A 252,894-nucleotide genomic window follows, 5' to 3' on the forward strand; every position below is an offset into this window, starting at 1 on the left:
TAAATTCTTGCTACAAGAACTTTGGGTTAGAAAATTGACATGCGATGATGAACTACCTACAGATATCTGTCAAGAGTGCGCAAAGTGGTGCTGTGAGTGTCATCATCTAAGTCAAATTGCAGTTCCAAGTTTCATTTTGAAACCCGAAGCCGATTCCATAGAGATCCATTGCTTTTCAGATGCCAGTCAGAGGGCATGCGGTACTGTTGTCTACTTAAAACTGCGTAAGCAAGAAAAATTTCTGTGACTTTCGTTGCATCAAAATATCGTTGCACCTGTGAAAAGAATTGCGTTACCTCGTGTTGAATTACTTGGTGCATAACTAGCAGCGCGTTTAGGTTCTGGAGTGAAAAAATTGCTCGATCAAAAGAAATCCTCGAGAATATTTTATTGAACTGATGCCAAAATAGTGCTATGCTGGATTAAAAGTACCAGTACCAAATGGAAATCTTTCATCGCCAACAGAGTTAACGAGATTAGGAAGTTAACACAGCCAACAGAGTGGTTCTATTGTTCAACAAAAGAGAACCCAGCAGATGTAATGACGCGTGATGTTCAGTGTTCAAATTGACTTTCTTGTGAACTGTTCCAAATGGTGGTCATGCTGTGACTTTCTAATATGCTCAGAGATTCCTCATCAGAACTTATCATTTGAGGTAGTTGAAGAAATGTGTCCAAATGAACTTGAAAAGGACAATGAACTGCATAACGATTCTAACTTAGTTTTTATTGCATGTAATGAACCAAACCTCTATAATGATATTCTTAATTTGTCTTCTAATTATACTAAACTTATTCTTATTGTACGTTTCATTTTCAGGTTTATCCATAATCTTAAGAACCCTCAGGTAAGGAGGTACGGAGTACTTACTTTAGAAGAGATAAAGGATGCTGAGGTGTATATTTTATTAGAGGCCCAAAAAGGTGAGTTTGGAGAAGAAATAAATCAGTTAAAAAGAGGTAAGTGTGTAAACCTCAAAAGTAAATTAGCATCACTGAATGTGTTTCTTGATAACATGGGGCTAATTATAGTGGGCGGGTGATTGTCCTCTACGGACCTACCCGCTAATAGTAAACACCCTATAGTTTTACCTTGTTAAACATCGTTTAACTACTATTATTTTAGAGCATTTTCATTTGAAGTACTTTCATTTAGGATCACAATCATTGTTACATCAGGTAAGACAAAGGTTCTGGTCACTCAATGGCAGAAATATTTGTAGAAAGATCATCTACAGATGTGTGACATGTTTTAAGAACAAACACATCACAGTTCAACAAATAATGGCCGAGTTGCCTAAAGAGCGTGTCACACCATCATACCCATTAACATAACTGGTGTTGATTTCTGTGGACCATTTGCAATAAAGTTTAAGAATCAACGTAAGGGAATTTTTAACAAAATCTATGTCGTAATATATGTATGTATGAGTACAAAAGCCATATACTTAGACCTTGTGACAGACCAAACTAGACAATCTTTTATTTCGAGCTTAAAAAGTTTTTTCTCTAGAAGGGGAAAATGTACTGGAATAATGAGTGATAATTCTAAAACCTTTATTGGTACTAGTGTAGAACTCAAAAAATTGCAAAAATTGGTTGAGTGTCCAGATGAGAATTTAGCAAGTTTTTATACTATTGAAGTGGAAATTTATTCCTCCAAAGTCGCCAAATTTCGGCGGAATTTGGGAGGCCGGGGTTAAATCATTTAAGAGTCATTTGAAGAGAGTTATTGATAATCAGTGTGTAGGGTTTATATTTATTTTAACTAACATTTATTTTAAGCTATCTTTCCTGTGAAGCCTTTACTTTCCCCTAGAATTGCCAATGCCAGAGTATGTAAATTTTAGTAGAACGCGCAGAGTATTCAAATTGTAGCAGAAGTAAATTGAGTTTAAATAGAAGGGAAGCGAGATTATAAGTGTGCTTCTTTAATCACGAGCGTGAAGGTTGCTTGGTAGAAAGTTTAAGAACCGCGCGTTTCGGCCTGTGTGCCTATTTCGACAGTTCGTTGAATATTTCAAATTCTTAATCAGTAAGTTTGCTGAATCTCAGCTGTATCTTAGAACGCGGTTAAAATAGTTAAGATTATAAAGCCTCGTAGGTAGTGACTTCGTTATTTATGCATCATGTCATTTATTTTTAGTTGTATTTTTCTATTTCGTAAACCGCCGCGTCGGCGTAGTTTGTGAGCGTCAAGTGAACGCAACTGTGATTTCTAAAGTGAAATAAAAAGGGAGTTAAACCCTTCTTAAGAGTTTGTGTAATTTCCAGTTCATAGCAGTCACTACTACTGTTGCTGACAAGTTGGGGACTCCCAACATCATATTGGCGCCCGAACACCTTACGAACTGAAATGGCCGAAAACTGGATGGAAGCTCCTGTACACTTCCAACAACAAGAAATGGCGAACCAATTAGAAGGATTTGGATACCTGGTCCAAACGATAAGAGCATCGATCAAGCCAAACGTCAATTTCGACGGAAAAAATTCGGTGGCGATATTTTTAGAAGGCCTCGAAAATCATTTCCTGCTATACCCTGTGCCTGAAAGACAAAAAGTTGCCATTGCCACGTCTGCACTAAGAGGACAGGCCTCACTATGATAGAAGAGGATAGGGAAACTTTTATTAGGAGAATTCGTAGGCCAAACATATACCTTTGAAAATTTCGAAAGATCATTATTAAAGGCCTTTCCCATAGTGAAAGACCGAGCAAAGCTAGAAGCCGAGCTATATAGTTTTTATCAACCAAATATAGAAGAGTTGACGGACTTTATTTTGCGAAAAATTAAGCTGACGGATATGCTGTACGGAAAGAAACCTGACACGGAGATAATTGAAATAATCTTACCAAGATTGCTACCTGCTGTCCAAGATTACTTCGAAATCCGAAACCCAAGCACCTTGCAGGAACTCTTCGAGTTGGCGGTAAAGTTTCAAAATCGCAGAATACCGGAAAAACCTAGAGGGGCATCGTATTCTCAAGGTCTCCGAAAGCAATCCTCAAATCAACAGACCGGAAACACAAATCGCTCTTATGGGGGAAAGAGCTATCAAGCCAACTCATCGAATCTCGAAGGTCAAGGCCCAAAAAGGAAATTTGAAAACAACCGTCCGCGTACCTAGAAGACTGGAGTTGAAAGGAAAGCTTTAAATGAGTAGAGGGGCCTGTAAATGCGAGGGTCCAGACCCCGGAAGTTTCGAAAAAACCCTCAAGAAGATAACTAAATACGGTCGTGGTAAAGAACTCACAATTACCGATTATACAAGTCCTGGTTGGCGATGTACCAGTAGAAGCATTCATCGATACAGGGGCAGAAGGTAATTTTATGAGTGATACATTTTCCAAGAATTGTAATGGGTTACGATTATTTAAAAATAAAAACACAGAAATTATAGCGGCGCAAGGAAAAACCTGTCAATGCATTGGGAAATTATCCTTACAAATACAGGTAAAAGATGAAAGCCTCAAAGTATTAATTTTTGTAGTCAAAAATTTGCAGAGTCCAGTCATTTTAGGCATGGAGTTTTTCAAGGCCGCGAAGGCGAAACTGAATTTTCAGGTGTTACTAAGTTCCCAGTTTGCCCTTTGCCGGTTATAGAGGAAATTATTAGAAAGATTAAGTCTACGAGATACATGACTACGTTGGACTTAACGTCTGGCTACTATCAAATAGCTATGAGACCCGAAGACATACATAAAACTGCGTTTATCACAAAATCGGGCACTTGTGCATTTTTACGCATGCCCTTTGGGTTGTGTGGGGCCCCGTCAACATTCCAGAGAGCTATGGACATTGTTCTAAAGCATGTCCTAGGAAAATCGTCTTTAATCTATCTAGATGATATAATTATAACGAGTAGTACGTTGGACCAACACATTAAAGACTTGGAAGAGGTTATTAAATTATTAAAAGGGGCCGGTCTAACAATTAACGAATCAAAATGCAAGTTCCCCACCAAAGAACTTAAATATCTGGGTTATAAAATTTCGCAAAAGGGTATGGAAACTCAGGATTCAAAAATAAAAGCCATAAAGAATTTCCCACCTCCGAACACCGCCATGAAACTTTCTTCTTTCCTTCGGTTATGTTCTTATTATCGGTCGTTCATAAAAGATTTCGCGAACATTGTTGAACCGTTGTTAGCAATTAAAAGAAAGAAAAGTAAGTTTACGTGGACAGCAGAAGCAAATACTGCATTTGAAAGGTTAAAAGAAGCACTCATCAATGCCCCAGTTTTAAAATTCCCGGAAGGGGACGAAAACCTGAAAATTGCAGCAGATGCGTCGGACTATGCCGTAGGTGCGGTTCTCATGCAGAATGGCCATCCTTTGGCATTTTTTAGTAAAACTTTAAACTCTACGCAAAGGAATTATACAGCTACAGAGAGAGAAACATTAGCCGTATTAATGGCTGTACACAAATTTTGAGGTTATTTCCGCAAAGCGCCAGTGACAGTCTTTTCGGATCATGCTGCTGTTGGTAGACTTTACTCGGGGAAAAACCTAACGCCCAGGTTAATAAGATGGGTGTAAAGATTGTGACTTGTAAAGATCATGACTTGTAAAGATCGTGACTTAAAGAGAACGTGAAATATAAATAATAGGACAAGAACTTGCATTTTACGGTGTGGCAACAAGAAGAGGATTCGGAAGATTTTTATATATTTTTTTAGAGAGTTTAAGATTTGGAGTATATTTTAATAGTTATAAGAGTTTTAACTGTAGTAGTTAAGAGTTTAAAATTTTGATAGTTAAGAGCTGCAGTATTTTTTTTTTGGTTCTGTTTTAAAATTCAAATAAAAGTATTTTGTTCATTCTAAGAATTTAGCTTTATTCTTCCTACAAGATTCAATATTCATTATATTGAAATAAGGAAAGGATTTTTACTGGCGCAGTCGGCAGGATCGGGATTTCCCCTCATATATTTACGAACCAAAATAACTCAGGTGAGAGCTCAATTTACCTTGTAAACGTAAAATAATTAATTAAGATTATGTAAAGTTAATTATTATTTCCGTCATGGAATCTTAGTTTATTTACTTGTCAAAGTAATGAATACGCCAGTGTTCAAATGTAATTTCGTTTGACTCGCCAGAGTAGGTGAACAACACATTAAGTATTGATTCCACTGATTGATTTTCGTGCCGAATAATATTAAATTCATTGTGAATTATATTTAAATAGAAAAAGAAAAGAAACATTTTTTTTTAAACTAAGAGTCTATTGGCTGAATAAAATCGAGACATGGCTTTTATGGGACTTAAGAAAAAAGAGGATTTGCTGGCTTTAGCTGCTGAATTAGAAATTCAAGTAGATCCAAGTATGAAAATCGTGGAGATAAAAATGAAATAATTCAAAGTGATACATATGATGAAGCATTTGCTAAAGAAGTGTTTTTAACGATTATTGAAGAGAGGAAAAGAAAAGAAGAGGAACAGCGAAGAAAGGAGAAAGAAGAGATTGAGGAACAGCGAAGAAAGGAGAAAGAAGAGATTGAGGAACAGCGAAGAAAGGAGAAAGAAGAGCTTGAGGAAAGGCGAAGGAAAGAAGAGATTGAGGAACAGTGAAGAAAGGAGAAAGAAGAGCTTGAGGAAAGGCGAAGGAAAGAAGAGATTGAGGAACAGCGAAGAAAGGAGAAAGAAGAGCTTGAGGAAAGACCAAGGAAAGAAGAATTAGAAGCACAGCAGAAAAGAGAGCAAATGGAGTTTGAATTGAGGAAACTCGAAATTGAATCTCGTGTTCGACTAACACAAACTCCACCAACAAATGAAAATGGACATCATAATTTTGATTTAATTAAGCTTATTCCAAAATTCAATTTAAGACACGATGATATTGTGATTTATTTATCCTTATTTGAAAGACAAGCTAAAAGGGTAAAGATTGATCCTAAAGATTGGGTTTCATGTTTATTGACTTTAATGCCGTCTGAAATCATTCAATTAATTGGTAGGGAATATGAAGAAAATTTTGAAGATTATGAGTACATTAAGGCCATTTTATTGAAGAGATTTAAATTAAATCCTGAAAGCTTTAGAAAAAAATTTGTGATGCACCAAAAGAGCGCTGAAAAATCATGGAGAGATTTTTGCTACGAAATTACAAGTTATTTTGAAGAATGGATCAATGGTCTTGAAATCACAAATTTTGCCGCGTTAAAAGACTTGATTATTACTGACCAAATTAAGAAAAGAGTACCCTATGAAGTAAGAGACCATCTTCTTGACGACTGGGCGAATTTCGTTTCTCCAACCAAATTAGCTGATAAACTTGACGAATATGACAGTGTTCGTAATATCTCAAAACGGACTGGTGGTAATCCATCAGCAGACAGAACTAATAAAAAATGGCAACCTCGTTCTCCACTTCCAGAAAGAGCTTTCAGAAATAAATCGCTGTACGCTGAAAACACGCCAAGAGTGTACCCATCCCGTAAGAGTGACGAACCACAAAAGACTAATTTCAAACTAACTTGCTATAATTGTGAAAAAGAAGGTCATACATCTAAGTTATGTACCAAAAATCGGATACCAAGAAGTGCTTCTGCAACAGCACAAAACAACTTAATACAAACACAAGCACCCCTTACAGAAAAAGAAAAACCAGAAGTGCTAACTGCCAAGATCTCTATTCCTGTCTCAAAATCAGTGGACGTGTCTAGAAACATAGATGAATTAAAACTTGTCAAAGTTAAATGTGGAGATATTATTCTAAATGGAATCGTAGACACGGGAACACAAATTTCAGTAGTCCGTGAGAAATTGGTTGACAACATAACTTGCGAAGGAGAAAGTAAAATAGAGATATCTTCTGCTTTTGGTGAAAACGAAATTACTCCACTAAAGATTTTCCTGATGAAAATTGACGATGAATTTCACGGTAGAGTGTCCATTACGTGTGCTGTTTCAAAAACGCTAGTTACCGACTTGCTATTGAGTTCTTCAGCTTATGAAACACTCTGTGGAAATATCGAACTGTGGAACTGTAATCGTCATTGGGATGCATTCCCCTTAGAGTGCAAAGAGACAGATGATAAACCCTCACCAGTTGAAGACAATACCACAAATTTGGCTGTTGTTAATCAGATTTTCCAAGAAAACATAGAGTCTCTGAAAACAACGAACAGGGTAAGACTAGAATTCAAGACACATCAAGAACAAGACGAAACTCTAAAAAAATGCTTTGAATGGGCAAATAAAAATCAAAATTCATATACTTTCGATGATGGCATATTACTTCATTCCGAATATATCTGTTTGAAAACATTAAGCAACTTGTATTACCTTTAGAAAAAAGAAGGGAAGTCCTAAGAATGGCACATGAAATCCCTCTTGCCGGCCACCTCGGTGAGATAAAGACAATTCAACGAATCAAGTACTCATTCTTTTGGCCTACTATTAAGCAAGATGTTAAAAAATTCTGTGAAAGTTGTAAAGAATGCCAACTGAGGAGAACAGTTACGTACAAAGATCGAATCCCAATTCAACCTATTGTTAGGCCGAAAACACCCTTTGAAGTATGGAGCGTGGATTGTATCGGGCCATTAGAACCTCCATCTAGGAGAGGTCATCGGTTTGTGATATGTGCAGTTGACCTATGCACCAGATGGGCAGAAGCCACCCCCGTCAGAGACATAAGTGCGAAAACAACATGCAACGTTTTGATGAGGCTTTTTACTCAAACTGGATTTCCAAAAGTGATTTGTTCCGACCAGGGAACTAATTTCACAGCCAAACTCACCCGAGCCTTTGAGAACTTACTTGGTGTGTCTCCACGATTCTCCACTCCAGGACACCCCGAGAGTATGGGTGCTGTCGAGCGTTGGAATAGAACCTTAAAAGAGATGATGAACAAAAATATCCAAGAACATGGCAGAAACTGGGATTTGCATCTTCCCTATCTCCTGTTTGCCTACAGAGAAGTGCCACATAGCACCACTGGTTTGTCTCCCTTCCAGATGGTATATGGAAGAATACCACCAGGACCATTATCTTTGCTGAAAGAAATATGGGCAGGTGAACGTAGCATTCCAATTACAGCTTCCCGTTCAATTAAAAATTATCTACAAGACCTTTTAGAAAAATTAAGAAAAGCTCATGACATTGCATCAGCAAATTCCAAAATATCTCAAGAAGAGTACACTTCAAGATACAATTTACGTTCTCAAGAAAAGACTTTCAATGTTGGGGACAAAGTCCTCGTGTTAATGCCATCATCATCTCATAAATTGCTCAACACGTGGCAAGGACCAGCTACCGTGATCAAACTTACCAGGCCACACTCTGCCAAAATCGAAATGGAAAACGGAAGTATTAGAGAACTCCATATAAATAAGTTAAGGCCATATATTGCTCGTGTAGATCACGTTGGTATCATTTTTGACCAAGATGAAGAGTTTGGAGATATCCACTATGCACCAGCAGATCTTATGAATAAATCTGCTGATGATATCTGGACCCATTTACAAAATTTGAAAGGCGACTTAAAATATTACCAACGGGAAGGACTATTTAAAGTACTAAAATCTTATGTAGATGTTTTCAGTAGCAAACCTGGTCAAGCCAATGTTGATGGTCATGACATCAAGGTTACAGAAGAATGTAATCCGAAAAGATTGAGGCCCTACCGTGTTCCTGTTTCACTTCAAGAGGAAGTCGATCGTCAAGTTAAAGAACTGTTAGAATGGAATCTTATAGAACCCAGTGACAGTGACTGGGCACATCCTATGTTGTAAAAAAGTGTTGCAAAAAAGAATGGCGGCGTTAGACTGTGCATAGACTTCAGGCTTTTAAATAGCTTCACAATTCTGGACGCCTATCCGATGAAGATTGCTAAAGATTTACTATTCGAAATAGGGAAAGCCAAATTCATAACAGTTCTCGATTTAACCAAGGGATATTGGCAAATTCCTATGAAAGAAGAAGCTAAACCCTACACAGCATTTATCACTCATTCCGGCCATTACCAATGGAAAGTTCTCCCTTTCGGTTTGAAAAATGCTGGAAGTACCTTCCAAAAATCGATGGATAAGGTGCTTGCAAACCATAAGAACTACTGGCGTTCATATATTGATGATATGGCAATATTTTCTGAATCTTGGGATGACCACCTCTATCACATCGACCAAGTGTTTCAGACACTGAGAAACGCAGGTCTAACCGCAAATCTAGAAAAGTGTGATTTCGGAAAGAGTCATGTGAAGTTTCTAGGACATGTAATAGGTTCTGGCACTCACTCTCCAGGTCCTGAGAAGGTAGAAGTCATCAGAAATCTGTCTAAGCCTACCACTAAAAAAGAAGTCAGGAGTCTTTTAGGGCTAGCAAGCTACTATAGGGATTATATCCCAAATTTTTCTGAGATTGTTTTACCTCTAACAAACCTTACAAAGAAGAGTGTTCCAAATAATATTCCATGTGACTCTGAAAAAGAAGCAGCTTTCAACAAACTTAAAGAAGAGTTGATTAAAATGCCATCTCTGCATACTCCGGACATCAGCAAGCCCTTTCAACTCTACACGGATGCATCTGCTTTCGCAATTGGAGCGTGTTTAGCTCAAAACGACGAACATGGCAAAGAAATGCCCATAGCATTTTTCAGCAAGAAATTAACGCCCTGTCAACAACGATGGTCAACCATCGAACGAGAAGCATTTTGTGTCATCGAAGCCTTGAAAAAATTTGACACATGGATTTTCGGTGCCAAAGTGCAGATTGTGTCTGATCACAATCCCCTCACTTACTTGACTCAAAGCGCCCCTCATGGTGCTAAATTGTCTCGTTGGGCCTTAGCGTTATTACGGTATAACATGACTGTGACGTACCGCAAAGGAAGTTCACATGCGAATGCTGATGCTTTGTCAAGGTTAGCTGTTAACTCTTTCTCTCTCAATGAACTCTGAGCAACATTGTCTCTACGGTGACGAATGTGCTTCTTGTGGAGGGACTTGTAAACATTGTGACTTGTAAAGATCATGACTTGTAAAGATTGTGACTTGTAAAGATCATGACTTGTAAAGATCGTGACTTAAAGAGAACGTGAAATATAAATAATAGGACAAGAACTTGCATTTTACGGTATGGCAACAAGAAGAGGATTCGGAAGATTTTTATATATTTTTTTCGAGAGTTTAAGATTTGGAGTATATTTTAATAGTTATAAGAGTTTTAACTGTAGTAGTTAAGAGTTTAAAATTTTGATAGTTAAGAGCTGCAGTATTTATTTTTTTTTTTTGGTTCTGTTTTAAAATTCAAATAAAAGTATTTTGTTCTTTTTGAGAATTTAGCTTTATTCTTCCTACAAGATTCAATATTCATTATATTGAAATAAGGAAAGGATTTTTACTATGGGCTTTAAAACTTCAAGAGTATAACTAATAATTAAATATAAACCGGGTAACAAAAACAATGTTGCTGACGCACTATCTCGAATAAAACTGGACGATGAAGGCAATGAACTCAAATGCGCTGTGTTGACTTCAAAAATTTTAGATTCTAGAGAAACAATTATTGCTGAATTGAAAGGTGATCCTGAATTTGGAAGTATCTATGCGTATTTGAAAGACCCCGAAAGCTTTGAACACACAGATATCGATGCAATAAGAAGTAGAGCAGAAAACTATGAAATAATAGATAATTTATTGTTTTATACGAAAGCAACAAACGAAAATTTCGAATATAGACCAGTCATCCCAGCCTCGCTTCGATTAAGCATTTTGAAGGAATTACACGACGCGAAAACAGCGGGTCATTTAGGGGTCAGAAAAACTATACAAAGGGTACGCGAGGCGGTATATTTCCCGCAATTATACAAAATAGTAACTGCGTATGTCAGGTCCTGCAATCAATGTCAGTTAATAAATGATATTAATTACAGCCCGGCCGGGTACTTAAATAGCATTCGCGCTACATTTCCGAATGAAATTTTAGGCATAGATCTTCTTGGTCCTTTCCCCCAGAGTGAATTAAATAAAAATCGTTTTCTTTTAGTAATTGTAGATCATTTTTCAAAATGGACAGAAATTGTTCCACTTAAACGCGCGTCAGCCAAAACAGTCGCAGATGTATTCTTACACAGATACATTTTAAAATACGGTGCACCGATAAAAGTCATTAGCGATAACGGTAAACAATTTGTTAGCCAAATATTTGAAAACATTTGCAGTAGACTGGGCATACGCCATATCAAAATGGTTCCGTATAGACAACAGGCAAACATCGCAGATAGTCTAGTGCTTTATTGCATGGGAATATAAAAAAATTTAATTGCAAATTCTACTAAAAATGGCTAAAGGAATACAAAAACAATAACAATATATAAACAGACATATTTTAAGCCTTCAAAAATCAGACTCGAGTATTTCCTTTTTTATAATTAGAATCACAAGTACATTTTATGTTGATAAAAACCATGTATTCTTGCGCGGGCAATCACAGCGGGATTATTTTTGTGGGCTTTTGTCACTCCCGCTTTTTTTCTGGTCTCCTTTTTAGCATATTAAAGTTCTTTGCTGCAATGTTACGGACGTTATCAGTCTGAACTTTGAGCTCATAGACACGGTTCTGACAATTTCTGCTGTATTTGTAAATATGCTCTTTTTTCTGCATGTGATTAGTCAGTTGAATTCTTCCGAATCAATGGCATCCACCTCAGGTAGAGAAACTGAGACTCCGAGAAGCAGTGGCACTATGCCTTTCGAGATAATGAATCAATTTCTTGACTTTGAAGCATTGAAACACTCGAAGCTGAAGTAAAGTTTCACTCTGATCCTGAAAAAAGTCGAATGATCATCAGCTTAAAACGTGAATGTGTGAAAGCCTACCAAAAGTTCTTAGCAGATAACTTAAAATACAGCAAAGTGGAAAATCTCGTAACTAAGTAAATTATTCTCTTGGTGGAAATTGCCAAAAAAAACGAGAGTTAGATAACTCGCATGAACAAGGTTGGCGAAATGTCTAATAACGCAGCAAACGTGCTAAAAAGCGCAGCGGTTCTTCTGCTGAATCTATCCTCATTAATACCAGCTCTCAATACAGCGCGCTCAATGAAAATCAGAATTGTTCGAGATTTGCAAGAACTAACCGTTCTCCTTTCTCCTAATAAACTAAAAATAAAATAACTTTACATCTAATATTCCAAAGCGTCGTATTTATTTTCAAAATCCGTAAAACTACAACAAACTGCAACAAAGATCAGATGGTTCCCACTCTTACAGTTACAAACGATGAAAGAACAACAACAACTTAGGCTGGGTTCTAACAATTTTTCCCACCTTTTGATTGATAACATATACGTAATCAATCAAAACTAAATATAAGAAATACTGTCCAAGCAAATATAAAGGCTAAATAGTAAACAAAAGGAAAATTAAGCTCTTAAATTTCTACTCGAGTATTGTTCAGGTTAGAAATCTAGATTAATTTTTGATTTGTCATCCACTTCTAGTCATGACAGTCTTAATGTCCTTTAATAAATCGGTAGCTGAATTATTCTTCGGTAATTTTGAAACTAAACTGTCTTCACCCTGCGTCTCAGTTTCATTTACTTCATCTGACTTCAAAAATGAAGGTATTTCGAGAGGGAATATTCTCTGGATTAGTCGAACTAATTCTCCAGACATGATTTTGACAGGAACTACTCGAATGTTGCCATCTTTTCCGGGTAGAGTTCAATCACTTTTGCTAGAGGACACATCATATTGCGTTTGTCATCACATTCGAGAAGAACTATATCCCCGATTTTTATCTGTTGAGAAATCGGCACTGTAGATGGACGTTGCAGTAGCAGGCCGAGATATTCATTTTTAAATCTCTTTCTCAAGAGCTCTCGTAAATTCTGTATATGTCTGTCTCTTGTTGAAATCAACGTTATCAAGGTGATCTAAGTCAGGAACTCCAAAGACTGGAATTTCACCTAAAAACAAGGTCGGTGTCAAAGGGATGAGATCATCAGAGTCTTCTGACACATAAGTAAGTGGTCTGGCATTTACAGTTGGTTCGCAGTCGCACAGCACACTCATCAATTCTTCATAATTCAGACACGACTAGCCTAGGACTCGACTCAAAAGCTTCTTAATCATTCGAACAAGTCCCAAAAGCCACCCCACCATGGTGCTGCAGGTGGAGTGAACTTCCAATCGATCTTGTTTGTGGCAGCTTCTATCTCTATGGTATTTCATTTAATCTCAAGAGATTATTGGATCTAACAAAATAACTTCCCTTGTCGCTGTAAATTATCGATGGCCTACCTCTACGGGCAATAAATCTTTTAAGGCCAAGTAAAACACCTTGAGTTGAAAGGGACAAAATCAGTTCCAAATGAACCACTCTGAAACCAGCACACGTGAAAAGTAAAATCTAAGCTTTCCTTTTATCCTTCAAAATTAATGGGCCAGCTAAATCAAAGCCGACAATCTCGAAAGTACGAGCATCTCTAACTCTGTTTTTCTGGTAGAATAGCAGGCACAGTCTGTAGTTGTTTACTTCCATGTCTCCTGCCCCTGACACATGCATATAAAGCTTTTCGAATGGTAGCTCTGCTTTTCAAGACCCAAAACGTCTCTCTAAGTGTTGACATCAGTACGTGAACTTCTGCATGAGACACAGATAGATATTTATCAATTATCAGGTTCTCCACAGTTAGTTAATAGATGAAATAATAATTAAAGATGAAATTCAAATTTCATAACTAATTAAAAATAAACAAATAAACAATTCAACACATCTACCACAGCACAAGCTTGTTTGTTCACATTAGCAGTTCTTACATCACGTGACCTCCAACGTCACCGGAATGTATCTCATTTCAAATTTGGTCTTCTACGTGCCCATATTCGTAGGAAGATTACGTCTTTCAAAATTCGATGACTCTATGTACCGTTGTTTTATCACAATGCGAGAAATATACATACATTTATGCAGGTTTTTCATTATTTATTTTCTTCAAATATAATACAGAACTCTAACATTTGGTGGCAACAGTTTGAAAAGTGAAACGGATACTTATAGTAATTCAACGCAAAATCGCAAAACGAAAACAATAGTCCTTCATGGACAAAGCCCCTTTGGACTAATAAATAAATAAAATAACTATTAAAATCATTAATAATTTAAAAATTATATAGTCAATGAGTATCAAATTAATCATTTAAGTGGCATTAATAATTCATATTTATTAATTATTATTTAATTGATAATTATTATTTAACTTATTCGTCATTAATTTATTATTTATTTATTAAAGTAACTGAAAAATAAATTAAATAATTAAAATTAAATAAAATGTGAAGAGACAAATTAAAATTTAATAACTGATTTTTAATATAATTTTATTGCTAAAAATAAAATTTTCGAGATCAAATTTCTACTGAAATAATTGTTTATAAAAAAGTGCCGGAGCGTTCTTTCTTAATTAGGGCTGCGGCGTGCTCCGACTAGAATTATAATTTATCCTAAAAACGAAGAAGTACTGGAGCCGGGCTCCGGGGAACAAAGATCAGATGGTTGCCACTCTTACAGTTACAAACTGTGAAAGAAAGATAACAACTGAGGCTGGGCTCTAACTAGAATCTTGATAATATGGATGAGGATATAAATCATCCTACTCAAGCTATTCCGAATTCCGAACGCTCCGAAACAAGATATAGAAAATCCCGCCTTTTGCCATTACCAGCGCTGTTAACTGGCCCTAATTAAGAAAAGAAATTAAAGAAGACCTAGGTATTTCAAAATCAGAAAGTAAAAGAGATGACGATACACTTAAATTACAACTTTATTATACTGAAGCTTTCCGCCACGTAAAGGCCAGATTTGAAAAGGAAAAGATAACATTTCATACATCCCTTCTCCATCCAGAAAAGAACCTTAAATTAGTCATTAAAGGACTTAGTCATTAAAGCTGAAATGCCCGCTGAAGACATCCGACAAAAATTAATAAATTTAAATATCCCTGCCATTAAAGTTCAACAACTCAAGGGAATGAAAGATGGCATACCGACACTTCTGTAGGTGTTTTACTTAGAAACCCCTAGAATTCTGGAAGGCAAAATAGTTTATCAATTATGTCGTCGTGTTTTAGAGATGCGTGTAAAATTGTCGAATGTAAAAGTCGGCCAGGTGCTGTGCAGTGTTTCAACTGCCAGCGATACGGGCACACGCAAAGAGCCTGTTTAAGTAAATCACGATGTGTAAGATGCCTGGATACGCACAGATCTCATGAGTGCGCCATTGATGGGAAACTGGAGTGTCCTTTGCGACAGTTCACACGCAACCAGCAGCATACTTTGCTCAAAACAACCAGGAAATAAGGAACAAGATAAACCTGAGGAAAAGATGAAAAAGGAGCAAATGTCAAAACAGGAAAGCTTTAAAAATCCACTCCTTTCGAACAATAATGTCAGTAAAAAATCTTGCCCGGAATCACTGTCATCATCAAAAGAAGAGAACAGTGGCATACATAACCTATGTAAAGAATGCCGTCGCATAAGGGCTCGAAGGCTTAAGGAGGCTCTTGAATGTCCTCCTGAACTACATTTCTATGTTTAAACTTAAAAGACGATGGATTCTTTTATAAATACTATATATACATTGTTGCGTTTTTCTTCTCTGACATCAGTTGTTGCGTTATTTTCTTCCTTCACGTTCGTACTGGGTTTGTATGGATTTGGAATGAATAATGACACTTCTTGATGAAGTATCGAAACGCACTTTATTTAACCAATATTAGTCAGGACAGCTCCAAAACACTTTTGCGGTCGTCGAACTGTTATACACACGTTCAGCAACACAGCCTTGACGCTGTCAGGCAATAACGGTGGAGACAGCTTCACTGCAAAACACCAGAGTACAGCTCCCGACTCTACTCGGTCGTTCTCGGAACTCCACGTACTCTCGAGATTGTCCATGCTACAACTCGCGATGCGAACTGTTATACACACGTTCAGCAACACAGCCTTGACGCTGTCAGGCAATAACGGTGGAGACAGCTTCACTGCAAAACACCAGAGTACAGCTCCCGACTCTACTCGGTCGTTCTCGGAACTCCACGTACTCTCGAGATTGTCCATGCTACAACTCGCGATGCACTCAACGACACACAGAGCACAGCTCCCGACTCTTCGGTTCAGTCGTTCCCGAAACTTAACACACTCTCTCGACGATGCACTAACCGCGATACACTAAGAGACTCTTCGATGCACTCGACGACCCACTCGGCACTCGCTGCCTGGCTGTCAACTCGATCTACTTCGCACGGACTAACTAGATAAGACACACTCACACTGACTGTGGACCTTCAGGGTTTATATAGCTTGAGTCTTGTGTTCCAAAACATTCTGGGCTAAACCTGTAAGAATTCGTTCCAGAAGGTTCTCAATCCTTCTTTAGCATATCGCCAATTTTGTAGCCAAATGTCGCCAAATGGGCGATTTCTCACCAAATGTGGCAACCCTGCCGTTCCTTGCCATTTTATGGCAACTCTAAAACTACTTTGCAGGGAAGCCATCCTACAATTCCTGTACGTTTCGTAACAATATGATAGAATCCGTCTTCTTTTAAATTTTCAGGGGCCTTCTGCTTCATATAGTACAGTTAGGGGGTTCTTGGAAGCAGACAAAAAAGCTGAATACAGTGTTATATACACCATAACTTCAACTTAATACAAAGCAGAAAAGCTATACGCTTTTATTTTGATTCCCTTCTAGAGAAGAGCATTCTCTGCCCAACTATTATATTGGTTAGCGTCACTGGCTGCAGTGCCGAAGGACCCGGTTGCGAATCCCGGAGATGCGAAGGCATGGATGTTTGTATTGTCAGTGCGGTATGGCGGCACTCTAAATATGCGACGAGCCGAAAGTCCTCTCGTGTGGTTTGGCAGAAGGGAAGACTTTCGGAACATAAGAATTAAAAATATACCAAAAACTTTTTCGACATGAAATCACTGAAGAAGGTGAACTATCAGAAAATATTTCAGCTACAGTCATTAACAGTGACGAAAGGTCAGATAATATTCCAAATGCTTTTAGAGGTGCAAAAAATGAAAGATATTCATCCGATTTTGGTCATTATGCAGAAATTCTTACAAAGGATAAGAAAGGATTTATTTTAAATTTTGGCCTTTGTAGACCAATAGATACCAATTTACCCCTAAATAAAAACAGCAGATCATTTTCTTCTGTTCATTATTACAGTGATTGAGACATATTTTGCTTTGTTATTCACTTGAACTTAACAAAGACTATTGCGAACCATGTTGGTTAACTTCAGATAAGGACAGATGTAGTCAACAGGAATACAGCACTGGTAAACGTTACCCATAAGGGCAAAAAGCGCGAGGGAAGTTCTCATCATATCATATGAACAGAAAAATTGGGAAGCAAATGACTGTATTGATCAAATATGGGAAAAATCTGTAAAAGATGAAATCAAATTCAGTTAGTTTTATGAACATTAAATCCAGATAACTTTAGTAAAAAGTAACAATGGTTACATACATAGCTAATTTTTTACTTGATGTCAAATTCTTGGAAGAATATGACGTTGAAGAGACATTGGGTACTTTTTTGAAAGCAGGAGAGATGTTAAGTGAGAAATGCCCTCGCCGGGACTCGAACCACGGACCTCTCGAATACGTGTCGAGCGTGCTGACCACTATATCCCTTAGGAATGCCAAGAAGGCGGGAACCTTACATACTCCTCCTTTTAAAGGGAGATTGCAGATTAAACCCTGGTGGATCCAATAGATAAATCCTGGTGGTGGAGAATCATCATCCACCACCATTTTAGCTCGGACGCCACTGTAGAGACATTAAGTTTTTATTTGAAAGCAGGAGAGATGAAAAATGAGCAATGCCCCGGCCGGGACTCGAAACACGAACCTCTCAATACGTGCCGAATGTGCTGACCACTACACCACGAAGGCATGCAAAGAAGGCAGGAGAAATACCTTACTGCATTATCAAGATGCTCTCAAGCACTGTTATATATTTGAATTCTGCTACATAAACTGAGTTATTCGATTGTTTAAGTAGTATTTGTTTAAAAACAAAGCTTTTGGATATAATTAAAAATTCTCTTTTTTTATTTCTTTGTAAGAATATCGTGTACAAAGTAATTGTAATCACGAGAAACTTCGGTTATCATATTTCAATGGAAATATCCATTTTGGCCGTTCCCGAATCCATCTGGGGCCCACCAGCGGCCGAGCAGTAAAGTCGCTAAACACTGGTAGTTCGGTCCGAGGTTCGAAACCCCCAAATGGCCTAGCTGCATGGGCCTTCGTAGTTTTTCCCATGTGTATCGTGTATACGAGCCAGTTTCTCTTAGAAAGACTTCCACGCAGGCATCCTTTCCCCCTCTAGAAAGATAGCCTTCGAGGCTTTGCCGTAATCGCATAAACCAAAGCGAATAAAATTTTCGGGGGGGGGGCGTTACGTCTGTATGTACAGAATAAATAAAGGACTCTTTTTTCCAAAATGGATTCAAAGGGATTTTTTTCTCGACACTTGTATGTTCGCATGTACGTACGTATGTATGTACATGTATGTATATATATATGCATCGCATAACTCAAAAACGATTAGCTAGGGCGTTAACATTTTGCACATGGGGCTGCTATAATATCCATTTCTGAACTTCTCTTTTTTATTGCAGTGTACATCTACATATACAAGTAAATCAACCCCCTTATTCGGGCCTCTATTTTCACAATTTTTGGTCGTAGTCATATCTTCCCATTACAGAAGTGTTTTAAATGACGAAATATGTTTTGGCTACTTCAAATTTTGAAAATATTCTATTTAAAAAAAAAAAAAAAATTCACAAATAACGAAATTTAACTTTTCATTCGGTCTCCCGGTTCCTATACTTATACTTGGGAAAGTTTTGTACTGGTTATGAAGAAATAAATTAGAAGAAGTTTGACTCCCGTACGACAAAAACTGACCCGGATATTTAATTCAAAATTTGAAATTTTTTATGTCATTTTCAACTTGTCTTGAGAGATCGGGTAATTAAGTTAAAATTATTCGAGGAAATAACTTTAAATGAAATACAGCAAAAAGTGTGTATAATTGAATAGGCGATACAAGGAAGTCATGTGTGTCCATATCAGATTTTTAATTATTAATTCTAATCTGATAAAAATCATTGTCATGATAAAATCATGTTGGCTCCTGGAAACCTCGAATTTGGGGGAGGTTTGTACTGTAAATTTATTAGGGAGGACAAGTTTTTTTTTTTTTTTTTTTCCTTTTGCATAGGGGCTCTAGAGGTCTAGTTACGGCACTGGAAGAGAAACCACCTATAGAAAATAATAAACCTGAAATCTTTAATGATTTCAAAAATATGATTTTCAAGCTTATAGATCTTTAACAAAACTTTAAAAATATTCAAAACAGGAACGATAAAAATCTCCTTTGAGTTGGAAGCATAAGAGCTTATTATTGAAATCTAGTAGCACAGCGACAGCCGAGCGGTGATTCTTGCTGCATGCGAACTCCTCTTTTACGTGATCGCAAGTTCGATACTAGTTAGAACTCTTTCTAGAAAAAAATTCATTAATACTTGTACATATTTCTTAATCACTTATTTTAGTATTCGGATGTCTTTTCACAATTTTTAGAAGAATTTTCGTGTTTTTTAAAGCTTATTTATGTGTTTTTTAAGATTTGACTTATGTATTTATGTTTAGATCATGTGACTGATTTTTCCTAGGATTTTACTCTCTGCAACTGCTGATTAGGCCTTAACGATATGGCTTTCCTGGAACTTTACTCTCTACAACTGCTGATTTATGTTAAGCTGGCAAGAGGGGAAATTGCCCAAAAGGTAAACGATCTTTCAATAGAAGATGCAAGTAGCTTCTTCACTGGGGCCATCAAAGATGAGCATGTCAGTAGCTGGCTTACCTCCTATATAGGGCACAGATGCAGTTACTGTAATGTTTATAAAGAGTGGAGCAAAGGACTAAACATTAGTATAGCAATGGAAGCCACAATTAGTAAAGCAAGACTGCAGATGCTAGATACAAAACAGCTCCGAACAGGTATCGAGATCGGACTCTCCTTACTGTGAAAACTGTTTACTGATCGACAGCACGGAACATGTAATTATTCAATGCAAGAAGTACGAGGAAGCCAGAGGCGAAATGTTAAGGAAAATGAAACTGGGAGATATATAGACCTATGGGCCGATTTGATTGCCCACTACAATAAGAATCCCTTGCGATACCCAATTTTAGGAAACTTTATCACCAAATGCATTAAAAATTATTAAATACTTTTACAGGACTGACGTTCGCCCTAGAGTGAAGGGAATACGTCCGTAAATAAATAAATAAAAAAAGTTCGTTGCGTATGCTTAGGAGCACAGGACGCCAAAGGGAAGCCAAGCTTTACAGAGTATAATAAAAATCGCAAATCCCTTCTAGCTGGTAAACCTAAGGCTCCTCTAAACCAGGCTGAATCACCAACTTTTCTCTCTTGGCGAGGAAGGGAACGCGCTACCAATTTTGGCGCGTTTATCGCACACGCTGGCTGAATGTCTGCTGTTTTTTTTTTAAAGATTTATTTTATAGACGCGCGGCATTCAGCGCACATAAACTTTTCGGATAATTAATTAATTCTCGAATAGTATATAGACGTTTTCACTTAAATAAAAATTTCGCGTATATTTTGTAAACATATTCAAAATAACTTATTCTTTAGATGTTTCAGTTTCGTTAGCAGACTAAAATAAATAAGATATGAATAAAAACTTTCAATAGTGTCAAATGGGGAAATAGTTAAAGCGTAGAGTGTGCAAATAAATTTATCTTAATGACATTTTAACAAAAATTTCCATAAAAACACTGTAAATTCATACTAAAAAAATAACTTAAGAATATGTTGTCATTTTAGTCTGAGGTATATGGAAATAATTGTGCAAGACTCTGAAGAAACACTTTCTTTTAAATGTGTGAAATATTTCATAACATATATGGAAGAAGAAAGTACAGCATTCTGTGTTTTGGATGACTTTCACCAAATGTAATATAAATACGAACTAGAAACCGTAATAAAAAGTCCTTCCTCTCCAATCAGATCACCTTTGTGTTGCATTGTATTTGTAATATTTCTAAAAATCCAATTTTTACCTAAATTAAAAAACAGTTATTCCACAAAAGATAATAAATTTGAACGTATATAGAATGAATTTTGTAATTTGAGTTATGTTACAAAATAATTCATAGTTTATATATTTTATACTAATAATTTAGATAAAACCTGTCCAATTTAAGAATGTGTGTTAACCACATTCTTAAATTGTAAAAGGACGACTTAACCACATGTAATTCATTTCAAAGCATAAAAGAAAGCTTATTTTTTATTTTACACAGCAACAGCATTTTCATGCAGTCAAGTTTTTTTAATTGTTAGTTATTATACATAATACTTAATTTTTAACACATTCTTATTAGAAAGCATAACTAAGAAACTTCTTTTTAAAGCCCCACAGTAACTGCAAAGACTGTCGTTAAATTTACAAAAGTATTGAAGATATATTGAACAGCATTATAACAAGAAACTACTGTACAAAATATGTAAATTTAACATAACTTCTTTTTTAGTATTTGCATAGTTTCCTCCAAATGAACCTTAATGGGAAGTTATCTTGCAAAAATTTAAAAGTATTAAAATGGCCTCTATTTAAGATGTAACTGCATTTATAATTATTTTGTAATTGTGAATAGATTATATTATTGCAATTAGATGATGCACTTACAACATAATTGCATAAAGTAATGAAATTAAGAGTTCACAGATACAATGTAATATAATTACAAAGCAATTATCTAAATTGTAATTATAATCACTTATTTAATACCACAATATTATTACAATCACAATGTAATTTAAATTGGGTACTATATTTGTATACCCTCCACTCAAAAGGAGGTACTGATAAGCCTGGAAGTTATTATCAACAAAAAGCCTGTTCAGGACAGTTTGATGACAATTTCCACCGGGCGAAAAGTACATTCTTAAGCCCAGGCAAATCATGACAATAAAAATCATTTAGTCTCATGATTCACTATATTTCAAACCCTAAATTTGAATTCTGCACCAAATTATTTACCTATATTTTAATATACTTTATGAATTATTAGAAGCGATATGGCAAATATCTTCTAAAAATAACTGTAAAATATTTGTATCCATTAATTGATTCAGATACACACTTTTATTATTTAAGTATATCAAAATAACAGTTTCATGTTCCTGAAATACAAAAGTTATGAAAAAAGTTAAAGTAATATTCTTAGAAGCATATGATATTAGTCACCAGCTGCAAAACAGTTAATTTTTTGCCCTAAATACAAGTTTATTACACAGTAGTCATACGTGTAACTTAATAACATGGTATATAAAAAATTAATGATAATAAGTTTATCAGAAATGAATTAATTCTGCAAATAAACTTTCTGCATTTGAAAATTTTCTACACCTGAGGGGAGGGAGAGATCTAGTAAAATTAGATTTATTATAACTTCAGTTGGACCAAATACCTTCTCTCTCTATATATATATGCATCACTAAAGAAATAAATAAAATTATCATGCTTAAAAAACAGATGTACCATACCAGTTTTTTTCCCCTTGTTACCCTTTACATTGAGAAATAACAAACAGTACAACGCTGAAAAATACTATCTTTGAAATTTTATTTAAATGAAGAAACACACACCATCTTTTTATTTAAGCATTACACTTCAAAAACAGATACACATACCAATTTATTTTCACTAGCCTTTATACTAATAACATGCCATATAAAAATGAAAAGAATTATCCTTGAAATTTAGATAAAATGAAGTAACACAATGAAAAATTTATGCACACGGACATCTTTTTTCTATTGCATGTTGTCTGACATGATCCACAAGTGCCTAAAAATGTACCCAAGGAAACACATTTCAATATTAACAAAAAATTGTTTACAGATTAAAATTCATTCATTTCATACCAGTATTATAAAGATCATGCATGAAACAAATCTGCTTTCCCATACTTTTAAGTAAAACTGAACTGAAATTTTATACTGGAAAATATGCTATATTTCTATATATTAGAAACAAGAAAATAATACCATAATAATATACTCATAGCCTAGCAGAAAGTAACATATATAACATCAAACACAGAAATTTATATACTCGTAGCCTAGGAAAAAGTAATACATATTACATAAAACACATAAATTATTTAATATAAAACATACACACCTTCTAAAATTATTTTACTTTTTGTTTCTTATTGGCCGATGCTGATGAATATGAAACGTTATGGGCTCTTTTGTTGATAAGATGCTGTGTAAGGCCTTTGCATCTAGTAATAAAAAAATTATCAATAATTACTTTCTTAAGATTACAGCATTCTGGCATGGCCACATGCGTACATTTATCAATTATTCTTTCAACTAATTCTTTTGTGATGGCTGATTGTAAACGAAGGAGTACATCTTTACATTTTTGAAATTCTCGTTCAGCTTCCCTACATATTTGATACATTCCTGAAGAGATGACCTTCAGTCCACCTTTATTGCTATGTTTTGTAAGAATTGTGCGATGCTCGGGTATGTCAGGTTCCAGCATGTCCTCTGAAATGGTCATAGCTGTTTTACAATTTTCACATATGCTTTTTTTTTTCAACAACTTATTATATATGGCTCCTGCGATGTAATGTATATCATTTTCTTCCACAGCTGGGGGCAAGCGACGTTTCACTGCCACTGCAGAAGGGGTAGATGGCACTACAGAATTGGAGATAGGATGCAAGACCTCCTTTCTGATAGCAACCTCTAATTCAGAAGCATCAAAGAGGCTGTGGTCACTTTCAGAATAATAATTTGGATTATTGATATCTGAAATGAACTGTGATAGGCACACTAATTTCAGTGCTCTCTTGGCTTGCAAAGCAGTAGGCTTTGCACCCAACTTTCGTCTAATCTGTGAAAAGGCATTTTCCAGCGCATCTTGTGTCAACCTGCCTGGTAAGAAAAATGTAAACCCCTCGGATATTTCTTGCTATAGTGCTCTTACAATAGATAAGAAAATATGAGTTCACTTCACCCAACTTTTAAGATACTAGCCCGATAAATACATTTATAATTAGAGCAGACTATGATTCTTGTTATAATTGTAGTAATGTTTATTGCTTTAATTGAAATATTTAATTTTTAATTCTCTAATCATTCAAAACATAGGCCTAATTTCGAAGCACAGTGCCAACATGCATTTTAAAAAGCATCAAGGCCAGTTTAAATGACAATTTTTTAAATTACATCCCTACAGACATATCCAATTAAAGTTATTAAAAACTCTAGAACGTAGTTCAGTAGCTTTTTGAATTTGTAGGCAATTTCTTATTTAGAGATGACAACACAAAATAACGTTTCAGAAAATATTATTTATCATGTATAAAAATCTGCTTTGTAACACATATCAGTAATAACTGTTTATCAATGTCATGAGGATTTAATTTGACGAGATCACATTCTTTAGAAGTATCAAATTCATGAAAGGATTTTGGCTTGGCCTTTGAAATTCATCATTATAGGCAGATTTATTTGATTGTTATGCATGCATTAAACACTACACATGCATTAAAAACACTACAATTATTTTTGAAAAATACACATGCAGTTTCACAAGTTTTCTGTGCTTATTTGAATGTTCTGCATTCATTTCTAAATCTTTACTCCATTGCCAAATTGTATAATACTGTGATTATAAATATATGGTACTTGCAATTATTGAAGTCAGATTATATATATTTTGTCTCATACTATTCAATTTATTCTATTGACTTCAGATGTCAATGTCAAAATTCTGGAAGTTATTTTAACCAAGAAACATTAGTGGGCACCGTGCATAAAAAACTCATCTAACTTTTTAACAATAGTGATTATAAAATAAAGAAAAAAATTATATATCATTCCAACGATATTGCAACTATAGTATAATGTTACATATATCTTTAGCAAACATTCAGATTTTATCTTGACTTTCCAAATTATGATTTGTTTTTTAATAAATTTCAATATGCGGCTAAATCGCAGAATAGGCTGCATCAGTCGATGCTGTGTTTACTTCTCTTATGCTTGGACACGCCTTTTTATGACGTAATATTGGTAACGCCTCTTCTTCAAAACAAGTTATAAGTATGCTATAGCTTCGTATTTAAAGAAAACTTATATTATATTTTAACTGAGTTGAAATAGTAGGTTTATAATGTTCTGTGCGAGATTTTTTAAATTGTAAATCTACTTTTGTGTGTTGTGTGGTATTGTTAGCATTTAGCGCAACGAATTATCTCTCACAAATGTATTATTAAGATACCAAACGATTGAAAACGATCATTAGCAAACGATTGAAAATATTGAATGCATGAATTAAAAATTATAACCGTAACTTCTGAAAATACAGAAAAGAATTCTTTTGCTTAAAGAATGTTTTGATTATTCATGAGTGTGTTTAATTCGGTGCTTACTGCAGAATGGATGAGTATTTGAATCTGGATTTCTTTTATCAGTTGGAGCGAAGAGATAAAAAATGTGTTATTGAGTGGTGTATGGAGAAAGGTTTGATTGCAATATCGTATAAGTGCCCGATTTGTGGAACAAATATGAAACTAGTAGAGCGAAAAAACCGTATAGACGGTTTTGAGTGGATGTGCAGAGTTACTGGAGGCGAATGTAGGCATCGAATTTCAAGATCAATTCGAAAGAACTCCTGGTTTGCGAAGAGTAAATTGAGCATGTGTGATGTTTTGCGAGTTACCTATATGTGGTTGGGTAAGTGCGGGAATGATTTTATACGAACGGAATTACGTATTGCTAAAAATACGGTGACAGATTGGAAAAGTTTTTGTAGAGAAGTATGCATGGAGTTATGTTTGAAGGAGAATGTTAAGTTGGGTGGGGAAGGTGTCATTGTCGAAATCGACGAAAGCAAGTTTGGCAAGCAAAAGTATCATAGAGGGAAAAGAGTCGAAGGAAAATGGGTTTTTGGTTTGGTTGAGAGAGGAACAGATAAATGCGTCTTTAGAGTTTTTGAAAACAGAGGTGCCGAAACATTGCTGGAAATCATTAAAGAGAATGTTCTCCCAGAATCGATTATTATATCCGATTGTTGGAAAGCGTACGACTGTCTCGAGTTCGAAGGGTATGCGCACCTGAAAGTCAATCATAGCTTGAGTTTTAAAGATCCAGAAATGTGGTGCGCAATGCCGAGTTTGTGCAATTCTGGGATGTTTTTTTAAGTGAAAATAGGTTGATGTGCACATGGGCAAAGCCAATGTGGTGCGCTATGCCGAGTTTGTGCAATTCTGTGATGTTTTTTTAAGTGAAAATAGATCGATGTGCACATGGGCAAAGCCATGTGGTGCTCAATGCAGAGTTTGTGCAAATCTGGGGTGTTTTTTAAGTGAAAATAGATCGATGTGCACATGGGAAAAGCCAATGTGGTGCGCAATGCCGAGTTTGTGCGCGATGCCGAGTTTGTGCAATTCTGGGATGTTTTTTAAGTGAAAATAGGTCGATGTGCACATGGGCAAATCCAATGTGGTGCGCAATGCCGAGCTTGTGCAACTCTGGGATGTTTTTTTAAGTGAAAATAGATCGATGTGCACATGGGAAAAGCCAATGTGGTGCGCAATGCCGAGTTTGTGCAATTCTGGGATTTTTTTTAAGTGAAAATAGATCGATGTGCACATGGGCAAAGCCAATGTGGTGCGCGATGCCGAGATTGTGCAATTCTGGGATTTTTTTAAAGTGAAAATAGGTCGATGTGCACATGGGCAAATCCAATGTGGTGCGCAATACCGAGTATGTGCAACTCTGGGATGTTTTTTATGTGAAAATAGATCGATGTGCACATGGGAAAAGCCAATGTGGTGCGCAATGCCGAGTTTGTGCAATTTTGGGATGTTTTTTTAAGTGAAAATAGATGGATGTGCACATGGTAAAGCGAATGTGGTGCGCGATGCCGAGTTTGTGCAATTCTGGGATGTTTTTTTAAGTGAAAATAGGTCGATGTGCACATGGGCAAATCCAATGTGGTGCGCAATGCCGAGTTTGTGCAACTCTGGGATGTTTTTTAAGTGAAAATAGATCGATGTGCACATGGGCAAAGCCAATGTGGTGCGCAATGCCGAGTTTGTGCAATTCTGGGATGTTTTTTTAAGTGAAAATAGGTCGATGTGCACATGGGCAAATCCAATGTGGTGCGCAATGCCGAGTTTGTGCAACTCTGGGATGTTTTTTTAAGTGAAAATAGATCGATGTGCACATGGGAAAAGCCAATGTGGTGCGCAATGCCGAGTTTGTGCAATTCTGGGATGTTTTTTTAAGTGAAAATAGATCGATGTGCACATGGGCGAAGCCAATGTGGTGCGCGATGCCGAGTTTGTGCAATTCTGGGATTTTTTTAAACTGAAAATAGGTCGATGTGCACATGGGCAAATCCAATGTGGTGCGCTATGCCGAGTTTGTGCAACTCTGGGATGTTTATTTAAGTGAAAATAGATCGATGTGCACATGGGAAAAGCCAATGTGGTGCGCAATGCCGAGTTTGTGCGCGATGCCGAGTTTGTGCAATTCTGGGATGTTTTTTTAAGTGAAAATAGGTCGATGTGCACATGGGCAAAACAAATGTGATGCGCAATGCCGAGTTTGTGCAACTCTGGGATGTTTTTTAAGTGAAAATAGATCGATGTGCACATGGGAAAAGCCAATGTGGTGCGCAATGCCGAGTTTGTGCGCGATGCCGAGTTTGTGCAATTCTGGGATTTTTTTTAAGTGAAAATAGATCGATGTGCACATGGGCAAAGCCAATGTGGTGCGCGATGCGGAGTTTGTGCAATTCTGGGATGTTTTTTAAGTGAAAATAGGTCGATGTGCACATGGGCAAATCCAATGTGGTGCGCAATGCCGAGTTTGTGCAACTCTGGGATGTTTTTTTAAGTGAAAATAGATCGATGTGCACATGGGAAAAGCCAATGTGGTGCGCAATGCCGAGTTTGTGCAATTCTGGGATTTTTTTTAAGTGAAAATTGATCGATGTGCACATGGGCAAAGCCAATGTGGTGCGCGATACCGAGATTGTGCAATTCTGGGATTTTTTTAAAGTGAAAATAGGTCGATGTGCACATGGGCAAATCCAATGTGGTGCGCAATACCGAGTTTGTGCAACTCTGGGATGTTTTTTAAGTGAAAATAGATCGATGTGCACATGGGAAAAGCCAATGTGGTGCGCAATGCCGAGTTTGTGCAATTTTGGGATGTTTTTTAAGTGAAAATAGATGGATGTGCACATGGTAAAGCCAATGTGGTGCGCGATGCCGAGTTTGTGCAATTCTGGGATGTTTTTTTAAGTGAAAATAGGTCGATGTGCACATGGGCAAATCCAATGTGGTGCGCAATGCCGAGTTTGTGCAACTCTGGGATGTTTTTTTAAGTGAAAATAGATCGATGTGCACATGGGCAAATCCAATGTGGTGCGCAATGCCGAGTTTGTGCAATTCTGGGATGTTTTTTTAAGTGAAAATAGATCGATGTGGACATGGGAAAAAGCCAATGTGGTGCGCAATGCCGAGTTTGTGCAACTCTGGGATGTTTTTTTAAGTGAAAATAGATCGATGTGCACATGGGAAAAGCCAATGTGGTGCGCAATGCCGAGTTTGTGCGCGATGCCGAGTTTGTGCAATTCTGGGATGTTTTTTAAGTGAAAATAGGTCGATGTGCACATGGGCAAATCCAATGTGGTGCGCAATGCCGAGTTTGTGCAACTCTGGGATGTTTTTTTAAGTGAAAATAGATCGATGTGCACATGGGCAAAGCCAATGTGGTGCGCAATGCCGAGTTTGTGCAATTCTGGGATGTTTTTTTAAGTGAAAATAGGTCGATGTGCACATGGGCAAATCCAATGTGGTGCGCAATGCCGAGTTTGTGCAACTCTGGGATGTTTTTTTTAAGTGAAAATAGATCGATGTGCACATGGGAAAAGCCAATGTGGTGCGCAATGCCGAGTTTGTGCAATTCTGGGATGTTTTTTTAAGTGAAAATAGATCGATGTGCACACGGGCGAAGCCAATGTGGTGCGCGATGCCGAGTTTGTGCAATTCTGGGATTTTTTGAAAGTGAAAATAGGTCGATGTGCACATGGGCAAATCCAATGTGGTGCGCTATGCCGAGTTTGTGCAACTCTGGGATGTTTATTTAAGTGAAAATAGATCGATGTGCACATGGGAAAAGCCAATGTGGTGCGCAATGCCGAGTTTGTGCAATTCTGGGATGTTTTTTTAAGTGAAAATAGATGGATGTGCACATAGGTAAAGCCAATGAGGTGCGCAATGCCGAGTTTGTGCAACTCTGGGATGTTTTTTTAAGTGAAAATAGATCGATGTGCACATGGGAAAAGCCAATGTGGTGCGCAATGCCGAGTTTGTGCAACTCTGGGATGTTTTTTTAAGTGAAAATAGATCGATGTGCACATGGGAAAAGCCAATGTGGTGCGCAATGCCGAGTTTGTGCGCGATGCCGAGTTTGTGCAATTCTGGGATGTTTTTTTAAGTGAAAATAGGTCGATGTGCACATGGGCAAATCCAATGTGGTGCGCAATGCCGAGTTTGTGCAACTCTGGGATGTTTTTTTAAGTGAAAATAGATCGATGTGCACATGGGAAAAAGCCAATGTGGTGCGCAATGCCGAGTTTGTGCAACTCTGGGATGTTTTTTTAAGTGAAAATAGATCGATGTGCACATGGGAAAAGCCAATGTGGTGCGCAATGCCGAGTTTGTGCAATTCTGGGATGTTTTTTTAAGTGAAAATAGGTCGATGTGCACATGGGCAAAACAAATGTGATGCGCAATGCCGAGTTTGTGCAACTCTGGGATGTTTGTTAAGTGAAAATAGATCGATGTGCACATGGGAAAAGCCAATGTGGTGCGCAATGCCGAGTTTGTGCGCGATACCGAGTTTGTGCAATTCTGGGATTTTTTTTAAGTGAAAATAGATCGATGTGAACATGGGCAAAGCCAATGTGGTGCGCGATGCGGAGTTTGTGCAATTCTGGGATGTTTTTTAAGTGAAAATAGGTCGATGTGCACTGATCATTGAGTAAAAGGGAAAACGAGGTTGTGCGTGATGTCGAGGAGTAATGTGACTTTATTTATGTGCAATGTTTAACATATCGTTTGTGTATTTTAAATTTGTATTGTTGTTTTAATTGTGAATTATATTTAAGACATAATTTTTCATTTAAATTGTATTTTTAATATGTTTATAACGCTTTCCGATTTACGATATATATGGATAGTCCGACGATCGACTCAACAGTAGCAAAACTGTAAACTTTAACGCTTGAAGGAACGTTTACCTCATATTTTAATACGTAGTGTTTGGTATCGTAATTGCAAATAATATGTGTGTGTGTGCGTATGTGAAGCATTGCTTAGTGTTCCAAGTTTGTAGTATTTATTTTATTATATTATTTTCTTTCATTCTGAGAAATTAGATTTTTTTATTTATTAATGCGTAGAATTCTAGCATGCCTGCACAGAATATAGCGTGATTTAGGAATTTTAGAAACTGATATGAAAGCTGTGTAATGATGTTCATATGCAATAAAAAATATTCTTTTTTTATTAACGTAAAGTTTAAAATTTTTAGAAATAATGAAAATTGTCTAATTATTGGTATGTAAGGAATTATGTCGTTACGTAGCAAGAAGGTAATTTGTAAAAATGATAAAATTGAAATGTTCCACAATATGAATTTAAATTAAAAAAATAGTTTATTTGTATAAATAAAAAAATTAATAAAAAAATAATAATTTAATATTGAAGCTCTACAACTATTAGAGACTGCGACGTTGTTTATCGTTTTAATAATTGGTAGAATTCGCTCACTGTATCATGGTAATTTTATAAACGATTTATTATACTTATTATCAGTAACGCCTAAACTTAAATGTTATAAATGTAAATTAAAAGTAAAGAATTTGATATTAATTTACAATAATAAACAATTTATTATTGTTATTTTTAAGAGAAAATAGAAAGTACACGTAGTGTAAATGCGAGACTACATTGTGACGTCATAAGCTTAGTCCCACCCATTTAATGACGTCACGCAGCTCCTCATACTGAACTTTGTTGATGCAGCCTATTCTGCGCTTTTACCCAATATGCTAATGATTTTCATGTTACATTAGTATAATTTCCACAATTAGCACAGGAAAACAAAATTTGCGCTTTATATTAGAAGAGAAATTTCTTTTCCACATTCAAAACATCCACATTGGCGATGTTTGGCGACGGGTACATTAACCCTAGACTAATTTAATTATAGCTATTATTACAGAAATTAGCAGATACTTAGGTTATTGTACACAAGAATTTCACTTTACTTACACATTATAAACATCAGAGAAGATATAAACTCTAAATCAAGGCGTAATTAACATTATACTTACTAAGCAAATTTCAGCGCTTGGACCAGGTTTCCAATTGTCTCTTCGGCAATTATTTACCCATATTTTTCTTCTTTCTTCATTTTTAGGAAATTTTACCAATGTATGACCTTTCCGTGAATGATTTGAACAATTAATAGCTGCACATCCGCCCATTTTACACAAAAAAAAACACAAAAAATTGTTGCACCGTAACTACACAGCCGCCATTTAATCTCCCACTTGGGATAGCGAATGCCTGATGATTCAGCCTGGTATATAGGAGCCTTAGGTAAACCGAATTCCAGGGGGAAAAGACTTTGCTTAAGGTGCGCAAAATGACAACGACAACTGATTTGTCAAAGCCCGACTTCCTTGGTTTCTGTCTTTCTTTATTGCAAATGTTTGTGCTGCCGCAATTTATCATAATATAATATTAGGAAATTATAATGGCCAAATCTGAAAATTTTCAGAGCTCAAAATTTGAACCTGGTGCTGCACGTTTCGGAAATTTTATCAACTATTATTCATTCAATTCTGTATCAAAGAGATTGGAAGCCATCCCAGCAGATTTATTGTCACAACTTCAATTAAATATTCATCCTATCGTGTGTTTGGATATAGGATGTAATGCTGGTGTATGTATAGTTTAGTATTAAAGCAGTATGGATTGTGTGTATACATATATAAACAGAAAACATTCACACTAGAATTTAAGTTCTGATAAATTTAAGTTCTGATAAAATTACGTTTGCCCTTTCCTATGCTCGAATCTATGAAATAATGATCCCTTAAGTTATCTAGTGATATAGCATTCAGAAAAATGTAAATTTTTAGTTGACGACTTTAGATAACGATGATAGTTGCTGTGAGTTTTATTTTAACAGTTGTAGAAGTGTATCTCAGAACACAATGAATCATTCCCAGGTGGATTCGTATGCGATGCTAATAATGTTCCTTTTATTCGTGAAGATATGAACGGTATGCTTATGATGCGTTGTTGAATAGAAAATTGTAAGAAAGTGCTTAAGTTTATTTAATGTTTCCGTAATGTCAGCATATTCTGCATTTTACTGTAAGTTTCAATAACAATAAACATTTTCAAATAATATCTAAATTTTTATTTTTATTACTAATTATATTATTATAATTTTAATAAATGCGTAATAGTTCTAAATGATTGTGGCAATTTCCGACTTCCTTCATAACTTAGTATCCAAAGCAATCAAAACTTGTTAATTCTAAAAACTGGAAATGTAAAAATTTCCTTGTTATGTCATATTTTGCAGCACCCACATTTGGCACCATATGGAAACAGATGATACAAGCTTTCATATTATATTGTATTATTAGTTTAGTGAAGTTAAATTTTAAATTTTTTTAAAATATGATATAGGTAATTATTTGAATGATAGTAGTTGTTAATCATATAAACTTGTACCACACGAAAATTTTGCTTTCTGTTATACATTATAAAAATACTTATTATATATAGAAATTTCTATTGCATATGTTCAAATCTGATACCTTTTTACGGTCTAGTTTTGTAAAATAATACTTATATCTAGATGTTTCATGTTACCTTTTTCATGATAATTAATACCATTTTATATCAGCTTATCTTTATCTTAAAAGTTGAGATAATTAAATATTTCATTTAGAAGCTTAATTACCATTTAATTACTTTAAGAAAGAGGTACTTCTCTGATGATTTTCATAAAAGTGATCCTGAAAGGAATAGTGTTTCATGTACCATAATTCTTTTCTCAGAAACACTTCTGCAAAGAACCTGGTAAATTTAAACACCGCCAGCATTGGCGATAATAGATCCCTTTTTTTTCTGACCAAAAACAAGTTTTTTCGTACATTTCAATATGACATAGATTTTGAATCAATTATTTTTTCTTCTGTTATATTTGTAGAAATATACCCAAAAAATCATTAGAGCCATTTAATGATTTGTGAAAATTAGTTAGTTTTAATGGAGGTTGGTCATCGAGTCTGAGGACTTCAGTGTTGATACTGTAGGCAATAATTGTTATTGATTATAATAACTACTACTTTCACTCACCATCAATAGCAACATATGAAATGAAAAATACTGTATTTGACAGCATATAAGATGCACCCTTATTTAGACAGCCACACACAAGGAAAAAAGTTTCAATAACGTGGTTTCTTTTAGTTCTCACGTTTCGTAAAAGTCAAATAAACAATTATTGAATGCAATTACCTTCACGTATAAGACGCAGATAACTTTTTTTAGACCATATTTAGGAAAAAAAGTGTGCCTTATGTTGTCAAATACGGTAATTATTCTAGAGTTACTGAAGTGTTGTCATGAATGAAATCAACAAGGAATTACCATTTTAGTAAAAAGTAAAAATTGAGTGCTAGAGAGAAAAATAAAGATGTTATAATATGAAAAATTGATTCTTGCTTTTTTTTTTTTCTGTTTAAATTTTATAAAAAAAGAACTTTGCAAGCAGCAACAATACCACTCTCTCTGAGACACATACCAGCTTTCTGTAATTATTACTGATTTATATCCTCTGTTATGGAAGTATGGATATGACAAATATAGCTGTAGAAAACTGGTTGCTTCATGTGATAAGAGTAAAACTTAAGCTTGTGTCACATGTACATGTCTTTATGGGTTCCATGAAATGTTGTTTAGCCTACTGCTTGGCAACAAAATTTTTTCTGAGGTACAAACATGCTACATTTGCAATCTTTATTTATCAAAACAGAAAAGCATCTGGAGCAAAGAAATTTTAAAATTTTTTGTATGAAACTTAGTGCTAGGAGAGCAGAAAATCAGAGATTTAGCATAGGCAAACTTCTTTGAGCTTAGAAATTTGATTAATGAATGATAAGTTCTAGAATAATTCCAGAGGTTTAGGAAGGGAAAGGATTAAGAATTTGTATTTGGCGATGAAATAGATTGATTAATGAATGAGTTTTTTTTTTACTCAGTTTGGTAGGAGGGATATTTGAAAGAAAACAGCTCATTTGAATATGATTGATGCTTGTTACCATTCTTATGCATTAAGGATGTCATGTGGAACAATCATGTTTCTTATGTTTTCTGCAAATACTGTAATTACCAAATCCTGTGTGGGAAAAGGTTATGGTTATTTAGCGAACTAGGTAACCGATCACTGCACATCTTGTAACTGGAAGAGGATTAATTGATTCACATAATATACTGAAAATTATTAGTCATCTTCACAGCAGTAACAACTGTTATGGGTCCACAAAAATAAGTTACAAGAAGCACATGACTGCAAGTGGAACTATACTACTAACTGAAATACAGTTAATATACTTCATTGTTTCGCAGGTAAAGAGTACAGTTTTAGGAACATGAATTAATCTGGTTAAATAAATAGAAAGTAAATAATAGTTTAGAAGTCTAGTTACTGTTAAACTGCATTAGTTATGAAAAAGATCACTGAAAGTACAGCTGATTTTCTTGCGATTTTTAAGTTGCAATGGAAAAAAGCTGTGTTAGATTGTGCATGAAAATGGATTTGATTGCTTCTGAAAGTCTAAGTGTTTTCTTATTTTTATGTGACAGAAAGGAACAAGCTAATGGATTTGACTAGTGTTGCCATAAAAAAGAGTAAATATTAGGGGGGAACCCATATGAGCATATAAAACTAGAATCTTTATGAAGGTTATTATCTTTAAATTAAAAATTGCTTTTCATAAGCTTGCAGCCACTTCTTTCCAAAGCACCCTTGTGGAGGTTTCTGTCTTGGTGAACAGTGGCCAACTGTCATAAAGATTCCAGCACCTTTTAAGATGGCACACAGTTATGCAACATGATTCCCAGTTTTTCCTAAAACAGTACAAAATCCGAGATTCAGATATCCAATATCCGGACCTTAACACCACCCAAAAAAATTTTTATGCTTTACACATACACATTTGATTTTTTCCCCTGTAAGAAAGCATGTGGAGATTCTTAGTTTCACTTCAGTACTGAATAAAATACCTTGTTATTGAAGAAGCAATCATTTGAGCATAACTTTGTGTGATCAATAATCTGGCTGCATATCTGCTTTTCCAATTAATAGATTTTGTAAAGAAATGTGGAGAAGCAGTAATAAGTAAAGATGACATAACAGAAGTTTTTCATTGCGATGGCAGTGTTCCAATGGTAAAAGTATATTTATGGGCACCCCTTTGCAATTTTTGGCGGCACTTGAATACCGAGTTTGTACAATTCTTTGACTTGTTATCTTGGCTTTGTGTAGGGGCAATTTTAGCGCCAAAAATCGCCACTGCTCAAAGACAAAATAACAAGTTGAAGAATTGCACAAACTCTGTATCCATGTACACATTGACTTATTTTCACTTAAAAAAAATTACAGAATTGCACAAACTAGGCATTGTGCACACCCTTGACTTTATACATATACACATTGACCTATTTTCACTTAAAAAAATCAGAGAAGTGCATAAACTTGTCATTGCACACTCCCTTTGTCCATGTACACATCGATATATTTTCACTTAAAAAGTCGAAGAAGCACCCAGTTCTACAGTAGAGACAAACAAAAAAATGCATAATATCAATAAACTAAATCTTAAACCAAACAATAAAATAACATAAAAAAGGAAAAACCTCTTATGCGTAGCACTACACAAAGCAAATATCCACTTACCTTATTTAGAAATTTCTTTGTCTTCAGTCTGTGGCACACGAAATTCCTTAACAGCATCCAAAAATTTCCTAAAATTATCTGAGCTTGAATCTGTATATCGATTCGTCACATAAATTCACAAAAATAAGAGTAAAAAATATCCTCTGTAGTTCCGAACAGTCCTGAAAATGGCTACTAAATAGACCATCATTTACACACCAGTCAATTAATGCTCTTTTCCCCTTTTGTTCCAAATCGTACAGAAACTTCAAATTAATCTTACTACATTCAGCCATTCTACAGACTAAGCAACAAAACAAGCAATGTAGTTCCTAACTAACACGCACCACAAGCCCTTACAAAACATCCTATGATTCAAAATGTATCACAATCATACAACCGATTACGTCATAATAGGGTTTCCATAACATTCAACTACTCAGGTTACCATAAATGAAACAACATAATAAAACATAAATGAAACGGCAACTTCGCGCAGTCTACTCTAACCGTTTCAAACATCAATCAATTAACGGACGGCGAAATCTATAGTATGGTTCTATATCTAGAAAATATTGATACAGATATCGAAGAAAGTGACAAGAGGTTATTGAAAATGAAAAATTTTGATTGACAAATTAATCGAAATTCTTGAGGCAGCAACTACAGGACTTGAACAGTGGAACTTCGTAACTGAACAAGAAATTACGTCTGTCTACAGAATTGAAGAGAAAGTATAAGCACAAAAAATGAAGCAACAACAACAGTTGACATTCAAAGAAATGTTTAATAAAGTAAGCAGATAAATATTAAGCTTTTTTTTTTTTTTTTTTTTTTTGTAAATTTTGATACCCTTTAGATCATAGATGCTTCATTATTTCATAAATCATGATTTCATAATTTTATAATTTTTGCATGCCATGTCACTGATGATCCAATATCCAGAATCGCTGAAGTTCTGGCGAGTCCAGATCTTGGACTTTGTACTGTATAAATTATCCAAATTTAGAGATTTATGAACATAATGTTGTCAAGATTTTTGTTTTAAAATAAAAAAAAATTAAATTCTCTTAGCACATGATTACTTTCAGATGCATGCCATTTAATATTAAGTTTACTCTATGCAGGATCAATAAATATTTAGTCAATTGTCAAGTAAAATTTAAGCTCATTCTAGTACTTCTGTGAACAGTTTCAATTTTTTCCAGGAAATTTTATTAATAGCGAATCACCTAATTGTTAGTTATTGTAGTTTTGTGAGTTATTATTTATTTATGTCCTTTATACCAACCGACAGCTTCACATAAGGGCCAGTGCTAGGAGGGGTGATAAAATGTTTTGAAAGTTATCTGGACTTTTTATTGGTAGCTCAAGATGAATCACATGATGTGATCTCGCACAAAAAAATAATGTGACATATACCAAAAGGTTAAAAGAAAGTAGCTGACTCCATTTATTCTTCCTAGAGCAAAATTTCCTTGTTTGAATAGGGAATAGATATTACTATATTTGGATAAGGAATAAATATTAGTCAAAAGTCTAACCTGGACTCGTCGGGACTTCGGCGATTCCGGATTATAGATAATCAATTTAAATCTGGTAAGATGGCATGCAGAAATTATAAAATTAAAAATATGAAACAGTAATTTATGAAATAAAGAGCAATTATGATCTAAAGCGTATCAAAACTTACAAAAAAAAAAGGCTTAATATTTATTTATCTACTTTATTAAACATTTCTTTCAACGCGCGCATGTGTAAAGCATACATTACGCACAGTCGAAATTAGAAAATTGCAACCAGAAAACTATTCGATGTGTATTCGTGATATTTATAATGACGAGGAATTTGATTTAAATCATATCAAAGACGGAGTACATCGAGATGAAATACTACATTTAGTAAGGAATTATAGGCTGAATAAAATAAAAACATCTGCCCTGAAGATAAGGATAGTGCTGACAGATCAACTTCCAGTTCATTGCGCGCCGTGATGTCTCCCCCCCCCCCCCGCAGAGCAGCGTGAAATTGATAAACAGATTTCGGAATGGTTAGAAAATCAAAGGATATACCTTTGTCCATTTTTTTGCAGCAATTCCACTTTTTTTTTAATCGACATCAAAACATGCTTTCGCTTTGTAGATAGATCGTTTGGCAGTTCCAGAATCGGAAATTCTATTTGACATAATCGAAAGTTCAAGCTTACTTTTATAAAATTGCTCTAACAGTCTGCAAAAAATAATAAGCGGCATTCAATTTGAAGATTAAGGAACAACGCAATCTGCAACATTAACTGAAATAGATAATTTTAGCTTAGCTTATACCGTCCGTTATACATTAAACATACATGCGTAAAGGTATTATGCATTGACGCATGCGCAGAAAGTTTGTAGCTTTGAGGTTCGGATTAACGACTTTTGACTGTATTTAGAAAAATGATAATAGTTGTAATCAAGCAGTGATTTATAGAAAAGACGAAACACAATGCATAATTGCTTTTCCATTGAGATTTCCGAGTTTAGGGCTTAATTTAAGTCTTTCTAAAAAGAATTATTTGCTAAAATTCTTATTAAAATTTCTAAATTCAGGGTAAAGATTGAGCTACAATACTGATAAAGTTCTATTTGAAATCTTAAGTACCAAGAAATTTCCATTTGAAACTGTAATTATAAAAGTACTAAGAGCCTCAAATAGAATGAGCTCTAGTACTTTCTTCAACTGTGCTTCCATTTGAAAACTGGTATGGAACAAAATCATGAAGTCTTATGTTTTTATTATTTCCCATTATTGTTCAGTTGTTTTAGGGAAAGTGTAGAGGTTATGTAAACTAACTTTAACAATGGACAGAAGTGAACAATAAAATTAATTAATACCTACAAAACTCAAATAATGATATTGTTGCATACCTGTAAGAAATACAAGACTTGGATAATGATTTTTTTCCATAGCTGTTTTTAAACGAACACACTGTATAACTTAATTATAATATTAACAAAAATGTTTCTTATTATTGGAGTATTTTATTAAGAATTATAAAGTTGATATTAATAGCAGAAAATTAATGTCTCATTTCCTCTGGAAGAAGCAAAATACACAGAAAATTTGAAGAGCTGAAACAGAAAAATCTTATGTTATCATTTCAAGTAGAACTTTCATAATCTGTATTCATGTAATGAAGATAACTTTCACTGTAAGAAAGCTTTAAATGTTATAAGAAGCCCAAATGAGGTAGCTGTTTTATCCGATTGGGAGTAATACTAATATGTCTTATTACTAAATTTACTGTTTTATTTAATTTTGATGACACTTTTTAAAATTTATCATTTCATGAGTACTTGCATATTATCCCATTGAGCTTGGGATAATAGTTAAGTACCCATAAAATGAGCATTTACCCTGAAAATTTGTAGAGATACTGCCAAAATTGTGGCAATCATTCTCACATAATGATGAATGAACTGGTAGCTCTTTTTTTTAATAAACAATCAGTATTTTACTCGCTACATCATTCGCATTTCATTTTTGTCAATTTCTATTATATTATTACACTTTCTGATTTTACTGGAGGCTCTGTTTAGAACACTAATAATACAAACTTCCTTTAGGTAATTATTCTAATCTAATTACTGTTTGGTTGGCCGTGTTTAGCTGACCATATCACATTCATTAATATACTCTTTTTTTGATAGTAGGATTCCATAACTTTGGAAAAATCCAGTGTCTGCTGTTCCGTAGAAGAAAAGTCCCAAATTTTAATCATCTTTCTTCTTTTCAATAAGAAAGAAAATATACAGCAATAACAGCTAATTAATATCCTTATTCAAAAAACAAGATATAGCTTATCAAAAATCAATCAATGTTACATCAAACAACAGTGCAGATGTTATGAATGTGTTAGTATCTCAAGGCTTATCCACTGGCAACAGTTTCATGATCTAGATCAGAGTTTCTGAAACTGTGAGTTGCTGGTCCTGCAGTAGGGCATCGACAAAAATTTTAACCAAATATTTTTACATAATGTATCTGAAAATAAAGATAAGGCAATACAAAGAAAAATTAAATGTTTTGACACTTTTTTAATAATAGAAATGTTTATTTTACTTTAAAAAATTTACATTAATGGTCTAAAAGTACAATAGTATATTACATTACAAGTGAAGAAACTGACAGTTTCACTCACATGTGTGTTGGATTTGCGCAATGCTTATGGGGGTCCCGCAAAAGTTTCGTAAATATTATGGGATGCCCACACCAAAAAGCTCAAGAAACTCTGGTCTAGATAACACATATCATTTTATGATATTTTCATTTAATTTTTACTTATTTATCATTATTTAAGATATTTCATTTTAAATTCAGACATTGTATTCAGGAATCATGCATAAATTGAAGAGTGAAATATTTGCATTAGTACATAACTAAAAATAAAGTATCAGTTAAGAAAGTGTTTTATTGTTTACCTATTAAGTAATGAGAATTTCTGTGCAGATTGTCATGAGAAATTTAAGTTAATATAAAGCTTTTTAAAAAAGAGATTTTTATTTACAGAATCTTATAAAATTTGCATTCCAGAAAACATTGGCAGATTTCAATACTTGCACACAGCCAATTTGTAACATAATTTTCAGTTTGTAATTGTAATAATTTCAATTTAAAAAATTAAAAATATTTCTAGTTTAATGAATTTTTTTATGATTATTAGATATTAATTTTCAAATAATAGAACTTCATGAGAATATTAATACTGTATTTTGGTGCTTTTTGGTTATCCACACCTGCACTAAAAAGTTGCGAACTCATTGATGACTGTATGGAGCACTAGGAAACTCGCTGGCAACTAATTTTTCACGAAGCTAATACATGAAAGGCAAGAGCAATTTTCAAAATCTGGATGTACTAAAAATTTCATACAATAGCAATCAACCGATAAAATAAAATTTAAAAAAAAAAAAAAAAAAAAAACTTATATTTTTCAAGAAATTATTCTTGTGTTGTTATTCTTCCCGTGTACACAGCAGTCTGTTTTCATTTAGAAAAATCAGAGAACTATGCAAACTTGGCTCTGTACAACTTGCATTGCATACTGATCAAAACCAGCATGCTATGCACGTATCTGGCTTGTCACATAGATACTTTTGGCAACATTGTGGGTTGCCACCTAGCTATTTTGGCAATATACCGCATTGCATTGAGTACTTTTTTGCAACTTTTCAGCTGTGTACAGAAAAGTACCGATATTTTTAGGGTTTGAAAACTTGTTGTGAAAATTCTTTTGGCATACCAACTGTAACAAAATTATAAATTCAAAAATATTCCACAATCATTGTAATCTATTTATTAACTCAAGGCAGATTGGAATTGACAAACGTTTTGCACTTTATTTTTTATAATTAGTATCAAATTTTTCTAAATATAAATCCAGGAAATGAAGGACCAAGCCAAAAATGTTTTTTTTTATTTTTTTTTTAATTTGAACATCCCAAAGCATGAATATTTTCATCATTTAAAACATTTTTTATGTCTATAAACAACAGTTCTAAAAATAAAGACCAATAATTTTATGGACACAGGCTATAATACAAGTGATGCAGTAATCACTCATATAATGGCAAAAGTAGAAACATTTTCTGATAATAGATAAAAACTTTTATTAATGAATATTATAAAGCATTACTCTCTGTTTATTAAGAAATAAAAGAACACTGGTATTTCTTAAGCTATCACAGTAACAATTTCTTTTTAATGATTGCGTTTACCAGCTATAAAAATTGGAATGAGCACCTGCTTTGCATCTTGCCCTGATTCATTGTAATTATAATGCAATTATGCTATAATATGCTCAAGTAAAAAGGAACTTGAAATTATATGCCTGCAACCTTATTAGAGGGAAAAAATCTCACAAACTTCATCATTTTCATTCTCATAATCATGTGACCCCTGTTGCAGTTATATTTGCATTCTCTGCCCCTCCTTTTCTCAAAAATTTTATTGTAGTACTTGAATTTTTTACAATTAAGAAAATTGTTTAAAACTAATTACTGTAATTTTATTTAATAATTATTGTAATCTTAGTACTATGTGATCTAATCATTGTGTTATGTAGTTATTATGAATCTTTTAGCTGCTTAATAAATAGTTTCCAAAAAAATTTTAACTTTTAAACCTTCTTACTATCCAAAGTTCTCCAGAAATATGTGAATGAAAAATTATGATACTGCATTGGGCATAACAATTCAAAGCATTAAAGAACACCAGAGCTTTTAAAATAAACTGTTGATTTACTAATAACAGTGGGTATTGAGTAGGGATGATAAATATAATATGAGCATGTTATGATTGTTGCATTTAAAGTAACAAAATTACTGCTATTGAAAACAATCAAAAGAATATAGATAACTTGCAGGTTATTAGAATTATTTTCATTGTTTTCAAGGGGGGGGGATCTATCTTGAACCTGCGAATTTCACTGTAGATGTTATTTTTAATTGATCATTTTGAACTTGCTGTTTGATGTAAAAATCAAATAAAGTGATAATAAATGTTTATAACAAAGTTTATAATGTTTATAACAGAGTTTATTTTACTTGCATTGGATATGCAGAGTTCATATATTGTTTACAGGACCCCTTTATACATAAAATGATTAATATTTAGAATACTTTCTGACAGTTTTAATATATTATATGTGTAATAAAATTGCAAGAACGTATTCTGTATTATATTTGTACATTATGTATGTAATGTATTCACAGACTATTTTACATTTAAATTATTTTTCTGTTGTAGGATCTAACTGCTGGACTTTACTCTCATCTGACTTCAAATATTGATGGACGAGAAGTGTATGTATTAGGGATCGATCTAGATGATATGTTGATAACTAGATGTAATGAAAGTAATCAATATTCTGAATTCGTTACTTATCAACAAATCAACATCATGGATGAAAATTCAACAGCTCAACTAACTGCATTTCTTGAAAAATATAACAGAACTGAATTTGACTTGATTACATGTTTTTCTACAACAATGTGGATACATTTAAATTATGGTGATAATGGCTTGAATAATTTTCTTAAAACTGTGTCTAACATTACTAAATTCGTATTGCTAGAACCCCAAGAATGGAAATGCTACAAAGCAGCTGTTAGGAGAATGACACGATTGAATCATGAAGTATTTGCAATAAAAAAATTGCAAGTAAAAGAAATTGCTGAACATATTAAAAAATTTCTACAGTCTGAATGTGATATGAAATTTCATGCTTGCTTTGGTGAAACTTCATGGGGTCGAAATTTATATTTATTTAAGAAAAACTTACAAATGCGAATGTAGTGTAAAATACCTATCCATAATGAAGAAGCATTAAATTATTTTGCTCTATACCAGTATTTATAAAATATTTTAACCTTGCTACCCACATGCATTTAGTGTCAATTCATTGTGACCCATATCTATAAAGTTTCTCTGGAAGATAATATGAAAGAAAAGGAGATGCATAGAACATGTGTAATAATAAATAAACACATACATTTATTAACACTTAAGTATTAATTATGAATAAATTTGTAATTTTCCTTCTTCCATTTTTGAAAAAGCTCTTATGAGAGTAAATATTTTATACAGAGAGAAAAGATGGTGAGAAGATTATAATTAGTATATTCTAATAAATACTGTTTCAGGATATATTTCTAAATATTGGCTAAGAAAGCACTCTCTAGACTCTAGAGCCAGCACTTATTTTTAATTGGCTTTCTTATGCACAGAAATAAGTTGCTACTTTCTGTAGCAGTTTTTATTTATAAAATTTTATGCTTACTTTATTAGTTACTATTTAATATGTGCATATATATATGTACTTTTTTAAAATTTCTTTTTGGAGTAATTTTTTTTGTTTATTATTTGAAACTCTATTTAAAAGTAAACAGCAACTATTCATAGCAAAGTTTAAAAACATAGCTTTTTTTTTTTTTTTTTTTTTGTAAATTGCGATAAAAATGTTAACGTTGTTTACCACCCCATGCTATGTGACACCACTCTGTTAAGCAAAAAATGGTTTCTTTTTATTATTATGTATTTCACATGTTCAGTTTGTTCCTCAGAATATTTTGCTTACCAGTTAACTTAATTATTTGAGACCATTTGCTATTGACCGAGGATTTTCTCCCGTGATCATTGATAAAGCCGTTAAAAATTTTTCAGATTCCCATCAAAGAAGACATTCCACTGTTAGAAATAATATTGACCTTGTTGTGCTTCCATTTTATCCTTCTGTTAGTTATAAAGTTGCACGGATTCTCCAGAAATTCAATTTTCAAGTCAGTTTCTCCCCTATCAATAAAATTCATGGTTCGATTCTAAAAGATTGCATTTCTGACTTTAATTCTTGGGGAATTTATAGTATATTGTGTCAGTGTGACTTGAGATATATTGGGCAAACAATTTTTGTTTAGCCAATGTATATCAAGCCACACTGCGTTAAAACCAAAGCGTTAAAGTTTCATATCAAGAAACATGAATCTTATGTCCGAAAAGGCGAAATTAACAAGTCTTCAATAGCGTATCATAATTGGAAATTTAATCATAATTTTGACTTTGGATCTGCAAAAATTATCCAAAAAGTTTCTTCCGTTGGTGAATTGGATTTTCTTGAGGCTTTTCATATTCACAAAAATTTAGCATGTTTAGTGAATGATTTTAAGTCCAATCCAATCCTTCCTAACGCTTTTGAAATTCTTAGTTATTATTTTTGCCGATAGTTGGTGTTGCCTCCTTGCACGTGGTACTACCGAGGGTATAAAAAGCCATTACAGAGATTACTTTCCTTTTCTAGTAATTTTGTTCTCCTGATGAGGAGGGACCTGTAGCTGCCCTACAGTGTTTTAATAAATGTTAATTTAATAAATCGATTGAGTGTGTTAATAAATGTACAAGGTTGTTATTGTGATTTTGAAATTATTAAGTATTAAAGTTATAAAAACTTGTGTGAAGGCCATAGCTGAACAATACCCATCAATTATTAAATCAGCCATGTGAATTTTTGTGTTCTTTCTCGAAAAGTGAATCTTTATATTATTATTTATGAGGTATGAAAATAGGAAAACAAACTTTTTTTGCCATAAATAAAGTCACCAATGAGTTGGTGTTTTTCATTCGATTCAGAAATATATGTATTCAGAAAGCATCATATCTAACAAATGTTATCAAACTTATGTATGAAATTAATACTTTATATTTTGCAATTAAAAATTTTCACTGAAAATGCTGTGAGAAGCACTTTATAAAAAAGTGAAAAAGAAATCATAATTGCAGATTCTTGCTGCACAATGCATAAATATTTAGAGGTAATGAGAAAGAACAACAAATGTAGGTTTACTAGCAAAAGACAAAGATACTGTGAACTGTTATTTAAATAATTTCATTCCGATTATCTTCTGTAAATATACATGGTATTTTCTACCGAATTATCTTACTTTTAAAGTATTTGTTTCAATACATTATATGTAGCTGGTGTTTACTTGTTTTAGAACAAATTTCATAAAATGTCCAGCGGTATCGATTCCTATTCTTCTTCTTACTAGAGTCTGTGAATTGTGGTAGGTTTACAATTAGAAAGATGAGTTTTCAAGATACCAAAGGCATAACAGTCCGAAACATCACGATTTAACAGGAATGCATTAAAAAATTATGTGTAACATCTATGTCAGTTTTCATTTTTTCAAGAAATGCAGTGGTTGTTTTCAAGTATGACTTGTTGCTTTTAAGTTTTTCTTTAAAAATCATTGGGATACAGAAATGGAATTTCTTCCATAAATATTGGACATATTCCCTTGATAGTATGCGCGTTAATTTAAACATCCCCCTACTATTTCGCATTAATACATAAATGTTACCAAGACTGTACATTATCAAAGTTCAACTCAAATACTTTAAAAATTTAATAATAATCATGCTCTTACTCAATTCCTAGGGCATTGTCTGGACACATCATTAAGCAAGTTCACTTCGTTTTTTACAAATCGAAAGTTCCTGGCTAAGATGCACCATATAAAAACACACATTCATTAAACCATGGCAGCCCGTACATTAACACAAAGCATCCAGTGGTTCATTTTCATTTACCATTTGTTATCGTTTATATACATATTATCACTTGTCCTATTATTAGGTGGACCAACCTTCACAGAAATTATACTGCCTAATCAACCGATATTTAGTTTCTATCTTACATGAGTTCAGTTCTGCTGCCAAGCAGTGTCCCTTAAATTCTTTTTTCAACAGCAACAATGCTGCATTTTAATGTCTTGCAGTTATCCTGGTATGCAGTTTCCTGCTGCATGTCAGTAGATGATACAAGTCTGAGAACTTTATTTCTATTTGAAATGAAAAAAGGAAGTTTCAACCATTTCCCACCATTATATGTAGTAATGAACTACATTTACTTAAAATATGTAGTCATAGTTCTAACTCATCCTCTATTAGATAACCAAAAACTAACATTTCCAAAAAATTTTAATTATAAAAGTTTTATGTTTTGACATGTTTGGATATATATATATATATATATATATATATCCAAACATGTCAAATATAAAAATTTAACATTATCTGCCAGACTAGGTTCAACATTAAATTACTTATTGTAAAGATGTAGTTATGATATAAAATCTATATGAAGTTAAAGCATAATTTAGAAAGGAAGGTTACTAGAGTATTCTACAATTTTTACATATTTTTTTTTATCCTTATGTTATATAAAATTATAATATACTTAATGTATAGTTTTTCTGTAAAAATAATTATTTTTTTCACATATTTAATAAAAATCTCTAGAAAATAATAAAAAAAAAAGAGATTGCTTTTTCTTGAACTGATTTATTTTGGTTTATTTTTTTAGTTCAGATATAATTTAAATATTTATAAATTTATTATTCATGATTAAAACACAATAACACGCCGAATAAGTACTAATTCAGAAATCAAACAACAAAAATCAGCGTTAATTTTCAAAATTTTCACAGGACTAGTTTCGATGGTTTTATCCTAAAATAACAATATTGTTAATATAATATTTGCCTAAATTATTAAATGTTTTGTATTGTTTTCCCAACCTAATATAACTAGCAAATTATAATGTTTGGATCTTAGAATAATGAAATCATTTAAACTTTAAAACCAGTTTTATACAACTATTACAATAGCAATATTAGTTCAATGGAATGGAAATAAAGAAAATTTCTTATGAAATACAATTAAATATGTGGAAAATGAATGTATATAGAACAGTGCAAAGGGGAAGAGTTAAAAACTTTTAATAAATTTTAAAAAAAAAAAAAGTTTTTAGAAGAAGCTTTTATTTAAAGCTCATAAAACAATGAGCTAAAAGAAAAATTATAATTTATCATATAGTTCAGTGATAACATATTAAAACATTTTCTTCACAAAATTCATTTCCAATGTTATATCATATGTAATAAAAGCTTGATACACCCTAGACAAATTTAAAAAGATTTATATTTTATTTACTAAATTTTATTATTTAGTCACCCACATATTACATACACATTTAGGCATCTATGATATAAATTTGTAAATGAATTTTTGAAAAAAATTATTTACTCCTATTCCCATTAAATGATATGATAAATAAAATTTGTTTTTTAGTTCAGTAATTATTTTACAAGTTTTAAATAAAAACTTAATTTTCTTCTTTTTAATCTGAATTATTCAATTGAAAATCGTTTTTCAATGATGAATAATTACTTTTTTACTTCTAACAATTCGCTTGAATTTTAAATGCAAATCAGTTAAGCTTTCTTGTTTTGGGGATTACTGAAAGGTAATGTTATAGTAAATCTATCTATAAAGAAAGAGAGAAAAAGCATTTATAATATGGCAGAGGACTTCTATTAGTAAGCTTAATTTCTATGTAATTCTTTCAAATAAGGTGAAGATTAATAAATGCATAAATAAAATCAAAGTTACAGAAATTTATATGGGTAACACATAATGACTTTGGAACTTCAAGCAAATCATGTGACACCAAATGTATACCCTTCTACTTTTAAAGTCTGTAGCATATTTTAAGAAATGTATAGAAAATTATTTTAAGAAACATACAGAAAATACTGCAGTTTATATCTTTTCATCATGCTTGTTTTTAAAGAAGGTGAAGAGTTTCTTTCATAATTTCTGAAAATAGGGCAAATAGATATTGAAATTTTAAAGTAACAGACACCAAGTATTAGGAAAAAAACTGAAAGATTTAGGATAGTGTTAAAAATTTCATATAAATCCATTTAAATAAACTTTTTCTACTGTACCTGAATAATAAAATTCTGGTTGTTAGTTTGTTTGCTAAATGAAAATATGTGCGAAAAATAATTTCAACATGAAATGAAAAAAGAAAACTAAATCAGATTTTTGAAAAAAAAAAAATCTCTTCTACATTGCATTTTCATTCACAAAAAGTGTCGGTGTGAAATTTGAGCTCAACAACTTCAACAACTTTAAAGCAACACACATCACGAGTGAGTTAAAGCTTATAAAAATCCTTTTTCACTGCATAATTAAATTACATATTTGATTTTCAGATATGTTAATTTTTCTTTTCCCTTATTAAGATATTAAAAAATATGAATTCTTGCAATCAATGATTTTTATCTTTAATATCCTCAAACCACTCTATGGTTTTTTTCCACACTAAAATTGTTTACCCTCTTATGGATGAAAACATGATAGTTATATTGTAAAGTTTCATTCAAATTTTAAACTAATACATAGACAGGAATGTTTGTGAAAACATAAATGAATATCACTTATTCCTCTTTCCTACCACCATTTTTTTTTTTTTTTTTTTTTTTTTTTTTTTTCCGTTCTTAGGATAAAGTGTGCTAAGATTGCTTGAGCTGCTTCTGCACAAAAGGCTAGAATGAACTTTATAATGAACTAAGTTTCATGTGAATCTCATAAAATATAAAACATATGTTGCTTATTGAAAATAGTAATCATAAAATGTTAAGTTTTAAAAAATCACCAATATTCTATTTACCATTCCATTTTGATTTTACAGGTTGTATGCTACTAAAAATGATTTTTAACAGTTAAGGCTTATTGAAACTTATAAATTTCACTATCATAAATTTTTATAGATGATTTATTTTAGTATTTTCCTAAATTAAAACCAAAATATGCAATAAAACAAACTAGAATGAATGCAGAATATTATGTATATTAAAAAACTGAAAACTTCACTTTCATTCACATTTTACAACTCTTGGATATATTTCAAGTGGAATCAAGAAATTATCTTGAGTGTTGTAATGCATTCATGGAATATATTCTCTTCTGACAATAAATTTATCAGTGCTTCTTATTTCATACTTTGTTTTTTATAATCTTTATTCTTTTAGCTGTTTTATACTCCTTTTTATGGCAGGCACTAGCCATTTTTAGGCTTTTGCCACTACTAAGGCCAGAAATGGTGGTTATTTTATTATTGAGGCACCTAATAGGCAGCCAACTAATAGGTTACCTCCTATGAGGGGACTGAACCTAGGCTCTTCGGTATCGCATTTGGCTCCCCTAACCTATACCATCTGTACTATACCATCTAAACAAACTATACCATAAACTATACCATCTGTACAGCTTAGTTGTTTCATATTACTTTCATATTTATGTAGTGTAATTCCTATATTCCCTTACCCTTGCTAAATAAAAAGCAGGTTATATTCATCATCAAAATAAGGTAAAATTTTTCAATAAAATTTTAATGATTTTTAAAATCTAAATACTGTGCATTAATCAAATACTGATTCATTTATTTTTTTAACTAATATAAAAAGTTCAGCAAAATATACCATCAGTTAGATTATATATTGCATTTAGTTCGCAGTCTTTCTTAAACGTTAGGGGAGGAGGACATATCTGTCTTCTCAATTTTTTTTTTCCCTTGCAAAGCCACAAATTTCTACTCCTTTTTAATCCTAAGAATCTGAATTAAAAACTGTCAGACTGCAGACTTTTAGATTCTTAGAGACTTTTCAGATTGTCATACTTTTAGAGAAATGAAACCTTGATTCAAGACAATGATTTAAAAGCAGCAATAAACATTATGCTTATTACAGGATGTTTTACTATAAAGAGAACTTGATGTAAAAATTATCATATTACACAAGAATATTTTTAATTAAATAAGAGATGGTTTTAAGAAAATTTGCTGTGATATAAAAACATCACTGATAATTATGATTACAGAAAGTTTTACTATAAAGAGAATTTGATAATGTACAAGTTTTTCAATATTATAAAACTTGGTAAATATCAATTATGTAATAAAGTAATGTTATACAAGAACATTTTCAGTTAAACATTTTTATTTACATTATGGGACATTTAGTCCTCAAATTTTCCAGATTTTATTTAATATAAATTTAGCATGAAATTACTACAAAATCAGGTTTCTGGAAAACAATGACATTAAGTAATGCATTAAGATTTGAAAAAGAATAAATGAGTATTCTGCTTGAACAATACACAGAAATAAAAATTACTAAACATATATATTTCAATTATCTATAACTATTACTTTCACAAACTTTCATGTTTTTAAAAACATATGCTAAGTCATCAATTCTAACGTTACTAAGCAGACTTCTGTTGCTGTTCTAATAACTTTTTAGCAGCTTCTTCATCTTGTGCACTCATGGAAGTAAGTTTTTGTCCAATTCTTTCATGTACATCTAAGTATTTAGCAACACATCTATCTAAACAGACACTTTCACCTTTAGCAAGTTCAGGTTCATGGTACTTCGTATCAATGCATTTTTGATGGCATGCCGCAGTCATACGATTATACATATCGGACATCATTTCTATCTCTAAATTTTGTACCAACTGCATTTTGGATGCATCAAGTTTAATACCACTACTAAGTGCCATTTTAAAACAAAATTAGAATATAGATAAATAACAGATGTGAAAATTAAGCACAATAGTAAAATATGTGCTATTTAGGCAAACTTCCTTTTCACTTCATATTCTCCAACATTTGATTTGGCCATGCGTTCTCTTGCTTTCATAGCTTCAACTCGCTGAATTGTGACTAGTTTTTTCACAACAAAGAAGGAAAGGATACCACTAATTGCTAAAGTTGCTCTGAAATAGGAAATTAGGCCATTAAGTCATACAAACTAAAAAATACAAATTAATTTTCAGAATATAAATCTTTATTTATAGCAAACATATCACATTTTCAATAAATATACTATATTGGAGAAGTTAAACAACAAGAATCTGTGTAATCTTTGTCTACACCGATTCTTGTTGTTTAACTTCTCTAATAATTGTTATTCGGCATGTTATTTTAACCTAAAATATACTATATACTAGTTAGAGGGTAAATATGCATTGAAAAGAAAACTGGCATACTTCTAACATATTATCCATTAAAACCATGTACCTATACTTTAAAAAACCCTCTTGTACCATGATACATGAATCTGATTGGACCCTGTACCTGTGTCTTGAAACACAGAAATTTAAAGAGGGGGGGACTACAAACTTTATAATCTTTAACATAATTGTATTTCACTTTAAGAGCATATTATTTTAACTCTATCATTAAAATTTTACTGCTTATTTACAAAAGGCTCATAATTAAAAGCACATGAGTAATGTTTAAATCACACTGCAAGAAGAATAAAAAAGTTAATGAAATTTTCTGTTATTTTCAAACTTAATCTGTAATATTCTATAAATATTGATGAAAACTGCCCTAATTTGCAAATGCACTTGAGTTTCTGGCTATGTCCGAACCACATGGCTCAACTGTCAGTGGGAAAACTGTGTCTTATTATTTCAGTTTGCATCTAATATACACAAAAAATGTGTGAAATAATCAAAAGAAGTAAAACATTTTAATATAAATTTGGAAATCAAAGCAAATGTATCAAACTTCTCACTCTTTTGAATGCTTTCACGGAGTCTTTTCTAAATGCTTCCTAATGCAAGCAACCATTTTCTCCACCTTTATGTAGTTCAGAGTAAAAATGCTGCATTAAAATTGTGTTTCACAATCATTCTTGTGCGCAGTCATCCACACTGTAACTTGCTGATTGTAAACACGTTATTGGAGCTGTTTTGAATAATACTGGCCAACAAAGTGTGTTTTGATACTTCATCAAGTGCTGTTCTCGTTATTCACTTCAAATTTACGAACCCCGTAACGAACGTCAAGACGAAAGAAAATTTGTAACACATTTTTTTAATATTATAATTTATAAAAAAAAGGCTAAACATAACTGAATGGAAGCATAATAGTAAATAACTATTTCAGATTATTTTAATCTATTAAAAAAAGGCTTAACACACCTGAAATTAAATGGGAGGCATAAAATTGTTGGTCATCCAACATAGAGAATATTTCATTTTTTTTGTGCAAACGTCTGTACATAAACTCAGACAAACAAGAATCGAAATGCTGTCAAGCAATGCCCCGATGGTGTTTGTTACGCCATTTAGCACTGCCTGAGAGCCACTCTACTGTTTGTATATGACACCCAGTTTCAGAGTCCACAAAATTGTAGTTGTGGTTGACAGTAAAGTGTTCAAAACCGGCATCTTTCAGTTCATCACATTTATATGATTTCCAGCAATCAGTATAAATAATGCTTCCTTCTGCAATATTTTCCTTCATGATGTTGAATAAGGTTTTCGCCGATCGATCTGGAACAGTGATTAAGAAATATTCATTTGATTGTCTGCATAATCTGCTGAAAACCCACTGTGGTGGAAGAACATGTCCAACATTATTCTTTCTTTTACTGAAAAGGCTTTAGTCTACTTCAATAATTTTGCCACATCTGCCGATTTTCAACTTAGGCTAAGCAGTTAAAGCTGCAGCACACACCTCACACATGTAACTGTTCCAGTCTACAACTGTGTTCTGGCTCATCTTCAGGTGGAGTTCACAAAATTCAATAAATGTCATTTCCTGACACTAAAAATAGATGAACTTAATAGCTGTATGGAAGGATATTTTCGATCCTTCAAACCAATTTTGACTTCTTAATCCTTTCTTCTCATTACAGGTTTCTTTCCTGTACCAACATTTCACTACTGAGTTACCACTAAAGCACAATTTCATCTCTTGGTTGTTTGAACATAATTTTCTATCATAAACGATGCCTTTCCTTTAAAATAATTTTATTGCAGACATTTCATCGATGGGAAATTCCCAAATTGTTAAATCCATAAAAAATTAAAAAAATTAAACTAGTATTTCAATAGAGACTTAAAAATATAGAACTATCTAAACTTATGCAATTTGAAATCAATATGTTTGCTAGATTTGGCACACAGTTAAAGGGTATCAGAAACCCCTATACCGACAATGTTAAATTGGCCATTTTCGATGTACCTTTTCTCAAAATCTGCTGTAGATACAAGTTTGAAATTTCTTCTGTAATTAAAGTATACCTATCTGATTATACTGAAATGAGCTTTTGAAACATTTTGAATTTTAGAGTAAATTACAGGATATTTTGTTAGGCATAGTAAAATTTAACACTTTTCTTACAGAAAAAAATTTAAAATTTTTTTTTTCTAAGTTTATTACAAAAAGCTCATTTCAGTAAATATTAGGGAAAGTAATAAATAAGCCATAAAAAGTTTAGATACCTGTGAGCAGTAGTTCCTGAGAAAAGGTACATCGAGTATAAAAAAGTCACGTTTGGAGAAAAACGCGTTTTTATGTAAAAATCCTCATTGATCAAAGCAGTAGATAACAAATTAAAACTAGATTTTTTTACAGTTCTAATTTTCATAGAGATTAAAGAATGGTATTTTTAGAAAGATAAAAGTGTAGAGAATTTGAAAATGCAAAAATCTGAAATCACAATTTTTTTGAAGATTTTGGGGTTCCAACTCCCCTTAAATGGGCACATACATTTTTGCTGCAATTTTTTACGGTTCCCAAAACGGAGTTGTACCAAAAAAGTTTGGTTAATCCAATGTTTTTTGATATTTTACTGCAGAAAAAAATTTGCTAAAAAATTGTTTACATACAAAGACATTACTCTTTTCTGTTTGGTTCACTCCTCTGTTTTAGGGCAGTTTAATGCGATCAGCTACCACATATAATTTTCCAAAACAAAATGAAGTTATATGAGAAATAATTCTTCAGACTTAGTGTTTAAGACTTAGTCTCAGTTTTTAAGACAGTCACATAATTTTTTGGCAGTTAATACTAGATTCGTGGCTTTATTCTAAAAACACTGGCTAAAATATTAGAAATGACAGAAAAGCTGTTTATTTTCAGAAAAATATAATATTAGTTATGATTTTGACCATTTTAAGTATTATTAAAATAATGGATACTTCCAAAGTGGTAGTCATACAAGGCTTGGTACAACTTTATTTTTATAGCCTCTGCAGATAAACCACCAAATTATGTAAACCTCGTAAAATCATAAGTCTTCTTTCAGTTTAAAATTTATCTAAAAAATGGTGCTTTCACTTCCAACTTGTATTTGCCGAATTTGATGAACAACATAATATCATAAGTGTTTTTTCAGTTTAAACACCGCAAAACAATTTTGACAATCTTTAATTTACCGAGGAGTGAGAACATGCCATATTGATTTTCCAGGAAAAAGATATTTCCTCACAATCGAATACGCATAAATGGCCCTGAAATTAAATTCTATGTAAATGAAAGTATGTGGAGGTACAACTTGAAAAGTTATAAATAAAAGAAAAGCATTCGATCTGACTACTTATTCAGTGGTGCCAGAATTCCTACTGTTGAGTAGAGGAGCCAACATTGCTTAAGTGGTATGATAAACAGCTCAAACGTGGGTCAAAATACTATGATTGACTGGAACAATTTCAAGAGAAGTTTGTTCACTATATTTACTTCAACAACATACAGAATAAATAGGTGGACCTGGAAAAATAGTTGAAATTGACAAGAGTTCATACATGTGACAAAAAAAAAAAAAAAAAAAAAAAAAACAACTGTAATACATTTCAAAAGAAGTTATTTATTTTAGGAACACTATTAGGCCATCACCATCCAAACATCAATATTCATTCGAGCATATAAACAATAACATCCAAATGCATGTTTTCATAATTTGAAAATAATGAATCAGTCTATTTAGTGACATTAAACTCCCCAATTCACAAAGTAAAATCCAAAACACATACACAGAAAATAATTCCTTTCTTCAACAGTTTAGAGAACAAATGATTACTATGCATTTAATCAAGAAGAAACCTAACTTAGGGGAGAAAAAGACTGATGCTGAAATTACTAGTTTATTATTATAGGGAGCTTGACTTAGGTATTACCTTTAACGGTGTTTCACTACAGAAAAAGGATTCTTTGTTGAAAATGAGTCTCTTCATGAATACATTTTTTAACCCGGAAGCACGCACGCTCTTTTGAGTTATACGAATGTGCCCCCTGGGTCTAAAAGACCCAGCTCGTGTTTTTTGAAGAAAAAATTGTACTTTTCAGGTAAACTGTTACATTTATACCAAAATACGAACAGCTTTCGTATTGGTCCTTTTGGCGATTTTTTTATTTGGGGACAATCGTTTGCCACCAAGATAGACCCGACTTAAAGGATTGGAAAAAAACGGCGGATTGTCAACAAAATCTGTTAAGGATATCTAGACTAAATAACCATCTTAAAAAATAAACTCTTGATTAGAATACTGCAAAAAAAAAAAGTCTTTCTCAAATTTTCAACATTTCTACTGCTATGATAAATTCTTGAAACAATGCCGTAAATGAATTTCTGGCAGTGATTGTGTTATGAGTAGTGAAATTTACAAAAGTTAATATTTTAAATTACAAATTATAATATTAAATATTAATTAAAATTTGAAGTAGTCAATATTTATATTGTATTATATTAGTATTTAGCTAATATTTTAACTTTACAAATGGTTAATTTTTATGTTATGAGTAATGAAATTTACAATATGTTAATAAATCCATTTAAAGCTAGTACAGTCAAAAGTTGTTTATTCGGACACCCATAATCTGGACCTCAAAGCTACAAACTTTCTGTGCATGCATCACATTGATGCAAGACCTTTACGGCTGCGAATATGCGTGTGTGCATGCACATAATCCATATGCGCATGCACGTTTAATGTATAACGAACAGTATAAGCTAAGCTAAAATTATCTAATTCAGTTCATGTTTCAGATTGCATTATTCCTTAATCTTCGAATTGGATCCGGCTTATTATTTTTTGCAGAATGTTAGAGCAATTTTATAAAAGTAAGCTTGAACTTTCAATTATATCAAATAGAATTTCCGATATATATTCACTAATATGTAAGGATCTACAAAGCGAAAGTATGTTTCGAAGTCCATTAAACAAAAAGTGAAATTGCTGCAAAAAATGCATAAAGGCATATCCTTCGTTTCTCTAACCATTCCGAAATCTGTTTATCAATTTCACACTGCTCTGCGGCGGAGGGGGGGGACGCCGCGGAGCACAATGAATTGGAAGTTGATCTGTCAGCACTATTCTTATCTTCAGGGTAGATGTTTTTATTTTATTTGCCTTCTAATTCCTTACTAAATGTAATATTTCATCTCGATGTACTCCGTCTTTGATATGATTTAAATCAAATTCCTCGTCATTAGAATTTGCTTCCAATAGTGAAGAAAGTGACACAGAGGTTATTGAAAACGAAAAAATTTTGATTGACAAATTAGTTGGTATTCTTGACACAGCAATTATAGGACTTGAACAGCGGAACTTTGTAACTGAAGAAGAAATTAAGGCTAATCTTTGGAATACGGTAACAGGTAGTTTGGCGACATTTTGGTGAGGCGATAAAAGTTACTAGCTAGGACTTTAGTAGTGTACATGGATAAAGTCAAGAGTGTGTGCAATGCACACTCTTTACTTTATTTTTGTGCAATTCTGGGATTTTTTTTAAGTGAAAATAGGTCGACGTGTACATGGATGATACCGTGTATGTGCAATTCTTAAAAACGCGGCAAGCAGTTTGCAATTCTGCACTTTCTCCCAATTTCGCACCTAATCTTCGTCATGATTAAGCATTTTTGTTCCATAAATGTTCTAGTATAAGCGTAATTCGGCTAGCAGATTGCTGGAAAAAATGTTGAGTAAAAAAAAAAAAAAAAAAAACATGCCTTTACTTCATGAAAACAAAATGGTGTCCAAAACAAAACTAGCAGGTTGCTGTAGCAGGGTTGGTTGCCAAATTTTCGCCAAAAAATTGCCAAGTTACCATAATTCAAAGATTAACCGAAATTACGCCTGTTTATAGAATTAAAGAGAAAGTATTATAACATAAAACGAAGCAACTTAAACAACTTGCATTGAAAGAAATGTTTAATAAAGTAAACAAATAAATATTAAGCTTTTTTTTTTTTTTTTTTTGTAAATTTTGATACCCTTTAGATCATAATTGTTCTTTATTTCATAAATTACGGTTTCATATTTTTAATTTTTTAACTTCTGCATGCCATCTTACCAGATTTAAACTGATGATCTATAATCCGGGATTTCACGCGGAATCCGGAATCGATAATCCGGATTATAGATCATCGTTAATCCCGACAAGTCCGGATTAACGACTTTTGACTGTATAATGTTACATTAGTTGTTTAGATTCTGTTATTAAAAGTAAATAAAAAATATCTCATTGATTTTTGAGGGAAATTAAATTATAATGAGTAAATTTTGTACCAGTGTTAGAAATACTTTTTATAAATTAAATTTTGTAAATAGTAATAATATTACGATATGTGTATTTTTTATTCACTCAATTTATTACAAGTAATTTATGATTATAATTTAAAAGCTAAAATTAAATTATCATAATGAGTAAATTTTGTACCAATGGTAATAATACACAACAACAATTGTCGTAACTGGTGATTTCTGTGAAAGATTAAAATAGTCATTGGAATCCACTAGTAGTGACCACTGAACACTGGATAAGCCACTTAACACTGGTAGTTCAGACTGGCTATATGGTAGTTTTTGGGGTTTTCCTTACATGTAATGTGCCAGTTTCTCTTAAAAAGTCTTTTATGAAGGCATCCTTCGGCTGATCTTTAGAATATGGTAACTGGTAGTTTGGCGACATTTTGGAGGCGATAAAGGTTGTACTCAGTTCCTATTACGCATTATTTTGTGTGAGGGAAATGAGAGATCATGGGATATGTCATGTGATATTAATGGACGAATTATGGTTCTTTAATCGGAAAAGGGGGGAAATCGGGAAAAAATCTGGAAATTTTGTATTTGGCTTTATTCTGTGTTGTGCGAAACAGCGTTCGTTAATTTTTGGATCCCATGGCCCTAACTAAAGTGAATTCGAAATGGGTATTTAGTGGGATTGAAAGGGGTAGTAATAAGTGTTTCTTTAAGGTTGTGCGAGATAGAAGTAAAGATGTTTTATTAAGTTATTTATTTTACCTGGTACCTTGCTGTGAACTACAGTCAAAAGTCGTTAATTCGGACACCCATAATCTGAAATGATCTATAATCCGGACCTCAAAACTAAAAACTTTCTGCGCATGCGCCGCCTTGACACATGCGCATAGGCGTTTACGCGTGCACGTAAGACATTACGACTGCGCATATGCGTGTGCGCAAGTGCAGAATACGTTTTCGCGTGCACATTTAATGTATAACGGACGGTACAAGCTAAAATTATCTAATTATCTATTTCAGTTAATGTTGATGATTGCATTGTTCCTTAATCTTTGAACTGGATCCGGTTTATTACTTTTTTTCAGACTGTAAGAGCAATTTTATAAAAGCAAACTTGAACTTTCGATTATATCAAATAGAATTTCCGATGCTGGTGCTCCCAAAGGATCTACAAAATGAAAGTATGTTTCGATGTCTATCAAACAAAAAGTGGAATTGCTGCAAAAAATGGATAAAGACATGAAGAAGGTGACAGAGAGGTTAGTGAAAACGAAAAAATTTCGATTGACGAGTTAGTCGGTATTCTCGGCACAGCAATTACGGGACTTGAACAGCGGAACTGAACAAGAAATTATGTCTGTTTATAGAATTAAAGAGAAAGTATTATCACATAAAACGAAGCAACTTAAACAACTTACATTGAAAGAAATGTTTAATAAAGTAAACAAATAAATATTAAGCTTTTTTTTTTTTTTTTGTAAATTTTGATACCCTTTAGATCATAATTGTTCTTTATTTCATAAATTACTGTTTCATATTTTTAATTTTAGAATTTCTGCATGCCATCTTACAAGATTTAAACCGATGATCTATAATCCGGAATCGCCGAAGTCCCGACGAGTCCGGATTAATGACTTTTGACTGTATAAGTATGATTTTAAAGATCCTGAAATAGGCACACATACGCTTGCTTTTTATTTAGCGGAGGAAATAAGAAAAGTTAATCGGACACGTAATCAAGATTCTGAAGAAGATTAGGTAAGTTAGTATTTTTAATTATTTGAAGATATTATTTTTATGCATTGTTCTAAATGTAAGGTGGAAGTAAAGTAATTTGGTATTATTGGGAAAATTGTTATTAGCAATGATTTAGTTTAAAGTAATTAGGATTGTAAGCTAATTTTTATTAATTTAATGTATGTGCTTATTTATATTTTAAGTAGTGTTTTTGAATTTAATTATATTTTAATTAAATGATTGTTATTTTGTGAATTTTATGTTTGTAGGAATTTGGTATACATTTTAGTTGAAGTAAACGTGCATGGAATAAATTTAAATATTTGACACTAAGTATTTGTAATGTTTGTGGTATGAATTCGTTGGTGACGTTTAAAATATAATAGATAATTTAGAGGTAAAACTTTTTGGATATTTTATTTATTTTATACGTGAAAATGTTCATATTTGGAAAGGGTATATACTTTTTCGTTATTAGGTAATTTCATATATGTTCTTTTTAATAGGTTTAAAGATTCAGAAAATTGTCATGAATTTTCGTGAAATTTTTCTAATTTATGAGAAAAAAGGAGTGTACATGGATATGGTGAAGAGTGTGCGCAATGCCATTTTTGTACAATTCTGGGATTTTTTTTTAAGTAAAAATAAGTCAACGTGTACATGGTTTAGTGCTATTTTAATTAAATGATAGTTATTTTGTGAATTTTATGTTTGTAGGAATTTGGTATACGTTTTAGTTGAAGTAAACGTGCATGGAAATAATTTCAATATTTGACACTAAGTATTTGTAATGCTTGCGGTATGAATTCGTTGGTGACGTTTATAATATAATAGATGATTTAGAGGTAAAAGTTTTTGGATATTTTATTTATTTTATATGTGGAAATGTTCATATTTGGAAAGGGTATATACTTTTTCGCGATCAGGTAATTTCATATATGTTCTTTTTAACGGGTTTAAAGATTCAGAAAATTGTCATGTATTTTTGTGAAATTTTTCTAATTTATGAGAAAAAAGCTGTGTATATGGATATAGTGAAGAGTGTGCGCAATGCCATTTTTGTGTAATTCTGGGATGTTTTTTTAAGTAAAGATAAGTCGACGTGTACATGGTTTATGTGTATGTGTTATTTTGAAAAACGCATAAGGAGTATGGTATTGTACACTTTTCCCCAATTTTGCAGTGAATATTTGTCATGATTAAGCAGTTTTGTTAGATAAAATTTCTAGCATAAGTGTAATTCGGCTAGTAGATTGTTGGAAGAAGTGTTCAGTAGATAAAAAGAAAAGAAACATGTCTTTACTTCGTGAAGACAAAATGGTGGCGGGAAAAAAAAAATAGAGGGTTGCTGTAGGAGAGTTGGTCGCCAAATTTTCGCCAAGTTACCATGATCTAAAGATCAACCCATCCTTCTTCTGCTAGCCTGCATATATATTTATTTTCTATTCATAAATACTGTTCTCTCTTTTTATTTCTTAATTTTAAATCTTATTTCTGAAGTGAAGAAGTGTTGCAACTATAAATTGAAAAATATGGTCAATATGTTTTCAAAATCCTGCTCAATTTTGGACAGCATTTAAATAAAATAAATAATTTGTATATGTTGCAAACTAAAATGCATTACATTATTTCATGTAGTGAATAATTAATCAGGGAACAAAGTATAATGTAAGGTTCCTTTATTTTGTAACCAGAGTTATTTTTTGGATCTTTACTGTCATTTTCCCCATCTGTTTTCCCACCAGAATCCAAATAACTTTTTAGTTTGTAAAACTGTGTTTTGCCTTCGAGGCCACGTTACTAGGTTGCTAGATAAGATTTGTAGTCTTTAGTCTTTTATTATAACTATGGTAACTTGGCGATTTTTTGGCGACCAACCCTGCTACAGCAACCTACTAGTTTTTTTTTTTTTTTTGGACGCCATTTTGTTTTCACGAAGTAAAGGCATTTTTTTTTTTTTTTCACTCAACATATTTTCCAACAATCTGCTAGACGAATTACGCTTATGCTAGAACTTTTATGGAACAAAAGTGTTTAATCATGACGAAGATTAGGTGCAAAATTGAAAGGAAGTGCAGAATTGCCCACTGTTTGCCGCGTTTTTAAGAATTGCACATACACGGTATCCATGTACACGTCAACCTATTTTCACTTAAAAAAACATCCCAGAATTGCACATAAATGGCATTATGCACACTCTTGACTTTATGCATGTACACATCGACCTATTTTCACTTAAAAAGTCAAAGAAAATTGACACAAATCCAATTCTTCTTACTCTTGTAAAAAGCACCAAACGAATAAGTGGGCGATTCTGCACTTTAGCAGCGAAATTGTTAGCTAAAATCACAATTGTAATTTTCCGGAAAATGTCATATTACTTGTCTCATGATCTCTGAGACAAAATAATCTGTGATTCGAACTGTGTACTTCTCAGATTATTGCTAAAGTCCTAGCTAGTAACTTTTATCGCCTTACCAAACTGTCGCCAAACTACCTGTTACCATATTCCAAAGATCAGCCCATTTCTTTCTTATAGGATAAATTATGTGACATATTTGCAACTTTCTGTGCTACCACAAATGAACTACGTTACAGAATGCAAATACGTGCAGTGCATCTGAAAGACTCAATCCTGTCAAAACAAAACTTCGAATCAAATTTCCGGCAAAAAAACTTCAGAAACATAAAGACAATGGCCTTGGAGGAGACTACACTGAACCACAACCGCTTGGGAAAAATAGGGACGTTTCTTTAATCGGGCGGATCCATTGGAAACAGCGTGCGCTCTCACAGGTTAATAACATTCAGTCTGCATGATGATGTTACTGTATATGCAGATTTAAATAAAAGCCTTTTATAAAATCTGCACTTGAATATCATACCCCAAACTTTTATTGTCAATGATGAATGCTTTAATTCTTTGGATATATATTTCTTTCCAAGGCTTAAAGAAAGATGCATATTAAATAGCCGAAAGTATAATTAAATAATATTTACAATATTAAATATTTCTAGTAATAACAATAAACCTATTTAGATTTTGATTAAAAGTGAACTGATTTAAATTTCAATTAGTAATACAATTTAGATTAACCAATGTGAATTACATAATTAAGTAGAGAATGTTTCTACAATTTATTAGTAATTAAATATTTTGTATCATCTAGTTCAAGAAAACTTTTAATTGTAAAATTATCGAACTACTGGAGTCTTCAAATAGATTGCATATTCACTTAACCAAACTTATAAATCTTCTCCTTACTAGCACATAATAAACCAACAGAGTGTAATTTCAATTATAGTTGGTAGGCAACAAGGAAACTTTCAAAGTATGATTTAATTATTTTAGAAATTACAAAAAATAAAAGAGAAGGCTGCCAGGGGTCGAGTCACAGAAAGGACTCCATATAGGCTTAACCCGTGAGCACATGCTACAGGTATTCTTGACCTGAGGTTTTCTAATGTTCACAGATATTTTATGAATTTCTCAAAACTTTCACCTGTCACTTTTGATACCCAATTGGGTAGTCTAGTAAGGATTCCTGCGTCAATTTTATCCAATACACGTGCTAATGTTCCTCAGTCATTTTACATTATAAATCTGACCGAGTATGAATGAAGGATGCAAGATCTTGCAAATGCTTCGACAGACAAGGAAACTGTTTGCATACACAGTTGTCAAGTGAGGAAAGAATTAGATTAGCTCCAATAAGAAATGCTTTTGAAAAAATAATAATTTTTAAAAAGTGTATTGCATTTCTGAGTATTGCCTTATTGATGAAACACTAAAAAGAGATAATAGTTTTGGCAATACATCAAAAGCAAACCAGCAAAATATGGCATAAGAACTTTTGCTATCTGTAATGCTTATACTACCTATAAATTCAACAAGGAAACTAATCATTTGTAACAAACAAATTACTTGAAGGAACTTGCTTAGCATCCCTTGATAGATCAGAGAACACAAATACACTACAGAGTATTAGAACTAACTATGAAAGGATTCTAAGTTTACCAGAGAACAGACCAGGGAAACTTCCGAAGAAATCTCCAGCTCATCATGGATGTGAAGAGTGCCCAAAGAACGAAATCTGATGAAGAGGTTTCATCTGTTTGTGAAGAATGCAATAAATCATAAAACCCATCCATTCATTATATGTTGGAGTTGTTTTACCAAAAAAAAAAAAAAAACGATAAAAATTATTTCGGTGATTAAAGAAAATATTTTGAGCATAAACAAGAAAGTTAAATAAATCTGCCAACTGAATATGAATGCTCAGTAGTGAAAATCTAAGACTTTTTCACTCAAAATGTTCCAAAACAAACATGATTCAAATTTTCCTGCAAGAAAAATATCCTGTGAATTAAATGTTTCAAAATGGTAGACAACAAATGTTGAAATAGAGATACAAATTCAAAGATAAATTTAAATTAGTTTTTCTGGCTTTGAAAATTGATTTTTAAAACAAATAATACACACTGATGCTTAAAATATTCAAATAAACTGTTTAGGTATTTTTTGTTTAAAATGCCTACATCTTACTAAGAAGCTAGAGGTAAAATTAGGGTCAAATTGACCAGGCGCGTGTGGTAATGTCATAGAAAAGGGAGCGTGTGCTAAACGGTTAATAAGACTATTAAGATTTTTTGAAGACTATTCTGTTGTTATCACATATAAGAAGTAAAAATTATGTCAAGTATGAAAGAAATTGCAGAGAGTACGTTTCCAAATACGCCTAATACGAAACGCAATAATAAAACTCGGAGAGAAATTTTACTTTTACAATAATGCAATAGAAACTGAAGAATCCCCAGACGAAGAAAATTTTTATACTCACCCTATAATATTAATTTTTGTAAGTTTGCTTAAAGCCATCTACACCACGTTATGCAAGAAACCGCAGTTACAGTTACAGTGTAATTTATTCCTCCTTTAACAGCAAACAACGTTTTTAGGCGCGACTCCAAGTACAACGCTTGTCATGGTAACTAGTCTTGCATTGCAAAACCGAACATCTTCTAACCGATTTTGAATAATCTTCGAACGTCTCGTTTACGATCTAGGGCCCTAGTTTGGACACCGTCGAAACGGAGGAACAGGTCGTTTTTTGCGATCTACTCAACAACGAGCGAGTCTCGATCATTGCAGCATGGAGGTAGGAAGTAAGATGCAGTCGCCCTAAAAAAGTTTCTCCGTACCCTGCTCTGAAACACCGGCGATTCCTACGTGGTGACCAAAACATTGGGTCATTTACCATTGAGTTCTATGGGATTTGACGCGTTCGGATGTAAATATTTTGTAATTACGTCGTAAATATACATATAAATGTATATATTTTCTTTTTCTACAACACTTCAGAGTCCTAAGTATGTGAAAACAACATATTTTTAAACAACATTTCATTCTGAACGGAATTAAATGCTATACTTTTCACAGGACAGTTTTCTCAGAATGGTTTAATTTGAATGAAATATTTTCACAAGTTTTCGTTAATTACATTAGAAAAAAAAAAATTAAGGTAATTCGATTTTATTCGGTTAAGGTACAAAAATTAAGATCAAAGTTTATTGTATTATTAATATTAAAATTATGCATTATTTCTTTTCTATTTATAGAGCTTCTTCCTAAAATACTTTCTTAAATATGACATGAGTTTTTGGCTTCTGAGGCATCTTTTAAATCGAAAAATGTAAGTCAATTTATAATTAATGCTCTATTCGGTTCATTTTAAATTAGAGAATTATTAGGAATTAGCTTCTCTGAACATTTCTGAAAGGGAATAAAATAAGTTTTTTTTTTTTTTTTTTTTTTTTTTTTTTTTTAAGTATTATTTAAAACTTGTAACGGAGTTATTATAAAATGTAAGGGGAATAATTCTTTTAATTACACTTATCAGATTTTTTTTTACCCTTCATTTCAACAATACATTTTTTAAAACTCTTTATTACGTTCTTAAGTGCGCATCTCATAGCATTTGCTTTACAATACCTTTTAACAGATTGCTTTCCAATACGAACAAGTCTTGCTTAAATAGTTTTATAATGTATTTGTCAACAGGATTTCAATTTATGTTTACAATTCAATATTAAGGTTATTATATATTTAGATAACATTTATAATCATTATAAATTCGATACATTTAATCATTAGATTTCTTCACTGTACTTTCACAGTTGTTTATAAATGAATAAATTCTTCATTTCAAATACATTTATAAATAATTTAATGAATATTTAAGTATTTTGTCAAAGGCAGATACATGCTTTTTGCAAGCACATGCATAAATACCCATACATATTTCCTATTTATCATTTCCGGCATGTGCAAATCTTTAATTTCTGTGCATTCACTATATTTTTCGTGTAAAGTAATTTACACTAATTTAGCATACACCCGAAAATTTTACATAAAAAATATATATGAATATAATTTGAATGAAAATTATAAGTATTATTTTTAATACCCACTCAACGGTAAGTTTTTCTTCAAAATTCCTCCACGATGGCATCTCTGTCTTTAGGCAGATAGCCCTTACATGCGTTACTTAATTTTAAAAGGTACATGTTACAATAATATATGGGTGTGAAAAAAATTTGTTTTATTTAAAACATTTTGACGTTTGGAAAATAAAATAAAAGTAGCGAATACTCTATCAAGGGTATCGAAAGACGTATGCAATTTTAAATGTACCGTAAGGTACTTTTCATTCTTTAAGCATAACATTTTTCTTAAAATCTATATTTTTGTAGTGCAACAGCTTAGAATTTTATAAAACAAATTCATAATCAAAATCGCTGTTGCTAGTTATCGAAAAATAACGAAGATGTGATTTTTGCGTAAATGTCACTAAACTATACATATTGCTATTATCCATCACACTATGAATGTTTCTTTCATGCGAAAGTGTCCCTTTCTCGATTTCTATGGAACTGTCGTGTGTCGAAATACTATCAAAATGTTGTCAAGCGAGCTTCTGAATGTAAACAAAGAACACCCCATCTGGTGACCCAAGCTTCAAAGGAGTGCTTCACTTTTAGCGCGGGTTGGCCCCTCCTCCCTTTCCTACCTCCATGCATTGCAGAGATGGACACCTCGGAAATTTTTTCGTCAGCTCACTAGCTGCCGTTTAACTTCCTGACTGTTGTTTTAGAGCTAAACTGAAGATGGCGGAGGTCACTAATAGTTTTTGGAAGTGTACGTATGGATATTTTAATTTCTTAAGATTTTCGAAAAATCCGAATGTTTCGCGATAGAAATAACGCATTTGATGCTGACGATTCTACTTTTATTGGATTATTTCGACTCACCAAACCTATAGCATGGACCCTTATCAATAAATTAAGGCCATACTTTACCGGAGCATACACATTAAAGAAAGCAACAACTCCTGCATTAAAGGTAAGGAATAATTCGCTGTTTTTCATATGTGTATGATATAAGCTTCTGACTATTGATCTATCAGATAAGCGGTTCCTTGGTGAAAACAATAGGATAAGGTTTGGAGAACAGCCTTAACGCCAAAACGGGGAGAAACAGCTCATTATGGTAGACCAAGTTATGGTTGTCAACCGATGACGTACTTCTTCTAGGAGGACAGCGTGATACTTGTTCCCTGCTAAGGGATTATCCGTAGCAGCAAATCGGGATACGTATCCAAACAATATATTTGGTGTTTTCCTTTTTCACATATAAAAAAAGGAGTGCACACTTTTAATTTAAAATTGTAATTTTTAAACTATCTATATTAATGTACTTACCCATACAGCACAGTTGCTCAGACGTTGCAGTGACCTCTCAATGTTGGATTTTCTTCACATTACAATTGTGACCACGGTACAACGTCGCAGAAATGTTGCATTGAGATGTGGATGTGAATGTCGTACGGATGTCACATACACGTCGCAGCAAACGTTTAATGTGACGAGAAGAAATTCGCAGTCTTCCCCAGCCTTTGCTGACCTTGCTCAAGTAATTCTTCTTTAATGGGAGGTATTCTTGCGCGTTAACCTCCCTCCCCCCGATTCATTGCTATATGTTTCAGTAAACCTTTCTAAATAAATTATTCTTTTATGCTAATAGCTTGCAATGTTAGTTATTTCTTTTTTATTAAAAATATTAACAGATTTTAGCGTGTTTTTATTGAAGTGGTACTTCTAATCATTGAACTATATTCTGTGGCGAATGGATTCACATTCTACGGTATCTAGTGTGTCTAGAGACTGATGAAGCAGTTTGTTGTCTGCATAATGTTTGTTTGTCTTAAGGATTTTCGCGACTATATTTTTAGTTCTATTCAACGAACACATTTTCTGTGCTACATTTTCAGGTAAGCACTGTTTATTGTACAGTCGCTCACAAAAGTATTCGAACACCGGTACCCTATCAGAAAATGACAAGATGGCGTTTTTTCTCTCTTTCCTTCGTGTGATTCCATCCTAGGTGTTTCTTCTTTCCCCATCTTGGAAGAACGGGACATGACCGCTCACCCCGCCTCTCACTCTGCTTCGATGGGGACGCCATTTTGAGAAAAGCGGACGATCCCATCTTGGAAGAACGGGAAATGACCGCTTACTACGCCTCTGTAGTTGCTTGCTGAGTTCTTTTTACAATAATTTAAATAGCAAACAGCAAAAATCAAAAGCAAGAATCAATTTTTTCCATATATAACATCTTTATTATTCTTTGTAGCCCTCACTAACTCCTTAATGATTTCATGCATGACAACACTAGAAACTAAACTGAAACTAAAAGTGAAGTGAAAGTAGTAGTTATTATCTAGTAGAAGTAGTTGTAGTTATTATGACCAATAATAAGTGTTGCCTACATCACTCCCCTACCAGTAACAAAGTTACGTTACTCTGAAAACATGGTGGGAGAGAAGATACAAATATCTATACAAATAACACTGATACAAATATATAAATTGAAATTATGTACACAAAGAAAAACATAATTAAATTTTAAATTAATATGAAAAAGTTATAAGTTCAAGAAGAGTCAATAACGTCATTGAAACGAACTGGAAGTTTTACTTGTCTTCCACATCGTGTTAATTTTTTAGGTTGTTCTAGTTGCTGACTTGGCACTGATGTTTGCTTACTAGGCACAGATGTATGATCACTTTTTGAAGTTGGAGACAAAAGTTCATTAGATTGTAACACATAAGCTGGTTTTAACCTATTCACAGAGATACTAACTTGTTTATTTTTGATTGATAGAAGAAAATATTTCGGGGTTCTTTGCAGTACCAAAAAGGGTCCTTCATATGGGGGCTCCAAAGGTTTTTTCACTCTGTCAACCCGCAGAAACACATGCGAGCATGAAAAAAATCTTAAAGCCCTATCAATCCAAATCCAAATGTAAACAAAAGATTTTCATCCCAAAAGATTTCTGATTTCGAAGATTACTTACAAAATTATCATCTGATACTGGCATGTTTGATTCTTCAAAGAATTCGCCAGGTAATTTAATAGTTTTGCCATAAACCATTTCAGCTTTTGTATACTTACAGTCCTCATGTAGAGCAGCTCGCAAACCCATAAGAACTGTTGATAATGTTTCTGTCCAATGAAGAGAATTATGACATCTAATAGCTGTTTTTAAAGTACGGTGTAGACGTTCAATTTTCCCATTACTCTGAGGATGGTAAGAAGTTGTATGATTTACTTTTACTTCACATAGCGAAGCCAAATTTCGAAACAGTTCTGAAATGAATGGAGTTCCTCTGTCAGTAATAACACAAGAAGGTACACCAAATCGTGTTATCCAATGTTTATAAAAGGCTCTTGCTATACTTTCTGCTGTGATATTTGATAACGGTACCACTTCCATCCAAGAGGTAAACCGATCAATGCACGTCAAACAATAAGTGTATCCATTAGAAGGTGAATAAGGTCCAATTAAATCAATGTGCACGACACTAAATCTTTCGTCTGGTGTTTGATATTGAGAATATTCTGATTTTGTATGTTTAGTTACTTTATTTTTCTGACAATCGATACAAGTTTGGGCCCACTGTTTAACATCTTTTTTATATCTGGCGAAATAAATCTTTTAGCAATCTCTTTTACAGTACTTCGGATTCCAGGGTGAGCTAAACCATGAATTGCATTAAATATTTTCATCCGAAAAGTTTTAGGTATGAATGGTCTGATATTAGAAGTAGAGGTATCGCAATATAAGAGTTTTCCTGATGGTAATTGGTGCTGTTTAATATGCAATGATTTGGAATGTAATTTCAACTGTTGCAGTTCATCATCATTAATTTGTGCATCTGCTATCAGGTCAAAATCAACAACAGGTGAATCGATGTCATCAATTCTAGATAGGCTGTCTGCAATCACATTGTTTTGACCACTTATATGGCGTAGGTTAGTTGAGAATTGTGAGATATATTGTAGCTGTCTTAGTTGTCTGGGAGAGGCTTTGTTATTATTTTGCTTAAAAGCAAACGTTAAGGGCGTATGATCCGTATAAATAGTAAAATCGCGGACTTCAAGTAAATGTTTAGAGTGTTTAACGGATAAATATATACCCAAAAGCTCGCGATCGTAAGCGCTATAATTTTTCTGGGCATCATTAAGCTTTTTTGAAAAAAATGCAATAGGTTTACATCCATTTGGTTCTTTTTGTTGAATAACTGACCCGATAGCCAAATCGGATGCATCTGTGAGAAGTGCCAGAGGGTAATCCGAATTGGGGGTAGGCCATCAACGCTACTTGAGCAATATCTTGTTTATATTTTTCAAAACTTTTCCTGGTTCCATTGGTCCATAGTATTTTACGTCGATCTTTTTTTGTAGATCCTTTCAAAAGTTCATGAAGAGAAGCTTGAGTTTCTGCGGCATTTTTTATATAATTACGATAAAAATTGATCAGTCCTAAGAAGGAACGAAGTTGGTGTATAGTTTCTGGCAACGGATATTCTATGATAGCTTTAATTTTTTCAAGTAGAGGTTTTGAACCTTCAGCAGATATTTGATAGCCCAAAAAGTCTATTACAGGTACTCCCAAAACTGATTTGCTAATATTAACCCTCCAAGTGGCCGAGCCGTATATATACGTTCAATCAAAATTGTGCTCTAAGCGGCCAGCAAGCATATATACGTCCAACCAAAATCCTCTTCTAAGCGCCCAGCAAGCATATATACGTCCAACCAAAATCTTGCTCTAAGCGGCCAGCAAGCGTTTATACGCTCGCGTTAGGATTTCTTTCCCTCGGCAATTTCGACGGGAGTGATTGCACTAATAGGCTCCCTGCTGGGAAGGGTTTCGCTTTTCTGAAATTTAGCTTGTTATTTTGGGGTTGCTGCACATAACTGTTGAGTCGCCAAAAATCTATGTTTTGTTCGAATTTTTAATAGTGCTATCGAATTAGCCAAGACAGAAGAAATACTTTCAACACGTACTGAAAGTAAAAATGGAATTTATTTCTTCATCTAATATCTAAAATGGAGAATAAAAATAATTAAATAATAACCGCTCTTCAACTAAAATCTGGTTTGACAGTTTGAAGCTAATATATAAATCCAGAGTACTTATTCAAAGTTCCTATTTTTTATTAGGATCGAATATCCGCAACACAATAAGTTGAACAGAATCATTAAAATAAATTTCAAAATGTTAATGATTTAACGTACCTTAACATTTAATGAAGATTTGTTTTAATAGAAGCAAATCGGTATTGTATTGAAAATTTATATATACAAGAGATGTTTTAATGACAGACTTTTGACAGCATAAGAGTGATATTAACGTTATAAACATAGAAACATCTTTATTTTCGGAAATACTAGAATAATAAACATGTTACGAGAATTTTAAATAATCGTAAGCTTTAAACTGATACTCGTTGAAAGCAGGGCTGACGTCACAGCAGGAGCGGCAGCAATGAGCGGCAGAATTAAAAGGCGGGAAAATTTTTAGAATTTAGAAAAACACTGAACAGCAAAATTTAGGGATGACAAAAATTTTGGAATTTAGGTAATACACAAGGCAGAGGCATTTGGAAGCTGAAAATGTTTTTTAATTTAGTAATGCACCGGAAAGCAAAATTTAAAACCTTCAAAAGTTACGCCGATCGACAAAATGCCTAGTGTCGGCCATGGTTGCAACGCCTCGACGTATGCTATCATATGTTAGGGGTTCTGAACTTTATTATGTAAGCACAGTAATGAGCAAAGTGATTTTTTATTAAATATAAAAGTAAACGAGTAATAAAATAAACATTATCATTCTTTTCTATTCAACTTTTCCTTAACTTCATTTATTATTAAAATTATTGCTATTATTATACCAATACCAGCTACTTATGGATCTTTCACTACATATTTTAAAGGCGATAGCTGAATTCCTCTTCCGCAGTAATCTATAGTATAATAAACATATATTTAAATAGCTTATTGTTTTGTATATGTTTGGGAAAATGGACTAATTTTCATAACAGCAATCTTACAAATAATAAGCAATTTAAATCCGAATAAAAAAGTTTTATTATTCCAAACGGCGTAGCCCAGAAGGGCTATTAATTTCGTTTTGGAATTTTGCGTCGATTCACTTTCTGCATTGATTCACTTTTCAAACTGTTGCCATCAAATATTATAGCCCTGTATTGTATTTAAAGAAATTAAATAATGAAGAATCTTCATAAATGTATGTATGTTTCTCGTATTGTGATAAAACAACGGTACTTAGAGCCATCAGATTTTGAATAACGTAATCTTCCACCAAATATGGGCATCTGGAATTTGTTTTATAATCGATTTCATATTTTGGAACACTGTAAGGAATTCTTGAGAAACAAACAAACTCAACGATTTCAAAGTGAGCAATGATAATATTGTACGGGGGGGGGGAGAATTACCTAATGATACGCTCATTTTAAAATTATTTTGCGATATTGGTGTTGAATTGAATTCTATGGTTCAAGTGCGAAGAACATGATATTTAATAAATGAAAGTAACACACAAAACCTTAAAATTGGGCGTAATGTAAATGTAATGTTTTCAGATTTTATCTATTTTTTCTTCTCATTAAAACTGCAGTTGTGACATGAATACCAGCAATTTTTCCTACAAAGTCTCTCTATAAAGATGTCTACCTCTAGGTAAATAGCTTTTCCGTGCATTTCCATTTAACTTTATCAAATCTGTCTATAAACACAGATGTCTAGTGATTATCTAATCAGTATAAAAACGTAGTCGTTTAATACTTATGCGTAAAAAAATGTTATACATATTTTATTACAGTGTATTGTAAAAAGTGTTGCTTAGACACTGTCATAAAGCAGTGAATGAGAAGGAAAAAAAAAAAAAAAAAGAAAGAGCTTCTCAATTTCTGTACAGTTGTTAACAGGATCATTATTTTGTTTTCAAACAGAGAATGAAATTTTCAGAATAGAGAATTTTCAGAGGATGAAATATGTCGAAAGAAATTAATGGTGTTACCGCAATTTCGGTTTGCGAATTTTAAAAAATCCATACAATATGCACAAATCTATAACAATCACTTGAATGATTTTTAATACCCAATTTAGAAGACAGACCTGATATATGATCAAAATGCTTTCAGTTTTATCTTCTCGGTATTAATAGATTGAATACGTAATTCAATTAAACTTTTCCTTGAAAGCCTCAATTTCATTTGTAAATGTTTTGCAATACTAAATACTAATATTATTAAAATTCTCCGCCTTAGTAAAAGGCCAACCACTGGCAGAGTGAATAAGAGTACTGTAATTGTGTTAAGCCGGCGTTAAAATCCCAGAGAATGAGGTGGCTACTTAGTTGTTTTTGTATTTTTTTTTTCCCATGAGCAATGCGAACACGAGCTAGTTGCCCTTGAAAAATCCTCCTCGTATGCGTCCTTTGCCTTAGGGAAATAGCCCTCGTATGCTACATGGAGGTAGGAAGTAAGATGGAGTCGCCCTAAACAAGTTTCTCCGTACCCTGCTCTGAAACACCGGCGATTCCTACGTGGTGACCAAAACATTGGGACATTTACCATTGAGTTCTATGGGATTTGACGCGTTCGGATGTAAATATTTTGTAATTACGTCGTAAATATACATATAAATGTATATATTTTCTTTTTCTACAACACTTCAGAGTCCTAAGTATGTGAAAACAACATATTTTTAAACAACATTTCATTCTGAACGGAATTAAATGCTATACTTTTCACAGGACAGTTTTCTCAGAATGGTTTAATTTGAATGAAATATTTTCACAAGTTTTCGTTAATTACATTAGAAAAAAAAATTAAGGTAATTCGAATTTATTCGGTTAAGGTACAAAAATTAAGATCAAAGTTTATTGTATTATTAATATTAAAATTATGCATTATTTCTTTTCTATTTATAGAGCTTCTTCCTAAAATACTTTCTTAAATATGACATGATTTTTTGGCTTCTTTAAAATCGAAAAATGTAAGTCAATTTATAATTAATGCTCTATTCGGTTCATTTTAAATTAGAGAATTATTAGGAATTAGCGAAATACTTTAAATAAGTATTTCGCTAATTCCTAATAATTAAATAGGTATTAAATACTAGTATTTGACTTTCTCTGAACATTTCTGAAAGGGAATAAAATAAGTTTTTTTTTAAAGTATTATTTAAAACTTGTAACTGAGTTATTATAAAATGTAAAGGGGAATAATTCTTTTAATTATACTTATGAGATTTTTTTTTCCCCTTCATTTCAACAATACATATTCCAAAACTCTTTATTACGTTCTTAAGTGCGCATCTCATAGCATTTGCTTTACAATACCTTTTAACAGATTGCTTTCCAATACGAACAATTCTTACTTAAATAGTTTTATAACGTATTTGTGAACAGGATTTCAATTTATGTTTACAATTCAATATTAAGGTTATTATATATTTAGATAACATTTATAATCATTATAAATTAGATACATTTAATCTTTAGATTTCTTCACAGTACTTTCACAGTTGTTTATAAGTGAATAAATTCTTCATTTCAAATACATTTATAAATAATTTAATGAATATTTAAGTATTTTGTCAAAGGCAGATACATGCTTTTTGCAAGCACATGCATAAATACCCATACATATTTCCTATTTATCATTTCCGGCATGTGCAAATCTTTAATTTCTGTGCATTCACTATATTTTTCGTGTAAAGTAATTTACACTAATTTAGCATACACCCGAAAATTTTACATAAAAAATATATATGAATATAATTTGAATGAAAATTATAAGTATTATTTTTAATACCCACTCAAAGGTCAGCTTTTCTTCAAAATTCCTCCACGATGGCATCTCTCTCTTTAGGCAGATAGCCCTTGCATGCGTTACTCTATTTAATAAAAACTTAATATGACCTATGTGCCTAATTACAAATATTTTAACATACATAATTTTATATTTACATTTAGCCATCAAGTTTCAAACTTTTCAAATCTTCTAGAAAATAAATTTTGGCAGATCTCTTTTGGCAATTTTCTTAAAATCTATATTTTTGTAGTGAAACAGCTTAGAATTTTATAAAACAAATTCATAATCAAAATCGCTGTTGTTAGTTATCGAAAAATAACCAAGATGTGATTTTTGCGTAAATGTCAGTAAACTATACAAATTGCTATTATCCATTACACTATGAATGTTTCTTTCATGCGAGAGTGTCCCTTTTTCGATTTCTATGGAACTGTCGTGTGTCGAAATACTATCAGAATCTTGTCAAGCGAGCTTCTGAATGTAAACAAAGAACACCCAGTCTGGTGACCCAAGCTTCAAAGCAGTGCTTCACTTCTAGCGCGGAATGGCCCCTCCTCCCTTTCCTACCTCCATGGTATGCTATATCAGGTGCGCTGCAAACTCGGGAAAGTTTATGTTCTTTCATTATAGTTAATTAAAAAAGCAATCAAACTCAATAATACTGTTTATGGATGTTTCAGAAGTTATTCAAGACTTAAAAATACATACTACTAGTGCCTTTTGTAAGCGTTACTAGAACAGAATTTTTGATAGGATTAAATTAGATCAAGAAAATTGCAATCTATTGGCTATGTATTAAAGAAAAACAATTAATTCCAAATTATCATTCATTTCAACATGTTATGGACAAATCTTTAATTAAAAAATACGTATTTATAACAAAAACAAGATCAAAAGAGGAAAATATTTCAATTTGATTGTGAAGAAGTAGAAAAATGCAGTAAATTTTTCGTATGCTTTAAGAATTCTTCAATTTCATAGTATCGGCTTAGCGGTAATGTCGCTGAACTGGTAGTTTGACCTAGTTTGAAATCCTAGTGAACGGGTGGACTGCATGGGAGTTTTAATGGTTTCCTTTTCTGTAGCGTGAATACGAGATATTTTCCCTTCAAAAGTCTTCACGAAAGCATCCTTGTTCATAGGCAGATAGTTTTAGTCTCTTAGTTAAGAAGAATCGTAGGTTACCTCACTTGCGTAAACAAACGAAAGTGAGTTCTCGCTCTGTATTGGCTCTTATAGACTTTTGCATTGATTTAAGTTTAATGTAAATTTGAACGTGACTGTAAAGTTAATTTTTTTATGTCACAAATATTATTAAATTTATATAGCATAATCATTGGTACGCAAGTGAGCTAACCTGTTCTTCTACGGACTTTGAGTCATTACGGCTTTTGATGCTGCAGACGTGAAAAATGTACATTGCCCTTTGCCGGGATTCGAACCCTGGAGCTCTCGAATACGCGTCGAGTATGCTTCTAATTACACCGCGATGGATTACGTAAAGGAGGGGGAAAATACCTTATTAATTAAACTATCATAGTGTCCAAACTCTGCTATTCTATTCTAAACAAGGCATTGAAGAAAGTTGCTCTGCAGTAACTCTTATTCTCAAAGTAAAGGAAAACAAACTACTGAAATATTATGTCCTTTGATTGTAATCAGTTTTGAGTTTTCCTCGTTTGAAAATATAGTTATTTTAAAGAATTTTTTTTTTTTTTTCCTTTTATGAAAATAAACGATCTACTGTTTACTGAGATCAATGTACTAGGAAAAAGAAACATAATTTATCATATCAAATATACATGAAAACAATGAACAAATTAGAACTCACTTCAGTTATCTGCAATCAATGCATATATTCTCTAGGAATAAATCAAAGATGAATGCGTTGATTATATAATGGAATTTACGGATTTATATAAGATTAAAAGCACTTCCTTCATTAGAGACTTGAAAACGATATCTAACGACGCAAGTGTGGAATTGCAATTAAAAAGCGCATAGAATAAGCGATTTTGTAGAAGAATAACAAATATCATAAGCTTGAATTATTTCGTCGGTTATGGAACTTAGAATTTCAAAATTGTGAACATTACTGATAAAACAGTAACAATAATAATAATAAAAAAATATTTAAATAATAAATTATAAAATATTATATATATTATTAATAATTATTAATAATATATATTATTAAAATAATAAATTATGCAATAAGGGGCGTTTTTTTTAATGTTTTGTGCGTTACCTTTATTTATTAAATATCATTCTCTTCGCACTTAACCATAAAATTCAATTCAACAGCAATATCGCAAAATAATTTAAAAATAAACAGATCTTTAGAATTTCCGATTCAGAGTCTCGCGCGCTGAAGGTATTTTTTTTTTTTTTTAAATCTTTACAATGTTGTCATTTCTCGCTTTGAAATTGTTGAGTTTGTTAATCAAAAATTCTTTAATGTCTGACAAAATATGAAATAAATAGTAAACCAAACTCCAAATTAGGGCTTCCAGAAAAGTGAATCAATACAGAAAGTGAATGGACGCAAAATGCCAAAACGAAATTAATATCCTTTCTGGGCTAATGCCCTTTGGGCTAAAATGAAACTACACAAAATGATTTTTTTTTTATTTATCCAAGTTATTTACATTTGCACAATAAAAGAAAAATCTGAAAAGTTTCAGATTTTGAATTACGTCCAAAGGGACTTTTTTAACATTTTGTGTGTTACCTTTATTTATTAAATATCACGTTCTTTGCACTTAAACCATAAAATACAGTTCAAGAGCAATATCGCAAAGTAGTTTTAAATTGAGCATATCTTTAGAATTTCCGATACACAGTTCCGCGCGCTGGAGATAAAAAGGTTTTTCCTGTACAACATTGCCATTGCTCGCCTTTAAATCGTTTAGTTTGTTACTCAATTCGTTAAAGTTTTACAAAATATCAAATCGATCACAAAACAAATTCCAAATTTCAAATTTGGGCTTCCACATACCCATACCCGCAGTAGGATTACATCATTCAAAATTCGATGGGTGTATGTACCAATGCGAGAAATATACATAAATTTATGCAGATTTTTCATCATTTAATTTCTTCAAATATAATGCAGGACACTTAACATTGGGTGGCAACAGTTTGAAAATTAAAACGGACATTTATAGTGAACCAACGCAAAATCGCAAAACGAAAACAATAGCCTTCAAGGACAAAGCCCCTTTGGACTAAAAAGAATATTAGTGAAAGACTTAGACATTATATTGTTAAGCATTATTCGTTAGATCAACCTTTGAGAGAATTTAGGGAATAACGTAAGAGTTTCACTTATCATACAGTGTTAAAAAATCTTTACTATCCTTTTTTTGTTTGTTTCGTTTTTAGTTTTTTGTTTTGTTTCTAAAAACTTTTGCAACAAACTGTAGTTTTATTCTTGAAACGTAATTCTAACTTGAAACAGGAATGAAAGCTTGAAAAAAATCTTCAAATGAAATGACAGATACTTTCTCACGATTCTGAAAATCAAAGATATATATCGTCTGCATCTTTACTTTGGATACAGGGCCAAGACAAAATTGTTTGAATGCGGCGGGGGCGGGGGGGGAAGAAGAAAAGGCAGGGACAACCCTGCAGTAGGTTGTCCCCACTTTCTACGGACCTTGGGTTGTCCCTGCCTTTTCTTCTCTCCCATTCTGTCTTTTTCATTGTGACTGAGGGTAATAAAATTTCCCGCGCTGCTGGAGAAGTTGTCCCTTCATCTAAATTAGGTTGCAATAATTGTAACGTTTTGGTCCCTTTTTTATTCCTTTTGAAGGATTTTCTAAGCTTTCACATTAAAGAAAAATTCTGATATTTTGTATTTCCTATCTGTTGTCTAAAAGTGTGTAATACAGAAGATGTAAATCCTTAGTTCAATTTCAATCAAATTTAATCATATTAAAATTATTATTTTCTTAAATCACTGAATAATAATTTACGATAAAATATCAATCATTCGTATAATGGCATATTTTAAAATTTTTACGTCGTTTTAGAGTTTCGGATGACCTCTTGTTGTCCATCCATTAAAAGTATTATCCACTGAACGATGAGTGCGCATTCAAAACATGAAAATTTTAAAAAGTAGATGAATAAAGATTTTAATTAATTTTGGAAATATTTTAGAGTAAAGGTTTGGAATTCTTATGATTTTATATTCTAAAAGGTATAGTCTACACTAAAAATGGATAAAAAATATTTGAGCTATCTTATTCCAAAAGCGTTAAATTTCTAAAAGCATTTCAAAACATTTTTGATTGGTGCTATGATAAAATAATACGAAATACCAAAAGCAGATTTTGGTTTTTAAAATAAATTACCATCATGAAACTACATTTATAATATTCTGTTGCATTCTGATGACCATACTTTAGATACTCCTTTCAGTTTTTAAATTAAATGTTGAATCGAATTGCAGACATAAATTTATGCAAAATGAGAATGAAATTTACTTATGGTGGAAATAATCATACAATACTTGCAACCAAGAATAATTCTCAGTAACTGAACAGTACTTCAGGTTCTGCATATAAATCTGTACAATGTTAATTATATTATAAAATGTTTAGGAAACATCAAGAATTTCACTTTATTTGTAATCATTCTCATTAAATAATCATTAATTAACACAAGCAGTATTTTGAATTTGGATTAACTAAGTCTCAAGTTGTAAGTCGCAAGAATAAATTTAAAAAAAAGTAAATTATTGTAATTTCCAAAACTGGTATAACTGTGTATAGATTTCCAAATGATAAAGTTTTCTTATTTTTTAAAGATCTAAAATTTCACAAATTTCATTCGTAAAATTTAAAACGGAATTTTTTAAAATTTGCTTCAGATTTTTGAAAAGAGAAGGTGTAGAAGAGTTTTAAGTTTAATCTCGATTTAATAGAAGCGAAACAGATTTACTGCAATTTGCCTGTCCAAGATTGCTCTAGAAATCGATAGTGTATTATATCCTCACGTATTTTTCCCACTATATTTTTAGCTGCAGGCTCCGTAAATTAAAAAAATGTTCCTGTAACTTTCCCCTTCCTCAATGCGTTCAGAGGACGCACTCCTCTAAATTTTAAATTGGATTCGTCCACGTCGTGATTGTTTTCATCTTATTGACAAAAACACCCTGCAAACTACCTGTGAAGGTAACGCCGAACCTTTCCCTTCTAACTCTTGAAATTTATGCCTAATACAAGAACCGACGAATAACAGCGAAGTAAACCCGAGCTGACATTCACTCTATGATTTATCCAAGTCAGCTACAGATTCCTCTTCTCTAATTATTTACGGATGTCTTGGAGCATAGGAGTAGCAGAGACAGCTTTAAGAACGGGAAAGAATCAGCTTTAACACTGTACAGAGAAAAAAATCATTTATTATTTAATGTCATATAATTTTATCTAACACGATTCAAGACACACTTATTTCAAGGCATTTTAATTTAATTCTGAAACTATATTTCCGTTAAAGAATGTGTTCCTAGAATTTATAACAAAAAAGACGCTTCTTTAGGGAAATTTTTAAAAACAGTTTTAACTTTGAAAATACAGCATCTTAAAACTGAATTTTAGATTTTTTCAGTGCACTAAATTAGGCAAAATTCATCTCAGTTCTACGTTTATTCGCACGATAGTTTTAGTCTTAATTTTCATTTAAAGTTAGAAATACTTAAAGGATTAATAAAAGAAACTGAATATATATATATATATATATATATATATATATATATATATATTGGAAGTTTTCTGTGCGCATGTACGAATTTAGAAAAATTTCAAGTAATTTATCATTTTTCAGTACACGATTTAAAATCATCATTATAAACTTTTAATATGGAAAAGGAATTTTTAATAAATAAAATCATTCAAAAATCTAGATAGTAATATAGTTTATCTGAAAAGAGTTCATTTATGTGCCGGCTTTTTTCTTTAGACGATCTTTTATCATTGCACTGTACTTCATGACACAGTTTTCTTTCCGCAAATCTCTTCAGCGACGGGGGGAAGGCATTGAGGGTCTTAATGTAGCAAAGAATATTTTATTTTTATCTAAAAAAAGTATTTATAATAACGATGAATAGGAAGGTGAGAATTAAAGTTAAGATTTTTGGTAGGAAAAAAAGAAAAATGCAGAACTGAAAATGCAGAAATATGGAACCACGAAGTCTAGGCCATAAAAACTTCATTTATGAACCTCTGAAAGGTCGCAGGGGCATTTTTAAGACCCAAACTCATGACATTGAATTGGTAAAGACCAAAAAGGTATGATGATGGCAGTTTTTTCTTTATCTTCATCTGCTACTGGAATGTGAAAATACGCTTTAAAGAGATCAATTTTAGAAAATATAGTTTTATGAGTTAAAATATGTTAAAAATCTTGAATTCGAGGAATGGGATAACGATCAGGTACAGTTAAATCATTCAGTCTTCTGTAATCCCTACATGGGCAGAAAGAACCGTCTTTCTTTGTCACTATGCGTAGGGGACTTGCCCATTCTGAACTGGACGGACTAATGATGTTATTGTCCAGCATATATTTGAATTCTCTTTTAGCTATTTCCAACCGTTTACGGTCTAATGGTCTTGCTTTACAACTTACAGGTTGTCCTTTAGTTATAAAATGATGTTTCACATTATGCTTTAGAGTAGAAATAAGAAAATTTGGTTTTGTTATACTAGGATACATAGCAAATAAATCAGAATATTTACATAAGCTGCCCGTTGTATTTATAGTTTCATTAATAGAGATGGTTGCGATGTCACCATAAACTGCAAGGTTCGTCACATCATCAATTAGCCTTTTATGCTTTATATCAATCAATAAATTGAACTTATTTAAAAAATCTGCACCTAATATGGGTTTACTAATTTTTGCTACAATAAATGGGAATTGAAATTCTCGTCGTAAACCAAGATCAAGAATTAAAACTTCTGTACCAAAAGTATCGATTTCTGTATTATTTGCAGCATATAATTTATAGTCACTAATAAGTTTGTGTTTAGAAGTACGAGGAATAAGGCTTACCTCTGCTCCACTGTCAGCCAGAAAATTTAAACCTGTTTTTTTGTCCGTGATAAATAAGCGGAATTTACGGCAATTTTCTTTATTTACAGCAGCAGAGTCTGCCGCTAATTTTACTGTTGATTTTCGTTTTCCGGGGAGTTGTTTTTCCATGCACAGGGGGTTTGCATCTATCAGGAAAACACTTTTCTCGAAAACGAAAGGGCAAATAACAGTACTTGCCATTAGGGTTATAACAGCTCCGAGACTTACTTCGATCATTAGATGATCGACTGCTATTTCTTGAGCGAGGATGAGAATCCCTTGTGACAGTTAGTTTTTCGAATTTATTATCCAAAGCTGCAATTTGTTGTCGTAATTCAGCAATAGCATCTGCTCCTGGAGAAACAATACTGCTGGCAAAGTATAGTTTTGTTTTGGTTGTATTTCGATGATACGATCCGCCATCAGAGCTAGTTTTTCGATATCTTCATCACTAATTCAGAAATCAAACAACAAAAATCAGCGTTATATTTACAAAGTTTTCACAGACTAGTTTCGATGGTTTTACCGAACCACCATCTTCAGCTGCAAAACCGCAAATGAAAAAATTTTTGGCAAAAGCATATAATGTGGCACAATTCGCAACAAATGGGGTAAGCGAATGTTTTCAGTTGCTTGAAATGATTTGCGAAGATTTGATCGCAGTTTTTATTTTTGACAAGACGGAAGGTGAAGGATCTTTAGGGATCGGATTATATGGTTCTTCGTTTAAGAGTTTAGTGACAGAAGTCTTTTGTTCCGCAACACTGTTGGTCCGAAAATCACACTTTCAATTTTTCTGCTGCCAAATTTATTCAAAAAACATCTTCCATTGGAGAACTGGATTTTCTAGAGGCATTTCACATTCATAAAAATCTTTCTGTTCTAGTTAACGATCCTAATTCCAATCCAAATTTGCCTTCGGCCTTTAAAGAAATTATGTTTTAGTTCTGGTTTCACCAACAGATTGCGCCACTTGCTTATTCTTGTCCAGGCTTTCTTATCTTATCTAATCATTTTTTCCTATCTTGTTCATTTGCGGTTTTGCAGCTGAAGATGGTGGTTCGGTAAAACCATCGAAAGTAGTCTGTGAAAACTTTGTAAATATAACGCTGATTTTTGTTGTTTGATTTCTGAATTAGTATTTATTCGGCGTGTTATTGTGTCTTCATCACTAACGATTAAAATATTGCGCACAGAATCTGGCATTTTCTTCAGAAATAGTATTTTAAGAACTTTATGCGAAATGCCATCGGTAGCAAGATTTCGCATTTTTTGTAAAAGTTGACTATGTTTACTGTCTCCCAAGTCTATGCCTGTTAGCAGTCTCTGTAAACGTTTATTTTCACTTTCTTTAAAAGTGTTCAAGAGACGTTCTTTAGCAGCAGTATATTTTGTTTTGCTATTGTCACTTATAATATCCCACAAACTTTTAACAAATTTTGCTTCCAATTGCGAAACTAAGTAGTTGAATTTAGTTTCCTCGGCAGTTATTCCACAAATAGAAAACTGTGCTTCTACTTGATAAAACCATATCTCTGGCTTTTCAGCCCAAAAGGGAGGTATTTTAACACTTACCCGTGCTATTTCTTATTTAATCGCCGATTCTTCACTTTCTGACATCTTTATCAATAATTCCGAGGTCACCAAGAATGTAGTTGCTTGCTGAGTTCTTTTTACAATAATTTAAATAGCAAACAGCAAAAATCAAAAGCAAGAATCAAATTTTTTCCATATATAATATCTTAATTATTCTTTGTAGCCCTCACTAACTCCTTACTGATTTCATGCATGACAACACTAGAAACTAAACTGAAACTAAAAGTGAAGTGAAAGTAGTAGTTATTATCTAGTAGTAGTTATAGTTATTATGACCAATAATAAGTGTTGCCTATACCTCTCTCACTCTGTTTGAAACGGGAAGCCATTTTTGGGGACTTTAGAAGTCTGCACCCCGCTGTTTTTTTCTGAATTCGGAAAACCATTTTGGGAAAAAAAACGGACTCTCTGATCTTGGAGGATTGGGGTGAAATGAACGCTCTACACGATTTCTCTCTCTCTCTTTGAATTTAGAAGGTATTTCGGGACTTTTCTACCTTGGAGAATGGAAATGAACACTCTATATACCCCCTCTCTCTCTTTGAATTGGGTTGCTATTTTGGAGGTTTCCCCGTTAACCTTGGAAAACTGGAAATGAACGCTCTACACGATTTCTCTCTCTCTTTGAAATGGGTCGCCATTTTGCGACTCCTTCTCCCCCAAACTTGGAAAAAAATGAAATGAACGCTCTACACAATTTCTCTTTTGAAATGGGTCGCCATTTTGCGACTCCTTCTCCCCAAACTTGGGAGGAAAAAAACTGAAATTAAGGCTCTACACAATTTCTCTTTTTTGAAATGGGTAAGTCATTTTAGGATATTTCCCCCCTTCTAACCTTGGAGAATAGAAATGAACGCTCTACACCCTCTTTCTTTGAATTAGGTAACCATTTTGAGACTCTCCCATCTTGGAAAACTGAAAATGAACGCTCTACACGCTGTCTCTTTGAATTGGGTAGTCATTTTGGGATCCTTCCCATCTTGGAAAATGGAAAAGGAACGCTTTACACCTTCTCTCTCTGAATTGGGAAACCACCAAGATTGGTATATATAGTTTTTTTTATTGTTATCATGACCCTCTTACAATTTGTTACAAAAAATATTTTTTTGTTTACAGCATTTCCGATGTGATTTCAGAAATGCAATCCCATAACAGTTCAATTTCATCCGAAGATAATTGATCTAAACAATTTTTGACCCACCCATCCGTATTATTTCCTTCTTCTTCAGGATTCATCCAACTTTGTAAGTCCATAAAATCTTTCCATACGGGAAAGGCTGGATCCTCCCCAGATTGTCTTGAAACTCTTGGAGTCTCTTTGGGATGAGTGAGGGGATCCACGATGTCTGAACCCGGCTGAGATTTTATTTCCATGACCCTTGGACACGTTGGAACTTCTGGACCCGACTGAGATTCTATTTCCATGACCTTTGGACACGTTGGAGCTTCTGGACCCGACTGAGATTCTATCTCCATGACTTTTGAACATGTTGGAACTTCTGGAGCCGGCTGAAGTTGGACGACCTCCATGATCTCTGGACACGTTGGAGAAAAAGAAGAAGAGGTTGGAAGAGGTTCTGGACACGTCTGAGAGAAGTCCGAAAGAGGCTGCTTGTCAGAACCCGTCTGCGAAGAAGAAGAAGAAGATTCCAGGTTCTTGGATGAATCTTCCTCGCCAGGCATGTTACGATAAGTCGACCGTTTTTTAATCGGTAATTTTTTCTCTTATTCCTCCTCCTCCTCCTCCTCATCTTTAACGGTGATGATTTCGATATTTTTCCGTTGACTCGTTCCGGGCCAGGACGGTTTGATCCATCTCCCCTTACCATCTAAAGAAGGGATGGGAGAAAGTGGCCGCGGGTCCTCCCGAAACATCATCGGCGTTTGAAAAGGAATCTGTTTTTCTATTTGTTTCCAAAGATCCTCTCGATTTATCAAGACTTTCCGAGGATAAGGGAACCGAAACTTTTCTCCCTTTGTCAAGACCCTTCAAGGAGGAGGGACCGCTCAATATCTCAAAACAGGATTCTCCTATATCTCTTGAGGATCCGAGAGAAGTCATTCCTAATGAAAACAATGTAGGCACGATACTCAAGACCCTCTGATGAAACTAGGCTTCTCTTCCACAAACGACTCTGCAATAATAATATGACACCCTCTTCTTCTCAACAGGATCCTAGAGAATTTGCAGATAAATGTATTCAAACCAATCCGTTTATAGCAACCCTTTTGATTGGAGAACGTCTGTATTAGCTTTGGAAAAAAATGAGATTCCACAATGTTTCTATGAAGTTTCGGAAAAAGGGAGGAGATGGGAAGTAAAAAAACTTGTGAATATCAATGGGTATATCTGGCTCAGAATGAAAAAAAGTAATAAATAGATCAGGAAGAGCTCATTCTTAAAAAAAATGGCGCTGTCTTGTCAATCGAAAATCAAGTCGGCTGGGAAAAAAATTTCTGAGAGCTGGAAAAAATTTTTCTCTGGCTCAGATTTAAAAAAAAAACTTTTTTTGTTAATTTTTATGATGTCTTTAGACATCATAAAAATTAACTTTACCTCTCCTATTTTGGTTCGAATCAGGTCTCAACACGTTTCAACATGCTTCTAAAGCATATTTCCAAGAAAGAGATGACTCATTCTTTTCTTAGAAATCTATTTCTAGAAAGGATTCCCAGAGAAAAGGGGGGGTTGCCGTTAATTTTTATAATGTCTAAAGACATTATAAAAATTAATAAAAAGTTTTTTTTTTTTTTTTTTTTTTTTTTTTTTTTATTTGAGCCAGAGAAACTTTTTTCCCAGCTCTCAGAAATATTTCCCAGCAGACTCGATTTTCGATTGTCAAGACAGCGCCATTTTTTTTAAGAATGAGCTCTTCCTGATCTATTTAAAAAATTCCATACTTCGCTTCCAAACCATCGATGCTGTTGAAGAGGTCAAGTTATATATATATATATATATATATTTAGAAGTTCTGTCAAAATTGAATTGTGCCGTATCCATCTTGCGAATTTCTTCTCTGTGTCTTTAAATAATAATGATATCGAACCGCTTTTTGTAGAGCGCAATGGAAAAAACCTTTTGTGTGGTTAGGACAATTCATGCGCTCGATCCCGAAATGCGACTCATGGATCTTTGCAACCATTTCTCTAGAAACCGCCGTTTCGTTTCTCCTCGCACCCAAATCACGGAAAAGGGTTCCGTCAACATCGTTAACACCAATGGAAAATAACTATACGGAATTTCTCCTTCGTGCCGCGACAAGCCGTGATAATAATCACTCGCCCATACAGCGGTTCGTTTTTCTTTTTCGGTGAGCATTTTCCATGGAAACGGGGGTTTAAAAACAAATACCCCTCGAGAAGTGCCGTCTAACGTGACGTAAGCCGATTCTTTTACAATAAAGGATCCTCGAGAATCGTAGAAACCTTCAAAGTCGAGCACAAGTTCCATGTTGTCTTTTTTTTCTTTTCCAAGGTGACTTTTATTATTTATTTATTTATTAAGATGCGCACAATAATATATTGAAAAAAAAATGTGACCTTTTCCAAGAATTTATATGATTTGTCACGTACTCCCTTGCCTATCTCTCTCTATAAAAGAGGAGATCGCAGAGAGAACGCTGTCTTTTTCTTTTTTTCCTTCAGGACACATACAGAGAGAGAGAAAGTTTTCTTTTTGTTCCATTGAATATGGAAAACTTGAGTGCTGTAATGTATTTTGCAATAATTTACAAAACAGACAATCTTCTTAGTAGAACATAAATTTTATTTCTAGTTCTCGGTGATAGACAAATTTTATACAATTCTTAAGTGGCAAAATTTTAATACTACTCCTAGCAGGCAAAATCTTCAGAATACCAAATCTTTTTAAAACAATATCTCTCGTTGCTGAGTAACGGTTTGATACAAATATGGCATTGCCACTTCAACAATAATTATATTTATTTATTAAATAACAAGATATTACATCCTCTCCCCCCTCAAGATAAACTTTATTTTATATTTTTATAAATTAAAGTTTACAGTTTTTAAAACAATAATATCAGCACAACACAGAATTAAAATACAAGCATTTAAAGGAGAATTAAACAAGAAATAACATAATAACATACACTGAAGAAGAGAGGAAGGAACAAAATATTTTTTTATCTATATACAGAAACAAATTATTTAATCAGGCCAGGGAGTACGACTTAATGCGTCTACATTTTTATGGTTTTTACCACTTCGATGAACGATCGTGTAATTGTAGGGTTGTAGTACTAGTGCCCATCTCATAAGTCGTGGATTTAGACTCACATTATTTTTGAGCCAAACTAAGGGATTATGATCGGTCATTATGAGGAATTTAGTATGCCCGTCTAAATAACATTGATGTTTCTTTACAGCAAATATTATGGCGGCGCATTCCTTTTCTGTGGTACAGTACTTTTTTTCAGTTTCTGTAAACTTACTGAGGTATAATACTGGATGTTCATTGTCTCGTTCATCTTTTTGAGCTAAAATGACACCCATACCAGAGTCTGAAACATCAGTTTGCAAAATAAACTCCTTATTGAAATCAGGTGAGTGTGACAGAGGCTTTTGTGGCAGTTTTTCTTCTTCAACAACTTGCTCTTGTCTGTTTAGTTTCTTTAAAAACTTCTCTTTTACTGGCATCTCAACTCCAAAACTTGGCAATTCATCTGGAACTTTTAACTGAGAATCGTTTAATTTTGTCAGTTCTTTCTTGTAAGATAGTTTTTGCTCTTTGCGAGATGATTCTTGGTTCTTATCTGAAACTTGCACTCTCATTGAATGTGGCAACTTTGAGTATCCTTCATCATGTTTATGCCTCTTTGCTAAGTTTTCTGACGTGAGCTTATATTCTGAATGTATTTTTAATTTCTCAGCTTTAGAAGCACTTTCATGAGTTCTTTTATAAGAATTTCTTTGATCTGCTGCTAACGAACTGTCAAACACATTTTCATTTTTATCTAATTTCTTTTTCATCAACAGCTCGTCCTCCTTTACTTTGAAATCATTTCCGAAATTTTCACTTTTAGCTTCGCTAAGCAATGAGGCTAGATCTCTGCTTTGATGCTGAGATTCAATTAATTCCTTTGAATTAGCATTAATTATTTTCTTAATTTCCTTATCTTCCTCATCAGCTTGCGGTAAAATATCTTCGTCAGACTCAATAATAGAAAGTTCTTCTTTTTTCCCCATTTTGGTGTCTCTACTTCGATCTCCTTCTTGAGATCGTTTGACTTGAGATCGTGTCAAAACCGCATTTATCCTTTCTAAATTTAAGAACTGTTTATCTTTGAACAACTGAGCAGTTTTGTTACCCAATACATATTTGCCAGGATAATTTGTAACAACAGCTGCCTTTGTCTTTATATGACCAAGTTCGCAATTAATTTCAACTTCCGCTAACGGTAGACATACTAAATGGTCACTTAAAAGATATTGTACCCAGACATGTTCTCCAGTCATTTTTGCGTTATCAATGTATTTTCGAGAAATAACATCAACAGTGGCTCCTGTGGCTCGAAGAATAGACATTTCATACCCATTAACTAAACCGTTAATTGTATACGTCTCTAACAAATCATCATTCGAAGATACGCAATTTACATTTTCATTTGGTTTTAAGCGAGGACACTGAGGCTTAAAATGTTTGTATGATCCACACTCGAAACAACGTGGTCGATATCTTTTGTCATATAAATTTTCTTGGTTCTTGTTTTGAAATTGACTTCTTTGTCGGTGATCTTTCTGGTATTTTGAATCGTCCCATTTATCAGAATGCTTAAAATGAGGCGGATGCTCTATTTTTTTTTCACAAAATTATCATAACGCGGTTTAAATGATCCTCTGTTTATTTTCTCAGTCTGATTGACAGAAAATTTCGGTTTTATTGTTTTTCTCACATCTTCAAAATCTTCAGTTTTCTTAACTATTTCAGTAGGTGAAATGATGGTTGTCCATTGATCCATAAAATGTCCTTTGAAATCAGGAGAGGTACGCTTTTTTATTTGATCAACCAGCATGAGATCTTTTAGCTGTTCAAAAGTTTTAATGTTTAATCCGTTAGGCCATCCTTCTAAATAATTCTTTAATTCATAGTAGAAATCATACCAAGTATTTTCAGTAGATTTTTGGTGTTTATTAAATAGTTGTCGAAATTTTTCAGCACTCAATTTAAATCGTTGTAACAGTAAAGTTTTTACATATTCATACTTTTTCGCGTCCTCTTCTGGTTTTCTAGCAATAAGCTGAACAATGTCAGGAGGCAGCAATGAAATAAGTTGAGTCACTTGATTTTCAGCAGGTATATTCATTATTTTAGCTTGACGCTCAAATAACACCAGAAATAAACTTATTTCATCTTCTTTAGGGTTGAAACGTGGCATGACATCGTGAATTCTGATTTTTAAAGGCTGCTGAGGTAACTGCGTAGTTTCTACCGGCTATGCTGTGGCAGCCATTGCTTCCAGTTGAAGTTTCTGTAGCAAAAAGGCTCTAATTCGCTTTTCTCTTTCAAGCTCTTCTTTTCTTTCTTCTCTTTCGCGTTCTTCTCTTCTTTCTCTTTCTTCTCTTTCGCGTTCTTCTTTTTTCTCTTTCTTCTCTTTCACGTTCTTTTTCTCTTTCTTCTCTTTCGCGTTCTTTTTCTCTTTCTTCTCTTTCGCGTTCTTTTTCTATTTCTTCTCTTTCGAGTTCCTTTTCTCTTTCTCTTTCTTCTCTTTCGCATTCTTCTTTTCGTTCCCTTTCTTCTCTAATTACAGCCAGTAGTTCTCGAGTAAACTTCTCATCATAATCGGGACTTTCCGTAATCAGTTTATGCAATTGAGCAATCTTAAATTCAGGTTTCATGGTTAAACTTAACTCTTCTGTTAGTACTTTTAAATCCTGTTTTTTACTCCTAGCTAAGAATGACATGTTGACACAAGTTACTTTAAATAGGCTTTCTTTTGAAATTCAATCTAAAAGCTCGTACTTGTATTAAAAATATATAATTTCTGGCGAGATTTAATTTCTCGAATACGAAATTCACACTAACCAATTGGAGAGAATTATTTAAACAACTTTGCCAGGTTGGCACAAAATAATTTAATACTACGTCGGGTTGACGTTTTAACTCACCATTCACAAGCCTCATTAGCTATAACTATATAAACACCTTTGCCAGTTAGGCAATACAATGGAATTTTACCAACGTCAATTTGACGACTTTACTATCTATCTCCACGCCTGGTTGGCGATAACAAAAACAATTTTTGCCAGTTTGGCAATAAAACTTTTAGAATATACAATCTGTAATACGTCGGGATGACGTCACTATCTACCACACGCCTGGATGGCGAGAACTAAGAAAAAACCTTTTTCCAAATCTGCAGTATAATCAAATCACACTACGTCAGTTTGACGTTGCTACTTATTTTCCACGCGCCTGCTTGGCAACAAATTCAAAATTCAGCTAGCAGTTCTTTTTTTTATTTATAAACGCCGGGGTGGCTTACACATATCAATTACCAACATAAAAATTTCAATACAAATAAAAGTAAAGCATAAATAATAATTTTAAAATACTTCTTTACCACAAATATCAATTATAAATTTAAGCTGAATATTTTTAGCGTTAGTTATTTTAAACAAAATCTTACACGATAAACTATAATTCTGAAACAAAGTATTAAAATTCAATAAAATCCTTTTTAAGAAACCCAAAAGTTAATCTTATCTTCAGAGATCATCAGTATCCTATTTTTGACAGTTTTTGCTCGGACGCAAGTTACAGAAGCACAGAAGATAATCTTTGAATGATCCGCTTCAAATCTGGCTTTAAAACTGCAGACTTCTTACATCCGTTTATCCTTGAAATAAACAAACTTGGCAAATGGTATTAGCAAACTTGTAAAAAATTCAGTAAATTTCTGGGATTAGGAGACCAGCACCATCGAAATTGATAATTGCACTCCTAATTTCCAGTATCTCGGTGGAACCTCCAATTTATTAAGACTGTAATGTATTTTGCAGTAATTTACAAAACAGACAATCTTCTTAGTAGAACATAAATTTTATTTCTAGTTCTCGATGATAGACAAATTTTATACAATTCTTAAGTGGCAAAATTTTAATACTACTCCTAGCAGGCAAACTCTTCAGAAAAACCAAATCTTTTTAAAACAATATCTCTCGTTGCTGAGTAACGGTTTGATACAAATATGGCGTTGCCACTTCAACAATAATTATATTTATTTATTAAATAACACGATATTTCAGTGCCAAAACTCTCAAAGGTTCCTACATTGTTTTGGATATGGAGTCCTTTCTCTGCCATGATAAAAAGACTGGAGATATATGTTTCATCTTGAAAGAGCTGGGCTACATCACCTATGATTTAACTTTATGCGGATCTATGATTTTTCTCTCTCCTGTTCATTACGATGACTTATCGTACTGCAATCGAGCTGTCGTCAACCAGACCAAGCGGACCCGACACGGCCTGGAATGGAACGACGGCCGTCTTTCCTACGAGCATCTTCCTACGATCCTGAAAGTGATGACCGAAAATGTGGAGGCGATATATGTCAATGGATACGATAAAGCCGAATTCTTCAGCAAGCTGTGCCAGCGGCCTGTTTACGAGTTTTATGTCCCGGGGAAAACCGAGTGGCGATACAAGACGAAATGCACGTGACACCAATTTTTCCCAAGCAGCAGTTGATGCATTGTGCCGAGAACAAGGTAAAGAATTTTCGAATTCATTTGAAGGAGGGCAGTTACGTTCTCCGGAAACTACACTCTTACACCCCAGAGAACAAAACCGTCGAAAAAGAAGAAGAAGAGGAGGAGAAGGAGCCAGCGGTGGAGGAAGAAGAAGTGTACGAGGTCGAGGCTCCCCAAGAGAATCTCTGTGATGATGATGACGAGAAGGAGGAGCAGGATGAACTTTCTACGAAACGTTTAAATTGGGACGCTTTAGAAACCCAAGAATATTGGTCTCAACCTCTATCCCACCTTAGATGTGAATGAGAATCCTCAAGAGTACTCTTTGTGGTCTTCTAAAATTTGGCCTTCTAAAATTTGGAGATCCCCTGAATGTTCATTAATGGAAGAGTAGGGGCATTTTTTAAAAATTTTATATATATAAATCTCTAGAAAAAAAAATAATAAAAAGAGAGTTCCTTTTTCACGATGTGTTGATTTCTTTTTTCAATAACTCCACCAAAGTCTATACGAGAATAAGAAGAAGACTCTTTCAAGTTACACAAAACATATGTATATAGATAGAGAGAGAAAAGATTTCACAACAATTCATGAATCCCAATCTCTCACACACTCTGTTCTCTAGCTAATCCCTGTACTCTAAACTAAGAGAGGCGATGAGTACCGAGGAAACTTTAGCAGAACAAGTGGAAAGGCTTTCAAAGAGATTATAGGAATTAAGACAGGACTGGTTGACAATTCCGCAGACTAAAGCAGAAACTGTCATCGATTTCAACAAACCGCTGTTCTTTCATCCCCTACCCCAAAGAACGAGACAAGTGCACTCGCCATGGAAGTGTTCCAATGAAAAACAGAATGCAACTCATTTGACTAGCTCATTTCAACACATGAATATTTCAACACATGAATATATGTTTGTTTAGAGAAAATACTTTCTCCCCTAAAGTGTAGGGAAATAGGATCAGTAATTTGTTTTCTCCCTTTCCATCGTCGGAGAAGAATAGAAAGCAATCTCTCTGGGAGGAGAGAGAAAGAAAACCAATCTCAACGGTCAACACAACCTGTAGATTTCTAAAATACATTTCTATCCCAAGTGACAGGATGTTTGTTCTACAACGGCGTATACTCATCTACAGCCAAACTGTTGTTTAAATAGAACCAATGTTTAAATAGATAAGGGAAAAGCTATTTTTTGAATAAAATGGCGCTGTCTCTCCAATCGAAAATCGAATCGGCTGGGAAAAAATTTCTGAGAGCTGGAAAAAAATTTCTCTGGCTCAGATGTAAAAAAAAAAAAAAAAAAAAAAAAAAAAAAAAAAAAAAAGTGAATTTTATGTCTTTACACAGCATAAAGTTAACTACATATCCTTTTTTTCTGGGAATGATGTCTCCCCCTTTCTAAAAATAGACCATGACTCATTCTTTCTAAGAAATAGAATTCCAAAAAATGGGGTCAAAATCTATTTTTAGAAAGAGGGAAACTTTATTCCCAGAAAAAAAAGGAGGAAGATCGTTCATTAAGTTCTTGGAATTATGTTCTTAGAAATTGGAATGATTCCAGTGGGTCATGGAACGATTCCTAGAATGGATCATAGTCTATTTTTAGAAAGGGGGAGACTTCTTTCCCAGAGAAAAGAAGGGAACAGAGTTAAAAATGTTCTTGGAATCCTATTCTTAGAAATTGGAATGATTCCAAGAATGGGTGATATCAGTATTTTTTCCCTTTCCATCGTCGGAAATGAATGGAAATCTGTTTTAAAAACATGTTGAGACATGATTTGAAGCAAATAAGGGAAGGTACAAATGAGTCCTTTTCAATATTTCTCTCGTTTTGGAAATGTTCCAAGCCGACCCGTTTTTTCTTTCGAAACGTCCGACCAGATTAGGATTTCCCCCCCTCCGAGGTGACCTTTAGAGGACAATTTCTTCGGGGTTCATAAATCATCTGATGTGAAAGGGTGACCCTGACGAAATCGAGATTACCAGTCCTGTGAGCGTATTTCCAAACCCTACCCCACTTTTCGAATTTTCGACGTCACGGAAATATCGACTAGTTTCACCTGGCAAGACGCCTACCCCACTTTTGACTACTACGGCGCGCTTTCGAAAGAATTGTGCTGCTGAATAGTGTGTTTAGGTGCTAATTGTGAGATTTTCGCAATTTAAATTATTATGAGGTGGAATTTACGCAAAATCTTTAGTGAATGGTTATTGTTTATCGCCGTAGTGTATTTGAGGAAAGAGGAGAATAATTCACTGCTGATTTATACATTAACAGTATGAAAAATTTGGAAGGTGACACTCGGCAATAAATGTGCTGCATTTCATCACAAAATTCAGCGACGCCAGTAAAACAAACGAAAGTGTTCGAAAAACTTATCCACATCTGAAGCCACTATACCAAAATTGTATGTGTGCCAATACAGCAATTAAAAAAAATTGCAGAAAACTTCAGATCAAGGAATAAGAAAGAATTGTAGTGCCTCTATGTGCTTAAAAACTACGAAGCATTCTGCAGACTTTCGTGCCAAAATCAAGGTTGACAAATAGATTAATACATTTTATTGTTTCTTTTAGTGTATATATTTCAAAATTATTAAAATAACTTGAACAGTTGTTTAATTGCTTAAAACAGCAGTAAAGTTCATTTATAAAGATATACAAGGAACTTCATAATTCATTGCTTTGGTGAACAACTGAAATTTACTAAATTACCTAACTTTACCTCTTTCTTGAGAACGAGAAAAAAAGAAAAAGCCATGCTGATCAAACTGGAGTATAATGATGACTATTACGTGACGTGCATGTGTATGTTGATCTTGGATACCTGTACTGGAGTGCCAAAGATATTTTGACTCTCTTGCCTACGAACGGCGAGCATACGACGAGTATTCTCCAAGTCTTTCTTCCCTATCGAGACAATTTTCTTCGACTAGGCGAATTGGACAATTACTCCATAGAATGGGGTCCTCGGAACCAGATTGCCCTGACCTTGGATGAAGCGGCCTACGTCGCCTCTAGATCCCTGCATAACAAGTTTCTCTTCTCTTGGATGTGTAAGATTTTCATGAGACCTCTGACAAAAATCGTGGAGGATGGGGAAATTTACATCACCCTCCGAGACACGGTGCAAGGTGAAGAAGAAAGAAAAAAGTGCCCTTTCTTCTTCCTCACTGAATTCGGGGTCCATCACCTCCCCCAAATCATCCAGAGGCAACAAGCCTTAGTGGAAAAGTATGATGATGATGATGATGCGTTTGGTGTGTGGGTGAAAGGGAAAGGTTCTCCGCTTTCCCAATTGAATAGACTGAAGAGTTGAATCGGGAGACCAAAAAAATGTTTCTTGGAAGGAATGAGTGCATGTCAAGATGCATTCGATTCCTTCCAAGACCCATTTTTTTGGGCCCCTCTCTCATCCAATCTTGAGAGAGAGAGAGAGAGAGAGAGAGAACTTTATCCTATATTTTTACATCTGAGCCAGAGAAATTTTTTTCCAGCTCTCAGAAAATTTTCCCACCCGATTCGATTTTCGATTGGCAAGACAGCGCCATTTTATTCAAAAAATAGCTTTTCCCTTATCTATTTAAACATTGGCAGTTTGGTTGTAGATGAGTATACGCCGTTGTAGAACAAACATCCTGTCACTTGGGATAGAAATGTATTTTAGGAATCTACAGGTTGTGTTGACCGTTGAGATTGGTTTTCTTTCTTCTCCTCCCAGAGAGATTGCTTTCCATTATTCTCCGACGATGGAAAGGGAGAAAACAAAAGACTGATCCCATTTCCCTACACTTTAGGGGGAAAAATACTTATGAAATATTCATGTGTTGAAATGAACTACTCAAATGAGTTGCATTCTGTTTTTCATTGGAACTCTTCCATGGCGAGTGCACTTGTCTCTTTCTTTGGAGTAGGGGATGAAAGAACAGCGGTTTGTTGAAATCGACGACAGTTTCCTCTTTAGTCGGCGGAATTGTCAACCAGTCCTGTCTTAATTCCTATAATCTCTTTGAAAGACTTTCCACTTGTTCTGCTAATGTTTCCTCGGTACTCATCGTCTCTCTTAGTTTAGGGAAAAGGGATTAGCCAAAGAACAGAGTGTGTGAGAGATTGGGATTCATGAATTGTTGTGAAATCTTTTCTCTCTCTATCTATATATATATGTTTTGTGTAACTTTTAAGATTCTTCTTCTTCTTCTCGTATAGATTTTGGTGGAGTTATTGAAAAAAGAAATCAACACATCTTGAAAAAGGAACTCTTTTTTTATTATTATTTTTTCTAGAGATTTACAAATATATAAAATTAAAAAAATGCCCCTACTCTTCCATTAATGAACATTCAGGGGATCTCTCCAAGACCAAATTTTAGAAGACCACAAAGAGTACTCTTGAGGATTCTCTTTCACATCTAGGTGGGATAGAGGTTGAGACCAATATTCTTGGGTTTCTAAAGCGTCCAAATTTAAACGTTTCGTAGAAAGTTCATCCTGCTCCGCCTTCTTGTCATCATCATCACAGGGATTCTCCTGGGGAGCCTCGACCTCGTACACTTCTTCTTCCTCCACCGCTGGCTCCTTCTCCTCCTCTTCTTCTTCTTTTTCGACGGTTTTGTTCTCTGGGGTGTAAGAGTGTATTTTCCGGAGAACGTAACTGCCCTCCTTCAAATGAATTCGAAAATTCTTTACCTTGTTCTCGGCGCAATGAATCAACTGCTGCTTGGGGGAAAATTGGTGTCGCGTGCATTTCGTCTTGTATCGCCACTCGGTTTTCCCCGTGATATAAAACTCGTAAACGGGCCGCTGGCACAGCTTGCTGAAGAATTCGGCTTTATCGTATTCATTGACATAGATCGCCTCCACATTTTCGGTCATCATTTTCAGGATCGTAGGAAGATGCTCGTAGGAAAGACGACCGTCGTTCCATTCCAGGCCGTGTCGGGTCCGCTTGGTCTGGTTGACGACAGCTCGATTGCGGTACGATAAGTCATCGTAATGAACAGGAGGGAGAAAAATCATAGATCCGCATAAAGTTAAATCATAGGTGATGTAGCCCAGCTCTTTCACGATGAAACATATATCTCCAGTCTTTTGATCATGGCAGAGAAAGGACTCCATATCCAAAACAATGTAGGAATCTTTGAGAGGATTGGCACTCAGGTTTTCCATATTCAATGGAACAAAAAGAAAACTTTCTCTCTCTCTGTATGTGTCCTGAAAGAAAAAAAGAAAAAGACAGCGTTCTCTCTGCGATCTCCTCTTTTATAAAGAGAGATAGGCAAGGGAGCACGTAACAAGTCATATGAATTCTGGAAAAAGGTCACATTTCTTTTAATATATTATCGTGCTCATCTTAATAAATAAATAAATAATAAAGGTCACCTTGGAAAAGAAAAAAAAAAGACAACATGGAACTTGTGCTCGACTTTGAAGGTTTCTACGATTCTCGAGGATCCTTTATTGTGAAAAAATAGGCTTACGTCACGTTAGACGGCACTTCTCGAGGGGTATTTGTTTTTAAACCCCCGTTTCCATGGAAAATGATCACCGAAAAAGAAAAACGAACCGCTGTGTCGGCGAGTGATTATTATCACGGCTTGTCGTGGTACGAAGGAGAAATTCCGTATAATTATTTTCCATTGGTGTTAAAGATGTTGACGGAACCCTTTTCCGTGATTTGGGTGCGAGGAGAAACGAAACGGCGGTTTCTAGAGAAATGGTTGGAAAGATCCATGAGTCGCATTTCGGGATCGAGCGCATGAATTGTCCTAACCACACAAAAGTTTTTTCCATTGCGCTCTACAAAAAGCGATTCGATATCATTATTATTTAAAGACACAGAGAAGAAATTCGCAAGATGGATCTGGCACAATTCAATTTTGACAGAACTTCTAAATATATATATATATATATATATATATATATATATATATATATATATAACTTGAGCTCTTCAACAGCATCGATGGTTTGGAGGCGAAATTTGGAATTTTTTAAATAGATCAGGAAGAGCTTATTCTTAAAAAAAATGGCGCTGTCTTGACAATCGAAAATCGAGTCGGCTGGGAAATATTTCTGAGAGCTGGGAAAAAAAAACTCTCTGGCTCCGATAAAAAAAAACAACTTTTTGTTAATTTTTATAATGTCTTTAGACATTATAAAAATTAACGAAAACCCCCCTTTTCTCTGGGAATCCTGCCTCATCCTTTCTAAAAATAGATTTCTAAGAAAAGAATGAGTCTCTCTTTTCTGGAAATCTGCTTTAGAAGCATGTTGAAATGTGTTGAGACCTGATACGAACCAAAATAGAAGAGGTAAAGTTAATTTTTATGATGTCTAAAAACATCATAAAAATTAACAATTTTTTTTTTTGATCTGAGCCAGAGAAAATTTTTTTCGAGCTCTCAGAAATTTTTTTCCCAGCCGACTTGATTTTCGATTGACAAGACAGCGCCATTTTTTTAGAATGAGCTCTTCCTGATCTATTTATTACTTTTTTTTCATTCTGAGCCAGATATACCCATTGATTTGCACAAGTTTTTTTACTTCCCATCTCCTCCCTTTTTCCTAAAAAATTCATAGAAACATTGTGGAATCTCATTTTTTTCCAAAGCTAATACAGAGGTTCTCCAATCAAAAGTTACAAATCAAAAAATGTATTCAAACCAATCCGTTTGAATACATTTATCTGCAAATTCTCTAGGATCCTGTTGAGAAGAGAAGAAGAGGGTGTCATATTATTATTGCAGAGTCGTTTTTGGAAGAGAAGCCTAGTTTCATCAGAGGGTCTTTTTTGAGGATCGTCCCTACATTGTTTTTCCGTAGGAATGATTTCTCTCGGATCCTCAAGAGATATAGGAGAATCCTGTTTTGGGATATTGAGCGGTCCCTCCTCCTTGAGGGGTCTTGACAAAGGGAAAAAAATTTCGGTTCCCTTATCCTCGATAGTCTGGATAAATCGAGAGGTTCTTCCTCTTCGAGAGATCTTGACAAAGGGAGGACAGATCCTTCCTCATTCTCGAGAGGTCTTGACAAAGGGATTGATTTTTCGTTCTCGAGGGAGTTTGACAAAGGGATTGATTTTTCGTTCTCGAGGGAGTTTGACAAAGGGAGGCGATGAATGCGAACAGACTCCTTCGTGTCCTCGTCCTCATGGATGAGGATAGGCTTTTTTTCTTCTGAACAGGCTCCCCCGTTTTCTCATCCGCATCATCGGTGAGAGAGATGGGGTAACTTTTGAACCATTCTATATTTTCTTGCTCGATAATTTTTTGAAAAGTCTTGGTCTCGTTTAGATGATTGTCCTCGAGAATATAATATGGATTTTCCCCAGTCCTCACGATCGAGAGAGGTTCGTGCAGAAATTTGTGCAACCAATCGCTAAAATGAACGAGAATCCCCTTTTTCTTCTCAAGACGATTCATGATATGGTTCATTTGCGGGAGGGTTAGAAAGGTAGATGTGTAATGATATTTGGCTCCTTTCATCGACAAAATTTGTGAATCCAAAGTTGAAATTTCACGAGCCGTGAAACTTTTTCGTCGGCCAGAAAGTGGTTCCGCATCTTGTGGTAGCTTCCCACGATAAGATACCCCGCACATTTTGAGAAATCGGAGGCTTTGAAGTAAAGAACTCCTTGGATGATATAAAAAGAAAGCTCAAAATTTTTATATTTGAAAGGGATATATGTGGTGAGCTGGGGTTCTTCATGATGATCGATTTCTCCCCCAAAACATACAACTGTTTGGCTTTCCTTTTTTCATTTTATATATATATATAGAGAGAGAGAGTTCCCTCCCCTTTCTTCCTCTCTGTATATCTCTGGATCCTTGGGATAGAGAAAGTGTAACTGAAAAAAAAAATGGGAAATTTCATGGTTGGTTCATGATGACTTTCACTTCCGCATTCCAACCCACTCAAACAAAAAAAAATCGGTCAGGGAGATAAGATTTTCTTGGCAAAAAGATAGAGATATATATAAAAAATGAATGAAACTATGACGTCATAGAGATTCTACGTGTATATATATAAGAAGGCGAGAGCACTGAGCGAGATGATTTCTATTAGGAGCCATGTCGCTGTTCGATGTTTTTCCGACTAAATCGATTTCGGGTGTAGAGGATTTGAAGTCGCTCAAGCAAATCAAAAACCTGAAAATCTTTCTGGCATGTCATTGTGAGAAATTTATTCCACATCTACCCACTTATCGAGACATCGTCTCTTTCAAGCAGGATGTCGAATCCTCCGACCTGCTTGTTCAAAACCTGTATAGAAATTTATTTGAATCTCAACAAACGAAACAGGAATCTCCCATCTCTTGGAACCGAGTGAATCGAGCTTTGAAACGGCCTATTCAAACAGATCGGAGGTATACGGATCCCCGCATGAGTTTTCGATGGAGGAATATTTTTCTCACGAAAAGATATTTTACGTTTGGAGTCAGAACGACGGGCGAGGACGAAGAGCATATTGTTCAGACCAGAGCTTCCCCCCTCGTCCATTGCAAATCCTCGTCGCCCCATCTCCAGGAAAGAAGATTTAACATCGCCGACAGGACGGAATTTAAGAAAGATGTTTTAAGACCTTTCCAAAACTGTCATCCCTCCGAAAACCTGCTACCTTATCCTCACGATTCAGAAGAGACTCTTTCTCGTGGATCGATATCCGTGGACGCTTTGGAAACTAATAGAAAAACAGATTCCTTTTCAAACGCCGATGATGTTTCGAGAGGACCCACGGCCACTTTCTCCCATCCCTTCTTTAGATGATAAGTGGAGATGGATCAAACCGTCCTGGCCCGGAACGAGTCAGGAAAAAATCGAAGTCATCACCATTGAAGATGAGGAGGAGGAGGAGGAAGAAGAGGAGAAAGAAGAAGAGAAAAAGTTACCGATTAAAAACCAATCGACTTATCGTAACATGCCTGGCGGGGAAGATTCATCCAAGAACCTGGAATCTTCTTCTTCTTCGCAGACGGGTTCTGACAAGCAGCCTCTTTCGGACTTCTCTCAGACGTGTCTAGAAGCTCTTCCAACCTCTTCTCCTTCTTCTCCAACGTGTCCAGAGATCATGGAGGTCGTCCAACTTCAGCCGGCTCCAGAAGTTCCAACATGTTCAAAAGTCATGGAGATAGAATCTCAGTCGGGTCCAGAAGCTCCAACGTGTCCAAAGGTCATGGAGATAGAATCTCAGTCGGGTCCAGAAGTTCCAACGTGTCCAAAAGTCATGGAAATAAAATCTCAGCCGGGTTCAGACATCGTGGATTCCCTCACTCATCCCAAAGAGACTCCAAGAGTTTCAAGACAATCTGGGGAGGATCCAGCCTTTCCCGTATGGAAAGATTATATGGACTTACAAAGTTGGATGAATCCTGAAGAAGAAGGAAATAATACGGATGGGTTTGTCAAAAATTGTTTATCCTCGGATGAAATTGAACTGTTATGGAGTTCAATTTCATCCGAGGATATTTTATCTGTTATGGAGTTGCATTTGTGAAATTACATCGGAAATGTTGTAAAGAAAAAATACTTTTTTTGTAACAAATTGTAAGAGGGTCATGATAACGATAAAAAAATTATATATACCAATCTTGGTGGTTTCCCTATTCAGAGAGAGAAGGTGTAAAGCCTTCCTTTTCCATTTTCCAAGATGGGAAGGATCCCAAAATGACTACCCAATTCAAAGAGAGAGCGTGTAGAACGTTCATTTTCAGTTTTCCAAGATGGGAGAGTCTCAAAATGGTTACCTAATTCAAAGAAAGAGGGTGTAGAACGTTCATTTCTATTCTCCAAGGTTAGAAGGGGGGAGGGGAAGATCCTAAAATGACTTACCCATTTCAAAAAAGAGAAATTGTGTAGAGCGTTCATTTCAGTTTTTTCCCCCCAAGTTTGAGGAGAAGGAGTCGCAAAATGTCGAACCATTTCAAAAGAGAGATTGGGTACAGCGTTCATTTCATTTTTTCCCCAAGTTTGGGGGAGAAGGACTCGCAAAATGGCGACCCATTTCAAAGAGAGAGAGAAATCGTGTAGAGCGTTCATTTCCAGTTTTCCAAGGTTAAGGAGGGAATCCTCCAAAATGGCAACCCAATTCAAAGAGAGAGAGAGAGGGTATATAGAGTGTTCATTTCCATTCTCCAAGGTAGGAAAGTCCCGAAATACCTTCTAAATTCAAAGAGAGAGAGAGAGAAATCGTGTAGAGCGTTCATTTCACCCCAATCCTCCAAGATCAGAGAGTCCTTTTTTTTTCCCCAAAATGGTTTTCCGAATTCAGAAAAAACAGCGGGTTGCAGACTTCTAAAGTCCCCAAAAATGGCTTCCCGTTTCAAACAGAGTGAGAGAGGCGTGGTAAGCGGTCATTTCCCGTTCTTCCAAGATGGGATCGTCCGCTTTTCTCAAAATGGCGTCCCCATTCAAACAGAGTGAGAGGCGGGGTGAGCGGTCATGTCCCGTTCTTCCAAGATGGGGAAATAAGAAACACCTAGGATGGAATCACACGAAGGAAAGAGATTAAAAAACGCCATCTTGTCATTTTCTGATAGGGTACCGGTGTTCGAATACTTTTGTGACCGAGAGTACATTGAAGTGAATGATATCAGTAATAATTAATATCTAATAATAAAAGCATAATTTAAATGCTATGTACAAAAAGAAATACTGACAGTAGATTAAATTTTATTTGTATTACAAAGAGTACGGAAGCAAGGGCCATTATCATAAGTCATTTTATTTTTGTCTCACTGCTTAGAAATTTTACTTTAGGGAGTCAGGTTTATTTGGTAGATATAGTTTACTTTTGTTGTTTCTAATATTAAAAAATAATGTGAAAAAAGAATTCATTTTATGCATTTTACTGCAGTACTTTCATCGTGTTCCGCTATTTTTCGAAATTATTCCCAAAATAATTACTTACTTCCATGCTTGGTTATAGTTCGACGGCCTCATCCGTGACCATGAGCTCAAACACGCATGCGCCATTCGGACCGAATTATTCTCAAACTAGGGTGGAAGGGTGGGGACTTTTTCCCTCTTCAGCATAGCTCTTTCCGGAGAAGTGAAGACCTTTCACATCACAGCAAGTAATACCGCCCCTTTTGGACGAGTCTGTGTGTTTTGGCAAAATGCCAACCGGGGTTGTGCTTGAGACGGTCGAACTATACTTAGCGCCACATTATAAATGATGTCATACTTCCATAAACACGTTTTAGTTATATAGAACACGTTTTTTTAAATATTATAACAAATGGTATATTTCTTTAAAACACTGAACTTTTCTACATATTTTCTATATGTAAATTTCTTAGATTGGTTTTAACATTTATTATATCAGATCTTTTCTTTTCGCAAGTTATGTGACACTTTTACGTATAATATATTTGTGTTGTTAAAGTAACTTAATTTCCGTATTAAGAGATTTAGTTAGAGAAAAATATTTCCTAGTTTAGGTGAAATTATTTAAAAACGGCAAAACATACTACGCGTACTTAAGAGAAGGGATGCCTTTGTGGAGGACTTTCTAAGGAAACTAACTCCTATTCACTTTATATATTAAGAAAAACATGAAAAACCTGTGCAAAAGTATTTGTTACTTAAAAGATTAAGAGAATATATTTATGGTATTAATTTTTCGAATAGATACACAAATTAGTTAAACGATAAAAATATTAAAATAAGGAAATGACGTTTCATCGCTACTTATATATGAAGGAAGTTAAAATTTCACTTGTGACAAAAGATTTTAAATTAATATTAATTTGTCTCTAAAAGTACAAGTTACTTCATGTTATAAAGAAACCGAATTTCAAATTGTATTTTTAAAAAAATTAATCTATTGCAGACAATTTTATAAATGTAATGAAAATTACTATAAATCGAAATGCATATTTAAGCTTCACCGATAAACTTTATTTGAAACAATAATTTTATTTTAAATTAATATATTTCACTTCTGCAAACAAGATATTTTATCTTGTTATTATGAACTTAAAAATTACATCTAACCCTCTAATTACGTCTAATTTAATTATCTAAGCTTATCACATCTAGTTTTGCTTTAATGTATCATTTGCGGAAATGGACATTGAAAAGATACTCATTTCTGCAACCGTATTAAAAAGCTTATAAAAATTAAGAAAGGAATCTTTCACAAAGGAATTTAAAATTTTCATTGTGATAACTTGGAAATTCGCATATTATAAAACACTGATGAATTAAAATCTTTACCAAACAGGGGAAGAAAAACTGATTTTAAGGTAAAATATAACTTCATGGAATTCTTTTTATTGGGAGATACCTCAGTTCTTTACCGCATTTAAATAAGCAAATAAATTTGTTTGGAAATTTTATAACAGAAAGCCAATTCCTGGAGAGTCAACCTAAGGTTCTGAAAACTCCGTGTTTTTGCACTGCATTATACAAACAAATATTTCTTTCGATGTAAGAGGAGGAGCTTTATATTTTCGTTATTTTTTAATTTTAACAAAAGTTGTAAAATTATTCCTACAAAATTAAGTAGTGGAATTACTTTTATTTTCATAAATACAGCCAATTTCAATTTGAACTTAAGTAAATAACTGAAATTCAGTTTTAATTGCATAGTTTCTAAAATGAAAGGCATAAACGTGTTTTCATATTTCATTTCATATTGTGTTTTATTTTTTTATATTAAAGAAATCAAATAATCTATTTCTCTTCAGTTTAAAGTATACTAAGGAAACTGTTCCTTTAATTCCCGTCTAGTAAAAAAACTATAACATCATTGCTAAAATATGTATTGATGCCTTTTTGATATCTTAACAGTTTGAAATCATTTCTGATTTCAATAAAGAAATGAAATGAAATGAAAACTTTAAAGAAAGTCCAGTTTAATGAAATATGAAGTACTTTAAAGAAAGTAAAGCATCAGGGCCTTATCATCAGATTTTAATATCTGAAATTAATCTCATAACTGCTTCTCCTTAACATTTTTATTACGTTCCAAATTCTTATTTATAGAGTATACGTTCCCCATTACTTTCAAATGCCTGATTTACCCCAAAACAGTACGGTTCTGTGTTGTACAGATTCATTTACATTAAATTAATAAATTTTTGAAAGTATACATTGTAAACTATGATATCTTCATATTATTTAAATTAAATAAAAAAAATTTAATCGTGTTTATATTAAAGGAGAAGGATAGCAAGAATGCCTATAACTCCTGTTACCTCATATTTACATCAAAACACATTTTCCGAACCCTCATCTTTGCTCTTAAAAATCGTATTAAAGTAATTCCAAATGCCCTGATTTCATTGTATGTTGCAGAAATTTGTGGGTAGCAAAAAATCTTCATTGATTTTTCTTGCGCTTCTATAAAGTTCATGCATCTCTGGTATTTTTCTCGTCGATAATCGCTTCATTCTTAATAATAATTTTAAAATTTATTTTCAGATATTATGTCTTAATTATTACTGCTATCATTCAAGTCAGTATACAATAAGCGCTTACTCCCCATATGTGTTGATTAAATAAAGGAACTTGCGAACTTTAACGAATGAGGGAGAAAAGGTATTAAGAAATATAGTTATTATTATAAACATTTCAAGCCAAAGAATACTTTTTTGAAATATTTCTATTTTGAAAGAGGGGGGAAGAAGGTGTTAAATTAAGAAACTAAATTAAATTTTTAATAAGTTATAATAAGAACTCAGATTTTTAATACAGTTTAGAAATTTTGGAAAAATATGAACTGTCTTTAAATATTAAATTCTAAAGAATGAAAGCAAAATTATGTAGCTTCTAGACAGCTTATACTAAAAAAATTATTAGCAATGTAATACAGTTAGAAAATGACCATATGATCACTTTTGCATCATATATTGTAATACGTTCTGCATTTTCTGTACACTCTAGTTTACAGTTATGTAACCTTAATAGGGTGAGATACAACCTCAGTAAGATCAGAAAATTTCAAATGATTATATTGGATATTTTCAATTATTTAAAAATTTCGAATATTACAGAAGTATTTTAATATCTTGAAAAGTATAATACCTTACTGGATCATTAAAACATTGTTGTAGTTACCTGCTCTCTAAAATGGGAGTTCATCACTCTAAACATTTAGAAAGTAATCCAATGTTGTGTGACATCTATTTACATCTTTAGTGACATTATATTCATGGCACTTTATTATGCTGCATTCATGCCACTCTATGACTTTATATTAAAGTCGAAATGAGTTGTTACATGAATGTCGCAGTGTGACTTCACAACAGTATCACAGTGTAAGTTCACTACAATGTTGCAGCGCGACTACGCATCCATGTCACAGTGTGACTTGATAACAATGTCATAATGTGACTTCACATCAACTTCGCAATGTGACGTCGCAAAAAGCGGACGCCATTCCTACAACGTTACTGCGAAATTGAGGTCGTCACAATGCGACACGTTTGCAATGTTGCAGCAACGTGGAGTGCTGTTGGGGTAATTTCATGTTTTGATGAGTAATTTATAAATTTATAAATTTTATGTTTTAAATTGTATTTCCCTCTTACTTTAAGTTATAGTGTATAAAAATGTAATAAATTAAGAAATGCATTAAAGAATATGTAGAAAAAATTAAAGAATATATATTCAAATTGCACATCCTAAATTCAACATTCATATTAAATTGCTTTGAGTTAAAAATTTTATTTAAGTAATTTTAATTGCACCGAAATGAATGCTAGTTTCCAGTAGTTTTTAGAATCTCCTGTACAATTCAATTTAAATTCCTGTATAATTTTCAGTTAAATTAACTTCTTGTAAATATTTTACAAAGACTTCTCGAAGTTCTTAAGTTGTAGAACATCATTAATTTTCGGCAGGTGTTAGGTATATGGATCTGTTTAGTTGAATCTTTAATTACAATATTTTATTAGAAGGAATACCATGGCTCTACATCCAGCAATGGAGATGGCAGTCAAAAACGAGAAGAAAGAAGAAAACGGCACACGCATCAGCCGGGGTGAGGACAGCCAGAGACGTCCTACACCTTCTTCGGACCCCAGCAGCAGAATAAGGAACCGATTGTAGCAATCAATTTCGCCTTGTCATTCGGCGGTCGCAGTTAGTACACCTGACGCTGAATAAATGAGGAGGCCTGCCTGCACATTGATGAATTCATTTATTCCCATGTGACTTCAATCATTTCTATGCAGTGTCTTATGTTGAATTGCGTCAAAAAATTCCACTTGCGTGCTTTGTTTTATCTAGTGCCTCATTTGCAGAGATGTAAATGTGTCTGTAAAATATAAACATTCAAAGTGCATCAGGCTTTGAATGTTTTTATAATTCCTTGATCCATTGGTTGGATTGAGTTTGGTGGAGAGATCGGAGGAGAACATTACAGTTCAGTTTTTGCTGTTCTATGTAATATTTGACTTCTTTAATTAGTGAATTTTCAAACCACTAGTTAAACTGTCGCAATGCTACCAACACTCCGCAAGATACTGCGCATAATTGGAATTTTCGCACTGGACAAATTAAATGGATACAATTAAGATAACGCATATATGCAAATTCGCGTTCTATTTACTATATTAACAAGGAAATGGGAAGAATGCTTTGAAAGAAAATTTAAGCATTCATTTTTCTTCTATTAATAAGATTACTTTGAAAATATTCTAAAGATGATGATTACTTAAAGTTTCTATATTTTTAATTACAAATGTGATGGGAAAAAATTTGTTAGACATTATACTTTTAAGTCCAATAACTTCACATTTGTGATAATAAGAGAAAAAAGCATGTATCATAAAAAGGACCATTTTTTAGATTTCCATTGATTCTTTAATATCTAAAAAACATGTTATGTAAACTGAAAGATAAATATACTACAAAAAATTTGAATGCAGATAATATAAATCTAAGTATGATCAGCTTTATGTATTCAAAGTAAGTAAATAGTCTGAAAGAAAGCAAAATATATGGAATGAGAAAATTGTGAAGCATTGTAAAATGGTATGTACATTTTAGTAAATGAAAGAAAAAAAAGGAAGAAATTACGAGTAAATTTCTTTCATAACCCCTGCATCATGTCTAGCAGGAAAATTATATGTATCGATACTACTTTTGGGTACTCTTCGGTTATCAGGACCAGATTCAGAAATGTATGTATGCATGCATGTACAGATGTATGTGTTCATGTTTATACACACATACATTTCTGAATCTGATACGGATAACAGAAGGGTACCCAATTTTTAAAACCTAAGACAATGAAACTGAAAAATATACACTGTTAAATTAAATTTATGTATTCAGTGACAAATTTATACCATAAATTTAGTTTTCAAGCAGCATAAATATGCAACAGGTTTTTAAGGACTAACTGGTATAGTATTAATTTAGAAGTCAAACAATAATTATCTTAACTATGGTACATTAGTGTTTTAAGAACTTTGTAATGTGCAAGTGGAATGTCAAGTCTTTTGATATTACAGATAATAAAAGATAAAGAGCAAGATTTATAACATTTCTCAGATGGTTAAGATCCGGAAAACTTCAACAACAATTGATTGTGCAACTATTACATGCTTTTTTTTTTTTTTTTCTTTTTTTTTTTTTTTTTTCTTTTAATCAAGTACGGCAAAGGAGAAAATGACACTTTTTCAATGTAGAGAAGCTTCCAAACAACCTTCTTCACCGCATTTAATGTGATTCAGCTGACTTCGAAATTTGTGCATGTTGATTTGTTTTCTAAGTTGTATCCACGGAGTGTAAAGTTGATACTCCATGGTTGTACTCTATTTTTCAAACTTTTTTAAAAGTACATACAAAGCACGCGCTCTTCCTAAGACATGTCGTACTCATATAACAAAATCATAGAACTGCCAGATATAGTTAAACCATTTCAAACGCAACCATGTCTGGCATTTTGCCAAAACACATAGGCTCTTCCAAAAGGAGCGTTATTACTAGCTACGATGTGAAAGATCACGTGAGGTAATTGACTCTTCGACGCCAAAATGAATTTGTTTTTCAGCATCTAGTTACAGCTATCAAGCCAATGTTTCACGCACCAGCTATGAACAATCTAATGCCCAAATTGCTACATCTTCGACGTTATCAGCGCTAAATTGCCCATTCAACTTCTAAAACTCGTCGCTATAATTGCATCACGAACTACTTGCCATTTTTGCCATATCTACAATCTTAAATATTTATTTTAGGACTTTCATGATTTTCTTGGACTTTAAGTTATGCTACACGAATATAAAAGATATGCACACCACCTTACGTTGCTACATACAGGGTAGGGAGGTGTCTCAAGAATCTAACTGCGTGACTTCGTCACTTAAGATCATGTGAAATTCTTCTCTTCAGAATCAGAATTATCTGTTTAGTTGGTACCTTAGGCTCTCATGATTAACGGTGCCCTTAGGCTCTGACGGTTAATTTAGATTTAGATCAGCGTGTGCATTAGCACTCCGCCCGTAGGCGAGAAAATTTTGAAAGGTGGTATGCCTTGAAGAGGATCAGAAGTTCTTACTAAAAATTTTTTTAGCAAAATTCAAATTGCAGTAGTTAGTTAAAAATTTCATGCTTACACAGTAGATCAAATTCCAATCATCTTCGCCAGTAGGATCATGTGACTCATTCGAAATCGGCAAAGGCGATGAGCATCTTACCTGCGTTGAAAACCAGCTCGTAATTTCCCCATAAGAGATTTCGCGGCTTGAATTTCAACGATTTGTCTCATAATGTTTTCTAATAGCACTTGTGTCCTCTTATCAAAAATCCAATTAACTGCATCATCTAATTTAACTGCGGATTTCGGGATTCTTGAGAGTGTTCTTTTTGTATTTCCGTTTACCTTTGCGCTATGCAGGGAGTTTTTCTGTTTTACATTTTCATCTATTTCCTGAGAATTCAGTTTGGGAAAATTACCTTCTGAGAAGTGGGGGGGGGCAGGAGTCTTTTTTTGCTGATCTTTTCGTCTGGGATTCGGCTTTTCTATTTCTGAGACTTTTTCTTGATATGCTTTACAACCTCTGTAACTGCTGACATGGTCATTACAGAGAAAGTACAAGTGGTTTTTCCTCATGTTTCTTTGCCCACCAGCGGCCGAGCGGTAAAGTCGCTGAACACTGGTAGTTCGGTCCGAGGTTCGAATCCCGCGAACGGGCTGGCTGCATGGGCGTTTTCGTGGTTTTCCCCATGTGTAACGTGTATACGAGCCAGTTTCCCTTAGAAAGTCCTCCACGAAGGCATCCCTCCTCTTAGGCAGATAGCTCTCGAGGCTTTGCCATAATCACACACTCATGTTTCTTTTTTTCAGCTTCTAGTGCTATGGTTTTCTCCGCATTTACAACAACGTTCCTGGTATGTGCATAAATAATGGGTGTGTCCATACGATTGCCATTGGTAGCATTGCGCAGTCGTTTCTTAGGGGTGAACTTTTCAATTCGCACGTTGATACTAAACATGCTATTTAGGTTGAAAATAGCATTTCCTGCAGTTGTTCGTTTTAGCTCAAGGATTCTTCTTTTCTCCGGAAGGAGAGAATTTATATGCTCGGGGAAAAGAAAGTGCCCATCCTTACCACCATATTTTGAGAATAATTCGGTCCGAATGGCGCATGTGTGTTTGCGCTCATGGTCGAGAATTAGGCAGTCGAACTATAATCAATAGTTAAAATGCGAAAGGACCATTGCGACATGTAACAAAAGACCACGCCCAGAATCTAAAATCACCGAGAACTGTAATTTAATTGGCTAGTTACGTGTCTAGCTTCTCGAGGTTGACGTACAGCACTATAAGGTCACAGGCATATGACAGAACTTTCCCAACGTCAGGAGCAAAGGTGATTATTTAAAGTGATACTAGAGTCAGTTTAACTGAGCCACATGATGTCAGATGAAAATAATTAAATAAGTAGAATACCCGATACCTGAGAGCTGTTCAAATAAAGTTAGATGTGAATTTTTAAAAAAACTGAAATAAACTGTTAATCAGACATTATTAAAAAGTAGATAATGATAAATGAAAGTTGAGTTAAATGAAGCTTTACCCCCCAAAAAAATTATTTTTCAAATAATTTACAATTCTTCATTACTTAGAGTAATTATAACAGTAAATCAAATATATCAATAAAACGATAACTTATTTTAGATTGCTTCACTTAAAAAAAATGTAAGATTTTTACTTGAGTTTCCAACGGTATTATATGCAATGTATAATTTTTATATTCGATAACACATGGTACCTTCGTTAATCAGTTCAATAGGTGATAATAGTATTTCAGCATTCAATATAATCCCCAATTAGGCACCACTTTATGTAATCTCATCTGCCGTCGAGACGGAAGAGATGTTAGTAACGCTGACTGCGATAGCGAAGGACTCTGGGCTCGAATCCCAGAGAGTGCATAGATATTTGCAAGCATATAGGTCCTTGTGCTGCAAGGCGGCGCTCAAAATACGTACAATGCAAGCCGAAATTCTCTCGACATGCTGGTGTTAGGAAACGGGTATATGTCCTTCAGATAGCACACCACGGAGTTCTTTGGAATTTCATCCCGGGCGGAAGTCTATCAGTTGGCAAGGGCCGGCGATACCTAATATGCCTTAGATGCACAGGTGCCGTCCACTTTGCTTCAATTTCTATGTGTAATTCCATCTTTTAGAATTTCATTATGAGATCATTGTGATTTCACTATGAATATTTCACAATGAGACCTACCAAATACCTTTAAGTTATTTGTAACAGTTACAAATTTATATATAATCTTTTCTCATTTCATCAAGTTCAAGATCTTGGGAGAAGGTAATTTTTTTTCAATAACACGGACATCTAGGCAAAAATCTAAACATAAGGAAACAATAATAGTTTATTCTTTCTACTGAAATTTCACTTTATAATTTTGATCATGCAACTGAATTTCAGAAATTAATAATATTATACTTACAAATATTTCAAGACATAGTACTATAATCAGCATCACGAAGATTAAAATGTGAAATCTTCTTCATTAAAACTTCTTAGCTTAAAAGAGCTATTAGTTTGTAGGGTTTATATTTATTTTAACTAACATTTATTTTAAGTTTAAATTATCTTTCCTGTCAAGCCTTACTTTCCCCTGGAATTGCCAATGCCAGAGTATGTAAATTTTAGTAGAACGCGCAAGGATTCAAATTGTCAGCGGAAGTAATTCTGAGTTAAATAGAAGGGAAACGAGTTCGAAGGTGTGCTTTCTTGCTTCACGAGCGTGGAGGTGGCTAGTTAGAAATTGAAGAACCACGCGTTTCGGCCTGTGTGCTTGCCTTGGCAGTTTGTTAATCTTTCAACGTAATATTCAGAAGTTTGCTGAATTATCAGCGGTATCTTAGAACGCGGTGAGGTTAGTTACGTTTAGAGAGCCTCGTAGTTAGTCACTTGTTATTATCTCTTTTCAGTTTCTTATTTTTATTTTACCGCCGGGTCGACGTAGTTTGTGAGCGTCAAGAGCACGCATTTGTAATTTCTAAAGTTGAATAAAAAGGGATTTAAACCCTTCTCAAGACTTTGTCTACTTTCCAGTTCTCAGCAGTCACCACTATTGTTGCGTGCAGGTTGGAAGCGCGCAACATTACAAGTTCTGGAAACACAATTTTGTTTTGTTTTCACTTTAATGCTTAATGTTTCACTTTACATTCTAGTCTGCTTCCATTCGGAAAAAAGAAAGTTACTATTCTTTCATATTTAATCCGTCCCTTATTAATTAACAGACTAAACTACGAGTATTTAAAAGCAATAGATGGAGTCCTTAATTTAATTTTTTTATATTTTTCAATCAGATTGATTTAAATAAAAATACCTTGAATTCATGATATATTTAATTAAAAATCAGTCAATATTTTTAAAGAATTTACGTTACGTATTTTTTTCACTTTCCAAATATACACAGGGTATAGAACATTCCCATGTTAGTCTCAATGTATATTCATCTAATATCCAATAAAATAAAAGATCTCGCTACTCTACCTGGGCCACACCTATTGATAATTTTTCCTGATAAACCATATTAAGCTTTGAAACAACCGTTAAAATCGTTTGAGCGACTGTTAAAATCGGAAACCTTTCAGAATTTAATTTTTTTAAATTCCTTCTGAAGATGATTTCTTTTCTAAAAAGAGAAATCATCTCTTGGTCCATTCATGGTAAATCTGTGAGAGTTTCTGTTTGTAAGAAATGAATGCTATAATTTTTAATCTCATGAGCCAAATCGTTATTTCGCGTAATCTCTTCTTCACTGTAGTGTTTTTGAAAAGGACTGAAATCCAACAGTTTACTTGCCCCTCTGCAAAAAAATCAATGAGGGAAATAGAAACATCGGCTATTCTTGATAACCGAGCTGCAACAATATTTTCACTTCCGCTAATGTGGCATATATTAGTAGAAAATTGATATATTGCTAGTGTCGCATTTGTCGTGGCGATGCTTTTCACTCTTTTGCCTAAAAGCAAATATTGGTGGTTTTTATTTAATAAAAAGTTTGAAATCGCGGCTTTCTATCATGTGTTTAAAATGTTTAATTGCAAGATATATTCTAATAACTAACTGTCGTAAGCACTTATCTGAGTGTTACTTAATTTTTTAATAAAACGCTATAAATTTCCATGATCCACTTTCAAACTGTTGAAGGACTGCACCAATAACCCAATCAGATTCATATATACACAGCGACAAAGGCAAATCTGAATTGGGATAGCTTAAAAGAGTTACATTTGCCAAATCCTGTTCACAATTTTTGAAGTTTAATATAGCTTCATCGGTCCATTTAATATTTCTTCTCTCTTTTGTCTTAAAGTGTCCTTTAAGAATTCAAGAAGTACTGCTTGTGAAGTACTCCTAGCAACATCTTTCAGGAATGGTCTGTAAAAATTAAGCATTCCTAGGAAAGTTCGCAGATGATGAACAGTTTAGACTATCTGGTAATTTTTAGTTCAATACTGCTTCGACTTTTTTTAGGTAGCGGCCAATATCCTTCTGGTGTTATAAGATAACCTAAACATTTCAATTTATCAACATCGCAGAGCGATTTAGAAATGTTGATTCTCAAAACCTTACTTGCTTAATATATCGAAAACAGGTTTCAGGTGATGTCGACGCTCTTCTTCTGAGGAAGACCCAATTAATATGTCATCTAGGTAGGGAAAAGTCCAAACACTGAAATACTTCATGTATAAAACTTGCTGTGTAACTGGGGCATTTTGCAGTACAAAACTCATTACGTCAAATTCATAAAGATAAAATGGCGTTATTATGGCGGTTTTCTGTTTATCCTTTTCGGCTATAGTAACTTGGAAGTATGCTTTGAAAAGATCAATTTTAGAAAATAATTTTTTGCCTTTTAAAATGTGGTTAAAATCATTAATACTAGGGATAGGGTATCTGTCAGGAATAGTTATAACATAAAGTCTTTTATAATCTTCACAAGGACTAAACTTTCCAACCTTTTCAGAGATTACATGAAGAGGTCTAGCCCATAGAGATATAGAATGTCTTATTATATTATTTTCCGACATATACTAAAATTCTTATTCTAGAATCTGTAACTTTTTACTGTCTAGCTGTCTTAGTTTGGCATACACTGATTGGTCTTCAGTTAAAATGCGGTGCTGAACATTGTGTTTTAACATCTTTTATTATGAGATTAGGTTTTGCAATATTAGAATAATAGATCATGATACTTTAATGTATTATATATTAAATTTACTTCATTAGTTTTCTAGACTGGTGTAATGTCATCCATCTAGGAGCTAGGTTCTAGACTGGTGTAATGTCATCCATCTAGGATCTAGGCGTTACTAATCTAGGATCTAGGCGTAACTAAGGTTAGTTACGTCATGGATTAAGCTTTTGTTGTTTAAATCAATTAATAGTTTGAAATGGTTTAAAAATCTGCTTCGATTATACTTTTATTGAATTTTGGTAATAATGAATGGTCATCGAAGAGCTAGGCGAAGGCCGGGATCAAGCATTAAAACTTTTATCTTCAAAGTAGGAATTTCTGTGTCATTGATGGCATATAATTTTAAGTCGTTTTAAAATTTATCTTTTTATGTAGCGGGTAATAAACAAGCCTCTGCTCTGGAATGTTCTGTTTTTGAGGCGATTCTGAACATAACCTGCAGCAAAATCAGTCGCTAATTCCGCTGCTTTAAGTTTTCCGACTTCTTTTGATCCCAAGAACAATTAGGTTGGCATTTTTCCAGAATAGATTTTAAGTGAACCATGTAGTAGTCATAATACTTCTCATTTGGATTAAGTTTTTTACGTTTATTACTTCTATTTCGCTCCTTGTACCTATCGCTACTACGATTGAGACCGAGATTGGCAAGAAACACTTAAAGTTGCTATTTGTTTTTCTAAGGAACACATTTTTATCATTAATTCATCAACTGAATTTAAATTCTTGCCAGCGGAATAAATTTCCGGTTTTGAATTCAATTAAATTATTTTATTGGCCATTATTGAAATTTTTTATACCCCTCCTTCTGAAACTGGAAAATATATTTTTATCGAGTCAAGCATTTTTTTGTCAAACCAGGAACTAAGCGCTTAATACACTTGTTTTCGCTCTCTTTGAAATGTGTTTAATAATCTTTAACTAAGTTAATATTTAACTAAGGCGTATTTATTATTCTATGATTTATCAGTAATGATATCCCAGATAATATCAACATATTTTGTCTCTAGTTCAGATACTATGTAATTAAATTTGGTTCTATCCACAGTTATTCCATTAATTTCAAACGCGCTTTTACTTGAAAAAATCAAATTTCAGGCTTTTCTGGCCAAAAAGGTGGAATTTTAATACTCACCTTATAAATTTTCAGTATTTCTTGAGTTCTCTGAGAAATGATTTGAAAATGTTTTTATTCAATTCAAGCACTCGAAAAGGTCACAGACAAAATTAGTTAAGTTTCGGTATGTTCACCATCAACAGCATGACAGACGTCTTAGCGATATTCAACTTCGATCCACAGTCTAGTGAGAAAATCTAATTTAAGTTTTCAATTGCTTATTAGGTTCTCTTTTTGAGGGAATAAGGATTATTAGGTTTCTCCTTAAAATCTCAGTCAGTCGCAAAGGAAAAAAATGGAGTAGGTTCAGAATTTCTTGTAATCCATGGGTTACATTCATATTTGCAAATCCAATAGCCCTGGAAATCGACAATTGAGTATACTTGTGCATAATGCGCAAAGTGGAGCAGTGCTCCGTCTTGCTGGAAAAAAGTCTACCGCACAACTTCATTCATTTCCATCTGCTCTATTTGAGAGAACAAGACCCATAATAAGTCCAAGTGGGCAGTGAAGCTGATATTGATTTCAACAACAGCAAAAGCAAAGCGAAGACAAAAATCTTGTATTCACATGTAACATGTGGAATTTCAGAACTACGCGTATGAAAATATAATGATTTATCCCTTTATATAAAGCGTGGCTTAATCGGCAATGAGGTCACGTTACACGTAATGTGTACGCATAGAACCTTTTTAAATGACCGAATAAAAGCACTTTCGATCTAATCAAAAAAGAAATAAGTTAATGGAAAATTTAAAATTAGCACGTGGAAAATTTAAAATTCCATCCTGGCTTCAAATATTGTAATGATGCATTCAATATATGATAAAATTCTGAAAATAATATAAAAATTAATTATCATATATATTTAAATTTTCCATTAACTTATTTCTTTTCCGATTAGATCGAAAGTGCTTTTAATATTAAAAAATATAATATAAAAATTAATATAAAATTAGGAAAAAAAAGAGATAAAACAGAAAAGCTGTTTCTGATTTTAATTCCTACGGAATTCGTAGGCCAGTGTAGTTTGACACATGTTGGTAGAATTATCAGAGCTTTAAAATTTCATCTTTACGAACACGAAAAAGAGAAATAAAAATATCATTAATACATAATTTTAGTTAAGAATTTAATTACAAATTTGATGATGGTTCTATTTTTCAGATAGTAAAATGGATTTCCTTGAAACAAATATTCAGAAAAAAGTTTTCCTTCTTTAGTTAAGAATATTAATGCAATCCAGTTTTTTCAATGCTTTCGAAATTCTAATAGCTTAGCTATTTCACGTTTCATTACTATTTTCTTCTCAGATGCCACTGCGTTCATTTCCGCCTTTATTCCATGTATTGATTTCCGTATAAAATGATTGTCATTCTTTTCGCAGTTGCAAATAATCTTTGCTTCTAAAGATGAGGGTTCGATATCTGAGTGCCCTAGAAATCAACAGAGTTTTATTAAAATCTAAGATAATCGGAAGTTGCTTATCTGTCTAATTTTAAATGCATTTACAATAATTACCAATAATACCTTATTCACAGAAACCTCATAAAATCCCACTATTCATTCTCGAAGACCCTGCGTATAAGAAACACTGATTTTAACTGACACAATCCATCAATGAATGTATATACTTAAAATCATCTCCGGAGCAGAAATTTATTTCTCAGTTCACTAATCTTGCATATGATGTGAAAATGACATTTGTTTTCATTGTAAAATACATGTTTACATCTGAAGAATAAAACGATAAATAACAGGCTGGTTTCAAAATAACTAAATATGGCTGGCTTCTTTGGATACAATGTTATTTTACTTGATTAAACAAAGTTTATTCTAATTAGATTTTGCTGACGAAGATGCATCATTCCAGAATAACAAGATTTCCGCACGGGTAAGAAACAGAAGGGACCAAAGGTATACTTTCTTTCTACAATTCAAAAACTGATTAAAAAAAGATTATAATCACAACAATAAGTATAATATATGAGTAAACAAAAATTCAGCCATGAATTGTGCAGATTCACGCATTTCTTAATAATATTTATTGAAGCTCATTCTTCCATCCTAGCTTCAAATATTGTAATGATGCATTCAACATATGATAAATTCTGAAAATAATATAAAAATTAATTTAAAATTTTGATTAGTAAATAAATGAAGAAGTTTAAAGTAATAATTAGCATAAATTAACGCAAACACTAGCATAATAGTATCAGATTTTATTAATCCTACCAAATTCACTTATTTACCATTCAAAGGTAAGGGGTTAAATAAGAGGCATTTTCTCGGGTATTTGCTCGATTTCTAATTTTATGTCTATCCTGGCAAGTTATTAAGGTATTGGCTGTGCCAGTTTTCCTCCAAAAAGAAATTGTATGTTAAGTTCTTCTAGTTTCCAGGCTTTAATTCACAAACTCGGTTTCAACAAGTAGGTGCCACATTTCACATCAGGCAATGGAAGCTATTCAGCAAGTACTTCCCAATAACGTGATTATTTCAATCAGAGGCAATGTTAAATAGCCCCTAGGAGCCCCGACTTATCGCCTCTGAACTATTTTCTGTTGGGTTACCTTAAAAATAAGGTCTGCGAGAATATTCCAGCTGATACAAATCAATTAAAGGCAAATATCGAAGCGCAAATAAGACTATCTTCGAGCATATGTGGACGCGCTATCATTCGTTCTTGATTTGAAGCGTGCATGCAATGAGTATCATTCAGACACTACTGGCCCACCAGCGGCCGAGCGGTAAAGTCGCTGAACACTGGTAGTTCGGTCCGAGGTTCGAATCCCGCGAACGGGCTGGCTACATGGGTGTTTTCGTGGTTTTCCCCATGTGTAACGTATATACGAGCCAGTTTCCCTTAGAAAGTCCTCCACGAAAGGCATCCCTCCCCTTAGGCAGATAGCCCTAGTGTGCTTTGCCATAATTAAATACACCAACACCAGACACTACTGTTTTTGGCTCATAAGCGGTAAAGTCGCTGAACACTGGTAGTTCGGTCCGAGGTTCGAATCCCGCGAACGGGCTGGCTGCATGGGTGTTTTCGTGGTTTTCCCCATGTGTAACGTGTATACGAGCCATTTTCCCTTAGAAAGTCCTCCACGAAGGCATCCCTCCCCTTAGGCAGATAGCCCTAGTGTGCTTTGCCATAATTAAATACACCGCACCACACCATAAATTTTCATTGTCTTTCCATTACATTTTTCATAAATACATGATCCCAGAAATTTTAAGTTTTTTATTTATTCACAAATCATACACTTTTTCGTCACCTAATATAAAGATTCCACTAAAAGCTTTGTGATTTGGCACGCATCTAGGTCGTTCACCTGAAGCAAATGCCTCACTCATTTTGGTTAGAAAATAAGTAACAGTTTTCTAAGAACCAAAAAGTGAGTTATTGTGTAAAAACCGCAAGAAGCAATTGCAACATATTCATGTATAGTAAGCACAATATAGAATATTATTTTTGGCATTTAAGTTTTATTTCCCAAACTCAAAGATTCATTTCTCTTCTGTACATAACTTGATCAGTACTTTGACTCAACGCATGAAGGTTAACCCTTTTAGTTCTCAGTATATTTGTTTCATAGAGCTATATTAGATTCATATGCATATGCACTGTACTACAGCTCTCAGTGTAGGGGTAACTATCGGTAAATATTGGCAAAATGCTCTTTTAATATTTATGTTTCATTCACGTTTTCATTTTTACCATACTGTATTATCTGAAGGCCTCTGCAGCGTATTCGTACCACGCTGATTTTTACGCCTTTGTACCACAAGTAGAAAGTATAGTAACAGCGAATTATTTCACATATCATATATAAATGAAAATATCCATTTTGACCATTCTCGAATCCATTTGAACGACGTTTTTACCTGATATCTGTTCATACGGACAGAATAAAGGACTCCTTTTTCCAAAATAGATTGCAAAATGAATTTAAAATGGAATGAAAATGTATTTTTTAGTGACACCAAACGCATATATTTTATATAAATTGCCACACTTTTACCCGGCTCAGTGAGCTCACTTTTTATATTCGTATATGTTAATAAATTGTACATTTTTTGCTTTAAAAGAGATTTAATTACGTTATTCTTATACTTCTGTTAAGGTAAGGAAGACAAAGTACTTCCTCCGTAAGGAAGACAAACTGGAACTTATTGCCAAAGAAGTTTGTGAGATTCGTGATTTATTAGATCACGAGAAACTGACAATGTATAGAGGAAGACGTGAAGAAAAATCAAATGAAACGCACAGTTATAAGAAGAATAAAGATACCGATTCCTGAAGATATAAAGAAATCATCTTAAATCCCCTCAAGGCAGATATCGATGTATATGATGAAATAAAAAGTTATATTAATCCAAAAAAAATTGAATTCGGTGTTGTAGGTTCTTTTTGCAGGAAAAATGGAGATATGGTAGCTAGACTGAAGAGCAGAGATGAATGTAGAAAATTGGAAAAAGCGGTTATTGATAACGAAAAACTTAATCAACTTGTAACGCCAAAACGTAGGAAATTTATACGACCTATGTTTACTATTTACAATGTTTCTAATTTTCTTTCAGACGAAGTGCATATAGAAGCATTAGAAATGGAATGTTCATGTGGTGCTAACTGTGGTCGCCCATTATTTAAAATGAAATCCTCAGAACAGGAAATATCGCATAGAGTTTTTCATGTTTCAGGAGAGTGCCAAAATTTTATTTTCGAGGATCAGAGAATAACAATCGGTTGGAAATCTTATTCTGTAAAATTATATATTTGTTTTAAACGATGCACCAACTGCTTGGCCTTCGGGCACACTAGAAGCTTTTGTGAAAACACAACCGTTTGTGAAGTGTGTGCGGAGAATCACCTGCGTTCTAAGTGTTCTTCTGATTTCGTTCGCTGTACTAATTGCAAAGAATACAATCGACGTTTCAGAACTAAATACAATGAGGAACATGATGCTCTTTCTAAGGAATGTCCTGTGTATTTGGAAGAAATTAGATTTATTAAGGATCATCTTGATATATAAAGTTTATTTATATTTTATTTATTTTGGTCGGCTGGGACATTTTAAATCATTGTCCTTATTTGTGATTTACATTTCTCCACTCTAGTGAATTTTTGTATTGAAAAGAATTTTCCCTTACCTTTCATTTTGATCTTTTACGCACAGCGGATATTCTAGATTTTGTTTATAATTGATCTAGAAACTGTGATTTTATGATTTTTAATTATAAAATTTTTTTTAGCTGATTATATCAATTTTAGTATAAAATATTCGCGACAAAGTAGTGAACCATATTTTATCTTTTTATATATTTATGTTCTTTTTATCTCTGAACCCTTTTTATCTATGAAAATTTTAAACTCTAATTTAAATCACTGTGCTGCCGCTACTTGTAGGCTCTTGCAATTGACACCATTATCAAAGAAACACCAGACGTTATTACTTTACAAGAGCCCTATTATATTCAAAATAAAATTGCGCATGCTCTGGGGACTTGGAGAGTTGTGCATGCAGAAATGGGTAGAACCACTACTGTCATTATTGCTAAGAAACATCTTGAATTTGTAGTGGACGTAGTACAAGATTGTATTGAGGTTGTTTCCACGTCTGATGGTCAAAATAACTTTGGTATTATTTCGGTTTATTTCTCAACGACGGAGAATTTGAATGCACATTTATAAGCTTTAGAAAAGGTTTTAAAATTGTAAAATTTTATTTATAATATTAGGTGATTTTAATTCTAAAAATTTTAATTGGGGTGGACCAAAGAGATATTTTAGTATATGATTTTATTATGGTTCATGATTTGAAACTTTTCAAAAAAGATGATTCAACCTCCAACTTTCTCCTCCCTGGTGAGAATTGGTTGGACCAATTTGGTATTAGGGTCATCAAGTATAGATTTTAGCTCTGTGGAAATGAATATTTTAGATGAATCTACCCTGAGTGACTATAGATCTATTTATGTTGATTTAAATGCTATCAAAATTAATAATTTATACGAATTCTCTTATTCTTACAATTCGTTTAGCACGAAAAAATTTGTCAACAAACTGAAAATAAGACATTATGAAACTTGAAAATGAACTCGTGACCATTAGAGATGAAAACAGTTTTAATTATGTGATCATCAGGCTAGAAGAAAAGATTAAAATAAACATGGATAAATTTTTAAGAGGTAAAATAAAGAATAGGTGTCGCAGGACAACCTGGTGGACTCCTGAATTAGATATTTTAAGATGTAAGACAAAAGCTGCAAGAAAAAGTTCTCAGATAATGTGTCTGAACGTGGAGAGACAAGATTACAAAGGAATATTAATTACAAAAGAGTTTTAGCGGTATTTAAAAAAGCAATTAAAAAGACAAAAAGAGACTTTCAAAATTATTTGTTCAATAAAAACAAGATTTATTATGACAAGTTTTATAAATATACCACAAATAAAAGAAAGGAAAAAGTTATTTTATACAGAGATAATTGTAGTGTATCCACGCCTGCCATGGAATGTTGGGATGAGTTGATTAAAGACACCCTGAGCCTGGATTATTGTTCTAATTATTCTAATTATCGAAATATTTTTATGGAAGACAACGAGGAGGTAGAGCAGGCGTTTACTTACGAAGAAATATTTGATGTTATTTCTAGCCTCAGAGATGGCACTGCCCCTGGACTCGATGGAATCGGGACTACTTTAATTAGAATTCTTTTTGGGGAATTCACCTCTTTTTATATATTACTTTAAAACAAATGTGTGGTTTTAACGACTTTTGCTGATATTTTCAAAATTGATTCTTGTTCCTAAACCTACAGGTGGACATAGACCCATCTGCTTATTAAAGACGCATGCGAAAATCCTAGATAAACTCATCACAAAAAGACTTGAGCATTTTTTAACGAAAAATAATATTAGCAGTACAAATCAATATGTCTTTCGAAAGAATATGTCTACGGATCTAGCATTATACAATGTGATCCAATAAGTCAGAGAAAGGCGACAAAGTGAACATGTAGTCCTGGTTTCCTTAGATGTCCGAGGGGCATATGACTGTATTAGCTGGTTCTCCCTACTGTCTATATTAAAAGAAATTGGCATCTCAAGAGACCTATTTGATATAATTAAAAGTTATCTGGAGAATAGAGAATAAAGTTTTCTGGGCAACTCTAATACAAGTAATCTTCATTATAAAATTGGAAATGCTGTCCCCAGGGCTCATGTAGTGTTTCCCTGTTCTGGAATCTCATAGCAAATAAATTACTGCAAGAAAATGTACCTGATATGGATATTACATGTTTTTAAGAAATGGAGTACTGAGCAAAATATAGAATTTAATATTGAAAAAACAAATGGTATGCTTTTCCCTCAGGGAGGAAGAAATGTTAGAACTCCCAGATTGAAATATGTTTAAAAAAGAATAAAATTTGTAAATACGTTTAAATACTTAGGTGTAGTGATCGATGATAAGTTGAACTTATAGAGCATTTTAAGTCAATATAACGAAAGATACAAAAAATTTTAAATTATTATAAAAATACTTTTACTCCGATCACTCTTTCTGATAAAAGCTCTACTCTGAGGGATATTTACAAAAATGTTATTATACCGAAAATTCTTTATGCTATTGGTACATGGGTGATCGAGTTGGGGAGCTGGCCAAGGCAGAAATTAGACTCATTGCAGAAGGCCTGGACACTTGCAATTAAAAGATCATTTAGAACAGTCCCGACAAAAGTTGCGTGCTTACTGGTTGGTGTATCGCCTCTCTCACTATAATTTAAATTTACTTATGACAAATTTTGTCTGAAATATCATATAAAACAGAAAATAGTGTATGAAGATAAAGCAATTCCCAGCGAGGCTTTTTTAGAACATGATCTGACTTCAAGCCATCCTAGCGAATATTGCGGTATATCCTACGATAAAGACCATATTTCAGCTGGAGAAATTGAAATTTATACAGATGGATCAGGGTTTGCGGAGAGCATCGGCTGTGCCTTTGTTGTATTTTTCCACGGTATTCAAATTGATTACAAAACGTTTACTTTAAAACTAAGAAATTCAGTTTATCAAGCAGAATTGTTGGCAATTAAAATGGCTTTATCCTGGACCAAGAAATTATCTGTGGGGTATTACATTAATTTATACTCAGATGCCTTATCTGCTCTTATGGTGCTCTCCCGCCCCTTTCAAAAGAATAATATTGTTAATGAAATTAAACATATATATTTAGAACTACGAAAGAAGCATAGTTTGAATTTACATTGGATCAAAGCTGACGCTGGTCATTATGGGAATGAGAGAGCGGATGCTCTAGCGAAAGAAGCTGCCCTGGGGGCTGGGACCAAAAAGGTTTGATTCAAGATTCGAAAAAGAAGACATGTACTATAATATATGACAAGCTTATTAGAGACTGGAAAAATTTGTGGGATCTTTCTGAAAGAAACAAAAACTATCTAAAATGTTTAAAAATTAGCAAAAAAGTGTCAATTTCAGGAGACGTAGATGTTAATCAAATTCTCACTGCACATGGAAGGTTCCACCTCCAAGGAAATGATATACGTAAAGTTTGTAATAAATTCGGCGATTCAAATTTTGTTGATTTTGTTGAGGACTGTTGCCTGACTGGAAGTGTGAGAGGAAAATATAAATTTGCAAAGTTTGAGGATTTATTTAGTAACTATAAATTGTTTAGAAAATTTGCAAGAGATATTATGCAAACTGTGAATGAGAATAAGAAGAATATTGATATCGAGATATAATAAAGCAGAAAATCATACTGAAAACAGAAATAATTAAAGTAACTTTGAAATTTAAGATCAATTTTGATAATATAAAGAAGATTTGAATAATAATAACTAATTGAAAGTAAAACTTATAAAGATTTTAAACTTAGGAAAAATCACAGAAATGGAAACGACACATTTATATGCTATTTCACCGAGAGTGTTTGGAATGTATGTATCTGCTTTATGTTTAAAAAAAATAGCTTTTAGGTTCGTTATGTGCGATTGTATGATCTGATGTTTATTAAGTTTGTTACTTTCTGTCATGTTATTATTTTTTTTTGTTATGCTTTGTGGTTTGGCCTGTCCCCTCATAGCCATATGGCAGGTTTCGCCTTCTAGGTGGGCTGGAGGCCAGTGCTTAGAACTAAATAACTCCAGTTAAGGTGTTTCTATGCCTTTAGTTAATCTGCATGCAATCATTGTAGAATATTAATAATTTAAAAGTTCAAGCGGCGCTAAGCGTAACGAGGCCGCCATTTGTTTACATTTAAAACTCTTAGCAGAAAAGTGAATTAAGTCAGTTTGTGCAGCAACTTCAATGCCTTTTTGCCAATTCTGAGCAAAAGTTAACATTTAATTTTGTGTATCTAAAATTTTTGTCTTCGTGTCTGTTGGCGAGTTGCTTGTTTTGTTGTAGAAACTATTTTTTTTTTGTAAAAATTGTTTATTAAACTGTTTTTAACTGAGCTTGGTGTTTTACGCTTTTTTTTTTTGTATTTTACAATTTTTAATGAAGATGGTGCCTTGCCACGAAGTGAGAACTGAATTGATTGAATGGCAAATATATCTCTACTGAAATTCGAGGAAAGAAGTTTAAATGAAGTGCAGTAAAAATGTGTATAATTTAAAAGGGCGTGCAAGGAAGTCATGCTGTATCCAAATGAGATTTTTTATATATATTTCAATGAAGTTTGTAGAATCACTAAAGTAAGTTTTGCATAATAAAACTGGCATGCAATAGCTATGGTACTCATAATACTGGGTCCATTGTATAGTACTGGGTTACTATTATTATAATTTTGATTACCACATTAGATTTTCCTGCAAGGATTATACACAATACCATTTGGTTCAGGTTCATCACCGGCTGAAAGGTAAAGTCGTTGAACACTGGTACATCAGTTCGAAATTTTAATCCTGCAAACGGGCTGGCTGCATGGGCGTTTCTGCGATTTTCCACATGTGTAACATGCACACGAGCCAGTTTCCCTTAAAAAGTCCTCGAGCATCTTTCCAGTTAGACAGATAACCCTGCAGTGCTTTACCATAATCAAAATAAACCAAACCAACCATTTGGTTCACTTCTGTGGTTGGAAGCCATTTTAGTGGCGCACTTGAACTCCCTCACACTGTTAATCGCTTGCTTTATGCAGACAATTTCAGGACAGTACAAGTTTAATTTTGAAAGAAAACGTAGGATCAAGGCAGATTTGCAGAGTATTTTGATTGCCTGTAAAGGATTGTAAGATAGAACAAAAATTTTATCAGTGTATACAACAGTTAATGTAAATAGTCAAGCATAATATTGAATTTTAAGATTTTCATTGATGAAAATTCAAACAGCCGCAGAAATATGATGTCGATGGTAAAGGAGATGATTGTGAAAATGATTCTCCATAATTATTCGTAGATTGGCATAATTTATAAAACAATGGATATGAATTTGAAAATAAAATAAAGCATTGCGAGAGCCACCATAGCAGCATCTTCTGTTTAACAATTTTAAGCACAGGTTTCACATATTTGCAGAAACATATTTGATACACAAAATTCGTGTTAATAAATTCTACTTTAAATTGGCAAAGATAGGCGTGAGATGAGCAAGATTATACGAGGTTACATGAGGATGATATTAAGAATGGCAAAATTTTGTTTATTTATTCAGACAGGTGTAAAATGTTGCTTCATAACTATAGATTTACAAAAGTTTTACTTGAAATGCTACGAGTAAGATTCATCCTTTTAATTTTTGCCGTTACGTAAGTAGGTGTGTTACTCGCATAATTTAAACATAGATAGGGATTGATTTTTACTGATGCATATAGGAAAGATTTATCACGAGAAGTTTATTATTTTGAGCACAGAAAGCATATTTAATCCAATTAAAGTTTTAGCTTACATATGTGCACATATATATATACTCGTATGTGTGTGTGTGTCAGTAACCATACTAAAGATCCTGAAATGTCAATCGATATCATCAATATCTCTTTGACTTTCGTTCCAGCATCTGATATCTCGTACTATTTAATCATCGATGAATCAGCTTTACTTGTGCTTTTCCATTTCTGCCATGAGTAAGTACAGCCGCATGTCATCTGCATCGATAGCTTTTAATCTGTAACTGCATTCTTCATAGTTTCCATTTAGAGGATAAGAATGAAGTCAGATAAAAATGGGATAAATTCTCTCCGTCGAAGCGTCAGAACTACGTTTAACTTAATAGATTAAAATCAAAATTATTGGAACTTTCGCAGACTGACAGTCTACTTCGTCAGCTAGATTTAGAATTCAAATCCTGATTCTAGATTCCAGATCCAGGTGACATAAGACCAGGGAGGGTTAGCAAAAGCTCCGACAGTTTTAATTTTATTCTATTTGTTTAAATATAATTCTAGTTATAAACCTAGAGTTCTTATCTCGTTTAGCTAAATTTAACCGCATGTGCTGGTTAATTTTAAAAGTATACTGGTTTATAAAAATTAAGGACGAGGCAGAGAAAGTAACATAAAAGCAGAATAAGGAACCAAAGCGGACTGAAAGACCAACCAGAAAACAGACTTGGGACCGAAACAGCATGGCATGTGCATACGTGGCACATGACTATAAAAGCTTATCTATTCGCTGAAGGCTATTGCACGGTGTAGAGTAATTTAAATGACATCGAGTTACTACTACCCAGGCAAAGCAGGAGACATCGTCAGCAATGACTTTATGAGATATCGTATAATTGGGAACCTGGAAGAACGTCGAAGTGTGACAAGTGTTGCAGATGAGTTCGGGATTCCACACAGCATATTTTCAGAGCCTTCAGAGCATTCAGTTGCAGCAAATTACTAAACGTCTGGCAACACGTCTTTTCAACATAACCAAGAGGCTGTACAAAAGCGATTTGTATGCGCGATGACCAGTGTGGTGTGTGCTGCCTGTTCATCAAAGATGCAGGCTTCTGTGGTGCTGGAGAAAAAAAAAGCTGGACACAATAAGAGTGGGGTCAAGTGTTCTTTATGGATAGTCTGACGGACGATTCTGAAGAGAAAACACGCAATAACCCATTTGACATCACTGAAAGTGACCGTTTTGGATTGCCAGAGTTCTCGTTTGGGGTGATATTATGCTAGGTAGACATATTGACCCCCACATTTCCCAATAGGTTTCAGTCCACTATTGTCTAGGGTGCCGAGGTTCTTTTGTCTCATGTGCGTCTGTTTGAGATACTGTGGATTCGGACTTCCTTTTCATGGATGACAACGCTAAACCTCCTCGTACAGGAGCTGTCACAGAGCTTTTGGAGAGTGAAGGTATTCAACGTACAGAATTGACCTGCAAAATCCCCGAACATATATCCCACAGAACACGTGTGGAATCTTCTTGACGGAATCTTAGTAGCTTGCAATCAGCCGCTAGCAACGATTCCACAGCTGAAATTGGTGCTACAAGAAGAATAGACTGCAATGCTTCAACAGCTCTTTGACAATCTTGTCCTAAGCATGGAGAGGTGTAATTTTTGCAGAGGTGTCAGGGGCGATCAAATTCCCTTCTAAGGATCGGATTTTGTTTGGCCTCGCGCCTGTCACATGGATGTTTCTTTCTTCATTCCAGTTGTGCTCGGAGTTGTCTATTCAATGAAGTGCCTTTTTACTTTTTTATTCCATATTTAGATGGTTTTGGTCACTTGCAACATATTTTCACATTTTGAGGATCTTATGACATGAGTTGGGTCGATGTGGAATATTTCTGCATGACGTTACATTTGAGCACTAGTCTCGTCCTAAAATTTTGCACACCGGTGTATAAAGTCTTTCCCCGATTACAAAAATTTATTGCCCAAAAGCTATTACAATTTTATATATATTGTTTAGGAAAATGGAAGTTTTTATGAATTCAGATTAGCAAATTTCAAGTAATGTTTTCTTTGTAGCTTAAAGAATGTCAAATCAGTATTTTAGCTGTTGTTGCGTGTTTTTCGAGATTTGCTTTACAACACTTGACTCCGCATCTGCTATTCTGGTCTACAAAGTATCAATATGAGGAACAGATCTCTTTTCCCCTCTCATCATGTCCTCTGTCCGACTCATGAACACTGTCGACAGTCACATCCCTTACATAAGACCAGTCAGGAATATTACCAGTTTCTTCAAGCTTTCATCTCAATTCTTGATGATCTTAATGTCTGCAAGGTTGAGTCAGTAAAATTTCTAAACTGCTGTTGTTATGTATTATTTTACAGTGCTTGGTGATTATATTAATTTACAGAGAATAGCTTAATGTTCATATTTGAGAATTAATTTTTAATACTTGTATATACTTTTGTTTAAACTCATTTTTTCATTTGATTATGGTACAACTCTTATTAAGTTAGCGGAAAAGTCTTGTACAGCTAAAGGCAAGCGATTGTTTTGGTTTCCCATGAAGCGACCACTTTGGGGTCAAAGGTCGGCGGTCAGCTGCTTTTCCTTATCTTTCGAGACTGAACATGTGTTGTGCTCGTTCGGAGGCGAATAGCTCTAACAGGCGGCGCAACTTCACAGAATTATGGGTTGAAAACATTTCCATGTTGATTGCACGGAAAAAACGGTATATGAATTTAAAAAAGGGGACTAATTCTTCGAATTTTGGAGGTTAATTATTGCCTTTGTTCTAGTTGGTTAGAGAGGGTTTAAGTTTTGTGTTCGATTGGTTATATTTAATTTTATTGATATTTTGAGCCAATAGTGATTATAGAGACGGTTTGCATTTTGAGCGTTACCGACGTTTCAAAAGCGGCAGGAATGGAGTTGCCAGATTTTTAGAAATTTTTTCACCTGTTTGATAATTATAACGAGAAGAGAAGAGTGAGCATAAGGTTCGTAGCCCGGCGACCTGGGGGTCGACCGAGGTCTGCGATTTCAGTTTTCCGCTTCCCCGTGGCTTGCTTGCTGTAGGGCCGGACCGTGCGTGAGGCGAGCTGTTGGCGTGATACTGTCCGGCGAGTAATTTTGCGTTAATCGGACTTCTTGTCCTTCTAAAAAATTAATTGCCTTGTCTCTGATATTTTGTACTTTGTGGAAAATGATCATGCGGCGACTCCAGATTTCTGAGAAAACATTTATAAGCAGGAAGGTCGTCATTTTAAGTGCGGTTTGCACTTATCTTCATTGAGAACATCGAAGTGTGTGGGCATTCGTATTAAGTTGAACCTCCTTGCGTTCAGAAGGACAATATCCCTGAGACAGTTTTTCCCAACAGGTGAATTAACAAAGTGGTGTGGCCTTGATGAAGAAGAATTTTTGAATTTCTTTACGTTCATTTCGGCCTATAACAAGGAGGCAAAATCTGAACTGGAATCCTCCTTCCGCTGTGAGCTGATTTTTTTTTTTTTTTTGCTTGTATTTTATTCTATGTCACTATGAGTTCTCATACTTATTGCACTTAACTGATTTAAGCAGTTGTGAAATAGATTATTAGGTTAAATGTATTGTCAATCACTTAAAATAAATGATTTGAAATATTTATATATGTAATGTGAGATAAGCGATTATAGTGAAGTTTCCTTTTAGTTTAGAGATAAATTGTTCATTATTTCCAATGTGAATTATTAATTAATGATTTGTACGTAATGAGAGATAAAGATTATACTGAAATTCCTTCTAGTGCAATAAGATAAATTGTTCATTATTCCATATGTAAATTATTAATTAATAATTTGTAATATTCCTATACGTAATGAGAGACAAGCAATTATACTCAGTGTGCAAAACGATAGTGCAAAAAGATAAATTGCCCATTATTCCAAATGTGAATTATTTCGTATTAGGAAATTGAAATGTATGCTGTTTAGGCAATTAAGAGAAAAATGTTGTAGGGACCTGGATCTATAAGGTATTTCTCCCGCCTTCTTGGTGTTCGTAGTGTGGTGGTCTGCACACTGGGCGCGTATTCCAGAGATCCGTGGTTTGATTCCAGACGATGATTTTGTATTTAATTATGGCAAAGCACACGAGGGCTATCTGCCTAAGGGAATTGATGCCTTTGTGGAGGACTTTCTAAGGAAAATTGGCTCGTATACCTGTTACACATAAGGAAAACCACGAAAATGCCCATACAGCCAGCCCGTTCGCGGGATTCGAACCTCGGACCGAACTACCAGTGTTCAGCGACTTTACCGCTCGGCCGCTGGTGGGCCTTTGATTCCGCACGAAGGCGTTTGCTTATTTACATCTCTCTTGCTCCAAAAATTCCTAATGTCTCTACAGCTCCAGCAATCCCAGTTATTTAAATTTAAAATTTTTATTGGAAGACTTAATAAATGTTTTTTTATTGATCTATTCTTGTAAGTTTTATTTTAGTTTTCTCTGATGGTCTACTGTAGGTCCATGTGATCCTTACAGGAAACATGGTTATTTCTTTCTTCACTTCGAGCTTGGGTAACTTAGCGGGTAGTAGAAAAATTAATTTTATATGTGTTGTCACTATCCGATTGGATTAATTAATTTTATCTGAACTGATAACTGACTTATTACTTGTGGGATTTATCCTTTCTGGGTGTTTTGAGCTGTTCTGTGTTATATTTAAATGAAAAGTGTTTGTGGCTATCCCTGGAGTTGTACTGAAATTTATGTGTTTTCAGGAAATTCAATGTATTTAGTTTTAATTTAGAGTGAGATAGCATTTTGTGGAATAAAAAGCTGAATTGAATTTTCGAATTTCATCAAAAAATAATCTTACGAATTTACCAAATCCTTTCATTATAGAGACTTAAAGAATATGAGCGTTGATCTGATAAACTTTATTTTACTCTGATTTATATAATTTATCTAACTTAAAGTCTTAGTTTTACAATCACCAGTTACTTAATGAGTCTAGATATTGTTTTTATGAAAGTAGCGTTTGGGTGGTTTGTTTTCCATTTTGTCGAGGCACAAAGAGAAAGTTGCGTGAGCAGGCAGTTTAAAGTAAATTAATATTATAACAATTTTTTCTTACGTAACACTATTGGTAGGCAATTTGGGTTTTTGACAGCTCACAGTAAATTTCGTCTCTCGTTTTATCAACACCATTTCGTTATTAATCCTTGTTTCCAAACACCTGTGGCGACATCAGCTATGTAATAAAAATGATATAATTATAGACAAATATGTAATAATAAAAATTTCACATTCCTATCTTTTTTAGTTATTTTGGGTAACGGTGTTTTAATCAAGGAAAGTGTTTAAGCCCGTGCTATCACATGCGGCTCTGTGTTCGATATATCATACTTTCTTTTAGTGTTATTCAGGGTAGTACACATTTTTGCACATGGAAATTAAGAACTTTTAAGGACTTTTAAGCATCATTAATAACAAAATTAAGGACCTATCAGCAAATAGGAGTTAAACAAATTAAATTCAATCGGCTTATATCTGAACTTTACTTTTGTAATAACGTTCTAGGAATAAAATAAATCCGTAAGTAGAATGCATTCTTATTAAACATAATTTAATAAACATAACTGTAAAATAAATTTGAGAATAAAATCCACTTTATAAAATTTATAAAGTAACATTAAATATTTTACACGTATAATAGTTGGACATATTTGAAAGAAGCTTAGGGACATTTAATTTACATTTTATTAGCAGCTTTATGTTGATATTTTCTTTTATGTCTCATTTTGCCGTGTACTTACTCAGTCTAGAGGATTAGTAAATAGTAGGTAGATTTTATGTCAAATGACATAGGTTAAAATGAGAAATAAAATCATAATCAACATGATTCGTAACAAAAAATTAGCTGTTGCTAGTGCTGCTGTTTACCTAGAAAGAAACCTGTTGATAAGAAAAACCTGAAAGTCTAATGTAGGCATGGTTGGCAAGTTCTGAAAGTTAGTTGTGCTTCGTCTGTCTGAAGTAGTTAGTGATGTACCTTCATATAGTTTCTGAGATTGTAACCTGGTTAATATATTTTAAAGTTCCAATAAACCACTAATGCAGCAGAGGTGATAAGTTGTTTTGTATTATTTTAAGTCTCAATAAATAAGTTTGCAATAGTTTATACATTTTTGTACTGCATTTTGTGGACACAGTAATGATTAATGAAAAGCAATAACTTGCTTTAATACGCAGAGATAACTTTAAAGGTGAGCAGTTAGTTATAAATAATGAAATTAGGTAGTTAAATACCCATAGTTATTATAGATTTACATGACCACCATTAGAATCACAATCTAATAACACTTTACTGTTTAAATATGTGTAATTTATGCCACTGATTCTTAAACAGTATTAAGAAAATTACACATTAAAAGTTACAAACAAAATATTTATGCGACTTTTTAATTCGGAGTCTTCCCAGACATTTTGGTTAATTTATATCAATTTTCTTCTTTTTAAACAACTTTTCTAACAATTAGAAATCTGTTTAAATACACAAACCAATGTTCTTACTAGTTTCTGTGTGGTTTATCTTCTAACTTGCCAATCTCACAACAGTGTACCTAAAGAAGTTTTATGTGATCTGGTAAAACTTCAATAATCCAAAACCTCTGATAGACATGAAGCAAATTATCGTTATGTCAGAAAGCGTCACATAAAGATTTAAATAAACCTCTTACTTAAAAAGAACTTGGAACATATGGACACGTTCTTATGTTGACAAAATAAACTACAGCTTGTGGTGATGCAATTAAAACAGGAACAGCCAAATTAAAACTAAAAATATGGACTAGTAGTCAAAGACTACACAATTTAAATTTAATCTAAGGTGGCTCAGTAAGTTTATCATAGGAGCAAATTCAAATATTAGCAACGATAATGCAAAAATGAATAATTACAAATTATCAGAGCTGGCAGGAACTAAGACAACATCCAAGTGGAGGGCAAAAACATTCTGTCTTACAATCCAAAAATCTCAGTTTAAAACTATCTGATTTGCATAATGATGAGGAAATGGAAAGGAGGAATTATAGTTAAGGACTAAAATTCTAAACAACTGATTAATTTGCATAATAATAACTGTACATATCTTTGAAGAATAATTTCCTTCCTCTTTGTGTATTCAGTTTCTTTGAAAACGTTCCCTCTTCACTTTAGACTTTTAGGAATTAAAGATTTCTGTTATTCTAAAAAACCAAATGCATTTAGAATATAAAGAAAAAGGCTAATAATTTTATTTAAATATGAAATCATATGTGGTAAGGGCTGATTTCAGAGCCAATGAGGCAGAATTTTTAGATTTTAGTGACACACCGAGCAACAAAATCTAGAAATGGCAAAACTTTTAGAATTTAGGACAGGGACTGGGAGCAGAATTTAGGAAATTATTAAGCAGCATAATTAGGAAGGCACTAGGGTGGCAGAATTTAGTATCGACAGATATTGCATCAGGTGGAAAAATGCCCATCGCCAGCCCTGTGTATGATCCATTGAGACATATAACGCGAATTTTTTAAATTGTCAGTTTTCAATTTTTTCATTAATAGAAAAATTTCTTTTTATAAATGCCTGTCCATGCGAAAAGATTAGAAACATTCTTATATTTTTCATTCTTGTGTCTAATGAAAAGCTGAGAAGATAACGAGAAGATAAACATGTTAAGAAAAAGACTTCTAAAAAGACTTCTAGCCTCAGAAGTACAACATTCAAATATTATATTTTCATTGTCCTTCCAAAAATTCTTCACAATGTAAGAAATTTATTATAAAATTTCTGTAAAATACATCCATTATGTGTTAATAAACTGAAGACATTTTTTATTTTGTCACATTTTTCTGGAGCCTTCTAGAATTGTGGGTCTGTAAATCTTGCCTTCAAATCCTTCTAAACTTTCCAAGTTGCAATATCTAAAATCTTAAAGAAAAATTACCCCTACCAATTCTGTAATAGAAAAAAGGTCAGAAATATTTAAAAAAAAATCAGTGGAAAAAAGTGTAAAATTAATTTTATAGAGAAAACTGATGCATATTCTGATAATTTTGAATATTCTGAAACAATTACATGGGAAAACTTCTTACCACGAAAAAATTTAAAGGAATTTTTTTTTAATTAATTACATAGCTATTTTGCTTTTGCTATGAATTGTTCTGTAAACTGTGCTTTATAGCATTTTATTACCTTGTTTATTTTTCATATTCAAAATGCTGTATAATAAGTCACCAAAACGGAAAGTAATATCTCTTCGTAATATGACAGCAAAAAACATATATGTTTTATTTTAATATTATTTCTTAAATATAACTTCAATATATTACTATTATTTTAGTTAAATTTATCAATGTTATAATGTTTTAAAAAATCGTCGAAAAATTCCGAGATCTTCGATTTAAAAATTTTCAATGAAACTGATATTAAAATTTTCTGAAATGTTGATAAGTCACCAAATTTGAGCTGTTTAATAAAAGAATTCACATCCACAAAAGCAGAAAGTTGTTTAAGAGCTCTTCATTAGAAAAAAATGAAATAATTTTGAAATATTTATGTTTCACGCTTTGCTCAGAAACTCCAGTATCCCACCTTTCATATTAGAAACTGGAACAAATTATAATAATTTTGAAATGCTTATGTTTCTCGCCTTGCTCAGAAACTCCAGTATCCCACCTTTCATATTAGAAACAGGAACAAATTTTAACCCATGAACAGATTCAAAAGATAGTCATATTTATCAGTGAATCGCCAAAACTATTCTTCCAAAATGATAATTCACACTCAAAATAGCACTTGTAAAAACAAGACAAAAATTTCAGCTGATTAAAAATAAAGACCTTCTGACGATTTTGGCTGAAATTAAGGACTTTTAAAGACCAAAAATCGATTTAAAAAACATAAGGACATTTAAGGACCGTACGAAACCTGTTATTGTTCAGTTGTATATTTTATTTAAAGAACTTAATTGTATTTAAAAAACTATAAATGCTCTAAATAATTTCTCGTGTAAATTAATGGCAATTCCTTTCTTATTCTAAGCTATTCCACCTTGCGAGAAGTTTCACAGGAGCACGGTATCTTCCTTGAAACAGGAAGACTGCATACATAGTTAGAATATTTTTGCATGCACAAAGAAAATTACATATCGAAAGAGACAAATGTGGCGAAATATGAAAGTGCAGCAAATGTTGAACTTAATGTTGCTTAACCTAAGTTAAACAATCATTTAATTTAAACTAGTCTACTTACCTAATCGTATTCCGCTAAAAAGTTTTCATGATGTTCTCTCAATAGTTTTAGCATGATTTTCAATTTGTCAATTTGAGGAAGGATGGTTGTCCTGCACAAAAGTAAATTTCAACACGATTATCTAAGATATAATGCAATTAACCATGCAAAGTTTATACATAATATAAGGTGAAAAATTGACTGTAATGAGATCATCACCTGAAATGATATGTTCCAGGTACTTGTCCAAAAGCACTTCCTGGTATGACGAAAATACCTGCATTTTCAAGAAGCTGCATTGCGTAGAAGAAGTCAGGAGTTTGACCCATACTCTAAAATGAACAACATATTATTCATAGAAATTTTTAAAATTTGTTAAGCTATTATGTGATATTAACGGTTTTCTTATTAGTTCTTTGTTTTTTATATGCTTTATAATGAACATTTTCAGAAGTATAAAGTAATCTTAATTTGCAATATATTGAAACATAATAGTCATGTTTTTGTGAAATGACAAAACAACTTAACATGAAAGAAACTGAAACGGTATTTAATTTCAATTAATTTCATATAGATTTAATTACTGCCTTTTGAAATAAAGTTTCTGGCTTTACAGAAATTTTCGTTGCAAATTATAGATCCTATTTGTCATAAAATCTTGCTAAAATGAGCTAAAGACAGAGAAACTACTAAAATAGCATTAAAATGCTAAACAAAAATGCATAGAAATAAATTAAACATACTCTAGCCTTTTCAATTGCTTTCTGTGGAAGAATTAGACGAGGGAAGGCATACATGGCTCCAGCAATTTCATTACATTTCATTCCTTTCATACTTCTAAAAGTTTTAGCCACTAAGATTGCTTTTTCTTTAAAAGATTGCAATACTGCATTCTTCTCCTAAATGAAAAATGCAAATAAACGTTAATTGGATAATTTTATATAAGCTTCAAATAAAATTAATGCTTTTTTATGCTAGAAATAATTAATATTAGTGACATAATAAATACTGTGCGTCACGGAAATGACAACATTAATGTAACACAAAAACAACTATAGTAATGGATGGAGGGCTTATCAACTTTAAACTTAGACTAACCTTAAATAATATTTGCTATATTAACCTCTTTTGCACTGCTTTTATGCAAGAGCTATAAACAATTCGAAAGTCAGCAAATGATTCATGTTTCAAAACCACAGAGAACATTTTATTTCAAATTAAATAGCCTGTTTAAATAGTTATTATCAAAACATGTATTATTTTAATAAGTGCAGCCAAAGATTAATAATAATAAAAATGGTGAATTGTTTTTATTGCATTTAAATGGCTCAGTTTTTTAATGAATAACAGTGTAAAGTTGCGCGCTTCCAACCTGCACGCAACAAAGTGGTGACTGCTGAAAACTGGAAATTAGACAGAGTCTTGAGAAGGGTTTAAGTCCCTTTTTATTCAACTTTAGAAGTTACAAATGCGTGCTCTTGACGCTCACAAACTACGCCGACCCGGCGGTAAAATAAAAATAAGAAACTAAAAAGAGACACTAACAAGTAACCAACTACGAGGCTCTCTAAACGTAACTAACCTCACCGCGTTTTACAATACCGCTGATAATTCAGCAAACTCTGAATATTACGTTGAAAGATTAACAATTTGCCGAGGCAAGCACACAGGCCGAAACGCGTGGTTATTCAATTTCTAACTAGCCACCTCCACACTCGTGAAGCAAGAAAGCACCCTTTCGAACTCGTTTCCTTTCTATTTAACTCAGAATACTTCCGCTGATAATTTGAATCCTTGCGCGTTCTACTAACATTTACATACTCTGGCATTGGCAGTTCCAGGGGAAAGTAAGGCTTGACAGGAAAGATGGTTTAAACTTAAAATAAAAGTTAGTTAAAATAAATATAAACCCTACATTTGCCGCTGCCAGAATTTGGAAAACTTGGAAGCAGGTCCTAGAAACGACCTGTTGAAAGGTTTCTACAATTCTGAACTAAATTTTAAGAGCCTCGTTTACATAAAAAAAAAATATTATCTCACAAAAGGTATAATAAAATTTCTGTGTATGCTTAATTAAATCTCTCTTCTTACAGCAACTTTTCCTGGACTTCAGCAATCAATCTTGTTCTTTTCCTTCCAGCATCTGGAAGGAATAAATATCAGTATCTTTCTAAATACATTATAATTTACACTTTCTGGACACTGAATAAATTTTTGTTTTTAAACGATTTATTTTCCTTAGTTACTGCTTAATTCACATTCATTCAAGTATTCAAACATTAATTTAACTTTACCCTGGCTCTCCACCATGTGTGGTGTCAAACGAGAATATTCGTGTTTTAGTATTGCAACACTTCCCCTAACCACAATGATTTGTTAGAATTCAACGACCAAATAGACACACCTTACTCGACATTCTACAACTCGATGAGCTACTTTAACATTCTTAAAATTCAAGTGTAGGTGGAGAACCCTACAAAACACATTCATTCAAACTTCCCCCTCATTCATCTTTAGACATGCAGGCTTTCGCTCTAAAGCATGATTTTATCTCCAGTTTAATACTTAAATTTGAATTCATTGCTTTTGAGCATTTACTTTTAGCATCTAAAATGTTATGCTTCTAGACTAAATTCTACTTTTACATAACTTTCAAGTATTTACGTATATTTACAAAATTCTAATACATATGATTTTTACAATTTACCATAAAATGAATAAGTGTGTGTGTGTGATTATGGCAAAGCCTCGAGGGCTATCTGCCTAAGGGGAGGGATGCCTTCGTGGAGGACTTTCTAAGGGAAACTGGCTCGTATACACGTTACACATGGGGAAAACCACGAAAACGCCCATGCAGCCAGCCCGTTCGCGGGATTCGAACCTCGGACCGAACTACCAGTGTTCAGCGACTTTACCGCTCGGCCGCTGGTGGGCACAAAATGAATAAGAGAAAAATAAATTTTTACTTTACGCATTCTTCGCCAAGCTGGCGGCACTGAAACTAAAGTTATTATTAATACAAGAATACGAAGTTATTTTTATCTTCGGCCAAATTTTGGCTTTAACATAACAGAATTAGTCTTTCGACCAACAGAAACTGCTTGTTCTTAGATTTTACACTGAAAAAAAATAATACTTTTGCCTTAGCTAAATAAAGTAAAACAAAACTAAGTCTCAACCGAGACACATTGACTTTCGTCAAAACATAGAACTTCGTATTTACGCATAACATTTTGGAACAAAAGAAAAAAAATATAGAAGATTTTAACTTATCTTTGAGTTTTCGATGATTAGAACTCCGTCATTCTTTTCTGACAGAACTGCTCCCACGTTATAGGTTTCATGGACGTCAGTCTTCTCCTTAATGACCTCCGAGTGTCGTCCATTTTAATTTTTCTTTTTCGTCCTCTGCATGCTGGCCTCTTGGAGTAGTAGTCGTCGGGTTGCTGTCTTTTTCGTTTTTCCCCTGGACGGCTGGTCTTGGCGTCCTCCGGTGTGGAGTCATTCTTGAATTTCTTCTGTTGGTGCTGGTCTTTTCGTTCCTCCTGCTGTCTTTTTATTTTCGGGAACGGTGGCCTTGTTTGCACCTGACTCTCTGGCCCTGGGAGCGTTCTCCTTGATGTATAATTTCTACTGCGATACGTTGTAAGTGGTGTTTTCCTCTTTACCAAGGTTTCTTTACGCGGCGGCCTTGCTTTCTTGTTTTTCTTAAATGCTGGAGTTTGAAAGTTTTTATTTTTTCTTTTTGGTACCGTCGTCCGGGTTGTAGAAGGGCTAGGTTTCTCTTCAGTTCTCTGCTTCTTGGGTGGTGGAACGGGTGACGTTATTTCTGGACCTTCTACTTCTTTTACGCTTGAGTCCTGCAAGAAACTTTTAAGGATTTCAAAATCATTTTGATTTTAGTATTTTTTCACCTGGTCGGGACTTGCTTTACAGATTTCCCCTCTCTCGTTCTTAAGGTACAATACGACTCCTTTGATTTCCTGAATTACATAGGGGCTTTCAAATTTTGGAGCTAACTTTGCAGTAAAATTGTCTGGAGCACTTGATAAAGAAAATTTCCGCTTCAATACTTTATCCCCAACTTTAAAATCTGCTTCACGGCGTTTTCTATCGTAATATACTTTTTGCCTATTTCTTGCCGTATCCGAGCTTTTAAGCGACTGGTCAATACGTTTTTGCACATCTTTCTGTTTAAATTCTTGCTCTCTTTGTTGCACAAAGAATAATTTATCCAAAGGTGTAATTAACTTTCGGCTTAAAAATAATTCTGCTGGGGTTTTTCCCGTAGTATCGTGATTTGCCGTTCTTAAAGCATAAGCTAACTCATGTATGTAGCCATCCCAGGGCTTGTGATGTGTGCTAACGTAACTGCGAATTATTTTTACAATGTTTTTATTAACTCTTTCTGCTATGTTTGCCTGTGGTCTATACGGAAACATTTTGATATGGCGTATGCCAAGTCCAGTGCATATGTTTTCAAATATTTGACTAATGAATTGTTTACCGTTATCGCTAATGACTTTTATCGGTGCACCGTATTTTAAAATGCATCTCTGTAAGAATGCATCTGCGACTGTTTTGACTGACGCGCGTTTAAGTGGAACAATTTCTGTCCATTTTGAAAAATGATCTACAATTACTAAAAGAAAACGATTTTTTATTTAACTCGCTCTGGGTGAAAGGACCAAGAAGATCTATGCCTAAAATTTCATTCGGAAATGTAGCGCGAATGCTATTTAAGTACCCTGCCTGGCTGTAATTAATATCATTTATTAACTGACATTGATTGCAGGACCTGACATAGGCAGTTACTATTTTGTATAATTGCGGGAAATATACCGCCTCGCGTACCCTTTTTAAAGTCTTTCTGACCCCTAAATGACCCGCTGTTTCCGCGTCGTGTAATTCCGTCAAAATGCTTAATCGAAGCGAGGCTGCGATGACTGGTTTGTACTCGAGATTTTCCTTTGTTGTTTTCGTATAAAATAATAAATTATCTATTATTTCATAGTTTTCTGCTCTATTTCTCTATTTCTTATCGCATCGATATCTGTGTGTTCAAAGCTTTCGGGGTCTTTCAAATATGCATAGATACTTCCAAATTCAGGATCAGCTTTTAGTTCAGCGATAATTATATCTCTAGAATCTAAAATTTTTGAAATCAGCACAGCGAATTTAAGTTCATTACCTTCATCGTCCAGTTTTATACGAGAAAGTGCGTCAGCTACATTGTTTTCCTTACATGGTTTATATTTTATTATTAGATTATATTCTTGGAGTTTTAAAGCCCATCTTATTAACCTGGGCGTTAGGTTTTTCCCCGAGTAAAGTCTACCAACAGCCGCATGATCCGAAAAGACTGTTACTGGCGCTTTGCCGAAATAAACTCGAAATTTGTGTACAGCCATTAATACGGCTAATATTTCTCTCTCTGTAGCTGTATAATTCCTTTGTGTATGATTCAGCGTTTTACTAAAAAATGCCAGAGGATGGCTATTTTGCATAAGAACCGCACCCACAGCATAGTCCGACGCATCTGCTGCAATTTCCAGGTTTTCGTCCCCCTCCAGGAATTTCAAAATAGGGGCATTGATGAGCGCTTCTTTTAATCTTTCAAATGCGGTATTTGCTTCCGCTGTCCACGTGAATTTTCTTTTCTTTCTTTTAATTACTAACAGGAGTTCAACAATATTAGCGAAATCTTTTATGAATGACCGATAATAAGAACATAACCCAAAGAAAGAAGAAAGTTTCTTGGCGGTGCTGGGAGGTGGGAAATTCTTGATAGCTTTCATTTTTGAATCTTGAGTTTCTATACCCTTTTGCGAAATTTTATAACCCAGATATTTAAGTTCTTTAGTTGCGAACTTGCATTTTGAGGCGTTAATTGTAAGACCGGCCGCTTTTAATAATTTAAAAATTTCTTCTAAATCTTTAATATGTTGTTCCAACGTACTACTCGTTATAATTATATCATCTAGATAGATTAAAGTCGATTTTCCTAGGGCAGGCTTTAGAACAATGTCCATAGCTCTCCGGAATGTTGATGTGGCCCCACACAACCCAAAGGGCATGCGTAAAAATGCATAAGTGCCCGATTTTGTTATAAACGCGGTTTTATGTATGTCTTCGGGTCTCATAGCTATTTGATAGTAGCCAGACGTTAAGTCCAAAGTAGTCATGTATCTAGTAGATTTAATCTTTCTAATAATTTCCTCTATAACCGGTAAAGGGTAAACTGGAAATTTAGTAATACTATTTAGTTTTCTGTAATCAATAGCAAACCTCCAAGCCCTTTTATCCAAAGGAGGAAACTCGTTCTTTTTCCTACATAGTACGACTGGACTCGCGTACTCACTATTTATGGGCGTTATTATTTTGTTCTTTAACATTTCCTGAATATGTTCTTCGATGATTAGGTCTTTTTGTTTATCATAACGATACGGTTTAGTCCTACAAGGTTTGTCGGCAGTTAACTGTATCTGATGCGTAACTATTTGACAGCTACTAGGCCTTTCTAAAAACAAGTTTGAAAAAGTACTCACCACTTGCTGGATGGCTTGACTTTCATCGTCATTCAAATGGCTAAGGTCAACTTGCGGTTGTTCCACTGGTTCCACCTTCCTCCGGTCCATCTCCAGCACAAGAGAACTGTCCTGAAAATTCAATTTGGCCATCGCGGCCCTTAAAAACTCCATACCTAAAATAAGAGGATTTTGCAAATGTTTTACTACAAAAATTAATACTTTGAGGCTTTCCTTTTTTACCTAAATGTTTAATGATAATTTCCCGATGCAGTGACAGGTTTTTCCTTGCGCCGCTATAATTTCTGTGTTTTTGTTTTTAAATAATCGTAACCTATAAAAATTCTTCTTGAAAAATGTATCACTCATAAAATTACCTTCTGCTCCTGTATCGATGAGGGCTTCTACTGGTACATCGTCAACCAGGACTTGTATAATTGGTAGATGTGAGTTCTTTACGATGACCGTATTTAAATGTCTTTTTGAGGGTTTTTTTAAAACTTCCGGGGTCTGGACCCTCGCTTTCACAGGCCCCTCTACTCGTTTAAAGCTTTCCTTTCAACTTCTGCCTTCTGGGTACGCGGACGTTTGTTTTCAAATTTCCTTTTTGGGCCTTGACCTTCGAGGTTCGATGAGTTAGCTTGATAGCTCTTTCCCCATAAGAGCGGTTTGCATTTCTGGTCTGCTCATTTGAAGATTGCCTTCGGATGCTTTGAGAACACGATGCCCCTCTAGCTTTTTCCGCTATTCTGCGATTTTGAAACTTGACCGCCAATTCGAAGAGCTCCTGCAATGTGTTTGGGTTTCTAATTTCGAAGTAGTCTTGAACAGCAGGTAACAATCTTGGTAAGATTATTTCAATAATCTCATACAGCATATCCCATACAGCATATCCGTCAGTTTAATTTTTCGCAGAATAAAGTCCGTTAACTCTTCTATATCCCGTTGATAGAAACTATATAGTTCGGCTTCTAGCCTTGCTCGATCTTTCACTATGGGGAAGGCCTGTAATAACGATTTTTTGAAATTTTCAAATGTATATGTCTGGCTTCCGAATTCCCCTAATAAAAATTTGCCTATATTCTTCCACCATAGCGCGGCCTGTCCTCTTAGTGCAGATGTGGCGATGACAACTTTTTGTCTTTCAGGCACAGGGTAGAGCTGAAAGTGATTGTCGAAGCTTTCTAGAAATATCGCCACCGAATTTTTTCCGTCGAAATTGACGTTTGGCTTGATTGACGCTCTCAAAGTCTGGACCAGGTATCCAAATCCTTCCAATTGGCTTGCCATTTCTTGTTGTTGTCCAGTAAGTTCCATCCAATTTTCGGCCATTTCAGTTCAACAAGTGTTCGGGCGCCAATGTAAAGTTCCGCGCTTCCAACCTGCACGCAACAAAGTGGTGACTGCTGAAAACTGGAAATTAGACAGAGTCTTGAGAAGGGTTCAAGTCCCTTTTTATTCAACTTTAGAAGTTACAAATGCGTGCTTTTGGCGCTCACAAACTACGCCGACCCGGCGGTAAAATAAAAATAAGAAACTAAAAAGAGATCCTAACAAGTAACTAACTACGAGGCTCTCTAAACGTAACTAACCTCACCGAGTTTTACAATACCGCTGATAATTCAGCAAACTCTGAATATTATACGTTGAAAGATTAACAATTTGCCGAGGCAAGCACACAGGCCGAAACGCGTGGTTATTCAATTTCTAACTAGCCACCTCCACACTCGTGAAGCAAGAAAGCACCCTTTCGAACTCGTTTCCTTTCTATTTAACTCAGAATACTTCCGCAGATAATTTGAATCCTTGTGCGTTCTACTAACATTTACATACTCTGGCATTGGCAGTTCCAGGGGAAAGTAAGGCTTGACAGGAAAGATAGTTTAAACTTAAAATAAATGTTAGTTAAAATAAATATAAACCCTACAACAGATAGATTAAATTTGTAAACTCAATAACGTATGGAAGATAAAATATCTTATTTTGGACAATTGCAATACATTTCTTTTGAAACAGGGAGATCATTTATTTAAATTTGGCATACAAATATCTTACACTTTGCCTAGTGGGAAAACTTTGCTTTTAAACCTCTGAGTTTGTTAATCAGAATTTCATTATGTTCGCACAAAACATAGAATAAATAAAATAATTCGGAATTCAAAATTCTCATTTCAAGGTGCATATTTTGAGATGAAAGATTATAAGTATTCAAGAGTGTGTGGCTGTAGGTGCAGCTATTTTTTCCATAGTGGGAAAAGCATACGAACTTACCAACATACGTACAAGTAGAGAAATATATGTATACATACATACATACTTACTATTGTTAAATAATAGAGGTGCGGATGTAAAGAACCATCTCATTTAATATGAAGAAGAAGGGTAAGGAATTTCTATGGAATTGTTTAATAGTTTGTAAAGAAAAGAAAAATTGTAATTAACCTTAATAGATTTTTCAGTGCCTGTCCATGAGGTAAGATAATTTACTTTAATCAACGCTCTTAAATGGAATTTTGTTTGTTTGATGCAACTAATGTTTCATCTTAAGCAATTAATTTACCAATCCTTATTCCATGAAGATTTCACCATTGAAAATAGCACAAAAGTCCAACAATCATGAAATCCAGCGTTTGATGCTCGGCTTTTACGCCTTATACACCAGTATGAATAAATAGATGCACTTATTTAGCTGAAAATACATGAATAAGATTGTTTTGTTTCCCTTTTCAGTACAGGTTTCTCCAAAGCCGACACAAAACTGATAGGCCACCAGAAAGGCTTTATTTTGATGAAGATGGTAACCTCTATGAAGAGAAGAGTGAGAAATTATATCATGTCCAGCTAGAAGATTCATGATTCGAATCCCAGCAAGGACATAGTTGATTTTTCATGTTGCCTAGTCCGAAACATCTAATAGACGCTGCAGTAGTGCCCGAACTATAAGCTGTTACTTTCAAATTGACATTAAAAAGTCTTTTCACATTTCCTAATATTTTCGATCGCATCATGTATAGCACTAATTTTCTCTATCTTATCTGAGATTATAATTCAAGTCAGCCTTCATTAGTGCACTTTTCACAAAGTGAAACGTACGCTAAATGAAAGCGAAGTGAGTAAAACATTTAGGGTACTAGCTATCTGCCGCAGGATTTTTTATCATGGTTACGAGACAAGCGAAATGATGTAAAATGATCCTGAAGTGCCTATTCTAAAGTAACAGACTATAAAATGTAATGGGAAATTATTCTCCATTATACAAATTTGGTCAATAGAGATTTTTGTCATCTCACTAGCCTTTTCAAGTGAGGGAGAATACAAGGAACTATTGTATTCTTTCGTACGAAAGTGGTTAGAACGTCCAGCTGGTAACTGGAATATCTACGGCTCGAATCTTGGCAAGGGTACAACTGATTGTTTTTGCCTACTATTGCCTCTGAAATATGTAATACTTTCTACAAAGTCATTACCCAATGCATAAGTCCCGCCCCGCAGTGGTTTTGCACGTGGACTTGTGCTTGGTAGCTCAAAAATTTCTTCCGGAATTATAAGCTATCCAGAAATCAAATGCTTAATACTTGATATGCTTAACTTAATGAAACACTCTGCACGCAGCAGCTCATAATAAACTACCGTGATGTGTTTCATTATAAATTACATTGAAGGCCGCAGAATTTTTATTTCAAGAACAATTACTCACAACTTTATGATGCATCCTGATTCATTTCATCGACATTCAGTCTGAAACTGGTAATCGGTTTTCTGAGTCAATCGCTGGTATCTGTTTTTAAGGTTTTGGACATACATATATATTACTGGAAATATGTAGAATACGTAGGCATTTTATACAATGCCGAAAATTGGCTGGCCAGTATATGAAACGACTAACATTTCACATATTTCCTAGGTGTTCTATAAAATGCCCAATGATAAGTGGGCAAAGTGTGGAATACATCTTCAATGTGTTTGGAAGGCCCTACATTTAATGCGTTCATTACATAATTTCATACATTTTTTACATTTCCATACGTTGCTTTCTTTAATAAGAAGTGTATAAATTTTGTTTTCTGTTTAATTTTTCTTAAAGTAATTTTGATAAAAGTTTCATCTTGACTTACGTATTTTATTTTTACTTACGCAAACACATTTATTTTTCTTAACGTATTTTCTGTAAAAGTTTTTTAATAGCATTCTTTCATTATTTTTTGAAATAACATTTGCATTTTTGATTAAGGAAAGTTTTTTAAACAAGTCTTATCAAGACCTGTTTTCATAATTTGCCTAAATAACATTTGTTCAATCATTAGAATGCCCATATTTCACTTTGCCTAGAAATGTCAGGTATTCTGTAAAATATGTAAGTATTCTATAGAATGCCGGCATTTTACACAGTTCCGCTAACATAATATGTAGTAAGAATATGCCTTCCGTGAAATTGCATCAAATAAGTAAATTTCACTATTAATTACAAAAATTAAGACTTGCAAATCAGCTTCGCATGGGTGGTATTTATCTTTCAATACTTGCGACTAATGTAATATATGATTACTATCAGCATATCTGTTAAGTGTCTTAATAATATATGTGTACTTATCAATACTTAGAATGTTTGTTATAACCAACCAAAGTATTAAAAATTTTGTTTGGGGTAAGATAAATAACATTTTAATCATGAATGCAATTAGGTATTAATAATTTTATATGCAACGATGTCATGAGTTCATTAGAATCAAATATACGCAACCGTTAAACGCCGAAATTCATCTCGGGAGCTCTGAATACCTTTTTATAAATGTGTTATTTAATGGAAGAAACCTATATACAGAAAATTTAATGCATGGAAACATCGGTCGAAAAGCAATAGAGTTGAATGCGTTTACCGAATTTGAATGCTTTATAAATATAAATTCAGCAAAAAATTTGTTATTTTTTTAATTAGGCACATATGCAAACTCCTCATCCGAAATGCTAATATAAATCTTCGATTGCGTAAATTTTCGCGAAATGTTAATGTAAATCCCAGGCCGAGAAATATTTGCTTATTATTCCACTACCGATTCGCGAATTTTGCACTTTTTCCCAACGATAAAATTACTTTTTTGTCTATAATCCATTAGACAAATTTTGCTCATACAAATGAGGAAAGAAATCATTGTAAGATCCCCGAAAGAATGCTATATTTAATGCCAAAGTCTGTTTTAAACAGACCCCCAATATATACGTAACGCTTTTCAAGTATCTGCATTATGATATTTACTAATAACATGAATAAAGTTTCAAAATATTAAAAGCATAACATGCTAGAGCGTTTAAATACGTACTTTTACATTTCATGGCAAAATTTTATTGCAGGAAGTACGATAATAAAAACAGGTAATTAAGAATGAGATTAATTTGACACTAACCTTCATAAAGAGATCATATGAGGGTTCATTTTCCCGAGGAGGGTTGACAACACAATCCATTGCAGCCTGAAATAAAGAATGAAATTCTAAGTCTGTTACACAGAAAAAGAATTTTGGATACTCTAGTATATCTCAAAAACTTCTAACTTACTTGTCCTAAGACACTGCTGCACACACGCGCTGAAATACATTTCAAGAACATTTTTTTCACTTCAGGATCTACATTTATTAGTTCGCAGTAACCGCCACGTAATCCACACCTGGTAAAGCACAATTTACAGCTTAAGTTAAACTATATTTAAATAATAAAATCAGATGATTGATCGTATAAGGATAATGCATAAAGACATTCGAACATGACCCGGACTGAACTGTAACCTTTGCGAACTGTAACCTTGGAAAACATGTCATTATTCGAAGCTATTTCTCTTATGTTGTGGTGTGTATTCATAAAGTTCTGGAAACTATTTTATCCCTTCCTCAGTGAAGGTATTTACTTAGATATGCACCACAGCTTAAACTGGGCCGAAGTTTGGCTCCAGTACTTCACAGTTTTTGACGTAAATCATAATTCTAGTCAGAGCACATCGGAGACCTAATTAACGAGTTCCCTGTACTTCTTTTCTGTAACTAAACCACAGTCTCAGTAGGAAATTCTTTTGATAGCGGAAGGTTTATTTTAGTAGTAAGTAAGTCTTAAAAATCAATTCTTACTTCTGAATGTATGCTAGTCTTTCGGCGAGAAACAGATTTTTGACGGAAGTTGAGACTTTTAAGGAGAAACCTTCTCCTATATATGTCAAAGGATTATTATCGAGGAAATGAAGTAATTTTATGGAAGCGGATAAATTTTGCGTTCCCGAAAGTACTACTAGATATCATCCTGATCATGCACGTCCAACGTTTGCGATTTCTCACGCAAAAGAGTACTTGCAGACTTTTTGGAATGATGTAATGAAATAAGGGGATGGAGAACACGAACACCGTCCCTTGTTCTGAATCTTACACTTGTTCTCAGCTTACAGATCGAACCACGGATTTAGAGAAAATTTCTTTTACCCAGCCAATGTTCTGCTTCAGAGCTATAGTTATAACAGCAAGCTATCGTGGTTAGCAAGTGTTAGAATCTTTTTTTGTTTTCATATCTGCTCATCTCCTTTAAAATTTCCTTGCATGCCCTCAATACTGTTTCTAACATTTTCTGTAGTGGCCGCTTCAATCGATTTACCTTTTGTCAATGGTGTCCTCGGAGAAGAAAAATTGTTTCTTCGACCATCCCTTGAAATAATACATTATAATTGCACAATCAGAGCTTAAATTCAACCGTAGTCCGGCTGAGTTGTTTCTTTGTTTTTGAGTGAAATTGTAATTCCTTTCCGAGTCTGAAATAAAACGATGTCTGGTATTTTGGTTTATTAAGTATTTTATCATTAATTTAATAATTGATTAAATTATTAAATTAATAATTGATTAAATTATTAATTAATTAATTATTAAATTAATTCATCCCTTTCCATTTTTTGAATTTGAATTTGAATTATTTTATTATTAGTCGAAAGGGGCAATTTGCCCAAAAGGACTATTAATTTTGTTTTGGCATTTTGCACCGATTAACTTTCTGTGTTGTTTCACTTTTCAAATTGTCGCCACCAAATATTATCGCCCTGTATTATATTTCAAGAATTAAATAACAAATTTATGTATGTTTCTCACATTTTGATAAAACAACGGTACCTAGAGCCATCAAATTTTGAATAACGTAATCTTTCACCGAATATGGGCATCTGGTAGCCCTAATTTGGAATTTGTTTTATTATCAATTTTATATTCTGTAAAACGAATTTTTAATTAACAAATTCAAGGATTTCAAAGCGAGCAATGGCAACATTGTACAGAACAAGCATTTTTATCTGCACGAGACTGTGTATCGGAAATTCTAAAGATATCCTCATTTTAAAATTATTTTGAGATATTGCTGTTGAACAGAATTTTATGGTTTAAGTGCGAAGAACATGATATTTAATAAATAAATGTAACACAGAAAACGTTAAAAGAGCGCTCCTTTGGACGTAATTTAAAATCTGAAACCTTTCAGATTTTTTTCAAGAAACTCTTAAAAATTTTATTTATTTATTTTTTTGCTTTTCTCTGGCAACCTTCAGTAGGGCTTCAATAGAGCACTTCTACTTCTTAGGCTTTTTTTCAAATGTTTTTCAGAAAGTGTTGGATATCAGTCTCATAGATACTGGTGGCTGAATCTGGATTATTACGAACGTATTGGCAGCACGTTCTACCTAATTATGTGTAACAGACACTGTTCCGCATATCGTCTGCAATACTTAATTAAAATTTGGGACAGCGAGTTCTACTCACTAGAAGCTTAACAATAATCTGTAGTTCTACAGACCGAACTTTATATTACTACTCGTTTAAATTTCTTTCTCAAGTGTCGTATGCGATTGATAAAATTGAGCTCCCATTGAATTCTAAGTGGCACATGAAGGTGGAATATTGCAATCATTTTCAGTGTCGAAGGAATGGCTATGAGAAAAATCCAGAAATGTAGATGTAGCAATGCTTTTATAGTAAGATAAACATACTTGCATGCTACTGGTAATAAAAGCTATAGCAAACGCTTAGTTTTGTAATCCTTAGTTTGAAAATGCACAATACAGCACTCACATAATGTTGGTCTTAACACAAAAGTGATCTATAGGGACCCAAGTTACCTATATGTATCTAAGAGGTTCCTTAGGTCAGTGATCAACAAGTAACTTCCGAATGAACAATCATTAAACGATAGTTGAAGCAATTGTGAAAAATCTGATCTAGTTTCAAGACAGCAATCAAGTACACTCATTATTCCGGCGGCATAAATAAGAACACCAGGAAATCTGTTAAATCTATAAATAAGATCTATTTATTCGGAAATTAATTGAATTAACTAAGAGTGTGGTTGACAAAATTTAACATGTGGTGTAGTTTATTTTTCATTTAAGTTTCCTAAATAAATTATGAAAACGCCATGTATATGATGTTTCCGTATCTCTATCTTGACTAATGTTGAAGTGTTTCGAAATTTTAAACACACTCCTAACCACACAAATAATATATATGAACATTTCCTAAGGTAAAACATGACCTAATTATGTATATTCCTAATTACCTAATTATGTGTATTATTCCTACTCTTGATTTTTACTTAGCACTCACCTAGTTTATTCAACTATAAAAATAAAGGAAGAATAAAGTAAAGATTCAAGTTGTATTTGTGAAACTCGAGCTATATGAAGTTTAGGCCAGACATTATTCTATTGTACTATTAGCTTATATATTCACATATATTCCCTCAAGAATCAACATGCTGACATTGACATGATCAACATGACATATTTTTTATCACTAATTATTTTGCATTTCAGCTTATATTTCTTTACCTTCTAATGGGCTTATCAGACTAACGACGCATACCGCAGCAATAAGAACACTTTCTGAATAGCATTTTCAGCTTAAGTTTCATTTCCTAACAAGCCCCCAATATTTCATGACGCTACAGATAAACTACTGTACTGCCAGTTCTCTTTCGCTTAGGAAACCTTCTGGGAAAAGCTTCTTGTCGCCTTTCTCACTAATAGGACTACCAAGGTTTAACTTTGCACAAAATAAAACATATTTCTATTACATTTTTTCTCATATATATAACATCTGCTATTTTTCATACACATAAAATCTACTATATATTTATTTAAATTTCACGTCATTATATTTGTGGTGAGAAATCGAGAAACTTTCAAGATAAATCTTCTCAAGAGGTATTTGAAAAATGAACCTCATACAAAAAGTTCCACAAAATTTTACAATTATTTGAATTACACAGGTTGTACCCTCTGACACATTTTTTGGCAAAGTAAAGAAGGTTAAAATTTGAAAAAGCATTTTCACATGAAGTTTTAAGAAATTAAAAAATTGTATTAAAAAAGAAAACAGATTCTATAAACGTATGAAAGCATACTGAAATCAGATATCTTACTCGCCCATATATCCTTTCGATGCAGACATAAAAGAAGCTAATTCCATACTTTTGTAAGATTCTCCTAATTCCATTAATATTTTTTTGAATGAGTGAAACTTCATGCGATCGGCATATATATTGTCTTGATAAACCTATAACAAAATAAAATAGCATTTATATTATTTCTAGGTGAACTTATATTTTAATCATAATCTAAATTGCATTCCAAACTTCATTGTTTTAATGTACATACATACATTAATTTCTATCACAATAACATTAAGGAATATAAGAAATATATATTTAATATAATTAAAACATATAATTATTAAAATAAAAATATGTGCTTCAGTTTCGTTAATCTTTATTAAATACTTGATAATTCTTCAGTTACGTAGGGTGTTTCTAGAGTTCCAAGAATTAAGCTAGAGTTCAGTTCTTAGAATTTACAGGCAACGCTACAGGCCAGAGCCAAATATTGATATTCATACAGCTATCCCATACAATATTGTTTAATCCAGGGGTTCTCAACTAGAAGGGAATTTTCCTTTTGGGGAGAATTTCATTGTTTATAGGGTAATGCAGTTAGACTTTTCATTTCATAAACTGAAACTATAAAAATCTACTTTTATACAAGTTTTGGTATTTATCAACATGTCTATACTTTTTCTTGTTTAATTTACAAAACAAATTGAAAAATAATCTAAATTCAAATCAATATATACGTATTTCTTGGGTTTTGGAAAGCGAAGGGAGAATGATTGCCTAGCAATTGTGAAAGGGGTGCATGGGACAAAACATACTGAGAACCACTGGTTTGACCCGATTCAGTTGATTAGGTGAATATGCGTAGAGCAAGTAAGTTTTTTTTTTTTTTGTGGAAAAATGGTATAAAAACTCCTGAAACTGCGAAGATTCAGTGCTCAGCATCTGCACAGAGTATTACGTTTTCACATTTGAAAAGCACTTTAATAGAGTGCTCGATCAGAGGGTTTAACCATGTCATAATTAGGTGGACTAAGGAGACACAGGAAGTGTTTTTTGAGGACGGCTTAAAAATTAACTTTCCGTTGGAATAAGTGTATTCAATTAAATGGCAATTACACTTAATTACATTGCAATACTGATGAAAACTGACAAGGTAAAAAAATATACCTTAATACCTAGAACTTTGAAAACATCCCTCGTAGAAAACCTATAATTTACTTACATTATATTTCTGGAAAATAAAATTATAGTTAAACAAAGTATTAAAAAAGTTAAATTTAGGTACTGTTCAAGAGTATTTTAGTGCTAATTATACAGTAGCTGATGATATGTTTTTTGAACGATCTGGCATAGACACTATTGATTTCAGTTTAAGAAATCAATAGTGTCTAAAAATTTTGGTCATATTATATTTAAAAAAGTAAATATGCATATCGTATTCTTCTGTGTACAAAATGCTCTTTTTTTCACAAAAAAGCAGAAGAAAATCAGGGGTATGGCTTATAAACGCAAATGATTAGAGATAGGTACATATAAACATGAGGCAAGACAGCAGCATGTATTTAACGATTGAGTTCAAAATCCATGCTTGTTGGGTGAATATTAGATTGAATTCTACAGTCTAGTTGTGATTATTGGCCGTTTGAAGGAAAATGTCAGAGAAACAAGCTTTATTAGATTTAGATAGAGGCACATTTTAAACTGCACATTACCCGTTTCCCTAAGGGAAACGCTGACCTGTTTCAGCAGATCCTTCTGATATAGATGAATCCAATACGCTGTAGAGTCATTAGGTTTTCTTGATACGGGAGACGTGAAAAAATGAGCTATGCTATCATCGGGACTCGAACCTGGACCTCTCGAATACGCGTCGAGTGTGCTACCGTTACACCATAAAAGCATGTAGAAAGGAGGGAGAAATTACCTTATAGTGTGATGGTAAAAGAAGGCCGAAGAATGAACTTCAAGGAACCAGCGGTGAGAGAAAGACATTTCGTGGAAATGCAGCTAAGGATCCACAACTGGAAGATACATATGTGAATAAGAAAAAGCAGTTCTCGTTATGGTGTGACTGTTGATATGATAGGTTTCTAATCTTATGAAGAAGCTCGTCAAGCTGTGCTTTCATTCCTCTAAAACGTAAGAAGTACTGTAGGGAGGGGATAAGCTATCTGTGACTTATCCTCAAGAAGTTTATAAATTAGAAGTAAAAATCCAAGGTACGGCTTATACACGCGAGAATAAAGTAATTAAAATTACTGTAAACGACAAAAAAAGCTGAGTCCTTCATTATGTTTTTTTTTCAATCATTACTGTTTCCCAGAGAGACGATGAGAAATTTCTGTATTTATAGTGGCTACCAGTAAATTAATACTTCTAAATTCTGATTAACTATCATTTTTCAGCTTCTTAAATTCTTGTTCGGTGATATTTCTCCATCTGAGACGGTAATCGACTATTCTAATTTCTATCCTTTTCAAATGAAGCCTTTTAAAATTAATTTATAAATGAATGTATTATTCTCATTTTAAGGAATTTTTAGAAAAAGACAGTATAAACTTCAAAACAAACCGATACACTAAATAGCTAATTTTAAGATTTGCACATCGATTCCAACATTCTGAAATATATCAATCACAGATGGAACTTTTTAGCAGAGTCCAAATGCAAGATAAGTGTTAAGAACTTTAGAAATGTATGAACTTAAGTACGATTTGATACTTAAAATATACATCAGAAATAGATGGGAACATGATATGGAAAAATAATTCCTCAAAGAAAGGTCCATTTTTTAGGAAATGATATCTGAATCTGTTCTTTGTATTTTCATTATGTACTTAAGAGCTAGCTTTAAGCTTGAAGAATATGTATGCAGAATGTTTGTCTAATATGTGTATAATATGTATATCTTGAAGATTATGACATATGTCTTGAAGATTATCAAATATACACTGGTGTTCAAAAATTAAGGACGAGACTGTTTTTTCAATGTAACATTGTGCAAAAGCTTTCTAAATCAATAAACTAATACCATAAGATCCCCAAGACGAAGAACATGGAAAATGTAAGCCAAACTTCCCTCCAAAAAAGAAATCAAAAGGATGAAAAGGAACTTTATTGAAAAAGTAGCATGGAGCACAACACAACAGAAAGCCGAAACATCTATGTGACACGTGTCCAGCAAGAAACATCCAGCCTTTAGTAGTGGATATGATCTCCCCAGACTGCTGTGCAGGCTTCACATTGTTTGTCCATGCTAAGTATGAGGTTGTAATGAGCTGTTGAGGCATTGCTGCCCATTCCTGTTATAGCGCCAATCGCAGCTTCGGAATCGTTCTTGACGATAAGGTAAGTGCTTCCACGCGTCTCCCTAGAAAGTCCCACACATGCTCGATGGAATCCAGATCCGGGGACCTTGCCGGCCAGTCCATGTGTTTAATCCAACAGTTCTTCGACAGCAACTGTTGAGGTGGAGCATTCTTGTCCGTGAAGAGGAACTGAGGACCCATAGAACCACTAAAAAGAAGTACGTTGGGTAAGAGAACCTCGTTACAATAGTGGACCCCGGTGACTGAACCTTCTTGGAAGAGGTGAAGGTCGGTACAGTTACCAAACATGATGACTCTGCAAATGAGAACTCCGCAACCTCCAAAGCAGTCCCCTTTTGATGATGTAGGAGAGATTATTGCTTGGTCCCCGCTCTTTCCAGATGTGTAGCGTCTAGAATCGTTACTCAGACTAAATCTGCTCTCATCCTTAAAGAGTACTCAACCCCATTGATTATCCGTCCAATTCTGATGTTCACTGCACCACAGAAAACACCTTCTCCGATGAGCAAGTGTCAATGGTATACACAGTACAGGTCATCATGCAAACATACCACCAATGTCCAGCCTCCTGGCCACGGTAAAACACGATATCGATTTAAGACACAATAACACGCCGAACAAATACTAATTCAGAAGTCAAACAACTAGTTATCAGCGTTAGAAAAATTTGAAAATATAACGCTGATTTCTGTTGTTTGACTTCTGAACGATATCGATTGTCCAGTCACCTGTTCCATGTATCCTGAGAATTTTCCTGCCATTTGCGCCTATTTATTCTTGCCTGTAGGGCATTATAACGGTCATCTGATGCTGCGGTTGCTCTTGGACGACCACTGCTGAACCGTCGGACAGCTGATTTTGTAGTGTGAAATGCTCTCCAAGGTCGTGAGACGATGCTCTCTGGAATTTCGAACTCCGCAGCCACACTTGTCACCCTTCGACCTTCCTCAATCTTTCCAATGATTCGGCTTGGGGTAAAATCATTCAGAGTCATCTCACAGATTGACTGTTCAACGTTTCACACTTAGGCAGCAAACCTTAACGTTGTTTAAACTGATATACGAGTATGATGTGAAATAGCTTAACAAAAACGCTTAGCTTACACCGCCAGCGATCTTTATACTCCTCCGACACTCCTACATTATGTCTAACTGCATATGAACGGGATACGATGGGGAATGAGCAGACCAATCCAACACCTCATCTACCATACAGTAAACGAGAAGATTGCTCTATACGGAGTAGCCATATGGGCATAACCAATGACAAAAAGAAAGCAAAAAAAGCTTCATACAATCCAGCGACTCTTCCTTCTTAACTATACAGAAAGCTACAGAACATCAAATGCGGCGCTCTTCCAAATCGCTAACAGCACTCCACTTTTTATACGCGCTGAACAAGAATTCCATAAGACAACAACTACGAAACTACGAAACTACAAGTACAAAAGAAGAGCCATTACAAATCATTAGAACTTTTAGCAGAGAATTACGAGACACCGGCACACCCATATGAACACCACGCAGGAAAGAAAAATAATATCACATTAAAAAAGAAAGAAGAAAAGAAAGAAGTAAGCGAAAAGAAATTCCCCCAACTCTTTACAGACGGTTCCGGCCTAGAAGAAGGTAAAGGCAGCGCAATCAAAATCTACCTAGATCCCAATTCGACAACAGAACAGAAGTTCTACCTAGATCAACAAAATAGTGTATTCCGAGCGGAATAAGTAGTGCTCCATGAAGCAATAAAATACAGCATCACAAACTCACTAAAAGCAGCACATATCTTTACAGACAGTGTTTCAGCGATGCATGACATCGCAAACCCGCGCCACCGATCAAAATTAATCCACGAGATTACAGAAAGAACTTCAGCATCACAAAATCAACACTTCTTTGCCACTTGGCTGAAGGCACATGCAGGGACAAAAGGCAACGTGGAGGCTGACATCCTAGCCAAAGAAGCAGCTAGGGGTCAAAATGCACAAAATTTATAAGTATCATGGCCTGGCTAGCACCTTAAAAAAATCTTAACCATCAAATTTAAAGCTGAAAGGCAGAACTGGTGGGACACCGGCGAACAAGGAAGAAGGACTTATCAGTTGTTCCCAAAAGTAGGCACAGCTCCCAGTTTAATAACTAGAGAAATAACGTGGTTCTTATCAGGGCATGGTCTTTTTCCCACGTACTTCTATGCAAGGAAACTAGCAACTTCAGATCAATGTGCATGTGGAGAAAGAGGCAGTCCCGACCATTATATATTCAAATGCCCCCTTACAGCTGAACATCATCTAAAAGTACCGAATTCAGAGAGTGAAGTGACTTTCTTTATTAGATACGCTATCAAGAACATCCATCTCCGAAAAGAAATCATAGTTATAATGAGCTTCCTGTCCAGTGTGTGTGCAGAATCAGAGTACTGATATGATGCTAGTAAGTATTCTCAGCATTACAACATACAAAATAAAAATGGACATCAAATGGCTGTCATGCAATCTTGAAAATCTCCACTGTTAAGGTTAAAGGATGTGTCAAATAATTTGTTTAAACCAAAAATTATACATTGTCAAAAACTGCAAAGAAATGTGTAATCACTGAACATTTTGGTAAGAATGTTTTGATAGTATCAGTCTTTAGATTATAAATATTATGATTCGGAGTCACGTGAAATCTTTAATTGAGCATTAGCGATTTACAGCAGTTTTTGTATATGTTTAAGATCACACAACTTGAAAACACTATCATATAATTTATAAAAATTATTAGGGAAGGCCATTACATCTTACCTCATCAGCCATAAGAAATAATCTTTCTTCATATGCAAATCTGATAATTTCTTCTATATTTTCTTTGGTGAGAACAGAGCCTGTAAAAGATACATTTCATTCATTAGAGATTCACTTTTATTAATGCTCACTTTGACACTCTCTTCCTGCACCACTTAAATTCTGTGAATGTAAATAAATAAAAATTTAATGTCAATTTTAAACACGTAAAAATTTGACTTCTGTATATCTAATGTGAGAATTTTTCTTTGAGTTGATTCAGAGAATTCTTAATTAAGGGAGACTTGAGCAATTAAAAGACACGCTTCATTTTTTATTTTGTAATACATACATTATTATGGGAAAAGTCCCAAGTGCGCCCAGTCTGAGAATTGGCTGACTATTTTGTGTGTTGACTTGTGTGGCCAAAGTCCGATTATTAGAAATTAATGACTTTTTAGTCCAAAGGGGCTTTGTCCCTGAAGGACTATTGTTTTCGTTTTGCGATTTTGCGTAGGCTCGCTATAAATGTCCATTTGACTTTTCAAACTGTTGCCACAAAATGTTAGAATCTTGCATTATATTTGAGAAATTAAATAATGAAAAATCTGCATAAATGTATGCATATTTATCGCATTGTGACAAAATAACGGTACATAGAGCCATCGAGTTTTGAATGACGTAATCCTCCTATGAATATGGGCATGCGGAAGCGCAAGTTTGAAATTTGGAATTTGTTTTATTATCGATTTCATATTTTGTAAAACTTTAACGAATTTTCGATTAACAAACTCAAGGATTTCAAAGCGAGCAATGACAACGTTGTACATAAAAAACTTTTTATCTTCAGCGCGCGAGTCTTCGTATCGGAAATTCTAAAGATATGCTCATTTTAAAACTATTTTGCGATATAGCTATTGAGCTGAATTTTGTGGTTTAAGTGCGAAGAAAGAGTCTTTTATTCTGTCCTTACGTATAGATATCATGCAAAAGCATCGTTAAATTGCATTCGAAAGCGGTCAAAGTGGATATTTTCGTTGAAACCTGAAGCTTTTCGCGATTACAATACTTCCTTTTTACTTCGTACAAGGAAGTAAAAAAGAAAGCGAACCAGGAAAAATTAAAAAATACAAGAACACGTGCATTTAATATTTAATAAATAAATATCTCTTTTTGATTTCAAGAAATTTCTAGAACAATCTCGCATGTGATTTAAATATCTTAGGAAAAGGAGGAAAACCTCTCAATTTAGTTAGTTGTTGTTTTAAGAGTTTGTTTAGAAAACTGCTCTTGTTGACTGTAGCGAATTTGCGGATTAACTTTTTCTAGCTGTTTTAAATTAAGTTCTGTTGAACAGTTGAGTTGTTAAAAGATAACTACTGTGAGATATTGTAATACTGTACGAACATCTGAGGAAATTAAAGCATTTTGTTTTATTTATTTGTGATAATAGTAAATCTTATTCACTTTTCATTGGACTTATGCATTCAATTAATAACGAACCTATACACACGCAACACTATGTATATTTCTCGCAATGTGATTAAAAAAAGGTCAGTTTGAATAATGTAATCCTCCTATGAATATGGGCATGTGGAAGATCAACTTTGAAATTTGGAATTTGCTTTATTATCGAATTCCTATTTTGTAAAACTTTAAGGAATATTTGATTAACAAACTCAAGGATTTCAAAGCGAGCAATGGAAACGTTGTACAGAAAAAAACATTTTTATCTCCAGCGCATGAGTCTCTGTATCGGAAATTCTAAGGGATATGCTCAATTTAAAACTATTTTGCGATATTACTGTTGAACTGAATTTTATAGCTTAGGTGCGAAGAACGTGATATTTAATAAATAAATGTAACACACAAAGTGTTAAAAAAGTGTCCAAAGGGGCATTCCCTTCACACAAAGTTTCCAAAGGGGCATTCCCTTTGGACGTAATTTAAAATCTGAAACATTTCATATTTTTTATTTATTTATTTATTTATTTTGCTTTGGACGATTTATTTGGCGAAAAGGCTAGACATACCTGACAGAATTTGAACGGTGATTTTATGAAGCCAAACATGGAATAGTATTCTTTCTGCCAATATTTTCAGGATAATTTGTAGATTTTGATAAATCTTATGCTCCAGTTACATTTAGAAATGTGAATCATTTTGAAATATGTTTCCAGTTCGCTCTCTGTAGAAAGCACACTGGGTGCACTTTTACAGACTGTAGTATACTTAAAACACTTTTAATAATATATAAGACTACAGAATGGATATAATCTTATATATCATTAACATCTAACTCTAGGTCTCACCATTTGGTTTAAGATGTTATAAATAGCAATTAAGTTTTGTATCTCTAACCAGTTGGATTTCCTGGATTGATGACAACTAAAACTCTAGGCTGACACACGTTTCTTGATTCCGCAATGGCACGTTTCAACTCTTTAATGTTTAAAGCCCAAGCATTATCTTCATCCAGGTAATAGTATATCTGCCAAAGATCAAAACAAAGGAATTCATTATCCGATACATTTTAAAATTTCAAACAAAAATTAAATATTAACATAAAGCAATGTATTGAAAGCTTATACTGTTTGGGACTGAAAATAGCGAACGAGTGAATTTAATCATAAGAACATCGAAAACACTAGAAAACCTCAAAAAGGTGCAATAACGGCGTTAGTCAAATTGACTTTTCAACAAAAACTTTGCACTTGATGAAATACTTTGGAACTTACTACTCATAGAATTCTTCAGCTAAATTGAGAGTTAGTTAAAATTAGAAAACTCCACTAAGGCGAAAGATTACCTGCCTATTGGAGAGATAGCTTCGTGGAGGATGATTTAAGGAAACTGGCTCATATTTACGTTACAGAGTGAGAAATCTATGAGAATGCCCGTGCAGTCAGTCTGAGTTTCAGAATTTGAAACAGGGTAGTATGACTAGTGAGAAGTGATCTTGTCCTCTCAATCAGTGGTAAGTCGTGAAAATAGTAGGAGTGACATTTATGTAAGCTGCAACACATATAATTTTCTTTAAAAAATGCCTGTTTTTTACTACATTACTCAACACCCCCAAAACATATAATTCGAGTAATTTTTTGAGTTTAGGATGTCTAGAATTTAGAAAAATGAAATTTACCATGGGCAACCTGAGGAGGGATGGAGCTCTTCCATCCCTCGAAGGCGAAAGATTACCTGCCTATTGGAGAGATAACTTCGTGGAGGATGTTTTAAGGAAACTGGCTTATATTTACGTTACAGAGTGAGAAATCTATGAGAATGCCCGTGCAGTCAGTCTGAGTTTCAGAATTTGAAACTGGGTAGTATGACTAGTGAGAAGTGATCTTATCCTCTCAATCAGTGGTAAGCCGTGAAAATAGTAGGAGTGACATTTATGTAAGCTGCAACACATATAATTTTCTTTAAAAAATGCCTGTTCTTTACTACATTACTCAACACCCCCAAAACATATAATTCGAGTAATTTTTGGAGTTTAGGATGTCTAGAATTTAGAAAACTAAAATTTACCATGGGCAACCTGAGGAGGGATGGAGCTCTTCCATGGCTTCCAGTGAAATGCATTTTTATGTTGTTGATCTATATTACGTGTTTCTGTACTAGTAATAAATAGTGCATATTTTTTGTGTAAGGACTCAACTGTGTCACCCATAAACTATTCTCATGTGCCTTCGGTGATTTCATGACAAACTTCTTGTAACCTTTGTAGTCTTCTTGTAATCTCAGTAACCTTGTTTGTAATCTTTTTGTAACCTTAGTATATGCCTTCAGTGATTTCATGACAAACTTCTTGTAAGAGTTTTTGTAAACTTCTTGTAACCTTTGTAGTCTTCTTGTAATCTTAGTGACCTTGTTTGTAATCTTCTTGTAACCTTACTATAACCCTTTTGTAAACTTCTTGTAACCTTTGTAATCGTCTTGTAATCTTCTTGTAACCTTACTATAACCGTCTTGTAAACTTCTAGTAACCTTTTTTGTAAGGTTTTTAAATTTATGACTAAACAGCCAGCTGGGGACCCCTGAAGGGGCCACATGGTTAGTGTGTCCGAGGCTTTACCAGTTTCGTGTATGATGTTCTTTCGGTGCATTACACCCTTTAACTCAACCTGACCTGCATTTATTTTGCATTGATGCAGTGTTGTGTTCTGTAATCTACTTTCAGATTCTCTCCAATGTAATAATTTTATAAAGTGTTTCAATAGAATTGTGTGTTTTCAGTCTTTACCACTCAATCTGCGAACTCTCTTGAATTTTCTTATATATAGTTATAGAACTATTGTTGTATACATTCATGTAATCTCGATTATATCATGTTGTATGCATTCATGTAAGCTCGATTAAGAACATATTAAAGGACGTATTCTAAATAAATTGTTTCCATTTCAAGGAAGAAAATTACATCTGACAACTTACTTATGAAACTAAAATCTCAAAAAATATTATTCTTCAATACTATTTGAAGGAAAACCTGTAGGTATGGAAAAGTGTTATTGAATAGTCTAATTTAGGTCAAAACAATTACAGAATATTGGCATATTATTTTGGTGGGCATCAGTCTTTTGTTTGTTTCAGTTTTGGCACACAACTTGAAAGGTTATTTGTGCCAGACACGTGTCAGATATTTTTAAATACAAGTAACATAAAATAATAAATGTTAATAATAATAAATACCAGGACATAAAATGAGATACATTGCAATAAAAGGTTATCACAATGAGATGATGATAGATGTGAAGATGACGCATATTAAAACCCACAGTGTTAAAATACAGAGGAATATTCTAAAACATGATTCAGATTATATGATAAAAACGTGACTCTTGCAGGTAATGAAATAAGTTTGTGTTGACCTCTTTTTCCAATTACTAAGAGGAAAGTTAGAGCTGTTAAAATGCTGTTAATATCAGGGCACTGAGTTAAAAAGTGATGAACTGTTAAAACAGCATTACAGTTGGGACAGATAGGTTCGCTTTCGCATTTTAAAAGATGATTATGGGCAATACGACAATGCGCAATTCTAGGGTGAGTTAAAATTACATCCTCCCTCCGGTTTCCAGCAGCCTCCCAATATTCTTCTTTATCCTTGATGCTTTGTAACGTTATTTACTTGAAAGTTTCAATGTTGCTGCCATTTATTTGTGATCTTTTTTTGATGGCCATGATAATGTCTCTAACTGGAACAGACCTAGCGGAGAAACTTACAGCAGATTTTGCAGTAACATATGCCAGTTCGTTTTCCTTGATACCTATGTGTCTGGGCACACAGCAGGAAAGAATCCGATATCCTCGAATAGTTAAATGCAATTTTAAAAATTCAACATTTAGAGAATTCCGGGTATCAGTAAATGCTTCCGGAGTGTTTAGTGCATTATACGAGTCGGAATAAATAATTTTTTTCTGACTTAGCTTTAATATGTATGAGAGGGTATAGTACACAGCAGTCAACTCAGCAGTAAGCACCAAGCAAGCCTCACGCAACTGTTTTCCTTCTTTACGACTTACTGTTACAAAAGAGGATCTAACATGATTGGCTACTTTTGAGCCGTCAATGTATATGGGAATGTAGCCGCAATACTTATGTCTATGCTCTAGTAAAATTTGCTTATATATGATGTCGTTCGTATTGCTTTTATTCAAATAATGGAAAATATTAAGCAGCAGGATTTGTGCATTTTCCCAAGGTGTAATGCCAAAATGCTTTACTGTCTAGGTCTTCAAGTTAATTAGAAGATGGTCTTCAATCAATGACCGGAAGCTTAGGAGGAAAGAAGGCACGCAAGATGGTAGTGCTTCAAACAAGTCACCGTACAAAGTTGTGTTGCCAGGATATACTGGTTATGGTTGTATATTAAAATAATGACTAAGAGACAACTGCTCACGCCTTAACTGAACAGATCGTTCAAATAAGTCAACATATAGATTCTGGACGGGTAACGTCCTAAATGCCCCAGAATATATCCGAAGAGCCTGGTGGTGACAGGATCAAGTTTCGACAACGAAACTATGAACACACAAGACGGTGCCGAACCATAAACCACTGAGCCATAGTCCAGTTTTGAGCGCACCAGTGCTCCGTAAACACGGAGTATAGCGCAGCGATCAGCCCCCAGGAGGTGTTCGACAATACATTTAGGAGGTTCAGGGTTTTAAAGCATTTCATCCTTAAGTGAAGCACATGTGGAACAAATGTAAGTTTTCTGCCTAACAGAACTCCTAAAAATTTTACTTCAGATTCAACAGGAATCAGAGCCATTAAGATGCAAACTCTGCCTGAGGGTGGAGATTACACCTTCTGCAAAAGCGGATACGAACAGTCTTCTGACTTGAGAATTTGAACCCATTCTGAGCTGACCAGATAACAATCCTGAAATTGCGATTTGTAGTTGTCTCTCGACATATCTTATATCTGCCCCTTGGCAACTTACCTGTAGATCATCAACATACAAAATACCAAAGGAAGAAGCTCTTTTAAAATTGAGTTTATTTTAAGGATGAATAGAGTGACACTAAGGACACTACCTTGAGGCACACCTTCTTGACAGAACACGTCTGACAAGGAGGTTCCAATCCTCACTTGGAATGTTCTAGACTTAAAAAAATTCTGTATGAAGACTGGCATGTTACAGGGCAAACCATTATTGTTAAGGCCTCGCAGTGTTCCATATCTCCAGGCACTATCGTAGGCCTTCTCCGTATCGAAAAATACAGACACCATGTGCTTTCTTTGTACAAAGACTTTTCGTATTGATGTTTCCAAAATAAGAATGTTATCTAGAGATCTTCCCTTGCGGAAACCACACAGATAGGAAGAGATAATCTTATTTTTCTCTAGATAGTAGACAAGGCGGTTGTTTACCATTTTTTCAAGTAGTTTGCAGATACAACTAGTAAGCGCGATCGGCAGGTGTTAAGTCATTAAGACTATTTAACTGTAAGATTACGTCATTTTTTCTCTTCTTTGCGCTTTGCATGGCGCAGATGTTCATTACAGCAACCCTGTAAACGCTTACTCAGTTTTTTTTTATTGCTGTTGTTGTTAGTAGTAAGTCATCGCTTGAAAGATGGCACGCATTTGATTAACGTTGTCGAATAAAATATTTAGTACAGTCCACTTCTAGTTAATTTGAAATTGTTGTATAACAACGCACGCATCGCATGAACAGCAGGTAATTTGAAGAGTTCCTTACCCAATTTAGCAATTGGTATAATAATAACCTTCCTCCACGTATTTAGGAAAATTTTCTCTTTCCAAATTCTGTTAAAGAGAAGCAGAAGGATAGCCAATGACGTACAAGACAGATGGTTTTTCATACCATAACTAATTGTGTCAGAGCCTGGGCTCGATCAATGTGTCCTTGACAAAGCTCCTTTTACCTCAGGTATAGTAAAATTCCTGTTATAAGGCTTCGAGTTAAACAGAATGGGATTTCTCTCACACCGCAGCTTGACAGAACGAAATGTAGATGGATGATTGCTTTTACTAGAGATAGCGGGAAAACTCTCCCCTATCAAATTTGCAGTTTCATCTGTGGTGCTGATCATTCGAACATTCTTCTCCAGAGTGGAGAGAGAGTAATTTCTATACATCCTAGTTGTCTTCCTTAATTTTTCCCATACTCATTTGCTTGGCGTAGATACTGCTATAGAAGATACATAAGATATCTAGAAGCACCTCTGACTTTGCCGTCGCACTTTCAGTGCATTTGATTTGGCTCTTTTACAGGCCAGGAGATTTACAGAAGTGGGACATATACGAAATTTATTATATATACATATACGAATTAAGCTTTCCTCTGTTGTCGTTGAGTTCCTCTGTTGTCTGTTCCTCTGTTGGCATTGTTGGTTCCACCATGGCTTGGGGTATTTTGGAAATCTTGTAGAAGAATTTGGAACAGAGATTTTAGCCGCCTGTTACCTCTTATTACCTCTTCATGGTATCTTCTGCACTATCAACAGGCGCATCATTCACAATGTCCTCAGTGAGCTGGACATAGATGGAAAAGAGGTTCCAATCTGCTTTCTGCAGTATAAAACGTGGAGTTCTATAAATGGGCATTATGTCTTTATACGTAAATGTAACAGAAATGGAAAAATGGTCGCTGTTACGTAAATAATTTCTAACATTTATTTTGCAAAATCAAAACAGAGCTAGTGAACAGATGGCCAGATCGATGCTTTGAAATGTCCTCGTGGATTGGTGAAAATAAGTGTCTTCTGTATTATTAAGGAGGTAGAGAGAATGATTACTAATTTGCTCGATTTGCTTACCTGGTGAGTTTTTATTTTTACTTCCCCAAAGAGGAATGGGGCCGTTAAAGTCATTAAGGAGAATAAAAAGTTCAAGGCAACTATTATATTAAATAATTAGGGTCCTGTTGCTCTATGTGCTCATTGCGATGCAGGTACATTGAACATACTAAAATCAGCTTCCAATTATGAACCTGTACCACAATAGCTTGAAGGGAGGTCGAAAGAGGAAGCATGCTTGAGGGATAGTCATGTGATGTGAACAGACCTACACCACCGCTGACACGATCATTACAAATTCTATCTTTCCTAATAAAATTTCCTAATAATATTAAGGTATTAGGAAAGATATTAAGGTATCTTTCCTAATACATTAATAACTTTCTTAGGTTTTAGGAGTGCTTCTTGTGCTGCAAAGCAGACTGAATGATGATTTTCGACTAAATTCTTAAGACTCACAAGATTTTTGTTCAATCCTCGACAGTTTCACGACAACAGAGTAGCTACTACGATCTTTTACTATGTCTGTGCTGCTTTTTTGTTTTGTGGGGCAGAAGGTGTATTGGAATATTTATTTCTGCTTCTATATCCATATCAGAATTAAAATTCTCAGAGCACACCTTTCTAATCAGCCTGTGCTCCTCTGATGAGATTTTGGTTGTTTTCCTATTTCACATGGTTATGATTTTTTAAAATTTACTTATTTTCCCCTCTGATTAGTTTTTTCTTTGCTAGTACTAGATATCGTAATTTTTTGGCATGATTGTGGATGTTTTTTTTTCTGGAATGAGAACAATGGTTTGGGTGGCCACTGACGGGATAGATTTCATTGTATAAGCAAAAGTTATATTTCGACAGAGCTGGGTATCAGAAATCAGTCTTCTAGCTTCAGCGTATGAGATGTTTTCTGTAACTTTGACTCAGGCCCAGGGGGTTGACTCAGCGAATGCCTGGGAAGTACTGGTTAGGATCTGTACCTAGGCAGTCTCAACCACGGGGATATAAAATCAGACTTCAAGGAAGGCCTGAGGGCTCTCGGGACAGAGTAAGGCTAGGCAGGGACCGTTCTAGTACTGCCTTGTCTTCCCTTGCTCTGTGGGCTCGTCACATGGTAGATTGAATTTTGTGTGGTGTGGTACTCAATCTGAAAGGCCAAGAAGCCAGGACAGAGCTGCCCTGCACTCAGAGTTGTAACTTTGACAGCCTGGACTTCTTTCTCTATTTTCCGCTTGGGACAGGATCATGAGAAAGCTGTTAACCCTTTGCAGTTAACACGCAGTGGCACAGAGGTGCATGTATCACTGCCATGATCCTCGACAGAGCAGCGCACATGTTAGTTTTCCGCGGCATGACATCTTTGAGCGGCCAAAACGCTGGCAATAGAAACATCGCATGGGGTTGGGAATGTAGGGTCTTACTGGGCAGCGAAGATAACCGGCTTTAACACTTTTCGTCAGATCAGACGAATTGAAAGTAAGAATTACGTGTTTCGTATCAGTCAACTTAACTTACTCTCTTTACGCATCTTGATCAGCCTAGCAGCACAGACACTTTGATCCTAGAGCTCAGTTGCAAACTCCTCCTGAAACTGAAAGAAGATCGATCTCTGAGATCACTCCACGGCAGAAGTTTAGTGTTTTATGCCCTGAAACAGTTACTTGAAGATGTCAAACATTTTTCAATCCAGGGAGTATTACAGACCATGTAAGACTACTGGTTTCGATTAACAAGTCACCTGAAGAGAGCCGTTTTAATATTTTTTGGCTTACTGACAATTGATTGTATATGCTTCTGTATAAAAAAGTGAGAATTTTTGTACTCACCTGGTGCACTGCTTACTACTAGAAAACAAGTAGAAGGCATATTTGCATTAAATTGGCATTTTCACTAGTTTTTATCTTTTTATTTGCATTTATTACATTTTCTGAGGAACTAGCTTTATTTAATGTAGTTATATTGGAAGAATATTTGATTCGGAACCGGCGATCCCATCCACCATGGAGCCCAACAAGGAAACGCAGAATCCTGCGCCTGGGTTAACCGGGTTTGAATAAACTTATTTTTCTGAAAGGTTATTTTTTATCGACGGACCAGCTTCACTGCTTCGTTTTTAATTATTTTATTTATAAAAACATCATATACAAATATTTACAGTGAAGCAAATACAATTTAATTGTGAGCTTCGGTTACAAGTAATTGCTCACGTCAGACCGGTTAGATTTCTTTTTTCAGTCTGTTGCCTCAATCGTAGGAGGCGATAATTTGGCGAGATTCGTTGGCGTAAAATGCGCCAACATCCCGCCCGGCCTTGCTATGTTCACATGCAAGAACTTAACATAAATTTAATTATGAAATACCAGTATTAATGTTTCAGTTATTCATGTAAACAAGTATAAAATATGTATAGAAAAATATAAAATAAGTGAACAAAACATGGAAACTTGTAAACAAGAATACAAAATTACTGAGAAAAATAATTTTCAATATAATTACTAACAACTGAGTAACATCATTCACAACTTGCTAAACTTCAATAGGCAATACAGCTATTTTATTAATTGTCCTTTTAAAGTCCCCTGTTTTGGTACGAACTTTTACAACACGGACTTTTCCATCAGAACCGTGGTACAATGATGTTATTCGCCCTAAAAGCCAATTGTTAATTGGCAGAAAATCTTCTTTAATCAAAACCATTTGGCCGATCATCAGATCATTTTTTTCAACCATCCATTTTGATCTAGATTGTAAAGTATTCAAGTAATCAGACTTCCATCTTTTCCAAATAAGTTGTATACTTTTTGTAGTTTTTTGCCAACGACTTAAGCGGTTTTCCTTTAAATCCGTTAAAAACGGCTCAGAAATTGCTGTTATAGGTCGCCCTATCAAGAAATGACCTGGCGTCAGAACTTTGAAACTTTCTGAATCACTAGAAAGAGGAGTAAGCGGTCGCGAATTTAATATTCCTTCTATCTGAATGACAATCGTTTCGAATTCTTCGTAAGTGAAATGAAAATTGCCAATCGTACGTTTAAGATGGTACTTCACCGATTTTATCCCAGCTTCCTAAAGTCCACCGAAGTGAGGCGATTTGGGTGGAATAAAATTCCAATCTATATTTTCTTGCGAAAAATGATTAGCTAATTCTTTGTCTGGGAAATTAATGAGCTTATAAAATTTTTTCAATTTTGAATTCGCTCCAACAAAGTTAGTAGCATTGTCGGTATAAATTTTGAAACATTTGCCACGTCTACTTGTAAAACGTTTAAGTGTTGCAATTAAAGCATCGGAAGTCAAATCTGTTAATGTCTCAAGATGGATGGCTTTTGTTGCGAAACATATAAAAATACAAATATACAATTTATTCAGAATACCTTTACGTTGATTTTTAAATTTCACTAAATAAGGGCCACATAAATCAATACCTGTAATAGAAAATGGAGCTGAAACATTAACTCTTTCACTAGGAAAATTACCCATAATTTGCGAAGAAAGAGTGGGCTTACATTTAAAGCACGTTACACATTGATGTACTGTTTTACGTGCGAGACTACGGCCACCTAACGGCCAAAATTTCAAGCGCACTGCATTTAGCAGACCTTGTGGTCCAACATGAAATAATTTCCTGTGTAAACTTTCAAAATAAATTTTAGTTAATCTTGAACCCTTAGGTAAAATAGGAGGATGTCTTTGAGAATATGGCACTGAAGCATTCTTCAGCCTTCCTCCTACACGTACTACTCCTTTGTCATCAAAAAACGGAAATAAATTCGAAATATTACTTGGCAGTTTCTTTCCTTCAAGGAGAACTCGTTGTTCATGCTTAATCAACACTTCTTCGGCTTCTCTTACCTCCTCCACTGACAGTGGTCCTGTGTATTTTACCTTATTCCTGCAATTGAAAATAAACCTGAAAATATAAGACAAAACATGGTTAATTTTATAATAATTGTTTGAAAGTTCTAAGAGGTCGTCCACAATAAAATATTGAGAGCTGTCATTTAGCAGGGCTGTCTCTTTACAAGTCTCATCTTCAAAAGGAATTTTCCTTTCTCGCCGCAAAGTTTCTTTTTCGACTTGTTCGATGGTTTCAATCTCAGGAATAAATGGTTGCAAGTTCTTGAAATTGTCAGGCTGCATCAAGAATTCTGGACCTGTCCACCATCTAGAATCTGTCACCAAGGAATCAGCATTCATTCCACGTGAGAGAAGATCGGCAGGATTTTCTTTACCTGCACAGTGATGCCAAGAGTTGGGATCTGTCAAGCTGGTGATTTCGTTCACTCGGTTTGCCACAAATTACTTCCATCGGGTTTTTGCACCCTTTATCCAAAAAAGTGTAATCTTGGAATCTGTCCAATGGTATTCAACAGAAGATCTTTTCAGATTCTCGATTCTCTTTACCTTAGAACTAAGACGAGCTGCAACTAGAGCACCCAATAGTTCTAATCTTGGTAAGGTTACACCGTTTAATGGAGCCACACGACTTTTTGAAGTTAGGAGTTTCACCGATATTCCACTGAGTGTCTTCACCTTCAAATATATGGCAGCGCCATATGCCTTTTTACTTGCGTCGCAAAAACTGTGTATTTCAACAGTATCTTCCTTTGATGCAGAATCATTAACCAACCTAGGTATTTTCAAATTTTGTGATGAAGTGATGAAGTTCACCACACCACTTCTTCCATTCCTTTTCAATTTCCTTTGGTAAAGGTTCATCCCACTGCTTTTTTCCATTCCAGAGATCTTGGATGAGGCATTTAACTCGAATGGTGAAAGGCGAAATTAATCCTAAAGGATCAAATATCTTCCCTATTGCTTTAAGTAAGAAGAGTTTCGTATTTTTGTCCATATAAAGAAATTCCAAAAGATTTTTAGCATCCATAGTTAAATAATCTTCGTGCGTCTTCCAAGAAAGTCCCAAGATTTTAGTTTGGTGTGCGCCCAAGCTGAGAGTAGCGTCTGCAGGATAGGTATCGAATTCTTCATTCTTCCATTGCTCCATTAATCCAGCATTATTGCTAATCCACTTCCTGAGGACCATTCCAGCTTCTTCCTAAATTTTCTTGGCATTTTTAGATACTTCAAGTGCTTCTTCAAAATCCTCGCTTCCAGAAATGAGATCATCTACATAAAAACACTGGTCTAAAATTTCAACTGTTTCGGGAAAATCTTCCTTGTATTTTTTAATATGATGTCTAATAGTAGCTGCTAACAGGAATGGGCTCGAACTGACCCCGAAATTTACTCGATTGAAACGGTAAATCTGTAAATTGGGCCTTTTATCAACACTTGGATCATCACTACTCCAAAGAAAACGAACTGCATCCTTATGTTCATCAGAGAGGCATATCTGCAGAAAAGCTTGTTTAACATCTGAACAAAATACAATTTTGTTCAATCTGAAATTAATTAGTAAATCCAAAAGATTTGGATTTAAGTTAACCCCTGGCCACAAGCAGTCATTTAAAGAAAGTTCATTATTTTGATGACTACCCGCATCAAAGACGATCCTAGTTTTCGACGTTAAACTACTTTCTTTCCGCACAGCCTGATGAGGCAAATAATATATAGGCCTATTTAAAGCATTTTCTTTTGTATCAGGATTTACGATGCTGATTATGCCTTCTTTTAAATAATCACAAATAATTTCACGGTATTGTTGATGTAACTCAGGATCATGACTAAATCTTCTCCACAAATTCTGAAAACGCTGCCGCGCCAAGGAATAATTATCAGATAATTCTTCATAATGTTTCCTAAAAGGTAGTTGTACTACATAACGTCCCTTTTTAAATTCAACGGTGTCATTAAAAATTTCCATTGCCTGATCCTTTTCATGCAAAACTGGATCATCACGAATTCCAAGTCCCTCTAAATCAAAGAAAAGTTTTAAAGTACTTTGAAGAGAGTCATTTTGCACAAGAAAACAATGTCTCTGATAAGAAGGTTGTATTTCGTTAAGCTTCCCGCATGCGATCCATCCGAATTCAGACTCTTTAAACAATAAATCATCATTTATTTTATACGTATTATTTTTCAAAACCTTAAAAAATAAATCAGCACTTATAAGGGCATGTACCTCTGAAGCTTCATAAAATGATTTATCAGCTAAATTTAAAAATTGTGGAATTTCTACTTTCGAAATATCTAACGCAGTACACGGAGTTAGTCCTGTTATCTTATTTACAATCAAGAATTCAACTGGTTCATTAAAGGTACATTCTTCATTTGAAATAAATGTATTCACTTTCCATTTAATATTTTGAATTAATCCATTAAGACCTGTAACAGGCATTTTAATTTTCTCCCTTTTTATTCCTAAGCATTCACTTATTTCATCTGTAAGAACACATATATTAGATGCGCTGTCTAAAATCGCACGGATTTTTATTCTTCGATTATTGGCGTCACGGACATAAATCTCTGCAGTAGAAAAAAGTACACTTTTTCTTTTTTGTTTATTCTTAAACAAACTGTTTATTCTTAAACTTAAAACACTCAACGCTTTCAATTCTGAGTCACCTTTTCCAGCGGCGGCATCGAGCTCACTTTTGTTTTGTCTAAGTGGCGTCACCGAGCGACAAGGAGTCTTCGAATGACCTTCATTATCCATGCATATTAATTTATTATGTTTTTCCCCGCAAGCGCATTTAAATTTCGAGAGACACTGACTTTTCTTATGATTTTGCTTTAGACATAATTCGCAGAGTTTATGTGAACGAATTAATTTTAATCTTTCATGAACACTTAACTTTAAGAATGTATCGCAAAGGAAAATAGGATGAAGGCTCCTACACACAACACAGTTTTTATTTTTATTTTCATTTGTCAAAAGAACCTTCGATTTATGGGAAGGAGCGGAATTCTTGTTTATATTAACCCTACTTCCGGGTGTAATATTTCTATTTATAGATAACAAAACTGATTCACGCTGTTCCAAAAATGTAATAAACTCGTCAAATATTGAAACTACTTTCGATTTGTGAGATAATTCAAAATTTTTTCTAGATTCTTTATCTAGTTTTTGAAGAAGAATATTTATTAGAAAAACATCACATAACTTGTTCTGTTCATATTTTAATACTTTCAAAGCGCGTAAATTCTTTTGTATACAATCAATCATACTTCTGATATCTTTCGCATTTTCGGATTGAATCTTTTCAAAATTTAAAATATTCTGCACATGAATGTCAACAATCAGACGTTCATTATCATAGCGAGATTCTAAAGCATTGTACAAAGATTCAAAATTATCAAAGTTACTACCTAAATGCTTAGCATCATTAGTAAGACAAGATCGTAGATAATACAATTTCTGTGAATGACTCAGCTGAACATTATTTGTAATTAAATCATCAAATTGAGTTTTAAATGAACTAAATTCTTCATATTTTCCTGAAAATTCAGGCAAAACTAATGCTGGGATTTTAGTTTTGATTTGAAAATTTGCATCTACATTACTTTCAGTAACATTTACTGCTTTTGCAGAATTTAACTTATTGTAAGAATTAATGAGAATTTCAATTCTTACCTCCAATTTTTCCAGACGATCATCACATTGGTTTAAGTCGTCATCAATTTTGGTCAGATCATCATCTTTCATTTCACTTTGTGCGTAGCACGCACTTCGTAGTTCATCAACTTTCTTTTGAAGAGCTTGAATATTCTTTAGTTTAACTTTAAGTTCAACCAAGTCCGCACCATTATTTGCAGTTTGCACAAAAGTTTCGAATCTAGTTATTTTCCCCTTTAGGGATGCTTTGCTTTTCATTAATATATCCATACCGCTGAAGTAGGCTTCGGCTCGACGGAGCCAGATGATTAAACTTATTTTTCTTAAAGGTTATTTTTATCGACGGACCAGCTTCACTGCTTCGTTTTTAATTATTTTATTTATAAAAACATCATATACAAATATTTACAGTGAAGCAAATACAATTTAATTGTGAGCTTCGGTTACAAGTAATTGCTCACGTCAGACCGGTTAGATTTCTTTTTTCAGTCTGTTGCCTCAATCGTAGGAGGCGATAATTTGGCGAGATTCGTTATCGTACAATGCGCCAACAGGGTTTATATGCAAACTGAAGCCCCAGAGTTGGCCTTCCCGAAAGCAGGTACAAGAGCTTATTCACAGGCCACTCACACAAGGACTAGTGATCAACCAATTGACACCCATGAGGACGACAAGGTGCCTCCCATTTAGCTGAAGCAGAGGCCAAAACAGTGTGTTGGGGACAGTACCTCGTTTCTCAACTACCAGGACCCTCCTTTCCAGCGACACTGGTCTCCACGCAAGACAGACACGTGGGAAGTTTTCTCGCCACTTAAAGCTAACTACAAGAACTGTAATAGCATCTGATGACGAGCCCCACCATCCAAAGAAGAAAACCACAAGGAAGAACTGAAAGGGACACAGTTCCAGCCGAGAAGAGAGGAGATGGAGAAGAGGATAGATCACTGGGGCTCTAGGATTGTGACACCTGTCTCACCAAGGAGATGATTCCCTGCAGGCTAGGGTACCTCGGGATTGCCACACTCGTACTCACAAAAAGTGAGCCCCTAAGGGGTGGACATCAATGTATATTAGCATTTGTATATATGGGAAAAAAGAAAGTACAAAATGTCTATGACGGATATTCAGTATTAACTTGTTGTGATAAATGAAACTATGTTGATTTGTATTAGAACTATGCATCATGTTACGCAAGTTATTTGAAAAATCATGAATGAGTAAATATCGTTTGAGCACTTGTTTGAAGTTTCACACACACCTAGCATTATAAAGTGATAATGCGAAAAATTAATATTATAATTAAACCAGCCCTTTCCGACCTCTGAAAAAAATTCAATAGTTTTACTGCTCAAATCATTAAGGAAGATTTTTGGAGAGTGTGTACAAGTAGCATAGATTTTTGGACGTAAAAGTGTCTATTTATATCAGAGAAACATGAATATAAACACATTAATTTAAGTTCTCCATTTATAAAAATGTTAAAGTTCAAAAACTTTTAATTTCTGGTGATACAAATTTCATTATACCTCAAAAATGTTTCTTTTCATCTGTTGAATATCATTTAGTTGTTGTGTAACTAATCTTTTGGTGTGGAATAATCACAAACAAAAATGTGATAGATGTAAAATCTTTAATCTTACTTCCTAATACACATTTGACAAATAAGTAAAATGCAACAGCTCAATAATTATCAGAATTTAAAATTTTATAATAAAATTTAAAATTGTACTGGAAACTGTGCTGTCACGCGAACAAGAAACATAATCCTAGATAAACATATATCCTAGCTACAAAAATATTCTTTTTTTTTATACAAGTCCCTATGCACTTCAGTAACATATTAAAGTAACAATAAACATGCAAATAAAAACTCTGTCGGTAGGAGTCTTTAGATTATTTTGAAGCAGGAGACATAAAAAATGAGCAATGCCGTTGCTGGGACTCTAACCTAGACCTCTCGAATACGTGCCAAGTGTACTACCGTTACACCACAAAGGCATGCTGGAAGGACATAGAAAATACCTAATAATTTTTATCCTAATCTCAAAACTAAACTCCTGAATAAATATTCACATTTTATCATAGTTTACATAATCATCACTTAGTTTTACACCATCATCTCTTAATTTTACATAATCATAACTACATGCAAAGAAGAGGTAAAGTGTACTTGCATGAGTAGAATTCGATATTTTAATAATCAAATTTGTTTTAACTAACACACTAAGTAAACAGTCATATACACTCTCTGTATCTGACGCCGTAGACATGAACATAATACACGGTCGTCTCACAATTTGTGACAAATAAACTAAACTCCAATGGAACTCATATTTACACTACGTAGAGAGGAAAGTCGATTAGATCCTGGATCTTCGTAATAGTCTAAGTCGTTTTAACAGTCTTCTTAACTTGTAATTTAACTGTTCTTCATAAAAGCTTTTCTAAATCGCTAAATAAATAGTTGGGAATAGTCTCTCTATAATTCTTCGTAATCATAAAAAAAGTTGCCCAAATCCAGTCAGGAACGTCTGTCTCTCAGTCTTTTCTTAAGCGTTTACAAAACCGGAAAACGTCCTCCGGTGTAGGTCAGAAGAAAATCATTTCTTAAACGTCTGTAAAACTGGAATTCTTCTTCACTGCAGGAGACTAACCCATTACTCTTTGTCTTTACTTAAAGGTCTGTAACCCACAACATTTCATCTTAACTTCTAAGAACTGAGACATTTCACTGCCATGGGCAGTGGTCCTTATAGATCAGTCGAATCCAAGTCAACTTCCATAAATTCCATTTCTATCTCAAAAATTACAAATACTTCTACTAGACATCACCCAAAATTTCTGATATGTGGGAGTCATTTCTTAACGTCGGTAAAATGGAAATTTCATCAGAAAGAGCAGGATGTTTTGAACAGGAACCTTGCTTTTCTAAATCATCTCGAAAAAATGTTCTTCCTCATTTCAAATGTCAATATACCTTTCTATAGTTATCATCTACATTCTGCATTTTTTCTATTTTCATTTTAGCAAATTCCTTCTCCAACTCAAGAAACTTTAAGCTCATCACAACAAAACCTTTTTCGATAAAATCTTTTTTAGTTAAATTCCAACCTAATTATTAATTAAAAGACTTTTGAAGCTATCACGCCTCATTTGAACTCAATTGGCCAATTATAGTTTGCCGCACCCTTTTCTGAACCAATTAACACCCCACAGCAATTGCAACTAGAAGCCGCACATATTCTATACAAAGCCCAAGAAAGATGAACATTGTATTTTCCTCTTCTCTTTTGAAAAGGGGTACCCAACAAAACATTTCTGCGATATATCATGCCCAACAAAATGCAAAATGTCTGCAAAAATATTTTTTATCTCTTCTCTTGCATCATAGTTCAAGGAACAAATAAACAATAAATAGTGACAGTGCTCCAAGACCAGTTTTTTTTAACAAAGCTGCCTCATTCATTTACTTTTTACAATACACTAAGAAGAAAGGACTCCCATACCTGGGCTATTTGAAGCCCTGAACACGGTTGTTGTTCCCTCAACAGCTAGAAGCGGTCTAAGGAGGCATAACTGCCCTGTCAACACAGGGGGCGGGGCAAAACTGCACACAATCAAAGTTTACAGCACACAAGTTGTTTTGACCGGCAGTAGCGGCAACTCACAAAGAGAACAGCCAGATCAAAGACTGTCATCCAGAGTTGACCAAGAAGAGCCAAACCCCCAAGGACAGCCTTCGATATCTAACCATGTAACGTCCCCACAACCAACGCGAGCCCATACGAGTGTGGTCTCTGCCAAGCATGAATCTGCCACGCATGAATCGATGGCTCTAGTCACTGTGAAGACTGATTATGTACTCCAGAAGCTAAGTAATTTACTTTCTACAAAGAAAGGCTTTCCAAGAATTTCAAGTGTAAGAAGCTTTTTAAGCACACATTCATTCCATAGGAGGGCTTTCGTGGTTCTCTTCTTATTAAGGGAGGAGAAAACATGCTCACTATCTCTGCAGTATACACAGAATCAAGAAAATCTCTTATTCTAATTGTTTAATTTTTTTCGCATCTACCGCTCAACCCATTTTCTCGACATTCTCTATCAAGGAATCCAGAAAAACTGGAAATAACCTTAAATGCAGAATCTCTAAATAATATAGTCATTAGTTAAAATATTTTTGTTATTTCTCTCCCGAAGGGGGCCGATTTTACGTTTATTATTTTTTACCTGTATTATTTTCTACATAAGAAGTTATTTTAAGATTTTGGATAAAATAAGGAATGATTTACTAACAAAAATTTCTTTTAAACAATTAAAGATTGCATATTTTTAGTAAAAAGTATTGCAGCATTAACTAAACATTTAATTTTATTTTTTAAATCTGGAACCATGACTTTGAGGCCAATAGCTCTTTTTATACCATCTTTTAAAGTACCCTGCACATATGAAATGCCGCTCAGACGGGATAATGGTTAGGATGCTGACTGCCTTACGAACGGCTTGGGTTCCACTCCCGTAAAAGGCATGGGTCTGTGTAAGCGTATAGTATCTTTGCGTAAAGAGGCCCACAAAATACACGGTAAACCAAAATCCTGTCGAGTGGTTGGTGGTAGGGGAAGAGAAATGGAAGAATTTCGGACCGCTCCCTTCCGGGATGTTCTCCCCCGCTGCGGAAACTTAGCAGTTAGCAAGGCCCGGCGATGCATAGTATGCCTACTTGAATGCACAGGTGTCGGCCTTACTTCAGACTCTACCTATACATATGAACATAAAGGCAGAGGCAGAGGCTACCTATGTACGAATCACCCATCACAGACAAGAAGCCACATATGCAGGAATTACGTTCAGAACAACAGACTATGAACTCCCTGGCAGTGTGCAACGCATCCACCCTGCCATCAAAGGTAGAGGGATCCATGTCAAATTCCAACATCAGCAATCCACTCCAGACAACACACTTCCTCTGCGATTACACAACTGTTCACTGATGGATCAAAACATGATCAGGGAGTGGGCTGCGCTTTTGCTCACTACGAACATGGCACACTAGTAAAGGAATGGAAAGGACATCTCACTAACAGCAATAGTATCTTCCAAGCAGATGCACTAGCAATATTGAATGCGCTACGACATGCCCTAAACCTTTCCCTTACCAATGCGACTTTTTACACGGACAGCATGTCAGTGCTACACGCACTCAGGGATCATCACCACACTTCACCCATCATCATAGATATACAGCAACTTTTACGCAATAATCACCAAGCCCTCTTTAACATGGTATGGGTGAAAGGACACTCCGACAACGAAGGGAATGACGTCACAGACCGACTGGCTAATGAGGCTGCCAACAACATCCACGCTTAAACTATAAGAGCCCCTACCCCCGTCTCACACCTCAAGTAAACTCTGCTTAATATCTGTAAAGAAAAGTGGCAAGAAGAATGGAATAGTTGCGACACAGGGAGAAGGACGTATAACTTCCTACCAAAGGTAGACACGGAACGTCGTATAACAATAGCCCCACTGACACAGTACATAACAGGTCATGGCCCATTTCCATCTTATTTTATGCGTCATGGCATCTCAGCATCTGACAATTGTGTCTGTGGCATGCTAGGTTCTCCCGAGCACTACCTATTTGACTGCGGTCTAACAACAAACCACCACTTACTACATCCAACGAATGATAGAACACTTTACTATCGTTTCATAATCAAACACCCGCCAGCTATAAGGAGTATCTGCGCAGTTGTACAGCAAATCAACGCCCTAGGGTAAGACATTTGCGAGCCACAGTAGCATGGTACTGCAGACAATGTACTCAACGATTAGATATTCGCAGTATGTTCACATTCTGTAATACACATTCCACATTCAATTTCGAGCCTCGTGTTAACATCTGCTTTCAATAGCCACCAACTTGCAGAAATAATGTTACTGACATGTTTATCAGTGTAAAGCACTGGGCACCCAATGGAATGATGTGTTATCGTAAATCGAAATATATAATATCCGTACAATGCACGAATGTAGTGTATGCAACGAAATATGTAATTCATGCAACAGAAGCCCCTAATGAAAGTATGTACATTATGTATTATGTGAACTGAGCATATTTGCGCACAGCGCTACTGCTTTATGCACACGTTACTATGTCTCATATGTTTCTTCTGTGTGTAATATTTGCATTTATGTGCTCTACGTGTTTCCATATGTATTCTACGTGTCATGATATGTATTCTCGTGTGTGTTTTTATGTCTTTATGTTACGTAATTACGAGTGTGTTTTTATGCTTTTACGTTTAATTTTGTATATCTATGTGTTTCAGCTTATATGAGTGTTTTAGTGTTTTAATGCTATCCTTTATATTCTTTTTTAAGTTACTTTGTGTTATTAACAACGTCCTATGTAAAAACTACCCGACATCTAGCACCTGTATGGCCATGTAAACTCCCGGTGCAGCCTCACGGGGCTCCAGCGAGTTGCTTCTTCGAGATAGTGGAGGACGTGGGACATATGCCTGTTTACCTATGTTATACGCCAGGCGTCCCCGTCCTCCGTCACCTGTCACCTATACATATGAAATAAATATAGATGGTTTACTTTTGGTTCCCCCACAGCCATTTGAGTGTTGTCAGATTCTACGAGTAACGAGATATTGGTATGGAAGATATTCAAGTGATTTTGTTATGAGTGAAATGAAGATCCATAGCCATGTGGTTGTCGACTGGTTTATGTTTTGTCGAGAGATTTACATGATTGATGTACTAGAAAATATCTCAAAAAATGGAGGACGTGGAGTGGAGAAGTGGAGATAGAAGTGGAGAAATCGAAATATGATACAGCGAAGTATGGAAGAGGTCAACCTGTTAAGGTAAGTGGGAAAGTGATGAAAGAGACAAAGATAAATGTTCTGATAGCGTGGTTGAACGACAGACGAACTTTTGGTTGCCATTCGTGAGTAGGTGTTACCAGGATCTACGAATGTGCCGGGCTGTTGGAAAGCGTACGATTTGCCTATTCAACGAAGGATCTATGCGTTAACCGTAAAGTGCACTTTCAGGATCCTGATACTAGTGCGCATATCAGCTCCGCAAAATAGATTTGGTCAGTAATGAAACACTTCCTCAGAAATAACTAAAACCATGTGGGGGGAAAGTTTGATTCCTACTTAGCCTAATAATGTGGAGAAAAATGCATGGCCGCTCACTGGATGATAATGCGTGCAAGTCTTTCTTAAAAGCGTTTGTAAGAATATATTCCCCACTTAAAAAGGATTCTCTCAAAATAAAAAAATAAAAAAAAAAAATAATAATTATTTTTTATTTTGTGCTCTGCTAATTCATTTTTTACTTCCTTGTACGACGTAAAAAGAAAGTATTGTAATCGCGAAAAGTTTCAGGCAGCATATTTCAACGAAAATATCCATTTTGACCGCTATCGAATGCAATTTAACTATGTTTTTGCGTGATATCTGTACGTAAGGACAGAATAAAAGACTCGTTTCCTCCAAAAAGATTATAAAAACTGCTTTAAAATTAATTCTGAAGAGAATTTTTCGTGTCGTCTATACGAACATATGTACGTACGTACGTACGTATCTCGCATAACTCAAAAACGAGTAGCCTCAAAACGTTGAAATTTTGTATATAGGACTGCTGAACGCCGCTCAAGTGGACTGCCGGTCTAACTACAGTAAGCCTTACGGTATTTGTTTCCACTTGGCAGATGCTGTCTAATCATGACTCGCTGATCCGACAGCATTTATTATTTCAAAATCTTAGGTTTCATAATCACTCATTATTTTACATAGGTTTTAGTATCTATAACTGCCTGGTTGTTAACTCAAGTTCTATTTTAACTACTACGCTGCTAACTATACTACACTACTTTAACATGGGCAATGTTGCTATAATTCCTTTACACTACAATACTGCTTCAATGTTTTACACTAGACCACACTACATTTTACACTGAGTACTATACATTGTAACAATATCATCTATAAATGCAAGACATAGTAGAATATATTAATGCAAGACATAGAATATCCTATATAAATGCAAGGCATAGTAAACCTGGTTATAAATATAATACGATAATATTAGATCATTTTTCTATCGCACAATTTCGAGTACAATACAATGCCTACGAAACTTTACACTCTAGTACTATAAGCTACAAAAGTACAAACTCAGCTAGAATTGCATTTTACATTGGGTACATTACATTGTGATTCTATTATATATATGTACTAAATTTACAAAATATAAAAGCATTAAAGTCGCATAACCTCATACTACTACTTATATAGATATACTGAACAATTACTGGAAATACAGTAGCTCTATATCTTGATTACAATTCACTCTGTACTAGTTAGCCATATTATTGCAAAATTAAGAAATAATATACAATGTTAATCAAACCATACACTGTTATTCATTATTGATGCAGGTACCCAAAGATAATACTATAAACGAAAAATGCTAAGGTTAGGTTACAATACACTTTTCAAAACCATTCCTAGTTAGCAAATACAGTTGAGCTACCAACAACATGATTTAAACATTGGTATTTCAAGCTGCCTCCATCTATGCTGAGTAAATGAATAAATATAATTCTGCCAATGATGGAATAACAATGATACAGTTATATAACTAGTAATTTTTACAATACGTTTTAATGATTCTTTCAGTTATGAGACTTATTAATTGTAGGGTAATCTAAAAGTCACAAAGATGTGTACAATGAAAAATTAAGAATCTATGCACCAATGTGGTTAAATCACACAAACATTGAACAGTTCAAGGTTCTGCAATGGTAATAAAGCTAATGTTATGTCATTCACAAGGAGGTCTTTACCCTAAGATGATCCTTTAATTGTGAGCGTACAAGGTACAGATGTGTGCAGTAATTGTCAATTATTCTGAAGTGTTCACTCTGTTTATGCCTGCATGACTCTGTGCACAGTACTTTAATACCTCATTCAATTTGCGTTTAGCAATACTATTCTTGCAGATTGTTTCGGCCCTTTGTGGCCAAAATAAATCACTTGGTCTCCTCAGGTGATAAGGTTTGGTGGATGCACAATGGAAGAGATAGTGATCTGGATCTCTACCTCTCCACATTCACAGAATTCTGTTCCGCTTAAGTGGAACCTCTTTAAATAGGTAGGGAATGGTCCATGTCCAGAAAAAAAGTGGGTCTGTGCACCGTTCGTGACTTTTGCTACAGTTCCCACTTTTGGAAAAAAAGTGTAGGTCCTTCTACCCGAGGGTGCTGAGTCCCACCTTTCCTGCCACTGGCATAATAAATTTTCAAGAGTACTTCTTTTGAGATAAGAGGTTGGGGGTTTCACAGGATATTCTCTCAGGCTTTTATCATTTGCTGCCGATTTGGCAAGCTCATCTGCCTTTTCATTGCCTGTGATGCCCACATGAGCTGGGACCCAGACCAAGTGTGGACGTAAGGAGGGAGGGCAATGCAAAAGAATTTTTTTGAGCTCTTGTACATAAGAGCTCCTGCTTTTATTTCCTCTAATCGCTGCCAGGCTAGAGGCCGAGTCACTGAAGATTGTTGCTCTGAATCTAAGTGAATAAACTGCAAATTTAATTACTGCTTTTAGCGCTGCAACCTCTGTCTGAAAGACTGTATTTCTAATATCTAGTCTTCTTTTCCATGTTTTAATAATAGTCTCCCCTTGTAAAGCGCAAAATGCACTACCGGCGCCTCGCTCTGCTTTGGATCCATCCGTGTAGAGGCTGAAGCTGTTCTTTTTTGAAGATGCGTACACAAGTTGGATGCTGTCGGACAAGTCTATGTCTGCGGGGTGCCCTAAAAGAACTGGTTTGTGCTTTTCATAGTCTGTGTGATAATAGTTCTGATTCCATACTGTTGCATTCTCATCTAGTCTCAGCACTCTTGCCAATAGGGATTCCCGTTCTGCTTGTAAGTCTAATGGTGGTAAACCAGCAAGCACTTGAAGTGCTGCTCTAGAAGTGGTTCTGTATCCTCTGCATATCAGTAATAATTGCATTCTTTGTATAGTAAGCAATAGTTTACTCATATGTGAGGAGATATTTTTCCCCCAAATTGCTGCACCATACAATATAATCCTCTCGGATATAGTACGATACCAACTTCTCAGAATATTGGCTGCGTATTTCCAAACCCTACCCCACTTTTCGAATTTTTGACGTCATGGACAAATCGACTAGTTTCGCCTGGATGGTAATTCTTGAGCATGCGCTGAAAGGCGAGAAGTAACATAAACAGAACTTTGGCTTGCATTTGTAAACAGTATTAAGTATATTGTCTGAAAGTGCATTCGTTTATGTAATTGCATAATTTTACTGTTTCTGTAATAAGAAAACTTAATCTTCTTCATTCAGATAAAATTTATTTTAATATTATTATTATTATCTGGTTATAGGATTATACGAAATGCTGTGTACTATAGGTACTATCGTAATCTTCGCATAACCTTTCACATTGGATTTTGCCTTATCATTGTAAAATATATTGTATTATAAAGATTAAGTCAAAGCAAATTACTTTGTTAGAGACGTGAGTGTTCTAACTGAATTTTCTTTTTATCACTTATTATTTATTTCCTCTTTGAAAACACATTCATATTTGACAAATAATTATCTCCGCTGAAAATTTCTTGATTGTTTGAAAACTATATTTGTCAATAATGTAATAAAAACTCACTAATCTAGTGTTTCATAGATCAATATGACAACGAATTCAAAATGTTTTAAAAACAGTTCTTTAATCTTTATTTTGTAGTAGATGCAACTAATGTCACAGAGAAAAAATATTTCAATAAAAAAGTTCTCCATGTTAATTCAATAGCAAAATTATTTCTATTTCAGTGAGAAATCCACTTTCAATGCTTATATAACAGAAAAATGGTATATAACATAAGCATTTTAGCAATACATAAGCAATGTGCTTATATAACATAAACATTTTAGAAGTTTTAAATATAAGCTAAAGGTTTACTGTATAATTTTATGTAAGAAACGTAATAATTTACTTTCATTCCTTTTAAATTGGCGTATTAGTTTCCAATCAACTCAAATTTTTGGCAAGTTAGAGACTTAACACACAGTATTCTGTCACTTAGAAATATCAATTAATTGTTCTTTTTCATTTAGAGATACATTGGAATTGAAAATATCAAAGGCAAAATGGGTCACAGATCCAACCTAATTCCTTATTTGGAAATTTTTCAAAAAATTTTCTGTCAATTTTATCATATGTTGTTTTAAACAAGAAATCTGTATTATTTTCTTTAGTAAATTCTGAAAAGCATGTTTCCGTTTTTTTTTTTTTTTTTTTTTTTTTTTTTTTTTTTTGTTCAATTCTCCTTGCCAAAGTATTGGCTTAGTTTAAAAAGCTTACATTAGTACAAACTGCGACATAGTGTGTCTAGGTAAGATTATTCGTTTCAAAATATCTGTTAATAATTTCAAATATTTTCTTTCCAGTTGCTTTTCCTTCCCAAATATTACAACATAAAAAATATTCTACTGCGTCGTCTTCAAAAACCTATCTCAGATAAACAATTAATTGAAACATTTTAGTAATGTCGGTAGTTTCATCAAGTTTTATAGTAAAAACTGGATTTTGTATTCTATAGTGTCTGATATGACAAAAATTTGGTGAGAAACGGTATCTTTTTTTCATGCTATTGTTTTTAAATCGTTACTATATTTTTCTGCATGCATAAATGATGTCATTTTAATTGCTGAAGGAAGAATGAGCGATTCTCCAATTGTATGAGGTTTTAAATTTTTTGCAATTAAATATGAAACTTTTAAGGATGCCTGTAAATGCTTCTCAGGAACTGTTGTATATTTTTTCAAAAATACATTTAAATTTTTCATGCTCTCAGCTCATTCCTTAAAAAAATTCTTCAGATTTATTTACTTAATCTTCATGCTTAGTTTCTGAGGTACTTTTCAGTTTCACTGGCACAAAGCAGACTTTGGGTGACAACATACAATATACACATAAAAAATGTTAACAAACATAAGTTCTAAGAATTTTTTATTTTGAAGGCATAAACATTTTAATATCTTTTAAAATTTTGTGAAAAGCCAATAAATAAAGATAATAAATTTATAAAAAGACATTAAGAATTTACTATGTTTTCATGTTTCAACATCCTGATTTGTCGGTTTGTATCACATGATCTCATCTCACGTAAACTACGCTACAAAAATCTAATTCTCTCAGTAATTATCTACATTAATGACAAGTTAAATCTTAATTTGGAATACAAGTTTAAATGCAAGAATTATTTCAATTCGTACAAATAGCTTACCCAGAAATTATGTAACACCGCAGTGCTTTACTTCGCTACTGCATTCTCATTAGAATTGATGAATTTAACCTTACATTTTGCCTTTTCTATATTTTTGCCATCGGGTGAGTGGTGTAATTGCAGTCTAACTGACTTAATTAATGCGAATGGTCTTGGGGCATTAAATTTAATTATCTTGTAAAAATTCTATGTAGTTGTATGCCAGTATTGAAAGAAACAATCAATCTGATAAGAAATGGCTGCGACTTGTTTTGAAAATGAGGCGTTGGAGGTTGGCAGAGAAGATATTCCATTTAGCATCAGTTGTACCATTGTTGGCGACTTTATTGTTTGCGGCGGCAAAACGGGAAAAGTACCGTTTCTAAATATGTTTTTAATTTCGCAGATTTCATGCTTTCCACGTGCCAAGTTTTCACTGCATTTAACACACTATGGGTATTCATTTTCCATTGATAATGCAACATGTAAAACAGTATAAAATAAATTCTTCTTGATATTTACTCAATTTTTTTTAAAAGTAGAAAGCCAATGGTTTCATTTTTGTTTGCATTTTCATTAACAGTTTTTCTCTAAGTTTATTTGATGTTGGTCCATCCATCCCGTTTCTCTTGTGAACATTGGGTATAAAATTGCAACTAAAACAAAATTGGGTTGATCTTTGGATTATGGTAACTTGGCGATTTTTTGGCGACCAACTCTGCTACAGCAACTCTCTGTTTTTTTTTTTTTTTTTGCCGCCATTTTGTCTTCACGAAGTAAAGACATGTTTCTTTTCTTTTTATTTACTCAACACTTTTTCCAACAATCTATTAGCCAAATTACCCTTATGCTAGAAATTTTATGGAACAAAACTGCTTAATCAAGACAAATATTAACTGAAAAGTTGGGAAAAAGTGCAGAATCGCAAACTCCTTGCCGCGTTTTTCAAAATCGCACATACACAGTAACCATGTACACGTCGACTTATTTTTACTTAAAAAAACATCCCAGAATTGCACAAAAATGGCATTGCGCACACTCTTCACTATATCCATGTACACTGCTTTTTTCTCATAAATTAGAAAAATTTAACGAAAATGCATGAAAATTTTGTGAATCTTTAAATTTGGTAAAAAAGACATATGAAATTACCCGATCGCGAAAAAGTATATACCCTTTCCAAAGATGAACATTTGCACGTATAAAATAAATAAAATATCCAAAAACTTTTACCTCTAAATTATCTATTATAAACGTCACCAACGAATCTATAACAAAACATTAAAAATGGTTACAAATACTTATTCTCAAATATTTAAATTATTTCCATGAACTTTTACTTCCACTGACACGTTTACCAAATTGCTACAAGCATATAATTCACAAAATAACTATCATTTAATTAAAATATAATTAAACCATGTACACGTCGACTTATTTTTAATTAAAAAAACATTCCAGAATTGCACAAAAATGACATTGCGCACACTCTTCATTATATCCATGTACACTGCTTTTTTCTCATAAATTCGAAAAATTTCAGGAAAATACATGAAAATTTTGTGAATCTTTAAATTTGGTAAAAAGGACATATATGAAATTACCTGATCGCGAAAAAGTATATACCCTTTCCAAGGATGAACATTTGCACGTATAAAATAAATAAAATATCCAAAAACTTTTCCCTCTAAATTATCTATTATAAACCTCACCTACCACTTTCTAACGCAAACGTTAAAAATGGTTCCAAATACTTAAATTCTTTCCATGCACATTTACTTCTACTCAAACGTATTCCAAAATACTACAAACATATAACTCTCAAAATCACGATCATTAAATTAAAATATAATTAAATTAAAAAACACTACTTAAAATATAAATAAGCACATACATTAAATTAATAAAAATTAGCTTACAATCCTAATTACTTTAAACTAAATCATTGCTAATAGCAAATTTCCAATAATACCAAATTAATTTATTTACTCCTTACATTTAGAACAAAGCATAAAAATAATATCCTCAAATAATTAAAAATACTACCTTACCTAATCTTCTACAGAATCTTGAGTGAATGGTGGATCACAAAATGTCCATTTTCACCAGATTTCTTACACTGCCATTCAAACTATGTGTAATATCCTTCCTTTCACACAATCTCATTTCATACCCACATGTTGGACATTCATACTTATCCGCAATTAAGCAATTCTTTTCAATTACACATAAACGGAATAAAAATTTCGAATTTACTTTATATAGGGCCATGGGATCCAAATATTAAACAACACTGTTTCACAGAACATAGAATGCAACTAATGCTGTACAGCAGATATTTTAACAAATTTACACCCTTTTCCGATTAAAGAACAGTGATTCGTCCATTAATGTCACATGACATATCTCATGATCTCTCGTTTCCCTCACACAAAATAATGTGTAATCGGAACTGAGTACTTCTCACATTATTCCCGAAGTCCTAGGTAGTAACCTTTATCGCCTCCAAAATGTCGCCAAACTACCTGTTACCATATTCCAAAGATCAACCCAAAATTGTTTTTATTATCCTTCGAGACACTACTGAATTTGCCAATGCTTAGGAAATATTATGTGCTTACTTGACAACAAATTTGATTAGAAATAAGAAACATAGTTTATAAATGATGCGTATTGCAATTACAAATTGCATGCAAGACACTACTAAGATAGCCAAAAAAACTACATCTTGCGTATGCAATTGCTTTGAAATTTGATTCGAGTTGTTTAGAAATCATCAAACATAACATAAATCAAGTGGAAAGCAATAAAATGAAAATTAAAATATGAAAATTTTAATTTAAAATTCCTGGTAAATGTTAAAAAACATCCAAAATTCTCTTCAAATTCCGTATATCTTTTATTGTCAAATAAATTTCTTTGAATTTGGTGACCTCCCACAAATTTGTTCATGACTCCCAGGTTAAAATTTTGTAAAAAAACAATACAAGTTATCAATTGCATTTTGAAAAAAAAAAAAAAAAAAAAATGATTTCAGGCTTGTCTTCAACAGAACAGCATGCAATAGAGTATTTTCAAATTTACGAAAAAGTATGACTTATGTGAAAATTGATAAACATTGGCTGTCCAATGTGAAAAGTGAATTACGGTTTAATATGTTATGTTCATGTTATGTTCATAGCTTGTGTATTTTGATTATCTAACTAAATACAGAATGATCCGTTCCTTCAAACTTCTGCTAGAATATCTATCCTATTTCAGATGAACAGAAAGCCAAGTGTTGTATTCTCATTTAACAATTACAATTCTCTTGCATAATATTTACAAGGAATGAGTTAGTTTATTTAACTAAAGTGCAGTCAATTTTATTTCTTATTTACATGAATGATGTATCACACAATGCTGTGTATGCTGGTGACCTAGTGATGATGACTCAAAACGCATCTCTGCATTCAGGCATACACTCCTTACAAGAATATAACCATGCACTGGAGTCCTAGTTTCAGCAGGTACATTTTGTTGTGGTATGCAATCTCTTTGGGTACTAAATTCTAAAAACGTTTCCACTCCTAAATTCCAAAAATTTTGCTACTCGATATTTCTGTAAATTCCAAAATTTTGCACACCTGCCATAACTGCACTGGCTGTGGCCTCAGTTATTCAATGTTCCAACAAAATCAAATATTGTAACGTTATTTTAACCAGACTTTCTTAAACTGTAGATCGCAACCCCCATCTACAGCAGGGAGTTCCAAAAAATTTTAGTAGTTTTGGTATTTCTTAAACTTAATATAATAATTTTACAATTACACAATATTTTTATATATTTATCTGAAAATAGATATAGATAAGACAATACAAACAAAGAGAAAAACAAAAATGTTTCAACACATTCTGTTTATAATATAAATGTTCATTTTACTTGCTTTGCACATGACCCTGTCATTTCGTCTGTTACTTAATTAACATTTTCACATTGTTCTAAGTCTTAAAAATGAGAAATTAAAGATAATGACCTAAAACTGCAATACTATCTTACAATACAAGTGAAAAAATTGACAGTTTCACTCGCGCGTGTGTCAGATTTTCGCAATGCTTATGAGGTCCCACAAAATTTTCGTAAATATTTTGGGGTCGTGAAAAAAATCTATGATAAAAAAGGGTCACAACTGAAAATAAGTTTAAGAAGTCCTGTTTTAGACCAATCAGTTTCCTGACGCCAACCCATTTTTTTTGCCTGTTTTGTTTCTCAGCTGAATTATGTTTCTGTGGGAATTTTTCTATATTTTTACTGTTTCAGCTGAATGGAAAAACATGCTAAAATGTTTCAAATGAGTATTAGGGGAAGAGAATCAAATATCCCACATTATTATCATCTCTATTTATCTCCTGTTTTGATTCTGAGTTATGTTTTTTGATAGAATTTTTCCATATTGCATATTTCAGTTCAACAAAAAATCAACTTTTAAAATATTGAGGAAAAGCATGTACTAAAATGAAAATTTGGGATAAATAAATATATAAATTAGATTTTTCTAGGAGTTCTTATATATAGTATATAAAGAAATTTAGAACTAACTTTTCACAAAAACTAAAAAAATTGAAGTTCAAATGATCTTCATAAAATCCTATAAATGTGGAACAAGAATAATTTAAAATGTAAAAATTAACACGTTGACTGCCGTGTGCATTTTACGTGATTTGCCCATGACGCCAACTTGAAATTTTTATTATGCAATATATATTATGTCGAAATATTATCTACAGAACATAGTTATATAATTGTGCTTCATGCTGGGGGTCATCAGCGACCTCCAAACATCTGTAGACCATTTTTGTGATTTATAATTTAAATTTTTACGATTTATTATTCTTCAAACCATTATAGTAACAATGGTACTATTTAAAAATTTATCAGTATCAATATTTATTCTAATTATGTATTTTACTATTGGTCGCGTTGCTGGTGACACCCACGGCGCCATAGCCAAGTCGAGTGCAGGTCATCGGTGACCCCCACGGCAATCAAGATGTTAAAATAAACCATCACAGAGCTATGTCGAATTTAATTACATTTCCACTTTCTTCTTCCTTGCTTTTCTGTATCCAGAATCAGCTGATGAACCATTTCAATATATTTTTTATCTTAACAGTTCATCAAAAAATTCTAGTCCTCCTCAAAGCGAAGGAAAATCATTGAAAATATCTTCCGATTTAAAAATATTTTTCTAATCTCAAAAGAATCTAAAAAAAAAAAAAAAAAAAAAAGAAAAGAAAAAGAAAGAAAACATGCCTTTAAAAATGTAGAAAAAACTAAAATCCTGGAGTGGAAAATCTTTGAAAGTTCAAAATAATTTTAACACAAAACTTTTCTAGAACCTCTTATCAAACAGCAGTCGCAAAGGAAAATGGAGGGGGGGGCAGAAAAATCATTAAAAATATCTTCCAATTTAAAAAGATTTCACTAGTCTGAACAGGATTTTATCAAGTTAATGAGAATTTCAATTTTTATTCTTTCTGAAAAATTAGTTCTAAATTTCTTTCTTTATATATTTACTGATCAATTTTTAACAGCATAATGCACAAAAATTTTTGGAAGGATTATAAATTTTCCTTTTAAAAAATTGTTTGTACATACATATTTGGTGGTCGTGTGTGCTTAATGCATGATATAATTAAAGAAAATAAGAATAGACAATCTCCTATAACAAAAGAATATATTAAGTACTAAATTACAATTTAAATTACATTGCAGAGATCAACACAGAGCTCGGAACACAGTTCGTGCTAGCGTCGCGTACACTTGTCCGACGAGAAGTCTGAGTGAGTAATGACGTCGCTTTGCTGCTCCGATTAAGAACTGGATTTTACACGTGGCGCCATCTCATGAATAGAAGTTGAAGTATCTGTCGGAACGCCACAGTACTCCCCCCCCCCAAGTACCATCGGTACGTTATAAGTACTTTGGGTTAAATTTAACCTTTCTTCTAGATCTGGTAGTTTTAGGTTGCTCTTTAACGGGATGTAAGCTTTCTTCCGGGAGTGATGTTGATGAGGAAGTTGTTGGATCTTGCATTAGAAATGCTGGTTTGAGACGATCGATTCCAATCACTGATTGTTTGCCATTGCAGATGATGGTGAAATGTTTCGGTGTTCGTTTGACAACTTTGAATGGACCATCGTATGAAGGTGTTAAAGTTGGCTTAATTGCATCGTTGCGCACGAATACGTGCGAAGATGTCTCAAGCGCAGGATGTACAAAATAGCTTGGCTGGTTATGCGAAGATGCTGCGGTTGGCGAGATATTGCTCATGGTCTCACGTAAACGTTGAAGGAATGTTGGAGGGTCGATAACTGGAGTAGATTCTGGGTGAAAGAATTCACCTGGCAGACGGAGGGTTGCACCATATAACATTTCAGCACAAGTGCTACCAATGTCTTCTTTGAATGCTGTGCGAAGACCAAGCAAGACTAGGGGTAAGGCTTCTGTCCAGTGTGTGCTACTGTGGCACTTCAGACCTTGTTTGAGAGATCGGTGAAAGCGTTCCACCATCCCATTTCCAGATGGATGGTATGGTGTTGTGCGAATATGGCGAATGCCAAGAAGGGAGGTGAGGGATGCGAACAAGTGACATTGAAATTGTCGGCCTTGGTCAGTAGTGATGGTGGTAGGCATGCCAAATCTTGAAAGCCACTGGGAGGTGAATGCTCGAGCTACAGTTTCAGCGGATATATTTTCAATAGGAATGGCTTCAGGCCATCTTGTGTACCGATCAATACAAGTGAGGAGGTAAGTGTAACCATTTGAAGGAGGCAATGGGCCAACCAAGTCCAAGTGCACATGATCAAAGCGTCTTGCTGGAAGGTTAAATTGTTGAATGGGGCTGTGAGTGTGACGGGATACTTTACACCGTTGACATCTAATACATGAACGAGTCCATTCTGTGATGTCTTAATTCATTGCTGGCCAGACAAATCTGTCTGCGATCAGCTTTTTGGTGGCACGGATTCCAGGATGTGCCAAATTGTGCAAGGGATTAAACACTTCACGTCTAAAATTGACAGGAATATAGGGACGTATTCTATTGTTCTCTATGTCACAGTAAATTTTAAGCGTTGGATCAATGTGCAGCGGTTGTAACTGAAGGGAGGTTTGTGGATTTGAGATTAGGTTCTTGAGTTCCTCATCATGCAATTGAGCTTTTGCAATTTCAGAGAAATCTGGGGTAGTGAGGTTGATATTGTTTACCCGAGACAAGGCATCAGCGACACAATTATCAGTACCAGAGACATATCTGATATCTGTACTAAACTGGGCGATGAAATCCAGATGTCGAAGCTGACGAGGAGAACATGAGTCAGAGTTTTTTCTAAAAGCAAAGGTTAATGGTCGATGATCGGTGAAAATGATGAAATCGTGTCCTTCCAAGTTGTGCCGGAAGTGTCTAACAGCACAGTACGCAGCAAGTAGCTCTCTGTCATATGTGCTGTATTTCCTTTCTGCAGTAGTGAGTTTTCTGGAAAAGAATGCCATTGGGGAAAGTCCTTTAGTGGTATGGGGTTGAAGCACTGCTCCTATGGCCGTGTCAGATGCATCTACCATTATAGAGAGCTGATCACTAGGTGAGTGATAAGAAAGTGTGGCTGCATTTGCCAGATCGTGTTTGCATTGCACGAATGCTGCAGATGCAGATTCAGTCCAAGGGACAGCTCGTTGATCGTTTTTTTGCTATTCTTCAGAAACTCATGTAGGCAGGCTTGTGTTTTTGCGGCATTTGGCAGAAAGCGTCGGTACAAATTTAACATTGCTAGAAAACGCTTCAGTTCAGAGATGGTTTTGGGCTGGGGTAGGTCGTTAATTGCTTTGACTCTTTCCGGTAAAGGTTTGACTCCATTCTGGGTAATAAGACATCCAAGAAAGGAAACTGAGGGTTGACCAAGTACACATTTGGATGGATTTAGTTTCAATCGATGATCTTTAAGGCGAGTGAAAATCTGACGCAGATGTTGAAAATGTTCTTTCGCATCTGTAGATGCAACCAGGATATCATCAAAATATGGGATGCAGAAATCGAGACCAGACAGTACTTGGTGTATGAAACGCTGAAATGTTTGGCCAGCATTGCGAAGGCCAAATGGCATATATAAGTACTCAAAGAGACCAAATGGTGTAGTCACTGCGGTCTTGGGCACATCTTCAGCATGTACTGGGATCTGATGATATGCTCTGGCAAGATCGAGGGTAGAAAATATGTTTGTTCCATGAAAAAGATGGGTACAGTCTTGGATATGTGGGACTGGATATCTGTCAGGGACTGTGACGGCATTAAGTCGACGATAATCTCCACAAGGCCGCCAGTCACCATTAGACTTTTTAACCATGTGAAGTGGACTGGCCCATGGACTTTTAGATGGGCGAATGGTTCCCTGTGCTAGCATGAATTCAAATTCTTTGCGAGCAGCTTTTAGCATCTCTGGAGAAAGACGACGAGGCTTGGAAAATACAGGTGGGCCATGTGTTTCAATGTGATGATACACTTCTGGCTGATGAGTATGCTGCCCTGATTTGGATGGGTTTAAAATGTCAGGGAATTCTGCTAATAACCGATGAAACCGTGTGCTGCCCGATAAAACACTTATGTTGGTAGGTACGTTTGATACGTGAGAAGCTTGGCCCTGTGATGTCAGCTGAGTTATAGCATCAATTAAGCAATTATTCTTGACATCCACTAGAAGGTGGAAATGTGTCAAGAAGTCGACACCAATAATTGCTTGAGTTACATCCGCAATAATAAAAGGCCAGTTGAAAGTCCGGCGCAAGTTTAAATCAAGTGTCAATAGTTTGGTGCCGTAGGTTGCAATTTGGGTACCATTGGCTGCATACAGTACAAGTTTATTAAGTTGGTGAGCATTTGTTTTAGTTCTCGGGAGCACTGATATGTCAGCTCCAGTATCTACTAGAAAACATAACTGAGTTGAACGATCAGCCAGTACTATTCTGTCGATGTGGCGGACATTCTGTTGGCCAGCAGAAGACCGCCCATTTAGTTTCCCGCTTGTAGAAAAGTGCATGGAGGGGCACACTTGCGAGCTTGAGAGCCGAAATTCATATGATAAAAACATATGCCACTTGTGGGTTCTTTGTACTGCGTTCGAGTATTATGACGAGATTGACTCCTGCTTCGGGCACGAAATTTATTACGTGGGCCCTGATTTGATCGATTGTATCTCCGTGAAGCATGAAGACTTGTAGAGAGTTCAGATACTCTTTTGGTCAATTCAGCCACTTTTTGTTCGAGGGATGAACTGGAAGGTGCAGCATTAGCAGCACTGACATAAGCTGGAGTAACAAGTTCATTAATTTTGTCAGCCATTGCTGCTAAACGGGTTAGATCTTCATTGGAAGCAGCGAGAATTATTTGTATGTTATTAGGGAGACGCGAAAGCCATAGTGACTTCAACAAGTCGTCACTAAAATGGCTTCCTGCCAGATCACGCATTCGTGACAGCAAGTATGAAGGTCGCTGATCTCCAAGTTCAAGTCCTTGTAGTAAAGTACGTATTTTTGAAGATTCACTTTCTGAATAGATTTCAATGAGCCGCTGTTTCAGTTTGGAGTATTTATTACAATCAGGTGGTTTGAGAATTAAGTCATGCACTGAATTCAGAATATCAGACTCAATTGCTGCAACTACGTGGTTGAATTTTGTAGAATCTTCACTAATGCGAGCGATAGAAAATTGTGCTTCGATCTGAGCGAACCACAATGAAGGATTATTTTTCCAGAAAGGCGGTGGCTTCACCGCAACGCGTGTGATTTGTGGCTCTGGTGGAATATCGTCGGGCATACTGATAGATAATTTTCACTTTAATTAATAAACACTTAACAGCACAAATATTGTAGCATGAAGATACACTATTGATATTTTACCATGATAACAATAAATATTTTAACCATGCAGAAAAAATTTACGTAACGATACACACACAAATAAGACAGGGTCAGCAATTACACACACAAATAATATTTTACCGAAATTCATTTGAAAAGAAACCCTTATTTGAGAAAAAAAAATGATGCGTTCATTTTGTATTGCGCACACACAAAATCACCACTTCACACTGCTAAGGCACTTTCGAAGGAAAAAGGAAATCACTCCTGTAGCACATGGGAAAAAAATTCACTACTTTCGAACACTGAGGGAAGAATTTTGCCGTAGCACGTTGCAGAAAAATTACTGATGTAGCACATTTAGCGAAAATCACTATTGTAGCACATTTGTCGTTGAATGATCGAAGAATTATTGCACGACTGGAGAAGTCAGCGGAACGGAACAGATCACATTGATGATTTGCTGAAGCTCCTTGCGATGATATGCACGACTTTGAAAAAACACAAGCAATATACAGGGTGATTATAATTAAAGTTTAAGTTTCAAAACGCTATAAAAAAAGAACCACTCATGAAAATGACGTCAAATTTGAAAGGAATGTTATTGAAGAAGGCGGAAAGCGTATGGCAGAAGAAAAAAATTAGTTTCAAAAGTTAGCAACAGATGGCGCTGCAAGCGGAAGAAGACGTAAATTAAAATGTCAGTTAAATTTCAGTGTTATAAAGCCGCCAGGTACCAAGCTGTTCCTCTTCACCTCATTCTCTTAACTCCTACCACGTCAGACTTCCTACCGTCATTTGCCTACTGGGCTCTCCTTATGAGCTGGAAACAGCGCGGTTCGCGCGCTACTCCAGCCATACTTGTTCGGATCGGCTGTTCCTCATTTCGCGTCTTAGACGTTCGCCATGGGTGTTTCACTGCAGGACCGCGCTCTGCTGGTAAAGCTGTATTACAAGAATGATGATTGTGCAAGAGTAGCTCTGCAAAAATTCAGGACACTGAAGGGTATAAAAGAAGGGTGAGTGTCGTCCAATGAGTGTCGTAGGTCTAAAGAAAATGATGCGAAAATTCGAAACGATAGGTTCGTTTGATGTGCAATCTGGTAGAGGGAGAAAACGAGTGCATTCGACGGTAGTTGAAGAAGTGGCCACAGCATTACAGGAGGGGTCGGCCGGTGGTGTGCAACCGTGCAGTGCACGAGGAATTGCCCGAACATTGGACAGGACTACGAACACGGTGCTGAAAATTGTACGAAACATTCTGCAATGCTATCCGTACAAAATTGGCCATGTGCAGGAGTTGCTTCCGTCTGACCTGACAGCTAGGGAGACGTTTGCGTTAGAATTCCTGGCTCGCATGGAAGTGGATAATGAATGGCCGTGGAAAATTTTGTGGACAGATGAAGCCCATTTCCATCTGACAGGATACGTGAATACCCAGAATTGTCAAATATGGGCAACAGAAAATCCATTGGCAACGCACCCCGTACCACTTCATCCTGAAAAGGTCACGGTATGGTGTGGCTTTACGACATCATTCATCCTACAACCATATTTTTTCGAGCAGACGGGTGCTTCCGGTCCTGTTACCGCAACCGTCACTGGTCAGAGGTATGCGTCTCTTTTGCGCAACCACGTGGATGTGTGGATGAAATCATTTTTATGCAAGATGACGCTCCTCCGCACATTGCACATCCCGTGAAGCAGTTGCTGAGGCTCCATTTCGGAAATGCTCGAATTATCAGCCGTCATTTCCCTACAAGCTGGCCGTTCCGATCGCCTGATCTTACTCCGTGTGATTTCTGGCTGTGGGGATATCTGAAGGATGTTGTGTTCCGCGCTCCAATTGCAAATTTAGCGGAATTAAAGGCACGCATTTCGCAACACATTCTGAACATCACCCCGGAGACATTGCGATCAGTTGTGGAACATGCTGTTTGTCGCTTTCAACTTGTTGCACACTACGGTGGACACCATATTGAACATGTTTTGCGCCAGTCTCGCGACAGTTACGAACTTCTTTGATGAATGGTTCTTATGCGGTATGTCGCCGCAAAACTCTTGAAACCGATTTGTCCCTTTCGATGTGATATGTACAGTCATGCAAATAAAATTATTCAACAAGTCTAACTTGTCAATGCGTTTTAATGTGTAACATCCACCTTAGCCGTTGTTTTACGAATCATTTCTCGTTTCTCGTCGTGATTCTGCTGCTTACAGCGCCATCTGTTGCTAACTTTTGAAACTAAATTTTTTCTTCTGCCATACGCTTTCCGCCTTCTTCAATAACATTCCTTTCAAATTTCACATCATTTTCATCAGTGGTTCTTTTTTTATAGCGTTTTGAAACTTAAACTTTAATTATAATCACCCTGTATATCAATACATCTAGAAATAATTGAAGGGGTACGTTGTAGCATACGTTTAATGTCCATATTCGTTGTTATTTTTAGTCAGTTCTTCAGAATGCCTTGGATGCACGTGGCTTAGGGTCGTTGAAAATCCATTGTCAGTAGCGTGCTCAGTCAAAAGGTCACCACTTTTGGTGGTCGTGTGTGCTTAATGCATGATATAATTAAAGAAAATAAGAATAGACAATCTCCTATAACAAAAGAATATATTAAGTACTAAATTACAATTTAAATTACATTGCTGAGATCAACACAGAGCTCGGAACACAGTTCGTGCTAGCGTCGCGTACACTTGTCCGACGAGAAGTCTGAGTGAGTAATGACGTCGCTTTGCTGCTCCGATTAAGAACTGGATTTTACACGTGGCGCCATCTCATGAATAGAAGTTGAAGTATCTGTCGGAACGCCACACATAGTCGAAACACATCTGTATACAGTGGAATACATTTAACGTGAAATATCGGTTAACATGAAATAATGCAACGGTCCCGACAAACTACTATGTATTTTCATGCATTTTATTTCTCTTAACATGAAACAAAAATTGCTTAACACGAAAAGATATCCTTTCTGGAAATGAACAAAATACAGAAAACACTGGCATCGCAGGCAAGATTTAAGCGGGGTGTGAAATGAAAGAGAGGTGGTTTCACATGTTTCGTAGAAAAGAGGCTAATTTGGCTTTGAAATACCCTCGGAATAGCCTGCGACACGAGCCAGTTTTGTTTATCTACGCTACTTTCGCCTTCCACGTCTACAAACGCTACACAAACATCTCATCTCTCATCAGTTAGCTTTGGAATTCAGTGATGAGTACATGGCAGTGTGAGTAAAAATTAGTGAGTGTTTGGTTCATATGTTGCACTGCATAGAATTCAGCGACTCCAAGGATGAATGAAAATTATATTCGTTACACATGATTCTCAAAAGTATCAGATTCTTCGGTGCCGAAAGAAATGGAGAAGTAGGATATTGAAACTGAGCTGACACTTAATGAAATATTTGAGAAAGTTTCTGTATTAATGAACTGTCCTACTGTACTATCGGAAGAATTCGTAGCAGTAGTTTATGATAATGTGTATACAGCCCCAATTATGGCAGACAAAGTTATTTTGGAGTTTGTGCAAAGCTAAAAAATATCATTGATGCAGATTCTGATGACGAAAATAAAATGAATGCAGTTCCTGTTCCCATGTCATCTGAAATGAGGAATATCATAAAAAGTATGGACAGTTATTTTGACGCACATTCCAATGGTTAAATGAATAACAAAATGTTCGACATTGAACTATTTGATGCTAAAAAAGACAATGCAAAGAAAAATATCAGATTATTTTCCCCAAACTCAATGTTTTGTTTTTCAAAAACTTCAAAATTTTGTATTAAATTCCATTAAGTTCTTGTGGATGTTTTTGTTTCATTGGTTTTTATTAAATACATGCATATATACATATCTATGTAAATAAAATGTACTCTAATAAGCTTAATTTTGTTGAATATATGCTTTTTTTTTTCTTTTCAATATTCTTTAACACGAAAATATATTTCAGTCCCCTCAGTTTTGTGTTAAATGATTTTCACTGTATATCTGTTGCACATAAATCCCTTTCTTACATAAAATATAAATGTATGTATAAAATAACTAAATAAATTGTAAAGGAAGTTTAATTAGCAACTATGAAATCTTAAAAAAGTACATAGTATGAAAATGAATTTTTCATTTTGAATGAACGGTATACCGCATTTAATCGGTATACCGTTCATTTTAATGGACGGATTTCTTTTTGAAATACCTTTCCTACCTATGTAGAGCAATTGGGTCTTCGTTGCAGAGATGATCAGTTTGTGACTCTTGGCCCAGGCTGCAAAGTCGTCGACTGCCTTTTGCGCCTTTTGTACCACGTCTTTCCTGCCAGTAATGACTAGAAGAAAATCATCTGCGAAGGCTTGTATATTCACATTTGGATTATTATCAAACAGAGTAAAGGCTGTGTTAGTCACCAAATTCCATAATGTGGGTCCCAAGCAGGAACCTTGGGGGCATCCTCTTTGCAGTTGGTAATTGATAACCCCTTTATTCGTAGTAACCTGTACTCCTCTATCTTGCAGATAACTTCGCAAGAGCTTGATTAGCAGATAACTTCGCAAGAGCTTGCAGATAGCTTCGCAAGAGCTTGATGATGATATAGGACTGCTACAATATGTAGATGTGCACCTCGTATTTTATATGAAATTTATAATGGCAAACATTAAAAATAGATGAAAGTAAATAAATTTTAAATTATAGAATGTACTTTATAAAATTAATAATAAGTGGTTAAAAATATTTTTTTTAATTACTTAAAACATGGAAGTTATTTGGCAGAGATTGTTGCATATAAAATTACTACTTCAAATTTTCAGATTACTATTGTTCATATTTAAAGCCTCAACTTGCAGTCTTAAATCCTATAACAACCATTGTAAAAATCACCCGTTATCATATTCAAAGATCAGCAGCATACATGTTTTCAAAATCGTGCATAATATTAAATATTGGCTTTTGATAGTCAAGTTGATACAAATAAGATGAACTGTTTTTATGGTTTTAGACTAGTAGTTTATTCTTCCATTCACTTATCACAATATTTCATTTTTTATATGCTCGGCTATCCAAACTTTCAGGAGCTTTCCACATATTTTTTTGTTGAGTTTTTACTGTACATACATTTCAGCATTTACATTGTCAAAATTTCACAGACACATACTTGAAGTAAATTTACTTTTACAGCTAAACACAGGAACTGGAAAACAAAAAAGTACTTATTCGGAGATTTTATTTCTTTTTCGTACATGAAAATCAAAGTTCATTACACAAACATGCATTCACACTGCACAAGCATGTATGGAATTTCTTAATACATTTAGTAATCCTTATAATTGATTACGCATTTGGTAAATAAATCAGAAAATATCTTAATGTATAACAAATGAATAAAGTAGTTAAGCTTTTATAAAACAGAGCATAATACCACAGTTACGAAGATATTTAATGTTATAAAGCTAGGTAATTTAGTAAAATTGTTCACCAAAGCAATGAATTATGAAGTTCCTTGTATATCTTTATAAATGAACTTTATTGCTGTTTTAAGCAATTAAACAACTGTTCAAGTTATTTTAATAATTTTGAAATATATACACTAAAAGAAACATTAAAATGTATTAATCTATTTGTCAACCTTGATTTTGGCACAAAAGTCTGCAGAATGCTTCGTAGTTTTAAGCACACAGAGGCACTGCAATTCTTTCTTATTCCTTGATCTGAAGTTTTCTGTAATTGTTTTCTTTATTTAAATTGCTGTATTGGCACACATACAATTTTTGTATAGTGGCTTCAGATGTGGATAAGTTTTTCGAACACTTTCGTTTGTTTTTCTGGCGTCGCTGAATTTTTGCGATGAAATGCAGCACATTTATTGCCGAGTATCACCTTCCAGATTTTTCGAATTATTCTCCTCTTTCCTCAAATACACTACGGCGATAAACAATAACCATTCACTAAAGATTTTGCGTAAATTCCCACTCATAATAATTTAAATTGCGAAAATCTTACAATTAGCACCTAAACACACCATTTAGCAGCACAATTCTTTCGAAAGCGCGCCGTAGTAGTCAAAAGTGGGGTAGGCGTCTTGCCAGGTGAAACTAGTCGATATTTCCGTGACGTCAAATATTCGAAAAGTGGGGTAGGGTTTGGAAATACGCATATTGGCTGGCGTTCCCCACAGTATTCTTGCTGTTTTGAGCATGTTATTTGTAAGGCTGTTTATTTTCTGTTTCACCTCCTTCAGGTGTGGAACCCAAGATAATTTATTATTAAAAGTCAGTCCCAAGTACTTCAGATTGGGCGCGCATTTAATCGGTATACCGTTCATTTTAATGGACGGATTTCTTTTTGGAATACCTTTCCTACCTATGTAGAGCAATTGGGTCTTCGTTGCAGAGATGATCAGTTTGTGACTCTTGGCCCAGGCTGCAAAGTCGTCGACTGCCTTTTGCGCCTTTTGTACCACGTCTTTCCTGCCAGTAATGACTAGAAGAAAATCATCTGCGAAGGCTTGTATATTCACATTTGGATTATTATCAAACAGAGTAAAGGCTGTGTTAGTCACCAAATTCCATAATGTGGGTCCCAAGCAGGAACCTTGGGGGCATCCTCTTTGCAGTTGGTAATTGATAACACCTTTATTCGTAGTAACCTGTACTGCTCTATCTTGCAGATAACTTCGCAAGAGCTTGATTAGCAGATAACTTCGCAAGAGCTTGCAGATAGCTTCGCAAGAGCTTGATGATGATATAGGACTGCTACAATATGTAGATGTGCACCTCGTATTTTAGTTGCAATCGGCCGCACCAAACGTATATAAATATATTTATAAATATATCCACTCTGTTACCCGGCTCAATGATCTCAGTTTCTTTACTCATATATGTTTGTAAATTGTACATTTTTTGCTTTAAAAATGATTGAATTATGTTGTTTTTATCTTCCGGTTAAGGTTTTTATGCCTTTAGTAAATCTGTACGCAATAGTTTTAGAATTATCAACAATTTTAAAGTTGTTTAAGTGCCGCTGAGCCTTTTTTTTATGGCGGCCATTGATTGTTTACATTTGAAACCGCAGACTAGTGGATTTGTTGCCAATCTAGAAAAAACTTAGCATCGCAACAACAAAGATAACGCCTTCATTTATTATTGCCAATTAAATCATGCTTAATCCTTTCTGGAATTTTTTCGAGGTGTGTGTGTGTGATTATGGCAAAGCCTCGAGGGCTATCTGCCTAAGGGGAGGGATGCCTTCGTGGAGGACTTTCTTAGGGAAACTGGCTCGTATACACGTTACACATGGGGAAAACCACGAAAACACCCATGCAGCCAGCCCGTTCGCGAGATTCGAACCTCGGACCGAACTACCAGTGTTCAGCGACTTTACCGCTCGGCCGCTGGTGGGCCAATTTTTTCGAGGAACTAAGCGTTTAAGATTTACTTCGTAATTTTTAATATAGATATTTTGAGGTTTTATGTATTTTTGCCTTCTCGCGAAGTGAGAACTGAATTAATTGAATGAGAAATACTCAATCGTCTGTGAAAAACTGCTTCTTTTTTGTTTTGTTTGCTTAATTTCTTTTATACATCATTCTAGCTTTATCATAGTATTTGAATAGAACATGTGGCAACGATTAGATACTTCTATTCTTTAAATGATATAAATGTTGTGCATTATGAGTTATAATATGAACGAAATATAATACTGTTAAGTGAATCTAGCGCCAGTATGTCGCTATGGTAAACAAATACTAGAGTGAATTTTAAAGAATGCATTTATTCTATTGTGGTTTATGCGCTGTAAAAAAGTAGTATTAGATTTAATTCAATCCAATAAGTTTAAATAAAATGCAAGAAAAAATGCGTATAATTTAATATTCCGTACAAGGAAGTCATGTGGTGTACACATCAGATTTTTCCATATTTCTTTCGCGTTCGTTACATTGGAATGTATATTAACAGCAAACAAAACGTCTTAAGTCTGGCCAAGAGTGTGGATTAAAACACATTTTGGCGAGATCTCTGGATGTTCTGTCTCCTGGCTTTAAGCTACTATACACAAGTAATTCTCACATTTTAAAATGTGAATTTTATAATATGTGCAGTTTAGTAATAAACTGCACACATTATATCCTGTTATCATACCCACACATATACCTCCATTCTAATGCTAGTTTTAAAGAAGAAGAATAAAATATTTAAGAAGCTAACAATGCTTATTCCCTGGCTGTGTACGTTAATAAAAATGCACCTCCCTTTAAGATGAAGTACAATTCTTAGGTGCATCCTATTCTAGTTCAGAACTATGCATAATAATAAAAAAAAATAAAATAAAAAACTTACAGGATGCATTCCATATTCAGCAATAGTAGCAGAGTATACTGGATATTGTGGTATAGGTATCATTACTCCTGATGGCTTTGCTTTATCAGAACACTTGAACAAGCTCAATACATTCTAAAAAATGAGTTTGTAAGAATTCCTTAACTAGTTAAAAATATAAATCATCAATAAAATTAATAATAGATATGTATTTGTTCTAAGAAACATTTAAACAAAGATTTTAAAGAAAGATATAGACTCTTTCATAAAAGAAAAGTTGTAACAGACCTATTTAAGTGTAATTGAACTATTTTATTCACGCCATGAACTCATGAACTGTAACCGAACTATTTTATTTAAACGCCATCTCGTGGCGATATGAGAAAACGTCAGTCGAACTCCAGCCGCCATGATGTTAGTTTACTATGTCTCTGTTATTCAACTGTTTGATGTTCCATTTGGTATATGTTTCATTTTTATGTATATTTCTTTTGTTTGTAACCACTAAATTTGAATCCAAAATGGCGCAACAAAATGTTTAGAATTTCTGTTTGGCTTTAACAAGCTCTTACTCCCGAATTTAACTTTTAGTTGCTGGAGATCGTCTCAGTTTCTTTTCAGGTGTGGACTACTGGTCAAATATTCTGGAAACCAATTCTGGAATTAAAATTGTCATACCGTGCTGCTAGCACATCGAATCATCAACTGGACAATTTCAACGGAAAAGTTAAGTTTCGTTTACATTATCGTTTAATCTGACTTTAAAGTTCTTTTAAACTGATTATTTATTATAAGCTGCTTCTTAAAGCAAATGTAAATTCTTTACTGAAATCTCATTTATTGATACTACATAAGAGTATTAAACGAAAGCAAACGGCTTTCTGTTAACCAAACGTTATTTCTTGAACTGTAATTTGTTATTTTAAAATGTTAATGCGCGTTATTTTAAAATGTTAATGCGCATTGTAGATAATATTGTTTCACTGAATACATGTTTTGATGTTAAAGTTTGAATATATTCATTGACGTTGTTCATTAGAATTTATTAGTTTCGCTTCTGACATACAGCAGCAGATGTTTTCCCCCCGCGGAAATGTTTAGACTAGCGATGATTTATGATGTGTTTACGTCAAATCTTTTATTATTTTTATTTCCTTTGAGTGCTGTTGTTCCTTATTAAATGTTTTATTCTACATAAAATAAAATATTGTACTTGTTGATTTATCTTTCGACGAACATTTTGAGAAAATGATTATAATATACTACTTCAGGTAAATATAATTGTTTTCAATTTAATGAATGCATGTCTTAAAAAATATTTCTTGAAGCGAAAGAAAATAATTATGAATAAAATCGAATGACTATTTAAATAAAGTAAAAGAGTTACTAAGTGTGTGTTGCTTAATCAGCTTAATATTTTGTTAAGATTAAGATTTCGAAGAATTCAGCTTAAATATAAAAGCTTATGGTAAGACATTTATGTATGTTTTGTATGTTTTGCTAAGTAGTAAACAATTTTTGAGCAAATTTATTATATGTTATTTTCTTGATACAAGTTGAATTTATGAGGGCATTTTATGATATTTTTACGACTTCGAAATAATAAACTTTGTGAGTATTATTGTTTACATTTATAAATACTGTTTAATAGTGATATATAAATGTACGAGTAACATTGTTTACATTCATACATGCTGTTTAATAAGGATATATACATTTTACTTAAAGGTATAATTATTAATTCTAAAATACTGTATTGTGAATAAAATCGAAATAACAACAAATTCAACTTCATCTTTCCAACTTCATCTCTCCCCCCTGACCTCTCATATAATTATGGCTTACCTAGCCAAAGCACGAAAAGAGGATTTAAAAACTCTCGCTGCAGAACTGGGTTTCACTGTAAACGACACTATGCGAGTAATAGATCTTAAAGATCTTATTGTCAATTCTGACACTTATGATGAGGCTTTTACCAGGAATCTTCTGGAAACTTTAATCGAAACTAGACAACAAAAACAACGTGAAAGCAACGATCTGGAGACACGTCAAAGAAAAGAAGAACTTTTATTAGAATTGGAACGTTTAAAGTTAAACCTGGCAGCTGCTAGCTCAAACCCTAACTATGCCACCTTTGCTTCAAATGCAGCTATTGGAACAAATATTCAACACCTAATCCCTAAATTTACAGGAACTTCTGACATTGCAACCTACCTGAAAATTTTTGAAAGACAATGTGAGAAAGTTAATATAAAACAAATAGATTACATCACTCATCTCCTACCTCTTCTGCATATAGACATTTCGCAAATTATTTTAAGAGAACCAAAAGACAAATTAGAAGATTATTCTTACATCAAGAAGATTCTGCTACAAAGATTCAAATTAAATGCTGAATCATTTCCAATTAAACTTACTACACACCAAAAACATCCTGGGTCCTTATGGAAAGATTTTGCTTACGAATTAAACAAGAGTCTCGAAGAGTGGCTTCATAGTCTCGATGTTACAGACTTTGAATCACTCAAAGACTTGGTCCTGACGGATCAGCTTAAAAGAAGAGTCAGTAGTGACGTTAAGGAGCATTTTATTGATAACAAAATCGAACAAGTGACATACAGGGAACTCAAAACCTTTTCAAATCGTGTTCAGCAACAAACAGAGGAAAAGCGACCTCCTTTAACATGCTATGGGTGCGGAAAAACTGGTTTTATCAACTCTAAATGTCCAGACTGTAACCCCCCAAAGACTTCAAATTCATCAAATTTTGGCACTATCCAAATCCGATCCTGTTTATCTTCCACTCGGACTGCTGTATTTCCAATTAGTATTGGTGGTGTTTCCGGTACAGCTTTCGCCGACACTGGTGCTAGTCACTCAATTGCAAGTGAATCCCTCTATCATATTCTGCAAAAACAAGATGCAGCATTTGAAAAGACAACACTACAGGTGTCTTTCGCTGATGGTTTGGTATCTGAAAAAGAGGTACTTCGCACCGAACAAATCATTCTTCTCGAAGGCAGAGAGTTCAAAACTCCGCTCCTTGTGTTGCCTGATGCCAAAAATAACTCGACTCTGTTAGGAACTGACTTCCTTCAAAAAGCTAAAATTGTTTTAAATCTTGCTGAAAATAAGTGGAACTTTTCTGATGAACCTCGAAGAAAATATAGCTTCGTGAAACCTCATCAATCCCAAGTACTGGAAGAAACCCCAGTTGTTGTAAACAACTGCCGACTACGAGAAAATGAAGGACAGCAATTAACTACAGCCCAACGGCTTGCAACTGATGCATTGCTTAACAAATATCACACTGTCTTCAAAGTAGGGGGAGAAACCACTAATCAAAAGCCATCTGGCTTACTTCAAATTCCAGTCTGTGCTCAACGTTTTGAAACCTTGTAAATTGATCTTTTCGGTCCCCTTCCTGAAACACCGTCTGGTGAAAAATGAATTTTTATTGTGCAGGATTGTGCTACGAAGTGGACAGAACTATTTGCTTTAAAGGAAGCCACGGCCAGAGAATGTGCCACTATTCTTTTGGAGGAAGTTGCCCTTCGATTTGGGTTATCCAGGAAAATAATAAGTGATAATGGTACCCAGTTTACTAGTGCTGTTATGCAACAACTATGCTATATCTTGAACATTGATCAAAGTCTTACTCCTGTCTATCACCCACAATCTAACCCAGTTGAAAGGAAGAATAAAGATCTGAAACCACGTTTAGCAATACTTGTTGGTAACGACCATCAGTCATGGAAGGATAAACTGCCATTAATAAGGTTTGCTTTGAATACAGCCAAATGTGATTCAACTGGACATTCTGCTTCTTTTCTTCAATTTGCACGAGAGTTACGAACCTTAGATGATGTAAAGCATGATATAAAAGCCGTAATTGAGAACGATAATTTTGTTCCCGAAATTACTCCATATTTGAAACGTTTTGCAAGAAATGTACAACAGGTCGAATTGCATCAAGATAAACAGAAACGTTATGCTGACAGAAAACGAAGAGAAACACCGAAATTCGTTCCTGGAGATAAAGTTTGGGTCACCCGTCACCCAATCAGCAAAGGTCCACTGAAGAAAACTGCTAAATTCATGCCCAAGAGAGATGGTCCTTATGTGATAGTGACTACAAGATCTCCAACCACTTATGATATTGCCGATCCTCATGAACCAGACAAAATTCTCGGCAAGTATCATGTTTCAGCCTTGAAACCATATCAAGATCGAAATAAGCAAAACTCAGCTCGTGCAATTCCAGTGGTTCCCTTAAAAGAGGACGCCCGAAACGTGTAATACCATCCGAATCTGCACCTGTTGCACAAGGTGCTGGTGACGCAAAATCTACTCCTCGTCAAACTGGAGCCCGTCCATCTGATTCTCCGCCCGCTGCACAAAGTAGACAAATGTCAGTTCCTGACTTCTTGCCGAGACGTCTACGAAGTCAGAGGGATAGAATGTAACAGACCTATTTAAGTGTAATTGAACTATTTTTATTCATTTATATTTATTATTATTAATGTAACAGACCTATTTAAGTGTAATTGAACTATTCGCCATGAACTCATGAACTGTAACCGAACTATTTTATTTAAATGCCATCTCGTGGCGATATGAAAAAACGTCAGTCGAACTCCAGCCGCCATGATGTTAGTTTACTATGTCTCTGTTATTCAACTGTTTGATGTTCCATTTGGTATATGTTTCATTTTTATGTATATTTCTTTTGTTTGTAACCGTTCCTGTGTGCTCTGTTAATAAATCCTTTTAAAGCTAGCCGGCATTAGTGTCTATTGAGGAACGGCTACATCACAAAGTTTAAAATTCTGAAAAAGATTCAAAGCTAAATATTTATTGTAGATGTTGGATTGATTATACAACTCTATTACTTCAAATGATTTTTTCCGATAAAGATTTTTATTTAATGCTTAATCATATAATTTTAATATATATTTTTCATGCCCAGTTTTATATGTCATTGAATTGTATTTGTCAAACACTTGCATAAGATTAACCTATTTATAAATATTTCTCCCTGAATAATAGGTTTCCTTCAGAATTTGTTATTACTGTATTGTTGGATAATATTATTATTATATTTTATTTGATTTTTTTACTTCCTTGTACAAAGTAACGGAAGTATTGTAATAGCGGAAAATTTAGGGCATCATATTTCGACGGAAAAATCTACTTTGAATGTTTCCGAATTCACTTGGACCTTTTTTTCCCGTGTGATGTCAGTACATCGCACAGAGTAAAAGACGTTTTTTCCCCAAAAGAAATTGTAAAAGTGGATTTAAAATGGTTTCAAAAGAGATTTTTTTTCGTTATATCTGTACATATTGTTCGTTTGAATTGAATGCACAAGTCCGATGAAAAAGGAACAAGTTTATTATTATCACAACAAAAATGCTTAAATCTCCTTAAATATTCGTGCAGTATTACAATATCTCACAGTAGTTATCTTTTAACTACTCAAACGTTCAAGCGAACTTAATTCAAAACAGCTAGAGAAAGCAGTTTTCTAAACAACAACAAACTAATTAATCATCTAACTAACTGAATTGATAGATTTTACTTCTTTTTTATAAGATTTTTAAATCCCGCGCGAGAACTTTCTGGAACTTTCTCGAAATCAAAAAGAAATATTTATTAAATGTTACATGCACGCGCTCTTGTATTTTCAGTTTCCCGGCTTAGCTTTCTTTTAATATTCGTCACGCGCTGCACTGCGCGGGAAATAAAACCATTTAATTTACAATTCAACTAACATTAGCTATTTAAATACCAAATACGTAACAGTATGTACGTATCTCACATAATTTAAAAAAATTAACCGTAGAGCGTTGAAGTGTTTTATATGGAACTATTATTGTATCTAGTGTGCACCTCTTCCTTTTATTTCAATCCGAAATACTAAATGGATGCACACACACACTATATATATATATATATATATATACAAACTCATTCCTCACTCTGCTTAAAAGTCTTTACCTGGCCTTTTTTTTCTCAGTCTCTTGTCGTAGTCATATACTTCCATTCACAAAAGTGTTTTAAGTGACGAAAATCTTCATGCTTTGCCAATAAAATATTAAAAAAATTTTTTTTTGAGCAAATAGCAAAACCTAACTTTTAATACGTCCCCCTTTTAACTTTTAATTGCAATTATATTTAGGAAAGTTTCGTATGCGTTATGGTAAAATAAAATTATGATACACGTATGAGATGTTTGATTTCCGTACGGTAAACACTGACCAGGATATTTAATTTCAAGATTAGCAGTTTTGGATGTCATTTTGAACTTGCCTTGAGGGATTGGTTAATTGAGTTAGAATAATTCGAAAGTTTCAGTGAAGGGTAGCAAAAAGTGTGTTTAATTTAATAGGCTGTACAAGAAGGTAAATATGAAACCACGTTTGGTTTTTTTGAATGTGTTATTCAGTATATTATTTTTCGAATGTATTCAGGTGCATTGTACTTTGCATTACATTTTGTAAGCGTTTGGCGTTATTTGCTATGCGTATATACATTTAGATACATTTGTAAAAATTTATAGTATAAGTACTCTGCCAATGGTATTTGGAGTATATACTGAGCCTCTGTATATTGTGTATTAAAACAATAAACCCTGTCAGTAACTTTTTTCCATTGTTTTACTAAAAGTTTTATGTAGTAAGTCCCCGATTCTCTAACGAATTGAAAAAGAGAACGCATGAAAATAGCTACCGCAAGAATTATATAGGCATGAGAGAAGTAAAAAGTAGAGAAGAATAAATCGAATCTTAAAGTTCTACATATATTTTAAGACTTGGCGGTAATATTAAACGAATTTAAATGATAAAAAAATAATATTAAATAAAGTTTAAATGAATGTGGATCAACTATTTTTACAACATAGCTCAAACTGTCCACAACAGTCAGCAGTGGAGTTGAAATAAATCATGAAATACGTGAAATCAAAAACTTTACTGTGCACGATGTTTCGAGTAAAAACTTCATTAAACGTTGTTAAACTTTAATTAGAATGCCTAAAACGTAACAATAAATTGAGCCAATTCAAGTCTGAAGAATGTGTTTCCACCTAAGGCGATAAGGTACACCGCATGCAGATAGGAGAAAACTTTCCCTCTCTTTCGTGTTATGGAACGATAGGAGGGAAGATTTTTTTCCCCTTTTGACCATGTAAGACCAGCTGAGTGCGTGCACGTAACAGACATTTTTTTTTCTTTGCCTTTTTTAATATAGACCATCTGCCATCTAGCAAAGTTAAGGGATAAAAATAAATACTTGCCTGTATACCTTGAGTAGCACCAGAACTTAATATAATGTCCAAATAGTTTGTAGGAATGCCATCGCGTCTTTCTATGTATTGAGCAATATGCTTCTTAATTATCTCTACACCCGCACTGTCACTGTAAGAACCTATAATTTGTAAATCTCAATTACTGCAGGTTAAAGAAATTGTATAGAAAAAGTTTATGATGTAATTAAATAACAGCAGATCATATTATACTCAGTATTCTTCTGATAAAATAATACAGATTATTACAAAGGTTTGTTTTGTTGTATATACGTAACATGATTCCCGAGTGGTTGACAGAAAAATACTGTTACACTTGGCAATTCTTAATAGAACAAACGCGTTAGAATAAAATGTTTACTTCTCATTGAGAGCATTATTCCTGTCGCTGCGATAAACGCAACAGCTTCACAAATTAAAATCGAAGAAAAGTACACTAACTACCACATAAGTTTGATATCTGAATCATTTTGTAAATAGCAGGCAACGTAACAGGTATTATTACCTCAAAATCGCTCAAACCCTATTAGACTGCCAAGCGAGTTACACACCGTCTGAAAAGGTATTACAATGTCTTATAAAGGTTTTTAAATAAAGCTTTTTTTTATTTAAGCTTGTATTTAAACAGAAGGCATAAGTTATGCTTAAAATCAAAACTTTGCCATTTCTGGGCATAACAGATATAAGCAGAAGTTAGGAAAACATCTTTGTAGCATCATAGGTGAGTGAGGTATTGTTGAACCTAGCTAAAAGTTAAAGTTCCACATTAATTTTTTGGGAGAACATGGGTGGTAGCCTGAGTGTCTCCCAATCTTCTTCCCCTATCACCAACTCCTCGAGAGAACTTTCGGCTTGCTATGTCTTCTGAGAGTCCCCATGACACACAGATTCTATACTCTTATAAATATCCATGCCTTATTCGGGATTCATATCCGGACTCATCGCTGGTGAGCGTCACGAATATTATACCAGCTGGGCGGCTATTAAAGCAACATAAAGTTGAATTTACAGTTTAAAAAGATTGTTACCGGAGCCTCAGTTTGGCCTGATTAAGCTGGCTAAATACTTTAATGGCGCATTTTAACTTCGGCAAGCAAATGCTAAACGCAGAAATATTAACTAGCAGAGCTGGGAAACAGAGAAGGTGCAAGCATCGTTGCCAGTATCTAGAACATTCAAAACCCTCACTTTAAATGATTTTTAACCTCATTTGCATTCTGGTGAGGGGTAATGGAAAATAAAGTTATAATAAAAGATTCAACTCATAAAAATTGTTCAGTTAGCATAAAATACCTTATAAGTTAATCCTTCAGCACAATGTATTTCAATTGTTGCCACAAAAAATTGCCACATGTGTTGCCTTTTTATATCAAACATCACAATTCAGACTATAAAATTAGACAAAGTTCAAAGTTAGATTAATACTGCTTTTACGGTTGCCTTTACTGATTTTCAGAAGTAATTTGACTAAAGATAGACAAAAATTGCTGTTTTATGGGCTCGGATCAGAATCATTCGCTCACTGAACTGAATCAGTTATTGTTTTTTTTAAGATTCACCATTCGCTAGCAATAACCTTGATGAAAAACAGTGGGAGCGTTAGTCAAATCAAGAGAGGTTAGTGAGAATAGAACTAAGAGCGGAAAGAATTGGATGAGTAGGGGGATCGGGAATAGTTAACCTGGCAAGAACCAATAGCAGAAACAAACGAACAAATAGTACGGCGGAAGAATAAGTTTAATCAAACGCTAACTGCCTGAACTAATTCCTTTCTAAGTTCTGAGATTTTCCCAAACTCCTTTTTACGTACAACTGACAGTAAAATTCTAGAATAAACGGTTTTCAAAAAGTTGATTAGGGATAAAAATTAAACTGCCTTTTAACCTGGGGGAGAATAAACATTATTTTCTATCGTAAAATGAGAAACGAACTTTTCTAGCACGCTTCTAATAAGAGCTGCATTCTTTTTCTCGCCAATCATGCTTTTGCTCTTCCAGTAAAGGAATTAATTTGTGAACGAATAGCACTTCTCTGTTCCTGGCACGCCTGCAACACGAACTCTCTGTGAAGTGTAAAATAGCTAGCACTCCGTTTTCTAGAATCAAAGCTGATATACTCAGTAAAGTTGATTGGTTCTTAGAATCAGTTCCGGAGCGAATCAACCAACATTAAATCTGAGAAAGATCTGGCTTGAAGAAACAGAGCCTTGTCAGACTATTTTGCGATGGCAGAAATGAATTTTAAGAATAAAAAATATTACACATATGTGTAATTAGTTGAAATTAGCCACATAGTGGAAATTATGTAACAGGAAAATAAAAAGTTTAGAGAGCTGTCTGTTGTATTTTATTATAATAGCAAAAGTAGCTTGAACATATTTATACTACTTTAACATATATTAAGAAAAAATAATTTACTCTGTAGCTGTACAAACCAACACTTCCCCCTCCACAGAATTTAAGAATATCACGTGCTCTTTCCTTCACATCATCTGGAAATCCCTCATCTTTCATCAAAACTGGATATGCACATAGTGTTAACACCTGAAAATAATTAAAAAAATTATATCATAAAACAATTTTATATCATAAAAGAATCTTCAAAAAGTAGTAACAATTTGTTGAAATATGCCTAATCAAGAGGTAATGAACTGTAATTAAAAATGATTATTAAATTTTACAAAAGAATTTTAAGTCCAACACCAGAAGTGCATAAATAGCATATGGCGGCCGCGGAGTAGTTGTTTCTTTATGGCTCGCCATCTCTGAGCCTTCGGACTTTAAATGGTTACTCATGGCGACATCTATGAGTCGACAATAAGAACTGCGATGCAAAATCCTCGAAAGCCTTAGAAGGACAAAAAGTGAGGACCATTTGGCGCTTTACCGATCACTCCAAAACAACTGTCATGAAGTATGCATTAAATAGCCGGGTCTTTCGTAAACTACACGACCAGTGTCAAGAAAGTTTAGCGATTTGCACTGTATTTGTCATCAAAGCCTCTCGATTTCAGAAAAGCTGACGGATCAATGATCCAGTTGCTTCTCTGATATCGTTTCAACTATAATGAATCAGAGGACAAAAATAACCGAGAAATTAAGAAGGCGCGACCAGTTTAGTCTGTAGGTTGTTTTCAGACTGAGCAACTGGTTAGAATGCTCTTAAACTCTCAAGAGACTCTTACTAATAGCAAGATCCACACATAATGATTGCAATAAATTTACTTTCAATATTTGTTTCTTTGTTTTCAGTGTGTTTACGTATTGTTAATAGAGCATCCCATAGATTTATAAAAAATATTTTTTAGTTCTATATGCAGTAAGTAATACGCAATCTAAACAAATCGCAAACTAGTCAGTTACTAATCTTTACATGACGTTGTCCCATCAGCGCAGCCTACGGTCACCCTGAGCACAGTACAAGAAAATAAGAGCTGTCATTCACTAAAAGCTAAATGCATATCTGTTTATAGGTTATAGTTAATAGAATGGTGTGATTATTTTCAAAACAATTTCTAAAAATATCAGAATTATCAGAATATGATGTACTTTTTTACCTGTCGAAGAAAAGTCAGTGGTTTCTGACCCATAGCATGGCAGTCTCCAATGTGAGTTTTGATAACCTCAGTAAAAGGTTTCTTCATGCCCTATTAAAAAATTAAATCAATGATATAATTTGCTTTTCTTTTTATGATACATTAAGTGCTGCTTAATGCGATCTCGTTTATCCACGACTATTTTGGTAACATTTACCGAATGCTAACCCGCGAGAACATGCACTCATTTTCAAACACGAGAACTCGCGCCAGGTATCTCATACCCTAGTGCATTTGTGCTCCTGAAATATGAAGTAATGCTTTTTATAAGCAAACCAAATATAATTAAGTATTAAAAATAATAGATTAAAGAATTTTAGTGAATTTAATTATGCATACTTTTTTCACATACATGGAGACTTTTTTTGCATTTTTGACACATAAACCTTGATTTTTCTGTCCTTATTACATGGACAAAATGCACATCGTTTATAATTTCCTTTGAGTTTTTTTACAGGCGGTTCGCTATTAACGATTTCCAGTTCCTTAGAAATGCTAGCATAAGTTGTTTTTCTTTCAGGCTTACGTTTTCTGTGTTGCTCTGAAAGAACGAATCCGAATATCTTCAAAAAGAAACGTCTGTTTCTGAACTGTGTGGTAGGATGTTTCATGGACATCAACAAAATCCTGGCATTAATAGCAGCCACATTCAGCAGCATAGAGTGTATGCTGAAGCCATTTCGTCGACAACGTCCACAGCTCCTTTTGTAAGATTATAAAATGAGATGATATCTGGCTTTTTCAATTCCATGGTCATTTCGTCTATTTTATCATCAGTATGCATTGTGGATAACATAACTACATTCTTGTTCTTTTTCGCAGAATATGAAAAAATTGTTGTTTCTTTTTGAAATCCGAAGACTGAAGAGTAGAACTCCTTTTTCACCAAAAATTCAGGCGGTATTTCTCTTTTATTTTGTCTAAGTGTTCCAACTATTGTAATTTTCTTTTTTAAAAGTTCTTGTGCTAGTTCATATCCCTTATAACAATTGTCAGTTGTCAAGTTGCGTCCAGAATTGAAAAGTTTTGTCATCAACAGCATCACAATGGCTTTCGAACTACAGTCTATTTTGAAGGGTCTATCAGGTTGTTGACCAGCATAATTCTCCATATTTCAGGTATAAAATACTTTAGAATCTACTAGTGCAAATATCTTGATGCCATACTTAGCAGGACTTTTGAGCATATACTGCCTCAATCGGCACCGCCCCCGAAAAGTTTCTAGTTTGTAGAGTTGCGCGCCTCCAACTTGCACGCAACCAAGAGGTGACTGTTGAAACTGGATAAATAACAGAGTCTTGCTAAGGGTTTAAGTCCCTTTTTATTCAACGTAATAAATTACAAGTGCGTGCTCTTGACGCTCACAAACTACGCCAACTCGGCGGTAAAATAAAAATAAGAACCTGAAAAGAAACTAATAACAAGACTCTAACTACGAGGCTCTCTAAAAGTAACTAACCTCACCGCGTTTTACAATACCGCTGCTAATTCAGCAAACTTGAAGATCACGTCGAACGATTAACAATTCTTCAAGGCAAGCACACAGGCCGAAACGCGGGGTTCTTCAATTTCTAACTACCTCCGCGCTCGTGAAGTAAGAACAGCACACCTCGAACTCGTTTCCTTTCTATTTAACTCAGAATACTTCCGCTGATAATTTGATTCCTTGCGCGTTCAACTAAAATTTACATACTCGGGCATTGGCAGTTCCAGGGGAAAGTAAGGCTTGACAGGAAAGATAGTTTAAACTTAAAATAAATGTTAGTTAAAATAAATATAAACCCTACATTTGCCGCTGCCAGAATTTGGTAAACTTGGAAGCAGGTCCTACAAACGACCTGTTTTTAGTATCTATAATTCTGAAATAACTCTCGAGAGCCTCGTTCACACAAAAAAAATCTTATGTAACAACTTGTATACTAAATTTCTGTGTATACTTATAACTCTCTGTTCTTACAGCAACTTTTCCTGGACTTCATCAATCAATCTTGGCCTTTTCCTTCCAGCATCTGGAAGGAATAAGTATCAGTATCTTTCTAAATACATTATAATTTACACTTTCTTGACACAATAAATTTTTGTTTTTAAACGATTCGTTTTCCTTAGTTATTGCTTAATTCACATTCATTCAATTTTTCAAGCATTAATTTAACTTTACCCTGGCTCTCCACCATGTGTGGTGTCAAACGGGAATATTCGTGTTTTAGTCTTACAACACTTCCCCTAACCACCATGATTTGTTAGAATTCAACGACCAAATAGACACACCTTACTCGACATTCTACAACTCGATGAGCTACTTTAACATTCTTAGAAATTCAAGTGTAGGTGGAGAACCCTACAAAACACATTCATTCTAACTTCCCCCTCATTCATCTTTAAACATGCAGGCTTTCGCTCTAAAGCATGACTTTATCTACAGTTTAATACTTAAATTTTGAATTCATTGCTTTTGAGCATTTTACTTTTAGCATCTAAAATTTTATGCTTCTAGACTAAATTCTACTTTTACATAACATTCAAGTATTTACGTACATTTACAAAATTTTAATACATATGATTTTTACAATTTACCATAAAATGAATAAGAGAAAATAAATTTTTACTTTACTCATTCTTCGCCAAGCTGGCGGCACTGAAACTAAAATTCTTATTAATACAAGAATACGAAGTTATTTTTATCTTCGGCCAAATTTTGGCTTTAACATAACAGAATTAGTCTTTCGACCAACAGAAAATGCTTGTTTTTAGCTTTTATACTTAAAGAAAATAATACTTTTGCCTTAGCTAAATAAAGTAAAACAAAACTAAGTCTCAACCGAGACATATTGACTTTCGTCAAAACATAGAACTTCGTACTTATGCATAACATTTCGGAACAAAAGTGAAAAAAAAATTATAGAAGATTTTAACTTACCTTTGAGTTTTCGATGATTGAAACTCCGTCATTCTTTTCTGGCAATATTGTTCCCAAGTTTTAGGTTTCATGGACGTCAATCTTCTCCTTACTGACCTCCGAGTGTCGTCCACATTAGTTTTTCTTTTGCGTCCTCTGCATGCTGGCCTCTTGGCGGAGTAATCGTCGGGTTGTTGTCGTTTCCGTTTTTCCATTGGACGGCTGGTCTTGACGTCCTCCGGTCTGGAGTCCTTCTTGAATTTCTTCTGTTGTTCCTGGTATTTTCGTTCCTCCTGTTGCCGTTTCAGTTTCCTGAACGGCGGCCTTGCTGGCACCTGACTCTCTGGCCCTGGGAGCGTTCTCCTTGATGTATAATTTCTCCTGCGATACGTTGTAGATGGTGTTTTCCTCTTTACCACGGTTTCTTTACGCGGTGCATCTGTATTCTTGTTTTTCTTAAATGCTGGAGTTTGAAAGTTTTTATTTTTTCTTTTTGGTACCGTCGTCCGGGTTGTAGAAGGGCTAGGTCTCTCTTCAGTTCTCTGCTTCTTGGGTGGTGGAACAGTTGTTGTTATTTCTGGACCTTCTACTTCGTTTAGACTTGAGCCCTGCAAGGAACTTTTAAGGATTTCAAAATCATTTGGATTATAGTATTTTTTCACCTGGTCGGGACTTGCTTTACAGATTTCCCCTCTCTCGTTCTTAAGGTATAATACGACTCCTTTGATTTCCTGAATTACATAGGGGGCCTTCAAATTTTGGAGCTAGCTTTGCCGTAAAATTGTCTGGGGCACTTGATAAAGAAAATTTCCGCTTCAATACTTTATCCCCAACTTTAAAATCTGCTTCACGGCGTTTTCTATCATAATACGCTTTTTGCTTATTTCTTGCCGTATCCGAGCTTTTAAGCGCCTGATCAATAAGTTTTTGCACATCTTTCTGTTTAAACTCTTGCTCTCTGTTGCACAAAGAATAATTTATCTAAAGGCGGAATTAACGTTTGGCCTAAAAATAATTCTGCTGGGGTTTTTCCCGTAGTATCGTGATTTGCCGTTCTTAAAGCATAAGCTAATTCATTTATGTAGCCATCCCAGCGCTTGTGATGTGTGCTCACGTAACTGCGAATTATTTTTACTATGTTTTTATTCACTCTTTCTGCTATGTTTGCCTGTGGTCTATACGGAACCATTTTGATATGACGTATGCCAAGTCCATTGCATATGTTTTCAAATATTTGACTAATGAATTGTTTTCCGTTATCGCTAATGACTTTTATCGGTGCACCGTATTTTAAAATGTATCTGTGTAAGAATGCATCTGCGACTGTTTTGGCTGACGCGCGTTTAAGTGGAACAATTTCTGTCCATTTTGAAAAATGATCTACAATTACTAAAAGAAAACGATTTTTATTAACTCACTCTGGGGGAATGGACCAAGAAGATCTCTGCCTAAAATTTCATTCGGAAATGTAGCGCGAATGCTATTTAAGTATCCTGCCGGGCTGTAATTAATATCATTTATTAACTGACATTGATTGCAGGACCTGACATACGCAGTTACTATTTTGTATAATTGCGGGAAATATACCGCCTCGCGTACCCTTTTTAAAGTCTTTCTGAGCCCTAAATGACCCGCTGTTTTCGCGTCGTGTAATTCCTTCAAAATGCTTAATCGAAGCGAAACTGGGATGACTGGTTTGTACTCGAGATTTTCGTTTGTTGTTTTCGTATAAAATAATAAATTATCTATTATTTCATAGTTTTCTGCTCTATTTCTTATCGCATGGATATCTGTGTGCTCAAAGCTTTCGGGGTGTTTCAAATATGCATAGATATTTCCAAATTCAGGATCAGCTTTCAGTTCAGTGATAATCGTATCTCTAGAATATAAATTTTTGAAGTCAACACAGCGCATTTAAGTTAATTTCCTTCATCGTCCAGTTTTATACGAGAAAGTGTGTCAGCTACATTGTTTTCCTTCCCCGGTTTATATTTTATTCTGAGATTATATTCTTGGAATTTTAAAGCCCATCTTATTAACCTGGGCGTTAAGTTTTTCCCCGAGTAAAGTCTACCAACAGCCGCATGATCCGAAAAGACTGTTACTGGCGCTTTGACGAAATAAACTCGAAATTTGTGTACAGCCATTAATACGGCTAATGTTTCTCTATCTGTAGCTGTATAATTCCTTTGTGTCTGATTCAACGTTTTACTAAAAATGCCAAAAAATGGCTATTTTGCATAAGAATCGCACCCACCGCATAGTCTGACGCATCTGCTGCAATTTCCAGGTTTTCGTCCCCCTCCGGGAATTTTAAAACAGAGGCATTGATGAGCGCTTCTTTTAATCTTTCAAATGCTGTATTTGCTTCCGCTGTCCACGTAAATTTACCTCTCTTTCTTTTGATTACTAAGAGTGGTTCAACAATATTAGCGAAATCTTTTATGAAAGACCGATAATAAGAACATAACCCAAGGAAAGAAGAAAGTTTCTTGGCGGTGTTGGGCGGTGGGAAATTCTTGATGGCTTTTATTTTTGAATCTTGCGTTTCTATATCCTTTTGCGAAATTTTATAACCGAGATATTTAAGTTCTTTAGTTGCGAATTTGCATTTTGAGGCGTTAATTGTAAGACCGGTCTCTTTTAATAATTTAAAACCTTCTTCTAGATCATTAATGTGTTGTTCCAACGTACTACTCGTTATAATTATATCATCTAGATAGATTAAAGTTGATTTTCCTAGGACAGGCTTTAGAACAATGTCCATAGCTCTCTGGAATGTTGATGGGGCCCCACACAACCCAAAGGGCATGCGTAAAAATGCATAAGTGCCCGATTTTGTTATAAACGCGGTTTTATGTATGTCTTCGGGTCTCATAGCTATTTGATAGTAGCCAGACGTTAAGTCCAAAGTAGACATGTATCTTGTCGATTTGATCTGTCTAATAATTTCCTCTATAACCGGCAAAGGGTAAACTGGGAATTTAGTAATACTATTTAGTTTTCTGTAATCGATAGCAAACCTCCAAGCCCTTTTATCCGAAGGAGGAAACTCGTTCTTTTTCCTACATAGTACGACTGGACTCGCGTACTCACTATTTATGGGCGTTATTATTTTATTCTTTAACATCTCCTGAATATGTTCTTCGATGATTACGTCTTTTTGTTTGTCATAGCGGTAAGTTTAAATCCTACAAGGTTTTTCGGCAGTTAATTGTATCTTATGCGTAACTATTTGGCAACTACCAGGCTTTTCTGAAAACAAGTTAGAAAAATTACTCACCACTTGCTGGATGGCTTGACTTTCATGGTCATTCAGATGGCTAAGGTCCACTTGCGGTTTCTCCACAGGTTCCACCACCCTCTGGTCCATCTCCAGCACCACGGAACTGTCTTGAAAATTCAGCTTGGCCCTCTCGGCCCTTAAAAAGTCCATACCTAAAATAAGAGGATTTTGCAGATTCTTCACTAGAAAAATTAATACTTTGAGGCTTTCCTCTTTTACCTGTATGTTTAATGATAATTTCCCGATGCAGTGACATGTTTTTCCTTGCGCCGCTATAATTTCCGTATTTTTGGTTTTAAATAATCATACCCTATAAAAATTCTTTTTGAAGAAATTTTCGCTCATAAAATTTCCTTCTGCTCCTGTATCGACGAGGGCTTCTACTGGTACATCGCCAACCAGGACTTGTATAATTGGTAGATGTGAGTTTTTTACGATGACCGTATTTAAAAGTCTTTATGAGGGTTTTTTTAAAACTTCCGGGGTCTGGACCCTCCCTTTCACAGGCCCCTCTACTCGTTGAAAGCTTTCCTTTCAATTTGTGCCTTCTGGGTACGCGGATGTTTATTTTCAAATTTTCTTTTTGGGCCTTGACCTTCGAGGTTCGATTAGTTAGCTTGATAGCTCTTTCCCCCATAAGAGCGATTTGCATTTCTGGTTTCCTCATTTGAAGATTTCCTTCGGGTACTTTGAGAATACGTTGCCCCTCTAGCTTTTTCCGCTATTCTGCGATTTTGAAACTTGACCGCCAATTCGAAGAGCTCCTGCAATGTGTTTGGGTTTCTAATTTCGAAGTAGTCTTGAACAGCAGGTAACAATCTTGGTAAGATTATTTGAATAATCTCCGCATCGGGTTTCTTCCCATACAGCATATCCGTCAGCTTAATTTTTCGTAGAATAAAGTCCGTCAACTCTTCTGTATCCCGTTGATAGAAACTATATAGTTCGGCTTCCAGCCTTGCTCGATCTTTCACTATGGGGAAGGCCTTTACTAACGATTTTTTGAAATTTTCAAATCTATATGTCTGGCTTCCAAATTCCCCTAATAAAAATTTGCCTATATTCTTCCACCATAGCACGGCCTGTCCTCTTAGTGCGGATGTGGCGATGGCAACTTTTTGTCTTCCAGGCACAGGGTAGAGCTGAACGTGATTTTCTAGGCCTTCTAGAAATATCGCCACCGAATTTTTTCCGTCGAAATTGACGTTTGGCTTGATTGACGCTCTCAAAGTCTGGAGCAGGTATCCAAATCATTCCAATTGGCTTGCCATTTCTTGGTGTTGTCCAGCGGCTTCCATCCGATTTTCGGCCATTTCAGTTCGATAAGTGCTCGGTCGCCAATGTAGAGTTGCGCGCCTCCAACTTGCACGCAACCAAGAGGTGACTGTTGAAACTGGATAAATGACAGAGTCTTGCTAAGGGTTTAAGTCCCTTTTTATTCAACGTAATAAATTACAAGTGCGTGCTCTTGACGCTCACAAACTACGCCAACTCGGCGGTAAAATAAAAATAAGAACCTGAAAAGAAACTAATAACAAGACTCTAACTACGAGGCTCTCTAAAAGTAACTAACCTCACCGCGTTTTACAATACCGCTGCTAATTCAACAAACTTGAAGATCACGTTGAACGATTAACAATTCTTCAAGGCAAGCACACAGGCCGAAACGCGGGGTTCTTCAATTTCTGGCTAACTACCTCCGCGCTCGTGAAGTAAGAACAGCACACCTCGAACTCGTTTCCTTTCTATTTAACTCAGAATACTTCCGCTGATAATTTGAATCCTTGCGCGTTCAACTAAAATTTACATACTCTGGCATTGGCAGTTCCAGGGAAAAGTAAGGCTTGACAGGAAAGGTAGTTTAAACTTAAAATAAATGTTAGTTAAAATAAATATAAACCCTACAAGTTTTTCATCAATTGTGACGAATTCTCCAACAGTATATGCATTTTCACAATTTGTAACAAATGTTTCAAAAAAATCTCTGATAGGAGCCAATTTATCGATTGCTTTGATGATCATTGATATTGTCAAAGTGTAGACATCTCATCAAAAAGAGGAATCGAGTGCGACTCATGGTTTTAGGAAGTATTTCAATCTCGTTTCCATCCGTGGCATACAAATCCTTCAAATTAGTGTGCAATGATTTATGAGTTCCACATAAGTATAGCAATCCAAGAAATGCTTTGATTTCGATTTCATTTATCTTTTTTGCATTTCGCTCTCGAGTAAAACGTTCTTGAATCGATTCGATATAAATGTTTGTGCATTGCACCATCATATTTAGCTTGTTGCTATCGAAAACAACATTCCATGCATCTACGGGAGAAGCGAAATCTCTTAAATAAGCTGTATTACCTGAAAGCTTGCTAATTATATTCCTTGAAGGCTTCCTAACATTTTGACGGTATTTTTCCTTCTGCCATTTTGTAACTTTCTTTACCAATATAAAAATCAGTTGGTGACAGTGAACTTTCATCTTTTGTTTCTGTCTCAATTTCAGTAGAAGAATAGTGATTGCTACAGTATATTCTTCATCCTCAGAGGCAACACTATCATCAGATATAGGTTCATCATCACTAGAAACAGTCTCGATAAGGTGCCGAAAATATTCATTTTCTTCGTCGTAATTCAAATAGCGCGTCATAGTTCACAAAACTGAGAGAAAAACCGAAAAATCTGACTGACGCAAGGACTAGCATGGGTATGACATACCTGGACACCTGTTTTTCAAAATCTATTTTTAGAGCTGAACTAGATTTCCCACTGCTGAAAGAATGTTACCTTGAATACAGCTACACGAAATTCTGGCCTAATCCTATAACGAGAAAATAACAAAAACGTTGAATGAAAATGGATCGGCCATGTCATACCCGGTGTGAGTTCTCGCGGGTTAACATCAAAGGATGAAAAATAAAATCCTTCAAAATATAGTAATGGAATTTAACTTATTTAGCGTAAAAATATCAAGAAATATATAAATAGGTATTTTTATAGCATTTTAATTAAGAAAATGCAAAAGTTTGTTTATGAATTGTTCATAATATCTTTCAAAAGCTTACTTATGAACTGTTTATAATGTTTCTGGAAATTCTTTGAAAAGGAAGAAAACACGCCAATGTAAAATTTTAAATTAAGCGAAAGAATGCCATAGATGTTTGCCATAGATGTTTTCGGGAAAATGTTTTTCAAAGAAACAGAAAAAAATCTGCAGAATTTTTTTTGGAAGAAAAAAAAGACTTATGTCTGATTGCTCTCAAACTCGAGAGAGATATTTAAAACCTATGTCAAACTAAGGTTGCTTTTTATGTCTAATTTTAAATGATTGAAATAGAAACCAAGGTATTGGCGGCATTTCTCTGCCACTTGGGCAATTTCTATAATCTGTTTTGATCATTCTTTCTCTTTTGATCTTTTATAATTTCTATAATCTCTTTGATCTTTGATTCTGCGGATTTATCTTTTATTAGGCAACTTAACCTTTAGTTCAAAAATTTTATTCTATAATAGTTTGATCATATTAACCAAACTGTTCAGCGCAATAAGAGAGATATTTTCTATGTTTTCGTATATGAACGGGCGGGACTTCGGCAAATCGATAATAATATCTGAATAACAACCGTGATCGCATCAAGGGACGCCATTATATTTACAAATTTAAACCTGAAAAATATAAAAGGACACTATTTTTTTGTTACTTTACTGTGATGTATATGAGCAGCCAAAGAAAAGTTTCTTCGGGGCGGCAAAGATTGAAAATAAATAATGACAACCAAAATTAAATATATTTTAATTTAATGATTTAATTTTGGTGCTTCATAATTTTATCATAGAATAAAATATTGTATTAATACAAAACACATCTACTATATATGCCTGAAATACAAAAAACACATTTTTACTCGATTTTGGAGATAACGCAAATGCCCATTTCTTTCTCTCCGCGGCCATTCGTGATTATACACATGCATTTAAACTGTCCAAGAAGGAACTTAGATGCAATCATTTCAATAAATTCATTGAATCATGGATAGAAATATGAGCAATACAAATATGCTCCTCATTACAGAATTTATCTTACTCCATTTCTTTTGTGCGCTCAAGTCCTACCTTAACATCTTTTGCATCCGCTGAAAGAAATATGATGAGAATTTTCGCTTTTACGAACAAAAGAAGTCTTAGCACGGAAATATCTTCAGCGTTATTTTATGCAGAAAAGTACGACATAAAATCTGAAACAAAAAGTCTTAAATCAGTTTTATAGTTCGACTGTCTTGGAGAAAGAAGATAAAGTATGTGAGTACTATTATACTGCAAGCCCTTTAACATACTATTATACTGCAAGCCTTTTTCATAATGCTACAGCAGAAGATAAACCTCGAAGCTAAAACCTGGAGCAGGTAGACATGCGAACTACAGACGAAGTGACCTGATGAACACAAATAGTTGATTGGTTAATAGATTATCTTAGCCTTCTCATTCGCACATCCTAGTCACTAGTATCTTCCCCCGTATGACGACTACGTTTAACTCATCACTATTACTATTATCTACTCTATCCACTCGAATTCGTCAACTGCCTACCTGGTTAAGGATTGCGAATTATCGCAGCTCATGTAATTTCTTTTAACTAATCTGTCAAGCAGTAAAAGCCCGAACTAGTGACAAGTAACTAGAGATATTTGTTGTACCAAATAATGGCAAATGAACAGAAAATGTTAACATCAGTGTACAATGAAATAATCCATCAAGTATTCAATGAAGGTATTCAGATGTTCTTCCTTAGGTAAGGAATAAAGCGAAGAATAAGGGTTATAGAGTCTCGTATTCTTTGGGAAAATCAAATGTAGGAGAAATCTTAAGACTAAAAGCGAATTATCGCTATGTCTTGTAAGTACCACAGAGAAAGGAAAAATGTGTAAAGGACTCTTTTATTTATTTCAATTAAAACGTTAACAGATGGTACCACTCGTGCTTACAGAGGCCAACAGTTATGGCTCAAATCAAATATAATAGATTAACTAAAACTAAGAAAAGTAGCCTAATGGCTGCACAATTGGAACAACGCACGAGCTGGCTCTGACCTGAGGTCGGCGTAACAAGCTTAATGGCGAGAAGAACACAACGCTGCAGAACTACTCTTAAGGAAAATTAAATTAGCAGCGTGGCCTTTAGAAGGGAGAACATGCTCTGATTCTACCTTCTAAAACCTTCGTTTAAGTACTCTTTTCTTTCTACCTAATTTGAATATTGCGTTAGCTAGAAATTTACATTCTGCCAGCAAAATTTACATCAGGAAGATAGGAGGGATGATTAGCATAAAATAAATGGTTAAAGAACTTAAATGAGACCTTATGGCCTAAAAAATTTTCATTTAAGTCACTAACTATAAAAATGTCATTACGATAAGGAATTACACAAACATTAAGCATTGCATTAAAAGATTTTACATTAATTAATCTAGTTATCTTATTATTCTGGTTTTACTACAGAGTCATTTGTTAAATTCCACCATAATGCAAATTTTGAAGCGTAGAGTTCTTGAGTTTTCGAGAGAGCTTTTGACAGCCTTGCTGACTTTACTTTGTTGCTTCCACTGATATATCAGCTTTAGCTTCTGCAATCCGTATTCATTTCGGGAGTTAGTCCGGAGGCTTGGTTCTACTTTAATTTTCAGCTTTATATCCCTGTCAGGTTGATGTGTTAAAAAATATATTTATTTTAAACCATCATTTAAGTTTGTGATTAGTGTAATTGAAAGGGGAGATAAGATGATAAGATATCTGATTAACTTTACATTTTTGTAGTTTGTTACTTTAAAATAGACACAGCAAGAATTTTTCCTCTCTCTGTCATTACGAATGTAACACGTGTTGTGATCATTGCACAGGACTCATTTTACCTACATTATTTGAAGACTATAGCTCAAGTCAGCCTTCATTAGTGTGTTTTCGTGAATAGAAGTACACTGAATAAAAATCAAGTAAAAAAAATATTGTGAGCTTTTGTTACTATGGTTACAAGGCAAGATGGAACAGGATAATTACCTTGAAGTGCCCGTTTTAAAACGTATCTGAGGCCGGGATCTGTACATTCCAGACACCCTGGTAATAGTGCGAGGAAAAACACCCCTGAAGAGTAGGCTCTCCCATACTTTATCAGCTGTTATCGACCATTCGAGAAGATTTTCGACTCGTCATGTACTTTGAGGGTTCCCTTGTTGTAAAGACATTTTACACTTGCAAACATCCATGACTTTTCCAGGATTCGAACCCGGGTCTATCGGTATGACAGTCAGCGTTACTAACTATCACTATACGGTTTCGACAACCCTATTCTAAAGTAACAAACTTTAAAAATTTCGCATTTTAAAGTAGTATAGAAGCATATGTATTTATGAGTTTATTTTTGTACTAGATCTTACCTAAGGCACAGATTCTTTGGAAGATAATGAAGATGAATCGAGTTTAATTGCATTCCGAATTGAGCTAATCAACTCACCATTTCAATTTCTGTTGCGTGGCTTTAAATAACACTTTGAAAATTCCACTAATAAATAATGCATAAAAAATTAGTTGATTAGTAGAATAGAAAGAATCCCAGATAACTGATTAAAACAGAATAAAAATCTTTATCCATTATTCGCATGTTAATTCTTTTTGCACAAGCTGTCCATTCATCGCCATTCTTACAATTTAGTGCTGCCTTGCGTGGTTAGATAAGCATTTTTGATGGATTAGGCTTGTTCAAAACATTTGCCGTTTTGAATTTAAACATAATTGTTTGTTCGACATATACAGTTCGACTTTTGCCTAAGAATGCTGTACTTTGTTAAACTGAAAACCATTATCTTCTCCAGAATTCAGCCTTCTCAGATCTCAGAACCTAGCCTATCTCAGAAATTAAAAATTTGTAAATCCTACATATTTGATTTTTCCTTCTCTCCCTTTTTCTTATTTCAATTTCTATTCGTGATTTCTCTATTACACTCAAGGCTAAAATAAACAGATGGTGATTATCATTATTGTCTAAAAAGCAAGGTACCTACAGTGGATAAGATTTATTTGTGCTACTCTAGCCTATATTCTACTGAATCAACATAAGTGTTTGTTAACGTAATACTACTTTCCTCAATGACGGGCTCAAGGAAAAAAAAATTAAGACGCAAAACATACTTTAGCAGAACGCTTATATCTCAATAATCCCCAAAATTTTAGTTTTCGTTTGTGGGTTATTTGGTAATCAAAAAAGACCATTACAAAACACACGCAAAAATTAAAAACTGGAAATGTTGAGCCACAGTGGATTCTCAAATTTAGGTAAAATATACAATATTTTGATGATTCTGTATGCTGTCTCAGAATATTTAACTTTTTATAACAGATTTTTAGTACTTTGTAAAATCAAATGATAAAGAACTAGATTAACATATGAATGAGTTTTACACATTTACGTTATACCTTATTTTTTAAAGCATTTTAGTACTTTGTAGTTTATTTCATGGTTCCTTTTACCAAAATTGCAGTATAGTATACCTTCGAACATTTTCCCAGTATATTTAGCTAAAACAATTTCTGAGTATAAACAGAATAGTAAAATTTTAATCTATATAATTCAAGGGTCACCTATTCATGAATTTAATATTAATCATTTTTAAAGTTCTTAGCATGTAACAAAAAGTGTAATAAAATTAGCTATAATAAATCATATAAAATGTTGTTTTAGTTACTTTAAGTAACTCTATTCACTGAAATGTATCATAATTATGATAATAAAAATCAGGTTTCTATGGATATTTAATTAAACTAACATTAACATTACCTTTCATTAAAAATCCCATAATTAATATAAAAGTGAAGTAAAAAGTTAAAAATTATGTTAGTTAAAGTTAAAATTTACTCGATCAGATAGTGCAAATCATCCTAAATGATGGGATGCTTTAATTAAGGATTCATTCATAAACTTGTTACCTATGGAGCAACCATGAAAGCATCCATGCAGCCAGCGCGTTCACCAGAACTGGATCCCATACTGATGTAATGCTTAAGGGTCTAATTAATGCGTTAGGCTGCTGGGTTTAAAAAAAATTAGGCATTGCTACAAAGAAAGGTATAAGATATTTTAGTTTAACGGACAAATTTCTATGTTTTCTATATTTAACAACTTTTTCCTTTAGCCCTCGCCTAGACGCAAATGATATTGAAAATATATTAAAAAAGATATAGGTTTTCAGAGATAGAGGTTTTAGCTATTATTAGCCATTTGCTAGACGATGTTAAGTCGCGCCATTAAAGTTGAACCAACTTTTAGATAGGCTAAATCTGTCTCTGGTTACGGTACTTTTATTGTAAATTCTATTTCTAAAAGCACTATTCTACTTTTTAAAAAGTACCATATTTTACTACACACAAGTTGAGTACGCACAAGAGGCATTTTCTGTTGAATTTCGGGTTAATAAAAGTGTTTATTTAAAATCTTCACAGAAAGTTGTCTCATTTACTTAGGCAGAGCGATAACGCGCTTGTTAGTTTAAGGAACTTTCTGAAGGACTTTAAGTTAATATTACATAGATAAAGGAACTTGAAAACCATATAAAGGAAACCGAAAAAAATTTTTTTTTTTATTTACGAAATAATATCTTATTATCCTATAACATTACGTTTAACGAATATATGTTAAGTTGTATAGTGAATTATGGCAATGGAAGTATTAAAAATGTAATATATTATAAAAGCTGAAATTAGTAATTTTCTACCATTACTAATTTCAACTTTTATAATTTATTAAAGATATAGAAATCTTTAATAAATTTTTTAGATTCAAATATTTATTAAAGATACAGAAAATAGTCTTAAAGAAAAATGAAAAATACTGATTAAAAGCATAAATCTAATTTAAAGTGTTTTTACTACAATTAAAATGATAAAAAGTGTTTCAGCAGACTTTTTATGAAAAATATAATTTTCTACATCATTAATAAATATTTATGAAATAGTAAGACATTCATAAACTAAAGAACCTTAAATCAGGGCTCTATCAAATAATTCGAGTAAGGAATTTAGCTTACAAGGTCATATTGCCATTAAACAAAAATAAGTATGCATTTAAAATTAGGAAAAAGGTACAACATTGTTCTGTCTTTGAAATTTACAACTGAATATCTTGATACATAAGATATAATATAGAATTATTTAAAATTTATATCTTTATAGCTCTACGAATACATTTGGCATAATAAGCTATTCATTGGTTCTTACCTTTGTAAGTTCGTTTTCGATTTCCTTCGCTCGAATAGCCATAGGACCAAGCAGTGCAAAATCTATGCTTTTAATATTAGGATTTATATTATCCAAAGTAACAGTTTTCTCACTCATATTAGGTGTTATTCGAAAGTGAGTTGTAAAAGTGACAGAAGAATGCCTATGGGTACTAAATTTTGTAGAGTTTGACAAATCTTTTGAGACCTGCCCAATATAAGCATTCACACTGCGCCGCAAGAAGCACGAAATCATGCAACGTTTTTCAAACACAGCAAACCTTAGGAATTTCTCTAATTGCAAGATATGTGCTCTATCTATATTCAAATATTAAATCTAGAATAAAAAAATAAAAGTTACAGCAATCGTAAGTTTCCACAAAATATCCGTAAAAAGCGTTGATTAGAAAAGCTGAAGCAACTCTTTAGTACGCCTTTTTTTTCTTGCTATGAAATTCTGTGAAATTCTATGAAATCAAGAAATTTAAAAATTAATTTATTTCTATGTTACAAATTCACTATTTTTATCGGAAAGAATATCTAGCATGAAATAACTAAAATATTCTCAATTCGCGATTATTCGTTTTTTCTCCATAGACAAAAATAGGCATGAGACGGCTACACTTAAGTAGCAGCACTGCTGATATTTCACTGCAGCAAGTTTATTTATTGTGTTGAGAGATAACAGACGAATAACTCTTTTTATTAAGTCACTCTTCTGTGATTATGGCACTGATTAGATAAGCTTTCTGAAAAAATGTTAAAATGAAGAGTTGTATTTCGCCTGTTAGTCGTGTATCCTTGATCTACAGATAGTTCACCGTACTGTTTGAATTAGTAATATTATAAGTACTTTATTGAGAATAGTCGTAAATACATCAAGCGAAAATGTGATTTTTCACACAGCTAAATATCATCTTTGTATGAGATTTACTGATACTTAGACTAATAATTCGTTGTACTGTCTGACTTTGTAATATTTCAGGTATCGTAATGGATATGGCCATAATTACATCAAGCAAAGTTGATTTTGCAAACGGCTGTATACTATGCCTGACGGACAAATAAGTAACTGGAAATCTTTCTTTCTCAAAACTTCTCTGAAAGACGAAGCTAATAAAGGAATTCAGAAATAAATTAGAAAAAATTTTTGATTAGAGTAAAGGTCAATTTCTAGTTCGTTTTGGAAATGTTTGCATTCACAGGCAACTTTTGAAGAGAAATTCATTGATGAGCATATGCTAGTGTCTTATCGAAATCTAATTTCGATTCTAAGTACTAAAATCGCACTCTGCTAAAAGGGGACACAAACATTTATTACGCATAAAAATTTTAGCATTGATTCATAGTTCCAAAGTTAATGTTTCACGCTTCTGTTGATAACGATAGTTTTGCAAAATTCCCGTTCTCGTGATACACAGTCTAAGGATAGCGGATATTCCTTCGCCCTCTCATTTCATCATCTACGCGAATGCATGGACCTTATAAGAGATAGACTAACCCAGTGGGCGGGGCGCGCGTCACCGACATGTCAGCAAGAAAGAGTAGGGACGATCTGGTTTACTTTAACACTGAAACCTATGGCGTTTGTATCACATAACGCTTTTTAATTATTAAATGTGACACGTTGTATAGTGATGAGATTATGAAAGCCACAGTTGTTTCCAAATAGGATTTAATATATCTCATTAAAGCACTTTTTACTGCATGTCGCGCATTTTTTTCACGCGTAATTCTTGTACAAACATCTTTACTTTAGTAAAAGGGTAAAAACTCTAAGCACAAAATTTATGAACTTAATTTTGCGTAGAAATAACGTAAAATTAAATAAGATTGATAGTGCGTGGTGCTTTGAAATAAATAAGGTAAAATTAAGGAAGATCTGATAATTTTTTAAAAAATTTAATCACCATTTTCAGGCAGTGATTTTCAAAACTATAATAAAAATACAAAACAATCATTTATTTGATTATATAATCATTAACTTATTAACATTAAAGTAGAATATTTACGTTAGTAATTTATTATTTAACATTAAAGTAGAATATTTACGTTAGTAATTAAAATTCGGAGCTTAAAATTTTCTGAGTGTAATGAAGGAAAAAAAAAAAAGGTAAAATAAAATCTAGAAGTACTCAGATTTTATATTACTCCCAAAAGGAACCTTTTTTTAACGTTTTGTGTGTTACCTATATTTATTGAATATCATGTTCTTCGCCCGTAAACCCCATACATTTGAAAACAGCACATCTTTAGAATTTCCGCACTGGAGATAAAACTGTTATTTTCCGTACAGTGCTCGCTCTGAACTCGTTGAGTTCGTTAAAGTTTTACAAAATATGAAATAGATTAAAACAAATTCAAATTCGGCCGTCCAGATGCCCATGTTCGGGTGGAAGATTACATTATTCAAAATTTGATGTTTCTAGATACTGTCGTTTTTGTCACAGTACGCGAAACATACATGTATTCATGCAAATTCTTCATTATTTAATTTCTTTAAATATAATACAGGGCGATAATATTTGGTAACAACAATTTCCAAGGAGACACGGACATTTATAGTAAAACAGCGCAAAATGCCGTTTCGAAACTAACAGCCTTTCTAGGCTACCGCCCCTTTGGGCTAATAAATTAAATTAACAGTAAATTTTAAAAAATCTTATGCAGAATTAAAAATATATTAAAAAATAATCACTATAAAATACAAGCAAAATTAATTATTACGGTTAAATAAAATTTTAATATTAGAATTAAATGTATAAAAATTTTTAAGGAGTCAAAAGTGTTTATCACTATGATGTATTATGAAATATAATAGGAATAAAATTTCTTTATAGAAATTGTGCTATAATACTCATCTATAATTTTAAAAAAGCAGCACAATTTAGAATTTTAAACAAAACTTTCAAAAATTCGTTTTTAAATATTTTAGTATTTTTTACTTATTTACACCAATAAAAAGCATATAAAATGCAAGAGAAAATTGCTTGTTTGAAAGTTTCTATTAGTTCAGATTTAAAATATTATTTTCTAAAAGAAGTAGTTACAAATTTCCTTATAGCATAGGAAAAGCTAAAAAACATCCAGTCCTGAAAGCAAGCAATAGCTTTATAATTATTTGGAACGTTAATTATGCTTGATAAATATGCTAATTTTTTTTAAATAAATCTCAATTTCAAAAATAAAAATATGTAGAAATTCTAATTTGTGAAATGATGCGCTACAACCAGCTTTTTCTTGACAATTTTACACGCTGCAATAGGCAACCACTGTTAAATTTCTGCAAGTCGTCCCTACTTCTCCGGATGTGATCAAGGTGACAGCCGCCAACGCCTCAGACGAGGGAGAAAACCCGTTTGGGTTAGTCTATTTCTTATAAGGTCCATGAGCGAATGGGAATGAAATGCACCTGCACTGTTGCCAGTCGGCAAAGTGAAACTCTTAGAGCTCGCGACAAGCTTGAGAAAAAATATTAAAGCGACTGTTACGAGACTAGACCTGAATTTTGTTCATTCAGTCGGTATTCCATTAAAAGAAACGTAAAGAGAGATTGATAGTTAAGTAATACGGGAATTTCACCCAATTAATTCACTGTAAAAAGGGCAATCCACCTTAATGCAAAATCATGGTGCATTTTTTTTTAATTCTAAAACATAAAAACGATACAATGTTGCCAAACCGTAAAATTTAACCTTTAAAGAAATTACATTTATACAACCGTTGAGTTGCTCGCGACATCTCCTCCCACCTTTTGATTTATGGTGGGCGGAACATAATCAAAATACAATATACTTAATAATGACGCTAAACAATACTTAGTATAATCAAAAAAGGGAAAAAACTAATTAAAACGCGAAGGTTTTACAATTACTCTACCACATCTAGTTCTAATTATCTTATCAGGAGGTTTAAAGTTAATTTCTTTACTATCAGGAATGTTAAATTGGTTTTGTTTAGGTAAAAACAAGTTCTTGTCGTCCATCACTTCCAAAGGATACAATCATTGCACAGGACGGATCAATTCACCTGCAGCTGTTCTCACCTTTGCCACTCTAACATAATTATCTTGACTGTGGAAGAACTCAATAACTCGACTCAGTGGCCCGTCCAATCTTTTTTTGTTGTCACTTCCTACAAGTACCGCATTTCCTAAATATATTTGTCTTCGAGTAGCTTTATTATCTCTGGATTGAATTAGGAGACTCAAATATTCGTCTCTAAATCTTTTTCTGAGATCTTGTCGTAATTTCTGTTGATATCTATATCTCTTAGTGATATTGACTTCATCTATATGGTCCAAGTCTGCAACTCCCCTTCGTTCTTATATCCCGAATGAACATTGAGGGTGTTAAAGGCATTAAAGGATCTTCATATCTTCAGATCATTAAAGGATCATCAGGATCTTCAGACAAATAATTTAACGGTCTTGCATTGATTACAGCTTCCGTATCGCAGAGAATGGTACACAGCTCTTCACATCTCAAGCAGGCTCTTTCTAATATTTTTCTCAAAATTTTCTTAACCATCTGAATAATAAACTCCCACCAACCCCCACCACGCAGCTGGGGGGGATTGAACTTCCATGTAATCTTCAAAATAAAACATTCTTGCATAATTTTGTTCCAATCGAGTGAAAAAAAGAGGTTATTAGTCCCGACAAAGTTCGTACCATTGTCACTATACATAGTTTTTGGTAGTCCACGTCTGGCTATGAACCTTCTGAAGTCCAACAAAATATCGTCGGTGGAAAGTCTTTGTATCAGTTCAAGATGTATGTCCCCATAAACAGTACAGGTGAATAAAAGTATCCAACTTTTTTTTTCCATCCTTTAGATAAAGAGGTCCAGATAAGTGTACTCCAGTTACTTCAAAAACCAGAGCGTCTCGGACACTACCTTCAGGCAGTGGAGCTGGAACTATTCCGAATTTTTTTGCATTATACCTTTTGCATCGAATGCATTTTGAGATTACCCTTTAGTCTTCAGTTTCACTTGTAACGTTTGAAGCAATATTTCATCAGAAGTGCATACGTTAGACGAACTAACATCAGACGACAATGTCTTCTCAAGTTACTGTATGTAACCTTTCATTTTATTTCCATCTTATTTCATCTTGAACGCTGTAATATATCTGTACATGTTTATATCTTTTATTTATGGTACCTAATTTATACTAAGGATCACGCGTACCTCAATGGCATGCTTCTTGTAAACTTCAACTATCAGGATAACGTATATGTATAGATGTATTGGTATTTATATGTTATATACATATATTTTGATTGTACTCTTCTTCAAGTGCCTAGTATGCACATGTATATATTTCTTTGTACAGTGTTGTACTCTTCTTCAAGTGCCTTGTATACACATGCATATCTATTTTTTTGCACTTTATAAATGTCGTCTGCTCAGCCAGGGCTGCCCAGGGCTGCGGCCTGGTAGCTAGTGGTTGACTCCCGCCGAGTTGGTAACCAATTATACATGGATATATCTATACCTGGGTCGGAAGCCAACTCAGCGGTTTACCTTCCCTAACCACTATACCGTCTCGGAGGCTCATCTCTTATTAGTTACCTTTGGAATCAGTGATGAGTACATAACAGTATGAGTAAAAATCAATGAGTTTGGTTCATATATTGCAATCTGCATGTCTCTGTCTCTTCATATATTGCACTCTGCATGGAATTCAGTGACTCCAAGGACGACTGAAAATTGTTTTCGTCATGCACGATTCTCAAAAGTTTCAAATTCTTTGGCTTCGTAAGAAATAGAGAAAGAGGATACTGAAATTGAGTTGACACTTAATGAAATGTTTGAGAAAGTTTCTGTATTATTGGACTGTCCTACTGTATTATCGGAAGAATTCGTTGCAGTAGATGATGATAATGTGTGTACAGTCTCAATTACGGCCAGCAAAGACATTTTGGATTGGATTGGATTATTTAATTATTGCAAAGCACACGAGGGATATATGCCTAAAGGGATGCCTTCGTGGAGGACATTTTAAGGGAAACTGGCTCGTATACACGTTACACAGGGGGTGGAACCACGAAAACGCACATGCAGCCAGCCCGTTTGCCGGATTCGAACCTCGGACCGAACTACCAGCGTTCAGCGTCTTTACCGCTCGGCCGCTGATGGGCAAGACATTTTGGAGTTTGTTCAGAGTTAAAAAACTATCACTGATGCAGATTCCGACTACGAATTGAAATGTGATGCAGCTCCTGTTCTCACGTTTATGTATAGAATTGTAAATTTATATGTAATTATGATGTAAGCAGAAGCGTACTATAATAACAGTGGTAATCAGGAGCCAGCTTATGTATTGTATAAATTCATGTAAATGCACAAATGTATTATGTATAAACCAGGTCCTTAACTGTAAGCTAGAAATGTTATATATGTTAAACTCTTAAGTAATCAATATTGTCAAGTTACAGAATTCCAGCTCGCGTCATGCGGTGAAGACCTCTGTATGGCCATTTTATGATTTGTTTCTAGATTACCATAAACACTGGAGTCCGGATCGTTGGACGACGGGCAACACGGGGGCCTTTAGTCGGCTGAACTGCTCCTGGGCTGAATCCGGCGCTGGGTCTGGGAGTCCGGCGCGAGACGCGCACATGGCTCTAAACACAACCTGCTCTAGATAAGGGTGGACGTGGTGCTGTACTGATTAATCGTATGGCAAAGGGACAGTGTCCACCGTCACTTGTCACTTGTTCTCACGTCATCCGAAATGAGGAACATCATGAAAAGTATGCGCAGTTATTTAGACATATATTCCAATCATGAAATGAATAACAAAATAGACAACATTGAAAAATTTGTTAACAAAATTTGATACTATAAAAAAGACAATGCAAAGAAAAATATCAGATTGTTTTCCAAAAATTCTATAAATGTTTTGTTTTTCAAAAAGCTTTGTATTAAATTATTTGCAATTTTGTATTTAAAATTTTACATTAAATTTCATTAAGTTTTTATGGATGTTTTTGCTTCATTATATTTTATTAAATACATGCATATATGCATATCTATGTAAATAAAATGTACTCTTAATTTTGTTGAATATATATATATATATATCTTTTAACAGGAAATTCTTTTAACACACACAAAAAGAATATTTCAGTCCCCTTAGTTTCGTGTTAAACGAATTTCACTGTACTACATAATGCTTAGGTGATGTATTGGATGTAGTGTTCGCTATGCTGTATTGTAAATTTCCATCAGAAGTATAGGAATTTAAAATAATTTAATTTCGATTTCCAAAAGGTTATATTATTTTTTATTATACAAATAAAATAAATGGCACTATCAGATTAATTTTGAGCTAATTTTCAATTTCTAAATCTTTTTCATTTTGATTGCCTCAAATAACGTTTTTGTTGGGTTTTTGAATCCATTGCCGTAATACTAAGTGTGAGAACCCTAATGAATTCCTCTGTCACGAGGATCACGTGCGCAGATGCATTACGTCTACGTATTATTTTCTGTTTGATAATAGTTGCACTTAAAATTTTGTAGAATAAGAAATGACGTGAAAAATAAATGCTGGTTTTTTAAAAAAGTGTCGGCTCAGATTTTCGAATCTATAAGTTACTTATTAAGCAACAATAGAGGAACTCCTTGTTATAAGTTTTTCATGCCCAAACCACACAATGACAAACTGCATTCGTCACGCTATTAAAGTTATGCTTTTACATGCTCAAATCATGAATAACTATTTATTTGGAATAAGTTGCCGTAATAATTAGTAGGCTATTATTAGACAGAGTGAAAGTATCGATCAATATATATCTGCACATAATGAGAAACGTGTTATGAAATAAACACCCTTATGGGTAAAAATAGTGAAGGCTTTAGTAGATCTGGAGTGATTTTGAAGTGACTGGAGTGATTTTGAAGGATCAGAATATGTATACATGTACCTGATACTGATAATGAAATAAAAAGGGATGAAAATAAAATAAAATGTCGAAAACATGCTAGGCGAACCAATAGGCCGTGAAGCAGCTCTTACAAAAATGTACCGTAAATTCTGTGCGGAATTCATGTCAAGAAACTAAGCGGCAAGTTTATTCATTCTATCCTTTGGTTTCAAAAATTTCATAAACCAGGATTGTTCAGTATAGATGCAACAATTGACTTATAGATAGAATCTGCAATAAAAGTCAGATGCACATCCACCTTCAAGGTATGTTACAAAGGCTTAACATATACAAAAGAGTTTTCATTGCTCGTTATTTCTTCCTATGATATCACAACTGTACTGTTATAACGATCTTATTGTCTAATTATAGTAGGGATATTTTAGGAAGATTTAAGATTTCTGGTTATTTCCACATGTTAGCGTACTTAATGAGATCTCTAACTGAACTTTGACCCTTTATGGACGAAAATATACTATGTACATCAACAACTTCTAGCTATAAATATTTCAATCGATGCTGCAAGCTCTAAACTCTACTGCTTAACACTAAGATCAGCAACTGCATGCAGAAATTACAACCAGAAGCCATTGAATGAGCTCCCTGTTTGACCTAATTTAGGTATATTCGGAGCAGTTTTCGTTTCTAAAATTATTTTCAATAGGCAGAGATTATTTATTTTGAAACCCCGTGTCATTTTGCTTCTCTTATAATAGTCTATTCTGCTTCTAAGTCGTCGACAGCTCCTCAGTTTTTTCAAAAAATATTCGGAGACTAAAAATCTGTTTTGATTTGATAAATATTGAAATCAAATTCTACACTGTAGAAGGTTTTGAAGAAATGTACTTTATACAAAGGTCTCGCAATTTATTTAAAAGGCATCATACATTTCATTTTATTACATTTCAGAAACAACTAATCAATTTGAATTATATTTCAAAAAAATTATAAATCATATTGATTGTTCACTTCATGAAACATTATTATGCCCTAAAATCTGCTTTCTGGACCGTAGGCCCCGGGGTGCGTAAGCATATGCCCTGAACATAGTGGTCAGCTTGTCGCAGGATCCCCCAATGTTTAGTCCCCAAGCAAACTTGGTACACATTTCATCCACCCAAGTGATGGAAATCAGTCATCCCTTGATTTCCATCACTATCATGAAAAGGCTGAGTCGACCTTGCCCAGCCTGGGAATCGAATCCCGGACCTGCGGTGCTGCTGCGCGATGCGCTAGCCACTGCGTCACCGGGCCTTATTATTTATATTTATATTTTCTTAATACACGAGTTGGCTTGCTTTGAAGAAAATGTTGAGGCGGATAAATCAGATCCCTATTCGACAAATTTGTATGCATTCAGCACACAGCTGATTTAGCAGCAGGCGACAATATTTTGAACATAGGGCCCATTGTCTGTTCCTTTTATGGTTATGGTAAGAATAATGCCATGAGAGAATACTCAAAAATAAAACCAAACGAGTTTATAATTTAATAATTGGCCATTTTTTAACTGATCCGGTGTTTTAACATAATTTTAATTGAAAATATGCTACCTTTTTTACTGATTTTTTTTTCATTCGCTTTAGAGCCAATATCTATTTAAATACTTATTTATATATCTTAGCTACTTAGTTTCACTTCCTGGGAGCACCCACAATTTACAAGAAATTCGAAAATGACAACAATTTACAAGAAAATCGGAAAGAAAATTATAGTGCTGCCATCTAATGCGGATGATGAAACCTAAAAGAGTAAGTTTGTAGTACTTCGGCTGTTCTAACAACAGAGACAGAAAATCGTTTGACCTAGCGATAATTTCTCTTCTTTCACCAACTACCTTTAACCCTGCTGCATTTTGACACGACATTTTTTTTTATAAACAAGCACTTTTTTGATAAAATATAAAAGCGTTTTTTTTTTAATTGATTGAAGATAAATTCCGCAAGGCCTGCTACGCAGATGACTCTGGGCTGATACATAAATCCAGACGCCGAGACGTCGCTGTTAAAGGATTCCAAGAAACAAATTTCCCTTTTGACCATTGAGAATTGGTGCAAGAAATGGAAGACCGATATTAGTCATCTAGTTTTATAAGATTATATGTGTAATATATATATAATAAGATTTGTGACAAATTATAAAAATGATTTTATGCTGTTCAGAAAATCTTTTTCTAAAATACATAAGATCAAATTCCTTGGTATTACGTTGAAGAAGACGGGGAATCTCCGTATAAAGGAATAATTAAACTCTAGGCTATCCTGAGTAAAAAATCTTCGCTTTACTGTGAAAGAAACTGATCTACACCTTGTAAAATATGTAGAATACGATTCTTTACCAAATCACGGGTGCACCGTAATCCGGAAAGTAAATCTGTGCAAATTTTTAAAAATTGATATATATACAAAGGTATCTTTAATCACACTGCTAAGTTTTCCAGCAATGTTAAAAACTGTTAAACTGTCAACTTCTTAAACAACTTGAGATATGTAATTACCAAGGACTAAAGTGTACTAGCTAATGCAACCTACCTCGTACGCTTTAACGCATTTAACTTATAATCATTTAAAATTTTGTGTATTGTTTTTAGTTTCAAAATGGCCCCCTCTTTAAATTTATACTTTCCTACACTCATTTGCTGCTAGTCGATATGATCCTCTTTCCTTATTTTATTTTCTATTATACTTGTACTTTTGTGTCAATTGAGATTACATTTCCCATATCTGGGAGTATAATGTTTCGTTTATGCATAATTAAAATCAAGCTCCAATTAGAAATACAGTGTAATCTCGATTATTCGGATGAGAACTAACTATCCGATTTGCGGATTATCCGTGCTTGGCGGTCCACGTACGTCCGCTCAACGCTATGCGCGAGAGTGTATAGAAAGCAACGGACGATCTAATGATAGCTAAACGTTTATCGCCAAATGTTAATTCAGCCGACAGATCAAGGTGTAATATCAGTAAAATGATTGCTATTCTGGTCTTCTCATAATTGTTACCGAGGAAGATGATGGTTTAACAAAATTCTGAAAAAAAAAAAAAAAAAAAATGAGTGCATTGAATACCATATATGGTGTAGCAAAAGCTTGGTTGAAAGTAAAACCATTGACATTGGTTTGACCACAGAAAAATTTCTTTCTAATATAGAAATAGGAGATTTATCTAATCGCGAAGACGTCAAAGCAGTAACTGCATGGACCTTATAAGAAACAGACCAACCCAAATGGCTTTTCTTCCTCTTTTGATGCATTCCCGGCTGTCACCTTGACCACATCCGGAGGAGTAGGGACGACTTGCAGAAACTTACAATTGTTGGCTATAGCAGTGTGTATAATTGTCAAGAAAAAGTTGGTTGTAGCGCGTCATTTCACAAATTAGAATTTTTAGATATTTTTATTTTTGAATCTGAGATTGATTTTTAAAAATTTAGCATATTTATCAAGCATAATTAGCTTTCCAAATAATTATAAAGCTGTTGCATGGTTTCAGGCATATTATTTTAGCTTTTCCTATGCTATAAGGAAATTTGTAACTACTTCTTTTAGAAAATAATATTTTAAATCTGAACTAATATAAAATTTCAAACAAAGAATTTTCTCTTGTAATTTTTATCCTTTTCTTTTTTTTTTTTTTTTTTTTTTTTTTTTTTTTGGTGTAAATAAGTAAAAAATACTAAAATACATAAAAAGGGATTTTTAAAAGTTTTTGCTTAAGATTCCAAGTTGTGCTGCTTTTTTAAGATTATAGATGAATATTATAGTATAATTTTTATTTATTACATTTATTGTAATGTCAAAATTGTAAACTGTAATAATTGATTCTGCTAACATTTTATAGTGATTATTTTTTTTAAATTTAATTCTAGTTCTGCATACCAATTTCTTTATTTTCTGTGAATTTAATTTATTAGCCCAAAGGGGCGGTAGCCCAGAAAGGCTATTAGTTTCGAAACGGCATTTTGCGCTGTTTCATTATAAACGTCCATTTCACTTTTCAAATTGTTGCCACCAAATATTATCGCCTTGTATTATATTTAAAGAAATTTAATAATGAATAATCTACATGAATACATATATATTTCTCGCACTGGTGAAAAACGACAGTATCTAGAGCCATCAAATTTTGAATAACGTAATCCTCCACCCGAACAGCCGAATTTGTTTTCATCCATTTCATATTTTGTAAAACTTTAATGAATTTTTGGATTAAGAATCTCAACGAGTTCAAAATGAGAAATGGCAACACTGTATGGAAAATAACATTCTTATCTTCAACACTGAAATTCTACAGATATGCTGTTTTCAAATATTTTGTGACACTGCTGTTGAATTGAATTTTGTGTGGTTTACATGCGAAGAACACGATATTCAATAAATAGAGGTAACACACAAAGCGTTTAAAAACGTCCCGTTGAGCGTAACATAAAATCTGAGTGCTTCCAGATTTTATTTATTTATTTTCATTACACTGAGAAACGTTTATGCTCCGAATTTTATAAATTATTAAAATAAATAATCAATGAATGATCGTCTTGTAATGTTATAATAATTTAAAAACCACTGCCTGAAAATGCTCATAAAATTTAAATATATATCAAATCTTCCTTAATTTTGCTTTATTTCTTTCAAAGCTTCATGTACTATCATTCTTATTTAATTTTACTTTATTTGCACTCAAAAGTAAATTCATAAATTTTGTGTTTAGAGTTTTTACTGTTTTACCAAAGTAGAAATGTTTATACAAGAATTATGCGTGAAAAGAATGCGCAAAATGCAGTAAAAAGTGCTTTAAAGAGATATATTAAATCTTATTTGAAAAATCTGTGACTATCATAATCTCATCACCTTATGCAACGTATCACATTTAATAATTAAAATCAATTATTTGATTCAAACGCCATAGATTTCAGTGTTAAAGTAAACCAGATCGTCCCTACTCTTTCTTGCGTACATGTGGGTAACGCGCGCCCCGCCCACTGGACTAGTCTATCTCTTATAAGATCCATGAATAACTGAAGTCGTATGCCAAAAATTTGAAAATGTAAACTTCGATGTAAAATGTCGATCGGAAAAACTTTAAGGAATGGTGGTTCGAGGGCGATTCAACTGATTCGGACTTTCAGTGCTTGAGTTCTGTGGATCAGGCGTCGCACGTGTACTTGCATGAGATCCGACTCATCATATCCCATTGATCTGTGAAAGGATCTGAGTGCTGTGGATATCGTTTCAAATGCCAGAAGAATAGAAGAGGCAGAAAGTGATATTGAAGATACAAGCGAAGAAGTTACTAGCAATTACATTATTCACGAGACAGCAATGACTTCTATTGTAACTCTATTGGGATCGAATACAAATGCAACGATAAAATAGCACTTCGAAAAATAAGCAGTGAAATTCGACAGATATTTAAATGGGCTCAAAAACAAAGTAAAATGAATGATTTCTTTTAAAGAAATAAATATATACAATATGCATCAAAACTGCTAGTTTGGATCATCCGTGTTCATAGGTTATCCGTGATTTACTTGGACGGCATTAGCCTACATAATCGTGAATATAGTACTGTAATTTTATTTATTTTATAGAAAGCGCTACTGGCGGAACTTCAAAATAACACTTTATTACATATCAACATAATAGGCTAAATTATTTAAAATTCAATTTAATCTTCTGCGTTTTAGTAACACTTTGCAACACACATGATTTTAAAATCTTTAGTGCAGTGAACCAAATATCTTACTAATACTGTGTAATATTGCGATTGCAAAATTTCTAACTCAGCCTTTTATAGACACTATCATCTGCATTTCAGATAAAATCCAATAATAATAATAATGAACATTTTGTACCTATCATATGAACTGCAATCTTTTTTTTTTTTTTTTACATACAGCAACATACTACACTGTTTTAAAGTTCTAAAATACATTTGAATACCGAAGGAGGTACCACCATTGAAGAAGGTTGCTATTAAAGGTGATATTGGTTAATCTGACGCCTGGATATGAATGGAACAACTTTTGATATAAAAATATATCTTAATATACACACAGGAATGAGACACGTACCGGGAGCATTGTGTAGCGGTCTTTTTACTTCAACAGCACCTCCCAAAACAGACCGTGAGGTGAGACAGAAGATGTGACGTAATAAATAACAGGCGATGTGAGCCTCTTGTTGACTGGCTGATTGTGGCGCCTCTCGCTCGCATGATGAAATGCTACAGAATACGCCCCCAGTGACGAATTCACGATTACAAATTATAACAATTACAATATACACACAAAATGATCACATAACGCTATATAAGTGAAATGTAGCACATGAAATAAAATATAATAAAAATATACTATTCATATTTATAAATGCAGTGTGAACATTTGCATAATAGAAAACGTTAATAGAGTACAGTTTTTTACTCAAGGAATGTAGTCCATGACTAAGTGCTTAAAAAATCGATCTTACTCCCACTTTTAGTTGTAGACGTTTGATTAAAATATCGTGGGGAATAGAGATGAAACTGGAAGAGGTAAAGATGAAATATGCGTAATGCCATTTGGCAGGTGGTAAGCAGGTTTTACGCCATAAATTGAAACTGTAATACGTTTTCTGTTTACATCAATAATAAAATTCTTATCATTTCTATCAACGACTAAATGAGGTCCAGTATAAGGCGGTATCAATGGAGGATTAACTTTATCAGATCTTTAAAAATATACGACAGCAAGTTTTTAATGAGGGGTTGATGAAAATTTTGGGATTACCGGGTAGGGCAGTATAAATAGGATCTAAAGATCTCATTGCCTGAAGTAAACTGTTTACATATGCAGAATTTAAGGTCTGGTTTATGGTATCACTGGTTACTAGATAGGAAGGTAATCTTAATGTTGTGCCATAAAGAAGCTGTGCAGAAGTTGCTTTGACATTGCCCTTAATGGCTGAGCGTATGCCTAATAGGGCAAGTGGAAGAGTTTCAGTCCATTGTGCTGTATTATGTGCTTTAAGCGCTGTTTTAAGATGCCGATGGAAGCGTTCAATAATTCCATTTGACTGTGGGTGATATGCAGAGGTTCGAATCCCGTTGCACCCAAGTGTGCTATTAAGTTCTCTAAAAAGACAAGATTCAAAATTTTTACCCTGGTCAGATGTAATTGTAACTGGTCATCCAAATCTGGATATCCAGCCATGTACTAAGACCCGCGCGGCTGTTTCCGCAGTCATGTCGGTTATTGGAATAACTTCTGGCCATCTTGTAAACCGGTCTATGATAGACATGCAAAACTGTTTTCCGTCAGATAGAGGTAGAGGGCTTATAAAATCCATATGTATGTGTGCAAATCTAGCAAATGTGTTCAGCAAATGTGCCGATAGGAGATTTGGTAAATTTAACGATTTTAGCTCGTTGACATTAATCACAACTGCGCACAAAAGATTTTATTTCTTTTCTCATGCCTGGCCACACAAAAATTTGCGATTAAATCGATGGAGGCTGAGATACCTGGATGATAGAAAAAATTTAAAGTTTTGAAAACTGTTAATGTCATACACTGAGGAACAAAAGGACGGGGATGTTTTTGTGACATGTCACAAAATTAATAAACAAATTAAGAGATTAATATCCTCGAGAGGAAAATAATGTTCCTCTAATTTTAAAGAAGGGGGGTATTGGATGCTAAAAGTTGTTGAAGTTCTTCCATTGCTTAATTGTGCACCGCGAAGTTTTGAAAATCGATCACACTGGATGAAATATCATCGATCTCAATTCGGGCTAGTGCATCGGCGACAATGTTATCAGATTCTTTAGTATATTCAATATGAGTGGTAAACTGGGAGATAAAATCCAAATGGCGTAATTATCAAGGACTGCATTTGTCAGGATGTTGCTAGAATGCAAATTTAAGGGGTTTCTAATCAGTATAAATGACAAAATTTCTCCCTTCAAGCATATGCCTAGATTTCTTGACTGAAGAGTAGATAGCATAGAGTTCACGATCATAAGTGGACCAAGGTTCTTTGAGATTTGTTTAGTTGAATAGAAGGCTATAGGTTCCCATTGCTGTTTCGCAAGTCGCATGAGCGAGGCTTCGTGTTGGGAATGTCATCACTACGCCAGCGAATTAAAAGCCAGATAGAGACTGACGTCATGGGACGCCAGTGAAAAACTAACAGTTGCGGTTTAGATAGCTAAGGACAATGTTTGCATAATGTAGTTAGATAGATATTGTAGTTAGATAGATATTGTAGCTAGATAAATATTTCTTATTTATTTAACTTGTACTTATGTGTAAATAAACCTTTTTGCTTAAGTTTAAATGAAGTGCTCCATTTATGATAAGATAGCTGTTAATTCATCGGGTAGATGACTTATGAATCCCTTCTGAGCTAGCCATTGTTCGAACGTAACGCCTTACGTAACATAACATTTGTGGCGCCGTGACGTGGGGCGCGATAGCAGCTGAAATAAATTGAAAATGGAGCTTACACAGCTGAAAACCGAGCAAAAATGTCTAAGAACTTCCTTTACCAGATGTGCAAACAAAATTGATGCAGAACTGAAATCAGATATTCCTGATTTGAAGCTACTTTCGATTCTGGAACAACAGCTTAGAGACAAATTTAATCGACTTGAAATTTGCCAAAAGGAAGTAACGTCGCTAATTATACAATCTAAAGAAGCTGTAAAGCTATATGGAGAAGATTTTATTTCGTCTGAGCCTTATAGAGATAAATATTTTGAACTGTGTTCTCAAATCGAAAAGCTGTTGAAGAATCCTTTACCTACCGAATTACCAGAGAAGCGCAAATTTAAACTGCCGAAGATCGAACTAAAGAAATTCAATGGTGAAGCAAAATAAATTTTGACGTTTTGGAGCCAGTTTTCGAAGATCCATGAAGATCCGACGATTCCAGATGAAGATAAATTCCAGTACCTCCTGCAAGCAGTTGTTCCTCAGTCTAAAGCCGCATGGGTAGTGGAGAGCTTTCCGGCAACGGCGTCGAATTATCCGAAAGCAATCGCCCAGCTTCGAGAGAGGTTTGGAAGAGAAGACTTAACTTGTTCAGATATACGTCAGAGATCTTCTAAGCATGGTTATGCGTAATGCAAGCAGTGGACGTGTGAAGCCGGATCTTCCCACTCTCTATGATGATTTAGAAACCAAGATTAGAGCTTTAGAAAGTCTTGGAAGAACGCAAAAGAAGTATGGTGATTTCTTAACGCCTTTAGTTGAATCCTGCCTGCCCGAAGAAGTATTAATTGCTTAAGAGAGAAACAGAAATTTAAAAGAAGCACCTCAGCCTGATGACCGATGCAACAAGAAGTGAAAGGAGAAGAAATGGTCATGTTAGCCCGCACTGGTTTTGGTTCTAATCATATTTCTAAGAAAAAGGATACACTAAATAAAAATCTAGATTCCGCCACCACAGCTGCGTTAGTAAGTACTTCAAATTCTGAGAGCCTAGGTAAGCGCAATTTTAACTGTCTCTTTTGTGAAAAACGGCACCCAACTAAAGAATGTTTTTCTAATAGAAAAATGACATTAGAAGCTAAGAAAAATATATTAATTAAAAAAGGTGCCTGCTTTGGATGTTTCAGATTGGGGCACACTTGTAAAACATGTTGAGTAAAAAATTCTTGCATGTACTGTAATAAAAATAACCATTCTTTAATGTGTCCCAATCGCCAAGAAAAAAGCGCAAATGAAAAGTCTAGAATTGATGTAACTGAAACCAGTACATTAACTAATAACTGTAAAATAGAAAATGTTTATTTAATGACTCTAATAGTTAAAATTAAATTTAAGAATGTTGAGCTTAAAGTACGCACATTACTGGATACAGTTTCTCAGCATTGGTATGTCACTAAAAAATTAGTACAAAATTTAAAATTAAAACCATTAAGGCAAATTAAATTGAAGCATTCGTTATTCGGGGGAAGAGAAACGCGAACGCAGATTTACGATGTTTATAATTTGTTGATTTCGGCATTAGATGAAACTTTCTCCTTTCAAATCGAAGAATGATAGTGAAATTCTTAATGAACTGAAAGATAAGAGGCGTTAGTTTGTCTGACTTGGGTTCTTCGAATCATGAGATCGGTCTGCTTTTGGGAGCGGATATTGTGGTCGATTTATTTACTAATAAATCTGTTCGGTTGGAGTCAGGGTTATTTTTGATTGACATTTGTTTGGGACATGTGTTAACTGGGAAGTATGAGTCATTTGGAGATAGCAATGATGATACTGTTTTGAATACAATTTCGTTGTGTGTTAGTAATTATTAGATAAAAGATTTATGGTCTTAAGAATCCATAGGTATATCAGATCCCATTGAAAATAATAGAAAGAATTTAGAGTTTTGGAAGAGTTTAAAAATAATGTGAAAATTCTTTCGGACGGTAGATATGAACTTTGTTTACCTTTTAAATTTGATGTGGTCGATTTGCCGACAAATAAAGATTTAACTTGGAAGCGGCATAAAAGGATGTGCCAGCGAGCACAAGATAAAGCATTTTTAGAAGAATATACTACGATTTTCCGGGAATGGGAAAAATTGAATATACTTGAAAAGGTAACTGATAATATTGAGACGGGACATTTTTTACCTCATCGGCCAGTAATTAAGGACAGTACCACTACAAAAATCAGACCTGTCTTTAACGCGTCAGCCCGAGAAAGGGTCCGAACTTACTAGAAAAAGTTCCAGACATACTTGATAGGTTTCGAATTCATCCAATAGGATTATCATCAGATATTGAGAAAGCATTTCTGATGCTATGTATAGCCCCTCAACATTGGGATTTCTTGCGGTTTTTTTATCCGTCAGAGAGAGAGAGAGCAGATTGTTTACCGACATCGCAGAGTAGTATTTGGTCGAGTCCATTTTTATTAGCAGCCTCAATTACACATTTATTAGATAATGTACCATCTGAATTTGATGCTATAGCACAAAAACTGAAACATTCTTTTTACGTAGACAATCGTGTTTCTGGCGTTGCAAACATTGAGGAGGAGGAAAATTTTATTGTAAATGCAAAAAATATTTTGTCACGGGGTTGCTTTAACTTAAGAAACTGGGAGAGTAATGTAAAATGTAAGTATGTTTCTAATAGTACTGGTGTCACGAAAGTATTGGGAATTTTGTGGTATCTTGATAAGGACACACTTAAGTGTAATTTAAACTTTAATCTTGTAAGTGAAGATCAGAATTTTACTAAGAGAATCATTTTAGCTACAGTTCAGAAAATATTTGATCCAATAGGTCTGTTGAGTCCTGCAATCTTACCACCTAAGCTTTTATTGCAGGAAACGTGGAATTTAAATCTAAAGTGGGATACTCCCTTACCAGATAATATTCAAATGTCTTTTAAAAGATGGTTTAGAGAAATAGAAGCGTTAAGAGATATCGAAATCTCTCGTTATGTTGAAATAAAATGAATCCACTGAGATGCATGCTTTCGTAGATGCGTGCAAAGGAGCATATGCCACCTGTATTTTTTTAAGAACAAGAACCTCTCAAGGAGTAAAAATTTACTTTGTTAGAGCAAAAACCAGAGTTGCACCTTTGAAGAAAGTAACGATCCCTAGGTTAGAGTTAATGGCTTGTTGCATTGGTGCCAGGTTGGCATATTCAGTGAAGCAGGTATTAAACGCCCATGAGATTAAAACAATATTTTGGAGCGACTCTAGGGTATCTTTATACTGGTTAAAAGAACAGGGTGATTGGAGAGTTTTTGTCTCGAACAGAGTAAAAGAAATAAATAATCTGTTTCCTAATAATGAATGGCGACATGTGCCAGGGAAAATGAATCCCACTGATCTGTTCTCGCGAGGGTATTCTTCTAAGAAATTGTTAGAATCCTGCTGGTGGAAAGGCCCGGCATGGTTGTTGCAAACAACATACAACTGGTCTGATACCGAGATATTGACGACATAAACACTCGAAATTACATTTGAAAGGAAAAAGGTTACGTTATGTAATATTAATTTGTCGGAAGAGAAAGTCCCGTGGTATGCCATTAAATTCTCAAATTTCCATACAATAGTTAGAATGGTTGTATGGATATTGATATTTATCAGTAATGTAAGATCGCATCATGATACTAGACGGGGGGGGGGAGAACTTCTAATGCAGGAGATTGAAAATGCTGAAATTCTGCTTATTCGTAATGTTCAAGTTCAATTTTTGCCTAGTGAAACCTCTATTCGGAACTTGTGTGTTTTCAAAGATGTGAACGGAATTATCAGAGTTAAAACTCGAATTACTGAACGCATAGATAAGCCTTTCTTCATTTCACCTATTCTTCTTCCTGATAAACGTATCTTTACTCAAAGACTGACTGAATATTTTCACTGAGAAAACTGTCATGCTGGAACCCAGATATTAGTAAGATGTTGGGAATGGCATCACTACGACAGCGAATCAAAAGCCAGATAGAGACTGACGTCATGGGACGCCAGTGAAAAACGAACAGTTGCGGTTTAGATAGCTAAGGACGATGTTTGCATAATGTAGTTAGATAGATACTGTAGCTAGATAAATATTTCTTATTCATTTAACTTGTACTTATGTGTAAATAAACCTTTTTGCTTAAGTTTAAATGATTTGAAGTGCTTCATTTAAGATAAGATAGCTGTTAATTCATCGGGTAGATGACTTATGAATCCCATCTGAGCTAGTCATTATTCGAACGTAACATAACACGTCGACTGCCACATCAGGCGCATCGACCCTTAGACTTAATTGTGTATTGGGCGTGGAATGCCGTAACAAGGTTGCTGATTAGCTGATTGCGGCGCCTCTCGCTCGCACGGTGAAATAACTGTGAAATAACAACCTCGATCTTTCCTAATTTATACCATCATGTGTAGAAACAATTATAGAAAATGACAAAGTTTTTAAACTTTAAATTATTTTTTGAATTGTATATAAATTTTATTTAATATTAAAAATATAGTTTTTTAATTGCTTACAAAGGTAATTTTTTATCAAACAGTAAGGCTCTTTTTGAGACGTAACACTGCATACAGCTTTCAGAGTTTTATTTATTTATGGAGAACGTAATGACAACAAAAACACTTTTGAAAGAATCTTCAGAAATTAAAACTAACTTGCATTGACATATTGGAAGTGAATGAATTTATGGCGAAATATTCATTTAGAAGAATTGTGCAACAGAAAAGCACAGCTTTTACGCGTAATTATTTTAACACTAATTGTTGCTATCAATTCGATTTTATGCTTGATTTCACTATCTTATTATACGAGCAGATTTTTTTTACGCATACCTTGATTTTTAGCCCTGAAATTAAACCTCTTTTAATTATTAGTGATTACTCTTTAATTATCTTTCCAAAATTTATGAATCATTTACTAATCATAATTTCTCAAATATAGTATATAGGTATCGTGAAATTTTGGTTTAAGAACTGCGTAAAAACTAATATATGCTTCTGTTCTTTTTACATTCGGAATTTTGTACAGTGCTGACATCTATCGGAGACTGCTTAAACTTTTTTACTGGTGTAAAAAAGATAATACAATTATTGCCACAGCTTCCACAATCCAAAAATATTTTATTATTATCATTTAGCAAGTTGTCTGATTTTGGTGCCAAAATAGAAAGTTTTATGTGTTAAAAGAATAAGCCATCCACACATAAGGAGTTATAGTCTTAGTTTTTATTATAGTAATAAAGTTATTATTATGAATAGCAATAAAGCATTTCTGAATTATTTGCTTTATTCTTGCTAGCATGATAAAATGTGTTCGGCGTATGTGATACAATACTGTATAGATAATAATTTTGCAAGTTTGTCACTTTCGAGATAGTCTGAAGGAGACAAACGCAGAATGTTTACTAAATATAAAACTCTTTTGAATGCAGTGCTGAAATATTTATCATATAATATGCAAAAAATACGAAATAAAAATGATTATGAGAGATAAGAATAAAGAATACCGTGCAAGAAAAAAACAAGCTCATTTATTGAAAAAAAGCTCACAATTAAAAATTTACTGAGATTGACTAGCTGCAAAATTAAATTTTTTAAATAGATGAATTTTTGAAAGATTGTTAGATTTACTTAAAAAAGAAAAAAAAAAAAAATCCTAAA

At 34.1% G+C, this 252,894-nt stretch overlaps 4 protein-coding genes across 10 annotated transcripts; 1 reads left to right on the plus strand and 3 right to left on the minus strand.

Moving 5' to 3' along the window:
- Positions 1 to 21,994: 21,994 nt before the first annotated feature.
- Positions 21,995 to 31,913, minus strand: LOC146997620 (uncharacterized). The gene is made up of 3 exons (XM_085814362.1): positions 31,839 to 31,913; positions 23,261 to 24,061; positions 21,995 to 22,924 (listed from the first exon to the last, which is right to left on the minus strand). The coding sequence occupies exons 1-2, from the start codon at positions 31,911 to 31,913 to the stop codon at positions 23,270 to 23,272; spliced, it is 867 nt and encodes a 288-aa protein (XP_085670488.1). The 3' UTR covers positions 21,995 to 22,924; positions 23,261 to 23,269.
- On the plus strand, positions 31,269 to 43,521 carry LOC118191304 (pre-miRNA 5'-monophosphate methyltransferase). Its single transcript, XM_035362108.2, has 2 exons — positions 31,269 to 32,124; positions 42,925 to 43,521. The coding sequence occupies exons 1-2, from the start codon at positions 31,936 to 31,938 to the stop codon at positions 43,471 to 43,473; spliced, it is 738 nt and encodes a 245-aa protein (XP_035217999.2). The 5' UTR covers positions 31,269 to 31,935; the 3' UTR covers positions 43,474 to 43,521.
- Positions 43,522 to 50,498: 6,977 nt separating this feature from the next.
- LOC118191303 (mitochondrial import inner membrane translocase subunit Tim10-like) lies at positions 50,499 to 64,594 on the minus strand. Of its 2 annotated transcripts, none has more exons than XM_035362107.2 (2): positions 54,918 to 55,086; positions 50,499 to 51,297 (listed from the first exon to the last, which is right to left on the minus strand). In XM_035362107.2, exon 2 carries the CDS (start codon positions 51,079 to 51,081, stop codon positions 50,785 to 50,787), a length of 297 nt encoding a protein of 98 aa, XP_035217998.1. In that variant the 5' UTR covers positions 51,082 to 51,297; positions 54,918 to 55,086; the 3' UTR covers positions 50,499 to 50,784. The 2 variants fall into 2 exon arrangements, with proteins under 2 accessions (XP_035217998.1, XP_085671385.1); XM_085815259.1 differs by lacking the exon at positions 54,918 to 55,086 and adding an exon at positions 64,437 to 64,594 and having other exon boundaries at positions 51,002 to 51,297.
- Positions 64,595 to 117,028: 52,434 nt separating this feature from the next.
- On the minus strand, positions 117,029 to 231,488 carry LOC118200740 (alanine aminotransferase 2-like). 6 transcript variants are annotated; one of them, XR_015040721.1, is made up of 15 exons: positions 230,842 to 231,488; positions 215,364 to 215,453; positions 214,242 to 214,350; positions 211,799 to 211,929; positions 204,523 to 204,636; positions 160,552 to 160,681; positions 158,212 to 158,291; positions 152,128 to 152,261; positions 148,249 to 148,357; positions 148,098 to 148,163; positions 136,912 to 137,067; positions 136,388 to 136,500; positions 136,190 to 136,280; positions 132,027 to 132,143; positions 117,029 to 117,481 (listed from the first exon to the last, which is right to left on the minus strand). XR_015040721.1 is itself a non-coding variant. In XM_085815260.1 (14 exons), exons 1-13 carry the CDS (start codon positions 231,094 to 231,096, stop codon positions 136,190 to 136,192), a joined length of 1,578 nt encoding a protein of 525 aa, XP_085671386.1. In that variant the 5' UTR covers positions 231,097 to 231,488; the 3' UTR covers positions 117,029 to 117,481. The 6 variants fall into 6 exon arrangements, 5 of the variants coding, with proteins under 5 accessions (XP_085671386.1, XP_085671390.1, XP_085671389.1 ...); XM_085815260.1 differs by lacking the exon at positions 132,027 to 132,143; XM_085815264.1 differs by lacking the exons at positions 132,027 to 132,143; positions 230,842 to 231,488 and adding an exon at positions 221,582 to 221,686.
- Between the last annotated feature and the right edge of the window lie 21,406 nt (positions 231,489 to 252,894).

The sequence above is a fragment of the Stegodyphus dumicola genome, chromosome 4 (genome assembly GCF_044657685.1).
Source record: "Stegodyphus dumicola isolate Sdum_Otavi_A_Nest chromosome 4, ASM4465768v1".
NCBI lineage: Eukaryota > Metazoa > Arthropoda > Arachnida > Araneae > Eresidae > Stegodyphus > Stegodyphus dumicola.

Coding starts and splice junctions, on each gene's coding strand:
- LOC146997620 (XM_085814362.1), bottom strand. CDS start 31,913: ATGATAAATTGCGGCAGCACAAACATTTGCAATAAAGAAAGACAGAAA. Junction 24,062..31,838: donor AGTCGGGCTTTGACAAATCA/GTTGTCGTTGTC, acceptor AGAGCACTATAG/CAAGAAATATCCGAGGGGTT.
- LOC118191304 (XM_035362108.2), top strand. CDS start 31,936: ATGGCCAAATCTGAAAATTTTCAGAGCTCAAAATTTGAACCTGGTGCT. Junction 32,125..42,924: donor ATATAGGATGTAATGCTGGT/GTATGTATAGTT, acceptor TTTCTGTTGTAG/GATCTAACTGCTGGACTTTA.
- LOC118191303 (XM_035362107.2), bottom strand. CDS start 51,081: ATGGCACTTAGTAGTGGTATTAAACTTGATGCATCCAAAATGCAGTTG.
- LOC118200740 (XM_085815260.1), bottom strand. CDS start 231,096: ATGATTTCGTGCTTCTTGCGGCGCAGTGTGAATGCTTATATTGGGCAG. Junction 204,637..211,798: donor GTGCTACTCAAGGTATACAG/GCAAGTATTTAT, acceptor CTCATTTTTTAG/AATGTATTGAGCTTGTTCAA. Junction 136,281..136,387: donor CCTGGAACATATCATTTCAG/GTGATGATCTCA, acceptor ACTTTTGTGCAG/GACAACCATCCTTCCTCAAA.